Source organism: Mirounga angustirostris, unplaced genomic scaffold (genome assembly GCF_029215605.1).
Source record: "Mirounga angustirostris isolate CCGP_5_RB_7025 unplaced genomic scaffold, mMirAng1.0.hap1 SCAF_8, whole genome shotgun sequence".
In the NCBI taxonomy this organism is placed as follows: Eukaryota; Metazoa; Chordata; class Mammalia; order Carnivora; family Phocidae; genus Mirounga; species Mirounga angustirostris.
The window spans coordinates 33,081,960-33,365,129 of record NW_026991716.1 but is presented as its reverse complement, the minus strand read 5'-3'; the positions used below and the strand labels follow the sequence as shown (position 1 = coordinate 33,365,129).

General features: G+C 49.8%; 6 protein-coding genes, 1 non-coding gene and 1 pseudogene across 14 annotated transcripts; 3 read left to right on the top strand and 5 right to left on the bottom strand.

The window, feature by feature from the left end:
* Positions 1–1,673: 1,673 nt before the first annotated feature.
* CUNH6orf89 (chromosome unknown C6orf89 homolog) lies at positions 1,674–48,323 on the bottom strand. Of its 4 annotated transcripts, XR_010413613.1 has the most exons (10): positions 48,163–48,323; positions 42,704–42,799; positions 37,781–37,988; positions 36,824–37,037; positions 23,079–23,233; positions 22,807–22,946; positions 21,346–21,475; positions 18,407–18,530; positions 15,044–15,534; positions 1,674–9,833 (listed from the first exon to the last, which is right to left on the bottom strand). XR_010413613.1 is itself a non-coding variant. In XM_064597543.1 (9 exons), coding segments are annotated over exons 1-9 (1,164 nt in total). In that variant the 5' UTR covers positions 48,165–48,323; the 3' UTR covers positions 13,591–15,439. The 4 variants fall into 4 exon arrangements, 3 of the variants coding, with proteins under 3 accessions (XP_064453613.1, XP_064453614.1, XP_045722763.1); XM_064597543.1 differs by lacking the exon at positions 1,674–9,833 and having other exon boundaries at positions 13,591–15,534; XM_064597544.1 differs by lacking the exons at positions 1,674–9,833; positions 42,704–42,799 and having other exon boundaries at positions 13,591–15,534; positions 48,163–48,322.
* Positions 48,324–63,403: 15,080 nt separating this feature from the next.
* On the top strand, positions 63,404–81,032 carry PPIL1 (peptidylprolyl isomerase like 1). Its single transcript, XM_045866803.3, has 4 exons — positions 63,404–63,707; positions 65,534–65,688; positions 79,882–79,950; positions 80,517–81,032. The coding sequence occupies exons 1-4, from the start codon at positions 63,652–63,654 to the stop codon at positions 80,735–80,737; spliced, it is 501 nt and encodes a 166-aa protein (XP_045722759.1). The 5' UTR covers positions 63,404–63,651; the 3' UTR covers positions 80,738–81,032.
* LOC135365558 (small ribosomal subunit protein uS13-like) lies at positions 77,720–78,370 on the top strand (annotated as a pseudogene).
* A 13,788-nt stretch (positions 81,033–94,820) lies between the features above and the next one.
* On the top strand, positions 94,821–186,640 carry CPNE5 (copine 5). Of its 3 annotated transcripts, XM_064597540.1 has the most exons (22): positions 94,821–95,523; positions 111,766–111,806; positions 112,582–112,628; positions 133,306–133,409; positions 134,813–134,852; positions 135,069–135,145; positions 136,934–136,993; positions 139,065–139,115; positions 139,410–139,473; positions 150,734–150,837; positions 155,827–155,931; positions 163,337–163,378; positions 165,203–165,278; positions 171,135–171,188; positions 174,635–174,696; positions 178,752–178,798; positions 180,336–180,517; positions 181,372–181,499; positions 181,719–181,821; positions 182,390–182,447; positions 182,899–182,972; positions 184,140–186,640. In XM_064597540.1, exons 1-22 carry the CDS (start codon positions 95,429–95,431, stop codon positions 184,356–184,358), a joined length of 1,833 nt encoding a protein of 610 aa, XP_064453610.1. In that variant the 5' UTR covers positions 94,821–95,428; the 3' UTR covers positions 184,359–186,640. The 3 variants fall into 3 exon arrangements, with proteins under 3 accessions (XP_064453610.1, XP_064453608.1, XP_064453609.1); XM_064597538.1 differs by lacking the exon at positions 139,065–139,115; XM_064597539.1 differs by lacking the exons at positions 94,821–95,523; positions 111,766–111,806; positions 112,582–112,628; ... (2 more) ...; positions 135,069–135,145; positions 136,934–136,993 and having other exon boundaries at positions 139,058–139,115.
* A 1,950-nt stretch (positions 186,641–188,590) lies between these two features.
* Positions 188,591–190,071, bottom strand: LOC123837276 (succinate receptor 1-like). The gene is given in 5 exon segments (XM_045866154.2): positions 188,591–189,097; positions 189,099–189,229; positions 189,232–189,305; positions 189,496–189,742; positions 189,745–190,071. Coding segments are annotated over 5 exon segments (1,143 nt in total). The 5' UTR covers positions 189,929–190,071.
* Positions 190,072–192,879: 2,808 nt separating this feature from the next.
* Positions 192,880–227,868, bottom strand: RAB44 (RAB44, member RAS oncogene family). Its single transcript, XM_045865987.3, has 14 exons — positions 227,295–227,868; positions 222,088–222,305; positions 211,383–211,494; positions 210,207–210,381; positions 208,749–208,895; positions 207,992–208,082; positions 207,505–207,600; positions 205,256–205,443; positions 203,245–204,698; positions 199,796–199,877; positions 198,407–198,521; positions 197,201–197,302; positions 195,598–195,674; positions 192,880–193,604 (listed from the first exon to the last, which is right to left on the bottom strand). Exons 2-14 carry the CDS (start codon positions 222,292–222,294, stop codon positions 193,514–193,516), a joined length of 2,937 nt encoding a protein of 978 aa, XP_045721943.1. The 5' UTR covers positions 222,295–222,305; positions 227,295–227,868; the 3' UTR covers positions 192,880–193,513.
* LOC123837995 (U6 spliceosomal RNA) lies at positions 221,102–221,208 on the bottom strand. Its single transcript, XR_006789340.1, has one exon. It is a non-coding gene; the product is annotated as a U6 spliceosomal RNA (small nuclear RNA).
* Positions 227,869–238,776: 10,908 nt separating the features above from the next.
* Positions 238,777–247,235, bottom strand: CDKN1A (cyclin dependent kinase inhibitor 1A). 3 transcript variants are annotated; one of them, XM_064597537.1, is made up of 4 exons: positions 247,088–247,162; positions 245,666–245,703; positions 242,187–242,633; positions 238,777–240,347 (listed from the first exon to the last, which is right to left on the bottom strand). In XM_064597537.1, the coding sequence occupies exons 3-4, from the start codon at positions 242,620–242,622 to the stop codon at positions 240,298–240,300; spliced, it is 486 nt and encodes a 161-aa protein (XP_064453607.1). In that variant the 5' UTR covers positions 242,623–242,633; positions 245,666–245,703; positions 247,088–247,162; the 3' UTR covers positions 238,777–240,297. The 3 variants fall into 3 exon arrangements, with proteins under 3 accessions (XP_064453607.1, XP_045722757.1, XP_045722758.1); XM_045866801.2 differs by lacking the exon at positions 245,666–245,703 and having other exon boundaries at positions 247,088–247,235; XM_045866802.3 differs by lacking the exon at positions 245,666–245,703 and having other exon boundaries at positions 242,187–242,627; positions 247,088–247,232.
* Between the last annotated feature and the right edge of the window lie 35,935 nt (positions 247,236–283,170).

The following is a 283,170-nucleotide window of genomic DNA, read 5'->3' as shown; positions in this document are numbered from 1 at the left end:
GTCATTTTAGGCCTGCGGCCGTTTTGTGATCTCTGCCTGACCGCGCACTACCGGCCCAAGCACGTTTCTTGCAGAACTTCCTGGGAGATGTAGAAACCGCGGAAGAACAGACCTCAGTAGTTAAGGCTTTTAAGGGAACAAAGGAACGTAAGAACAAACAGCCACTCCCAGGCCAGGAGATAGCCTGACCATAGTAGAGACGAGAAATCAGGGGTAAAACTCCCGGCGCTGTTTCAAACGGAAAGATCGACCTGATGCAATCGTTCAGAAAGGATTCGAAGCCTTTTGAGCGCTCAGATTCCAGACATGGCACAGCCTGAGAACTGATGATGCTGACCCTTGCTGGCCTTCGACTTTAACCAACTGAAACCTGTCAACTTAGCATGACTTTTACCCCAATTCTATATTGAATTCCCCTTTGTGCAAGCCCTCTCATGAATATGCATGCACCCTTAACATTTCCCCAGTGTTGTGTTGTTATATGCAACTGCTGAATCACGAAACTCTACCTTTGAAACTAATAATACACTATATGTTCATTAATGAATTTAAATGAAAAAAATTAAATGAAAAAAAATTTCCCCAATGTCGTTATTTGAAGAGGCCCTGCTTTGGGAAAGATCCCCGGTGTTCTCCTGATTTGTTGCAGGTAAAACCCTTTCTTTTCCTGCTCTTCGGCGTGGATGTGTCTTTGGGCTGGACACCTAGCAAGAGGCAAACCCAGTGTCGGGTAATGTCCTTAGGAGTATGGGTCCCGGCTTGGTTTTGGAGCTGGAATTGGGGAGCCTGTGGGAAGCGGCATGTGGTGGGAGTGCGGGGGCTGTGGCTAGGCAAGCGGGAGGGACACCCAACAGGTGTCTGTGACCAGCAGGTCAGCCTCTGCAGGTGTTTGTGCCGGACCGCATCATAGCTGGAAGGATGCTAGATAACCATAGCCATGAGCACCAGAGGAGAGGATGCAGGACCCTGGTGGTGATAAGGGAACAGCCGAATGGCACACACAGGATAGTGTGGATGCAGGATGAGGAAGGTTAGATGTCCCCATAGCCAGTCCCTTTGCCCAGTCTCCCAGGCAAGAAATCCAAGCCATTTTGGTGTCCTGTCTGTCCTATACTGTTTCCATCCCAGTGTGCACCAATGTCCAGCCCAGCTTCTTAAGAAATGTTTTACTATTGGGTGGCTCAGTTGGTTGAGCATCGACTCAGTTTTGGCTCAGGTTGTGATCTCAGGGTCATGAGATTGAGCCCCGTGTTGGGCTCCACGCTCAGTGAGGAGTCTGCTTGACATTCTTTCCCTCTGCCCCTCCCTGCTTCTCTCTCTCTCTCTAAAATAAAAAAATAAATCTTTAAAAAAAATGTTTTACTATGAAGTGGTCATAGTAAAAGACTAAAAGTATAGATAATAAAAAAGCATAGATAAAAGTATAGATATAAAAATATAAAGTATAGATAATAAAAAAGATAATAAAGATGGAAGGAAGGAAGGGAGGGAGGGGGAGAGAGAGAAAAAAAGAGAGAAAGAAAGAAAGAAAGAAAAAGAGAAAAACAAGTTTTAGCAGGATCTGACCCAGGCTATCCAACACAGTAACCACTACCCACGTTTGGGTAATAGAAAAGATAATAAAATAAAGTATAGATAATAATATAGATAATAATATCTGGCTTCAGAGATAAAACATGGAGGCCCCCAGCATCCCTTCTCTGGACGCCAAGCATTCTCACCTTTCTAGATGTAACCTTGGTCTGAATGTGTTGTTTGATATTTGCATGATTTCCATTGTACTTTTACTAAGCACTCCGTATCCACACAACGTGTAAAACTAGTTTGTATGTTTTAAAACATTAGCACTGTCTGAAGGAACTCTGTGGACCTGTTCATTATCTGCACTGTTCAAAATGGTGGCCACTAAGAGCGTATGGTTATCAAGCACTTGAAATGTACCCAGTGTGATTAAAGAACTTCATGTTTTATTTTAATTAATTGAAGTTTAATTTTTTTTTAAAGATTTTATTTATTCATTTGAGACACAGAGATAGAGAGAGAGAGAGAGAGAGAGAAAGCATGAGCAGGGAGAGAGGCAGAGGGAGAGGGAGAAGCAGGCTCCTCGCTGAGCCAGGAGCCCGATGTGGGGCGTGATCCCAGGACCCCAGGATCATGACCTGAGCCGAAGGCAGACACTTAACCATCTGAGCCACCCAGGCGCCCCTTGATTAATTGAAGTTTAAATAGCCAATTGTAAATCAAAGTAAAAATCAAAGCCGAAAGTAAATCAAAGGCTGATGATTCTCAAACACCCCCTTCACATGTGTCTTTCCTTCTCAGGAACCCAATGGCTCCTACCGCCTGTCGCATCTGAGCTCAACTCCTCTGCTTGGACCCAGGCCACCACGACCTGGCCTACCCTATGACGCCCTGTGTTTGCCAACCTCGTTCCAATCCCCTGCACACATCGTGGTGTTCCCACCTCTGTGCCTTCATTTTCTTTTTTTTTTTTTAAGATTTTATTTATTTGACAGAGAGAGATACAGCGAGAGAGGGAACACAAGCAGGGGGAGTGGGAGAGGGAGAAGCAGGCTTCCCACGGAGCAGGGAGCCCAATGTGGGGCTCTATCCCAGGACCCTGGGACCATGACCTGAGCCGAAGGCAGACGCTTAACAACTGAGCCACCTAGGCGCCCCTGTGCCTTCATTTTCCATGTCAGGCTCCCATCTTCTCCTGCTGGAAATGTCCATCTTCCTGCCCCTCCTTCACATACTGAAGTCCATTAATACCTGGGAGAGCCTTGCTCAGGTCTCACCTTCTCTGGGAGAGGTTCTCACTCTGCAGCATCCGTGAGGAAATGCTCATGAAGAGCCTGCCCTCAGGGAGCTCACAGCCTGGTTTTTGCAGGTGATTCCCATCCACTCCGTTCCCAGCTGTCCACACGTCCCTCGCAGCTTAGTGTGGACGCAGCTGTGCAATGGCAACGTGTGTGGGTAAGGCCAGCGTTCGCCAGGAGTGAGGGGCAGTCATAGCTGGCTTCCTGGAGGCCTAAAAAGGAAACTGGAGGTGGGAGGACCAACCACAGCGTTGCCCTGGCCCTCAGCTCCCAGCGTCACTGCACTGGAGGCCCTGAAATGGGTGCTTCCCTGGGCACTGCCAAGAGACTGACGCATATAAACAGGAATGCTTGTTCATGGGCTCACACTTCTCTTTTGGAGACACATCACACGGGAACTTAAGTATGCCTGCTGTATTTTCTTATATTTACTAGATTTTTGTTAGCATAGTTTCAATACTTTCCCTTGGGGGGGTGGTGGAAAATAAGATTTTTAAAAATTTTATTTATTTATTTGAGACAGTGAGAGAGTGCACACAGGTGAGGGGCAGAGGGAGAGGGGGAGGCAGACCGCTGCTGAGCAGGGAGCCCAATGTGGGCTCCATCCCAGGACCCTGGGATCATGACCTGAGCCGAAGGCAGTTGCTTAATGAACTGAGCCACCCAGGTGCCCCAAGATTCTTTTTTTTCTTTTTAAACAAGAGAAAATGGAATATGGTAGATAAGAAAATATGAGTTCCTGATTAGAACAGAGTGAAGAAAACTTGAGGTCAGGAAGGGAAGGAGAGAGAGTCTCAGCTCTACCTGGTGAGGAGAGTCCTCAGTTATGAAAGAGCAAAAATGGGGCTTTTGTAGCGAGTACTAAATGGTTGTGTAAATCAATACTTGGTTAATATGATAAAAATGTTAACATTTGTTAAATTTTAGTGGTGGGCACAGATGCTGTTGGAATTGAGAATATACCCAGAGGGTACAAACAAAAGACCTGGCCCGAGCAGCCACATTACGCACAAGACATTGAGAAAAATGGTATGGTAGCTATACAAATATATGGGAAAAAAATGAAAGAGAGGAACACGCATATATAACTGATGAAAACCAAGTCTAGAAGAAAACGTCATCTAAAGAACAGAAAAAAATTCCCTAAAGCATGCTGAACTATAGAAAAATTAAATAACAACATGATTTCAAGAAAGTAAGCAAAGATGAAATGACAGAATGAGGTAAGAGAACAAACTGAGAGCACTTTCATAAAACTAATGCATCAGAAATAACAAGTGGATATGGCTGAAAAAATAAATTGATCTAGAGGGGAGGCTTGAGAGAATTATGGGAAATGAGAAAAAAGGTAAGTATTAAACAGAGAGAACACCATAGTTGTAAAAGATCAAGGTCATGAAACAAAGGAATAAACACAGCATCTGAAACAGAAAACCCCACAAATGGAAAAGAAAAAGTATTCATAAAGAACATATAAGCTGTGTAGAGACTAGACCTGAAGAGTTCTCATCACAAGGAGAAATTTTTTTTCCTTTTTATTGTATCTATACGAGATGACAGATGTGAACTAAACCTACTGTAGTAATCATTTCACAATATCTGTAAATCAAACCATCATGCTGGACACCTTAAATTTATACAGTGACTTGGGTCAATTATTTCTCAATAAAAATGGAAGAAAAAAAAGAAAGAAAATATAAGGCATTTTTCCACAAAAGAATGGAAATGCAACTCAAAAGAGCACACTTTAGTCCAGGAAAAACTGATAAAGAACCAGAAAGATGGAATTCTTCAGGCAGACCAAAAAAAAAAAAAGGCAGAAGAAAATCGCCTTCATTTTAAGGGGGACTCTGAGGCTGGCCCGTCTTGTCCCTACCAACAGTCAATGCTGCCACATGACAATGTGATGTACCCAAAGTTCTGAGCAAAAGGAAGTGTGATGCAAGAATGTTTTACTCAGCCAAGTTGCATTCAAGTATAAAAACCGCAGAAACATTCTCAAACACAGAAGGTAACAGCGTTCATGAGCCATGCTTGAGGAACTTTGATGAAATTCAGCCAAGTAAGAGTCTGAAAACAATTCAGGGGTGAAAAGTGGTGGTGAAAGTATTACGAGTGAGTCACAAATCAGCTTAACTATAAGATGAGGGCTACGTAACTTTGAGAATTATGGTTTCACAGCAGAAGGCAATGCATGGGTTTTGAGAATATCAATATACATACAGATTAACACAAATTGAGAAGCAGAGGAAGAGATAAGGTGAGAGAAAGAGCAAGCGATTTGCTCATCTTCAGAGCCTTGAACCATGCCATCGAAAAAGAGAAACTTATTTTTAAAGATTTTACTTATTTATTTTTAGAGAGAAACAGAGTACACATGTGAGCAGGGGGAGGGTGAGAGGGAGAGGGAGAGAATCCTCAAGCAGACTTCCTGCTGAGTGTGGGGCCTGACGTTAGAAAACCTTATTAAGAATCATTCTAGTTTCTTGAGGTTTCTCATAATCTTAACCTCAGAGAGATCTTTTAGGAACTGACATTTTTTCTGTGGGGAAGAAATGCCTACTTCGGTTTCTTGTTTCTTCTGTTAGATTCACATAAAATTGCTTTCTTTTATTCTTTAAATAGCATGATTAGTTCCATTTTAATAAAAGCATTTCTATCTCACCTAGCTAGAAGCATCCTAGGGATGCCTCATATACTGTTCATCTAATGTTATTAATTATCCCTGGGTGGAGATTTTCATAAGATCACATGAATTATCTTCAATTCTTTATAAGAAGAATGTATCACTTTGACAAAAATAATAAAGTCATTGTTCTGGAAAAAATAAGTGTGAAATATGTCTTCAACATGGTGTCTGGAGGCTTGTCAGTTGGACTTAATAAGAAAGCCTAAAGGACATGTGTCATGTTGGAGGAATGTGCACTAATAAGCTGGACTTCAAACTGAGCAAAAGAAAGGACATACCGAAGTTCACAAATAGTATCATGGGATAGGACTTACAACTTCGAACTAACAGCAACCTGGATGCAACTTGATCTACAGATTCCACACAACCCCAACCAGAATTTCAGCAAGTTATTTTGTGGATATAGGCAAATTGATTCTAAAGTTTTCTTTTGTTAAGACTTTTTTAAAAGTAATCTCTACACCCAGCGTGGGGCTCGAACCCGCAACCCCAAGACCAAGAGTTGCATGCTTTGCCGACTGAGCCCGCCAGGTGCCCCTGATTCTGAAGTTTATATGGAGAGGCAAAGGATCCAGAATCACCAACACAGTATTGAAGGAGAAGAACAAAGTCGAAAACTGATATCATCCAACTTCAAGACTCAGTATAAAGCTTCAGTAATCAAAACAGTGCGGTATTGGCAAAAGACTAAGACAAACGACCAACAGAATCAATAGAGAAGCGAGAAATAGACCCATATGAATACAGGCAGCCGGTCTTCGACAAAGGAGCAAAGACAATACAAGAAAGTGAGGACGATTTTCTCAAAAAATGGTGTTGAAATAACTGGACATCCACATGCAAAAAAAAAGGAATCTAGACACAGACCTTACACCCTTCATAAAAATCAGATCCTACCTAAATGTAAAACACAGAACTATACATCTCCTACAAGATAACATATAAGAAAATCTAGATGACCTAGGGTATGGTGAGGACTCTGTGTACAATGCTAGAGGTATGATCCATGAAAGACACAACTGAGAAGCGGGACTTTACTAAAATGTAAAACTTCTGTAGTACCGAGAGGCAATGTCAAGAGAATGCAGACAAACCACTGAGTGGGAGAAACTGTTTCTAAAAGATACATCTGGGGGTGCCTGGGTGGCTCAGTTGGTTAAACATCTGACTCTTGATATCAGCTCGGGTCTTGATCTCAGGGTCATGAGTTCAAGCCCTGCATTGGGCTCCACTCTGGGCATAGAGCCTACATGAATGAATGAATGAACGAATGGCTGTTATCCAAAATACACAAAGAACTCTTTAAAACTCAACAATAAGAAAACTAACAACCTGATTACAAGGTGGGCCAAAGACCTGAATGGCACCTCAGCGAAGAAGCTACACAGACGGCAAGTAAACATACGAAACAATGTTCAACATCATGTCACAGGGAATCGTAAATTAAGGCAACAATGAGATTTCACTATACAACTATTAGAAAGGCCCAAATCTAGAACACTGACAATACCGAAGGCTGGTGAGGGTATGGTGTAACAGGAACTCTCATTCATTACTGGTGGGAATACAAAATGGTACAGCCATTTTGGAAAATTTGGCAGTTTCCTATAAAACTAAACATTACTCTTACCATATGATCCATCAGTCATGCTTCTTTGGGTATTTAGCCAACAGAATTGAAAACTATGTCCATGTGAAAAGATGCACACAGATGTTTACAGCAGCTTTATTCATAATTGCCAAATCTCCGAAGCAACTGAGATGTCCTTCAGTAGGTGAATGGATAAATAAACTGTGGTATATCCAGACAATGGAGAATCGTTCAGCACTAAAAAGAAGTGAGCTATCAAGTCATGAAAAGACATGGAGGAACCTTAAATGCATATTACTAAGTGAAAGAAACCAATTTGGAAAGGCTACGTACCGTATAAATCCAACTATCTGACATCCTGGAGAAGGAAGAACTATGGAGACAGCAAAAAACCAGTGGTTGCCAAGGGTTAGCAGGGAGGGAGCATGAATAGGCAGAGCCTAGAGGATTTTGAAATCCTCTGGCAATGAAACTATTCTGTGTGATACTGTAGTGATGGATGAATGTAATTATCCATTTGTCCAAACCCATAGAATGTATAACACCAAGAGAACCCTAATGTAAACTATGGACTTTGGGTGACAAAGATGTATCAACGTAGGTTCATCGATTCTAACAAATGTACCACTCTGGCCGGTAGTGGGGGAGGTTGTGTTGGTGGGGTGGGGGTACGGGGCCAGACAGAAGGTGTATAGGAACTCTTTCTGCTCAATTTTGCTGTGAACCTAAAAGTGCTCTAAAAAAATAAAGTTTTGTGGTTAAAAAGAAGAAAAACCAGCCTAGATGTTTCTAGGAATTAGAGATGGTTCAGTAGAAGTGAGGCACAGTGAAGGAGGAGTGGAACGAGGCTGGAGGGGATGACCAGCACGTGTCCTGTGGGTAATGGAGTCACTGAGGAGTGCTGAGCAAGGAAGGGGGCACATGCCTTAACAAGGGCACTGTAGCAGCTCTGTGGATGGGGAATGGAGAGGGTGGGGTGTGCTTGGGAAACAAGCAACTACTGGCGGAGTCGAGATAGGAGTGGAACTGTGAGGTTCTAACCTGAGACAGTGGCGGTGGGGCTGGATATGCAACAAGGAGACAGAACTCTCCAGAGTTTGGTCCTGATCAGCAGAGGCTGAGAGAAAAGACAAGAGCCCTCCGAGGCTGCCACAGTCATGGCAGGAACTAGAGGTGCTTCTGGAGAGAACGGGTGGAATGAGCTCGTGACACTCGGGTGTACAAACTAGGGCTCAGGCGAGAAGTGTGGGCTGTGTGCATAGGTTGGAGGTGACTTGGCCCCGGGTGGAGAGGACAACACAGGACTGAGATCTTGCAGGGAGAGTGTTTCTCCCAGGGAGAGAGAAAAGAAGAGAGCCCAAGGCAGGACGGGTAGGGGAGACCAATGTTTTGGAGACAGGCAGAAGAAAATACTACAAAGGAGACAGAAGTGGAAAAGAGGAGTTTCAGGAAGGGAATAGTGAGTCTCACAGAAGCCAAGTGCTACAGAGAGAGAAGGGGACTGAAAAGTAGTGATTTTGCCACCTTTTCACATGGAATCAAGCCCTCCTCCCTTTTTTCTTGTTGAAGTCCACCTTTCAAAAAGGTAAGTGAATAGCACCATGGGATGGGATGATTTTTGAATTTTTGAAGAACATATATTAGCTGGAGCAAAGAAGGATGAATATACATTTTGTAAAAACAAGTATTTTTATTTTTATTTATAAGATTTTTCAGAGAGAGAGAGAGAACGAACACAAGCAGGGGGAGGGACAGGCAGAGGGAGAAGCAGACTCCCCACTGAGCAGGGAGCCCGACGTGGGACTTGATCCCATGACCCTGGGATCATGACCTGAGCAGAAGGCAGACGCTTAACTGACTGAGCCACCCAGGTGTCCCAAAACAAGTATTTTTAAAACTAACTCCAAACTTCTTGACTAATAATCCAATAATCATTGAGCAGGATGTGACTTAGCCTCAATAAGAGAACAGTGAAATAAATGGCATATCCACACCATGGAATATCAGCCATTAAAAAGGATTAGAGCTACGCCAGCTGACTTGAAGAGAACTCTGGGACATACTGAGTAAGCAAAGCAACAAATGAGTGCCTGTAATATGACAGCATTTTTGATAAAGCAATGACAAAAATCTTGATTTATGATTATGATTAGAGAGCATGGAGGAGACCGTGGAAAGACACACAGGAAGGGAGTAAGCAATGTGGAAGAGGGAAAAGTCTGCAAAAAGAAACGCAGGAAAGTAAGACAGGACACTAAGCAGCATGTAAGAAATAAGGTTGTTTTTTTTTTTAAGATTTATTTATTTTAGAGAGAAAGAGACAGAGCGAGCATGAGTGGGAGGGGCAGAGGGAGAGAGGATTTCAAGTAGACTCTGTACTGAGCGTGGAGTCTGATGTGAAACTCAATCCCACGACCCGGAGATCAGACCTGAGCCGAAACCAAGACTCGGACACTCAACTGACTGCGCCACCCAGGCGCACCAAGAAATAGTTCTATTTATACATTTATATAAAACTTGTGTGTAGATAAAAAAGAAATTACCAAAAAAATATGAACACAGCAAAATGACTTAACTCAAACCTGCACTGGGTTAACTGAGTGCCGAGTGTGGCCCTGATCAGTGGCAGCTAGCTCCCGTGGGCCAGTAAGGGGCCTGGCTGACCTCCCAGGAGAACCGAGGACATCCACAGGGGAGGTGACACCGTGATGGCATCTGGACAATGTGCAGCCAGCTGGGGAGACAGAAAAAGGCAACAAGGGTCTCATCGGATTCTAGGCAAAGTGCAGGGATGGGGAGAAAAGAGGAATCTGGGAAAGCTGGGAGAGAATGTGAGAGAGAACAGGGCCAGTGGGGACAGGTGACCAGGAGGCCCCCGAAGGCCCCTCAGGGCTGCCTAATGAGTACGATGTGGTTAGAGGTCTCTTGAGTTATGGGGGAAGAGAAATCTGGAAATTTAAGAATGACACCAAGTATAGCAAAGTTCTTATCAACCATCATACACACTTTTAATTGCAAAAGTAAAAACTTTCATTTACATACATTCTTTACATGGCGAAGTCTTTACAAGTTTGCAGTACATTAAGTTATCGTCAACATTCTGCACCGAACACGTATTAGAACAGCGCATACCATCTGGAGCATGCGTGGTTGGGACCGGTGTCTGTCTCCCTCGGCCTACTGGAACCTTCCCTGGTTCCCTTGAAGATGCACGGCAGCTGTCCCAACGCCTGTCCCTGACGAGGGTGGGGAAGAAGCTGAGCATTAGCTGCTGGCTTAGCTCAGCCCCTCCAGTCTGCTCCCCCAGCCTAGGCGTCTGTTACTGATCCTTCCAAAGGAGGGAGGGAGAGAGACCACAGCCAACATGTTTCTGAGGGGGACACTATGGCAACAAGTTGGGGGGGGGGGAAGTTGCCAGTCATGATGAGACTAGGGGTTCTTGGGAATGCCATGTGTCTGTCTGATCCTGTCACAAATTCTTGTGGATAAGAGAGAGTTTGTTTCTGAAAGGGCCAAAAGTGTCCTGAGGAGCTGGAATTTGGAGGCTGGGACACGGCTGATCTTTGAGTAAAAGTGGCTTCACAGGATGACCTCACCTACCCCACAGAGCTGTTGTGAGGAAATGAGGTTAACTAAGCTTGGCACAGCTGATGGCCTGACTGCCCAGTTTCTGTTTGAAACTCTAGACTGGTTTCCCTTCTCTGCTCAGGTGCCTGCAGCTGGGGCTCATGCTTGGATCCATGCTGCCGACTGACAGACGCACTAAGTGGAGGGGAAATGGTCTCCGGGTCAGCCCCAGCCCCACCATGTCTGGACGGTTCCAGGCCTCCACTAGGAGTTACATAACATTTCTTCTCTCCACTCTTCTGAAAAGCTCTAGACATTTCCCAGTCTCCGGAGAGAGGAAAATGACAGATGTATTTAGCTCTAATGCTTAAATTATGCAGGGCAGGGAAACCAGACACTAAGGGGCCTGGACAAGAGACAAGCTGGCTGGACGGTTTCTCACAAAGGCCAGTGCATAAAACCATACTGTGTCCAAGGGTGGGCCGACCTGGGTGTGGTGCAAACAGGGGAGCACCTGTCTGTCTTCTTGGGAGATGCTTTTGTGGAAGAAGCCACTAGATATCAGGAGGCTGGGGCTGAGGAGGCCAGGGAGATGCTGATGGCGACACAGCGTATTCCTAGAGCCTCCCATTTTTCATTTGCTACAGGGCTATCCCCATAAGCACTGGCACCTTCCAGCCTCCTGGCCCAGACACCCATCGGCGCTGTGTACAACATGCATAGCTCTGAACAGAGAGAATCTCAATCTAAAACGCCATTTAAACCAATATTGCACTGTATGTTAACTAAAATTTAAACTTAAAAAAAGGGGAGAAACACCATTTAAAGCACATCCCACATTGCTTTCCTTCTTCTAATTTTAGTGGGTGATGGGTCACCACTGTAAGTTAATGAGTGTGAACTCGTGAACTCAGGAGTTTCTCCTCCATCACTAGGAGAGCTCAAAAGCCTAAAGGACCCCTCTGATTAAGAACTGATTCTCAAGAGGTAGTCATGATCACTTCTCTCCATGTAACCAGACAGCTTTGGCTCTTTCCCCTACAACTTGGCCTTCTCCTGTGGGCAAGGATTAGGTAAGAAGTGAACATTTGCTTTGGGGTTTTGAATGTTCATTATGGAAGCCACTGGTTAAGGAGCAAACTCTCATCCCACACTATATTAAAATGAGTGAGGCCATTACCTGCAGCGAAGGAGACTGAGAGTTTTTAAAAACAAATTGCTCCTACACAGAGGTCTATGCTGGATTTGGGAAGAAGGGACGAGAAAATGGAGAGCTGACAAACAAGTGAGGTAAACTCTAAAGGGAGCCACAACTGGAACTGGGCAGAGTCCCTCTTCTGGTCACACATCTGGAAACGTGTGTGATGGGAAAATGGCTGGACACAGTTGTGTTCCAGCCACGCTCACTCTTAAAGAGCTTTCAAATGGGGAGGGAGAAAGTGAAAGATTTTTATAAAAGTCATCTGGTTAGATTCTCTCCTGTTCCGTTTCTGTCCAAAACAATCTTGAAAACAAACCCTGAAGAGTTCCTGGCTTGCTGACCCTCTCCCGAGGTCCTCCTGACCCAGTGCAGACACGCCCCAGGCAATTAAACCCACAGCTTCGCTCTCGGGCACCACACTGTGCTGAGGCAGGGAAACAATGTGCTGCACAACCAACTACCTACTGACCTGCAGTTAACTGTTCTAAGCCCTGTAAAATGTTTCCTGTAAAATGAGGATCTAACACCTACTTGACAGGACTGAGTAACGATTAAAGGAGATCACGGAGATTGAGGCCCTCTTAGAATGGACTGGACAAATGTTACTATTCTTTCCCTCAGAAAATGAGTCCAAATCTGCCCATTTCTTAAACTGTTTTGTTCTTCACAAAATAAGTAGATTCTGTGTATTTGTTTTTTTAAGATTTTATTGTTATGTAATCTCTTCACCCAACATGGGGCTCACACTTACAAGCCCTGAGATCAAGAGTGGCATGCTCCACTGATTGAGCCAGCCAGGCGACCCTAGATTCTATGTTCATAAACCATAATATTTGACTCCCTCCCTTCCCTAAGAAAATTGAGTGTGGGGAGAGGATAAGTTCTGCCTGAACAGGTGTAATGTCTTGTCAATACTTGGCCCCTGCTGACGTCAGGGCATCTGGACATAAATGTTTCAAACTGGTGCCAAAGCAGCCTTTCTCCCCAGAGAGAGCTGGGGATACAAGTCTCTACTCTGGGTGCCTACAAGAAAAGTGAACCTAACCCACGTGTGGAGGTCACCACCATGTCACCTCTTCGTAAACACTCGAAAACTTGTGAGCATTTTGTTCTTCTTGTGGTGGAGGTGGGGGGTTGGTTAGGTAGTCCCACCATGTCCCCCAACCCTTCCTCCTCATCTTGATGACCCTCTTTTGCACACAGGGTCATGCGGAGGGACTTCTGCTGCTCCCATGAGAGCTGGGTGAGCAGCACCCTCACACAAAGTCTCGGGCTGCCAATCCAGGCCATTCCTGAGGGAAGCCATTCCTGTGTTCTGCTTATCAGAATTGCCTTCAGAAGAAGGCAAATTACTTCTACGTATCCAGTAATTAAGAGCTGAAAACTCTCTTTGGAAAATTTCTCCCTTAACAGAAATTGACCTTCAATTCTGAACAGGATAGATTTTAAGCTTAGGAAATGCACGAAAATCTGTTTCTTTGCGGCCACACCATTTTTTTGTTGCATTGTAGACAGCTCAGGGGCTTAGGGGACTTTCCAGGAGATGCCTCAGAACAGCAACACATGCCAAGGGTTTCTCAGTTTTCAGTTTTGAGCTGAAGTGGATATTTTATGAACATTTAAGGTGAGAAGGGCAGGAGTGAAATGGGGAAGGAACACAGGGTAATTCATAAAGACAAAACAGAAATCTCAATCATCAAAACAGTTTCTTTTCCTTCTAAGAAACCCTCTTTTGTTAACCCAAAGGGCCCAACTGAAGAAAACTCTAAGGAACTTGTTTACATATAATCCTTCTCCATGCACAGCAGGGGTAAGGACACTGCAAAGGCTCGAAAAGCTTGCACAAAGCTGGCCTTGAAATGATCCCTCTGAAATAAGACCTCTTAAATCATAATTGCTCAGCAGCATGACTTTTATATGTACAAAAAATTTTGTTTTTCCTGTATTAACCCACATAAGGCGCAGACTTGTTTAAGGAAAAATTCCCTCAGGTACCGTTTATCCTAATTTCATTCAAGTCCATGGAGGCCGATTATTTCCACCCTGAGCTCTGTGAACCATTCTTGTCCTTTACAGGCTCACAAAGCAAGTCTTTCAGTGCCTCTATGATCCCCACGGCTGCTCCTGCTCGGGAGATGTGCTAAGGGAGGGCTCAGGGATAAGGTACAAGGACACCTCCAAGGACGCAGAGGAAGGACCCTGCAAGGAGTCACACCTCCTTCTCTCGCCACTGTCTGCCTCTGGTCCATTCACTCTGCCATGGACACCTGTACTCATCTGATTTCTGAGATTCAGAACCAGGGGCCACAGTCGGGTTTTTTTCTTCAGCTTGGTGACAGCATGACTAGAGGCCAGGTATCTAGCAGCCTCAATAAAGGAATAAAGGGGGAGGAAAAAAGAGGAAGAAAAGTATCCTTATTTATACCACTTGATTAATACATATTAAAAGCACTTGGAGAAAACAATGACCACAGGGAATCACCCAACTGAAAGAACATACCTTTATATTTTTACGAACAATAAAAATACCTCACCTTGTTTCCTAGTACAAAGAGAGAAATCATTTTAAGACCGAAGATCCCAGAGTCGCACACCCAGCTGGCAAACACGTTGGGTCTGGAGTTCCTTCCCCAACCACATTACAACATCAGCTTGACACAGCTGTAAAACATCTTCCCTGCAGAAAGCTGGACCCTAAAGATCAAACCCGGGGAGGCACCCTCTCCCCAGGCCAGCGCTCTAACTCATCCCCTCTGAAGACACTTGGTAAACGCAACCCAGTTGACAGAAACTGTGCTGCCTCAGCAGTAAAGGGCTCTGGACCAGCCAGGGAGGGGGGGACTGGGAGTCCAATTTCTGAGAAACCATCCAGATAGGCAAGCGAGAAGGGAAGGGAGCGGGGGGCATAAGACCCTGATCAAATGGAGGGAAGTATTACCTTAGAAATTACTATTTCCATTACAATCAGACTCCACCCTGGCATCACTGAGACTCCCGAGTCATGGACACTGGGGAAAGCAGTGCCTTTCTCGAGTGCAATGAGATTATTTAATCCTGTTTCACTGGCTTCTAGATTCCATCCTGCTGGGGAAACTGCAATGACTTCTTTAATCAGGCATGGCTTTCCACAGAAGTACAGGCTGGTGTGGCCAGGAAGACAGGACAAGCAGGCTCACCTGGTAAGGGATGGCTCTGACGTCAGGACTTGCGGGCTGCCCTCTCTGTGGCCAGGGAGCCGGCAGAGGGGATCAGACTGTGCGAGAAAGGGAAGGCACCAATCCCGTTTCCTGCCTGAGGGGCAGCCTTGAGGCTGCGGTTCCAAAAGGTGTGGAAGATGGAAGAGCCCAGTCTCTCACAGGCAGGTACTGGCAAAGTCCTGGCCAAGCAGCTATAGGCTGGAAGAGCTGGGAGGGCCAGGCTGTGGCCACGGCCTCCAGCATACGGCTGGCTCATACATGCATGCAGAGGGCAGGTGACTAGGTAGCCTTGGGAAGCGGTTCATTGTTTTTATTTCTCCCCTTTCAGTCTGGTCTTCAGCTCTCTAAGTTGTTCCTCTGTACAGTTCTTGTTTCCTATAGTTCTGAGAGGGTGGTTCCATCACAGACGACCAAAGGCTGGACCCCTCTGGCTATCACGTAGACCTTCCAGTGGGCGGCGCTGGCATAGCCTTGAAGGGAAAGAGCAACAGGACAGCAGGTGAATGTCAGGGACGGGGCACACCTGTGGGCAGGAACAAGGCAGGTCTGCCTCGCATAAACAGCCCCAGTTCTCAGGCTTCTGTGTAACCTGACATCCAGCAGGAGCCACTGTGAACCAAAGCGCCTCATTACCACCACTAGCCTGGGGAACGAGGACCCAGTTCAACAGGTGTACAAAGGCAGGATGCTCCAGATGAGGCTGGAGCTGGGCATCAATTCTCAGGCCCGTGTCATCTTTATCAGCAAGAAGACAGGACAAGTTCCGAGGGGGAGTAGGACCCCCCCCATCCAATTCCCCTAATGTGATCTCTAATACCATCTCATTATAGAACATCCCGATTAGCTCAAACCAACATGTCCTAAATCGTGTTCTGCAAACAGCAGCATCCCGCAAGATAGTCCCAGGAAAATGGGTTCCGTGGTCAAGGAAGTCTGAGAAACACTAGGTTCCACCTAGGCTTCTGGAGCCTTCGGTACACTAATGTGCACTATATATTGACAAGACAGGCAGTTCACAAAATCAACTGACCCAACAGCCATATTTGCCAAGGGCCTTTCTAAGGGGCTCCTGTTCCCATCCCCAAGGGTCATCAGTGATCTGAGGAACGGTTAAGGAAACACTGACCTATATTACAAGTGGCGTAAACGTAAAAGCTTTAAAAACTTGAACGCTTCAATAATCTCCTGATGGAAAATTCTCTGGAGTATGATGTACCTTACCTTTCTTTAAACTGAGAGCACTGAACAGAATTTAACCTCTACTTGGTGACTCAAGAAAGGTCACTCTGGGCAGTGACTCTTCAATCACCGCACACGTGTGGGCTCACCAGCGTCAGCCTCCGAGGCCTGACCCCTACATCGTTCTTGAAAATGCCTCTCACCACGGGTTTTCTGGTGATCTGTGTCCCTGTCCCCTTCCCCTTGGCCTTCAGAGGACAATGTTATTTTGTCAAAAACCACAGAGCCTGCTTGTCACAGCGTGATTCTTAAGGGTCCCTGAGGTGCTGGAGCTGCCACCTGTCCTACAAGCAGCCCTGAATTATCCTCCTTTGCTGTCAGGGTCTGCCTTCCTGTCCTTGTCTTAATTTATTTATTTTTAAAGACTTTATTTATTGAGAGAGAGAGAGAGAGAGCATGATGGCGGGAGGGGCAGAGGGAGAAGCAGACTCCCCGCTGAGCAGGGAGCCCGATGTAGGACTCAACCCCAGGACCCCGAGATCATGACCTGAGCCGAAGAAGGCAGACGTCCTCTTGGTCCTCGTCTTTAACTGTGGCAGCCGCAGCCACGGCTTCTGTTTCTGCCACTGCTTCAGGAGCCGCTGTCCTCCCCAACCCCGCCACCCCGTTCTTCTCCCAGACCTGCGCTCTTCCTCTTGTTCTAGTCAGGCCCCCATCCTTCCCCACATCACTGTCCTGTGGCTGGCCTTTCACGGACATTGCCGCCCACAGGCCTCCTTTCCTTCTGGTCAGCAAACCAGCCAGTCAGAGCATGGCAGGTGATCATCATGCTTTGGATCTAAGGCTTTCTGCACTATTCCCACCAGGCTTTGATGCTCAAATCTCCTTTGATCACTGCCAGTCATCCATTTACTCCCCTTAATTCTATAACTGGCATTCTAGATGTCTGTGGGATCCAGAAACCTAAACTTTGGATAACTGAGGTGTTTCTGCAGTTGTCTGAACTGTCAGGCATTTGTAGAACAGAAGACAGAAACTATTTCAAGCATCACTATACACTCAACCCCAAATGCCACACAGACTCGTGCAATAGTCCTGCCTTATGGAAGGGTCACTCCACTACAGGAAAATAGCTTCAGAACTATTTCTACACAAAAATCCTCTTTTTTGCAGTAATTCCCAAGGGCCAGGCCAGCTGTGCTCCATTATCAGTTAATGCTTAATTTGTGCATTATTTTCATTTCTAAACTGAAAAAAATTATGTACTGTGGATTAAAGCTTGTCAGAGTTCGCAGTCCGGACCCTACTTCCAAATGAGGGGAAAGGTTTCCAGCGACCAGGGTCTTCTGAAGAGGTAAAATTAAAAGAAATCAGTTGGGAAGATCAGCCTGGGCTCTGTCAGGGACGCTAGGCTTCCCCTAGGCTTCGTGAGGCAGAAGAAACACAGAGGGCAATAGTAACACTTGGTATTTGCTTCTGCCAAGAAAACTCTACTGTCAAACTGATTGCTACGGACAGCAGTTGATTCAAACCTGCTTTTTTGGAATAGGCTTTTAGACTATAATGCACAGAACAGGCCACAGTTGGGATATCATGGAGCCAAGGGTGAGTCATGACTATGGGGCGGGCCCCCGGCTGTGGGACCCACACGGAAGGTAATACTTCCCCACGGGGCTGTTGCCCTTGCATACTGCTTGCACTGTTTTACGAGCAAAACAGGCAGAAAAAGCATTTCCTCGAATCTAGAACTGTACCACCCCGGCCTGACTCTGTTGCAGTGGACACGTAAAGCTTAATGCTTTGCCTAGCTGATGGGAACTTGGGATGGTCACCTCTCATCTCTGGGTCTCAATCTCCTCATCTGAAAAATAAAGGATGGCTCTAAGCATTTCCCATAATGCCTTCTAACTGGAAACTTTTAAGACCAATGGACACATCATGCATTCTAAATGTATATACAAGGAAGCATTTCTCTGTGCTATGTTTCCTCCTTAGCATATTGTTCCACCTAAGCATAAATATTGACTCTGCCCATAAAAGAAGCCTATTTTTGACTCTACTTAATTGAAACTTTGTGAAGACAGTATTTAATTCTCACAATCGTTTCTGAGTTGAAAACTACACAGATCCTGCGGCTGACCTTGCCCCCGGGGCCCCACCTACCAATGTCCCCTGGCTCTAGCGGTGTCGCCAGCGACTGGCAGTGTCTTTGGCACTGGGCGGGGGGGATGAGCTGCAACACAGCCTCACCGCTGCCAACAATAAACAGGTCATGCATCCTATGCATCTGGAGGAAAAAAAACAAGGGAGAAGGAAAGGGAAACAAAATAAAAACCAGTGCCATGGGAGATGAACATACAAAAATATATATATGGCTCTGACTTTTCTAGCAGCCTAAGCGAAAAGGAAAAGAGAACCAATGACACAATTCACAATTATGCCCAAAGGACAAAAACCAACTAGTTTCTCCTAAACCTGGCATCTCCTGGTACTGAGACCAGGGACTCAGTGTCCCTATCTCCTGGTACTGAGATCTCTCTGTGGGTTCTCCTAAAGAGACACTGTGATTTAGTGGGAGACTTCCTCAGCCCCAGCCCTAACACAGATCTAGCACGAGCTTCATAATTCACGGCTATTTCTAGCCACAGCTCCAAAGGAGGCTGAAGGCAAATCATCTACGTACAATTTAACAGACGTCTAGGAGAGGCCAACACATAGTGGTCTAAGTATATGATCTTCCAAGGGTCTGGTTGGATCCAGACTTTTCAGAGAAATAGATGGCCTGCATTTCCTTTGGGCAATGTTCCATGGAATAGTACTTCTTGCTGCCAGGGTTTGGAGGAGAACTGAACAGCAGGAAGTTCAAGTTCACACTTCTGGGCAAGACCTGGGTGAACAGATATATCACACTACTGATGAAAAACTAATGACAGTAAGAATGGCCTTAGATTTCGAACCCTAAGAAGGCAGCCAGGCTCTGCGCCCCCACAGTAGCGACTGCACTTGGGAGGGCAGACTACCGCCACCAACGCACAGAGTGCAACCCGCTCTGTGCCAGGTCCGCTGCGAACCCTGGTCTTGGGGTGGGCAGGGAGTAGGGACAAAGGGAGAGGCCGGGCTGTTCTTGCTCAGGCTTTTCTTCCAACCTAGATGGTGAGAGAAAACCTTTAGGGCCTCTCTTCCCTGTCTCCTCCAGGAAAAGCCTTTCTATGCCCACATAACACAAGGGTCTGAAGGCCAGCTCCCCGGGCCACGTCCTGGTTTGCCCTCCAGAGCACTGGGTCCCTCCAGAGCTTTGGTCTGGGCCCTATCTTCTCCTGTCCCCAACCCTGGTGTCTCTGTTGCTCCCACAGCTCCTGGCCAGGATGCTGTTTCCATGGCAACACTAGAGCCATTCAACTGCCAGTGTTGTGACAGAAGGACTAAGGAGGACTAGTGGCTTATGACTGACTGGCAGAGGCCCTGACACCTGCAGTCTTAAAGAAATCCCAGGACACCAAAACCCAGTGGATGTAGCTCTTTTTCATCCAGGCCTGAGAGGGGGTGGGACCATGTGCCTCTACCCCCAGGAGGGGAAGAAACAGACAACGGGATGGAGCAGGCCAGCCCCAGGCGACCCTGTGCACTGGGTGATGTGGGCCTGGGAGCCAGCCCCTCACCTCTTTCCCCAGTGCCTCTTACAATCGGATCCCCACTGCTTATTTTCTATCCCAAGGCTGCCCCACAGACATATGACTTTACCGGGCTCTAGGGCCCAGGGATGTGGACAACAGGGTGGAGTAACGAGGCTGTCGAGAAAGGAGAGCCTGGGCCAGGGCGGGGAGCAGATGCTCTAAGAAACCAGATTCTCAGGATGTTTGCCTATTTGGATCACTCCCCTTCCCAAAACATGCTTGAGAACCACAAGATGACTCTGATAGGCGTCTGAGTAACTTAGTATTTACCTTCTGGCTGGGATCCTCGGTGTTCCTGTTAAGCAGACTGGTGAAATTAACTTCAGATTCAAGTGGGAAAACCAAGATAAAGATAAAAGCTCTCGCCCAGAATTGTATCATCATTATGAAGATGAAATCATACTAGGGCCCTGAGTTCTAGCCGGGGACAGCAGAATAAACTTCTTTAAAATCTGAGGCAAGAGCCCAGCACCTCCACCCTACTGCTGGCAGACAGAAGTTCTTACTTCTAGACAAAATGATTGTTTTTTATAGGCTTTGAAATTCCTTTACCACGATTCAGCAAATTTGGAGCCAAACAATAGTATTGGGAGGTTGAAAACACAACCCGAGGTTGGTAAGGGTCACAGTTTGGGAAATTTCATCCTAGTAATTCTTCCAAACCAATCTAAACTCAAAAACCTTCCTCAGGAATGAGACTCAACAGGAGAGCAATTCAGAGAAAAAAGTAAAAAGACACAACATAGAACAGCTTGACTCAGTCCACTGGCCCCAGAGAGGTAAATGGGGGCTCTGGGTACTTGGCCGTGGACTAAGTGTTGCTATCCAAACTGGTCTGCCTGCCTCAGGCACATCCCGGCCACCCTTTAATCCCCAACCCTCTCAAGCTTTTTGCTTTTCCAGTTCTCCACCTGAAGTTTCTCATTTGTTTATTTCTGGGGAAAGGTAACCTGGAATGGGGGTTGGTGGCAGGGTGAAAAGCCCTCCTATTAACTTGCTGTGTCCTTGGGCAAATCATTCACTCTCTCTGGAGCTCAGTGGCCCTATCCACAAAATGAGTAAGATGGGCTGCTCATTTATAGCTTGCCTGCTGTCTACTTTGAGGTGGGGAAGTCAGACTAACTGCATCCTTGGGTCCCTTTAAATTTCAGGATTTTACTTCCTCATGTAGAAAAGTAGCTTGACCTCAGGTGTCAAGGGCAGGAAACAGATCTGCAAGGTAACGAGACTTTCTGTAAGCATGCCTTTGTGGAAGGGTGGGCCACTGCAGGTCTCCTGGCTAGCAACAGGTGGAGAGAACTGTAGATTATGTGGGTGTCCCTTCAATTTACCTTCTGAGTTGACATGCAGGGAAGGAAGGGATTATGACATCAGCCCAGGTGCCAAAAGAGGAGAATTCTAGACCCAAGTCCTCTCAAAATGTCCTACCTTACTACCCACAATAGGTTCCGGTTGAAGAAGGAAGCACTTTTTTAAAGAGGCATCTTTTGGAAATGGCAGGTAGGTGAAAACAGGAAAAAGCTCACGTAAAATGTGTGCTCTGTTTAGAGGTCTTCTCCTGTAAAAGTTTGAAAGAGACAAAAGCAATTCAGCTGGGCAAGCCAGCTTCTATCTCCATGACTAACAGAGAGCTAAGCAAGGGTGGGAAAACTGTGGGCGGTGGGTAAACAGGGAAAAATATCAGGACAATATCCTAAGTATTAGATTAATGAATAACAGTCATGCCAAATCAATTAATTGTGACATGCACACGTACACACATAACTCCACAGCCAATAATTTGTACATGTGGGTGGGGTGTTTATAAAATCCAGCTAAAACAACATATAGAGGAAGGAAAGAAATGGTCCATTCATTCTATCTTGGAAAAGAGACTGAAGTAACTAACAGCAGACCAGGCGGGAGAACAGAAGGGAGGAGGAGGAGGCAAAAATCATGAACTTTCTTCTAAGGTGGTATGGCATGCAATGGGAAGCCTGACTAGTTAAACCAGAGTATTCGATCAGGCAAATAAATGGCAAATTTTTAAAAAGACAGAAGCATTGAGAAATTATCTAACAAAAAGACCAAAAAAGCAATTTTAATTCTCTTTTGGAATGGTTCTAAAAGGAAACTGGCTTTCCTTCTTTTTTTCTGGAGAGCAACCTTCACCCCAAAAATGGACCATGTTTTCTTTTTATTTTTTTTTAGAGAGAGTGAGCGTGACCGGGGGAGGGGCAGAGGGAGATGAGCAGACTCCCTGATGAACACAGAACCTGATGGGAGGCTCAATCTCATGACCCTGAGATCACAACCTGAGCCAAAATCAAGAGTTGGACGCTTAACTGACTGAGCCACCCACGCGCCCTGACCATGTCTTCTACAGGACACAGGGAGGAAGAGGGAGACAGACCTGGGTTTCAATCCTGGCTCGGTGACCTTAAGCAAGGTACTTAACCTGATTCCCACTTTTCTGATCTAAAAAATGACAGTGATAATTCCTACTTCCTACGGCTATTATGAGCATCACCAGTGAGGAACAGACACTAACCACTAAGGCACACAGCCTGGCACAAACAAGTGCCAGGAAATGAAGTTTCCCTTCTATTCTTCATGCTTTCTCTTTAGCCCTCAACACTCAGGATGCACAAACACAAATGTTAAACATGTCCTCAGAAATAAATTATGATGCTATCGGGCAATCTCAGTGTGTATTTATGGTGACAGCCCTCTTGAGACACCTCTTGGACTCATCACTGGTTTTTCAACAGTGAGGTTCTATCATTTGACTTGAAGAATGCCTACCCAGTGTGAGGCAGGGGAGGGTCTCGGTGGTAGCTAGTATTGTTCTCACACTTGGTCTGCCCGGTTTCTACCACATGCAGGCTAAGTGCCCTCTTCCACACTCACCACGGATAAGGAAATGGGAACCACCGTTCGGGAAAGCAGCGCCACCACTTGTTGAAAAACGCTTCGCTGAAACCTTCCGTTACCTCAGGGTACTGGCACAGGAAACGCTGAAGCTCCTCTGACAACAAGAGCTGTCCCGTCTTGGCAAGGCAGAAAACAAAAGCAAGACAAAAACCAACACAGGATTCCTTCTCAGGCATGTCACAGAGCCTGACGCTTGTGAGCCATTAAACAGATAACCTATCAGTGGGAGAATAAGGCTTCTTGCTCACCTTGATCACCAGAGGATGCAGTCTCTCAAATTTCTTCGGGGTATCTTCCAGGAGCATTACCTTGAGGGGTAATTTCTGGGCACAGCCAGTGCAGTTGGCAGGGATGGGGTCTGACTCATTCTGCTCACAGTTGTTTGTCCACCAAGGGTCAAAGTCTGTGAGAGGAAGGGATATGGAGAAGGCAGATGCAGAACACAGCGGGTAAACTCTCAGCCTCAGCAATGAAAGTAAAAAGGAAAGATACAATGATTTTTAAAAGCTAACGATGATCAGCACTGGTGACCTCCGAAAAGGTACACATGAAGTAAGTAGCCTCTGAGGAGGGTGTAGATGGCACAGGGGAGAGGGGTGGGCAGGAGAGGTATGTTCTTCAGTATATTCTTCTACACTTCATGGAAAATATTTTTTAATATGTATACGTATCTCCTAAGTCAAATCAACTATGTCAACCAGTTGGAGAAGATATTCAGCAACGTGGGGATGGAGATAGAGCTGTCCCACTGTTTTTTTTTTTATAAAGATTTTATTTATTCACTTGACAGAGAGAGAGAGAGAGAGAGCACAAGTAGGCAGAGTGGCAGGCAGATGGAGAGGGAGAAGCAGGCTCTCCGCTGGGCAGGGAGCCAGATGTGGGGCTCGATCCCAAGACCCCAGGATCATGACCTGAGCCGAAGGCAGACGCCCAACGGACTGAGCCACCCAGGCACCCCGTCCCACTGTTTTTTTTTAAAGATTTTATTTATTTATTTGAGACAGAGAGAATGAGAGACAGAGAGCATGAGAGGGAGGAGGGTCAGAGGGAGAAGCAGACTCCCTGCCGAGCAGGGAGCCCGATGCGGGACTCGATCCCGGGACTCCAGGATCATGACCTGAGCCGAAGGCAGTCGCTTAACCAACTGAGCCACCCAGGTGCCCCCTGTCCCACTGTTTTCTAACCCGTGACCCAAATGTCTGAAAGTCTACAGCACATGGGGGAGGGGCAGGCAGAAAGGGTGGTCCCACCATCAGTGATGAGCCCCACTGTGTGTCGTCTCCAAGTGGAGGCCAGGATGACTCTGGGAAAGAGGAGTGAGAAAAGATGGAGAAGAGATAGGACTTCTCATGAGCCCATCTCTGGGGTAAAGTGAATTATATGTGCCCACTAAGTACTCTGTGGGGCATCTGGGTGGCACAGTTGGTTAAGCTTGGGACTCTTGGTTTTGGCTCAGATCATGATCTTGGGGTCATGGGATCAGGCCCAGATGGGCTCTGCGCTCAGCAGGGAGTCTGCCTGAGATATTCTCTCTCGCTCTGCTCCTGCCCCCCGCACCCCCCTTTTGGCTCTCTCTCTCCCAAATAAATAAATAAATCTTAAAAAAAAAAAGACAGTGCTCTGTCCCAGCTCAGAAGTGGGTAGGGACCACTAACCATGGTGTCTAGCCCCCAGGGCTGCAGGTTGGTCAGCAAGGGAAGAATGGCCGACCAGTCCCTGATGTGAGTGCTAGTTGCCTCGCCATCCCCCTTCTCTCGCAGGTCCTCTGCTGAAGAGTTGGCTTGCTCTCTGGATGCAGCCCTTCTCAGTTTCCCTCTGTTCCTTCCCTCTGACACCATTCTGTTTCTAATGTTATTGCATTATTTCTTGTTTGCTTTCTGTTCCACTCTGGGTTTCCTCTGTGTTCTCTGAGATATGTGCTTATGATAAACTCTAATTTGGATCCAAAATTTTCACAGATGGTTTCTGATTAAAACCCAATGGAGACCAAATCGGGAGAAAGCCTAGAACAAAAGACAAACAGACCACCAAATGTGGCTGAAATTAAGTCAATTCTCTGAACCAATCAACACACTTGGAAACTGACTCCTAACCACAAAACATTTGCTGCAGTCGACAGCAAGTGCCCTTTCCTTGTTTTCTTAAGGCAACAGTAGTGGGGCGGAGGAAATCCCCACCAGGGAAGGACTGCATTTGTTCTTAGCTTGTCTCCTGAGCACCCTCCAAACACCCTCCATCTCTTACAGACAGAACCTGTTTCCTTGAGGCAGCTGCCACCTCCCCTCCTCACGTGCCTCAGTTGTGGGCAGACTGCCAGCCAGGGGACCCTCTGCTGCCCCCTTATCCTGCCAGGGGCCTCCAGGGCCAGCCAGGAACCCTCCTGTGGCACCTGTTTCAGGTGGCACACCGAGTCTGCAAAGTTACGCTTTTTTCTTCTGGGATTTTTTTTTTTTGAGATAGAGGGGGAGAGAGAGAGAGAGATTATGAATGGGAGGTGGGGGCAGAGGGAGAGAGAAAGAATCTTAAGCAGGCTCCATGCCCAGCACAGAACCCGATGCAGGGCTCAATCTCATGACCCTGAGATCATGGCCTGAGCCAAAATTGAGAGTCGGACGCCTAACCAACTGAGCCACCCAGGCACCCCTCTTCTGAGATATTTTCAAATGTTCCTAATTAGAGGTCAAATACAATGAATTCTTGCCCAAATACAAGCACTTTGGGTAATGGACATACAATGAGGCATAAGTAATCATAACAGTATGTTACAATTATATAGTATTTCAGTTTCCAAAGTCCTTGTGAGGGAGTTCTAAGGAAGGAAGGGGAAAGGACATCGACGTGCTAAATGCCAGGCCCTGGGCTGGTCATGTTCACATGCTCTATCATTTACTTTTTACTATATGATTATCGAGGAGGCAGTGCTCTTCTCCCATTACAGATGAGCAAGCGGAGAGTGAGGGGCTACAGCAGTAACCAAGGCACCAGAGTGTGTTGGGAAGAGCACAGTGGGACAGTGGGACAGCTCTATCTCCACGGGTGGCAGTAGAAACGAAAAGTAGGATGGCTGTGATGAGGGCTTCCAGGCTCTGACTCTGAGCAAAACAAGAAACCAGCAAAGGCCTTTGGGTAGTGGTTTCCAATGCTTTAGGAAGGTTATTCTGGGCTGTGACTAGAGTGTCCGAGAAGAGAGAGGCTGGGAAGAGGAAGACTGGGTTGTACTTTGTTTTTGTCCTTTTTTGGGGGGCGGAGGTTGTACCGTGATGAGAGGTGACATATAATGAGAGGTAAACTGAGGCAGTGACGGCACAACCTACAGATCTAAAGAATGCTATGTGCTGAGATTGCCCAAGCACGCCTCACCTAAGGGGGCCCGGAGACAGGAGATGCTGGAGACCTGCAGATTGATCATGACGTGTTCCTGCAGGGATGTGTCCTATTCCAACTGAGTCAGTTAATTATGGCAATTTCTCCAGGAGGTAAGAGTCAAGTGTCAGGAGAAAGGGGCATCATAATGTATACAAAGGTGCTTTAAGGGCTAGGGGCTAGCAGTGAGCAGTTCTGAACCTAAGAGCACAGAGAGATCATTTTAGCTGTGACTTACTGAATTTCAGTTTTATTCTGAGCTTAAGACACTCCTGGGATTTCCAGGTAGAGATGCCCTGAAAAGCAGGCGGAGGAAGAAAACCCCAGGAAGGAAAAATCAGGAAAGAAAAAGAGAGACGAGAGTACTACAAAGAGAATTTAATAAGGTGGCAGAATGTAAGGCATACACATCTAGACACATGAACATCAATTACCTCTTCCTCTCCTAGCTACAGTCATTGCAAAGCTGAAATGGAAAATGGCCTCACTCATTACTAGCAGTAAGCTTCACAAGAAAGGTAAATCTATAGAATTTGACTGGAGGACATAAAATAAGACCTGAATAAATAAACATATCATACCGTGATCCTGGATGGGAAGACTAAATATTAAAAAGAGGCCAAGTCTACCCAAAGATCTATTTAGCAGAACTTGGATAGTCTCCCATCAGAGTTCTTACTGGTGAAGGTAGGGGTGGGGTGGGGCTGTGACAATCTCATTCTAAAGTTTATCTAGAAGAGTAAATGTGTGAGAACAGCAACAGGCAATAATCCATCCCCTGCCCAAATTAACTCTGGAAATAATTTCAGAGCCAGAGGTGTCCTTGGTTATACAAATGACTTACAAAGTCTGGTCGCTGCCTCAAATCTATGGAGGACATCCCCCCTTGGGCCCAGATACCACCGGAGAATACAGTAAGAGCCTATGTCACAGGCCCTGCGCAGATGGTGGACCTGAGGACCCTCACCCCTGACTGCTCACGGGTCACTGGACGGCTCAAGCTCTCCCCATGCTGGGCGTGAAGAGGGAAGGACTGGAGGGAAAGGGCATTATTCTGCTTTCTCTGTGTAGATAAAACATTAACAAAAAACCTCAGCTTTACTGAGATTTAATTCCTAGATCACAAAATTCATTCATTTAAAGTGTACAATTCAGGGGCACCTGGGTGGCTCAGTCGGTTAAGCAGCTGACTCTCGATTTCGGCTCAGGTCATGATCTCAGGGTCCTGGGATCAAGCCCTGAGACAGGCTCCATGCTCAACGGGGAGTGTGCTTGAGATTCTCCCTCTCCCTTCACACCTCCCCCCCCATTCATGCACGCTCTCAAATCAATAAATCTTAAAAAAAATAAACTCTGTAATTCAGTGGCTTTTAGTATATTCACAGAGTTGTAGTAACTATCGCTATTATCCAATTTTAAAACATTTTCATCACCCTAAAAAGAAACCCTGTACCTATTAGACACTTTTCCCATTCTAACCCCTCTCCTGCCAGCCCTAAGCAACCACTAATCTTTCAGTCTCCATGGATTTGCCTATTCTGGTATTTCAAATAAACGGAATTGTGCAATATACGGTCATTTGTGTCTGGCTTCTTTAATTTAGCCTAATGTTTTCAAGGCTCATCCATGTTACAGTGCATATCAGTTGACTTTCCTTTCTATTGCCAAGTAATATTCCGTTACGTGGATATACTACGTTTTGTTTATTCATTCATATGTTGCTGGACATTCCTACTTTGGGGCTATTATGGACAACGCTCCTGTGAATATTTGCATACAAGTGTTTGTGTGGACATGTGTTTTCAATTCTTTTGTGTACATACCTAGGAGTGGAATGACTAGGTCATTTGGTAACTCTGTGTTTACTTTTCTGAGGAACTGCCAAACTGTTTTCCAAAGCAGCTGCAATATTTTACGTTCCTGTCATCTGCCTATCTTTCTTGGAGAAATGTCTATTCAAATCTTTTGCCCATTTTTAATTGGGTTGTCTATTATTGAACTTTAAGAAAATAAATTCTTGAAAAAGAAAAAATAATGAGGCACTTGCTCTTCTAGATGTAAGAACATAGTAGCATTCTATAAAGCTACTGTAATTAAAAGAGTACAGTCAATCCTCACTATGTACAGATTCCGATCTGTGAATTTGCCTACTCCCCGAAATTTATTTGTAACCCCAATCAATTCTTGTGGTGCTTTTGCATTCATCCCCAGCCATGCACAGTGGCAAAGCCTAGCTGAGGTGGAAGAAGGTGACACGTGGCCTTTTGTTTCACCTCTCAAACTGTAAACGAGTGTCCTTTTCACCGTTTATTTGGTGCTACATTTTTTTATATTTTTATTGGTGATTTTGCTGTTTAGAATGGCTCCCAAGGAGGTTATGCATTTGTGGGGACAGCGGTATATGGAACTCTCTGTACTTTCTGCTTAATTTTGCTGTGAACCCAAAACTGCTCAACAAGTAGTTTGTCAATTTAAAAAATGGCCTCCGAGCACAGTGCTAAAGTTCTAGCATTCCTAAGTGCAAGCAGGCTGTGATGTGCCTTAGAGAGAAAATATACGTGTTAGATAGGCTTTGTTTAGGCATGAGTTATAGTGCTGTTGACTGTGAATTCAATGTTAATGAGTCAACAATATATATTAAATAAGGTATCTTTAAACAAAAACATACATAAAGTATTCATCAATTGATGACAATGTGGCCAGAGACTCTCAGGAACCCAACTCTGATTTCCCCTAAGGGCAACGGGTCAATATTCACTAATTCACTATTTGCAGGAACTTTATAGAACATAACCGTAGCAAATAATGAGAACTATGCTTTTATAAAGTAACAGACAAAAGGTTCAATAAAACCAAATGAAGAATGTAGTAACAAATCCAGTATACACACACACACACACACACAATGAGAATATTTAATTTGTGATAAAGGTCAATTTTAATTCAGTGAAGAAAGGATGGATACAGTAAATTATGTTGGGACAAGTAGCCACCTATTTGGAAGAAAATAAAGTTTGATCCCTACCTTTCACTATACACTGAAATAAATTCTAGATAAAGATCTAAATGGATAAAACAAAATTTTAAAAATAATTAGAGAATATGAGATGCTTTTATAATTTTGGGAGAAATAAAGGCTTCCTAAGCAAGACACAAACCAAAATGCCATGAAGAAAACATGCAACCAATATTTGCGTATGAGGCAAAGAACATCTCTAATGTACAATGAACTCCTATTTAATAAAAAATGTTAAAAGGGCAAAGAATATGAACAAGCAATTCACAGAAAAATAAATATAAATAGCTGATAAAACATGAAAAGGCATCCAATTCCAGTAACAATCAAAGAAATGCAACTTAAAATAAGACACCATTCTTTGGTTTTCTAACTAGCAAAACAATGACAATATCTGGTGTATATATGCTGTTTTTTTTGTTGTTGTTGTTTTAATTAGAGAGAGTACAAGCAGAGGGAGCAGCAGGCAGAGGGAGAGGGAGAAGCAGGCTCCCCGCTAAGCGGGGAGCCCAATATGGGGCTCGATCCCGGGACCTCGGGATCATGATCTGAGCCGAAGGCAGACACTTAACCGTCTGAGCCACCCAGGCGCCCCGCATATATGTTGCTAATGAAAGTATACATTGGTATAAGTTTATGAAAACAATTTGGGTAGTATTTATTAAAATTTAAAATGTGCATGCTCTTTGACCCAGCTGTTCTACTTCTAAGAATCTCTTAAATAATAGTACATGTATATAAAGATATATATGTATGAATGTCCCAGGTGCACTTTTTTATAATAGCAAAAAAAAGGACAAAAAAAACTCCCTAGAAACTTAAATTATGGAATATTCACAGAATGGAATAATATAAAATCCAGAAAAGTATATATACTGGGTTGAACAGGGTCCCCCCCAAAATTCAAGTCCTTCTGGAATGTCAGAATGTAACAACAATTGGAAATACGGTCTTTGCAGATGTAACTAATTAAGATGAAGTCACACTGAAGTAAGGTGGGCCTTAAATCAGCTCTAAATGGTAACCCTATATGAAGATGAGAGGACCACACAAAGACACACACAGGAAAAATGGCCATGTCAAGATGGGCGCAGAGACAAGGGTTATGTTACCACAGCTAGGGAACACCATGGATTGCTGGCAACCACCAAAAGCTGGAAGAGGCAAACAAGAATCTTCCCTGGAGGGAAGAGAGCCTTACTAACATCTTGATTTTGGACTTTAAGTCTACAGAATTGTGAGAGGATGAATTTCTGATGTATTAAGCCACCCAACCTGTAGTACTAGCGGAGGTATGTACATAAGCCCTTTTTCTGTGTGCGTGTACCAAAATATATTTATATATGTTAAGTATACCTGTCTGTATAGCCACGGAAAAATTCAGAAGTATGTTTATCAAATTATAACCAGTGGTTGGTTGGGTGGAAGAGTGAGAGGAATTGAGAGAAGTGTTTTGTTTTTTTTTAAAGATTTTATTTATTTATTTGACAGAGAGAGACACAGCGAGAGAGGGAATATAAGTAGGGGGAGTGGGAGAGGGAGAAGCAGGCTCCCCACTGAGCAGGGACCCCTGATGCGGGGCTCAATCCGGGATCACGATCTGAGCCAAAGGCAGACGCTTAACGACTGAGCCACCCAGGTGCCCCGAGAAGTTTCTTTATTAAAACTGTATTTTTTTTTTTTTTTAAAGATTTTATTTATTTATTTGACGGAGAGAGACACAGCGAGAGCAGGAACACAAGCGAGGGGAGTGGGAGAAGGAGAAGCAGGCTTCCCGCGGAGCAGGGAGCCCGATGCGGGGCTCGATCCCAGGACCCTGGGATCATGACCTGAGCCGAAGGCAGACGCTCAACGACAGCCACCCAGGCGCCCCTAAAACTGTATTTTTAAAAATAAAAATCTTATACCTCTTTATTGTGTCTTTATATGTGTCTTATGTATTTTCCAAATAAAAAGGTCATTGGAGACCATGAAAACTTAAGCTGAGAATATCAACTACGAAATGTAGAGTTCAGTCATCTTAGAAGGCAGGCCTCTGGAGAGGTACCTGACAGGAGCAGAGACATTGGCCAGGCTGGTGGCCAGCAAAGAAGGAGGGAAATGACGAGGAAAAATGGATTACTGGAATGGGGTAGCCTATGCCATCCATCTAATTAGGGGAGCCCAACTTCAAGAGGGAGAGCCACTTTTGATCTCTCTACAGCCTTGAGATCACCAAGTGGATGAAGAATGTGCTTATATTTTGGTGGGAAAGGACTGAGGAATGGCCAGGTAGTAATTGTCTTCCTCCCCTTCCCATAAAATCCCCAACAACAAAAGAATTACCCAGACTTCCTACTTGGCCTCCATCTACCTGAACGGGCTTCATCCGATGTGTTCTCTACACAACTGGCTAGAACCATCATACCACAAAGTGAGCAACCTGGAAAATAGCCAACAGCACACAGCAGACCATCCCATGCCATTCTGTACACAGCTCTTCTTCAGCCACCTTACATGCTGCATCTCACTTCCTTCCAGTCCTCTTTTTCTATCCCCTCCCTGCAGCATCAGACAGAAAGGCCTGTGGAAGCTGGATAGTCACCTCCTAACTTTCTTTTAATGTCTAAGGTTTCTTTACTCCAAATAGCCTCCTTATATTAGCTATTTTTTTTTAAGATTTTATTTATTTGAGAGAGAGAGATCACGAGCAGGGGGTGGGGTAGAAGGAGAAGCAGACTCCCTGCTGAGCAGGAAGCCTGATGTAGGACCGATCCCAGGACCCTGGGATCCTGACCTGAGCTGAAGGCAGACGCTTAACTGACCGAGCCACCCAGGCACCCTATGCTAGCTAGTCTATATTTTAAAAAGGTATGACAGAGAAGTGAAATCCTACATGTTACACACACACACGAGGAATATTACTCAGTCACAAAAAAGAATGAGATCTTGCCATTTGTGACAACACAGATGAACATAGAGGATATGTTATGCTAAGTGAAGTAAGTCAGGCAAATATGAATACTATATGATTTCACTTACATGTGGAATCTAAAAAACAAAACAAAAAAAGCAGCAAGAGACCCGTAAATACAGAGAACAAACTGATGGTTGCCAGAGGGAAGGGGGGTGAGGAGGGATGGGCAAAATGGGTGAAGGGGCCTGAGAGGCACAGGCTTTCAGTTATGCAATGAATGAGTCACAGAAATGAAAGGTACAGCTTAGGGAATGCAGTCAATGGTACTGTAACAGCGCTGTATGGTGAGAGACGGTGGCTACCCTTGTGGGGAGCACAGCATGACATACAGACTTGTCTCATTACTGTGCTGCACACCTGAAACTAGGGTAATATTGTGTGTCAACTATACTTCAATTTAAAAACATGGTTTCTAACTGTGAGACTTTAGAATAGTCAATCCCCGGCACACGTCAGTCTCATCTTTGAAATGGACATAAAAACGGTAACCACTCTGACTGCTGTGACTACTGAGCAAATACACGGCCCAGGACATGACACAGGGCCTGATATCCAGGAAGTGCTTGACAGAGCTGCTATTATCACCTCAAATTTTATTTGCAAATAAAAGAACAGGACATTCCCTGAGGTCCGAGCATTTCATCTTTGGGCACTGGCCTAGACTCTGATTAGGTCCTTAGTTCTAAGTCCACGAATGATCCACTATTCTCAAAACTCCTTGATGTTGCCGGATCTTTCAACCTTCCCTTGAAAGTTCACGGATACATGAAGTTCCAGTTATGCAGTACAGATCAAGAGATACATTTTCTCATTGTAGATGGGAACTATTCCAGGCCTCCTCAGTATAAATGGGTGTCACAATTAAAAATTATAGATGCCTAGGGGTGCCTGGTTGGCTCAGTCAGTAGAGCGCATGACTCTTGATCTCAGGGTTGTGGGTTTGAGCCCCATGTTGGACGTAGAGATTACTTAAAAATAAAATAAAATAAAAAATTACAGATGCCTGAAATAAACAAAGTAACTGGGCCTAACATGAGGGAGCCTGGCTTGGCTGAGGGCAGAAACAGCAGGCAGTACGTGTGGTGTGATGGACAGAACGCTAGACTAGAGTTAAGAAACAAAGGTTCAAGTGCCAGTTTGGTATTTTTAGCTGGGTAAGCAGGTAACTTCACTTCTCCTGTCCTCCATTTCCTCTTTACAAAATGGGGCTATGCATTAGATCAATGCTAAAGTTCCTTTTTAGCTCTAAGACTCAGTGGTGCCATGGAAGAAGGGTGAAAGCCAAGAGTATGGTGGTAAGATCAAAGTGGGTAAAAAGATAGGAGGCTGGGGGGGAAAACAAGAACTAAGAATGTGATTGCAAAGGGAAAACTATGGGTTAATAAGATAAAGGATTTAATCAAGTAACAAGTCAAATATTACCTGTAAAGGTGCAGACAGGAAGATGAGCTGGGCTGAATGCCTAGGAAAAGACTAGATCAGGAAAATTCTAAAGGGCCAAGAGCTTGGCTTATCTTTGGATCTGTAGTACCAGCTGCAAAACCTTATTCCAGGCACTAGGGAGCTGAGAGCTGAGAGTGAAGAACTCCAAAATCAAGTATTTTTTTTTTCCCCCCAAATCAAACTTAGAGCTAGAGTCTCCAGGCATACTATGAGGCTACACACTACTCCCAGCAGAAGCTAAGAGATCAGACTCTGAGGATAGGATGCCTGGGTTCGAATCCTGATTCTATGACTCACTAGCCTTGGGACCTTGGGCAAGTGACCTAATGTCATTGTACCTTGGCGTCTCCATCTTTAAAACAGGCATAAAACCAGAACTTACCTCACAGGGATATTGTGAAGATTAAATGAGACAATATATGGAAAACCGTTTGAACAGGGCCTGGCAATCTGGTAAGTACTAAGTAAGTGTCAGCTTATTTATTTTCTGCTGCAGAGTGGGAGGTTGACGTGAGTCACTAGAGAGTCACCTCGTTCTTCTCATCAAGAGGATTCAGGAGCAGGGTTTCCTATCCAAGGCTGGAACCTAGAAAAAGAACCCCACTTCTGTTGCCTTTTGTTCCCTGGCTGGAGTCAAGAGGAAAAAGTACCAGAGGTCGGCAGGAAACCTGGCACCATTGGTGGCAGTGCCTCGGGTACCTCAGCACTGCTCCCACCACTGCCCTTGGTCATTCCCAAGGTGCCACTGCAAGGAGTGTCAGATGACTGGGGGGGGGGGGGGGGAGGCGGGGACGGGTGACAGGTTAGACAGACAGGCCAGCCCCAATATGCTTGCGGGCTTTCCTTCAGGGAGCTGAATCTGCCATGCCATTCTCTCTACATTTACTTTAAAGGTATCACTAAGTTGGGGCGCCTGGGTGGCTCAGTCGTTAGGGTCCTGGGATCGAGTCCCGCATCGGGCTCCCTGCTCAGCAGGAAGGCTGCTTCTCCCTCTCCCACTCCCCCTGCTTGTGTTCCCTCTCTTACTGTGTCTCTGTCAAATAAATAAAAAAAATCTTAAAAAGGTATCACTAAGTAATCCTGAATAAAAGGCAGCTGTTTTTTGGTACCATGACATTAGGAATGGTAACTTACATTTTTTCCCTTTCTTGCCCTCTTACAGGCCCAGCAGTTCCTATTTCTTGTACCTAATTCTCCCCAATATGTTTCTATTTACCCCTTATAATATTATGCATTCTTAAGTTTCCTTCCAAATGCTATGCAATATGCTGTTCGTTTTACATGGCCACAGCTTCCCAGAATGATCACACACAGGAAAATATGGTGCATCAATATCCACATTTACAAGTAAAAGCAGCACTCTAATAGAGTCAACAACAGGGCGCCTGGGTGGCTCAGTTGGTTAAGCGACTGCCTTTGGCTCAGGTCATGATCCTGGAGTCCCCGGATCGAGTCCGCATCGGGCTCCCTGCTCGGCGGGGAGTCTGCTTCTCCCTCTGACCCTCCTCCCTCTCATGCTCTCTCTCATTCTCTCTCTCTCAAATAAATAAATAAAATCTTAAAAAAAAAAAAAATAGAGTCAACAACATTAGAGAGCTAAAACCCCACCCTTCCAATGCTCTCTCTTTACAACTGACCTCCAAGGACTCATTTTATTTCCATCTGCAAGGCAAAATATTCATTTGGAGTGGACCCAATAGTTAGGCTTGTGGATGAGATGCTATGATTTCTTGAATTACTAGACTCTGACTTAGAGAATAAGCAATCATGGTCCAATGACTCTCACTTCCTAATTTAATAGCCTGTGGAAATTTTCCTTACAGGATGGGGAGAAAAAAAGTAACTGCCATCAACCTGGTGTTAAACACTGCTAACTTCATCTCTATGAGCCAAAGAGCAGAAGATACCTTGAGGGAGGCAGTGACAGGAAGAAGGGAAAGGAGGCTAATGCATGTGAGGATGCAGTACAGGCTGGCCTCATTGACAAGTTTCTCTGGATCTTTCCCCCATGTGCTCTGGACCTTCCTGACAGGGGTGTTGGAAATGTCACTTTTTTTTTTTTTTTAGCTTTGTTGATGACATTTCAAAAACAACCCTCTCAATAAATACAATGAAGTTATGTCCGGAATTAAAAACTTTCTATATATGAGCTAATTCAAGAAAAGAAAAACTCACAAGGCTTTTTGTTTTATAATGGTCCCTTCCTCTGATTTTAGTATAATTTTGGAAATCTTTCCATAATTTCCTCCCTCAAGTGTACAAAAATAGCTTTCAAAGGAGACTCAATCCAAGTGATTTTTATGACTGATTAGGTCTTGGCTTAAAGAGGGGCATTATAAAGTGTAGTTTCCACTAGGAAATTTTTGCTGGAAGCAACACTGAAGAGAAAACATACTTCCTGAACAGTTATGCTGGAACCTAAAGGTTTCAGAACATGATTACACAAAAAGTTCTAAATCCATCTGTAAAATTAATTTACACATTCCTTCATATGGGCAAATAAGATTAACACTGCCAAATAACAAAATCCCCTCCACTGTTTCTCAAAAAGTAAATTTCAAGTCTTATCATGTTATGTTATTCTCGGAAGGAAAGTCCTCAAATGATGCGTCAGACTAGAAATTCCTGTGGTGCACTTATGCACCGTTACTAAGTTTAAATGCTTTTTAAATTCAACTTACTGGCAAAACTGTATACTTAGGAGCACTAAATAAGCACACTGTGAGACAGAGAGAAAAGACTAAACTAAAAGACCGTGACAAACTGGGACAAAAACCTAGTCCAACACGCAAGGACTATTAAAGGATCTGGTTAAAAGCAAGCTGGACTCAGATGCTTTCAGTAAATCAAGAGCTATTTATTAAAATGCCTATTATGGATAGGGAGCACAGGAGAGAAAAGGGTAGAATAATACACATTCAGATCTTTCCTAAAAACAAAAACACTCATCTCTACCCCGTGTGCTCTGGCATTGGAGGGGGGGGGGGTTGAATATGGCTCCCCCAGAAGTGTTTTTCTGGCAAGTTTCTTAATCTCTCTGAGCCTGTTTCTCTATCTGCAAAACAGGGACAATAAAACCCATCAGTCCCCACAGAATTAAGTGAGACAAAACAGGGAAAGTGTTTCTCATTAGATGTCAATACATGTTATTTCCTTTCCCATCATATACTGTCAAGAAAGCTGTATCTCAGAAGTAGTAAAATGCAGCATTCTACCTGGAAAGGGTCTGTCTTCATCACCCCCATGCAGAGGAACTCCCTTATTTTCTGGCATATACTTCTTGGTAATGGGCAAGGACATCAGCCGGATGTGATGGATGAGTGAGCGCCAGGTGTGAGCTCCAGAAAGCACCGGTTCAGGTGGTAATGGGCTGAAAGGTTGAATCACAAAGTAGGCAGTGAGCAAGATTAATCCCAGGGTTACAAGGACCTACAAGGAAAGACAGGGAAAGGATTAATAATTGTCCCAGCAAACAAAATACTTTAATGCCAAGAAAAAAACCCGCCTCTTCTATTATTTCCAACGTGCCTTAGGAACTGATCCATTTTCATAAACAAGCCATTTACATTCACTTCTTTTTTTAAAATTTTATTTATTTATTTATTTATTTATTTATTATTATTATTTTTTTACATTCACTTCTGAAAGCACTGGAAGTTTGAGAACTATGAGGACTGCAAGGCTCACCAAGCTTCTATCATACGACCTGGGGCTATTAAAAATTATACACAGGGCGCCTGGGTGGCTCAGTGGTTAAGCGACTGCCTTCGGCTCAGGTCATGATCCTGGAGTCCCTGGATCGAGTCCCGCATCGGGCTCCCTGCTCGGCAGGGAGTCTGCTTCTCCCTCTGACCCTCCCCCCTCTCATGTGCTCTCTCTCATTCTCTCTGTCTCAAATAAATAAAATCTTTAAAAAAAAAAAAAAAAAATTATACACAAATAAAGTTTAAAATATACACAAATACAGTTTAACTATAAATATATAGCTTTTCATCTAGGATATTTAACAAAATAGTCAAATTTCCTAGTAACACACAGTTACTAGAGCAAAGGCCAATTTATTCACAGAAAAACTAAGGTTTAGTGATAGAATCAGTGGACAGTAGTTTTTGGGGAGAAAGTTGAAGAGTTTATGCTCTGTAAGGTATCTCCACATCAGAACACATTTTTACCTTATACATAGCTATCAGGAGAGGGTACTGGGGTGGCCCCCTCTGAGGTTCATTCTTTTCCAGCAGCTGTCGGATAAATTTTTCAATTGCCTTCTCTGACATGCCACACTGATGGCCTGTTTGTCTCACCAAATCAACAGTCTCTGAAAGTTTGTCATAAATGCTGAGCTCATTGGCAGCTAGATCCATGTCTTCCAATACAAAATCCCTGGGAGAAAGAAAATAAATGTAAAAAGGATGGTTTCTTTCAAGTACTTCCACCTCAAAGCTCCTTCCTTTAGAACAGTGCTTCCTGACCATCTGTTGGGCAGGACCAGCTTTGTGTTTTTCCTAATCCACCGCAGGCCAATGTTTTTGTAAAAAAAAAAATCTATGTCTAGACAATGTCAAGTTAGTGCTACACAGCTTTTAGGTGTTCCTTAATTGTGGGCTGGTAACAAACTGTTTATAGACCCGCACTGGTTCCCAAACACTTTGAGGAGCACTAGTCTAGAGCACAAACAAATCCCTAATGGGACTCTGAAACACTAGTACCAAAATGATTTCTGAAACTAATCACAAGAGGTCTGCTACTGGTAATTTACTTAAATAAAAAGAAACACAATATGGAGTGTTGTTGATGTTATTTCTTTGCATTTACAACAGATACGCCTTTTAGCAACATAAGAGGAGGAACTAATCACTGAAAGCAAGATTTACTGCAGGGGACACGCTGATACGCTTTGTTATTGGCAGAGCAAGAATTTCAAGCAACACAAAAACCATGGCACTGGGACTCTTCAGACCTTGTAGGCTGCAGTCCTCAAGCTTTTCCACAAATACGATTTGAGACAATAAAGAGCCTTTTATTTGTATTTTACATACTTAAAAGACCTAAGGATCTTTGATTTCAAAATTCAATTTTTCTCATAGTTACTTCAAAGCCAAATTGTTTCACAGTGGCCACAGAACAAAAGGTAAAAACTAGTGAAGTAGAATACCTTTGTAAAATGCAGTTAAATTTAAATTTAAAGAGTGCTTGTGCTACAAAATAGTATTTTCCTTCACTTACAGAAGAAAAAATTGTGCTTGGGATTTACGTTCTCTTCTATTGGTCTTTTTTTTCCCTTAAATGTAGAGGTCCTCTTGTCTCACATACCTCATCCCCAAAGTGCTTCTAACCCCAAAAAGCACTGACAGGGTACAATTCTATTTTTTCAGTAAGGAGATGCTGCCACCTGTAGAGCAGAGGACACAGTCCTGGAGCTCAGCGGAGAAAAGCAGGCCCGCAGTGCCTCCAGCCAGCGAGCACCTCAGCCCCTCTCCCCTTCCAGCAGCGCCTCCCGAGGACTGCTTGGTCCTCTTTATGACTGTTAACCCTTTAGTTCACTAGTTTTGAAGTGTGCCTATACATTAAAATCACCTAGAGAGTTTTTAATGAACGCTCATACCAGGGCCTCAACCCAAACCAATTAAATCAGAATCAGACTGCTAATGGCGAATTAATAGGCAGGGAATCTAGACTTTAAGGAATTGGCTGGGGGAGGGGAGAAACCCCCCCAGACCTCATGAGGATAAATCCCTTCCCCAAAGTCTGTGCTCTTGCTCAGTGTGTTTTTTATAGGCCATCTAGCCTTTCATTTCAAGGTTCAGATAAAAGGATAGGTAAACTCTATTTAAAAATGTGTATTTTCAACCAATGGTGCTGGGACAACTAGATATTCACATGCAAAAGAATGAAGTAGGACTCTTTCTTCTACCATACACAAAAATTAACTCAAAACAGAGCAAAGACATAAACTTAAGAACTAAAACTATAAACCCTTAGAAGAAAACATAGGGGAAAAATCTTCATGACACTGGATTAGGCAATGGTTTCTTAGATATGGCACCAAAAGCATAAGCAGCAAAAGAAAAACTAAATTGGACTACACTAAAATTTAACAATTTTTGTACTGTAAATGATACCTTTTAGGAAAGTGAAATGACAACCCACAGAATGGGAGAACATATCTGCAAACCATATATCTGATAAGAGATTGATATTCAAAGTACATAAAGAATTATTACAACCAATAATAAAACGATGGCCCAATTTAGAGCTAGAGGGAACTTTGCAAACCTCCTAGTTCAGTCCTTTTATTTTTTGGATGCGGAAACAGACCAAGTGACTCAGCCAGATCATAGCAGTGTAGTGTAATAAATGCCACAACAGGCGTATGTTCAAATTCTGTAAATACACATTTTAAAAACGTCTCTATGGAGCTTTATATACCATAAAATTTACCCAATTGAAATGGGGAAAGGATGTGAATAGACATTTCTCCAAAGACGATATACAAATGGCCAATAAATTCATGAAAAAATGTTCAACATCATTAGCTATCAGGGAAATACAAATCAAAACCACAATGAGACACCACTTCACAACCACTGGAATGGCTATAATAAAAAAATAAGATAATAAGGTGGCAAAGATATCGAGCACCTAGAACCCTTGTACATTGCTGGTGAGAATATAATACGGTGCAGATGCTTTGGAAAAGTCTGACAGTTTCTCAAAAATTTAAACACAGTTATCATACGATCCAGTAATTCCACTTGTAAGTATGAACCCAAGAGAATTTAAAACATATTTCAACACAAAAACTTGTATACAAATATCCAAGCAGCATTATTCATAATAGCTCCAAAAGAGAAGCAAGCCAAATGTCCATGAACTACTGAATGGATGGATAAAATGTGGTATATCCATACAATGAAATATTATTGGACAATAAAAAGGAATAAAATATTGATCCATGCTACAACATAGGTGAACCTTGAAAATATTATGCTAAGAGGAAGAAGACAGTCACAAAAGATCACATAAGACTGCATTAATAAAATGCAAAAAGTCAAGAATAGAGGCAATCTATAGAGACAGGAAATAGATTAATCAGTGGTTATCCAGGGGAGGGAGAGGAGATGAATGAAGAGTGGCTGTTAGTAGATACAGGGTTTCTTTCTAGAGTGACAAAAATGTTCTAAACTTAAATTGTAGTGATAGTCGCACAACTTTGTGAATATACTAAAAATGTACACTGAATTGTACATTTCAAATGGGTAAATTTTATGGTATATAAAGCTCCATAGAGACGTTTTTAAAATGTGTATTTACAGAATTTGAACATACGTCTGTTGTGGCATTTATTACATTACACTGCTATGATCTGGCTGAGTCACTTGGTCTGTTTCCGCATCCAAAAAATAAAAGGACTGAACTAGGAAGTTTGCAAAGTTCCCTCTAGCTCTAAAATTTTAAGAGCAGATGAAGACTTCAGGAGGTAGAAAAACTCAATTCATTAGAAATTAAAGACTTATATGCATTCCTCTATTACCACTTCCTGTTATGCCATCCTATATGCCAGGCACCATGCTAAGTACTCTAGAAACATTATCTTAGTAAATCATCACAGCAACCCCAGAAGGTAGGTGTGACTTTTTTTTAAGTTTTTAATTTTAATTCCAGTATAGTTAACATACAGTGTTCTACCAGTTTCAGGTATACAATATGATGATTCAACAATTGTATATATTACTCAGTGCTCATCATGGTTAAGTGTACTCTTAAGCCCCTTCACCTATTTCCCCCATCCCCCCACCAACCTCCCCTCTGGCGACCATCAGTTTGTTCTCTATAGCTAAGAGTCTGTTTCTTGGTTTGTCTCTCTTTCTTTGCTTTCTTTGTTTTGCCAAAAGGTAGGTGTGATTAATCCCATTTCACAGATATTGAAACTAAGGCTCAGAAAGGTTCTATAACTTGCTGGGATGTGAAGTCAAGTGTGCCTGACTTCAGGATTGATGCTTTTAACCTTTATGCATGCTGTCTTCCTTACCAAGTATTTTCCTATTCTGAGCTGGCAGTGCGGAAACCACAACACCGTGTCCCTCAATTATCACAACTTAGTGGTTGAGAACTAGAAAAGTGATCAACTACAATGATTCCTGGAAAAAGAATAAAGCAGTAACTTATTACAATATTTTTCACATTGTGATTTTGTGAATAGTGATTCCAGAGACAGCATTTTTCTGTTGAAATTAACAGACATTCTATAAGCAAGCAAGGATAATGTTCAAACAAACTACAATTAATTACCCAACAATATCCAGTCAAAATCCATTAAAATTCAGTAAAGGACCAGAAAAGAGAGCAGTCAGAATTCTAGAAAAAATTCCAGTAAATAATTTGAAACTGTTGGAAGGTGGGGCACATGTAGGTATCCCTCAGGCAGCAGGGAACATCACATTATTGTGAACTGTGAAGGGAACAGAAGTGCAAGTGAGGAGAACTCCCCACCACTGTAAACCTCTGCCTACTTTTAATACACATAAACATCTCATCAAACCCCCCGTTTGTATTGCAAAAACAATATGGTTTTTTTTTTTTATAATTCAAGTATACAATGGTATTATGATACTGAATATATTTCTGCAAACTGTACACCCTTCCTCCTTGAGATTCTGACACATTTCCCAAATTACTGGAAGGGTCATTACTAATAATTTCATAAAGTTTCTAAGAGCACATAGGAATCTTTATAATAAGCCCTCCTTTTGGCTTTGGTTAGACCAGTGGTCCTCAACTGGGGGCAATTCAGGAGAGGGGACATTTGGAAAGTCTGGAGACATTTTTGATGGTCACACTGGAGGGGTACTGGCATCTAGTAGCTAGATGTTAATAAACCACACAAAAAATATCCCTTTGGGTTGGGATTTCATACTAGCAAGGCAGCTCCCTTGCTGTGATCTGAAAGTCAGCCCTCAACACAAGGATTTGCATTAAAAAAAAAAAAAAAAAAATCTTGTCCCTAAAAAAAAAAAATCAAACACAAAGTCATGGCTAAGCATCAAGCACGAGGGGACTGACTGAAATCAGCTGAGCCTTGATGGCAATTCCTTTACCTCCAGAAAGAAAGAAGATCCAACTCTGGCAGGAATGAGCTTTGCCACAGAGGGAAGTTCCAAAGAGTGAGCTTGACTTCTAACAGTGGCTTATACCTGCAAGGGCACAGGCAGGGTCACTAGCAGAATTAGGAAAATCAAGGTATCATGCACCACCCTCGACGTAATGAATTGCTAGAACCTCTGGGAGTGGGATCCAGGTGCAGAAGTATTCCAACTCTTCCCTGTTGAGTAAAGGCACACCCCCAATTAGGAGACACTGCTTTAGAATACCAGTTCTCAAGTAGGGATGAGTTTGCTCCCCAGCGGACATTTGGCAATGTCTGGAGACATTTTAGATTGTCACAACTGGAGGGGCACCACTAGCATCTAGTGGGTAAAGACCAAACATCCTACAAGGACAGCCCCCCCACAACAAAGAACTGTCCCACTCAAACTGCTAAGGGTGCTAAGGTTAAGAAATTCTGCTTTCAAGGGAGGCTGGGGTGGAGGTGAGGGGGGAGGTAAGCCCCAGGAGGCTGTTCACTTCTGAAGGAGCATCTCAGGAATAGAAGGAAGCTACTGACAGCTCTGATGAGATGTTCTCCACAATTCCTTCTGGGTCTCAAGTCTAGGAAAAAAACAGGACAGAGGCATAGCTCATAGAATGACTCTGATAGAACTTATCAATAAAAATGTTTAAAGCAGAAAACAGGTTAAGAGGTCACATTGAATGTGAACTTCTGCTTTGCCCTGTCTGATACAGAATTCCTTCATGGTTATAAATATGTCCTAAACACTGATTTGACATCATCCTGGAGGTTCTCAGTTTTCCAAACTAAACAACTATGCCAAGTTAGGCAACTCTGAGATGCCATACTGATGCATCTAGCTAAAACATGAAAGGGGAAATGCTACAGTTCAAAAAAGAAAGTTTCAAAAGCCGATCTAAATATGTCCTAATCTTCAAAAGTGGGGACAATATCCCGAGTAATATTAAATTTTCTTTTTCTGGTACTAGGTTCTTTAGTGCTATGCTAGCTATGCAGTATGATAATCCATTCCTTAGTGTTATGAACAAATTCCATTCTATTTTATCCAGCGATTCCCATTAACTGAAGATGTTCTACTAAAATGAAAAAAATGCAGCCTTTGGGTTGTAATAAAAACTGCTAAGAAAAAATAAACATCAATATTTAAAGGAAAAATAGTTGATGAACATTAAAACAATAGGACTTAAAAGAGCAGGAATTTAAAAATGTAGAAGTGCTTAAAATTTACAGCTAAGGGAATTCTACTTTTTTGCAGTTTTAGCATCACTTGACTAAGTCCTCTTTCTGGACATCTTTGTCCAGTGAAACTTGGTGAGTCTGATACTTTCTTCATTCACTGAAAATATGCCTCTTCCATTTTTTCCAATCGCTTATTTTGAAAAATTTCAAGCCTCCAGAAAAACGGAAATACTACAATAAACACTTGTATATCCTTCCCTTAGATTGATTGTTAACGTCTGGCTTTACCTATCTCCTCTCTGCTTTTGCCAGAACCATTTAAAAATCAGTTGTGACACATTATGAAATCACTTCTAAATATTTCAGCATGCATCTCCTCAGAATAAGGACACTGCTCTACTTAATCATAAGCAAAATTATCATACCTACTAAAATAACTAAGATTACCTAATATCCACTCTATAGTCAAATTTCTGTTAAAAAAAAATGCCCTATAGTTTTTTAGAAACGCAGGATCCAATCAATAGTCACACATCACAACTAGCTGTCATATCTCTTTGGTCTATTTAAATCTAGAACAGATCCTGGCCTTTTTTTTTTTTTTTTTGTCCTTTATGATATGAACATATTTGAAGCAATAACCCCCACATTTTAAAACTTATTTTTACCTGGTCTTATCCTCACCTTTTCTAGTTTCTACCATTAAAACAACAACAAACCCTTCCTCTCTAGAATTCCAGTGCTCATGTTTTCCCTCCCTTCATAGCCAAGCTCCTTAAAAAAAAAAAAGGCATTACTTCACCTTTTTTCTCAGGTCTCCATTTGTTTATTAACCTCTTGAAATTGTATTTCTGCCCCGCTCACACCGATATTGCTCTCACTCAGGCCACCAATAGCTCTCTACATGCCAAGTCCAAAGGATGTTTTCTCAACTATCACCTTACCTGACCTCTCTGCAAAAGCTGCTGTTGCTATCCATTTTCTCCTTCAAGTGCTCTCAAACCTTGGCATAATTCTCTTTTCTCAGACTATACCCCTGAATGTTGGTATTCATCACATTTGTCCTTGATCTTCTCATTCCCTCCATGGCTTTAACCACCATCTATTAGTGATTCCCAAATCTCTTCTCCAGTCTACAACTTTCCAGAACTCCAGACCCATCCATCTATCTATCTACCAGACACCCCGGCCAAAATTTCTTACTGTCCCCTACATGTAATGTGTCCATAACTGACTATTTTCCCCCCGCAACCCATTTCTCCTACCATATTCTGCTTTGTAATTACTGGAAACGCCAGTTCTCCAAATTTAAAACCTCTCTTCCTTCTTCCTCAAACACACCAATGAACCAATCACTAAATCCTCAATTCCACCCCCTGTATAGTTCCCACATTCATCATCTCCTCTTTAGCTCTACATAATGGCAGTTAAGGCCCTCAACATCTCTCCCATGGACCATCACAAAGATGTAATTAATCTCTATACTTCCAGTCCTCCTTCTCCTCTCCAATCCATCCTCTACTCTCTCCACAAATCTTTCTGAAACACAAATTGGTTCACGTTACTCATCTATTTAAAGCAACTTCTTTGAGGGGCTCCCGGGTGGCACAGTTGGTTAAGTGTCCGACTCCTGATTTTGGCTTAGGTCATTTCCTCAAGGTTGTGAGATCAAGACCTTGCGGCCTAGTGTGGAGCCTGCTTAAGATTTTCTCTCTCCCTCTCAAATAAATAAAATAAAGCAACTTCCTTCAATCCCCATGCCCTGCTGTGGAACAATGTAGACAGTGGGTTAAGAAGGCAATGGAGTTGGAAAAAGCTGGACAATTATTTGATCTTCCATCTACTATGCAGCCATGAGATACTACTTAATCTAAGCCTCAGAGTTTTCATTTTATAAAATGGGGATAATTGTGTCTTTCTAACACTGTTGTTCAGGGATTACAAGATGAATGTAAAACATGTGTCCCAATACCCAAATTTAATACTTAATAATTGTTGTAAGATGAAGTCCAAATTACTTAGCATGGCCTTTTATGACCTGGTCACTGCTTACCTGTTCAGTCTCATTTCCCATTCCTTCCTCACATGCTTCACTGACATACCATTTCATATCTTTTTGCTTTTGTACAAATAATTTCCTCTGCCTACAAAGTCTAGCTCCCATGCTTTTCAAATGAGTGAACTCCTTATTCCAGCCTTGATGTTTGTCCTTTGAACCTTAAACACAACTCGATCACTCTGTATTATACCTATTTCCATGTCTCCTCACACTAAATTGTTTCTTGTGTTAAAAAGAAAATCACAGGCCCCAAATGGTGTCCCTTAGGTTAAGTCAGTAAACCAAGACTTAACACCTAACCTAACTACAGTTTCAAACCCCCTAGAACTTTAACCACTCAACATGGAATTTCTGGTCAGCGCTAGAAAATTTACTGATAGAACTCATCCCATTCCCCTTAGGAGAGTGACCTTGCCTAATTTAAAAAAAAAAAAAAAAAAAGCCTTTATTCTACTCTACCTTTTTTTTTTTAAGACTTTATTTATTTTAATTTATTTGTTATTTTTTTTTAGGTTTATTTATTTGACAGAGAAGAGGACAAGCAGGGGGAGCGGGAGCAGACTCCCCACTAAACATGGAGCCCGATGCAGGGCTTGATCCCAGGATCCTGGGATCATGACCTGAGTGGAAGGCAGCTGCTTAACTGACTGAGACACCCAGGCGCTCCCTATTTATTTTTGGAGAGAAGGGGGGGAGGGGGAGAAGGAGAATCTCAAGCAGACTCCCTGCTGAGTGTAGAACCCAACGCAAGGATCAATCTCACAACCCTGAGATCATGACCTGAGCCAAAATCTAGAGTTGGACACAACTGGTTAAGCCACCCAGGCGCCTCTCTCTCTACCTTTAAAAATCTTTCCTTTTCTGTAGCCCTTAGGAGCTCCCCTCTACTTGCTAGACTGGATGCTGCCTAATTAATGAATTGATTAATAAAGCCAATTATATCTTTAAAATTTACTCATTTAAATTTTTGTTACTTAACACTTGAAACCAAAGATAAGTGGAGAAAATAACAGAAGAAACTAAAAACAGGCATGGAAATTCACCTCAGGAACATGGAATCTGATCAATGTCTACTAAGCAAATTTATAGAAAGGACCTAAGGTGATCATTCTTTTCCCAAACTAATTTACTTAACGCTTTATTCATTTTACCTTTTATTCTTAAAAATATATCAACCTAAGAAGGATTTAGATGAGATTAGGAACCTCCCATTTAGACAATCTGTGGTGCTGTAGGGCAGCTGTAGAGAAACAGGGATTCAAACTGGGTCTTGAAAGTTGTTTTGGTCCAAAGCAGAAAGGCCTAACTGGGCAAACAGGATTACTCTTTGGTATGCAAGTTGGACTATGTGAACTTCTGTCAAACCTTCAATGTAGCAAAGTTGCATTTGGGTTGTTCTTTAGAAAAGAAATTGTGATAAACTCAAATACACACTTTTATTAAGGGAGAAATGCCGATAGAGGATTCCACCATGGGAAAACCAATGGCAACCAGAAAAAGTCAGAATAATAAGTATCTGGGAGTAGTTTCTACTATAAAATGACAACTAAATATTTTAAATGTATTCGCGAATACCAAGGCTATGCAGGCTCTTAAACAGGAAAAGGTGTGACAGAAGGATTAATGATCTTAAGACAGTATGGAACACGGGGCAGGCGATTTTTGCACTAAAAGGTGATTACAAACAAGTTCATCGGGTCAATAAACCAAGTCATACAACTTTCTGAAATTCTAGATGCTACGGTTATCATATACCAAGTCCACACTTAAAAGAAAAAAAATTTCTTTGACAATTATTAGAAAAAGATATTGGGGGGAGCTGAAAATCTACTCCCAATATACAAAAGAAATTAGAAATCCGTCAGAAGGGCAGTGAAATCTAGACTTTGCTGGCGCCAATCGTGTTTTGGACACTGCCGTGACGCCTGCGAAACAGGTTCAAGCAGGGTCAACCTCGCCTTGCTCGGCCCCACGGAGCCAAGGAAAGAAAAGAGGTCTTAAGGGAGTCGATCCTGGCGGGGGCGCGGAGGGGGAAGTTGCCGGGGGTACAGTCTGCGAAACACCTGAGGCTCAGGAAAAGGGTTTGCGCAGGGGCAAGGGGCTGCGCGAGGATGTCACAGACGGGCGCGGCGGTGAGGCTGTCACAGCGCGGCCTCCCCCCCTCCCGGCCTCGGGCCCCAGTCACTCACATGCGGGGCCCGCGCCCTCTCGGGCTCCTCCCGCCTCGGGGACAGCAGCCGCCGGGCGAGGAGGGTAAGCCGACAACTTCCTGCTTCCGGGCGCGCAACCCGGAAGCAACTCCCACGCCACAGGCGAGGCCGCGCGCCCTAGGGTAGCTCCTTCTTCACGCCCCGCGCTTCCGTCAGAAACAGAACCCGTGACGTTGCCGCGTGCGCCGGCGCGCGAGCAACTCCCGCGAGATCTGGAGAGCACGGGTTCTTGCTCCCCCTGGCGTCAGGTTTTTCCTGTTCGGTACATTTCGGTCCATGCCAGGGTCTGTCCTCTGGCTGCGCTTAAGGCGGGCTTCGCAGCTGGGCTGATCCATGCAACAAGCTTTTATTGAGCCCCCTACTACGTGGCGGGCAGCGTGTTAGGCATTAAGGGATGGGAGGGGGAGGGATAGGTAATGGAGGGCTTGCCCTTAAAGCCTCCGGGGGCTCGTCTAAAAGAAAGACAAGCAAGCGTTGTGGTTTCCCGGCTAGCGGACCAAGGGTAGCTGGTACAGAGCAAACGTCATTGTAATGCATTCGCATTGCGGTTTCACTCCCCCCCCCCCCCGCCCCAGGTGGGAGAAGGCGGCCTTGACAGTTCCGGGAGGAACCTTGTAGGGGCAAAAGTTCTCCCTCCGCACGGGAAGGAGGAGTCTCCAAACGGTGCGATGCAACCTCCATTAAAGACCACCTCCTCCATGGCTCTAGGCCCCACTTACATAGAAAAAAAATTCCCTACAGCCTTGGGGTAGTCGTCAATCCCCCTCCCCTCCATCTTGACAGTGTACTGTTCTTTAATAAAATGCTTTCTGCTTAGTACATTCCTTCTGTCTTTATTCGAGAGCGGATCCTCATCAAAATCTTTTGAGGGGAATCCAAGAACCGAGACTTCCATTGACACAACGCAAGCTTCCACCGGTAACATCTTTTGGTGCCGTGACTCCGATCGCACAAGGTAAGATCCGATCGCACAAGGTCCTCACCCCGCTGGGGCTAGAGGACCCACGTCTGATTTATTTTCAAGGATGTCAGCTCTCACTCCCTTTGCAATTTGGCTACTCCTGTCTGCATTTCTTCCTTTCCTAAACCTCTCTCCCATCACACAAAGTGTGTGCCCCTCAAAACCCGAGGACGTGCTGTCCGATCTGCTGGTTCCGACCATCCTCATACTCATTCAACCTCCTGGATGATGCATCTAACCAGGAGTTCTACCTTTTCCGTTGCCTCCTATCAGACCTCCTTACGTGCCCCCCTCCCCTTCTTTCTGGAAAGATGGTCTCAATCGGCCCCTGAAACTTAAATCCAAGGTGGGTGCATGATAATCATGGTATTGTGTGGGAGTTTATTTCCAATTGGGCAAAGGCAAATCTTTGTGCCTATTCCAACTCCTCAAATTAATACTTCTGAGAGGGCCTGGGATGAAATCCGGAAATGGAACTATATAGATGTCGAGGGCCAGGGCATACATCTTGGCACTCGGGGACTCATTAAGAACCGTAAAATATACCAATGTCCTCCCTCATGGGCACCTCAATTGCGAGGAGGCAGGTAAAGAAAGGAAAGGCTGTAATAATATTAATTAAGGCTGTGGGCCTCTTCTGGGGGGACACCCTCAGGGTTGTTCTTCAAAGCAGGGAGGAAGGCCATCTCCCTTCTGGATACACAACATTTCAACGGGGACATTCTTGGAATATTGTGTCTACTCCTTCTCCTTCTCTTTGCTATCCCCTTACAGATGGGAAACTGGTTATCAGATGCACCCCGGGATGCATCCTCGCTAACTGGAATGTTTGACCCCCAAACTTTTTTTTTTTTAATTTATTTTTTTAATATTTTATTTATTTAACTGACAGAGAGAGACACAGCGAGAGAGGGAACACAAGCAGGGAGAGTGGGAGAGGGAGAAGCAGGCTTCCCGCAGAGCAGGAAGCCCGATGCGGGGCTCGATCCCAGGACCCTGGGATCATGACCTGAGCCGAAGGCAGACGCTTAACGACTGAGCCACCCAGGCGCCCCGTGACCCCCAAAGGAAATGGTTCATCTTTTCTGCATACAGCATGGCCCCAATATAAACTAAGAGATGGGGCAAAAGGGCCCCACAATAGGACATTGGATTATAACACCATCTTACTGGGGCGCCTGAGTGGCTCAGTCAGTAAGCATCTGCCTTTGGCTCAGGTCATGATTCCAGGGTCCTGGGACTGAGCCCTGCATCAGGCTCCCTGCTCAGTGGGGAGTCTGCTTCTCTCCTTCCCTCTGCCCCTCTCCCCTGCTCATGCTCTCTCTCTCTCTTAAAAAAAAAAAAAAATCTTTATAATACCATTTTACAGCTAGACCTCTTTTGTAGAGACTAAGGACAGAGGTCTCAGATCCCTTAGGTCCAAGTCCTCATGTTCCTCAAACAAACCCCAGGCTTTTCAAAACCTGCAAAACTGAGCTGTCCACTTTAGCTCTCCTCACAGATCCAAGCCCTAAGCCCCCTACCCCACCACCAGAAGGGGCTTCCCCAAGCCCCACTGCCCCACCAAACCCTACCATAGTCCAAAACAATGATCTAGTATCCCCATATCTGGGACCACCAATAACCTCAAGTCCTAACAAGCCCCTTCCAATTCTGTGTCCCCTCTAGGAAATGGATGGTCCAACTGGAACCACCATGCGGGTCCAAACTCCATTCTTTATGAGTGATCTCCACCAAGTCCAAAAGGACTTGGGAGATTTTTCTGAGGACCCTTACACTTACATATCAGTTAGTTTGGGACTAACTTTTTAAAAAATTTTTTTAAAGATTTTATTTATTTATTTGACAGAGAGAGACACAGCGAGAGAGGGAACATAAGCAGGGGGAATGGGAGAGGGAGAAGCAGGCTTCCCGCTGAGCAGGGAGCCTGATGCGGGGCTCGATCCCAGGACCCTGGGATCATGACCTGAGCCGAAGGCAGACGCTTAACAGCTGAGCCACCCACGTGTCCCGGCACTAACTTTTGATTTGTCCTCAAGGACACAGTGGTCATTCTCAATCAGACTCTCTCCAAGGCAGACTGAGATGGAACTGGGGAGCCCACCATCCAATTTGGGGATAAACTTCATAGTTCCAGTGTGAGGTATCTAGCAGATAACATGGCAATCCCAATCACAGATCCTCATTGGAACTATGAGACTCTACAAGGACAATGGTCCCAAGACCATCTTACAATCTGTCTAACAAATGGAATGAAGATGCCATTCAAAGCCAATTAATTATAACAAGCTGGCTCTCATAAACCAGGGAAAGGACGAAAACCCTGCAGCCTTTATGGAAAGACCAAAATAGACTTTAACTAAACATACCAACCTTGATCCCAGATCAGATATCTTATAGTTCTTTATTTTTTTTTAAAAGATTTTATTTATTTATTTGAGAGAGAGAGAATGAAAGACAGAGAGCATGAGAGGGAGGAGGGTCAGAGGGAGAAGCAGACTCCCTGCCGAGCAGGGAGCCCGATGTGGGACTCGATCCGGGGACTCCAGGATCATGACCTGAGCCGAAGGCAGTTGCTTAACCAACTGAGCCACCCAGGCGCCCAGATATCTTATAGTTCTTAATGGCTGACTCATCACTCAGACCACCCCAGATATTAGGAGGAAACACCAAAAGTTTCCCTAAGGTCAGACACCCCAAGCTCTGAACTCCTTAAGGTGGTCAATTTGGTGTTCTATGGCCAGGACCAGGAGGGAAAAAAAGGGAGAAAGGAAAAACATAAGGATCAGAAACAGGCTCAACTCCTGATGGCCTTGCAACACCAGTCATCACCACAGGGTCGCCCCCTCAAAAGGGAGACACCAAAAGGAGCCTACTACCATTGCAAAAAGGAGGGACACTGGAGAGATGAATGTCCTTAAGGCCATAATATGACCCGTGCTCAATGTCCTCAAATGGGACCTTGGAGGAGAGACTTCCCCTCTAGTCGGAGAACCAGAGGTTCAGAATCCCTTCTAGCTGTAACCACCACGGTCTAAGGAGTCCTAGGGCACCAATAGGCTCCCCCACTCACTGTTTCCATCATTGCAATGGGGCCCAGGGTGACCCTTGACGTGGCAAGTAGGACAATGAATTTTCTTTTGGACACGGGAGCCACCTACTCTGTCTTAACCTCTTTAGCGGGTAAGCTTTCCTTCAACTCCTGTCTGGTTATGGGAATGAATGCCCTACTGACCAGGCTAAAATTCATCTGTTCTTGGGACAGGACTTATTCAGTTAGTGTCTTTGAGAGATGCTATGGGAAAAACAGATCCTACCAAAGCCCCACCACTCAAACCCAACTTCCTCAGTCCAACCAGGAGATGAGGTCCTAATTAAAACCTGGAGAGATGGATCTCCTGGATCCCAACTAAATCCTTTATGGATGAGACCCTATACTGTTCTTTTATTCAGCCCTACCCTACAGTCATTAAGGTCCCAGAAATTGTCATTTGGATCCATCTCTCCCGAGCCAAGCCTGCTGTGACCTCTAATGAAGAAAACAATCCTGACACCTTTGAGTATGCTCTTCAAAAAGGGGCCATCTCAGATAAATCCTAAAATTCTCTATTCTGTTATGTCCAATACCTTAGTGTGGTCAACATTCCTCCAGGGGGACTTCTAGGACTACACCCTTAAAGAAATCAATGGGTACCTCTTTGACCACAACTCACTTCTGCCTGATAATCCCCCTCACACTGCCCTGGACCACACAAGAATGCAACTCTAACCCCTTAGCCCCATCACTTACACTGCTCAACGCAATCTCAACAACACCAATTCCCCTTGCTGGATATTTGTGGGACCCCACTTAGCCACTCTAACTCCTGTACCTGCTTCATTGTGGGCCACGAACAACTGCCCCACAAGTTTCACCCATACCTGTCTTTGGACACCAACATGGACCTTGCAGCCCCATGTAAGTGCAAGAAGCTTCCAAAGAAAGGTCATGGAACATAGCACAAAAATCCTAAATGCTCAGGGGCCCCTCCCAAAACCTGCTATTTTGGGATTGTTATATACTCAACTTAAACTCTTTAATATGACCTTCCCAATTTGTTAGTGCTAGCCCATCATCTGGGACTCCAGGAGTTCCCTTGTCTCAATGCCTTGATCATTTCAACCTAACTTCGGCGGGTGAGTCATTCTTTTGGGAAAGTGTTTCTGATCACTATTTTAACACCATTAAAATACCCCACCAGGGCCATCCATCAGCCCAAATAACCTCCTTCTTCTTCTTCAACACATCTTACCAACAGCCCTATCTCTCACTGGAAAAACTCCCAGAATGTATTCTGGAATCCTCACTGAAACCTCCTCTTTTCTGAACAGCCCAACACAACTGTACAACATCCAGTCATGACCCCCTTGCCTGCCTTCATATTGGCTTTGGTCCCCTTTAGGGTCACTACTGGCCCCGGGGGAACTCCAAGACAGTCCCTTTCTTTTCTTTTTTTTTTTCTAAAGATTTATTTACTTGAAGGGTGGTGGAAGCAGAGGGAGAGAGAATCCCAAGCAGACTCAGCTGAGCATGGAGCCCAATGAAGGGCTCAATCTACAGCCCTGAGATCACGACCTGAGCCAAAACCAAGAGTCCGATGCTCAACCAGCTGCATTTCCCAGGCGCCCTATTTTCTATCCTAACCAAGGCTCACCTGCATCCTCAGAAGGGACTCTATTTGTGGAACTCAAGCATACCGAGCCCTTCCAAATGGATGGAAGGGCACTTGTTCTTTGGCCTGATTAGCTCCAGATGTATCCCTCTCAGGAGGTACTCTAAGAGTTTCCTACTCTATTGTAACTGAAACATCCATATCCAAGCAGGAGGTCCTTACACTCCTCTCACTAGGGGCCCTCCTGGGAGCAGCCTCAGGATCGCCAAAGGGATCACTAGGACTGTCCTTTCTTCTCAATTCTCTCAAGCATTAGGCAAATCCATTCAAGAAAGTATGCAAGTCTTGGCAACCTTAGACCACCAACTCAACTCACTCTCAGGGGTAGTCCTCCAAAATCAAAGGGTATTAAATATCCTTGCTTCTGCCCAAGGGGGTACCTGTGCATTAGTTTAGGAATAATGTTATTTTTATGTCAATCAGTCAGGGTTTATTCAAGAAGTATCAAAAGACCTCACATCTCCTATCAGGCACAACCACCACCTCCTATCCTGGGGTCTTATGTTATGAATATTTCCCTTCTTCATGGGACCTCTTCCTTTGAGTGATCCTTCTTTTGTTTTTTGGACAAGATCTTTTTCACCTTATAAAAAAGTTCCATCTCCTCTCGTGTTAGACAGGTTAACTTCAGCTCTTACTGAAACAAGGATATCAGCCCCTACCAAGTGAACATGAAAACTACCATAGCCCCTGGACCAAAGTAGTCAAATCTTCTGAGACCAGGACACAAGCCCCACTTCACCTTAACCTCATACCACCTCCTGATGGCCCGACAGATAGCAAAGACTGGGACTCTAATGAAAACACTGCCCCTGTTCAGCAGGAAGCAGCTACAGAAGCCTGACTTCCACCCTCCACCTAAAAGATTTGAGTCCCAAGTCCTTGAAGGGGGAGTGATAGAGTAGGCTGTTAGATTCAAGCTGCAGGCAAGGGCAGCCATAAAAAGGTTACATTTAGAAACTTGAGGACAAACATCCCGGTTTTGTGGTTTCCAACTTTCCAGGACTATAAGACCAAGAAAAGCAGGTGCAGAGCTTGTGCTCTCCTCTTCAACTTCTGCCCCAGGGTAACCCCAGACTTCTTATATTACATTTGCATTGAGATTTGCACACACCTCCCCGCCAGTGAGGGAAGGCAGCCAAGACCCTTCCAGTAGGAACCTTGTAGAGCAAAGTTCTCCCTCCCCACCGGTAGGAGGAGTCTCCCAAATTATCCGAGGCAGCCTCCACAAAAGACTACCTTGCCCAGGACTCATGACCCTACTTACTTAAAAGGGAAAAACTCTGGTAGCCTCGGGGCAGTCACCAACCCCAGACTTGCCCACTCCATCTTGAGTGTAATAAACTGCTTTATGCTTGCTACCTTCCTTCTCAATGTCTTTATTCCATTGCGGATCCTCATGTAAATCTTTCGTGGGGAATGCAAGAACCGAGACTTCCATTGACACAAGGCAAGCTTCTACCGGTAACAATTAGAAAAAGATGTCTTGAAGAGGAGTGGGGAATCTCTCAATACGTAAAAGAAATTAGAAATCCGTCAGAAGGGCAGTGAAATCTAGACTTTGCTGGCGCCAATCGTGTTTTGGACACTGCCGTGACGCCTGCGAAACAGGTTCAAGCAGGGTCAACCTCGCCTTGCTCGGCCCCACGGAGCCAAGGAAAGAAAAGAGGTCTTAAGGGAGTCGATCCTGGCGGGGGCGCGGAGGGGGAAGTTGCCGGGGGTACAGTCTGCGAAACACCTGAGGCTCAGGAAAAGGGTTTGCGCAGGGGCAAGGGGCTGCGCGAGGATGTCACAGACGGGCGCGGCGGTGAGGCTGTCACAGCGCGGCCTCCCCCCCTCCCGGCCTCGGGCCCCAGTCACTCACATGCGGGGCCCGCGCCCTCTCGGGCTCCTCCCGCCTCGGGGACAGCAGCCGCCGGGCGAGGAGGGTAAGCCGACAACTTCCTGCTTCCGGGCGCGCAACCCGGAAGCAACTCCCACGCCACAGGCGAGGCCGCGCGCCCTAGGGTAGCTCCTTCTTCACGCCCCGCGCTTCCGTCAGAAACAGAACCCGTGACGTTGCCGCGTGCGCCGGCGCGCGAGCAACTCCCGCGAGATCTGGAGAGCACGGGTTCTTGCTCCCCCTGGCGTCAGGTTTTTCCTGTTCGGTACATTTCGGTCCATGCCAGGGTCTGTCCTCTGGCTGCGCTTAAGGCGGGCTTCGCAGCTGGGCTGATCCATGCAACAAGCTTTTATTGAGCCCCCTACTACGTGGCGGGCAGCGTGTTAGGCATTAAGGGATGGGAGGGGGAGGGATAGGTAATGGAGGGCTTGCCCTTAAAGCCTCCGGGGGCTCGTCTAAAAGTAAGACAAGCAATCACTCAAATGAACACACAGCTCACTCATGAATATTTATTGAAGCTTACTCTGCCAGACATTACCAATACCTTTATATTCGTGAAACCAATTCAACAACCCTATCATATAAATAGTTCCTATACGGGCCAAGGGCAGGCCACCCCAAGATGGGGCACTTTGGCATGATGATTATCTTGAACTAAAAGCCATTAAACCCAGCAGTTTTAGGAAAAGCTCTCTACCTCCCCCTCAACTGCCTGCCTGTACCAGGAAGAGAGCTATTAACACAGATTCCTCTTTACCTAAGAAACTTACAGGGCAATTTTTGTTTTTCAAACATCTCACCTTCCTGCTAATAGAAGGGAGCCTTTCTCTTCTTTGTATCCCCAGACCCTTGCCCCTGTCCTCAGCTCAGGTTGTCTCATATAAGCCTCATGTTGGCTGTGTTTGGAATTGTGTGTGTGTGTGTATTCCCTGCATATATGAAACTAAATTTGATTTTCTCCTATTAATCTGTTGCAGGTCAATTTGATTCTTTGTCCAGCTGGAAGAACCTTGAAGTGCAGAGGAAATTCTTCCTTCCTGATGCCCCACATTTATCCTCATACCAACCAAGCTGAGGTTTATGGAAAGGTTAACTTGCTCAAGATTACACAAGAGTGGTGCAGTCACAATTTGAACCCCAGCTCCTTATCTTGCCCTGTCTTTAGTGCCAAGATCCTAAATACTTTCTATTAGAGATCTGCCATCAAAATATACTGGGTTCAGACTAATAAAGCTAACTACAAAGGCAGTGTGATACTGATGCAGGGATAAGCAAACTAATTAAGCAGAATAGAGAGACCAAAATGAGAACCACACATATATAGACACTTGCTTTATGACAGGGAGGTGCAACAGAGGAGTGAGGAAAGGATAATGCTTCCAATAAATAGTTCTGATAAATAAATAAATAAATAAATAGATAGTTTTTGGTCAGTTGTATATCCATATAGGAAAAAATGAAACGACTCCAATCTCACACCATACACCAAAATAAATTCTATGTGTATTATAGCTCTACATGAGAAAAACAAAACCATAAAACTTTAGAGCAGCTCTATCCAATACCATGGCCATGCAAGTGACTGTTGAGTACTTAAATGTGGCTAGTCAGAATTGAGATGTTCTATAAGAGATAAGATACAGTGGACCACATTAAAATTAGAAACCACCTCTGATCACTAAAAGACACAATTAAGAGAACCAAAAAGACAACCTATAGAATGAAAGAAACCAACAAAGAGCTTGTGTCTAGGATACATAACGAACTCTACCAATAAGAAAAAGACACCTGGACAGCCAAATAGAAGAATGAGCAGATTTGAACACAAAAAGATAATACCACAAAAGAGGATACCTAAATGGCAAATACACATGTAAAAAAAGTGTTCAACTTCACTAATCATTAGTTGTTAGGGAAATGACTATGAGATCTTGCTTCAATGGAAAAGACTAGCAACACTAAGTAAGTGTTGATGAGGAAGTAGAGCAACAGCAACTCACACACTGCTGGTGGGGATGTAAATTGCTACAGCAATTTAGGAAAACAGTCTGGTTAGCTATTAAATTATAATATATGTGTAACCTATGGCCCAGCAATTCTACTTCTATGCATATACTCCAAAAAATTCACATACAGTGCACCAAGATACATACAAAAGTATTCATAGCAGCACTATTTGTCATAGACACAATCTGGAAACATTCCAAATGCCCATTAAGAATAGAATGTATAGGGGCACGTGAGTGGCTCAGTCAGTTGAGTATCCGACTCTTGATCTCAGCTCAGGTCTTGATCTCAGGGTCATGAGTTCAGGCCCTGTATTGGGCTCCATGCTGGACATGGAGCCTACTTAAAAAAAAAAAAAAAGAAAGAAAGAAAGAAAAAGAAAAGAAAGGTTAGAATGTATAAGACATGTAGTATATTCATGCAACAGAATGCTACACAGCCACTGCATATAACAACATGGATATATCTTGCAAACATAATGTTAAGCAAAAGAAGCCAGACACACAAAAAATACTTCATGACTTCATTTGTGTAAATTTCAAAAACAGAGAAAAACAATCTATGGATTTAGAAGTCATAAAGCGGTTACCTTTGTGGGGGAAGTGGTACTGATTGGTAGGGGGAGCTTCTCTGGAGTTGGAAACATTTCTTGATTTAGTGGTGGGTTTACTTCATAATAATTAATTGAACTGTTACACATAGGATCTGTCCACTTTTCTGAATGTATTCAGAATTTAAATTTTTACTTAAAAAAAGTACTCTGGGGGTGCCTGGGTGGCTCAGTCGGTTAAGCGTCTGCCCTCAGCTCAGGTCATGATCTCAGGGTCCTGGGATGGAGCCCCACATCAGGCTCCTTGCTCAGCAGGGAGTCTGCATCTCCCACTCCCTTTGTACCCCCCACCCACTGCTCATGCTTTCTCTTTCTCTCAAATAAATAAAAAAAAATTTTTTAAAGATTTTATTTATTTATTTGTCAGAGAGAGACAGCGAGAGGGAACACAAGCAGGGGGAGTGGGAGAGGGAGAAGCAGGCTTCCTGCGGAGCAGGGAGCCTGATGCGGGGCTCGATCCCAGGACACTGGGATCATGACCTGAGCCGAAGGCAGACACTTAACGACCTGAGCCACCCAGGCACCCCTCAAATAAATAAAATCTTAAAAAAAAAAAAGTACTCTGGGGAGTCCACAGGCCCTAGAAAGCCCATTTCTTCCTGGCCTCTCCTGCCAGTCTCCATACCACAGCCTGAGTGACACTTCCAACGTACAAAATCTAATTTTGTCACTTCATATGTCCCTATTTTTCTTTTTAAAAGATTTTATTTATTTATTTGACAGAGAGAGAGACAGTGAGAGAGGGAACACAAACAGGGGGAGTGGGCGAGGAAGAAACAAGTTTGCCACCGAGCAGGGAGCCCGATGCGGGGCTCAATCCCAGGACCCTGAGATCATGACCTGAGCTGAAGGCAGCTGCTCAACAACTGAGCCACCCAGGCGCCCCTCACATGTCCCTATTGCCCTCAGAATCAAGTTCTAAGATCCTCTATGATTCCCTCACACTCAGCTCCAGGATGGCCCAAGAAACACTCTCTGGCTTCCCAAGCTCTCTATAATGTTCCAGATCTACAAAGAGGAGAAATCTCTCCTGGCTTCTGGCTAACCACCATTTTCCAGATCTCAGCTCAGGTTATCACTCCCAGGGAAATTTCTGACTACCCAAAACCAGCTCTGGAACAACAAACAGAAGTCAGGAAGTACCATGTGCTTCTTTATTACAACACTCATTCCACTCTCTTGTAGCTGTATTTGTCTGTCTCTTGTAGGATGTGAGTTGCTTTGAGGCCTGGCACAATGTCTGTGACCTGTCTTTATTTTCCTCAATGCCTAGTGGCTGGTAGGTGCTCCAGGAAAAGATTTAGGGAGAAAGTGATCTTGGAAGTGGCTGTAAGGATTCAGACATCGGAGACTGAGAATGGACATTTCAGGCATAAGACATGGGAATAAGAAGATTCAGAGGAGGGAAGATATGAGCACATTTGGAGAACCTAGAATGTTAATCTGAGTGAGGCCAAAGCTACTTATGGAAGAAGAAACAATGTTTAAAGATCAGTTTGGCATAGGCAGGAAGAACTTGAATGCTAAGACTTTGATCTGAGGGCAGTGGGGAGCCACTGAAGGTTTTTGAGCAGGGTTGTGACATGATCAGAGTTCTATTATGGCCATATAAATATGGTGGGATGGATAAAGGCTAGATTGGAAGAAGAAAAATTAACTTTGGAAAGTTCAAGGAAAAAACAACTTTGATGGTCTAGGTAAAAGGAATGGAAGAACAAGAATCAAGTCAAGGAAGATTTCCCAGGTAATAACAAATCAGAAAGGCTGCAAGGTAATAGAAAGTCTCAGGAGAGGAAGGCAGGGAAAAGGCTTGGATTTCAGCCCATATTAAATCCTGGTGGGCCTTGGAGCTGATCATTTCCTCCTGTTGGTCACTCAGAGCCCTCCGCTCTAAAACCTGGCCGATGGGAGACAGGGAAGAGACCATGAGTGTGAAAGTGCTTGGAAATCTGTAATGTGTGTGGGATTGTAGCTGAGAGAGGGTGAGGAGTCAAAGATGTGTCTGGTGACTAGGACCACAGTGACTGGGGGCATAGGAGGAGTAACTGGGGGAGAGGATAGGGAGGGAAATGATGGGTGAACATACTCATTTCTTTAGTCTTGGCTTCTATTTAGAAAAACCCTTGAGAAGGTTTCCAGGGACTAGCACTCTGTACCACAGAATGGCTTGTTTGTGGGCTGGTGCCTTAGCCCTGCCCCAGCCACTGGAGGCTCCCCTGTCCATGTTCTGGTCTGAAACAGGCACTGGGGGGAATGCTGAACTGAACTAGGACATGGTCCCAAACATGGGCTTTTAAAAATCTACTTGGAGGGGAGAGACTAAGTGACAACAATGAAAGGTGGCACAGGATTAAAAACCAAGAAGGGAGAAAGTCTACTTAGAGACAGGAAGAATAGAGAGGTTTCCTAAAGGAGTTGGGACAAAGGCTCGGGTGAGGTTTGGGAAGCATTGCAAAGAAAGGAACGGCCTGAGCAAAGGCCTCGAAGTGGGAATGCTCATGGCACATTTAAGACATGGATGAAATAGCAGGAAATCAAGCTAGGGAAGTCACTGAGGGGCCAGTGACCAAGGGCCTTCAAGCCTAGGCCAAATGTTTGGGACTTTATTTTAATAGGCAAAGGGAAACCATTTAACATTTTGTGGCAAAGAAGTGTCATACTATATCTCGGGAGGAAAGCTTTGGCTGCTGCTGCTGTGTGTGTAGGATGGGTTAGTGGGGAAAAGCCAAAAGGTAGGGAACCCTACAAGGGGGCTTCTAAAATAATCCTGATGTTAAAGGTCTGAAAGCAGTGGGAAGAGGAAGGAAGGGATACAATTTGGGTTATCTTGGGAAAAAAGAATTGACAGGTCTTGATGATGTATCACTTATATGGAGCAGAGAGAAAGAGGATGATCTTCAGTTCTCTAGCCCAAAAAATGATGTTTCTGTAAAAGTTTATAATTTTGTTTTTAATAAAGGACATTTATTCAGAAGACACATTAAGCTTAACAGAATAGATGAAGTAAATATAAGCTACTCTGAGTAATTTAATGTGGACTATTAGTTATAACTCAGAAAAGAAATCTTTGTCAATTCTTCCCTGTAGTCACCCAATGTTCTCTTGGGGACAAAAAGGCTAACAAATACTGACTCTCTTGAGGAAGGATTTTGGAATGAGACAGCAAGACACTGACTTATTCTTGTATAAAATCCCAATGCATCCTCACTGTGCCCTAAGCCTCCCAAAATATACAGTAAGGAACTACATAAGGTCCAGAGAAAGGCAACTCAAATAACAAAGGACAGAATGGACCAATGATGATCCCCCTTTCCTGTCCAGCTCAAGGGTCACAAAGAGGACATGAACACGAGACTGCAGAAGGTGTAAGATTTATTATAGCTTACATTACACAGCACTCGTCAGTTTAAAATGTCAATTTTCGGCCCATTAGTCATTCAACAAACCTGAACACCCTATTCTCAGTACTCTGCGAGAAGGGCACAGAGATGGAGGAGGCCCGGCTTGCTCACTGTCTAATTTGATCTTTATAACATTGTATACCCTTATTCCTACCTGACAACTAAAGGAACTAGGGTTGAACTGTGGTTAAACATGGAGGCTCACGGCTGGGGTACTTTGAGCAAGTTACTTAAGCTTTGTAAGGTTCAGTTTCCTTAAAGGAAAAAGGGAATAGTAATATCTACCTCGTGAGGTTTTGAAGATTAAGTGTTGTCAAAAGGTCAGAAATAGCAGAAGTAAAACCACTGCATGACAGAAATAGTAATTAGCAAAAGTTAATCATGTACAAAAAATAGTTTGCAAACTGGAACCACTCAAACTGAACGTGGGATGAGAGGTTCAGAGGTATATTGCCATGGAGCAGTTCATATTGTGAGGAGGCAGTGGCTTTTTACTCTTCAGATCAGTTAGATTATTAGAGTTTTCCTAGTGATAGGGATGGGTCACAAGTAGTTACTTCACATCCATTTTGAGAACACTTTAAGTTTCCTTTTTGATTTTCAGAGGCATTAACAAGAAGTGGCCCAAATTAAGTTTTGCTTATTTTACAGAACAAGCTGAATTAAGATTTGCTTATAGGACTAAACTGGTTTGCTTGCTCAGGAAATTTTCAAGTCTGGTCTCCATTTGTGTTTATTGATTTTAACAGTGTGAAAGTACATAATAGTGCTTAACTTGATGCCTGATATAAAGTAAGAATTCATTTAGCCATCGTTATTAACCAGTGTGCAAAGCATCTATAATATATGATTACTTACCCCATTTCCTCCTCGTCCTCCCTCTAAACTTCACAGGGACTCTGCGTCTCTTTAACCCTGAGCAAACCCTCCTAACAACCTTCTATCCCATCTTTTTTTTTTTTTTTTTAGATTTTATTTATTTATTTGAGAGAGAGAGAATGAGAGAGAGCACATGAGAAGGGGGAAGGTCAGAGGGAGAAACAGACTCCCTGCCGAGCAGGAAGCCCGATGCGGGACTCGATCCCGGGACTCCAGGATCATGACCTGAGCCGAAGGCAGTCGCTTAACCAACTGAGCCACCCAGGCGCCCCCTTCTATCCCATCTATCCCAGCCGGTCACTCTGAGCCCTGCTTGAGCCCTCATCTCTTTGATCTTCATTCTCCTTTAGCTCTCTTTCCTTCTCATTTTCTTCCTGGCCCTTCTCCTTCCTCTCTCCCAGACTCTTTGTGGAGTCTGGAGGCTCGGGTTTGCTCTATGACTATGGACAAATGAACAAGTCATTTCACTGCTGGGTCTCAGTTTTCACAACTGAACAGTGGGAACAATAATATCTACTTTACAGGGTTGCTTTGTGGAGTAGATAAGAATAAAGTGTAGTGCTACGTAAATTGTACAGGGCCTTACAAAGGTCAGAGACTGGCAACTCATTTCCATTTCCTTTCAGCTCCTTGCCCTTTTGTGGAACTAGGAAATTATCCCAACTGAAAGTTAGGATATTAACTCCAATCGGAGTGCAGATTTGCTGGTTGTTCCCGCCTTCCACGCCTAAGCGAACCAATCAGAGCGTCCGGAGAGTGTCGCGGACTCTTCACCTGGAGACCACCTCTACAATGGAGCTTGCGCTTTTCTCCGTCCTTGCAGCCAGCTTGTTCTCGCCTCGCGTCCCGGTTTCTCGGCCTTGGAAGGGAGATTCTTCTTCTTCCTCGTCTCTGCCCCCCAAGATCTTGGCATCGCAAAGGTTGAACGACGAAGACCGGAAGTGTGCGCAGCAGCGGAGGGTCCCCACGAACCGACACCGGAAGTAGCTTTGCTGCCGCATTCGGTCGGCTGCGCTATGGCGGCGATCCCCCCAGACTCCTGGCAGCCGCCCAACGTATACTTGGAGACCAGGTGAGAGGGGTCGGGCCTCTAGGGCTGGGCTGGCGGAGGCGACGCGGAGCCCGGGCTTTGCCGCGGGGCTGGGTTCCCGGTGCGCTCCCCCGGGAGCACGGCCTCCTCGTGGGCAAGCGTGCAGCGGCGGCCTTGGGGGCCGCCTGGGGGCTGAATGGGGGCCGCCACCGTCCGCGTCCGCGCTCCGCACCGGCTCGCCCTGAAACCTCAGCGACAGCTGCCCAGTTGCCCTCCTCGCACCCCGTGGTTCATTCATCTATTCATTCGACAAGCATGTGTTGATTCTACAAGCAGGCGACGTCGGGTCTGGAATCAGGATAGAGGTGCATAAGACACACTGCCTTGCATTTAGGACCTTGCAGTGTAGTGAAAGGGGCAGGTCTGTAACTACTAAAGTTGTAAGTAGTTAGTTGTATAAACAAATTACTAGGAAGGCACCGGAAGAACCGCATTTCCCCACCATCAAAGAGCGGTATCATTGAGCACCAATCAGCTAGTGCCATGCGCCTGACGTACAGCCTCTCATTTAGTTTAAGCCACTTAGCAACTCAAATCATGTAGGTGTTATTCCACTTTCTCTCCCATTTTAGCAGGGGAAATGACAGAACTTACGAATTAAATGATTTGACCAAACCCATATATCTAGTAAGGGACATTTAAATTGCCTCTTGTTTTTTGTTATGACAAATACTGGGATAAATACCCTTACACATACTGTATCCTTAGGCACATTTGTAAGTTTTGCTATAGAACACTTTAAAGTTGAAATTGCTGTCAACAGGTGTGCAGATTTCACAATTGTATAGGTATTTCCTGACTGCCATTCCAAAAATATTCCCTGTATTTAAAAAATATGCACCAGAATATAAGCTCCATGAGGGGAAAAGCACCTAGAACCGTGCCTTGCACAGAGTAGGTGTTAATCCCTGTTGAAAGTTAGTAGTGTGAAGGATGAATTGCTGGTAGAAAGGCTTTTAGAAAGCTATGTTCTAGCACATATGAGATTTATTTATTTATTTATTTATAGAATGCTTACACTGTACTTGGCACTGGGTATCCAGGCTATACAGAGTTGCCTCAATTTTCATATTCTTGGAGCTTAAAATCTAGGTGAGTGATGGAGTGGAGGGGAAGGCACCTGTCTGTATTTTACTTTTTCCTTTTCCTTAGCTGTATTTCAGGGGGAAAAGTGCTCATCCCATTTGGTAGTATAGAGATTTGAAGTAATCAGGTTTTGCATTTGTTGTGCCCCTCCTAAATACACACAAAGTGTACTTTTTTTTTTCCATTAAAATTTTTACAAATAGGTAATATATTTACAAGGTTCAAAAATACAAAAGTTTAAAAAAAGATACTCATTGAAAGCCTTCCTGCTTCCCATTTACCCAGTTTCTACCCCCACCCAGAAACTCAGGCATGTATAAATAAGTACAGATTCCTGATATGTTAATGTCCTCCTTTAAAAAAATATCAAATTAACTGCAATTTTTTTCCTAATTTAAGGGTTGGTTATATGGGTCTCCCACGATCGGTGATTTTTTTTTTTAATATATAAAGCTCATTCGAATTTTTAGTCGTCCACAATTATTTTGTTTAAAAGAAGTACCAGAAGCTCCTGTGTGTTTTACTCAAAGAAGGTATCTGTGTTTATGTTATTTACATTGTGATTGTGATGTTTTCCTTGGCCGAGCATGAAATCTGATGTGTATTACAATTTCATGAGTTAATGTAAGCTTGAAAATAAAGAGTGCTGGATCAATCCCATAATATTCCTGCTGCTGCGACCTTGTTCTTGACTGGAGCTCTACTGTCCTCTCCCCCTGCAGCATGGGGATCATTGTGCTGGAGTTATACTGGAAGCATGCTCCCAAGACCTGTAAAAATTTTGCTGAGTTGGCACGTCGAGGTTACTACAATGGCACCAAATTCCACAGGATCATCAAAGACTTCATGATCCAGGGAGGTGACCCAACAGGGACAGGTATAGTTAAGCCGACCTTGGCTGAATTCAGCAAAATAGGGAAGGCTGACAGAGGAACACGTGTAGAGGGGAAAAATCAAGAATTTGGTTTTGGTTTTGGACACATTCCATTTGAAATACTTGTCAGATCTTCAATTAGAGGTGTTGAATAAGTAAAGGGATACGAGTGTGGAGTTCATGGAAAGGTCTGGGATGGAGGTACAAATTTGGGAGTTACTGTCATTTAGCTGGGATTTATTAGTGAAATCGGTGGATGCTAACGTTAGTTTCAAAACCCCTTGCTTCTTGGTCTGCATCTTCTCTCTGATTCCTGCTCCTGCTTTTTTGCCTTTAAATAAGTTTGATATCCTCTGTGGCTGTCTTTTTTCTTAGTCCTGTTCTTCTTTGTCATTCTCAGTTCTCTGTTTATCCTTTATGACCAGAGGCATTCAATTTCTTTAATGTGTGTGGACACATGTAAAAAGTACAGTATAGGGGCGCCTGCGTGGCTCAGTCGGTAGACTTGATTTCGACTCAGGTCATGATCTCCGGGTCATGAGATTGAGCCTTGTGTGAGCTGTGCGTTCTGCGTGGAAATTCTCTGTCTCCCTCTGCCCCTCCCCCTGCTTGAGCACTCTCTCAAAATAAATAAATAAAATCTTTTTAAAAAATACAGTATATATAAGAAACTACAAAAAAGAATGCTCATAAGTATACTTCCTAAAGATTTCTAACCACTATTAGTGATTAATTATCCCTGCAACATTCCCACTTCTTAGAAACGACTAATGTTAACTGTTGGTGGCCATTATTCTAGACATTTTTCTTTTCAGATACCTATTCAAAAGGATGGATGGATAGATGGACGAATGGATAACTAGCTAAATGGAAATAATTTTAAGAGAATAGGCTGTGTCATGCATGCTATTTTTTTAAAACAAAAAAAATTTTAATTTTATATATATAACCAAAAAATTGATTTCCTGCTATGTAAGGTGAGGCAATTAGTACTTAAATTTCTACCCATTCCTATTGTTTAGGAAAAACTCCATTTTTCCTGCCTTCTGTGTTGGGAAAAACTTAGATCTTCCCTTCTGTGTTTTTCTCCTGCATGTCACCTTTACTACTCACACAGATCACTTTGCTTCTAACCCTCCTGGTCACCAAATGTATGGGGGTTTACCCCCCACAAGCAATTCTGTGACACCAAGTGAGTGTCTTACTATTATATCTAACTAGAGATAGCATCAGATCCCACAGGTTAAGGCCCAGTCCCACAAGATTGCCCCTTGCCCCACTTCAGTCCCAAGCCTAGGTTATCACATGTTCCAATAACCCCCCCCCTTAATTTGCCAGAGCAGCTCACAGAACTCGTGGAAACAGTTTACCAGTTTACTAAGGGATATGGTAAAGGATACAGATGAACAATCAGATGAAGAGATGAATAAGGTAAGGTTTGTGAGGGTCCTGAGGGCAGGAGCTTCTGTTCCTGTGGATTTGGGTGCATCATCTTCCTGGAAGGGATGTGTTTGCCCACCTGGAAGCTCTCTGAACCTTGTACTCTTGGGATTTTTGAGCAGGCTTCTTCATGTAGGCATGATCAATCATTACCTCCATTTCCAGCTCCTCTCCTCTCTCTGGAGAAGCAGGGGTGGGGAATGGGGGACCTGGTGGGGACTGAAAATTCCAAGCTTTTAATCATGGCTTGGTCTTTCTGGTGACCAGTCCTCATCCAGGAGCCATTCAGGACCCCACCTGTCTCCTTAAAACAAAAGATGCTCCTAGTGTTCTTATCACTTAGGAATTTAAAAAGGTTTTAGAAGCCCTGTTTCAAGGACAGGTCAAAGACCAAATATTAGGGGCGCCTGGGTCGCTCAGTTGGTTAAGCGTCTGCCTTTGGCTCAGCTCATGATCCCAGGGTCCTGGAATTGAGCCCCGCATTGGTCTCCCTGCTCAGCAGGGAGCCTGCTTCTCCCTCTCCCATTCCCCCTGCTTGTGTTCCCTCTCTCGCTGTCTCTCTCTCTCTGTCAAGTAAATAAATAAAATCTTAAAAAAAAAAAAAAAGACCAAATATTAGAACAACAGATTCTCCTAGTGTTATCACTTAGGAAATTACAAGAGTTTTAGGAGCTCTGTACCGTGAGTACCGTGAACCAGGGATAGGTATATAGATATATGTAGATATATCCATATATCCATGTATCTTCTATTACCTCACACCTATACTCCCTCCCTCACTCTCAGTTTTTGTCATTAGTTTAATTTTTCCTTGTCAGAGTACATTTTCTACTCTGTGCTTGATTCCCTCAGCTACAGTATGGGTTCTGCATTTCGGAGGGTTCAGTGCCCACCACTAGACTTTTCTGTTCCCAAGTGTTGGAGGGCAGACCTTCTTATTGAATGGTTTGTATTGCAAGGGCTAGGGGGTGTTATATTTTGTAACTCAATCATGTTTGAGAATTTGAAAAAGACCATGATTGGGTCTACTGTTCTTGGGCCACACTCGTCCCCTCAGATCGGTTTAGCCAGTTCTGCTCTGTTGCCTTCTGGTTTTAAGCGTGGCTTTGGGAAATACTGAGGCCAGATTTACTCCTTCCTTCAGCTCAGGGGAAAATGTTTTGATTTGTATTTTTGAATATTTTCTCTGTTACTTGCTCTGATTTTCTATTTCAGGAAACTAGTTATTCTCTTGTTTCATGACCTCTGCCTTCCATATCTATTACATTTCTTTTGAGTGTGTGAGATGATGTTTTTCTATTTTTTCCCCGCATCCACTGAGATAATGTCAGACCTTTACTCTGTGCGTTATTCAACTTTCAATCATGTCTGTTCTGTTCTTTACTGCTCTAATTGATTCATTAGCTCCGTATTGGTGTCATGGGGCTCTCAATCTGTTTCCTTAGTCTGCAATCTTTTCACCTTATTCTGTTGATTTGTTATCTTGTCTTTGAGCTCTTGTTGTATTGGATTCTTATTTCTGTTGAAGCATCTCTAGCTTGAGACAGTTGCAGAGAAGCCCTTCTTGGACTGTGTTTTTCTCCCAGACCGAGTTCCTGAGGTGTTGTTTTGTTTTGTTTTGTTTTTGTTTGTCTTACATGCTTTCTTTTTCTCCTTCCAGTTGTGGTAATATGTTTGCACAGTTCCTGTGCCATATCTTTTCATCTCACCCATGCCTACTGTCAGCACTGATGCTGTCCGTACCTTTTATTTGCTCAGATACGGTATAAGTGGATTCTCTTTGTCATTGTCCCCACCCTTGTGGGACCATTTGTTCTCCCTAGTCCAGATGCTAGGTTGCTTTCTCTTTATTTTATTCCAGCCTGATGAGGTGGTAGGAGAGCTAATGTAGAGTGCACCTTATGGGAGGACTAGCCTCTGTTCTGTTTTCCCAGCCTCTGTTAAAGTCCTGCCCATGGGTCCCCTCCACCAGTCAGTGGTATCCCTCTCCCCCAACCCAGGAGTCCCCTGAGAATAGCTGTAGCGGAGGCAAAAGATTCTCCTACCCTTTTTCATTCATAGCTGGGTCTCTATAACAAGACAGATTGATGAGAGAAAAGAATACAAATTTGTTTGCTGGGCGACTGGGTGGCTCAGTTGGTTAAGCAACTGCCTTCGGCTCAGGTCATGATCCCAGGGTCCTGGGATCGAGTCCCGCATCGGGCTCCCTGCTCTGCGGGGAGCCTGCTTCTCCCTCTCCCACTCCCCCTGCTTGTGTTCCCTCTCTCACTGTGTCTCTCTCTGTCAAATAAATAAATAAAATCTTTAAAAAAAAAAACAAAAACAAATTTGTTTGCTGTAAGTTTTTTTTTTTTTTTTTAAGAATTTATTTGTGAGAGAGAGAGAGAAAAAGAGCACAAGCAGGGGGGGAGGGACAGAAGGAGAGGGAGAAGCAGACTCCCTGCTGAGCAGGGAGCCCGATGCCGGGACTCAATCCCGGGACCCTGGGATCATGACCCAGGCCGAAGGCAGATACTTAATCGACTGAGCTATCCAGGCGCCCCTGTTTGCTGTAAGTTTTGATGACACCACGGCCTTGATAAAAAAAATGAAGACCTGAAGAATAGGTTATACCTGAGTGTTTTTGTGCTAGGTTTGACGAACAGTGGAAATTTGTGGGAAAATGTGATAGGACGAAGGGGGTCTGAGCTAAATGTAGTAAACTGGGGAAAACAGCAAGGCCTGTTCTTTCAGATTCCTCTGGGGGTCCTTCTGTCTTAGAGATGAGATGTTCTTTTCCTGCAGGTATAGGGACGGCCCCTCTCACGTGAGGGTCTTAGGACCTACTTCAGGGGAAGGTCAGAATGTCCTTTTTTTTAAAAAAGATTTTATTTCTTTATTTGACAGAGAGAGACACAGCGAGAGAGGGAACACAAGCAGGGGGAGTGGGAGAGGGAGAAGCAGGCTTCCCACCGAGCAGGGAGCCTGATGCGGGGCTCGATCCCAGGACCCTGGGATCATGGCCCGAGCCAAAGGCAGACGCCCAACCGACTGAGCCACCCAGGCGGCCCCGAATGTCCTTCTTGTACCTGATGTTTCTCAAATTCCTTCAACTTGAAATTCAGTATGCCAAAGCACCATATTTTGGGGTAGTTTGTCCTGAACCCCATCATGGCCCAGTGCTCCCCCCCTCCTCCCAAAGTGCCAGGTGCTGGTGGCCTGTCATGTTGCTCCCAAGTGCCTCTGGTATGCACAGGCTTCTGCCATTAGGGGCTTCTCTTTAACTTTTTCAGGGTTGCTAGCCCACCCACCCTTCTATTGGCTTCTTAGAATTGGAGAGTATTTGTAAGAATCCTCTGGGTTACAATTCTTCTTTCCTGATTACTACTTTTAGAGAGTGCAGGCAGAAGAATCGCTCATTTCTTTCCTTGGTAACTCTTTTCAGAATTTTTGTAATAAGTTTGTTTCCTTTTTATTTGGTTGATGCTGGTGAATTTGGGGCTTGGAAACAAATGGAATTTTGTGTGTGTGTTTCATCGGGTATTAGGGGAGGCAGGGGCCAATCCTGCTTCACTCCACTTTTTTTAAGATTTATTTATTTTAGAGAGGGAGAGAGAGAGAGTGTTCGCGCTTGGGGTGGGGAGGGGCACAGAGAGAGGGAGAGAAGCAGACCCCATGCTGATCACAGAGCCCGTGGGGCTGGATCCCAGGACCCTGAGATCATGACGTGAGCAGAAATCAAGAGTCTTTATTAATTAATTAATTAGCAAGAGAGAGAGAGAGAAACAGCATGAGAGGGGAGAGGGTCAGAGGGAGAAGCAGGCTCCCCGCTGAGCCGGGAGCCCGATGTGGGACTCGATCCCAGCACTCTGGGATCATGACCTGAGCCAAAGGCAGTCGCTTAACCAACTGAGCCACCCAGGCGCCCAGAAATCAAGAGTCTTAACTCTTAACTGACTGAGCCACCCAGGCGCCCCTTCAATCCACTTCTTTATCTGAAAGTGTCCTGTAAACACTTTGATGTACTTCTTTCCTGTCTTCTTCCTCTTTCTTGTTGTGAGATAAAATTTTAATTCATAACACCTAAGACCCTCACGTGAGTAGTAAATGAGCTGATGTTTGTAAAATGGTGACTACAGACTAATAGCTGAGCTGAGAGAGTCCATGATGAGTGTACAAGAATTGGAAGTGACTCCAATCTGAGTTGCTCATGTCAGAGCTTCCCTATATTTCTATAATCGGTTTGCAATCCTTCATAATGTCACATTTCCATGAAGCAATTTTAATGAAATTGAATCACTCAGAAGATTTCCAAGTAATTGCATCCAGCCTCAAGTACAGTGAATGATTGAGCCGGCAGGTCTGTGGTAGAAGGTAGACAAGAGTTAGGCCCTCCTGGGTCACTGATGTGAACTGCTCCCTGATTAGGTAACACGTTTTTTGCCATACATCTCAGATGAGCAGCATGAGGCGTCCTGGGCTCATCAGCAAGCCAGTGTACTGTTTCTGTCCCCAGCTGTCCCTCAGTCTGGCTACTCTGCGACGGTTCTTTCCATGGTTTTTTCTCATACACCTTTGCCAGGTGTTTTCTCAATTCGAATATCTTTGACTTCCTGCTGGATTTTAAAGTATTTTCCCTCTTAAATTTCTCTTCTTGTAATAACTATATGCCGGCTTTTTCCTTAGCTGTTGGAATCTCTTTTTATCTGCTTCTACTAACTTCTTCCCTTTCTCTCCTCCCTATAAGACGTGGCATCCTGTCAAGCCTTTCCTTTTGCTCTTCATGCTCTGTACTTAACCTCTCAGTGCTCACCAGCTGGCGTGATTGCAGTGATTAATTACGTGCTGATTATGCTGTGCATCACCCTCCCTCTGACTTCACGTCTCCTCTTGGTAGCCCCAGGAACACCTGAGATTTAACGTGTTGAACAGCAAGCTCATTGTTAATTTTATTCATTTGATGAATATTTGCTAAGAGTCTGCTGGGTATCCTGTGCTATTCTAAGTCCCGTGAAGAGACTTAAGCATTAGAAGCCAAGGCATTTTCTTTTCCTTGCAGTGCTCCCTTCTCTGCCAGGAAGACAAGATAGTTCTAATAAGAAATAACTAGAGAGTAATAATATAATATGCAAGTGTACAATTATACTCTGGATCACGTATATAACAGAGATTGGAATAACTCTTGGGAGGACAGGGAAGGGCATTTTAGATTTAGGAAGAAGAAAGAGTACAGAGCAGAGGCATAAGTGACAGAGACCTGTCAAGGGTGAAAGAGAGCCCAGCACCCCCCATGTCGTGTCTCACATGCTGGACCGGCTCTGTGACATAATCTAGCCACCTCTCCGTGTCCAGGACAAATGTCTATGGTGTGATTTCTAAGGTTCCTGAACTGCATGTTTAGGGGACAGTTAAGGGGACAATTGGGGACAGAGTGCACAGAGTAGTTAGAGATAGCACGGTGCCTAAGATCAGACCAGTTTATGAAGACGCCCAGACAGGAGTTTAGGTTTGATCTAACATCATTCTGGAACCATTTTGGGTTCCATAGTTTCTTGAGTCTGGGATAAGAGAAATACGTGAGGAAATTTAATTCAGCGGTAGTATATGGCAAGGTCACTTAGCGTGGGGTGAACAGCCCGGGTCGTAGAGCCCGGTGGGCTTGGGGTTGAATCTTAGCTTCACACAAACACTTATTAAATGTAGACGAGTTACGTGAGCCTTCTTAGCTATAAATGCGGAGTGTGGTTTGGTTGTATGCACCTCATGGAGTTGTTGTGAGTAGTAAATGAGCTGATGTTTGTAAAATGGTGACTACAGGCTTGACACAAAATAGGATCTTAAAAAGATGTCATTTATTATTTATTTTGGTTGTTAACTTATCTAACAAGTCTTTTGGACTCCTGCCATATTCCAGGCATTGTTCTAAGAGCTGGGGAGGTAGAATAGTGAAGAAGAAAGCCCTTGTGAAGCTCACATTCTAGTGGGTGAGACAGTTAACAACTAAGTACGTGATATACTATCCGGTCAGGACAAATGATACGGAAAAAATACTGTATAAGCAGGGGTTCTCAACCTTGGCACTATTGACATTCTGGGCTGGATAATTCTTTGCTGTAGAGGGCTGTCTATGCACTGTAGGATGTTTAGCTGCGTCCCTGACCTCGCCGTGCTGGATGCCAGTAGAACCCCTCAGTGTGACAACTAAAAATGTCTCCACACATTGTCCAGTGTCCCTAAGGAGCAAAGTCACCCTCCGTTGAGAACCCCTGGGATAGAGAGTGAGGAAGGTGCTATTTTGGATAGTGTGATTAGGGAAGACCTCTCTGATAAGGTGGCATTTGAGCAGAGCTCTGAATAAAGTGAAGTAGTGAGGCTGAGAGTGTCATGGGCAAGGACACTCCAGGGGGGAATAGCAATCAGAGGCCTTAGACCAGAGTGTGCTTGGCAAGAAACAGCACAGACCAGTGTGGCTGGAGTGGGTGAGTGAGGGGAAGAATGGTAGGAGATGACTTTGAGGATAGCAGAGCACCGGGTCATGGAGTCTAATAAGTTGTCGTGAAGACTTTGGATATTGTCCTAAGTGTAATGAAATGTCACTGGAGGATTTTGAGCAGAGGACTGCCATGATAAGGCTTGTTTTAAAAGGATCCCCCTGGCTTCCATGTGCAGAATCAACTGGTGTGGAAAGGAGACCAGGCTGGAAGCAAGGAGACCAATTGGAAGCTTTCGTTGTTGTCAAAGCCAGAGTTTTTTTGTATTGGTTCTGGTCCTCTGGGAAGCAGATGCAAAGACAGAGTTAGACATTCAGGACACTGATTGGGATAACACCTGTGAAAGTTAAAGGGGCAAGGGAGCAGGGGTTGGAAGGAGAGGTCTTCAGACATCAGTGCAGGTCTGATCCATGAAAGGAGAGGGGGCAGAGGGAAAGGAGCCAGTAGAGAAAAGGAGCCACCAGTAAGGCAGGATCTCAAGAGCGATGATGTCAGCTGTCAGATCCTGCTCATGGAGCAGGCAAGGTGAGGCCTGAGGATTGACCATTGGATTTAATGACTTGGTGGTCACTCATGACCTTGACGAGAGCCAGGTCAGTGGAGTGCTGAGGGTAAAAGTCTGAATGGAGAGGGAACGTTCAGAGGCAGGAGAGGAAACCAAGACACCAAGTGCTGACAGCTTTTTTTGAGGAGTTTTTCTGTGAAGGGATGCAGAGACACAAGGGGATACTTGGAGATGGAGCTTTGTGTTTCTTTTTTAAGACAGGAAATATTAATACCACTTTTTTTTTTTTAATGCTGATAGGAATGATCCACTAGAAAGAAAACTTGATACAGGACCGGGAGGAACTGTAGTTGCAAAATTCCTTAAAGGTGATGGGATTGTAGTGGTGGGATAGTCCAATGAGCAGGGTATTCGTACAATGTATCAATAAGGGAAGAAGGACAGCAAATCGGAGGACATGTAGGAAGGGAAGTGGATTCCGTGGTGAGAGCCTGTGGAGGTCAGAACTCTGCCTTTTTGTCAGTGAAATAAGAAGCAGGGTTACACTCACGGAGCACGGAGCAGAGAGGGAGGGATGGAGGTTTGCCCACAGAGGAACTGCCGTAAATCAGGGCAGGCCAGCCCCCAGGATGAACTGATAACTGCCTACAGTTCCCTTTCCCGGAAAGTGCCCAGGTTATCTGAGTGCACGGAAACCATGTAGTGGAAAATATGAAGCCAACGCAGTATTATCAGTGATGCTGAGCTCCCTTTATCTCCTAACAAGCCTGTGAGGCAAGTACTACTGCTATTCCTACTTTTCCGACAAGGAAACTGAGGCTTGGAGAGGATAAGTATCTTGCTTAAGGCCACACAGCCAGTAAGTGGTGGAGTTGGGACGGAAATCTGGATCTCTCTGGCCCCAGAGGCAAGTGAGGAAGAGAGCACTCCTAAGACGGACGTGCAAAGCTTCTTGGAGAAACGTAGCTTTCCCACGGTAGATCGGGTATCTGGCATTTGCCCTGGTAATCCAACAGCAGCTCTGCCAATTAGTTCCCCCTAGCAGAAGACTCTGTTAGGAATGGATTGTATCAATTTGGGATGCTTTTGGCTACAAGTAACAGAAGGAAGAGAGCTTTTGTTTTTCTCACGTAACAAAATGTCTGAAGGTAAGTGTAGGCCTTGGTTCAGCTGCCCCCCCAGAGCTGTCAGGGACCCAGGCTTACTATGTCCTTCCATTCCACCACTGTTAGTGTGTTGGCCTTTGATCTCAAACTTGTCTTATGGTTGCAAGATGGCTGCTGCTGCTCCTGACATCACCTCTGCTTTCAAAGGAGGAAGATAGGGAAAGAGGTGAGGGTGAAAGACAGCAGGAGTGTGTTTGTCCCTCTTTATCAGGAAAGCTGTAATTTTCCCAGAAACTCTACTCAGCAGGCTTCTGTTTGTATCAGTAAGTCAGAAGTGGGTCATCTGACCACCCCTAGCTGCAAAAGGAACTGGTCAGTACCTGCCTTCCTTGTCTCTGAAGTTGAGGCAGGCCATGGAGAAGGGGTTAGAGAAGGGGTTAGAAGTGCTCAGAGGACAGCTAACCTGCAGTTAGATGCTCTCTTGCCAGAAGAGAGGTTTTTGATTGGTTTGGTCAGTGGCCTTCTGGTGTCGGGTGCCCCAGGCGGAGCTTTCACCTGGGCCTCCTGATGGGTCATTGGCCCACCTGTGGCCTCTTTGGGGCTGGATATTAAGCCATGGTCCCATGAGCTGTGGCATGGGAGTGGTGGGGATAAGTAGCACTAAGTATGGTAATCTTTGTGTGAGAAACCACTCTGCATGTCTTAGGGGCCACTCCAGTTCGTTGTGAGGTTTCTACAGGCAATGAGCAGGAAGAAGAGACATCAGAGGAGAATGGGGGATAAGGGAAGATTTTTTTTTTTAAAGAGCAGAAGCACAGATCATAAAAAGATGAAGGAATTTCAGCTGCAAAAAATTCTGTGCGTAAGACCCCAAAAAGAGTGAAAAAAAGTCCACTGGAAGAAAGTATTTGCAAAAGCATTCACTGACCAAGGACTAGTATCCAGAATACGAATCCTAATATATATAAATGTCAAACCACTCAGTAGGTAAGTGGCTGTTGCCAGATGAGGAAGGGTAAAGAGCCAGTAAACATGAAACTCTGCACACCTTCAAGGAAATGCAGGTTAAGACACAAGCAATCTGACACCTCTCGGCCTGACAAATGTTAGAAAGTCTGGCTGGAGGACCTAGAGCAGTAAGAGTGAGCACTGTGGATAGGGGTGCACATTGGGGCCACTTCTGGCAAGATATTCGAGGACATGTGGTAATGGGGAAATACTCAAACTGATCCTGCCTGTCTGCCGTGAGGTGTAGCCCCTGAGCGTCTGCGCGTGTTTCTGGGAGACAGTACAAGAATGGTTACTGCAGCATGGTTTGTAAAAGCAAAGACATACAGAAAGGATCCTAAATATCCCGTCAGCATGAGAAAAGAGAAGATTGGTGTTATAATTGTGTGGTGGAATGAATGCTGCAGAGAGCTGCATGGAACCAAATGCATAAATATCACTTACACAGAGAAGCTCGTTGCAGAAGAATCCAAGGGGTATAATAGCATTTACATAACCCTAAAAACATGCAGAGCAACAATACATTTTTTTAGGGATGCACACATAGGTGGTAGAAAGGAAAATGCATGGAAGTGACAAACTCCTCGTCACCATAGTGGTTCCCCGAGGGCAAAATGTGAGTCTTTGACACCCATTGTTAGCTGAGGGGAGGGGGGAGGGGGGCGCGGAGTGCACGGGGTGCGGACACGGGGTCTTGGACTGGATTAGTCACCCTGTTTCCTGAGGGGAAGGTGCAGTTGTTCGTCACGTTCTTTGTCTCTTTTGTATGTGTGAAACACTAAGTACGTAGACTGAATGTTAAAAACAGGACAGAAGAGTAAAAGAACTTTCCGGGTACAGAGTTCAGAAACCAGACCAGTGCCTGGCTCCTGTTGCACCTGCCCGCACAGCGAAGTTTTGACTGCGAACCTCCCAGATGGTCGGCTTTGTATGTGATCGTTGGCATCTGTGTAGCCTGCTCTGCACCAGCAAACTCTTTGATCACTGCTGTCCCCTCCCGTCTCTCCCCTGTTCCACATGCCCAAAGGAATGTTTTGATTGGAATGATTTGTCTTTCTGACATTTTGTTGCAAACCCTACTGGGTTGAATTAGGTTCTGAAACTGTAACATATTATGTAGAAATGGTGCTGTAGAGACCCCAGACTAGTTGCAGCTGGTCCACCTTTGCCTAGTGAGTACAGAGGGGCCTCTGTGCTCTTCCCTCTCATCACTTGATGACTGAAAACCCCTGGCTTCATCTCTGACTCTTGACTGGCTCATCCCTTAGCCTTCTTGTTTGCGGTGCCGTTTACGTGACGGCTTTCAGTTCCTAGAGGACAGGGCCCCTGAGGTTTCATCCTGGCGGCCCCCAGCTTGCAGGGTCACACTTCCAAGGCTCAGCCCGCGATGGACAGCCACTACTGAACTTCATCCTCCACTCGCTCACCCAAGCCCCAGACTTAGGGCTTGACCACGCTTTGCCCCCTCAGCCTTCTCTTCATTTTCAGCCCTAGCACTCCCACTCACCATCCCCTCCACCCCCAACCTCAGGCAGGAACCTTGACTCCCTAGTCAGAGAGAATGTATTGGTCCCATAATTGCTGTTTAAAAGTATGTTGGCAGCTCTTCCACAGGAGGCCTACACGCCGCCGCTGGGGCCGCCGCCATGTCTCTAGTGATCCCTGAGAAGTTCCAGCACATTTTGCAAGTACTCAACACCAGTATCGATGGGCGGCGAAAAATAGCCTTTACCATCACTGCAGTTAAGGGTGTGTGGCGAAGATATGCTCATGTGGTGTGGAGGAGGGCAGACCTCGATCTCGCCAGAAGGACCGGAGAGCTCACTGAGGATGAGGTGGAACGTGTGATCACCATTATGAGAATCCTCACCAGTATAAGATCCCAGACTGGCTTTTGAACAGACAAAAGGACATGAAGGATGGAAAGTATAGCCAGGTCTTGGCCAGTGGTCTGGACAACAAACTTCGTGAAGACCTGGAGAGACTGAAGAAGATTAGGGCCCACAGAGGGCTGCGCCACTTCTGGGGACTTCGTGTCTGAGGCCAGCACACCAAGACCCCAGGGCGCTGTGGCCACACCGTGGGTGTGTCCAAGAAGAAATAAATCTGTAGGCCTTGTCTGTTAATAAAATAGTTTATACACCTAAAAAAACAAAGTATGCTGGCAGGTTGGAATTTTGGGAATGAATTTTTAAAAGGTTCGGTAGCTGGGTACTTTTCCAGGAGGATAGGTAGCTTGGGCCAAGCGGGAGATTTCTCTGAGTCTGTTAGGATTCACCCCCATTCCTCTTTGCATGAGAAGTGTTTTCTTCCAACTGAGCCATCCTGGCACCCCTTCGAAGTGTTTTCTTCCAGGGGTTCCTGGGTCGCTCAGTTGGTTAAGCATCTGCCTTTGGCTCAGGTCATTATCTATCCCAGGGTCAGTCTTTAAAAAAAAAAAAAAAAAAAAAGAAGTGTCTTCTTCCAGAACCAGGGGCTGTGACAGGCTCTCTTTGGTGGAACGTCCTAAAAGTTGATGCAAGGGATTTTCACCTGGGAGGGCCTGGGGGAGAGGGGGACATGGTGCTTTAACGTCCTACTTTCATAGCAGGCTGTAGAAGGAGGCTAGCTCCCTGTGTCTGGGCTGTTTTCTGGCTGCCAGGCAAGCAGAGTAAGCTGATAAATGCAATTTTCACTTTGTTCCAGGCTGTTTTGTCATCTTGGAGAAACCAAAGTAGTTCAACAAGTCATATTTATTTTACTAAATAATTGATTAGGAGAGTTGCCTCCTATTAGGACCTTTTTTTCCACTGGGAAAACTATATTTATTATATCATTTTGCTCTAAGAACAGAACCTGGGTGCACAGTACCACACTCTTGTGGACATAGTATAAATAGCATGTGGTGGTGATGTTGCTAGCAGATCATTCCTAATCCCATGTTTCTTTATAATAGCCTTTGATATACTACCTCTCCTGTCAATGGACTCTGCCTGCTATAATATTATTCCTTTCTGCCACATTGCCACTTTCCACCATCTCTCTTCTCCTTAAGCTGGGTATTTTTGACCAACATGAATGTTATTTTCCTTCATTGCCGTCAAGGACAGCAAATAGGTTTTAATTCTTGTGCCATCTCTAATCCATTAAAAATGGCTGCTTGGAGTTCCGAGTTGGTAGGATACAGATCGAAGCTCAGCAGGGAGGAATGCCGATTGGTTAGCAATGTCTGTGATGGGCACAGGGTTAAGGCTTGGGGCACTCCTGTCTAAAATACTCCTTAAAAAGTTAAAAATTAAGAAATCTCTTAATATATCAAATTAAAAATGGTAGTTATCTGTAGATGGTTAGATTCTAGGGGACTTTAATGTTCTTTTGAGAATGTTCTATACTTTCTGCATATTTGACAGTGAACGTGTATTACTTTAATACCCAGGGAAAAACACTTTTAGTGTTATTTTGAAAGGAAACATCTTACCTGAATGAAACCAGGGATTTGAATGTGCTGTGTCAGTGCTTCATTCTGCTGCTGGGCTCTGTAGTTGCGATATGCTTAGCAGGGGGCTAGGCGTGCTCACTGCTTTTTCCTTTCCTGAACTCCAAAAAATCTTTTGACCCTGAGCCATAATTCTTGCTGTGAGTAGAGCATGGGACTGATACACTGGTCTCTCGTCTTCTAATCTGGCAGGTCGGGGTGGTGCATCTATCTATGGCAAGCAGTTTGAGGATGAACTTCATCCAGATCTGAAATTCACGGGTAAGTATATAATCTGGCAGCACGGGTGGCAGCGAGTGGATTTGAAAAGCTCACTCTTGGCTGTGATTCCGGGTGCATGCCTGACGCCGTGGCAGGGTGCCACGGAGCTGACCAGCTGCGGCGCCACAAAGAGCCCTGGTGGGTTAGAGAGAGTGACGGACACCTCTCTCTCCTGCATAATTCACAGTGCTGGTCTGAGTGTTCTAGACTATGATTGTTGAATGTTGCTGTTGCAAACTATAGGAAAGCGAAAGCTTCCTCAAAGAAGCCGAGAGACCTTGCTGGGATTTTGCGAGGCGTCGGGAACGCGGTCCAGCGGTTAGTGGGGATCATCATGGATAGAGAAGCTGGGGAGTAGGCGAAGAGTAGGAAGGCGGTTGTTGGGGTAGGGCGGTGACGGCCTTTGTGTAAAGGCGGGGAGCCTGCCCTCGGTGGGGGGCAAGAGGGAAGAGTGTTTGGGTTACATGGTTGACGATGGAGGCCAGAATAAAGTCTGGGATGGTGGAAGACGCACCCAGCTGGAGCTTTGGGGGTTATTTGTACTCTTTCTTCATTTTTCCCACTAGGGGCTGGAATTCTCGCCATGGCCAATGCGGGGCCAGACACCAACGGCAGCCAGTTTTTCGTGACCCTAGCCCCCACCCAGTGGCTCGATGGCAAGCATACCATTTTTGGCCGAGTGTGCCAGGGTATAGGAATGGTGAATCGAGTAGGAATGGTGGAAACAAACCCCCAGGACCGCCCTGTGGACGATGTGAAGATCATTAAGGCGTACCCTTCTGGGTAGGCTTGCTGCTGCCCTGCGCTCACCCAGATCTTCGGAGATGGCCCCAGTGAACCAGCTTCCAGATGACCTAGAAGGACACGTACTTAAACTCCATTTTGGCCTTGCAAGTCACAGAGCTCAGGAGACCTGGGGGCTTGGGTGAGTTAGAGATGGAAGTATATTTTAAGAGGATGCTTCTTTTCTCTTCCCCCGGTGCCTAGGTTGACAGAGCATTTGCAGAAATGCTCGTAAATGATCATTTACGGGGAACCGCTCATTGCAAGTGAGCATACTGCCCCTCCTGGCGTGTGTCTGTGCTGATACACTTGGAACAAAATGAGGCCGACTCTGTCATTCCATAGAGCCTGACCAAACTTCTTCCTGCAGAGATTTATATTCTGGCCTACACCGCAGTCTTCAGTGGCTGACAGCCACAGAATTCAAAACCAAGTAGTGTCTATCAGCCTTCCTAACTCTGCACACCCTATTTCAGTCTCCTACATTTGTTCTTCCGGGAATGTATGCATCTCTATATATATTTTCCCTCTCAAAATCAGAACATCAACACTGCTGTTTCTGACACTTAGACATCCCACGCAAAGCCACATTGAATTTTTGCCAAATGAAAAATGCATCCAGCAATCAAGTTTCTAAGAAAGTGTCAAGTGGGGAATGATAATATGTAATAATCAAGAAAGGAATTTATTAAAAGGAAGCAGAAACATTGACCATTTTTTCCCCAGGAAGGAGTAGAAATCTGTAGTGAGCCATAAAGACAGACTATGAATTCTCCTGAAAAAGCAGTATTGTCATAAAGGAGAGGCACCACTTAAGTTTTTTTAACCTAAGACTAGAGAAACTAGTTACGAGATTTTATATGTTTTTTAAGTCTTTCTGATTTTTTTTTTTTAATGGGGTAAAGAGAAAGGAACATCTATGTAATACATAGAAACTTCCCAAATAAAATGCCACTGATGGTTGACATTGCTGCTGTGGTCTGATTTTAAATACTACATGAAGTTTTATTAAAGATTTTTTTAAATTTATTTGACAGAGAGAGACAGCGAGAGAGGGAACACAAGCAAGGGGAGTGGGAGAGGGAGAAGTAGGCTCTCTGCCGAGCAGGAAGCCCGATGTGGGGCTCGATCCCAGGACCCTGGGATTATGACCTGAGCCAAAGGCAGACGCTTAACGACTGAGCCACCCAGGTGCCCCCTACATGAAGTTTTAATAGTCATTTTAACCTGTAAACCCTCTCAAGTAGTGTTGCAGGGCTCAGCTTCAAGATTTCACATTTTAGGTTTGTGCATCTCCAGTGGACTTCTATTCAAGAGCAGGTCTGACTTTAAAAAGACAGTACCAGGGGCGTCTGGGTGGCTCAGTCAGTTAAGCGTCTGCCTTCAGCTCAGGTCATGATCTCAGGGTCCTGGGATCGAATCCCACATTGGGCTCCTCATTCAGCGGGGAGCCTGCTTCTCCCTCTGCCCCTCCCTCTGCCCGTGTGCGCTCATGCTCTTCTCTCTCTCTCTCTCTCCCTCTCAAATAAATACAATCTTTTTAAAAATTTAATAAATAAATAAATAAAAAGGCAGTACCAAAGAAAGAATCTAAATGATGTCGATTGGCAGTTCTGAGTGAGGGAGAATCACTTGTAGAGGAGCCAGGTGGATGTGCTGGAGACCTAAAGCATGCCTTGAACTTGCAGGAAATCTACCGTCCTGTTGTTCTGGACCCAGAGGCAGTACGTACTGTACCTTCCTTAAATTGATAGCTCCTTAATTGAAGAGTGGATTGTAGCTTTAGTGTTTCTCTTTATCAGTCCATGAATTTTGGAAATGATGATTTACTTTATGGAATGGCCAAAAAGTTCTATTCCCCAAGCATTCCCCAGGTTCAGCCTCTCTTTCCATTCCTCTCTTTCTTTTCTCTCACAACAAAAAAGCAAAACCCAACAACAAACTATGTAAATGGCTTTATAACTTCAGCAGTGGTGTTGGGCGAAGTACTGTTCTAGACTCTGGGGAAATAGAAACTTCTTTTGGCCTAGACTGGGCAGACATAATTGGATCCACCTCTAGGAGCAAAGAATAAGATCCCCATCCCCTTATCTCTCAGAGTTACAATCCTGAAAATACCCATTTTCACCCAGGTCATGGGGGTGGTGGAAACATACTATCACTACCTTGAGAAGGAAAGAAGGACCTGAGTACAGTACTCTTGGTGTACTTGACCACACACAAGAATCACTGGGGGAGCCTGCTAGGAAGCAGATCAGGATTCAGCATCTGGCCAGAGATTCTGCATTTCTATCCAGCTCCCAGGAGATGGTGACTCCTGATCTAGACACCATACCTTGAGTAGTGAGATCCCAGAGGTCATGTTTGTCCAACATGACATTGGGGGTGGGGAAGATTTTCCTAAGAGCATGGGGCGGTCAGCACCATAACCCGATCTGCCTCCTTGACCGGTGGTGGCCTTGGAAGAGTGAAGAAATTCAAAGCATAGAATGAGCTTTAACTGCCTCTGGCTTTGGTTCCTGAGACTAAGCTTTTGGAAACTTCCCTTCTGCCTTTTTTTTTTTTTTAAGATTGATTTATTTGAGAGTGAGAGAGAGAGCATGAGCCGGGGGAGGGGTAGAGGGAGAAGGAGGAGCAGACTGCCCGCTGAGCAGGGAGCCTGACAACGGGGGCTTGATCCCAGGGCTCTGTGACCTGAGCTGAAGGCAGACACTTAACCGACTGAGCCACACAGGCGCCTCTGCCCTTTTGCCTTTTATTCCCACTTTAGTGCACTGTGGACATCAGACCATGGTGCATGGTACTGAGATCCCTGTGTGGGCACCAGGGTGGGTACGATGGTGTAGGTCACAGACATCACAGAAAATGCAGGGGAGAGATCATCAGCAATTATGACATTGAAGGAAAAGGGCTCTGGAACCAGACTGGGGTTCAGATCCCAGCTTCACCACTTGGCAGTACTGTGAAGGACAAATTTCTTAAGTTCTCTGCACCTTAGTTTCCTCAACTATAAAATGAGGATAATGGTCCTGGCCTCATAGGGTTATTGTGAAGATTTAAATGAGCTAGAACAGGTATCTAGAATAAGCACCAGCATTTAGAAAACAGCTTGTGGGTACTACCAGTGGCCCTCAAAGCCACCGTACACCCCTCCTGCCTCTTCATCCCAATGTTATCAGCACCCTGGCCTTGTACAGCTTCTCCCTCCCCCTGGGCTAGCCTCTGAGAGCAAAGCCCTTGTCTTGTTCCCCACCAGGAGCTGAAGGCACCTTATGCAATTCTTTGAAGTTATTGCTGAATGAATCAAATTTAAAATTGTTCTCTGTCAGGAAAAGATTAAGATCCATTTGCTGAAATAGCCTTACCCCATCTCCAAACCCAGGCTTTAGCTGGTATGGCAGCAAAGCCTTTCCACTAAGCCCTCTGGAAGTCCTCAGCTCAATTTATTTTTGGATTTGTGTCTCCAGAATACGTCAAAATAGCTTTCCCCACATAAGGGAAATGATTCCTACCCCCAGATACTCGAGCCAATCTGAGCCGTCACTGTGGCCCCTTCTGGTACCACATTCTTGCAACGTGTGGAGGAGGAAACATTGAAAAGCACATTTTTCTGAGTGGCAGAGTTTACTGCCTACAAAATAGGCTTCATGGCCTCAGGGTCTCATTGCCTACAGAGTAGGTTACTACTCTAGGTAAATACCAGAATAGGGATTTTCCAGCAACATTCTTTTACAGATAAGAGAGAAGCAAAATGCAGGGGAAGAAAACAAATGAGAGTCTCACTCTAAGGTGGTCTTGGTCTGGTTTTAGAAATTGGATCCTCCTTTGTTCTTCCGAATGGGTAATTCATGATCCCTGACTACATCTGGAACCACAGATGCCCAGTTTGGGGAAAAGTTTGCGGACAGACACATGTGAGCTTTTGTGTGACCTCTGGCGAAGCACTTTGCCTCTGGACCTTGGTTTCCTTATTTGTCAAGCGAAGATTAGAACTAGGCCCCTGTTAACCCTAAATTTCCAAATCTAGGTCATTCTGAGAAGATTCCTTCAGTTGCCAAGTTTCCACTTAGCGTGCTGTTCTAGAAGTTTGCCACTAGGGGCCACTGTGAATACAGTTTAGCCTTGCAGCTGCTTCAGGAGAGGCCTACCATAGCCTCTCAGGATGTTCCTAAGCCAGGCCTGCCACCCCTGGATGTGGAAAACCAGCAACTATTCAGATTGCAAGAGGCCAGAATTGAGATGTCAGCCTGGCAGTAAGTCTGTCCGTTGGTACATGCCAATCAACCCTCATTCCTGTTTAGATGGAGAAGAAGCCCTCTGTGCATGGCAGGATCGGTGGAGGCCTTGCGACTGCAGGGCCTCGTTCTGTAGCATGCCTCATTATAGAGAGCCAGTTCCCGTTTAGCTGCTTAATATTCTGCTCTACAGCAGAATTCATTCATTCAGCAAGTAATCTCGGAGCCCCGATTTGACGCCCAGCAATAGCAAATATTTTTATAGAATCAAAGTCAACAAAAGGAAGCTTAAAATGAAAAGTTATTGTTGCCCTTGTTCCATGCTCCATGGAAGCTTCTTATTTGTATTTTTCTCTTAATCCCCCAACTCAGTCTCTAAGGTTGGCATTTGTATACCCAGTTGCAGATGAGCGAACTGGAGACCAAAGGTAAGTAGCACAAAGCCTCGTACGGAGTGAATGAATGAATAGAATATCCGGTCCAGGGTTGCAAGGCTAGTAAAAGGCCAAGGCTAGGACTTGAGCTTCTGATCCCAAGCGCGGCCCTTTTACCTCCACTTTTGGCATACGGGGGCGGACGATGACGTACAGAAAAAGAGAATGACTTGGTGGCAGGGCAGGGCTTAGAACTTGAATCTCTTGCCTTGCAGGCTGGCCTGTCCAATTTGACTGTTGCATCCTAGGGTGTCCCCGGGCAGAGCTGGCCGGGGAGGCTCCAGGCTCAGCTATCTCTTAAGTTCCTTTCCAGCAGCCTGAACCAGGCCTGCGGAGACACAGCAGGAGGGAAGCGGGGGGAGGGAACACAAACGACCCTAATCAGTGTTTTTATTGGATCATAACTATATTAGCCTCACAACTCAGCGAATCTCACAGAAATCACTTTCCTCTCTGTGAGGATCTAGCCGCAGCTCCGTTAAAAGCTACTGGCCCACGTGTACGGCGGGGGGAAGCTCATGTGTAGCAGAAGCAGTGGGGGAGGAGGGAGAAGCAATATTTCTACTTCCTCATTACACTGACAGGGAAAATGGCCATTTCACATTCACTGTATAAGAAAAACCCCCAAAGGAGAGGGAATCCAAGGTTCACAATTGTCTTTTCGGCAACATTCAGCTCAGAGGAAATGTTCTCTTTGTGCCTCCCTTTTTTAAAGCATTTGTGATGCTGTTTAAGATAAAACAAGAGTCGGGAAGGAACTTGTGTTTGGGGAACATACCAGGTGCCAGATGCTTTCCATGTATTATTCCACTGAATCTCTCTGAAGGCCTGTGAACAAGGCATCATAATGCCCCATTCACAGATGCTTCCATTCCATGGGTGAAGGCTCCACTCAGTGGGCTGAGCTTCAAGCTGCGGGTCTGCTCTCTCCCTCCACCATACCCTAAACTCCCATACGTTCAGTTTCTACCTTTGCTCCCTCCTTCTTCCCCTCAAAAAAACATGGAAACTAGTTTTCAAACCAGGTCACTGCGTGCCCATGGCAGCTTCCTTCGCCCAGCCTCCACCTGTAGACTGAGGACTAACCCCGACTCTGGTCTAGAAACTTCAGTGAGGGGTGCCTGGGTGGCTCAGTCGTTAGGCATTTGCCTTCGGCTCAGGTCGTGATCCCAGGGTCCTGGGATCGAGCCCCGCGTCGGGCTCCCTGCTCCACGGGAAGCCTGCTTCTCCCTCTCCCATTCCCCCTGCTTGTGATCCCTCTCTCGCTGTGTCTCTCTCTGTCAAATAAATAAATAAAATCTTTTTTTTTAATAAAAACTTCAATGATTTGATGATGATATTTTTCTTCCCTGGTAGCTCCCAGCACATCCTCATCTAATTAGAATCTCATACCAACTTGGAGGGGATGGTAGTGCGGGTATTACTCCCAAGCAGAAATGCAGTGAGGGGTTCAAGGTCACAGCGTGAATGGAGAAGCGGGCAGTCGGCCTCCAGGCCCCAGGCGTGCACGCAGGCAGCCTCTGAGCCTGTCAGCAGCAGCTCTGGGAGCCTGACACCTGAGCCTCACCCTGGCTCCTGATAGAATTATCAGAGAACTGGGGAACACATACTTCCTGTAATCAGGGCAACTTTTCTTAGCCAGGGGTGGAGGAGGCAAGATGTGAAGTGTGTCTGATGAGCTCCTTTTCCAGGGCAGGGCCCAGGGTTAATAAAACCCAGGCAAATCATGGCAGACAGCTGGAGATGCAAGCAGGCGGGCTCCAGGGGCCGGGCCACTGGGACTTGAGCTTCCGCACAAAGCCAGTCTTGTGGCATTTTGTGCACGTTTCAGTTTTCTTCAGCAGCCAGGCAGGCAAACACAGGCAGCTTCGCATGAAAATTAATGTAGGCCTTAAAAAAAGTGTTTCATCCTCAGTGGCTTTTCAGGCCGCCCCACTACAGGTACAGCCAGGGGAGATGCTAAGGAACAATGGTGACAGTCTGAGGGCTTGTGTGACACCGCAGCCCTGAGCCCATTAGCCCGAGGTAGGGAGGGGGGAGAGTCCTTCGGCCAAGGCAGACCCTCACAGCAACTGGGGCAGGGGAGAACTAAGAGGGGCTTCTGGGAATAGAATCAATCGAGGCCACCCAGGTACAAAGCCAGCTGTTCTTTCCCTCACCTGGGCCTGAGCATGCCACTCAGGAACGTGACAAGTGTGTCGGTGGGAGGCTGGGACTTCAGGGAGGGACACAGTCTGCTTTTAAGCTCATGAAGAAATGTGAGGACTCACCCTCCATTTCCCAAGATGCTCAAACAAGAGGAAATGGGCTTACATGAAGTGCAGAGAGGGTTCAGAGGCCCAGGAGCAGACTGGCTGACTGGCAGTAATGTATTCAAATGCAATTAAGTCCAGTGAAAAGAAAGAGGGAGGCTGAGGCCCTGGAAAGGCCAGGCTGTGGAGGACCGAGGTCTAAGGCCTGCAGGGCACACCCCTTGCTAGTGGGGAGAGGAGGGAGAAAAAAAAAATCCACCTAAGAAAAGAGTTTTGGTAGTTCAGTGGAAGGAGAAACTTGGTCAGGTTAGAATCTACTCTAACTTCTTGGAAGTGCTAGGACCTGAAAGATGGGGAGGATTTGGGCATGGCAGAGAGGAAATGGCAGGAGGAAAGGCCAAGGGCAGCCAGGTGTCACTGGTTCTGGTTGGGCATAAAAGCCCGATGGTGGATGTGGGGAAGTGGACAATCCCCTTGGCTTTTATTGTGGAAGGCCCAGAGATGGCACATCTGTGTTTATTGATCAACAGAAAGTCGAGGGGACGCATCTCTTCTTGAAGGAGCCGAGGTGAGAGAAGATCCCCGAGACTGATTCTAATCAGAGCTCCTGTTAGTTTTTATCTCTAGTGGTACAACCTTGGGCGAATCTCTTCTCTCTAGGACTCAGTTTCCAGATCTGTAAAATCTAGGTAAGTTGAATTATCTTTAAAGGCAGCAGCACTGAGCTTTCTAATATCATAAATAACAATACTGGGCTAAATACTGGATTAACAATTTGGGGGAGGGTGATAGACGATGATGTCTATGCTGGACGAAGCGAGAAGTAGGTCAAGACCCGGAACACAGACCATGTGCAGACCTGTGAGGGGCCAGGGGCCTGGACCATGTTGGCAGATGCTGAGGCTCCTGGTCAGGCCCTGAACGAGGCCTGGAAGGAGGCCGCATGGTGTTGGCCAAAGACAGGGGCTTTGGACCCACACAGTCCTGGGTCTGCATCCTGTCATCGCTTACCTGTGTGAACTTGGGCAAGTTAAGTTACTGAACTACTTCAGACCTCAGTTTCCTTATCTGTAAAATGGAGCAGATGATGCCCATTATTTGACAGATTTCTAGAACGTGAATTCAAAGTGAGTGCTCCAACTCCACTGGACAGCTTCTGAGGAGACTCATCTCTCTATCCCTGGTGATGAACTAGCACAGCTAGTTTGTGCAGCTGGTTTGGCACCAAGGAGTATTTGCCAAGTAGGACAATAGCATCATGGAGTTGACATGAGGATTAAATGTGTGACATGTTTAATTCTCCCTGCTATGCCTATTCTATGGCGGGTTCTCGGTAAAAAAAAATCCCTTCCCTTCTCTGTGGTCCCGGCCAAGGGACCCAGAGATTCTCGGTCTGACAGTTGTTGACCAGTTCAATGACTGAATTCATTATAGATGCTCACTACATGTCTGCTGGACAGAAGGCTAGACGAGCTGTGCGTGGTGGGGAAGACTCACGCCCTGTTTGGGACTGGTAGGTGGAGGCCGAGGGTCCTCCTGAATGAGTCCATGTTTCAGGAAGGGGTGGACTTTTCATTTAGTCGTTTGACAAACTGAGCACCTGTGACATGCCAGGCACTGTCTCAGGGGTGGGGATGGCACAGTGAACAAGGCAAAGTCCTTGCGTGTGTAAAACTTCCATCCTAGTGGGACACAGACAAGGAAAATGCTATAAGGGACAATAAAGCAGGTCAGTGGAGGAGAGTAATGAGGCGCTGTGTTAGGTAGTGTGGCCAGGAAAGGTTCCATGCAGAGGGGGCATTTGGGCAGAGACCCAAGGGACTGGGCTGAGGGAACAGCAGGTACAAATGTCCTGAGACAGGAGTTGCAGGGCCAATGAGGAGGGCAGTGTGGCTGGCATGGGGTCAGTGAGGTGAAGAGAAAGATGAATTGAAGTCAGAGAGGTCACAGGGAGGGGAGGGGACTGAGCCCACAGCCCAGTAAGTCCTCTTACCACAGAGTGACATGCCAGCCAGGGGAGGATCTCCAGCAGAGGAGCGCCAAAACCTGACTTTGGTCTCAAGTGGATCCCATGCTGCTGGGAAGATTCCAGTAGCTAGACTGTATGGGGTGGGAGGCTCCCCTGGCTTGGGAAAGCCTGAGTGGCTAGAAGGAAGAAGAAAGCAAGAGAAGTGAAAGAGGAAGCTAGTGCCCACTGGGCTGCCACAGATGCCGTGGCAGGGAGGGGTGGGAGGGGCAGACCCTAGGGCAAGAAAGGCTGCTGGGTGGCAAAGGAAGCATCCTGGGGCTTCTCTCTGCCCCCATGACACCAGGACCCAGCTAGCTGGTGCTATGATCTGGGGAGAAGCGGAAGGGAGGGGCAGCGTGGGGTTCTGGTGGGGATGGTAGGACGTCTGGCTGGAAGACTGCCACCCTCAGGGAGGAATGGTGTTTGGAGGTGTGGAGAGCTCTGCACTTGCACTTCTTCCTCCACCCCACTAGAACATGGCTTCTCCCCACACCTTCTCAGGCAGGTCCTTGCTGTTCTTCGGTACCTGACCTTGCGTTATTGGTGGAGTTTCTTATCAGAGGAAGAGTTCAGGTGACCTTGAGTGCATCATTCTCCCTCTCTAAGCTTCTTAGTAAAAGAAGGGGTTTAACTAGATGGTCTCCAACCAAGCCCCTTCTAGCATTTCTATTAATGGATGGAATCAGACACTACATCTCTCCCACCTCCTTACTATCATGCTGGCTTCAGGTTTCTGTCATGCCCTCTATCTTTCCTTTTCTCCCCAGGGCTGCCATGTATGGTGGTGGAGGGTATTCACTGCACAATGACACCCAGCCAAGGGAGTAAGTGTAGGCTCAAAGCCAGCCCACACTCTACTCAACGAGCCATGTGCCCTGTCTGGCTCAGGGTTTCATTTACCCAGAGTAAAGAACACATTTTTCTAGTTTATTCTAAGGTGCAGGATGGGCAGCCGCCACTGTCCTGTCCCACGCAGAGTCCTTCTTCTGGTCTTCTGTGTCCCTTTTCTTCTACCATCACGAGTCTGACCCAGGGCAGATCTGAGGGCAACATTTACACGAAGTGTCTTGGGAGGGTGGGTAGCAGCTAGCTCCTCTGTGAGGATCTCAGCCTCCTAAACCCCGTGGTGCTTTTCCTCTCCTTATCAATGCTGCAAGTTGCCTCTCGAAATTGCTCTGCCATCATTAACACTGCGGATTAGGCCAGAGGAGAGCGTGTTTGCAGTCTTGGATGGCAAAGGCAAAGCGCTGATGCTGATTATTCCAGATCTTCTGGGCATGGCCCATTCCGTGCTCACAGTTCTTAATCAGAGGGACGAGCGCTGGTTACGTGGCCGGGGGGGCCAGGGCCATGGTTGGTTCCGATCTGGCTGCCGGGCCCAGACAACACGTCCCCAGCACCTGCTGGCCTGGCGGCTGGCTTGCCTGAGCATCCCAGGTAACCTCAGCAACTCGGCACTTGCCGATCCCTCAAAGGAGAAATGACCCATCAAACAGCACGCCTGCTGGCTGCTTTTGAATCATCGGCAATTCATTTGAGCAAGGACTGTGAGCATTTTGCTCTGGGCCTGACCAGCCAGCTTTGTGTTCTGCGGCTCACTCTGTTGGCCACGTAGCTGAGGGGGGTCATCCAGACCACCCGTCCTTCAGTGTCTCCTTCTGAAAAGCTCCTGCGCCTGGAGGAGGACTTGCATCATGGCCCCTCACCTCCTGGCCTCGAGTTCCACTGCCTCCACCTTCACCCTGTGCTCCAGCCACATCGTCACAAAACAGCAACCGTCAGCCACTGAGCCAATGACTGACCAAAAACTGGTGTATCCACACCCCTACTCCCTCACCCCTCTGGCAGCTAAGTTTGAGGCATGTTCTACCTAGTCTGCCAGAGCTCCTCAGTGGGAATGAGCCCTAGCTGCCCAGTGATAACCGGCTTGCTAAACCACCCGTATTGCCTACTTACCTGTCTTACCTCCCCACAGGGTGTTTCCTTCATCTCCCAAATAAACTACTCACATTCAAATCTTTCTCTCAGGGTCAGCTTCTGGGGGGACCAAACAGACATCATCTTCAATGCCCTTCTCAAGATCATGTTTTTTTAGAGAGAGAAAAAAAGCGCGCTCATGGAAGGATGGGGGGCAGAGGGAGAGGGAAAGAATCTTAAGCAGGCTCCACACCCAGCACGGAGTCTGATGTGGGGCTCAGTCTCACGACCCTGAAATCATGACCTGAGCTGAAATCAAGAGTCAGACACTTAACTGACTGAGCCCCCCAGGAACCCCCAGATCACCTCTTTTTGCAGTTTCCCCTGACTGTCCTTGTTTCCACTCCTGAGGCAGAACTGTTGGCCACTCTTCTCCGTGCCCAGGGCCTTTATACCTACATCAGCAGCACCCCTCATGCTGCACTGTGGCTTAAATGTCTGCATGTCCTGGGACCCCTACTAGCCTGTGGACTCTGGGAACAGAGTCTTTCTTGCCTCTTTATGCTCGAGCCTAGGACAGCCCCTGGCACAGAACAGGTACCCAAGACAATGTTTTGCCAAAACCCAGCAGTGGAAATGCAATGGCTGAGAGAGAATGCAGAGAAACAGACAAGTAGAGACTCCTTCCAGAAAGAGGCCCTGAGGCTGTTCTCCCAGATGCTGTCACATTACAAGGTAACATGATAGAGCTTCAGTCTCACTACTCACCTGCTAAACGACCTGCAGTGGCTCCCTATGGTTGGGAGTAGGCGCCTGATTTCATACATGGTTTTTAAGACCATCATCTGGCCCCATCCCAAGAGGCAAACTTGGGTCCCAACGACCAGGGTTCAAATTCTCACCCTACGAGTTCCCACCTGGTATTCATGGGCAAGTTCCTTAGCCTCTCTGGCCACTAGCTTCCTTATTTATTAAATGCAGATAGTAATGCCTCACACCTATAATATTTTGAGAGTTTAAAATCATATATGGTCCTTGTGAGATATACTAAAACCACTGAATTGTATACTTTAAAATGGTGAATTTTAGGGGCGCCTGGGTGGCTCAGTTGTTAAGCATCTGCCTTCGGCTCAGGTCATGGTCCCAGGGTCCTGGGATGGAGCCCCGCATCGGGCTCCCTGCTCGGCGAGAAGCCTGCTTCTCCCTCTCCCACTCCCCCTGCTTGTGTTCCCTCTCTCGCTGTGTCTCTCTCCGTCAAATAAATAAATAAATCTTTAAAAAAATAAAAATAGGGGCACCTGGGTAGCTCAGTCATTAAGCGTCTGCCTTCGGCTCAGGTCATGATCCCAGAGTCCTGGGATCGAGCCCCGCATTGGGCTCCCTGCTCGGCCGGGAGCCTGCTTCTCCCTCTCCCACTCCCACACTGTTCCCTCTCTAGCTGTCTCTCTCTCTCTCTCTGTCAAATAAATAAAATAAAATCTTTAAAAATAAATAAATAATAAATAAATAAATAAATAAAATGGTGAATTTTACTGTATGGGAATAATATCTTAAAAAACAAATTAAGCATGGTGTCTAGGCAGGAGTAGGCTCTTTGAAAATAAAACGGTGGTTATCAAGAAGTTTCCCAAGTGGCCCTAGCAGTGGGCCAGGCACATAGTAGGTATTCAGCAAATACTGGTGGAATGAATGGATAACATATTCCACAAGTTTGTTTGGAACATTGCCTAGGAGAGCTATGTGGGGGATGAAAGGGGGGAGGGCATAGAAATTACAAGCCCAGTATTGCATCTCTCAGGAAAGGAGGCCAGAATTATTCTCTGGGGAGATAGGGCCACAGGCCCAAACCGAGAGTGGGGACTTCAGACCCACACCTGCCCCACAGCCATGGGGATCCCAGCGCCTCTCCCCCTTGGTGTCAGTCCCAGGTAGCAGAAGGAGTCCAGTAGAACCGGAGCCCTGGGTAAACGGGAAACACTTAACCTAGGCCAAGGAATATGTTCTTATATTCATCTTTGACTCTGGCTGTTTCTAATGTTCTGAGAATTGACTTCAACACGCCAGTTAGGGCCCAGCTGCCAAAGGCATGGCCCAGAGGGCGTGGCTTTTCCGGGTCCAGCCTCAGGCACTCGGCATCCCCGGGTCCCTCCCCGGCGTCGTGCGGTGGGAGCAGAAAAGGGGGCTCCATCTCAGCAAAGCTTGCATTGAGGCTGAGGAGGGGCTGCGGGGGATTTTCTGGAGGCAAGTCTATGCGTGCAGCCCCGGGGAGATGCCACAGCGTGGCGACCCTGGGTCTGGAAGAGCCATGCTGAGGCAGGGTGGGGCCTGTCCTGCCCTGAGGCCGTGAAGGGCTTGGTTCCGGAGTGGGAGGCGCCTGAGAGGCGCCTGAGAGGTGCCTCCACTGTCCCCTCGCTCTCAGGGCAGGGATCAGAGCCCAGCACACGGCAGGCGCCTACTCGGTGCTGGTTGGGTAGGAGTCCATGGAGGTCCGGCCACCCTCTCAGTCTGGTGGAGGAAGCTTCTAGACCCCAGAGGCTCGCTCAGCTGTGTGATCACGACAGGCCGGAGATGGGGAGGGAGCTGACGTGTGGCTTAGGTGGCTGACTCGGGGTGGCCAGGCTCGGCGGGAGCCAGAGGAGGATGAAGGAACAACCACGCACAGACCCTGCCTAGGCCCAAAGGCCCTCCCTGGGAAACCGAGGAGGCCCCTCTGGGCACTGGGGTGGCTCCCACACACCTCCAGAAGAGATGTGATTCTGTTTATAGACCGACACCCGCCCCGCCCCGCCCCCCCACCCCACGTGGGGCGCACCCTCAGCAAAGAGCTCCCCAAGCCTCTTGGGGGAGGTGATGTCTCTTTTGCGCAGGTCGCTCCCACCCAGCTCCGCACAGACCCTTCCCAAACAGACGCCGGGTGGGTCACAAAACCCTCTCTCTCCGCCAGTCGGAAACCCCTGAGGGGGTGGGGTGGGGGCGGGGGCGGGGGTGGGCGCAGAGGGAGAAGTGCACGGCCCGGACCGTCTCTGGCTGTCACCCCCGCCCCAGGCTCCCAGCATCTGGAGCCGCGTCCCCACGCCCTCCACGCGCGCACACACACGCACACACACAGCCTCACGCTCACACAGACACACTCACACCCGTGCACAGACCCCGCCCGCGGCCCCGCCCCGGCCCCTGCGGGCGCCCCCTCCGGCGCTCGCGGACCCGGCACGCAGCCCGGCCCGGCTGGCGGGAGGCGGCGGCTTCGGGCACATTTGATTTTCCCGCAGCCCGGGCGCCCCGGAGCCCGAGCCCGAGCCGAGGAGGTGGCGCTCGCAGCCGGGTCCCCGGCCCCGCTGCCGCCCGCGCCGAGACCCAGCGAGAGGCGGCGCGGCCCCGGCGCTCCGGGCTCCGCGCTGCCGGCGTCCGGCCACCCCCGCCGCCCGCGCCCGATCCGGCCCCCCACGCCCCTCGTCCCTCTCCCGCACCCCTTCGGTCCCCTCCCGAAGCTGCACGCCCCTCTCCCCATACCCGGCTCCTCGACTCCGCGCGTGCCTCCCGGTGCCCTCTCCCCGCGCCCCTCCGCCTCTCTCCGCTGCGCCCCAGCTCCCTGGGCACCTTGCCCCTCTCTGCTGGCCCCCCAGCCTCCTCGTCGCGTCACCCGCACCCCCTCCTCTACCCGCGGCCCCCGCTCCCTCCGCCCCCCTTCCCTCTCTCACTTCCCACGCCCCCTCTTCGCGCTCCTCTCTCCTCCCTTTGCCGCCCAGCGCCGGCTCCGGAGTTGGGGGAGAGCCCAGGGTTTCAGTCGCTTTGGAGGAGGCGTGAATCGCGCAGGGATTGACTAATTGGGGGTGGGGGGCGCGGTGGGCGATGGAGCAGACCGAGGACATGGCGTCGCTGAGCGAGTTCGACTCCTTGGCGGGCAGCATCCCGGCCACCAAGGTGGAGATCACCGTGTCCTGCAGGTGAGCCGCCCGCTGGCCGGGTCCCCCTGCCCCGCCCCTGGACCCGGAGCCCCGCGGCCCCTGCCGCGCCGACCCTCTACCCTCGCGCGCCCCCTTTCAGAGTGTCCTTGCCTCCAGGACGCCCCCTTGCCTGTCCAGCGGGAGCCCCTGCCCAGCCATGGGTGGTGACGGCGGAATGGGAAGGCAGGCTTGGGGTCGTATCGCGGAAAGTTTGCACTCCAGGCTGCTGAGAGGAGAAATGCAGACACAGGAACAGGGGGTCCAGGCGCCCGAGGAAGGAGAAGGAGGTAGTGAAAGGCTATCCCAGGCTATCCCAGGCTATTTCTGATCAACTCCTCCCCAAATGGAGAAGTGAGTGATTTGCCCCCATCCTTCTCAGCCTCTGCCTTCTGTGTCCTTCTCTCTTCTCCTCTCCCTGCTCCTTTGCCCCACCACCCTCCTCCCCTCCCCACCCACCCCTGTCCTAGACCCCAGGATTTAAAGCTTTTCTTCACCTCCAACAGCAAAACTGACTCGTGGAAAAGGATCAGATTGATTCATTCATACTGAGCTGTGGATAACTGATAATAACTTCAAGTGGCATCATTTAAAAAAAAAACAACAGCAAAAAACAATAACTTAGGTACAAAATCTTAAGCCAAAGGACTAGAACACTGAGTGTGGAATTTTGGAGTCCAGTAGGGGAGGCGAGGTGTGTTTTTGTGGGCTACCACCCCCAAATCCTCAGTCATGTCACACAGACTTGCGGGGTATCTCCCCCAGTTTCTCCTATCTGAGGAGAAGGCTGCCCCAAGCAGTAAGGGGGTACCGGTGGAGAAGGGGGATTCTTCTCTAGTGCAGTCATGACCTAGGGCTGGCCTCCTGTCACTGCCTGGCTGGGGCTGGGAGGGGTACTGTGGCCCAGGCAGAGCCCCCCCTTGACATTCCCCTGGAGAGGCCATTCCTCCTGCCCCAAATGACAAACAGCATTTCCCTAGTCCTGGCTCTGCCCTTGTTCCAAGTCGCCCACCCCATTTTTGTCCAGGTCCCTCTCTGGTCAGACCCTTCACTCACCCTCGTGGCCTCCCAACCCTCTTTTCCAAAGTTGTGGCATTGGTGTGTGTGTGGAGGGGGTGTAGACAGAGCCAGAGGAACTGGGCTGATGTGTGAGCAGGGGAGGGACTGAGGGGATTGGAGGGTGAGTGGGAGTGAGTGCTGGTGAGGTGGAACATAGCTGCCCCCCACCCCCAGGCTGGGCCCTTCCTGGGTCTCCTGTGATAGCTCCCACCTGTCTCCACCACGGTCCCACACATCGCTATCAGAATTCTCTCTTGACACCATTTGCATCTTGCCATTGCTCTGCTGGGAGATTCCTGATGGCCATTAGCTCCAGTCTCACCTCCTCAGCCATCAACAGTTGCCATGGCCTGCCTTCCCTCCCCTGTGGAGCACACATCCCTGCGCCTGATGCTCCCTCCCAGCTTGTCAGGCTTGTGTCAGAGCTGTCTCTGGATCCTTGTCACCGCTGAGCTCTGAACAGCCGATGCCCCATCCTGAATTCACCCCTCCTTCATCTCGGCCAGTTCGTATCCCCCCATCCTGAAAAGCCTAGCCTCCTCCTGCCCCCCCCTTCCAGCCATCCTTCTCACCCATGAGACACCCAGCCTGAATCACAGTCTTCTGTGTCCCCTAGGTCCTGAGTACTCAGCCTGGGCCAGGGGGTCACTCACAGACTGAGCACTCAACCTCTGAAGACATGTCAGGTGTGGAGACTTCACCCCTCCCCCCACAAAGCAACTGTATAAGCACTTGAGGTCAGGGATCCCCACCCTGCCTCCCCGCCCGTGAACCCTGCACTGCAGTGGAGAGGAGAGGAGGCAGAGAGCACATGGCATGGTGGCTTTGGAGTCCAACACCTTGAAATGGGTGCTGTGCCCCGCTTTGGGGCAGACTTTTAGCCTCCATCGCCCCCATTTGTCAATGGGACACACAGTGAACCTGTATGGCATGTAGCAGATTCTCAACAAATGCCATTGGAGGAGTCAACTCCCAGGAGTAGAGGATCACGAAGCACCCAGCACACTACGTTGCACTTGCTTGGCACACAGTAGGTGCTCAGTAAGTGGCTATGATGATACCTGTAAGGTGGTAGCACTTGGCCCCTTCTGTTTGCTCCCTGAAAGTGGAGGTGTCCAAAGGATGCAAACTTTTTGCCTGAGAAGTATCTAGCGATGCATCCGAGTGCCTGGGGGATGTAGTTTGGGACCACCCCTGGTACTGCTTCCCTCTCAAGGGACATGATCCATCAGCCTGAGGAGGGCCTGACTCAGGTGGTCTCCTGAAAGCCAGAGGGTGGGAAGTGGGTTCTGGTAGGAAGAACGAGGAGGCAGGAGTCACCTGGAACAGAGGGGAGGCAAGAAAACAGTCCGGGTGGATTTGAAATTGTAAATCCATCTCTTTGCCTCAACCAGACCCAACTATCTAGGTTCTAGAAGAGAGAGAGATAAGAGAGAGAAGGAAAAGGGGGAGGAGGGCGAAGAGGAGCATAGGGAGGAGGGAGGGCTGCACAGAATGGCTTTCTCCAGCATATTCTACACTCCATGGTCATAAGTCTTCCTCCACTGTATCCCATGGTCGGCACTGGCAGGGTCCCAGGAGAGGAGGCTAAGGGATGCCCTGCCCTGAGCATCCAAGTGACCCCTTCTGGTGGGCAGGAAATAGTAAGGCGGGCAGAGGGGTTGGTGGGGTGGGGTGAGAACTCCAGGGGGCTTTAGAATGGGCAGCTGGGAGCCAACATTTCAGGTAACTGGAAACTAGCATTTCTGGGAGCCAGTTACCTTCCTGCTCTGCTCTTAGGAAGGTCCCTGCCACCCCCTGCAGCCCCAGGAGCCTCTCTGCACTTGCCTAGGAGAAGACCCAACCCCCTACCATGCCTATCCTAGGGCACTCCTAGCTGAGCATAGCTGCCTGATAGAGGGCACGTCTGAGCCCCAGCGCAGGACCACCATGGAGGCCTGGCCAAACCTCCCCTAAAGGCGCATGACACTGTGGGATGGATATATTTGGGTCCCTGCTTTGGGTAGAGTATCTCTTGGGTGATCTATAGTCTATTCCCAAACAGTGGTTTTTACCAACTTTGGTAAATTCAGGGTCAAATATTGTAAAGCTTCTGGTTGTTTGGCTCAATGGTTAGGAACTTGAGCTGTGGGATCTGTCTACCTGGGTTCAAATCCCAGCCCTGTCCTTGTGACATTGCATTAACTACTTAACCAGTGCCTCAGTTTACTCATCTATAAAAGATGCACACTAATTCTTATCACAGCTATGAGGATGAAGTGGATTCATCCATGAATGGTCATTTATTTGCCTATTATTTGACACCTGAAAGTAAATTTAAAAAATCTGTCTTTCTAGTCGGGTCCCAGGGTTTCTGTGGGTCCTGGAGATCTGATCCATCTGGAGATTCTTATTCACCCCTCCCCCCTCCAGCTTTATTGAGATATATTTGACATATCATGTACATTTAGAGATTCTGAGGGGTTGTTTTGGGGGTGAGTAGGGTAAATGGTTTGTGGAACCACATACTAGCAGACACTGTAGAAAATGTGAGCCACAAGCTTCTCCTTCCTCTGATGGTCTCTTCCAGACCTTTCCTGACTGTTAGCCTCCCTGCCAGACCCAGTCAAAACTCAGCTATCCAGGAGTCCCATTCGCCAAAGTCCCACTATTTTTCAGGTCTCTCTATGCAGGGATCTGGACCAGCAGCGTGTTGCTTAGAAAGAGCGATTTGCATTTTTTATGTAACAGGAAACCTTTGCACTTCCACGGGGGTCCTGCTGGAAGAAGGGATACAGTTTCACATGGTGGGGCTCCTGAGACCCCTCGGGAAGACAAGGAGGGGAGGGTCCAGAGGTGGGCAGCTGCTTGGCCCTGCTGGGATCTCTCAAGCGGCTGTCCTGTCCCTGCCAGTGGGCGGGGCTGGCGGGCAGCTGTTGTTCTGCTGTCCGTTCAGGTTGGCGGTTTGCTGCCCTGGGGCTTGAGAAGCAGCCTAGCTCAGGAGCTGTGCCCTGGGCCTCTCAGAAGGGGGTGTGAATGGGCTCTGAATGCTTTCTTCTGACAGGCATGGGGAGGGCAGCTCTGGGGAAGGAGGAGCTGGGCGTGGCAGCTGTCAAAGCCAGTGCTGGGAAAAAGAGGTCCATCCAGCCACTGAATACTCCAAGGCCCCCGTTAGTGGAGCCAGGGGAACGAAAACAGTGGGATTTACTGAGTGCTCACCACATGCTAGGCGCTTTACATCTGTATTAGGCTGAACCATATGCAGTTGCCTATATTCAACTGTTTTTGACCTACTTGAGTAGCAGCTTGGTTCCAACTAAGATTATGATGTTAATTTCCAGTTGCCGCCTAGTGAGTTACCACAAAGCTAGCGGCTTAAAGCAAAAGCCGTTTATAAGCTCACGGTTTCTGTCGGTCAGAAGCTTAGGCACAGCATATCTGGCCTCTCAGCTCAGGGTGCCCCCCAGGCTGAAATCAAGGTGTCTGCAGGGGCTGTGATCTCATCTGAGGCTCGGGGCCCGAGCCAAGCTCATTTAGATGGTTGGCAGAATCGAATTCCTCGCAGCTGTGAGACATTTTCTTGCTGGTTGTTGGATTGGGATGGTTCTCAGCTCCTAGAGGCCGCCCTCAGGTCCTAGCCATGCGGGCGTCTCACAACGTGGCAGCTTCCTTCTTGAGAGCGGGCAGGAGAGGCTCCCCAGTCTGCCATGACAGGGTCCTATATAAGTAACAGTAATCACAGGAGTGAGTATCCATCATATTGCCAGGTCCCACCCACACTCAAGGGGAGGAGATTGTGCAGGTTTGTACTGGGGGGGTGGGGGGGTGGGAGGGTAGGACTCTCGGGAACCATCTTAGATTTCTGCCTTCCAGAATTACTGTATCTTTTTAACCTGACGACGATCTTACAAGGTAGGGAGTAGTATTTTCCCTTTTTTGCTGATTAGGAAACCAGAGCTTAGAGAGGTTAAGGGACCCGCCCAAAGTTACAGTTAGCACATTGTGGAGAAAGGGCCCCGAATCCAGTTTCCTCAGACTTCAAAGTCTTGGGGGCTTCTTGAGGTTGGGGGTTGGGGTCTCCATGAGGGTCATGGGAGGGGCCTGGGTACCAACAATAGTAGTTGTCACCAAGGAGTTGGTGTTCTCTATCCAGGGATGGGAGAGGCCTTCCTTACTCAGGGATGCCTCTGGCCCTGGGAGGCAAACCCAGAACTGGAGAAATCCCCAGGGAGCAGAGACCAGAGAGTCATGGGTTGGCAGCCAGCTTTCCATGGCATCCAGACCATATGGTGGTAGCTTACCATCCCTCCTCTCCCAGCTCACAGTTCTCCCTGCTTAGACCCAAGGCCATTGCTAGAGATGACCTACCATTGGGAAGAGAGGGTGGGGAGGAGGTAAGGGGAGGAAAGGCTGGAAAGCTTTGGAGCATAGAGGGGTCAGGTTCAGCTAGGAATGCTTTGGGTATCAGAAATAGTGGCTCAAACCCAAAATATATTTATTTTTCCCAAATCACAGTGAGTCTGGAGGTAGGTTATTTCAGTGTGAGTTTGTCAGCTCACTTTGCTATCAAGGACCCAGCTATCTTTCTGCTCTGCCATCACCCCAAATGGTGGGCCTCATTGTTACAAAATGGCTGCCTCTGTTCCAGGCATCACAACCACATCCAAAGATAGGAAGTAAGGAGGGCAACTGGGTGGCTCAGTGGGTTAAGTGTCTGCTTTTGGCTTAGGTCATGATCCTAGGGTTCTAGGATTGAGTCCTGTTTTGGGCTCCTTGCTCAGTGGGTGTGAGGAGTCTGCTTCTCCCTCTGCTGCCCCCCACTCATGCTCTCACTCTCTCTCAAATAAATAAGTAAATAAACCCAATAACAACAAAGATAGGAAGCAAGGCAGAGGGCCAAAGCCCTCTCTTTGACAAGTTCTTTTTATCTGAAAAGCACAATCCCTCCCAAAATCTCTCACCAGACTTCCCCTTCTATTTCAATGGCTGAAGCCTGGTCTCATGTCCACCCCTAGACTAACATATTCATTAGCATAGGCTGCCATAACAAAACACCATAGACTGGGTGGCTTAAACAACAGAAATTTATTTCCCACAGTTCTCGAGGATGGAAGTCTGAGATCAACGTGTCAGCGTAGTTGGGTTCTGGGGAGGACTCTCTCTCTGGCTTCAGATAGCCACCTTCTCACTGTTTTCTTATATTACAGAGAAAGAGAGAGCAAGCTCTCTGGTGTCTTTTCTTATAAGGGCACTAATCTCATCATGAGGGCTCACCCTCATGACCTCAAATTATCCTAATTACCTTCCAAAGGCCCCGTCTCCAAATACTGTCACATTGGGGATTAGCGTTTCAATATATACATTTTAGGAGGTACACAATTCAGTTGATAGCAACAAAGGACAGGAACCTACCTTCTAGGACTTTGAGCATTTTCACCAGATACCTGAACCAATGTGGATTTTGTTAGCGGGGATGAGGCATGCTTGCTGGGTGGACAGCCATGGCCTCTACCACAGGAGGCTTTTGAAGTGATCCATAGGCTACCTGAGCTCCCTGGGGGTACCAGGGTCCTAGAGTTTGGTGTCTCTGAGGACTAGCTCCTCAGATTTTCCTGTGGTCAGTGGACAGCCTGTGTTAGGTGACCAGGGACTTATTTTCCAAGCACAGCTTGACCGGATCCTGACTACCTCTCTTCCTGTTTCCTGGGCAAGAAAAAAACCCAAAAAACTTAATGTGATAAGTTGGCAAACATTCCTGAGCAAAACATTGCAGAGTGCCTCTGTCCTCTACTAACACTCGCCTCTGATGGCCTAGCATAGTGCCTGAAGGTCCCAATAGGAGATCTGTATGCCTTTGGACATTGAAGAATCCTGGGCAGGACACTGAAAGTCATTGAGATTCCTGGCTTACTCTCTCTAAAATCTTGGCCAGGTCATTAAAGTTCTTCAGCCTCAGTCTCTCCATCTGTAAAATGGGGGGAAATATTGGTCCTGTCCACATCCTATAAGGTTGTTATGAAGACGAAAAAGATTATATTTGTGAAGTTTTATATAAACTGGAATGTGCTAAATAAAATTAATAATGAAAATAGGTACCAATAACTGAACACTACTGATACATTCATTCCTTCAATAATTAATACTGATCCTCATTTGCTATTGAGAGTCTTCACAGTTTGAAGTGCCGAGAATAAAGTGGTGAACAAGATACACAGACCCTCTCATGGAACTCATAATGGTGTGTGTGTGGGGGGAATAGAACAAATATATACATTTTTTTATTAAGCCAATAATGTCTGATAGAGACAGGTGCTCTGCAAATAAGTTTGGGGTTGTTGGGGACACTTTAGACAGGACGAGCAGGTGACATTGAGCTGAGATCCAAAGGAAGAGAAAGCCAGCTGGGGGAGGATCCATAGGGAAGGTGATTCAGATAGGGAGAACAGCAAGTGCAAAGGCCCTATGGCAGAAGAGACCTTGGTATTCTTGCAAAACTGCAGGGAGGCTAGTGTGGCTGGAGCAGTGTGAGGTGGGGGAGGGAAGGAGAATGAGCTTAGAGAGAAAACGGGGGTGGGGCAGGGGGGAGCAGTGTGGAGGGGGTGTGCGGGTCATGGCCTTGTGACCCATGCTAAGGAGTTTGAGACTGTAACATTTGAGGGTCCGGGTTGTTAAACAGGAGTAATGTGATCTGATTCATTTTCTTTCTTCCTTTCTTTCTTTTTTAAGATTTATTGATTTATTTTAGAGAGAGTGGTGGGGAAGGGGCAGAGGGAGAACGAGAGAGTCCCAAGCAGACTCCGTGTTGAGCTCAATCCCAGGACCCCAAGATCATGACCTGAGCTGAAACCAAGAGTCGGATGCCTAACCTTGACTGAGCCACCAGGCGCCCTAATCTGATTCATTTTCTAAAAAACTTTGCTTATTGTGAAGAGAATGGGCTGGTGGGGGGTGGGGTAGGGTGGGGGAGAAGCAGGCGTTGAAGGCCATTGCTAGGCAGGAAGCTACTGTAGCACCCAAGGGAGAGACAGTGGTGACGGTGGCATGAGGAAGAGGGGATAGATTTGGAATGTGTTTTTGAAGGAGAAACTTTAAGACTTGATGAATAGGACAGGAGAGGGCATAAGGGAGAGAGGAATCCAACATGCTTCCTGCATTTCTATTTTAAGCTATTGCTTTCGTAATGGCAGAAGGCAGAGTGACCCCATAGACAGATGAGGAAACTGAGGGTAAGTAGCTTGTCCAGGGTCACAGCGCTACCATGTGGCCGTGTGGGGACCCAGCGTGGATGCATCTGAGGCTGGAGCTCATGCTCTCTTCCTTGGGCCTCGCAGTATGGGAGGGACGATTATTGCAATAATTAATAATAATAATAATAATAATAATAATGCAAACAGCCCCAGGAAGGAGAGCTCTTTAAGCCATGTGCAAATTGCTTTTTAGACTTTGGTGAGGTGGCTTGGCAGGGAGACAGTGCTTGTGGGTGAGGAGCGGGATCTGAAAGGGGAGATGGGCGAGAGCCAAGGGCTGGGCGCCAACATCCCTTTCCTCCCCGGCTCCCTCCTCTTCTTTTCATGGATTGCTTCTGCGTGTCTGGATGGAGAGCAGGGCAGGGGGAGATGGACAGCCCTCCAGTTCTTCTCTTCAGCCCTTCCTTTGGGAGCAGCCCTGATGAGGGAGAGTGAGAATGGGAGGGGGCACTGCTGGCTGGGATGGGGTTTTGGGAGACCCTGGGCTTGGAAGTGCAAACACTCCCCCATGGGCACCTCTAGATGGGCTTGGGCTTCAGAGTTCAATCTCAGCGTGTTCCCCCACACTTTGGATGCCATTGGGCACACCTTTCAGCCCCAGCCTCCTGGCCTCTAGAATGAGGCGATGTCTACCTCCTGGCATCAATACATAGGGTGAATGGGGTGTCACAGATTAAGTACCCCACAAAAGACTTGGGGCAGACTGTATCTGTGATTACCGTCCTCCTGCTCCCACGCTCTTTGCCTGCCTGGAGTGTTGGCCAGATGTTTGAGGTTGAACTGCTCTGTGGAGAGACGGGGTGTTGCTGACAGGCTCTTGGGGTCCAGGGATCTCTGGGGGCCTACTTGAGATAACCTGTTTCTGCCGGATGGTGGCTCACCTGTCCCCCGTCTGCTCCCCTTAAGGAAGCCGGACAGCCATATTGGGCAGTGGTGGGCGTGCAGGTGCTTGAGGTCTTGCTCCAGCTCATTTAGGGGGCGGGGAGGGGAGAACATGGGGCATCATTCTCCACAGGCCATTAGTGAGCACTTACTGAATGCCCGGCACTGGATTGCAACTTACTACATGCTAGACACTCATTTGTTTTGCCCATATGAACTCTATAAATTCTCAGAAAACCCCTAGGAGAGAGGGGCTATGATTATCCCCACTTTATAGATGGGGATGCTGAGGCACAGAGAGGTTAAGTGAGGACATTTACCTATTAAAGGGCAGAGCTGAGGTTTGGGCTGAGCACTGAGGCTCCAAACCCGCTCTCAGTGCCCCCCACCTTTTGTCAGACGGTGAAGGGATGCTTAGGAGGGACATTGGGAAGAAGATGAACCATCTTTTCTGAACTTTTTAGCCTCAGGAGCCTCTTTGGGAATCTGATGACAGCTCTCCAAAAAGAATGCATCCAACTGTACCAATATGCCACATTTTGCTTACAGTTCCAGGGGGTCCATGGGGAGCCCTGGTCCAGGGAAAGCTGAGGGTGAGTGCTCTTAATGTTTCCTGCTGTGCTGTAGCTACAGCTCTTCGCTCAGAGCAGCCATGCAGCATTCATGGGCTTTGCTTAGAGACAACCAGGGATGTGTGATGGTCGGGGTACCCAGCAACTCCGCTCAAGAGTGAATGTGTCTTGGCCTCAGACTGGGGCTCCCTGAGGGCGGGGCTGTGTCTTGGCCTCAGACTGGGGCTCCCTGAGGGCAGAGCTGTGTCTCCCCTCAGACTGGGGCTCCCTGAGGGCAGGGCTGTGTCTCCCCCCTCAGACTGGGGCTCCCTGAGGGCAGGGCTGTGTCTCCCCTCAGACTGGGGTCCCTGAGGGCAGGGCTGTGTCCCCCCTCAGATTGGGGCTCCCTGAGAGCGGAGCTGTGTCCCCCTTCAGACTGGGGTCCCTGAGGGCAGGGCTGTGTCTCCCCTCAGACTGGGGCTCCCTGAGGGCAGGACTATGTCTCCCCCTCAGACTGGGGCTCCCTGAGGCAGGGCTGTGTCTCCCCTCAGACTGGGGTCCCTGAGGGCGGGGCTGTGTCCCCCCTCAGATTGGGGCTCCCTGAGAGTGGAGCTGTGTCCCCCTTCAGACTGGGGCTCCCTGAGGGCGGGGCTGTCTCCCCCTCAGACTGGGGTCCCTGAGGCAGGGCTGTGTCTCCCCCCTCAGACTGAGGCTCCCCGAGGGCAGGGCTGTGTCTCCCCCTCAGACTGGGGCTCCCTGAGGGCAGGGCTGTGTCCCCCCTCAGATTGGGGCTCCCTGAGAGCGGAGCTGTGTCCCCCTTCAGACTGGGGTCCCTGAGGGCAGGGCTGTGTCTCCCCTCAGACTGGGGCTCCCTGAGGGCAGGACTATGTCTCCCCCTCAGACTGGGGCTCCCTGAGGCAGGGCTGTGTCTCCCCTCAGACTGGGGTCCCTGAGGGCGGGGCTGTGTCCCCCCTCAGATTGGGGCTCCCTGAGAGTGGAGCTGTGTCCCCCTTCAGACTGGGGCTCCCTGAGGGCGGGGCTGTCTCCCCCTCAGACTGGGGTCCCTGAGGCAGGGCTGTGTCTCCCCCTCAGACTGGGGCTCTCTGGGGCAGGGTTGTGTCTCCCCCTCAGACTGGGGCTCCCTGAGGGCAGGGCTGTGTCCCTCTTCAGACTGGGGCTCCCTGAGGCAGGGCTGTGTCTCCCCCTCAGACTGAGGCTCCCCGAGGGCAGGGCTGTGTCTCCCCCTCAGACTGGGGCTCTCTGGGGCAGGGTTGTGTCTCCCCCTCAGACTGGGGCTCCCTGAGGGCGGGGCTGTGTCTCCCCTCAGACTGGGGCTCCCTGAGGGCAGGGCTGTGTCCCTCTTCAGACTGGGGATCCCTGAGGCAGGGCCGTGTCTCCCCTCAGACTGGGGCTCCCTGAGGGCAGGGCTGTGTCCCTCTTCAGACTGGGGCTCTCTGGGGCAGGGCCATGTCTCCCCTCAGACTGGGGCTCCCTGAGGGCGGGGCTGTGTCTCCCCTCAGACTGGGGCTCCCTGAGGGCAGGGCTGTGTCCCTCTTCAGACTGGGGATCCCTGAGGCAGGGCCGTGTCTCCCCTCAGACTGGGGCTCCCTGAGGGCAGGGCTGTGTCCCTCTTCAGACTGGGGCTCTCTGGGGCAGGGCCATGTCTCCCCTCAGACTGGGGCTCCCTGAGGGCGGGGCTGTGTCTCCCCTCAGACTGGGGCTCCCTGAGGGCAGGGCTGTGTCCCTCTTCAGACTGGGGATCCCTGAGGCAGGGCCGTGTCTCCCCTCAGACTGGGGCTCCCTGAGGGCAGGGCTGTGTCCCTCTTCAGACTGGGGCTCTCTGGGGCAGGGCCATGTCTCCCCTCAGACTGGGGCTCCCTGAGGGCGGGGCTGTGTCTCCCCTCAGACTGGGGCTCCCTGAGGGCGGGGCTGTGTCTCCCCTCAGACTGGGGCTCCCTGAGGGCGGGGCTGTGTCTCCCCTCAGACTGGGGCTCCCTGAGGGCGGGGCTGTGTCTCCCCTCAGACTGGGGCTCCCTGAGGGCATCCCTGAGGGTGGGGCTGTGTCTCCCCTCAGACTGGGGTTCCCTGAGGGCAGGACTATGTCTCCCCCTCAGACTGGGGCTCCCTGAGGGCAGGGCTGTGTCTCCCCTCAGACTGGGGCTCCCTGAGGGCAGGGCTGTGTCTCCCCTCAGACTGGGGCTCCCTGAGGGCAGGGCTGTGTCTCCCCTCAGACTGGGGCTCCCTGAGGGCGGGGCTGTGTCCCCCTTCAGACTGGGGTCCCTGAGGGCGGGGCTGTGTCCCCCTTCAGACTGGGGCTCCCTGAGGGCGGGGCTGTGTCTCCCCCTCAGACTGGGGCTCCCTGAGGGCAGGGCTGTGTCTCCCCTCAGACTGGGGCTCCCTGAGGGCAGAGCTGTGTCTCCTCTCAGACTGGGGCTCCCTGAGGGCAGGGTTGTATCTCCCCTCAGACTGGAGTTCCCTGAGGGCAGGGCTGTGTCCCCCTTCAGACTGGGGCTCCCTGAGGGCAGGGCTGTGTCTCCCCCTCAGACTGGGGCTCCCTGAGGGCAGGGCTGTGTCTCCCCTCAGACTGGGGCTCTCTGAGGGCAGGGCTGTGTCTCCCCTCAGACTGGGGCTCCCTGAGGGCAGAGCTGTGTCTCCCCTCAGACTGGGGCTCCCTGAGGGCAGGGTTGTATCTCCCCTCAGACTGGAGTTCCCTGAGGGCAGGGCTGTGTCTCCCCTCAGACTGGGGCTCCCTGAGGGCAGGGCCATATCTCCTCCTGTCTCTGACTGGAGAGTCCCAGCCTCTACTCCCTACTCTTTTAAGCCTCCCAGATGGGAGGGTGGGACCCTCAGGCTCCCCCCTTCAGCACCAGCAAAGAGGTCTTATTGTAACCTTTCCAGTGCTTTCTCCCTTTGCTGGGGCCCTGGAGACTTCTGACCTCACCACCCAGTGCGTGGTTGTTTTCTCGCTGCCACTGAACTGAAAATGATTCCTCGGGGGAAAGCAGGGAGGAAAGGGGCCCTGAGCTCTGTTCCCTGGCCTTGATTTAAGGAACAAAAGAAGCTAAGCTCCAGGCTGCTGTGCGGACAGCTGAAGGGTTTTATGCTCTTTTGGGGAAAAAATACATTTGCCTGTTGGAAAATTTCTCTTTGAGCTCTCCAAAGACAGAAAGTGGAGAAAAAGCACTTATGGTTTGGTGTGTCTGTGCCCTGTGGTTGGGGCCCTGCTTCGGGGCAGAAGACCTGGTTTCCTCCCCGTTGGCTTCTTACTGGCTGTGTGCCTGTGGGCAGGTCACTCACTGTCTCTCAGCCCTGGAGTCCTCAGCGCATCGGGGTGAGGGTCACGGAGGAGCTTTCAAGTGCTGCGCGGATGTACATTGTTGCAGTGGGGGAAACTGAGGCCGTCAAGATGGCTGCCATCAGAAACATGATGTGTGGGTGGGTGTGGGTGAGTGTGTAGGTGGGTGTGTATGGAGGAGAAGTTAGTTGAAACATGACTTCCAGGGCCTCGTCCAGAACTGCAAAACTGGGCCCTGGGCGTGGGGCCCAAGAATCTGCCTTTCTACAAGGCAGGACAGGGGCGCGTCTCAGGAAGTGAGAGGCCCATTGCTCATGGGGGGGAGGCATCCTCTCAAGGCTATGAGAGTAGCTCAGTGGGCCCTGGGGCTTCAGTTAGGACAGGCACTTGGGGTGAGGCACAGAGAGGGGCAAGTGTGAAATAAGGGACCAGAGAGGGTGTAGGGTGCAGGGACTTAGGCAAAGGGGCAGAAGGGCCTCAAAGCTGCGTGGGGGAAAAGACAGGAGGCCAAGGAGGAACCTGAGGCTGGGGTGAGCAGGGCTGCTGTCAGCCAGTGGGGAGATTCAACACAGACTCCCAATGGGGTGCTGGGGGCGTATGCGTTAGGGGGTGGGCTTCCTTGGACAGGCAAGGGGAAGTGGTTTGTGTTTGCCATCCTGTGTGTCCTTTCTCACCAAGTGAACCTGAGCACCCACCAGGAGGGTGACTGCTCTGCTCAGCACCGGGCCAGTGATGACCCTCTGACCAGCCTCACTATGCCCAAGTGCTCCAGGGCAGTCCTGATGGAGAAACTGTGTTAGCCCTACTTTACAGATGGGGAAACTGAGGCACGAGGAAGCCAAGGCATTTGGCCAGGCACTTAGCCATCAGGCTGTATAGCGGCCGGCCCTGACCATGATCAGACACCATGCTGGTGGAGAGACAGCCTCACTCAGCCATAGGGCCATTCCTTTTGGTCTTCCTTCATCCATCCAATCTGCCAGCCCCCCGGCTCTGAGTCGTGTGCCGGGCTGGCCTGCAGCAGAGGTGGCGTCCCTAGCATGGAGGAGCAGCTGGTCGGTGTGAGAGATCGATGCCCCCCTCATTTTGCAGCCCAGCGTGTGCTGAGTAGGGACGTGGGGTCCTACAAGTCAGAGGGTTGCACACTACAGGCCAAAGAGAGCTCAGGGGAGGGGAGAAGAAATGGTTGTTGATCAGGGCCTGTTCAGGGAAGGCAGAATCGAGGAGGATAGATAGGAATGGGTCTGGGAGGATGATGAGGATAATCTCAGCAGGGAGGAGGGACCGGAGTTTTTGTCGTCCTCAGGTGCTATGGCAGGCTGACCCAAGCCCCAGGACTCAGTAAGAGTCCTGAGGTCACTGGGCAGGGAGCCACTGAAGCTACGTGGCTGGTTCCATTTCTCAGTCCACGTGTGTGCCTCTCGCCCAGCTGGGAGGGTGGGCAGAGCCAAGGAAAGCCCTGCCTGCTTCTCTTTGAAGATAAGACCCCATCTCTCCCTCCCTCCGTCTCTCTGTCTCTCCTCCTCTGTTCCCCCCCCCCCCACACACACATACACACACAGAGGCTGAAATCCAGGGTCTCACTAGCCTAAACATGACAAAACCTGAGTTCCAGACCCAGACCTTGGAGAAGTCAGAGGCCCTCTCCTGAGTCTCATATTCCTTTTATTTTTAATATATTTAATTTAATTTACCTTATTTATTTGTCAGAGAGAGAGAGAGAGAGAGAGGACAAGCAGGGGGAGGGGAAGGCAGAGAGAGAAGCAGGCTTCCCGCTGAGCAGGGAGCCCAACATGGAGCTCAATCCCAGGACCCCAGGATCATGACCTGAGCTGAAGGCAGATGCTTAACCAACTGAGCCACCCAGGTGCCCCGAGTCTCATATTCCTGATTTGTAAAGGAATTGGAAAAGGTGACCTCGGAGGTCTCGTCCAGCTTGAGTGTTCTAAGGTTTTGCGCAATTACAGAATTTCATTATAGAATTCAAAGATAAACCCCGGCACTCTCTTTAATAAAGTCCTCTCTGCCGCACCGCCCCCCCTCCAACCTTCTTTATTACTTCCAGCTCCTCTCTGTGCCTCAGGTTCCACCATAGTAGAGGCTCCTCTTTGGTGTGAAGGCATTTTGTCCTTTACTGAAATCAAGACAGACACTTCTGCCCCCAAACCTAGCACACTGCAGGAGGGGGTCAAGCCAGGTATTGGTCAGCCCACTTTGGTGTGGATGAACATATATAAAAATGGTATCTTACCTCTTCCCCCCACTCTCCCGCCCCCTTCAGAGCCGTCTTGCCTGTCATTTCATCTGCTGCTCCCTGCAGTGGGCTGGGAGGTTTATCAGATGGTTTCCAAAGTGACAGCAGGCCGGAGCAGGTCTGGTGCAGGAGTGGTGGAGACCAGCAGAGGGGGTGTGTGTCTCGGGGTCCTGGAGGGCTAGCTGGGGGTGGCTGCCTTTGGGGAAGAGGCCCCTGAATGAAGAGAGTGGAACAGAGGGTGGGGATCTGTGAGAATCGGGAGCTAGTATCTGCAGAACACTTAGCTCCAGGCCTGACCCATCACTGGGGTTCAAGAGCGGGAGCCGCGATCACACGGAAGCAGGGCAAGAGCGGCTCGCCCCCTGTTCAACACCTCTCAGTCCCCCAATGTGTCCATCATCCTGCTGCCTTGCCTTCAAGTCTGATTATCAGGGCCACGTGTTAGCTTCTGGCCTTGACCACAGAAGGACCCTGTTCAAAATCAGTCTGCATCCCGTGGGGGTGTCCTTGGTTCATCTATCAGCATAGATGAGAGAGCCAATAAACTGGCTCTACCTAGAGCCCTCAGGGAATGGGACACGAGGTGGCTAAGGCTTGTTTGCTTGATTTTACCTTTTTTTTTTTTTTTTTTTGAGAGGTAGAGATGTGGTAAAAGAGGAGAATTTCTAGAACAGGCTAGGCCATTGGGCAGATGGAGATTTGGCTCGAGAGTGAGGTCCTGCGGGATGCGGGGTACCCAGCGCGCATGGCGCTGGTGGGGGTGGGAGGTGGGCAGCCGCACCCCTCAGGAAGCAGGGCTGAGGGGCCTCCAGGGCCTGCCCTGTGCCGGCTTTAATGAGCACCCAGTAGATGTGGCCGAACGAGCCTCCTCTTCCTGTTTTGCCTGCGGCCAGGCCTGAGTCTCACCCCGGGCCTGACTCCGCTGAGACCCTCCTTTCCTCTGCCTGTGCTGACTCTTCCTCTCTCCCCCTCTTTCAGGAACCTTTTGGACAAAGACATGTTTTCCAAGTCCGACCCACGTAAGTCCTGCTCTGACATTGACAACAGTAACAACAACAGCAACGACACTGAGACGGATTGCGGTGACACGCGGGAGCCCTTCCCCTGAGCGCTAACGCTGTGCCGGGCCCCGTGCCGGGCCCTGTGCCGGGTGCATCCAGGCTGCTGACTGTTTTACTGATACTGTCCGGAGAAGGAGAACTGCGGGTCTGACCCTTCCCAGGCCGCAGGAACTTGTGAAGACTCAACCCAACCGAGGGGGTTCACAGGGGTTCAGGGTGTCTGGGGCCAGAAGTTCTCAGTCCCAGGGAAACCAGTATGTTTCAGAGCCAGCCCCAACTGGCTGTGGTCTGGGGGGACGAGCACTGATTTTCGAGTCCAGGGATCTAGCCCTGAGCAATGCCATTCAACTCTCAGGTTGACAGGTCATTGGCCTCCTCTGAGCCTCAGTTTGCCCATCTGTGGAGTGGGGCTGATGATAGTAATAGGCCTCATGAGGCTGCCTTGGGCTCTAAAAGGATGACTGATTCGGGTTTCAGATGTTCTCTCCTTCCACATCTCTGCAACTCAGTCCTCCACAAGCCCTCCATCATGTTCTGGCCTAGATGCGAACAGCCCCTGACCCCCTCCATGAGGGTGCCTCTCCCAGACATGCCTAAGTTCTAGCTAGACCCAACAGTGCTACCCAGGCCAGAGTCTCCTGAGGTGCCTCCCCGTCCAGAACCCTCCCCATCTGGGGCCCCCACCTTCCTCTTGGCCCGGGGTCTTAACCCTGTTTTTCTCCTCTCCCCACAGTATGTGTCATGTATACTCAAGGGATGGAGAACAAGCAGTGGCGGGAGGTAGGTGGCCCCTTCCCCACCCCGGAAACATTGTCTGTCCCTCATTGTCTGTCTGTTTGTCTGACTCTGGAGACATCCCACCTGATGTGTTTTGAAGTGCAGCACCTAAGCCCCTGGGAAGGATAGTAAGGCGTGAAGAGCATGGAGTTTTTTCCCTGCTATTGCAGGAAGAAACATGGTGGAGGGGAAAGTTCCTGCCCTCTGTAAGCCAGTCTGAGGGAGAGATATGCCCTGGCCTCGGGGAGCCCCAGTCTGAGGGGAGAGACAACCCTGCCTCAGGGAGCCTCAGTCTCAGGGGGGAGACAAAGGGAGTCCAGGCCCAACAAAAAAGACCTAAGCCTGGATATAGCAGCTAGCACCATGTCTTATCTACACCAGCCTTCCCTTGGTTTCTGACCAACATGAGCATTCAGTTAGGTGATTCCCTTGCCTGGAAACCTTCAGTGACTCCTCTCTGCTTTGAATCAAGTCCCAGCTCTTTAGCCTGGCTTCCAAGCTCTGCCAAGAGCCTGGGGAGTCCCTCCCAGATGACACAACAAGAATGAGAATAGCCAGTAAAGCTTCAGTAACTCAGACTTTATTAACAAACCTCCTCTTCCTTGTTGGTGGCTTGGCCAGAGCGTCACTTTCCCTGCTCCCCACCCCTTACCCCCAGGCATGGCAGGAGCAAGTGGCCGAAGGGGCTGAATTTTACCCATAAAATGTATGGGAAATATTTCCCCAGGGGCCGGGCTAAAGTTTACTTTTTTCACCCTAAGACTCTAAGCCAATTAAAGTGGAAACCAGATTGCTGGAGAAACATTTAGCCTACTTAAGTGAACTAATTACTTTTGAGGCCTTTTGGCCAAGCTTCATAGAAAGCAGCAGCGTGCTAATGTAGTGATTCATTCAGGAAAGTCTGGAAGGGCCTCTTCAGAAGGGCACTGCTTACTAGCCATTAATGACATTCAGTAATTGCGACTTGTCTCCATTTGGGTCAGGGTCCCTGATTGTCTACGTGGCATCATTTCCACCCGCACCCTCAGGGCGGAGCAAACAAAAGGCCGGAGACCTCGCTGCTGGCTAGCCCTTTCTGGAGGTGGAATCTGGAGCAAGTTGCTTACCCTCACTGTGCCTCAGTTTCCACATATATAATATGGGGATAACACCTCCCTGGTAGGCCTATGGGGAGGGCAAAACAAGGTGATGGATGTAAGGTGGCTGGTGTGTAGTCATTGCTTGGTAAATCCCATTGCATAGCATCATCCAGAATGTGCAGGGCCTCCGGTCACTCCCCCAACTGGTCAGTATTTGCAACAGTAAAAATTTATGTGTCCCAGGCAACATACCAGGTGCGGTGGGGAAAGAGGGAGAGAGTCAAAAGAGCAGAGCTTCACCAAAATCATGAGCTGGACTCAGATTTTGCCGCCTAGAAGGGGAGAATCACCTGTGTGAATAATCCTAACAGAGGAAACGGGGAGCAGAGAAGTATCCGTGAGAATAAGAGGGCAGTTCAGAGGAGAGAAAGTTCCAGCCAGCACGCCATGTTTAGCCAAAGCACTTTGATAGCTCGTTGGACTTTTACAAATCAAATGTGACCAAACACAAGGCATCTGGCCAAGGGGTGCATGCTGTGGAGCAGAGGAGAATGGGGGTCAGGAGGAACTTCAGGGATCGTCTAGCTCTACCTTGTCGGGCCAGGACCGGCCTCCGGTGGTGGAAGCAGGGCAGCAGGACCCCAGTGCAGTGGGAGCATCCGCTTGGAGGAGCTGGGTTTCAGTGGAGCTGGGGGACATGGCACGAGGGCCCAGCAGCACAGTTGGTGGCAGAAGCGAAGGCACAGAGGGAGACCAACATGGGCAGGCTGGTCCAGCGCCTGGGTGGCTGGGTGAAGTAATAAGGGGCTATTTATAAAGGAGCGCTCGGGGTTTAGGGAAACCAGTGAGGGGTGATGAATCACCAGGCTGGCAACAGTAGAAAGCCATTGCTACTCCCAGCCTGAGCAAGTCAGGGGAGGCCGAGGTTCCTGGAACCCCAGGGGGACTTCCCAAGAGGAGCCCGGGCAACATCACTCTCTCTCCACCCTCTGCTCTCCTGCCGGTGCCTCCCCCTGGTATAACCCCACCGGAAGCCCTAGTATGGGGGATTGTTGATGCCGTCCACTCAGGTCTGCCTTCCGGGCACAGGGCAGGGTGGACAAGGCAGTGGATCCAGAGGGGCAAAGCGAGACAGTCCAGGATGGACAGCGAGCAGATGAGTGAGGTGGGGCAAAATAGAGGAAGAGGCCACTAAGGGAGCTCACGGCTGTCAGGCTGAGGGCAGCTGGGGCTGTGGGGTCAGGATGTCAGAGCAGGAGGGTCCCTAGAGATCAGAGAGGCTGCCCCATGGACAGTCAACACCATGCGCAGCCTTCAGGGGTGATAGTGGCAGAGCTCAGGTTTCAAGCTATTTCTGGAGAAGAGAAGATGCACTCAGATATACCGGGACCCTATTTCTTTGCCTGATGCTCTCTATGACCCACAGAGGACTGTATCAGGAATGGAAAATTTAAAGCAAAAAATCCAGATCCATCTCTGGAACTGTCCCTGGGATGGAAGACTGCTTTTGCTCGTAAACAGGAACGGGCTCCCACCTGTTAGTTCCTTGCAAAACGTCTGTTAGCAGAACCTTGGCCGAGAGGTAATTATCCTGTGACCAGGAGGAGTCAAGTGCAGGCACAGCAGTTTCTGAAGGCAAGGTCCAGACCCCGGGGTTTGCGCAAGGCGACAGAAGGATGAAAGCTGTTCTCTCAGCCCCTGGCTGCCGGGTTTCAGCTGATTTTAACTGTTTGGGTCATTTTAAATGCCTTCTGAGAAAGCTCCATCTTCCAGCACCTAAATCTGTCAATGCGTTTTATGAAAATTGACTCAAGATATAATTTTAGCCCAGGAAATCGAGCACTATTTGCATCAAGGTTCGTCAGGGCCTTCTGCGTGTCCCAGGGAAGGCAGGATGACCAGGTAGGAAGGGTCCCAGGAACCTTTTCACTGGGAGGAGGGATGTAATAGGGAGCGCCTCTCCATTCCCCATTTGAAAAATGTGTGGGCAGGTGATCCCTGCCCCTCCCTTGCCAGACAGCTGTCCTGGCCAGGGGCGGGGGGGCCTTGGAAACGAGGAGATGGGTATTACAGAATCTTAGGGTGTCCCCTGCTGGACTCACGCTGCCTGCCGGGGATTGGCCCCACACATCCCTGCCAGAGCACTATTTTTGAGCAGCCTCGGTTCCTAGAACATTTAACACCCACTGGGAATGACAGTTCATCTCTAGATGTCAACAAGAATGTGTGGATACCTACTGTGTGCCACCATAGAATGCTGGGGATGCAAAGGGGGACCAGACACTGTTTACAACCAGAGGAACTCCCTTTGGATTCAGGAAGAGACCAATAATGACAATAACAGCAATAGAGAATACTAATAGCAGAGGCGTCTGACTTGAAGCGTCAGACTTTGGCTCAGGTCATGATCTCAGGGTCCTGGGGTTGAGCCGTGGGTTAAACCCCTGTTCGGCCCGCACTCAGCAGGAAGTCTGCTTCTCCCTCATCCTCAGCTCCTCCCCCTGCTCATGTTCTCTCTCTCTCAAATAAATAAAATCTTTTAAAAAAGAAAAGAATGCTAATAGCAGACATTTCTGTAACAGTGATCTGCTGGGCACAGGTTCCAAGTATTTACATATAGTAAATAATTTAATGCTCACAACCACCCCATTCAGAAGGTATTATTACTACTATTATTATATTTATTGGCCCCATTTCCCAGAGGAGGAAATTGAAACAGAGAGAAGTTAAATGTGAGAGCAACTTCTGGAACAATGATATTTAAGATCCAAAATAGTTATATATAAGGGGCAAAATTCCATTCATCCCAAATTCAAACCTCCTTAGATGCACAGAGGAAGTTGATTTTCTCTTCTGCATGTTCTTTCTCTCAATATCTGAGGACAGCTCACACAGCCCTATTGGTCCACTTTTGGGCAGATTTATTTATTTATTTATTTAAAAGATTTTATTTATTTGAGAGGGGGGGGCACATGTGGGGGCGGTGGCGGGGGACAGAGGGAGTGGGAGAAGCAGGGTCCCCGCTGGGCAGGGAGCCCACCGCGGGGCTTGATGCCAGGACCCTGGGATCATGACCTGAGGCGAAGGTAGACCCTTAACCGACTGAGCCACCCAGGTGCCCCCAGTTTGGGGCAGATTTAGAAAGTGATTATTTCTATCAGTACTTCCTCTCTCTCTATCACTGTCTCTTGTCCCTTTACCAGTCGGATCACACCCCCTGGACCCTGGGTCCAGGCGTCAATGTTTTCCCCAGAGGGGTGTCCTGCACCACCCACTTACTTGTCCAAACAGGATTCTCCCAGCTCAAACTTCGCGATTGGATTTTTGACCCTCAATGGGAGATTTTGTATTTATCTTTGTTATTTAGTAGACTTGTCATTTGGTAGATTCAGTCTGTTGTCTGGCTGTGAAGATCATGTTGAATTATGATCGTGCTTTTGGCATCTTGGTTCTGCCTCCTAGTCCTAGGTTAGCTGCGGTCGCTGTCCACAAGAATGATAAAGGGTTGCACGGGACAGAGTGTTGTGGTCCCCCACTGGAGATCTTTTCCCAGACTGACCTCATTCCTCTAGTTGGTTTTTGAGATACTCTGTTCAGCCACCAAGGAGCTACATAATCTGGTTATAATCCATCCCATTTTTCTCGATCTGTTCTCTAAGGGCTTCATGAATAACCGTCCTTTGCCTTGTCAGATGAGGCCCTGAGCTTGACGTCTAGAACCCTGCATTCCCATCTCAGCTTCTGAGATTTATTAACTATGTGACATGGGTGAGGTCTTTATCTTCTCAGTCTCCGCTTACTCATCTGTAAAATGGGACTCGGAGTGAGTCCTTCTTAGGAGGACCAGCCAAAATTACGGTTGTGAAAATACCTCGAAGTACTCACGGCAATGTGCCATTGCCCAGCTGGAGCACCTAGGCACTCTGTCACAGTGGGAACAGCCGTACCTGGGGACCCTGTGGACTAAGCCAAACCCGAGTCCCCTTCTCAGCCTAGGACTCCAAGACCCAATTGGCTTTAAGGAGTGAGGGCTTCCAGGAGAAGTGAAACATGTCAACCTTGTGTGGGAAGGGTCCTTCCTCAGGAGGGGCTCTTCTAGGAAATGCTGGACCCAGGGACACCTTCGTCACTGTGCTATGCCCAAAGAGCATTGCAGCATGGCATGCTGGCTCAGTGGGGGACCCCCATGCCCTGCCCCTCTGGTGCTTTGTCCCGGGTTGTCTCCTCTCAGTCTGCCCACAACGCCCTGCATCTCTGAGTGGTGTCCTGCCTGGCTCTTGCCCCCTTCCAGACCCCAGTCATCCTCCCTGGCTCTGGCCTTGAAGTTCACCCCCATGCTCACCCCCGGCAGCCAGTGTGTTTTCTCCTTCTCCTGAACAGAAAAGGGCTTTTTCCTAGTTCCAGTGCCTCTCAAAATCACCGCTCAGGAATTCAGCTGTTTCCCAAGCCTGGGAGACAGTGAACATCAGCTTCTTAGCCTCGTGTTCAAACGCCTCCTGCTTGGACTACCCAAAAATTGGCTGTAAGAGAGGAACTGGTCCCGAGTGAGCCCCTGTGGGTGCTCTGCTGGCTCATCCCTAACCCTCAGCCACCTATAAGAAGCTGCAAGGGTCTATGTCACTGATGGGAAACTGAGGCCAGGACAGTTAAAGCAGCTTGTCCATGGCCATGCTGTGAATTGGCGCAGGATTGGGATTCACATCTGTTCTGAAGCCTCCTATGCCTGGATGGCTGTCCAGTGCTGTCAGGCCTTTTGGGCAGCTCTGCTTCCACACAACCTTGACCCTGAGCCCACACGACCACGAAAGCAGAACTCAGGCTGATTTCTGCCACGTGCACTCGCCGGCTAAGTTGAACCATATGGATTTGCGTTTGAAAATTTGAAAAAAAAAATGGCAATTTCACGTAGTCTAATGGTCAGGTTAGGCTCTAATCTAATATTAGCAAGTGGCCCCTAATGACCTGTGTGTCCTTATCAGCTCAGCGAGGTCCCAGGGCCTGCTTCTCGCCTTAAAGGCTCATCGGAGGCCGGCCGATGAGAGATGCTATTCCAGCACTGGGGAGGGTCAGGCCACTTCTGCTGACAGGACAGCCCCGGGGTATCAGAAGCCCAGGCCCACTCCCAAGGCATGAGGTCTCTGCAGGCTCTCACACCTTGTTTGTGCAAGTGCTTAAGTGCTTCTACGGCACTTCAACCACACGTGTGTCTCTCCACATCTTCCTGCTGGCGGTGGGAAGTCCTTGCTAACCTCTGTCTGTGAAAAGGGTTCTCCAGTGCCCGGGAGATTGTGTATCTGAGGTGACGTCTCCTAGTTAGGGCTTTCAAATGTAATGTCCACCCCTAAGATGGAGGAAACTCACTTAAAAAATTATTTTATTTTATTTTTTAAAGATTTTATTTATTTTTTGACAGAGAGAAAGACAGGGAGAGAGGGAACACAAGCAGGGGGAAGGGCAGAGGGAGAAGAAGACCCCACTGAGCAGGGAGCCCGATGCAGGGTTCCATCCCAGGACCCTGGGATCATGACCTGAGTCAAAGGCAGACGCTTCACTGACTAAGCCACCCAGGCGCCCCCCAAAATAATTTTAAATAATATATTATAGACAATAGAACAAAAGACAAGCTGTTGGACTCCAGGCTTTTCCCACCTCACACCATGTCCCCTGCCTTCTTCCCTAGCTCTGTCCCTCCCCTTGCACCCAGACATTCAGAGCCCCCAGGCTGGCCTACTTCCACCCTCATGCTGTTCCTCTAGAGGAAATCCTATAGCCATGCACATGCCTTTCTCCGACTGAGCCACTTTTGGCCCTCTCTCAGCCCCCCAGGCACCCCTGTCCCAGCAGCCAAGATTGTGCCCCAATAACTCTGATGGTTTAAGGTGCTCAAAGAATCAGCCAAGATGGTTGGAAAATCTGCCGTGTAACAGCAGACCTCCTTTAGGATGTGCCTGGTGCGTGCCCAGCATCAGGTCTCCTACTTGTCCCCGACCCTTATAATGGCTTTGCAGGCAGGTACAGATTATTTCCAGACTTCAGAGAGCTGACGGAACTTGCTCCAGGTGCCATGGCTAGGAAGCCAGGGTTCTCTCCCTACTGAACCACAGAGGAGGGGTGGTGTCGTGGGCAGTTCCTGGTTTGTGTCAGGACCTCGGTATTTAGAGCGGCGTGACCGTGTACTAGATGGTTGTTCTCTTTGGGCCTTCGGTTTCTCACCTGTAAAATGGACAGCTAACCATACTTACCCGGCTGGATTGTCTAAGGATTAAAGAGAACATAGCATAAGGTGAAGGAACCAGGCAGGCAGTTGGTAAGAGGTAGCTCTTGTTCATAGTATCATCGACGGGCTCTGGGTGCTGGGCACCACACCAGGCAGTTGATAGGCTCTATCCCCGGTAACCCATTCTATAGATAGCAGCAGGGAGGCCAAGAGACAGGAAGTAACTTGAGTAAGGGACTGTGGTATCCTCCAGGGTACAAAGCTGTAGCAGCGAGGTCCCTGCCCTCAGAGACCTTATGCGGAGCTGGGGAGACCAGACACAGACATGGAAGAATCTAAAAGCCTTGTTTTCTTCATCTTGGTGAGAGTGTTGGAGCAGATCCTCTCAGAGGCCCCAAGCTCCAGACGGTAACTAGACCAGGAGCCACCCAAGTAGTTTAGACGTGAATTCTCAGCACTTAACAGCAGGGAGAGGTCCGGGAGGCCTGGGAGAGCTTCCGGGGGGGGTGGCACCAGACCTGGGACTTGAAGGATAGTGGGGAGAAGAAAGGGCATTCCGGGAACGGGGCTTGCCATGAGCGAGGCCTGGTGGTGGGAACGTCCTGTGTGTCTAGGAGCCGGCAGTGACTCAGTCTGGCTAAGGCCCAGGCTGTGTTGGAGGGAGGGGAAAGATGAGCTGAGGAAGGGAGGGCCGTGCCCCATTGGGAACCCTGCTGGGAGTACAAGGTCTTCGATTTAATCACAGTTTCCAAAGAGTCAGCAGTCAGTGAACAATCATTTAGTGAGCACCTACTATATGTTGCCCACCGATTCAGGCACATAGTGGAGAATAAGACAGGCAGAGTCCTTACTCTGGAGAGGCTTAGTGCAATCAGCAAAGAAATTGGATAATTTCAGGTATAGTTTGATAAGTGCTATGAAAAAGATAAAAGAGAGTGACGAGGGAGGAGGGGACTGCCTTCATTAGGGGGCCAATGGAGTCCCTTCTGAGGGGCTGGTGACTCTAATTGAGTCCTGAGTGTTGCCATGCATAAGTCTGGGAGGGGATGTTCCAGGCAGGGGGTACAGCAGGTGCAAAGGCCCTGAGGTGGGAACAAGCTCACTGCGCTCAAAGGACAAAAAGAAGGCCTGTATAATTTGAGTGGTGGGAACAATGAAGACAGTGGGTGATATGGGGGCAGAGGTTTGTAGGGACAGATCCTCTAGGGCTTCATAGGCCACGTAGGACTTCAAACACCGCTCTAAGTGTGATGGGAAGCTATTTGAGGGTTTTGAGCAGAGTAGTGACAGAGCCCCGTTTATGTTTTGGAAAGACAGCTCTGGCCACTGTGTGCAGAGCCGATTACAGGCGGAAGGACAGAAACAGAAAGACAATTTGCAGTCTCATGGAGCTCCTGGGATGAGACAGTAGTGGGCAAGGGCAGTGGGGATCCAGTTTGTCCAGTGGCCAAGGGCTTAAACGTGAAATGAAATGACCCTCTGCCACCATCCTCTGAGCCCAATTTGGGATCCCTGATGACCAACATAGGACCCGACCCCAGTCACACGACACAGACCTCTATCAAAAGATTTCAAGTAATGAACGGATCATTATTATTGCTAAACCTCAAAGCAGGAGACATGCCTCTCTAGTTGGTGGCGCCAAGGCAAGCGTGGGGTTGGCTTTCTGGACTCTCCTGTTTTTGCAGAGAGGAGTCTGCCTCTTCAAGGAAAGGTCCCACTTGAGCCTCGGGGCCCGTGGACAGCCTCTCATGGCCTTTGCTCTTATCACGCAACTGGATTTTCGGGGTCCTCCCTCACCATCAGCACGAGCAAACAGTCTGGGACCGAGGCCTGCCTTTGGGGACCAGATGGGTCACGGGCACCTGCTCATAGTCTTAGGGTTAGGGCTTTAGAATCTGCTATGGCACAGCCAGGTCCCGTCACGGTGTCCCTTGAAATCTTGACTCTGTCACTTCCCTTAAACTCTCTGAGCTTTAGGTTTCTTTCCTCAGTAAATGGGATCCCGATGACTGCTCACCGGGCTGAGGTGGGAACTTTAGGACAGAATCGTTCAGCACAGTGCCTGGCTATGCTCAACCCTTATCAATATTATTACGCAATCCTGTCAGACAAAGCCGGGAGGAGGCTCTGCCCCTTGTCTTGTTGCTCCCTCTGTGGGAGGCCGATGACGACATTTCCTAGGGCTGGTGTGGTTTCTATGTCAGCAGAGCCCCATGATCCCCCTTGGCCCTCACCACACCCCAGACGAGGAAGCAGAGGCACAGAGGGGTCCCCGCTTGGCCCAGCAACTCAGCTAGAGAGTGTGGAACTGGGGCGTGATACGGTCTTCTGAGTCTGCCCATCTGGCCAGGCTGCTGTTGGAGGGGGCTTTTCTAGATCCCGGGTTTGATGTGGTGCGTCAGGGGCCAACTGTGAACTTGTGTGTGTCTCCTGACGCCCCTCCCCCCACTCAACCAGAGATGTTCTGTGAGTTCTGTTAACACATTTGACAGGAGGCCAAGATTTCATCTGAAGAAAGGAGTTTGCTTTTCTGGTAAACCCCAAGGTTCTAGTGCAGGTCATTCGGTGGCTGATAAATCCCTTTCCTCCTCAGTGTTAGCGTCCAGGTGCCCTTTATGGTTGTGGCTGAGCCATCGAGAGCGTGGGCTCCAAAGTCAAGGGGACTGGGTCCAAATCTGGGCCACCACCTTCCTGGCTGGGGCTCTTGGGCAAGTGCCCCGCTCACAAGCCTGCTGTGAGGAGTAAAGGAGCTAATTCTCGTAAAGCGCCTGGCAAGAGACAACGCTCAACAGTGGCTCCATAGATGAAGCCCCAAAGTGAGAAACCCGAGCTTCATCGGGAGGAAACACCGTGGGTGGTATCACTTCAGACACCCTCATGCCACTTGGCAGGAGCGATAGACATTTTGGGGTGCTCTGGAGGACAAGTGCCTTTAGGGCGGGGCTCGCTCGGGTCGCTCCCCCCACAGGCTGCAGCCGGACCCAAGGCTCAGCCGCCCAGGGGCACGGGCCGGTGGAGACTGTTTTGCCAGCGACTTGGCAGCTAGGCTCATTGGTTAAAAGGCCATTCCCCCAGGAGCTGGGACTTTTTAACAGATTATCTGGAACAATGGCTAATTAGGAACTAAGCCTTTTGTCAGGAAGCCTTTCATTATAAGCTTGGCTGCTGCTGATGTCTGGGGCCAGAGAGAGAAAATTCTCTGTCCAGGCCTGGGCAGGGGGAAGGCCTTTGGAGTCTCCGGTCTCCTCATTCACCTCTGCCCTTCCTCACCTAGAGGCCTTAACGCAACAGGAAATGGTCTGGAAGGCACCGGGTCACAGAAGTCATGGTTCACTCTGCTTGGCTTTAGTTCAGCTCCTTCCTCTCTCTCGGCTTAGTTTTCCTCGCTTTCCAAGGAGAGAGGGTGCCCACAGAATCCTGGAACCCTCCAATAGGGAACCTCAGAGAACTTTCCAGACCCAAGATGGTACGCATTGAACCAGGTCCTCTGTGCTCCTCCTTGAAACCCGGGCCCTCCGTCCTGGTGTCCAGATCTCAGGCCATTCTCCAGCCTCAGGAACCTACTGGGGCCCCTGTTCCCAGCACTCAGCTTGCTGCCTTTTCCAATTTCTATTTGAGTCAGATAGCTTTCTGGCCTCTGATTTTAATCCTGTTGAACATGATTCATGAGGGGCCAGAGCTGGGCTCTGCAGCAGGGCTTTTAGAATCCCCAGTTAAGGAGCCATCAATTATATATGAAAATTACAGGGGAGCTCCAGTTGGGGAAGGGTGGGCAGCTTTGAGGTGGAGAGCCGTCTGTCAGCTCTGGCCTCCTTCTGTCCCAGGCGGCATAGCCCCTGGGGGCTTTGCAGCTGGGGGGAGGTCTCCGGAGCTTCCTCCAGCTGTAATTTGTAAAAAGGCCAGAGCTGCTTAAATCTGGGGCCGTGAACATTGTTCAGGCTTGCAGAGCCACCCACTCATTACTGAGGCAGGGGACTGCGGTGAACACCATGGGACTGACTCGATGGCTCCATCACTCCTGGGAGACCTGGTCCTCCCTCCCCACAACTGGGTGCCTCTGGGAGGTCCTTCTGGACTCCTGGAGCTCTGTTCTCTCATCTGTAAAATGGGGATTACAATAATAACGTCTCCATGGGGTCACTGGGGGGGTTGAGTGAGATCATGGATGTGGAAGTGTTTTGAAGATAGGGAGTCACGATACCAAGCAGAAGGAGGAGCAGGATTTGATGGAAGGAAGACCTGAGAGAAACCTGACAGGGTGCCAGGTTTCTGGGAGAACAGGGCACTGCTCTGAGCTGGAGCTAACCTGACCTGGGCTCCCACCACAGCCCTTTTCCTACTTAGCTGTGACCTGTGTCAGAGCATGCCCCCCACCCCGCTTCTCTGCCTCTCTGTTCTCATTGCTTGAGAGGATTTGATTCCTTCCAGCTCCAAAGTCTTCAGGTTCTAGGTCAACTTGTTAATCAATAAATCTTTATGGAAATCATAGGAGGGGCCAGGAGTGTGTGTGTGTGTGCGCGCGTATGGTCTGTAGGGATTGGAAGTGTGGGTGGGGAGTGAGCAGAGGAATAGGTCAGGGGCACTCACCTGTGCCGTGACCTAGAGCCTCCCCAACCCATAGGAAGAGTCAGCAAGGTGAAAGAGAGAGCAAGCATTGAAGAAGTTCAGAGGTTCAGCTGCAGGTAGGAAAACAACAGGAGTAAAGACTGGATAGGACATAGTCCAAGCCTCATTCACAGTATTGACCTCTGATTGGTTAGTGACTACATCAACTCCTTCCTGATTTGGAACCAGGCCAGACAGCCTGGGTTCGAATCCTGTTTCTACCACCCACCAGCTGTATGACCTTGGGCAAGTCACTCCAGCTCTCTGAGCCTTATCTTAGTTCATTTATCTGTAACATGGGGATAACAGTAGTGCTTCATAAAGTTGTTATGAAGATTAAATGAGACAAAATGTGGGAAACACTGAGCACCTGGCTGCCTTTAGGGCTATGTGAGGGTTATTTTCAGTCCTGAAGATAAGCTCAGCAGCAGAGACGTTCCGGGTCAAGCTTCACGCACATTTCCTTCTGTCCTTCCCCTGGAGAAGGAATGCTTTGCTCTGTCTTAGCAGTAGGGAAATGCACTCTCTGAGGGGCTATTCTAGGTAGCCTCCTGTAGTAAATAAGAAGCAACAGAACTCTGGCCAGTTGGGGGCTCCTAAACCCAGGACCTAGCTACCCCTAGCTCGGGGCCCCAGTGCCCTCCAGCTGTGGTATTTGCAGGGAGTTGCTGGTGGGTTGTGAGGAAGGAGGGGTCCAGACTTTAGAAATCTAGAAGCAACAGAGAAAGCCTCTTTCCTGGCTGCCTTGCTTTGTACCTCCTAGCCCGGTAGTCAGTGTGTCTGAGCAGGGGTTGAGAGGGTCAAGGACTCTCCTCTCCTCCCCACCCTCACTAAGCAGCCTCCTCGCCCAAGGGGTCCTTCCGCTTTAGCTCTCCTGCCAATGACAGGAGAGTGAATTTTCTTCTCCAGGCCCGGGTCTCTAAGCAAACCTTACACATTCTACTGCCCCCCCCCTTTATTTTCCTAACAAAGGCCTTGGACATTGCTGGACCCATGCTTGTGGGAAGCCCACGGGCAGGGCAGAGCCTAGATCTTAATGGAGTAGCTGCTTGGTAAGAGCAAAGGGACAGCCCTGCATTTTCCCCTCTGCCTTGCCTGTGTGTAGATGTCTTGGAGAGAAACCACTCAGAACTGGGCATGGAAGGTGAGCAGGAAGTGTTAGCAGTTCGGGCAGGGAGCATCTTAGAGATAAGGCTGAGTTCAGAGACCCGGGAGAGACACATTTCCTGGGTGCCTGGGCCAGGGTTTGGGATTCAGGAAGGACCAGAGTGTAGAATCACTAATTTGCAGATCTCGTTTTATGTTCCAGGCTGTCTTCTAAGTACATTACATAAATCAGATCACGTAAGCCTCCAGAAACCCTATAAGGTGTGGAAAAATTGTCGTTCCCATTTCACGGAAGAGCAAACCGAAACACAGGACGGGGAAAGGGATTTCTCCTAGGTCACATGGCCAGTGAGTAGCAAAACCAGATTTGAACCCAGGAAGCCGGGCCCCAGACCCTGCTCTCTTCACTTCACTATTCACTGTTTTCTGTGGGAAACCCTAAGATCTGTCTTCAAAGGTAGAATGAGGGGTTCTTAAAGCTTTCTGAAGGCATGCTTTCCCTTGAGAAACTGATGAAAACCATAGCTTCTCCACCCGGAAAATGCTGACGTGGACAGACGGACATTTGCATTCGATTTCAGGGTGCCAGAGGCCCACTTAGAGCTGATTAAAAGCCTCAAACCCTGACTCGAATCAGGCAGGTGTTCTTCCCTAACTGGGCCTCATTCTGGCAGCTCTTTGGATGGGACCAGGATGGCCACTTTCTACAAAGCCAAGGAGGCTGGGGTGGGGGTCCTGGTCCCCGAGAGTTCCCACTGGGGCCCTCAGGGTGGAACAGCTGTGTGAAATCCTGCATCCCAGAAGGTGGTCACGGGACATTGCGCATCTTGGCTGCATGAGTGGGGGTCACGCAGTTTATTGGTGGCATGAACGTTACGCGGTGTTTCAGCAGAAGGAGTGGGGTGGGGACTGTTGTTCTTGGTTTATGTTCACTTGAAATGGCAATTGTATGTGTTATGAACATGTTTGGTGAGAGAGAAAATAGATCAGTCAGGGCCCCAGCGGGAGAGCGAGTTTCCTTAGTTGGTTTAACTGAAGAGATTTAATGGATTTCTCTCAAAGGTATGGGTGAGGTCGAGGAAATCCACAGCGGGTAGTACGGCACCCCCTCTCAGTCCTGGCTTGAAGGGGCAGTGAGAGGAGACAGTGCTCTTGTCTGTGAGCAAGAAGGCCGGGCCAGAGCGGGAAGAAATACCCCAACCTCTCTCTCCACCCGTCTCCCATCTGCTCGTGCCTCCCATTGGCCAAACCCAACAGGAACCCACAGGGCAAGGGAACCAGGGTGATGGGGTTCAAAGGGGAAAGGGTCCCCTGGAGCATAGAGCAGGACAGAGAAGGAGCTGGGTGGGTTGGGGGCAGCAGTGGGAGACTCTCCAGCACAGAGAATAAGCCTCCAAATCCATCCAGGCCTCATCGCCAGCCCCGTGCCCCAGTGCAGGGCAAGAGGCCCATGTCTTGACAGAGGATCCCCCACTCCTGGCCTCCTAGTTGGACATGGAATGGGAAGACCTTACTTGCCTGACCTGGGTTCTCAATCCCAGCCCTGCAGCGGCCCTTGTCCCAGGGTGGTTTGGCAGGACTGCTGCCCACCCGCCCCCATAAATCTCAACTTCTGTGTGTAGCAGAGCCTCTGGGAGCCGTTTAATTTCGTCCTCAAAGAAGTTTCAAGTCTGCTTTCCCTTTGAGGGTCCCACTGGAACTGATGATATGTAATTACTGCTGCTTAATTGATATTCTTGGGGCTTAGTCATAGAGGTTTTAGGAGCCCTCGGGAGTATCTTTTCTGGCGTGTCAGGAGCTTTTCCCACTGGGTTTTGTTGCCAGGGACAAGACGTGAGCTTTTGAGAAGGTGAATACCCTCATTTCCAGGCTTCGTACTCATTTGTACTTTCTTTTTCTTTCTCCCCTCCTGGGAGGCTGTTCCAGGCCTTGAGGTCAGGGAGGTCCCCCTCACCTTTCTTTCTGATCGCTCAGCCCCTTCCCCGATTTCACACCATGCCCTAGCTAGTCTGCACTTGCCCCTATAAGCAAGAGTTCTTTAAGGCTGTCTGTATCAGAATCGCTTGGTAAAACAAAGATTTCGGGGTTTTTCTTCAGCTTTGCTAATTAGAGAATCCCTGTGCCCACTCGTGTTTGGTAGCCTATGCCCCAGACCGTGAGCGATGCCATGCTCAGAGCCTGGAGTGTGGACGGAGGAGTTCAGAATGGACCAGAGGGAGGGACAGGCACTTCCAGGGAGCTGGAAGAGTGTTCAGGGCTGGCTCAGCTCCGATGACGGGTGGTCAAGGGTTAACCCACTCTCCCCTTCGCCCCCAAGCAGGATTTGTCATATAGCATTCAGACTGTATGCTTTCGTGTTAATACCTCATCTGTCCAAGTCCGTTCAGGCTTGGAAACTGTAATTCTATGTGGAATGAAATACAGCCAAATTGATTTTTTTTTTAAACATCAGTTAGGTTGTTTCCTATTGTCATTAATAGGGGTATAAATTGGGCCTGACAGAGACTTAGTGGCTTCTTGGATTTTCAAAATCCAAGTTTTTGGTGTTTTTTTTTTTCTTTGTGATTAGCCCAAGTAATGAAGGCTATAAAACATCTTTAGTAAGTCCCTCGGTTGTAGATTTCACAGTTTTTGTGCCTGGCATACGTTAATTACCCCTGTGGGCTAGAAATTCATCACTGCCCAGCCTGGTTCACTTGCCCCCTTTCCTCTCCAGGAGATCTTGGGGGCCCTTGGAGTCCCGCTCCAAGTCCTATTTCCAGGGGAACCCCATTTTCTTCTCTGGCAGAGATCAATCTCTAGGGAATTCCTCTCTATTGAAGCTTCAAGTGCCATTTTAAAAGCAGCGCTGTCATCTTCCCTAATGGGTGTTTTCCTTGGAGTATCTGCTGAGAGTCGGGTGAGGAGAGAGGCGGCCCAAATGCTTTCTCCTTCTGGACTGGGGTGTATCTAAAATTCAGCCAGAGGGATTTTTTAACATGTTTGGGGGGTCAGTACATTGAAGAGGAGGTAGAGCCCTTTCTTAAAAGAGGATTCTCTCACACCTGGGTGTTTACCCAGAATATTCTGCAAGAAAGTCGTTAGGAGAAATTTTCCTTTTGTCTGAAGACTAGAGGTGTTAAGAATTAGAGCAGGGGTGCCTGGGTGGCTCAGTCATTAAGCGTCTGTCTTTGGCTCAGGTAGTGATCCCAGTGTCCTGGGATCGAGCCCTGCCCCCGGGTTGGGTTCCCTGCTTCTCCCTCTCCCACTCCCCCTGTTTGTGTTCCCTCTCTCGCTGGCTGTCTCTCTCTCTCTCTGTCAAAATGAATGAATAAAATCTTAAAAAAAAAAAAAAAAGAATTAGAGCAGAAGGGGAAAATGCAGGAATTCTCTTGGAACAAGGATGGATTATACATTGTAAGATTGTTACTGAATTTAGGGGATGTAGCAGGAACCCAGTCTTATTCAATTCAATATCTACCCCATTGCCTTGTACACGGTGGGACTTTTATAAATACTTGTGAAGTAAACCTCATCTTTATTTGATTTTCACATGCTTGAGGACATTAGATGAAGTAAAAATATAATGGGCCTTGGATTACACATACCTGCATTTAGGTCCCAGCTCTGCCTAGCTGTGTGACCTTGGGCAAGTTACTTAACCTCTCTGATTCTCAGTTTCTTCACTTGGAAAATGGGTAGTAACTCACGGGGGTTTTGTGAGAATCAAATGAGATAATGATCCACTTGATCTAGTGAGCATTCAGAAGGGGCTCAGTAAATGTTAGTTTTCTTTCTTCCTCCATCAGTGGTTCTCAACTCCAACTGCGCATTAGGATCACCTAGGAAACGGAGAAAACAGTTGTTCAGGCCACACCCATTGAGATTGGGTTTCATTGGTCTGTGATGGGGCTGTGAGCATGGGTATTTTTAAAAAGCTCCTGTTAAAGGATACATTTTTTTAAAAGGTAAAATCATGAATCCCCATACAAATTAAAATGAACACATGGTAAAGATTTATTTAACTTGTTAATTAAATGAAGGAACCAGTAAGATGTTAGAGCTGGTTCAGATGACTCAACGCACATTCTGTTAACCCTTGAACAACACAGGTTTGAACAGCACAGGTCCACTTACACACAGATTTTTTTCAGTAAATACAGTACAGTCTGGTCAATATATTTTCTCTTCTTTATGACTTTCTTAATAACATATTCTTTCTTCTGGTTTACTTTATTGTAAGAATACAGTATGCCATACATATAATGTACAAAATATTTTTTAATCAACTTTTTGTTGTCGGTAAGTCTTCCAGTCAACAGTAGGCTGGCTATTAGTTAAGTTTTGGGGGAGTCAAAAGTTATACCTGGATTTTCAACGATGTGTGGAGGTCCGCTCCCCTAACTCCTGCATTGTTCAAGGGTCAGCTGTACATAGGCAATCAGGAATGCTGAAATTAATTTATAAATAGATGCAAAACTGGTCAGTATCGACAAGATAATAATCAAATAATTGCATTCCACTGAGCCAAAAGTATTTACATATTTACGGATAAGAATCATTTGCATTACCCTGTGCTTTCTACAATTTCCGAAGTTGTGAAATAGCTCAACCATAATGAAAGGTGCAGATCTCTAGGAAGTCAGATGCCTGGACTAGTATGTGAAAGGGAACCCCCAGTAATCTGCTTTTGTGTCAATTTCAATCTCTTTCACATTCCCCCCGGGGCTTCTGGTGTGCAGCCAGGGGAGACCCTGTCCTAGAGGTTTGTATATAGTGCTGTGGTCACACTGTATTGTAGCAATCGATTATGAGTTGTCCCACCTATGACAGAGAAGTCCTTAGGTAAAGGGTTCATGTTCTATTTGTATTTGTAGCTCAGCACCCAGCACGTTGCCTGGCCTATAATAAGTGCTGAAAAACTGTTTGTTCAATCAGTAATTGAGTTGGATGATACCTCTAAGAAGTAAGCAGGACACGTCGTAGTCTCCCATCTTCTGATGAGGAAATTGAAGCTTTCTCCAATCAAGTCCCACAATTAGCTTGTGATAAGCTTGCGACTCAAACCCACTCATCCCTTTCCTCATTCAACCTTACTTCATTCAACCGTTTCTGAGTCCCCACTGCGTACCAGTCACCAGGAGCAGTGACCAGTCTTTGCCCTCACTAGGGACCTCACATGGAGCACCACGTGGCTTAGAGGGCATGGGCCAGAATGCCTAGGTTGTGACTTGTCCTCAGCAATGATTAGTTGTGTAACCCTAGACAGATGACTTAGCTGTTCTGTGCCTTTGTTTTCCTATCTGTAAAATGGGGAAGCCTACCATAAAAGGATGAAATAGGGTAAATACAGTGCAAAATGTGTTGCACAGTTCCTCATGCTTATAATCATCTGCGACCACGAGCCTGCAAATCTGTTAAACAGTGGCAGGTCCTGGGCTGCAAAAATGAGGAGAGCTCGGATCCTCTGCTGTTCAAGAAGCTCTATCTAGTGGGGTGGGAAGAGCCTCGGATCATTGTCAGAGGACAGGGTAAGTGCAGCCGTAGGGGTGCTGGGTGGATTGTGGGAGCACAGGGGAGGGGTTGGGAGTCAGAGAGTAGGACTTCCGGGGAGCCGGGTCTTCAAGCATTAGCAGTGTTCCCACTTAGGGGACCCACTAGGAGGTCACTGCAAGGGTTGAGATCAGAAAATGGGGAGCCCTGACCCAGGCCACAGTGGAGGAAGTGGGGGTATGGGGATAGGAGGAGACTCGGCTGGAGGAACTGATAGGGAGTGAGGGCAAGACGGTGCCAAAGCACGTGCTTTCAGATGACCCCACACTGCCTTGGGTGGGAGGTTCTCTTTACAGCTTTCTAACTTAATTCAGAGTACAAGTGAGTGCTGGGCTACATCTCAGAGAAGTAGGCCTTGCCACCCCATAGGAGAGGGGCCCGTGCACTGGCATTTTTCTGGGCTGCAGAGCCCCATTAAGGAGGACTAGTACTCAGGATTAATTTTTTATTTTGGCAATTACTGCCCAAGTTGAAAAAACATGTTTATGTATTCAGAAATATTCACAATTTATTTAAAATATTTATCATGCACCTGTCTGTCTTATTCACTTTGTAGAGTTGGTATCATGTCTTCCCTTCATGAAGCATAGAGCGCATTGCTTTTACACTCGATCTTTTAGCCCCATGTCCCTTTTTTGAAACAAAATCTTACCAGAAATGTCCAGTGTATTGAATAGATGTAAGGGGAAAAAAAAAACCAAAAAAACAGATGTAAGAGAGAGCTGTTTTGATGGGACTAATGGCCAGGAACCATGTCCCCACTGCCCTCCTCCACAGCACAGGGAGACCCTGAGATGCTCAGAGCCCTGTGGAGTACAGTCAAGCCCAGTGGTTGTCCAAAGGGAGGTCCCCGCACCAGCAGCACATTTTTGAGAGATGCCGATTCTCAGGCCTCACCCTAAATCTATTGAATCAGAACGTCTGGGAGTGAGACCTACAATCGGTATTTTAACAAACCCTCCAAGTGATTCTGATGCCTAGAACTAGGTGTGACTTGCCTTAAGTCATTTGGGGAGTTTAATGGGATTCAACTATTGAGCGCCTAATGTGTGTAAAATTCTAGAGTATCTGCTGCAGGGGATACCAAGAAAGTTAAGTCCATGTATTAGTTATCTGTTGCTATGTAACAAATTAGCCCAGAGTTGAGCAACTTAAACAACAGGGTCATGAATCTGGGTGCAGTTTTGTGGGATCCTCGACCTCGGGGTCTCCCATAAGGCTATCTACGGTCAAGGTGTTGGCCAGGGCCTCAGTCATCTCGAGCTTCTGGTGGGGCAGGGTCCACTTGTAAGTTCTCTCAGTAGTTGTTGATAAAATTCAGATTCTTACAGGTGGGTTGGCTGACAGCCTGGCTCCTCACTGGCTCTCCTCCTTCTGGCCCAAGGCTGCCTTTAGTTCCTTGCCACACGGGCCTCTCCATAGCACAGCTGGCTTCCTCGAAGTGAGCAAGCAAAAGAGAGCGAGAGAGGGTCCCCAAGACAGAAGTCATGGTAGTTTATAACACAGTTTGGGGAGTGGCTTGTGCTCTATTCTGTTCCTTAGTAGTGAGTCATGAAGTCTAGCCCACCTTCAAGGGGAGGGGATTACGCATGGGCAGGAGGTGGGGACCTTAAAAGATCCCACAATCCCTTCTTCTGCCCTTTCATTTATAATTGTCGCATCAGATAAGTACACACCTAACTATGGAATCAGTCAGAGCAGGACGGTTGTCATGGGGTAAGCACAAGTTCAGTGGTGGTTCAGAGGGAAGTAAAACTCTCTGGGTGGAAGAATCGGGAAGGCTTCTTGGAGGAGGCAGCATTAACAAAGGATTTTGAAGAAATGGAGGAATGCCACAAGCAGAAAGGGGAAGGCCAAAGTGAAGGGTCTGCTCAAGTATTCAGGTATCAAAACCTTACAACTTGGGTGGAGCCTAGATAGAGGTAGGGAGAATAAAGCTGAGGATGGAGTTAGAGCCCTAGCGGGGATGGTTTCCATTGTTAGATGGGGGAGCTCTCAGCCTGACGGGGGTAGGGGACAGGGACCAGAAGCATGGCTTCCATTACTACTGGGGCCTGTACTGAGGGGCTCTGAGCCCAGTGCTCTCCCCTACCCCACCAGCCTGGCCCTGAGGTCCACACCCCATTTTCTCTTGTAGTTCGGACGCACCGAAGTCATTGACAACACACTCAATCCCGACTTTGTGCGCAAATTCATTGTGGATTACTTCTTTGAGGAGAAACAGAACCTCCGTTTCGACCTGTAAGTGGCAGCTGGTACTGGGGATGGGGCTGAGGAACCATAGATGGGAGGGGGGACTGTAGGACCTGGGGTTGGTAGTAGTTTCTCTTACCAAGGAAGGGGAGGGGTGCCGTGACATCAGAGGGAGCTCAGGTTTGGCCTGGGATAAAAATGACAATTAGCTGAAGTCCAGCCCCACCCTCATCAGGAGATGGAAAAGAGGTGGGGAGAGGGAATAGAGGCTCCCCACCATTTGTCTCCATTAAGTGTGGGAGGGCACTGAGCAAGCCACCTGACTCTGGGGACTAGGTCTTGGGGGCTACCCAGGAGCCTTTTTCTCCCCAGGTGACAGGGAGGTCCCCATTGACCTCTCTCTCTGTCAGAGCTTATTCTGGGAGAGGATGCCCTCCAGGTTCCCCTCTTGCAGAGGTAACCTGACTGATGGGGCCCAGGGCATGTGCGTGTGTCTCACAAAGGTGCGGAGTGCCCCTCCACTGAGGTTAAAGATGATGATGGGATTTCAGTCTGGTGAGCAGGTGGGGGAACCTTGTTTTGTTGTTTTTCCAAGGCATGGGATGGTTAGAAAGCACTGTATCCCAGAGAATTGTGGACAGAGTGGGCCAAAAGGGGGTTGGGGGCTTGCAGGAGCAGAGGAAAAAATGCAGTGGAAGGACATGACTTAGGAAGGACCGATGGATGACTTGCAGCCCATTGTAGAGAAGTCACCATTTTGGGACATTTTGGAGAGACAAAGTGCTAGAGCAGGGGTAGAGTAAAAGTGATTGCCCCTCAGCAGGAGGCATTTGGGTCTGCATGGCCAGTTGGGGTGGGGTGGAGAGGGTGATGCTGGACAAAGGGCTGCAGGTGCGGCTCCAGGTGAGCAGGCTCCAGGTAAAGGGAGGGGCCCAGGTGCAGGTAGAGTGACGTTCTTGAGTGACGAGGCCCAAGGTCAGGCTGGGCAGGCCTGGGCAAGGTGAAACCATCAGGGAAGGTCAAAGGCAAGGTATTGAGCTCCAAGGGCACCTCGCCTTAGCTGGGAAGATGGGAGAACAGGCAGTGAAGGGCAAGGTGGCTCAGCCACCTGATAACCAGCCAGGGTTGCCGAGCAAGTTTATTTTATTTTTTCGGTCTTTAATGAGCTATAACATATACATGGTGAAGTACACAAATCTTCAGAGTCCATCCCATGATGCATTTTTATATCTGTTTACCCTCATGTAACCATCACCCGGATCAAGAGACAGAATATGTCCGGCACCCCACAAGGCTCCCATGGTGGGCCTCCCAGCCGTTACTCCCAGAACTATCCTACTGTGTCAGAGCCTGTATTTTGGGGTGTAGGGGTCCTGACTCAGCTCAAGGACCCCAGCAGTTCTGGGCAGGATGCCGCAGCTGTCTTTACCATCTCTGTGTGTTCCCTGCAGATACGACGTTGATTCGAAGAGCCCTGATTTATCCAAACACGTGAGTTCTGCCATGACTGCCCAGAGATTCTGAAACTCTCTTCAGATGGCAGAGTCTGGGTCAGCCTCAGGCTTCACTGTGACACGGACCGTGTGTCTGATGCTGCTTCTGGTCATTTCTGAGCCCGCCCACTTCTACCCATGGGGTGATGGGAGAGGTGGGGTGGCTGTGGGCAGAGTGGGGGACACTGATGTTTTCTGTACCTTGGGCGTGCAGGATTTCCTGGGCCAGGCCTTCTGCACCCTCGGAGAGATCGTGGGGTCCCCTGGGAGCCGCCTGGAGAAGCCCCTCACGTAAGTATAGACGGGAGTGGAGCCTGTCTGGGTTGCTTCCCCAGGGATGGGCCAACCTCCCGCCCACCCTTAGCTCAGGGTAGGGGAGGAGCAATCCGCCACGCATGCGGGGTGATTAGGAATAAGGAGACCCTGTGGGCCCTGCCTTTGCAGGGCCACTAACCCAGTTAACTTGGAGGGACCCAGGTTTAGTTATTAGAGCCTCACGTTCCTGGGACGGCCAGGGGCACTATCTAGCCCACCCCTACCTCCCACCCTTGCCAATGTATAGGGGAACGAATCGAAGCCCAGAGAGGGGAAAGTGACTTGCCCAAGGCCACACGGCTAAGAAGTGGGAGAGCTGGGATTTGAATTCAGGGTTCTCCTCACATAGCATATCCCTCAGATTGTTCACCCCTTGCTGTAGGTCAGAGGTGGGTATGGTGAGGCACTCCTCATCTCACCCTGCCCCTCCGACCATCTGCATTATAGGGCTGTAAGTGCTTTTAGGGGAAAGCTATTCCTCTGGGCAGGCTCCGGGATGAGGAATCCCAAGGCTTCTTACAGTGGAGCCTGCGGGCAGCTGTAGGCACCGGCCAGGCCTGGCTGGGTAGCGGGGGTGCCCTCTCTTGTCCCTATTTCTCAGGGAGCCCCAGGGGCAGAACCCAGACAAGAGGAGCCTGCAGACTGGGACAAGTGCCCCGGCCATGTGGCAGGGTGGGTGGGAAGGGGAGAGCAGGCCAGGCTGGGCCTCAGCCCCGTGCTTGCTTCTGCCAAATTCACACTGGATGCTGTCCCTCACCATGATGGAGAAGTGCTGAATGTGTTACTGTCGGGGAGGGGGGTCTCTCTCCCAGGCCCTTGTCTCTGACCCCCACTAACTGTATGGTAACTTCTGAGCCCCCAGAGGGGCTTCTCTGTCCCTGAAAAGGTCTCCTTCTCTGGGTTCACAGAGAATAATGATACAAACTATCATTTATTGAAAATAGGGAACAAACCCAGGTTTGGAGGGCTCTGACATTTATGGAATTTGGGGTCCTCACAGTGAGTGTGTGTGTCTGCTCCTCTCAGCTCCCAACTGCCCGGGTCAAAAGCTTGCTTGTCATTTGGGTCTCTTTCCTCCCTGCTGTCACCTGGCCCACCTTTGGGGGACAGGCACACCTGCTTGGGGGATGGATTGAGGAAGACCTCCGCAGGAGACGGCTGGGGAGGCGAGCCTTGGGGTAGGCAAGCGGGATCTTGGAGACAATGGGTTGGTGAAGGAGGGGGACCTGTTTCCCCCACCGAAAATGTCACGTGTCTCAGTCTCCCAGCTGGCCCCGTGCACAACAGTTCCCTTTCACTGGGCGTCTCTTCTGGGCCAGACCGCCATCGGCTTCTCTGATCTCATGGGATTCTCTCAGCAGTCTCCCCATTTCACAGTCCAGCCACTGAGGCTTGCAGAGGTAGAGCACGGTTCTCAAAGCGCAGCAGCCTTCGGCGTCATTGGAGGGCTTGTTAAAGCACAGATTACTGGGCTCAAACCACCCGCCCCTTAGTCTGGTGTGGGGCCTGCGAACTTACATTTCTAACACATTCCTAGGGATGCTGACGGTGCACACTTTGAGAACCCCTGAGGTAGAGTCACCCAGCACTTCACAGCAAGGTTTGGAAGACCTCTCCTTCCTCTGGCCTGCAGCTCTTGGTCCTGTTTTGATGTTTGATCCAGAATAGATATCTGTCTCCAAGAATTCCGATGCCAAGTGCTATGGCCTCTCAGGACGGGGGTGCTTGACTCAGGGCATGCTCTCTCTGCCTCTCTCTCTACAGGATAGGAGCATTCAGCCTGAATTCCAGGACAGGCAAACCCATGCCAGCGGTATCCAATGGGTAGGTCAGCAGACATCTCTGGCCCTGCAGTCCTCAGACATCCAGCCGGCTCTGCAGAGGGGGCTTCAGAGTCTAGGCCCGGTCTCTGCTCCCACCGCTGCGCCTTCAACCCTGGTTGGTTGGGGGGCGGGGGAGAGGGCCACTCTGCAGCCGGCCCCTCCCTCACCTGGCTGGAGCTCCAGCATCCCCAACCCCAGTGGCTCATGGGACTTCGGGGAGCAGGGTGGGGAGCAGAGGTGGGGACTGCTTCCAGTGGTCAGCAGGGGCTGGACACTTGCCCTTCCTCTCTCCCTGGCCTGGTTTCTTCTGCCTCCTACCCCTCGCCTTTCTCCCCTCCCTCTTTCCCTCCCTTCTGTTTATCTCCTTATCCCACTTCCCCTCTACTGCTTGCACTGCTGGATGTCAGCCTCCTCGTGGAGTAGATTCTGCTCAATCCTCACTTTTTGTATTTGCTCACCGGCTGTGCTGGGCCAGCCTCACTCCCCTGGCCTCCACCCTGACCGTCTGCTTTTGGCCAGCTTCATGCAACTATATGCAACAAAGACAGCGCCCCCCCCCCCCCCCCCAACTCATTCCCTCTCCTCCTCTCCTGGTTGGAGAGAGGGCCTTCACCTGAGGGTGTGGGGTGGGGCAGGTTAGGGAATATCTGCCACCCCGGTGACCAGCCTGGAGGTGCGTCACACTGACGAACATTTTGGCTGAGTAAGCAAACCTCCCCCGGCCTTGCTGAGAGCTCCTAGGAGCTGGGGTCCCAGCAGCTGGACTGGCTACTGGAGCCACTGGATATGGGAAAGGGGCCTCTAGGGGCCCTGGGTGCTCCCAGCCCAGGCAGGGTGTGGATGCTGATTTACACCGAGAGTATGGAAGCAGCAGTCAGATAGGGAGCTGGAGTCAGGGGGAGAAGCAGAGAGCGAGGGCCAGAAAGGCAAAGGGAGAGAAAAAGGAAGGCCTTGAGCAGGTGGGAGCTGGTTCGGTCTGGAGGGGAGGGAAGGGAAGATGGGAAATCAAAGAAGGGCCCAGAGGCAGAAGGAGGAACAGATGGAGAAACACGGGCGGAGGAGGCTGGTGTGAGGATCCTGTCTCTTGGTCAAACAAATCATATCTTTACACCCAGGGGGGGCCAGACCAGGGCTGGGGCACCCTGCTCAGCTGCCCATGTCTAGGGGCGCAAGCTGGCAGGGGAACCTCCAGATGTAGCCCCTGCTCTACTCTCCTGATGTGGAGAGACCTGGGCTGTCTCAGCCTCTGGGGCCGGCTCCCCTGCCTCCTCTACTTGAAAGCCTCTCCCTCCAAAAGCTGGCACTGGGGAGAGCTCCATCAGTGGTTCTCAAAGTGTGTTCTGCAGACAGCATGCTGGGAGCCTCGAGGCTGGCCTGAGGTGTGGGGCTGGATTTTAGCAGCTTGGTGAAATTGTGAAGGAAAGGCAGGGAGGGAAATGATGCTCCTTGGGGGCCTTTTTTGTGCCATGCGCTGTGTGTGCACATCCTGACTAATGGAACCTACAAACACACTCATTCTATGGGTGAGGAAACCGGGGCTCAGAGGGGTACAATCATGAGTCCAAAGTTAAGCAGCTGCTGGACAACATGACATTTTTTTCTCTTTCCCAGTGGCCCCTGGCCACACTGGGGACCCCCAACTCCGGGTTCATCCAAAACACTGGAGTGGGATGGGCTGCTGCTTGGGGGAGGGGGCCCTCCTGACCCAGGGAAGAGGTGGTCCAGATCCCCTGGGAGAAGCCCCACCTTGGGAACTTGACCTCCTGGAGGGGTTCTTGGGTGGGCTGACTTCATGTCCTGGTTGTCCACCTCACTGAGGAGCTGCATGAATGGCCAGGATCTCTCTTCTCTGGAGAGACCCCAGCCAAGGAGTTTAAGGGGAGGTAGCCGTGGGAGAGAGCCTGGACAAGCTGCCACCAGGAGGATACCAGCCCTTCTGCTTAACTCCCTCCTGCGGCTTGCTCTCCCACCCATGATAAATCAGAGCGACTCAGAGCTGAAATGTTCCAGGACTCTGGGGGTCAGCTGGGTGCAGGGTGGGGTGGCTGGCCCACGAGGTCTTTTGCCCACAGAAGTGGTCTTTGGATGGAAAGTTTGAGAACCACTGGTCTGGAAGCCTCCGGGTGAGTCTGGATGCTTTTCCGCTTCTAGGACTTTCATTGCAGACACTACCCTTCCTGGCGGGCTCTTGGGGAGCAGGGGGCGGGGCAGCTCCAGGCCTGGGGGGCCTGGCCCAGGAAGCAGTGCCCTAGGCCACACTGCCACAAGTATTTCAGGAGACTCTGTCTTCTCAGGGGCTCTGGGCAGATCTGCTGGATGGGGAGGGGGGGAGGAGGAGGAGGGCCGATTCAGGGAGTGTGCAGGTTTTGTGTCTGTCTTTGTCTGGCTCTCCATTCTTTCATCTTCTCCTCTCCCAGTGGTGTCCCAGGGAAGAAATGTGGCACCATCATCCTGTCCGCCGAGGAGCTGAGCAACTGTAGGGTGAGTGGCAGGGAGACACTAGGACAGGACCTGGTGGGGGTGGGGGTGGAGCAGTGACAGAGGGCAGGCTGCTGTCCCTGTGTCCCCCAGGACCATGTGCGTCCTTGGAGGGAATCTGGGGAAGACAGGGCTCCCCAGTTTCACCTGGCTGTCCTAGAATTCTGTAACATCAGAGCCAGAATGTTGTCTCCTTTTACAGCTAAGCCGACTGAGGCTCAGAAGGGACGGAACACGCCCACAATGAGCGGCAGAGCCGGCTGGGCCCTGGTCCCTTGCCTTCCAGGCTAGGGCTCCTCCATTCCCCGTCATGGTCCCCTCTCCCCAAACCAAGACTGCTTTGGCTCCAGCCCTGGCAGCAGAGGGGCTTTTTCAGTCGTGAGCCTGGGTGCTTGGCAGTTAGTTGTCATGTTTCACTTTTAGCTCGGGAGTAGGGTGACACCCTGCATGGGATTGAGGGAGTGAGGACGCGTGGTTGGGGAGTGCGTGTTGCGAAGCCAGAGGCTGCAATCCCACGCAGCCCTTGGTTTTGCTTCTTCTGTGGGACTGTGGAGAAGCAGGACATGGGGACAGCGGGAAGGGTAGCTGAGCACACCGAGGAGGCACTCAGGGGACCCGATGGCTAATAATAACGATGAAACACAGTAATGATGATAGTTATTATTTGTCGAGGGGTGGGCATTTTGGGTAAGTTGTCACTACTCCTGACAATAATCCGAAGAGGTAGGTACTGTTGTTATTCCCATTTTATGAATAAGGAAATTGAGGCTCAGAGAAGCTAAGCCATCTGTTCAAAGACAGTAAGTCGTAGAGTCATGGTTCTAAACCGGGTCAACCCGATTCTAAAACCTTCTAAAATCGGGGCTCAACCGGATTCTAAAACCTTCTAAAATCGGGGCTCATGCCCAGGCCTGCATGCCTCTTAGGTTAATTAGGAGCCAAAGGTAGGAGTGGGTGGGTCCTGGGGAGAGAAGGACGAGGTAGCCAGAGTATGAACACAGGACCAAGCCTAGGGTAACCTGGGAACCCACATTCACATGGGGCTCAGGTAAGAGGGCCTAGGAGGGAGGAGGAGAAACAAGATTTTCTGACCTTCCTGGGAAGTCAGTGCAACTGTGGTTATTTGTTAGCTATAAATACTTGCCATATTAGAAAATAAAGTCAATAAATTAAAAATATATATATTAATTCATTAAAAAATGACAACAGTTTAACCCATTACAGGATAACATAAATAACAACTTTTTTGAAAAATAACTGTATTTTCCAAAACAAATGTCATTTATTTAGTGAGAAGAGTGGCCTTGTTTTGCAAGGCCTTGTTTTTGTAAATTTCTGTAATGTCAAGCTGAACAGGAGAGTCTCATATCTGCTTCTGCAGTCAATCTGTTGTGATATCACTGTTGGGTAACTTCTAGAAAACTCCATGTCTTATTGACATTATTATGAAAATAGCTTTGGCCTCACGGACCACCCCTTGAGGGTCCCTGGTCCATGCTTTGAGAACTGCTGCTATGGGGGTATAAATTGTTAGCCAAGATTAATTGAGCAATTATGCTGAGCCACACATTGTGCTTAAGGGTTTACACGCGTCGACTGATTTATCTGTATTATTATAATATATGATGTAAGACTGTAGGTAGTATGAGGTATTATTGTTATCTGATATCTTACGGTTTTTATTTTATGGGGAGGTTAAACGACCTGCCCAAGGTCACATAGCCCCTGGGTAGAAGAGATTTGAACCCAGGCAGTCTGGTTCTAGTGCCAGGGTCTTTAACTGCCAGGCGGTGGGGTCCCCAACTCAGGGGCTTCCAGTGGGAGAATAAGACACAGAATTGCAGTATAGCGATGACCACATCAGCTTATACACAAGTACTCATTCTTCTGGCTTCTCTGTCTGTTTACCTAGGTGGGTCTGGAGGAACTTGACAGCAGGGCTACACCCGAGGGCTTGGTGTGCTGTAGGCGCTCGGGGAGCTCTCTCTCGGGAATCTGTGACTGAATGATTGACCAAATGTTTAGCGCAGCAGATGATGATGGAAGCTCTTACAAGTGTATATGCTGACCATCTGGAAGTTCCTGGGGTTCAGACAAGGGAGAGGGAACCCAGCTGACATTATAGTAGAGCTATTGAAGCTCCCTGAGCCTCAGTTTCTCCACCTGTATGTTGGGGCTGATAGGGGTGCCTGTGGTGAGGATTGAAGGAGTTCGTGGAGGTGGCTGGGCCAACAGGTGCCTGGGGAAAGATGGAATCTGCATTCCTTGAAGCCTAAGGTGGGGTTGCTCCCCCGGCTTCTAGCTCAGCTAGTGACTTCCTCCCTAGTTGCTAATTAAATCGGGTAATAGAAGCTAACGTGCTTAGGGAATTCTAAAGCTTCAGACAATGCTGGGTGCTGTCCTTGGTCTGGTTTTCCGGGATTGGCAAAATAGTCCGTATTTAGTATTTATTAGGCGTCCCCCCCTTGCTCCTCCTTCCCCATCCCCCCCTCCCCTCCTTCATCCAGGGGTGGTAGCGGTTTTCCTTGATCTAAGCTGTTCCAAGGCAAGGAGGTGGGGGGTGGGCTCCCTTCCTGCCTCTTGAGATTGTCAGCTCCTTTTCTTTTGGGGCATCTTTGGATGCGTTCTGTCTTTCCCTAGAATACTTGCAAGGAAAAGAGACTAATTCCCAGCATCTGGCTGAATGAAAATAATTACATCTGAACTGCTTTGCTTCTGAGTTCCAGCTCTGCATTCAGTGGGAGGATCAAAGGAAGAGGGTGGAGTCTAAGGGGTGGTTTTTTTTTTTTTTTCTTTCCCTTACCAGAGCAGAGCTTTCTGCTCAAGTGAATGCAGTCTGCCTAAGTAGACAAACCCTCCCTCCATCCACAGTTACCGTGTGGGCGGTTGGGGACGAGCGAAGGACCGGAGTGGACTCCCGTGGATCGCCAGCACGCTTCGATAGGTTATGCAAAAAGCCTTGCTCATTGAGATTTTAAATACCAAGAAAGTTGCAACAATCAGAATTTGATCCAAAATATTATTCAGTTATACTTGATGTTGACAATGATGAGCTTAAGCTCCTGAAGGGCCTCTGAGTCATCAAAGATTTAATTATGTTCAGCAGTAAAACCGTCATTATTCCGTCATACTGACCAACATTTGCATAGTCTGCACAGTTGGCCCGAGCCCCTTGTGTTCACAGTCTATTTGATCCTCACCACAGGGCTGGGAGATGGGGAGGGGTGAGTGCCCCCAGCCCACAGATGCAGAGAGGTTGAAGTGCCAGCCTCAGATGGCTGAGCTGTGGACTCCTAATCCTCAGAGAGTACTTCCCTCACCCACAGTGAAGCCATAAGCTTTACGGTACATGGAAGAGCCGTGGGCTTTGTGATCTTTGTGGGGCAGGAAACTTCAGCAGCCGTGGTCAGTGGCTGGGCTTCTAGAGAGTTCCTGGCCAGATAGTGCATCTTCACTGCCTCCCAGTCAGGTCCCTACATACACTGGCAAGAAGGCAGCTCACCTCTCACAAGCCAGGGGAGTCAAAGCTTTTCACTTGTAGCTGCCCCAGCCCCCCCGCCTTAGGTATCACCAGCTTGCTCATTTGTTCATTCGTTTTAGCAAATATGTCTTGGGTCAGTTCTTGCCCCCCCTCCCAGAGTTTCCAATTTAGTGTTAGAGACAGAAATGCCAACCAGCAATCACGGTACAGCAGGGGTCCTTAACTTCATCAGACCCATTGCCTCTTTTTTTAGTAGCAGGTATTTTATAGCACTCTTTACTATCCTGAAGGAAAATCCATGGATAATACCATATAAGAGGCCCAAATACATACAGGTGAAGGAATGAGCCTGTGCGGCTACCTGGAAGAAGATGGGTCCAGGCAAAGAGAACAGCTTGTGCAAAGGCCCTGGGGCAAGGAGATAGTGATGAGTGACACTGGAGAGGTGAGAGAGTAGGTGGGGTGGGAGGCTAGATGGTGCGGGACCTTGTAGCGGGCCTGCTTAGCAGGTTGGAATCTTGATAAAGTCAGAACTCTCACTGTTCTCAGGACAGACATCAGGGAGAGCCCAGTGTTTCCATGTGGGAACCTAGGGAAGAGTCCTGGGAGAAAGGGAGAAAGATAAGGAGAAAGAGGTAAGGTGAAGCGGGGGAAGCGGTGAAGCTTTTCTGAGACTCAGAAGCATGCAGCTTGGTATTTGGGAAAGACGTGTGTTGTGGCACAGATGCGTGATCCACGACGAGCAGACACACACCACCCTTTTACAAGTTAGTTGGTAATTTTTTTTTGGTCTTAGAAATCATCCCTCTGGTTTAAAAAAACAAAAACAAAAACATTTTTTCCTGATGCTAAAAAATAACATGTTCATAGTGGACATGACAGCAAATACAAAGAGATAATCATTGTTCACATTTTGGTGCATTTGCTGCATTTCCTCCTTCTAGGTGTTTCTGTGTATAGTTTTTTCTTCTAATTAGTAGAATGTGGTATCCAGATTTATGTTCCCATGTCATTAGATATTCTTTGAAAACGTATTTAATAGCTATATATTATGCCTCCATTATATGGATGGCCATAATTTATTAAATCTGTTCTCTTATAGGAAACAGTATCATTCACACTGCCGTGAATATCTCCTCCTAGCCAAGTCATTCCATTTTTCTTTTGAACTTTACTTGATGGATTTTGGTTAGTATCCCAGACACATAGGCTCCATGCGTGGGAGGGAAAACGGCCAATCTGGGGTTTACAGCGTCTGAATGACCAAATCAACAGATGCACAGCTGATGAGATTATTTGAGAAGTCAGTCATTAAGACGGCAGAGAAAACCCAGCTTGACCCCCACGTGGTCATTACAGTCAATGTGTAGTGACAGGCCCGATCTCCTAGACCAACTCCTACACCCACCATCTGTGTTCAAATCAGCTCTAACCTACACGGTCTTTGTGGATATCCCAAAACGCCTGCACCCCAGGCCCCCTGCTTCTGCAGTCTTATCCTGGTGAGCTGGGGCTCTGGACCCTTCTGTGAATGTGGGAGCCCTCCCAGAGGTTACAGCTCACAGAATCACTCTCGACTCTGGGTTGTGTTCCCTCCTGCTGGCGTGCTGAATTTCAGAGTTGTGGCTAATGATTCTTTATCTTTTAATTGGTATCTTTTTTTCCGCAAACTTTGAAGAGAAGCCAATAAATGTCATCATGGTTCCACCATCTATTGAAAAGTTCTTTTTAGGGTGTAGCGTGTGAGCAGGAGGGCAAAGTGGTTAAGAACTTGGGCTCTGGGGCGCCTGGGTGGCTCAGTTGGTTGGGCGACTGCCTTCGGCTCGGGTCATGATCCTGGAGTCCCGGGATCGAGTCCCGCGTCGGGCTCCCTGCTCGGCGGGGAGCCTGCTTCTCCCTCTGACCCTCCCCCCTCTCATGTGCTCTCTGTCTCAAATAAATAAATAAAATCTTTAAAAAAAAAAAAAAAGAACTTGGGCTCTGGATCCAGACCAAATGCCATTGCTTACTAGCTATGTGACTCTGGGCAAGTTACTTGACTTTTCTGTGCCTTCGTTTCTTCATTTGTAAAATGGCTTTATTTGAATTGTGGATGTTTTGTTTGTCATGGGTTTTTGCATTGATTTTGATTTTTCAAGATGTCACATTAAAATCTTGATTTTGATGACTGGGCTTTTGGGCACCTTCTAAATTTTGCACTTACCTTACTCTTATTCTGATACTGGAGCATGCCAGCAAGACCCAGCTTCCGTTCTCCCTTCCTGGGTGTTGCTACCCTCTCCTGGCCTTCAGCTCACCTGCTGTCCTCTGGGCCTGAACTCTGACCTCCTGGGTCAGGGAGGGCTAGTGCTCTGGAGTAGGCCAGGCCACCCTGGAGTGAAAGGCTGTTTGCTGTAGTCTCCCCAGCAGCCTGATTAACATGCGGAAAGATGCAAATTGAGGCAATCCTGCTGTTTTAGAAGAACTTAATATGTTTTTTTTTTTTTTAAGATTTTATTTATTTATTTGACAGAGAGAGACACAGCGAGAGAGGGAACACAAGGAGGAGATATGGGAGAGGGAGAAGCAGCCTTCCTGTCGAGCAGGGAGCCTGATGCGGGGCTTGATCCCAGGACCCTGGGATCATGACCTGAGCCGAAGGCAGATGCTTAACCAACCAAGCCACCCAGGCGCTCCGAAGAAGTTAATATGTTTTTTAAAAAGATAGGGGGAAAAGGCAGAAATTGCTGGAAATTATGTATTGCAGGAGTTGTTTATCTTCTCCACAGTTGATTCCAGAGATGCTTCTGGTTTGGGAAGAGCATTTCACGTGCTCAGAGAGCCCCACCCTCCAGCTGAGGCTTCAAACACCCGGACCTCTGACCTTAGCCAGGATTGGCTGCTTCCTAATCCTGCTGGCCCAGTCCATCTATAGCCACTCCCCAGACTCTTCCTGGGGTCCATTCACTAACCTGCACTTAAGGGGAGCGGTCAAAGCCTTGTCTGTGTGATATGACTATTGACATAACTCAGAGCCACCTTCAAAAGCACAGTCCCCGGGAGGGTGGTGGAGGGATGGGATAACTGGGTGATGGGCATTAAAGAGGGCACATGATGGAATGAGCACTGGGTGTTCTATGCGACTGATAAATCACTAAATTCTACCCCTGAAACTAATAATACACTCTATGTTCATTAATTGAATTTAATTAAAATTAAAAAAAAAAAAGCACAGTCCCAAGACAGCTACGGTGCCTTGTCTCAAGGACTCCCCAGCGGGTGCGCACTCATGAGGGAAGAAGCTTGCTGTGGTCACAGCCTAGAAGTCTCACTGCAGGTGTGTTTTATCCCCATGGAGTCAACAGTGGCACGACCGTAGTGATGATCGCAAAGCGCTTTTGGTGAATGTTTCTGGGTCTAGATTGTGTTAGGGAGGGCGGATCAGGTTGAGCGGCAGAATAAGCTGCCAGCAACACCTCATGGATTTGCCATCAGCCGGAATGAGGTGTGGCTCATTGGAGGATTTTTCCAGTTAGCTGAATTTCAGAGCCAGGCTTTTTTTTTTTTTCCCCCTGTAATTTTAACTAGTTTGCACGGAGGAGGCCTTTCTAAAATGGATTTCACACTTCTCTGACTCCTCAAACTGAGGCTACAGAACATAATTAAACTTATCGGGATGATTTGGGGTCATCATTTGGAATCTCAGTTATTAAGCTTTGGAGCCAGACTGTCTTGCTCCGATCCCAGCTTCTCCTCCTAATAGCTGTGTGGCTTCGGGCAAGGGTGTGAACCTCTCTGGGCCTCAGTTTCCCCATCTTTAAAATGGGAATAATAATAGTTCCTACCTCTTGGGGTTGGTGAGAAGATTAAAGGAACTGATAGGCATAAAGATATCTGCTTGGCACAGATTAGGTAGAGCCCTATTCTACTGCCATTTTCATAGGTAGACACCAGTTAAACATTGGCGGTTGCATAGGGTTCAGCGCAAGAATAGATGGCCCCCGTTCTTACAGCTGCTCCATGCTCTGCACTGTGGACCGGTGTTTCACAAAGGCCCTTGGCTTTACTCTTCAGGATGGGATCTCAGGGGGCCATTCCTACTCCATTTTTCCAGAAGAGAGCACCCAGGCTTAGGTGACATCGCTTGCAACGGGCTGCTCAGCTGACAGGGGGCAGAAGTGCGCCTCCAAACAGGTGGCCTTGGCTGAATGGTCCTGGGCGTGATGATCTGTTACGTTCTGCTTCCCTTCCTGATCTTGCAGGGCCTTGAGGGGTTCTCCTAGGAAGCGACACTAAGAGCTTTTGCCCCTGGATTTTGTGGCATTGGTTTTGGTTGTTTCAATGTAAGTGCAGCTTGTTGTGTGTGGCCTGCCTGAGTTCATTCAGGTGACCTCCAGATGGGTGGGGTCACATTTGGAGTTCCAACCCAGCCGTATCCTGGGGCAGCCGGAGGGGGTCTGGACTCCCGGACTGTCTCCTGAGTGCCAGCCTCCCCAGTGTCGTCCCTGTCCCCTGATGCTCCCAGTGCCATCGGCACGGAAGCCTAAATTGCCTGGCATTAAAGGACAGTGTCATCGGCCTGCCCAGCAGGTCACTTTACGGAGAAGGAAACTGAGGCTGAGAGCCCAGAACTCAGGGAACCTTGCTGGGCTGTCCCCCTCTGCTGTCCTCAGCAGAGTCTGAAGGGCGGTGTTTTCTGGTGCCACAGCCCGCTGCCCCTGTGGGAGGAGCGAGGGCCGGCTTGGTGGGCCTATGAGCCGTGCGGTCCCGTAGGGCCTATGCTCGGTTTAATGCAATGCCCTGCTGTCACATTTCCCCTTTCCCATGGACCTCACCAATTCTATAGCCAGCGTTGGGAGGAGCCCACCTGGTCCTAGGCCTCCTCCTTTTTCTAGGCCATGGGATAGAGCTCCCCAGGGAGGCATTTAAAATGCTCCCTCCCTCCAACATGGGATGGGAGTGGAACTTTCTACTGTGGAGATACAGTGACTGCAGGGAGCGGGCTTAGAAGGTGAGAGATCTTTCTGGGAGGCTGAGGGAGAAAGCCCCGCCTGGGTGATCCTCTATGTGACCTTGGGCATATGACAGGATTTAAAAGCCTCAGTTTCCTCATCTGTAAAATGGAGAGAGTAGCAGAGTTACTTCATATGGTTGTTATGCGGATTCAGTGAAATAATGTGCGTAACAAGAAGGCTTCACGTAGTGACTTGCACGTAGTAAGTGCTCCAGAAGTCGGCTGGTCTCTTATTCCAGGTCTGATGTCCTAGGTTTCTCTGGAGGCTCTAGGATTCCCAGGGCTCCTAGGCCTTGCAAGCCCCCAGTCCAGCTCCTTCTTCCTCTTGGGTAGGCCACGAAGAAAGACATGATGAAAGTTGTCATTACCTGGGCCCCTCTGTGTGCGGGCTGCTGTGCCTCAGCCCTGCCCCTCCTCAGGGCCTCCCTTGAGTGGGCACTTCCGGCCCAGGTTAACCAGAGGCCAGCCCCCTCCCGTCCATACCCGCCCCGGGGTCTGTCCAAAGAAAGCAAGGAAGGGGGCCTCCCGAACTGGACTGCGCTCTCTCTCAGGGAGCGGAGTGGTGTGCCGGAAGGGACGTGACTTTGAAATCAGTCCATACGTGTTGAATTGCCACTCGACCAGTTACCACCTGGTGATCTTGGGCAGGTTAGCTGCTTCTACCCCCTGCTCCCTCATTTATAAAAAAGCGACAAAGGATTACTTTAAGGGCTAAAGGTGATAAGGAGATCAGTGACTTGGCCATACATACGGTATCTAGTAAATGTGTGTTGAAGGAACGAATGAGTGAAGGGAAGGATGCTCTGTGTTTGCTATTGTCAGATGTCCTTGAGGGAAGGCATTTGAGGGGGTGGGGCAGGGACAGAGGCCACACACATTGTGTGTGCAGGGAGGGGCAAGTGTGCAAATAGCTTGCACGTACAAGGCACCTGGTGTGCGCCATACAATATTTCCAGCACTATCGTCATATTGACTCATTTCAATCTCACAACAAACCTATGAGGTAGGCTGCCGGTACCCAGTTTTACAGATGAGAAAACTGAGGCCAGAGAGGGTGAACAACTTGCTCTAGGTCACACAGCTAGAAAGGGATGGAGCTGAAGCAGGCACCCTGGCTCCAGCAACCATATTCTTTTTTTTTCCCCAGCGATCATATTCTGAACCATTATATCATACCCACTCCCAAACCTTTGACCATGTCCTTCAAACATGTGGGAGGTTGCCTTTTCATCTCTGCCACCATTTTGGTCCTCACAGGCCTGTAGGACACTGATCTCATGAGACGGTCTTCCCCAGTGACAGGAAGGGGGCAGTGAGAGAGCTAAGTGACTTCCCGACAGGCCCTGGCCCTGAAGGGCAAGCCAGGCCCCAGGGACTAGACAACAAAGCTCTGAGCTCTGGCCACCTGGCAGCTGGTTTGTCAGGATGCAGACCTTTCAGGTTGAAGAGGCCACGTGGGGATGGATGAAGAGGAGGACATGGGGGCATCTCTGCCCAGTGTCCTGTCAGCCGCAGCGAACTGAGGAACTGGGGGCCATGTGAGGGGAGGGGTCCAGCAATCCTCACCAGGGCCTGGCTACCTTCTTTGTGCTCTTGGGCTGAGTGTTGTGTCCGCTGGGGCCGTCAGCTGGTCATGGCAGTCAGATCCCAGGGCTCTGCCTGGTGAACTTGGGGGAGTTGCTCCCTGCTTTGAGCCTTGGGCTGCTCAGCTGTAAAATGGGCCGCACCTACCTTAGAGAGTTGGGTGGGCCTCTCATGGCTTAGTGGGTGTGAAAGTGATGTCTCATCTTTTTTTTTTTTTTAAGATGTATTTATTTGAGGGCGCCTGGGTGGCTCAGATGGTTAAGCGTCTGCTTTCGGCTCAGGTCATGATCCCAGGGTCCTGGGATCGAGTCCCGCATCGGGCTCCCTGCTCCTTGGGAGCCTGCTTCTCCTTCTGCCTCTCTCTCTGTCTCTCATGAATAAATAAATAAAATCTTTAAAAAAAAAAAAAGATGTATTTATTTGAGAGAGAGAGAGCAAGGGGAGGAGCAGAGGGAGAGGGAGAATCCCAAGTAGACTCCCCACTCAGCACAGGGGCTCAATCCCGTGACCCTGAGATCGTGACCTGAGGTGAAACCAAGAGTCGGACGCTTAACCGACTGCGCCGCCCAGGAGCCCCAGTGGTGTTTCATCTTGACAGTCTTCTTCGAGCCATCTAGTGTGTGAGGGGAGGGGGTGCTGTGGACAGAGCGAGGGCTCTGAGGCTGTCAGACCAAGGTCAGAGTAGCCTTGGGTGAGTCGCTTCACCTGTCTGAGCCACTGGGTAAAACAGTAGTGGACTCACGCACATCAACACTGATGGGGCTGCACTCTGCCGAGTACTTTGCCTTTAGTCCTCGCGATAGCCCTTTGAGGTGGGTGCTGTGATCAGCCTCGTGGTACAGGGGGGAAACTGAGGCTCCAAGCGGTTGCCTCCCTTGTCTGAGGTCACACAGCTAGAAAGTGGCAGAGCCAGAATTCAAACTGGGGCAGCTGGCTCCAGAATCAACCCCCCACCCCGCCCCCCACTGCTCCATCAGACCTGCCCAGTAGGGTTGTTCGAAGATGAAATGAGACCCCCCCCCCCCAGTATTAGCCCAGGGCCTGGCCCTTGGTTGGTGCAGGGCAAACGTAACATGCTGTCCTTTAACCAGCTTGGTACTCAGAATCCTCCTCTCTTCCAGGGCCTTGGGGCTGTGTTTCCACAGGGATTGGGGCGCCCTCCAGCCGTCTCCTGCCTCACCCCTGTTCTCCCTCCTTCCCACCAGGATGTAGCCACAATGCAGTTCTGTGCCAACAAGCTGGACAAAAAGGATTTCTTTGGGAAGTCCGACCCCTTCTTGGTGTTCTACAGAAGCAATGAGGATGGAACGTAAGTCCCCTGACAGCACTTCACCCCCTTTCCAGCATCAGGGATGGAGGGGTGTGGTGACCTTCCAGGCAGGGGGGCTCAGGCCTGCCTCTTCCTAGTGCCTCCTGCTCACAGTAGCAGCCGGGGCTCCTGGGTAGTGCCCTGACACGTGGTTGGGACCGGTGGGGGGTACGGGCAGCTCCCAAGCCAGCAGTGCCATTCTGAGGGTCTCAGCAATGGTGGGTGCTAGGTATGTTGGAGGTGAGGGGAGTGGGCGAAAGCAGGGCTAGGGTGGGAATGAGGGGTTCCTCCGAATAGCCCCTTCCTTCTCCCACACAAATCAGCACATATCTCCAGCCCACCCCTCCTCCGCCAGCAGCCCTCTGAACACCCCACTACCACACGTGCCCCCCACCCAACTACCACACGCCCAGCATGGCAAATCCGGATCCTGTTACCTGGCCAGTCCCACACCTTGCCATAGGCTTCATTGAAAACTGCACGCGTCTTTAAAGCCCCCATTTCCTCCTCTCCTCTCCCTAATCTGGAAGCCACCCACAGTATGACGGAAACACACACAACATGTCGGCAAATGTAGGTCAGCTGTGCACACGGATGCACAGATTCTAGGTTGAGGGTCTGAGGACCTCGGTCCACCCCATTGGCTTGCTGTGTGACCCGGGGCAAGTTATGCCCCCTCTCTGGGTCTATTTTCTCATCAGGAAAATGAACCAGTTGGATTAGGCGGTCTCCACGGTCTCTTTAAGCAGCACAGCTGTGGGAGGCTGTGGCCACTTTGAGCTGGGATGCTGCAGAACCGGGAAGCGATGGGGCCAGGGAGGTTAATTAGAGAAACACTGCTGGAGAAGGGGAACTTGGAAGCAGGTTTGGAAGGAGAGGGAGAAAATGGGTCCATGGGGGAGGAGCAGATGAATAACAGGCTAGAGAAAAGGCGAGTGTAAAGCAGGTGTGTCCGGAGCGGAGGGCAGAAAGGCCTCCTCCAAACTCCCCTTGATTCTGGAACTCTGGGGGTGTGTGTGCGTGTGTGTGTGTGTGTGTGTGTGTGCTGGGGGGCAGGGAGGAGCAGGGGGGAGGTGTGTTTCACTTCAAGGGAAAACCGATTTTAAAACCTGAACGAAAAAAACCAAGGGAAATTAGGTGTGATCATTTGCATAACAAAAGGAGTCTTTGTCTCACCAAAGGACTCCCAGCAGGATCTCTTTAAATAATTCTTGCTGACTTTGACTTGACTTGAGGGAGGGAGGGAAAGGGCCGAGTGATGTTCTGGGCGCCCACGGAAATGGCCACACAGGTCTCCTCCAGAGAGGCGATGCCTGGTCAGGCCAGGTTTGTCTCGGAGGTGAAGGCCGGCTGGCCAGGAGAGAGGGATTTGGGGTTGGGAGCAGGGAAGGGGTGTGTTACAAAGTGTTTGCCAGTGATTGTTCTAGCAGAGCCTGTGTAGGATGGGTGGGGAGGGGGCAGGGAAGAGGGAGAGACTCGTGACTGACACCGTGAACAGGTGGGAGGTGCTGAGCGCTGGCGAGCCTCGGAGCCTCGCCCGGGAAATGCAGGGAGGAAGTGGGGAGGGGAGGACGGGGGCAAAAGGACAGTGAGCAGACCTCACTAGGCAGGACTGGGGTGGCCACTGAAGTCAGAGCCCCTCCCCGGTAGTGGAGCTGTGGGAAACCCAGAGTGTTAAAAATGGCAAAGGAGCTGGTCAGATGGGGGAGGCGACGGGAGTTTATTTGGGGGCGAGTTTCACTTGATGCACGGGCTGGATCTCTCCGGGAGCGGTCACCAAGGGCAGCTGGAGAAACCCACCCAGAGGCCCCCAAAGGATGGGCCAGTCTGCGGGCACAGGTCAGAGGCTGACCTGGTGGAAGCAGGGTGGTTACCCAGGGTTTGAGGAGAGATGAGTAGGTTTGGGAGACACCCCCAGTTAGGAAGAGGTCAGGAGGAAGGTCGGTGAGGGAACCCAGGGAGTGGAATGTCCTGGAGGGAAAGGGTTGGAAGCGTCTTCAGAGCACCCACTGTCCTGCTGGCCCTCTACCTATTTTGTCTTCTTCAGTCCCAGTCTCTTCTCTGGGAGTAAGAATGTGATAGAGAGGTCCGCTGGGCTGCCTGCTGTGTACCTTTAAGGGTTGTTTTTTTTTTTTTAAGATTTTATTTATTTATTTGAGACAGAGAGAATGAGAGACAGAGAGCATGAGAGGGAGGAGGGTCAGAGGGAGAAGCAGACTCCCTGCCAAGCAGGGAGCCCGATGCAGGACTCGATCCAGGGACTCCAGGATCATGACCTGAGCTGAAGGCAGTCGCTTAACCAACTGAGCCACCCAGGCGCCCCTGCTGTGTACCTTTAGGCAAGTCTCTTAACCCAATGGAACTTTCTGGAATGATGTAGCCATTAGCTACACGTAGCCGTTGAGTCTGTGAAACGGGGCTCATGTGACTGAGGAGCTTAATTTTTAATTTAATTTAGACTAATTTAAAGGTAAATAGTCCCATGTGGCTAGAAGCTACCATATTGGATAGCGCACCTATAACCTCCCCAACTCAGTTTCTTGGTACGTGCAGTGGAGATAATCCTACCATCTCCCTCTCAGGGTTGCTCTGAGGACCACATGAGTTCATATATGTCATTAGAACAGGGCCTGGCAGTGTTAGCTACTGGTTCCCCCCCCCACCCCATTTTACAATGAAGGGGAAGCTCAGAGAGAGAAAGTCACTTGCCCAGGACTGCACAGCTGGCGGGAGGGGCCCTGGGAATGGAGCCTCACCAGTCCAACTCATGCTCTCCCACACCACATGCCCTAAGCAGAAGTCAGGGTGAATTGAGTTGAGCCATGAGATGTCTGCAGGGACCATTTCCACACCAGGGCCCAGCCCCACGGCAAGTGCAGCAGGGAGTCGAGGGGTCTGTGGATTTGGTGATGAGGGGCTTGGGGGACCTTAAAGAAAGCAGCTTCAGACCAGAGTCTGAAAGCAGAAACAGGACTACACAGGGCTCAGGGAGAAGCACGGAGGGAGGCAATCGGGCTAATAGCTCAGAAGACCCGGCTCAAGAAACTGGTTGGCAAGGGAGAAGAGACAGAGAAGTCGGTGGGTCCAAAGAGATGGAGGGGGCTGGGAGGGTTCCACAGCAGGTGGGTGTAACTGTTCCAGGTAGGAGGTCTCTGGAGCCCAGCCCGGCTTCTGCACAGGCAGGCGAACTCCCTCCTTTTGAAGCCCAGGGGCTGCTCCTGATTCTCCCTCCCGCGCCCCCCTCCCAACCCTTTCCTCTTCCTGCCTTACCTGCCTGCCCCAACTTGGGCAGCCATGGCCCCCTCCTGTCCCCGTTCTCCATTCCTGTCCTCGTCACCAGCTCCGGGGTGTGTGGGGAGGTCTCCCACATGTATCTCCACACGCCAGTGGGCGGGCGAGAAGGAGCAGAGAAGAGAAACGCTGAGCCGCAGTGACAGGAATGACATTTTGACTTGAAAATTGCCAGAGAAGAAGTGGCAGAGGCTGTGTGGGCACGGGCGGGGCCCAAGCACTTTCCGGGGTGACCTTTCCAGGCTGAGAGGTGGCTGGGGCGGGGGGAGGCTGGGAAATCTCAGGGGGACAGCCTCTGCCCCCAGGTCGGCTCTGGCTTCTGGCCACCCCTCCGTGTTGGCAGGGCAGGCTGCCAGGACGGGGCCAGCAGGCATGGCATGGGGAGTGGGCAGGGACGCTGGATTGGAGCCCGGCGGGGTAAGCCAGTTGGGCACTTTTCGTTTGCAAAGCAGGCTCGGTGGATTCACACTGGGAGAGCCGAAAGTGTCTTAGAGATTGTCTAAGCCAGGGGCCTCACTTTCACTGCCTTTAATGCCAGTGAAAGCTGTGGAAACTCTCCTCTAAGACATACATCTATTCATTAGTTTGTTCCAAAAAAAACATTTAGTGAACGCTTACTCAGTGCCAGGCACTGGTCTGGGCACCAGAGATACACCAGTGATCAAGGAAGACCAAACCCTTGCCTTTACGGAGCTTGCATTTTAGTGACAAAGCATAAAGTAAATAAGGAGAAACATAGACTATGTCAAAAGATAACAGGTAAAGTAGAAAAAAAGCATGGGAGGGGACTGGGGGGGGGGAGTCAGGGTCAGGGGACCAGGGGTTGTTGGGTGTAGATACGGGGGACCTGGTTTCTAACCCTGGCTCTGTGACCAAAAAGCGCTGTCAACCTGGGCAAGTGCTTTTATCAGACGGGTGACATTTGAGTAAAGACCTGAAGGAAGTGAGGAGATGAGCCATGAACATGGAAATCTGGGGAGACAATGCTCCAGGCAGGGGAACATCAAACATATGAAAGTCACCCACCCAAGTTCACCCCGATTTCAGGGGTTCGCAAACCCCTAAATCCCATCCACAGATCCTTCCATGGATTTCAGATGAAGAACATCTGACAGCAGCCAGCTCCCTGAGTTTACAGGGGAGGGATCGGCTTGCTCAAGGTCACAGAGGCTGGCTTGCTCAAAGTCACACAGAGAGGTGGGGGAGGGGGGCAGAACCCATTATCTCCTGACACTCCCCACCTGCTGCTGGGAATCCTCTCTCAAGTGTCACCAAGAAATGGCCATCTATGTGGTGCCTGGGTGGCTCATCAAATGTCACCAAGAAATGGCCATCTATGGGGCGCCTGGGTGGCTCAGTTGGTTATGCGTCTGCCTTCAGCTCAGGTCATGATCCCGGGATCTTGGGATTGAGCCCCACTTTGGGCTCCCTGCTCAGCGGGGAGTCTGCTTCTCCCTCTGCCCCTTCCCCTGCTTGTGCACACGTGTGCTCTCTCTGTCTCAAATAAATAAATAAAATCTTAAAAAAAAAATGGCCATAGTTAGTGCCTGGATGCTGCTAGTGACAGGCAGCTCATCACCATGCAGCTCTGGCTTCCACTGCCTGGCAAGTGCAGAGATTAATCGTTTGGCCCCTCTGTTGACCTGGATTCTGCCTCCCTGGGTTCAGGCCTGACACCTTCCGGCTCTCCTTCACCAGGTTCACCATCTGCCACAAGACCGAGGTCATGAAGAACACCCTAAACCCAGTCTGGCAAACCTTCTCCATTCCTGTGAGAGCGCTCTGCAATGGGGACTATGACCGGTGAGATGAGAACCTGTCCCTCCCGGGTGTTAGGTGCGGGCTGTCCCTGGGCAGTATGGCAGAGCCCCCTGGAGCAGTGCTGTCCCTGCCCCTCGCCCCCCTGGGCAGTGTCTGCCTCCTTCTCCTCACAGGCCTGCCTCCCCACCCTGCCCTGCCGCTGTCCCCCTGATCTGGCAGCCCTCCCCTGGTGGGGACCTCCCCAGGCTGGGGGAATGGGATGCCGGGGAGCCCTGGTGGGTGTTGGGTGTCCCGGCCTGGAGCTCCGCAGCCTTTCTCTTCATGATTTCCAGTGGAGGGGCAGGCGGAGACAGGATGGGGGCTCTAGATGCAGGCAGAGGTGGCCACACCAACCCCAGCTCCTAGCAGATGGACCCTGGGGGGTCAGGATCCCAAGATAAATGGGGGGAGAGGGGCGGAGTACAGAAAATTCAGGAAACTTTTCTGATGTGCTGCACCCTGCTCTGATTACATGTCGGCTCTCACCATTGTTGTTTGAGTGTAGGTTGTTGGGTGTAGATACGGGGGACCTGGTTTCTAACCCTGGCTCTGTGACCAAAAAGCGCTGTCAACCTGGGCAAGCTTTGACCTGTCTGACCCTCAGTTTCCTTATCTGTAAAATGGGTTTTAAACGTCTGCCTACCTTCAAGGGTTGCTTAGAAGCTCACATGACACAACCTACACAAGAAAGCCCTGGTGTGCATAAAATACCAAATCCCGCATTTTGTCCACAAACGTTGATTGACTTCCTACCATGTGCCGGGCACTGCACTAGCTCCCGGGAAATCAGCAGGAAACCAAACACACAGTCTTCACCCTTCACCCAACCTTGTGGAATTTACATTCTCATGGGGGAAGCAGACATTAATCCGATAATCACACAAAGAACCGCGTAATTACATGTTGTGCTGAGTGCTGGGGAGTGGGGGGCACGTAAAATGGGTGCTGTATGATGGCGTCAGTCTGTGTAAAGTCACGAGAACCTGGCCTGCTTTCCCGGGGATCGCTGTTGCCGGCGGATGAGCTGCCAGTCGGGAAGGGACATACCAGGGCTCCCCGGGAAAGCCTTGAGCAAGCTGGGCCTGCTCACAGTGGCTCCTGACTGGGTACGTGTGGCGCAGTGGAGTGGGAATGACAGAGTGGATGGCCTTCAGACACCCCCGTCTCCCTCCAGGAAACCCTCAGGCCACCCTATTAGGTTGCTGATCCAGGAGATGAGGTGGCTCCTTTTCCTGCCTCTTAGCGGGGACTGATCTGCCCGTCTGTTCCACAGGCGGTCACTGACCACCTACTATGTGCGCGACGCCTCGCCTGCAGTTGTGTGGCATTCAAGGGAATGTAGCCGCGTTTCCATCTCTAGGGAGCCTCTAGTCTGACCACAGAGAGCTCAGATGTGCACACATCTGCATTTTAGATAGCTAAATAATTGTGCAAAATGAGACTGGAGACAAAAATAGGCATTCCAGCCAAACGAAGCCCGGTTACATGTCTGGCCGGGTCCTGGGGCTTCCGGGGGCCTGCGGAGTGGGAGGACAGTCTGGTTGGCGCAGTACCGTGTGAAGGAGGCTTGGGGAAGGCTGGGAGGTGCTGGGGGGTATTGGTTGCTGGAAGAATGATTGGGATAGCGAGAGGCGACAGGAACAGAGGGGAAATTCGAGACTGGGGGATGGGAGAGCGTAGCAGTTCAAGTCTCACGGGGTGGGAGGAATTGGGATCTGTGGCCCCACTACCCAGAGGTTGTTGGGGGTCCAGCTGACCCCCGACAACACTGCACCCAGAGAATCCAGCCTTGTCAGGGACAGTGAGGAAGGCAGCCGGGCTCAGAGGCCTGGGCTCACTGTTCAACCACCAGTGGAAGTGAGGGTACAGCTGGTGGGGAACACCTCCAGAGGCCCCCATTCACCCCCTCGCAGGCTGAGCCCCAGACTGGTTTCCCTCCAGCATGGCCAGGCAGCTCAGGCCCTTCTCCACAGCCAGGAACAGATTGACCGTGACGTGACTGACAGTGGTGTTAATGGAGGGGGCCAGGCATGTCACGCGGCCCCTCTACCACTGAGCTCTAGGGTGACCTATGTACCCAACAGCCACTTGGGAGGAGCAAGCGTCCGGGAGGCCCTCTCAGGGCAGCAGAGAGGCGGGTTTGTGCAGGAAAACGAAGCCACTTTTCCTCTCCCCCCGAGGTACCTCTTGAAACTCACAGACACATTCAGTTTAATCCAGCAGCCGTGTCTTCCAAGCAGGCCTGGCACCGGGCACCATATTGGGTCTGTGGGCATAGTGAACATCAGACCCGAGCCTCCCTGTTAGGTTGCTCCCAGGCCAGAGTGGGAGACAGACAGGTAAGAATAAGAATAAGAATAAGAAGAGGAAGAAGAAGAATAGTAGCAAAGGGTCCTGTAGCACTCCTGTGGTGATTTATGTATATGAACTAATTTCATTCTCCCAGCAATTAGTGTTTCCCCTGAAACGTGCTAATACTACCCACATTTCACAGGTAAAGAAACTGAGGCCCAAAGAGGTTAAGTGGCTCACGTATGATCTTACTGCCAGTCAATTATAGAACCAGGATCTGGAGCCAGGCAGGCTGGCTAGAGAATTTGTATTCGTGACCCTCGTGCTCTGCGGCCTCCAAATGGCCAAGACCTGTGTGAGTGGGGCCCGTTTGGCGGGGGGCTTGCCCAGGGACTCGGGGCAGGTCTGCTTTGAGCCTGGAGGTGAAGACGCAAAGGCCTTGCCATCAGTCTAGATCTGGGGGTGAAAGGGACGTAGAGGTCATTTGTGTTTGGAGCTGGGGTTGAGAGACAGAAATGGAAGGGAGCCAGAGTGGGCTGTGGGACAGGCATGGTGGTGCTCTGCCGAGGGGAGAGGACAGAGAGCTGGCAGAGGTGAGGTGCCCGAGGCCCTGCACAGGTCGGGAGCTGGAGAGAGACGCGGAGATGGTCGGAGAGCTGGGAGGGAACCTGGAGAGGGCAGCTGGGGGCAGAGGCCTGGGCTCAGGGGAGAATCCAAACAGAAGTATCAACTCCTACCGTGAAGAAGAGGGCCGGGAGGGTGAGAAGCAGGGAGCTGTGAAGAAGGACAGTTTACTTGGAATGATGGGGGTGGAAACAAGTTAAGATTACCAAGTCTTTCGGACATGGATCAAATTGTGCCCTAATTGGTTTGAATACATTATTTTATTTTGCGAATTGAAGTTTCACAGCAACCCTAGAAGTTGGGTCCTAGTGACATGCCCATTTCACAAACGGGGAAACAGAGGACTGGAGCTTATGTATCTTGCCAAAGCAAGGAGAAGGTACATGCCCCTTCTCCGGAAGTTGCCTTCCCCAGAGGCAGAGGTCCCCCCTGCCTTTGCTGTGTCTCCAGTCCAAACCCGAGCGAGCCAGCTAAGCAGAGCTGGAGTCAGAGGAGCTGATGTCAAGATCAGAGCCAGGCCAGCCCTCCCGTGGGGTGAAGTGGGTGATGACAAGAAGCACTTCCCCAGCGTTTCCTGAAGCCCCTCTACTCTGCCCTTGAACATTCTGTAACTTGAGGGTTTATTCCCCCTTGAGCCAGATGCTCCTAGTCGGACTGCTCTCCCTCACTCACACCTTAATGTTGAATGAGTGGATTGGAAGAGAGTCAGTTTGTCCTGGGTCCTCCCCTGGAGAGGGGACAGGATCCCCTAGGATTGGGGGCTCTCACATCCCAGGAGCTTCACACTTTTGAGGGCCTGCTGGAGAAGGGAAATACTTCTCCCTTGAACCCCACCATGTGCTGAGTCCTGGGAGGGGGCCCAGCCACTTCGTATGACCACCTGACACATGCAGAAGCAGCTGAACGCAGACTGAGGAGGGAAAGCCTCTGCAGTATGGCTGGGCTTGCATGGGGCCCCGCCATCCAGTGTCACTGCCCGCCCCCCAGTGAGGCCCGACACCCCTCTTCTTCCCCGAAGCCTCTAGGACTGTTGGGCTGACTCGGTCAGTTTAGGGCCAACCCCTGGGGACCTGTCAGCCCTGGAGAGGCTCATTAGGAGGCAGACGTGCAGCTCTGCTCCGAGGAGACTATAGATAGAGCTGTGGGTGTGCGGGTATGCCAAGAGGGAAGCCTGCGGGCTCTGCCGGCGTCCCTCAGCCCTGCTGGCCTGCTGAGGTTCACACAGACCCAGCTCCATCACCGCAGCCCCAGGCGTCCAGAGACCCACAGGACACTGGCTCCCGGCCCCAGGCCTGGCTTCCCAGCCGAGCCCCTGTGTGATGTGGGGAAAGCCACATACACACTCCGGGCTTCCCTTTGTGATTTTGTGGAAGGAGCGAGTTGTTACTGCATGGTAGCTTCACCAAGTCGTGAGATCTCAGGCAGGGGATGGGTATTTAATAGTATTTATATTACCTACTATATGCCAGGCACTGTTCTAGAAGCTGAAGATACAGCGGGGAACAAAACAACCCAAACTCCCTGGTCTCGTGGAGCTGACATTTTCATGGTGAATAGCAATTGTGTGGAAGACAGGGGCTTGGATGAAAGGCTGGAGTGTTTTAGATGGAACAGAACGTGTCCAATATTGGTGTGAATGACATGTGAATGATGTAGTTGACTTCTCACAACAACGCCAAAGTGGGTGAGATTATCCCATTTTCAGAGGGGTAAACAGAGTCCCTGGGGGTGGGGAGGCCAGTTACACAGGGCTACAAGGTACCCGCAGCCTTCTCTGGCCCCCTCACTGCCTCCCAGATTAGGGGCTCTGTGTTCTGAGCCTTTAATGCCAAATAAGATGTTCATCTTGTGGGCAGCAGAGGCCCATTGTGCCACACCCAGGAGCCCCTCCTCTAGGGTCCCATCCCCAAAAGTCACAGTTGGTCTGATGTGAGCCTTCATTAGGCCTGTGCCAAGGGGTTGTTCCTACAGCCCACAGGGGCACAGAGCTGCCCCTAGAGTAGTTGGAGCTGTGTCTGGCTTCTGCCGCTGCCTGGCCCTGGCTCTGGGCACCGTTTCCCTCACCTCCTCCCTGGGTGCTGGAGGCTGCTTCCACGGAGCTGATCTGACCCCCAGGCTGCAGCTGTCCCTGGAGCCTCTACTGCGGCCGGGCTGTTTGCACAGGAATCTCACACCCAGGGGTCTCAACCTCAGCTGCAAGTTAAAATTCTCCAGGGAGCTTTTAATAGTCCCCCTGCCCAGGCTGTACCCCAGAACAACTGATGCTGAACCTCTGGGGTGGCGCGCTGGCGTCAGGATTGCTAACACGCGCCAGGGGATCCAGTGTGCAACCAGGGTGGAAACCCAGCACTCTCCTCTAGAGAAGGTCAGTGGCTCTGGCCCTGCATTCCAATCAGCTGGGGGACTTGCCAAAACTACCCGAGCCTGAGTACTATCCAGCCCAGCTAAATCAGGCCCTCGGGCACTGGGATTAAAAAAAACAAAACAAAACAAAACTCCTTAGTGATTTTTGGGGTATCCAAGGCTGTGGCGGTAACTGGGGTCCTCCTACAGCCTCTGAGCATGTGGCTGTCACTGATCCAGTTGCCTGAGGGGCTGGTGTTGGTGGTCTCAGGAGAGGCACTCCTTGCTGCGGTCCCTGAAAGTCCCCTGCAGAGCCGCATGGCTCTGGGAAGGACTGGGGGACTTTGGCATTGTGGGGCGGGGTCCTGGCTCCTACCCTCGCCAGCTCTGTGACCCTGGGTGCATCTGTTAGGGCTCAGCTTCCCCACCTGAAAATGAACATGCACAGCAGAGCCGCTTAGGAAGCCTTTAAACTAGATCCCGGGGCCCTGCCCAGAGCCGCCAGGAACTTGACCTGGGGCTGTGTATGTCTGAAAAACTCCCTGGTGATTGGCCAGGTGGCCAGGCTTGGATGCCATGGAGGTCACCTCCAGCCGTGTCATTCCAGGAATTGGAAGTCGCGGAGCCCAGGTACCCAGGCAGGAGTGTCCCTGATTTAAGTAAATTTCCTATGAAAAGCAATCCAAGTGTGGCCGAATGCCAAAGCGGAGAGGAGGAGGCCTTTTACGGAGACCCACCTGTGTGCCAGGTGGGCTCCGCGACTCAGCTTTGGAGCTGTTCGGCAAAGCCGCTATTATCCCTCCTTGAAAAAGATGGTCTGTGGCTCAGAGAGGTTCAGTGACCTCTCCAGGTCCCACAGCATCTGCATGCCAGCCTCTTTCTTCTCTTTCCAGCTCACCAGCCCACCTTCAGGGGCCTAGATTTTTTTCTTTCACCACAATTCACTTCAGAGAAACACGGTGTTTTGTTTTTCACAAGAATTTAGAGGATTCCTTGAAATGACGGGCTTCCATGCCTGCCCCCATTTAACAGTGCGGTCACAAAAATCCCGGCTGGTGCACGGCCTCCCAGACGTTCCTTCCTGGGGAACAGTGGGTGCCCTGTGGCGGGCCGACCCGCACCCCTCCCGGAGGCCCGGGGAAGGCTCATCTGCGGGGAGACAGCGCCTCCTGCTGGGGGCCGCGCCGCCCCGAGGCCGACTCGTCGCACACCCGCAAAGACGGGCCGCGGCCCCGGGCGAGACGATCTGCGACTAGATTCCCGGCCCAGGCGGCTGCCTCTGCGAGCCCCGTTTAGGACTGACGGCTGGAGACCCCGGCTGCCCACGCCTCTGGCGCCTCACGGTACCCTGAGCCTGCAGGGGGACCCTGGCAGCTCCCCCTTCCCTGGGCCTCCCTGGAGGACCACCGGCACCAAGGGTTAACCCGCAGCCCTCCACCTCCCTCCTCCCACCTCTGGTCGGCTAGCCTGTTGCCATGGAAACGGGCTAAAAATAAAATGGGCTCCCAAAGCCCAGCCCCATGCACAGGAGTCAAAACAAACTAATTAAAGCAGCCAGGCTAAAATGTGAAGATAATTACACCCTCACTCAGGAGCCAGTCGTGGCAATGGAAAGGCTCAGCAGGCCATCCCTGACTCAGGGGGGCCCTGGGCCCCTCCCTGCCGGGCCGGGCTGGGCTGGTTCCCCACCGCTCAGACTCCTCCGACTGGGGTCCCGCCAGCACGCAGTCTTGTTACCCCTCCCCAGGAGAGCCCAGCCTGCTCTGGCCTGAGGTCCCACACTCCCACTGCAGTGCCCCCACCCTTGATAAATCCACACTATGGTTTCATCCTGGGACCTGCGTCCCATCTGGGGTGGCCAAGGAGAAGGTGGGGTGAACTGAAATCTGAGGCTGTTTTTCCACATCCTCCCTGAAACTCAGGGAAGTCGCTACACAGCTTTCGGGATGCCTCTGTCCCTAAGACCTTTGCTAAAAGGCCTCAAGATCGTTCCTTTGTCTCTTGGGCCGCTGCATCTCCACCGAGGGCCCTGGAGCCTGGTGGGTGTGTCTGCACGCGCTTCTGGCCCAGGAGCATGGGAAGGGCCTGGTCTCAGGGCCACGCAGGTGCCGGGGCAAGCCCACCCCACCACGGGCCCTTTGCCTTGCAGGACCATCAAGGTGGAGGTGTACGACTGGGATCGGGATGGCAGGTAAGCAGGCAGGAGGGCAGAAGGTGAGCAGGGATGAGGGCAGCCCCAAGGGGTGGTTGGGCCCTGCCCTCATATGGGGAGAGCTATGCCCATGGCACCTCTGGGGGTGAGGGGGCCTGGGTTTTCCAGGGGTGGGGGCCCGCTGCCCCAGTGGCTTGTCCCTGCCCAGCTTCACTGAGGCACCAGAGGCTCTCTGTCCTGCATGACATGGTTCCAGGGGTCTCTTTTCCTCGAATAGCTGCCTAGCAGCCAGCCCAGTGCCTAAAACCTCGCCACATTTGGGAGAATTAGGATTTTCTGAAATGTGCCTATTTGAACGTACAAATACGAGTGACCCCCTGAGCATTCATTCATGTTCTCCATGTGAGGCTAAGCACTGTGGGGTGACCGAGGTGCAGAAGACAAGCTCAGCCCTCAGACACTCCCCCTAGTCTAGTGGGGAGGCCCTTGGGGTATCAAAGGAACGTTTTTGCAGGGAGCAGGCCCTGAGGGAGTGGGCTATGGGAAGGGTAAGCTTTGACGCACATGAATGGTCCCTGGAGCCAGTACGTGAGTCTGAGTTGGGCCAAGCCTGGCAGGTAGGAGGGCACTTCTCACTCGGGTTGTGGGAGGCCAGTACCCTCCCTGTCTGCGAATGTAAGTGCCCCCAAGGAGCAGTGTCACTGGGAATTCATAGATGAGGACAAGAATGGACCTCTCCTGGCTCTAGTCCAGAAACCTCACTGGCTCCCGCTTGTCTGTTGGACCACACCCAATATGTCATCCTGACTTTGGGGACTCCCTCCATTCTGTGGCACTAATAGGGGTGTTGCAAGGGGGCTTTCAGCCCCATAATCTCCATCTGTACCTCTCAAGTCTGTGATGCGGATACAGGGTGCTGTAAAGGGAAAAAACTGGGGACAGCCACCAGTCATAGGGTCATCAAGGAGCTCGTAGTTTGAGTGCTGAGAGCTATAAATATGTAGTCAAAATCCAGAGTGGGCTCCAGGCAGGGCCAGGCCCTGGGGACATCTCCTGGGCCTCACTCTCCAGCTGCTCTGGGGGCCCCCCAGGCTGCCTCTTCCCGGGGCCAGGACAGCGAAAGGCAGCCAGCCGTGGGGGAGACAGGGGTTCACCTGTGGAGAGGTTTTGCTCCCCTTAACGTGAACACACACTGTGGGGGCAGAGTCCCAGAAGGCGTGGCCACTGCAGAAAACCTCCAGCTACCTCAATGGACATGACACAGACGGTCTTTTCAAAGACCGTTATTGGAAAAATGACAAATACATAGAAAAAGAGGAGTTTAATGAAGGCTTTTAAGCCTATCATCTGAATTTAACAAGCGTTACGTGTTGCCACATTTGCCCTATCTGTTTTGCTGATGTAGTTTAAATTATAGACATCAAGGCATTTCTACCTCTAAATATCTCATTGAGAACATCTAAAAAAATAAGGACATTTTCCTACAGAACCTCGAATGCCATTATCACACCTGACATGTTGAACAATAATTCTTGAATACTATCTAATATTCATTTCATATTTAAATTTCTCTGGTCTTCCCCGAAAGCCCCAACACTGCTGGTTTTGTTCAAACAAGACTCCAAGTAGAAGTGGGTCCCCTTCTCTGGGGCCCCACTCTTTGCTAGGTGACCGCTGGCTTTCCTGTTCTGCGGGGGACACTGGACTCTTCCCAGAGACCCAGCCTCTCTGCCAGCGTGCGCCCCTGGAGCCGAGGCCCCAGGCAGAATCGGGAGCCAGGGGAAGGGACGTGAGAGGTGGGGAGATGGGCAGAGGCAGTGCGTGGCCCGGGCCACACCATCCCACAGAGACCTTCTCTTGCAGCCACGACTTCATTGGAGAATTCACCACCAGCTACCGGGAGCTGGCCCGTGGGCAGAGCCAGTTCAACATCTACGAGGTGAGGCGGACACCCGAAGTCTGGGGTTTGCTCTGATCGTGCCTAACTCCCAGCCACTGAGGACTACCGTGGGCCATGGGCTGGGCTGGGGGTTTTGCATGTTCTCCTGGGAGGTGGCTCTTATAGTCCCATTCTACAGTAAAGGAGCCTGAGTCTCAGAGAATTGAGGGAATTTGCCCAAAGACACATGGTTCAGTAAGTGGCAGAATCAAGAGGCAAACAGTGTCGGCTTGCCTGGCTCCCGAAATCATTGAGTTCTAGTGCCCCCACAAAGCGCTCTTCTAACAAGATGGGCGAGGAGGGGTGTCAGTGGGGCAGAAGGTGGGGGAGATCCAAGGTCCTGAGCTCAAGGTGGCCCTCTGCCTTCAACCGAAACAATTTCAGGGCCTGATGAGTATCTTACTGTTTCTGGAAGGGAAGAATCAGAGGAACAGGAATCAGGATGCCTCCATCTGGATCTGGAGAACCTGGACAAGGCCCCCAATCTTTCTGGAGATAATAGTGTTTGCCCTCCAAGGACAATGTCTTCTGCTGAGCCTTTGCTTGTTTGTGCTCGCCCTCCTGGAATGCCCTCCCAGCTTCCAAATTTAGCTTGAGTTCCAGCTCCTCGGGTGGCCTTCCCAGCACTCTGGTCTCATGCTTTCTCCCTCGTGTGAGCTTCATGGACAGCACAGTCTGTGCTAGACCCACTTAACCGCAGATACTTCTTTTTTTTTTTTTTTAAGATTTTATTTATTTATTTGAGATAGAGAGTGAGAGAGAGCACGAGAGGGGTGGGGGGGAGGAGCAGAGGGAAAAGGAGAGCAGGCTCTCGACTGAGCAGGGAGCCCGATGATGATGATACGGGGCTCAATCCCAGGACCTTGGGATCATGACCTGAGCCGAAGGCAGATGCTCAACCAACTGAGCCACCCAGGTGCCCCAACCACAGATACTTCTAACCCTAATAACTGCTTGGGTTCATACCCTGCCTCTACCATACTGGCCACGTGATGTGGGCTAAGTTCCTGAACCACTCTGTGCCAGGCACAATGAGAATTAAAGAAGTCACTAGAACAGTGCCTGGCCCCTAGTGAACGTCACTGCTGTCTTCCAGTATCATCTGTTGAGTGCCAGTGTGCCAGGAGATTTCCATCTCACAGCAGCCCTACAAATGGGCTCTCTCCTCACAGGAACAACCCGCTCAGCTAGTGACGTTGAAGATCAGGCTTCGACTCCCATCACCGAGTCTGAACCACTCCACACTCTCCCTCCCTCACCCTGGGTCTCTGTTCTGAGTGGGCAGGTCTCGAGTTCCGGCTAGATGGAAGCTCCCTAAGGGCAGGCTGGGGGACAGCCCTTCCTGGGCCCTCCCTTCACGTGGGCCTGGGCAGCGAGGGGCACCCGGTAGGTGCTTATGATCCAAGCACGTACTGAATTCAGTTGAACAAGGCCATTGTGAAGATGGAGCGTGGGTGCATTTCTTTGAAAGGGCTCTGATCCTCACAGTTAATTGCTTTGTTTTCTGCATCAGCAAAGGGAAAGGCTGTCTTCGTTCCCCCACCCAGGCGGAGGGAAGCGGGCTCCATCCTTCTCCGGCTGCCTTTAAGGAGATTTTTAGGGAAGGCAAGGGAAGGGATTACATCTCTTGGAGTGTGGCTTTTAAGAGTGCTTGACAGGCTCAGAAGAGGCCATGAGCTCTCAAGCTAAAAGCAGAAAAGGTTGGATTGACTCATTTTCTCCATCGGAAACACCCTTGGGTAGAGAAGGAATTAAACCCTGGCAGTCCCAGGGGGGCCGGCCTTGCCCTGTGGGCAGTGTCACTGGAAGGCCTTTCTAGAGTCCAGCTGCCTGAAGAGAGAACAGGCTTCTGCCAGGAAAGACCATCTTGGGCCCTGGCGTCACCCTGGGTGTCTGACTCGGATGTCCACCCGTCTGCTGGCCCCTGCTCAGACTCAGCCCTCCCACACTGAAGGCATTGGTTGAAGCTTCCCCACAGCTATGCCCTCTCCCTGGCCAGCCGGCTCCATCTCCTGGGCCGCCATCATGGCGGCCTGGGGAGTCATTCTTGATGCCTCCTGCCCCTCACCCCACATCCACTCCACAACTGAACTCCCGCTCCTCCTCCTACCCACAGACTCTGACATTTTGTTCCTTTCACTCCCATCCACCCCCACCGCCACCCTCCCCGCTGTGTGGGGGGCTTTGCACCTGCACCCCTAACAGCCTTCCCACCTCCTTCCATCCCCACTCGGTAATCCAAGGCCTCCTCCGAAATGGTAATCTGATCACATGGCCTCTCTGCTTAACCTTTGGTTGGGCATCCCACCCACTGCCTGGCTGGGGTTTACACAGAGGGGTAGGGAGGAGATTCAGAATGACGCCCCCACCCCAGCTGAGATACTACAGGGCCTTTTACCTACAAGGTGGAGTCCAAGCTCCTCCACACGGGCACCATGCCCCAGCAACCTACAGTCTGTGTGCAACCAGTGGGTGTGTGTAAGTAGACCCACACCTCCCACCCCTAGGAGGCCCCTGGGGTCTTGCCCCTGCCCCTTCCCTCTGTTCACCATGACTTGCAGCCCCATTACGCCCTCTGAGGCTCTCTGAACCTCCCTGCTGGCTCAGCCTCTGTGCTTCGCTCCACGGTTCTCCCCTGGGGCCCCCTTTGCTCTTCACTTGGTTGGGCCTGTGGATCCTTGGGGACTCCCTTTGGGTATGATTTCTCCTCCAGGAAGCCTTCTCTGCTTGCACACTCACTCCACCCGCAAAGTCTGAGGGAAATACCTCTCCTCAGTGCTCCCTCCCTGCCTCCCCCACCCCCCTGGCTATTATTACCTGTTTGTCATACTTCCCACCCCCTTAAAGACCATGAGGCCCGTAAGGGTGGGGGTGGCGTCTCACTCACTATTGTATTCCCAAAGCCAGCACAGCTCCTGGCCCCTGGGAGCCACTCGGTGGCTTGCTTGCACAGGAGGGCCGACCCCAGACCTGCCCTGGGGGCCTTAGGGCTCCTGGGGGTGTGAGGCCAGGAAGAGGAGAAGGCTGAGAATTCCAGCCTGGGAGCTGGGAAGTTCCTGGCCTGGCCCCCAGGGGGCAACGGTGCCCCACATGGACCATCAGGGTGCGGTCCCTGAGGGCTGGAGAGGCTCGCTGGTGGGGGTGGGGTTGTGTGCTGGGAGTGCTCGAAACCTCAGAATAAACAGGGCGTTTCTTCAGTGCCCACTTCACATGAGGATCTGAGAACAAAACATGGCTTTAATATTAAAACAGTTATAATTAGAGAGTGGAAATGTGGAATACAGGCTAATTTAAAGGTAACACAGAAGACTTCAAAGAAATGCGCTTATGGCCAGGTCTTTGGGCGACACCCAGACCCCCAGGAGTCCATGTTTGTTCTCCTCAGCTGGGAGGGCTACTAGGGAATAAAAGTTTGAGATGTATTCAGATCTCAAAGTTCCACACCCTCATGGGACAGATTGGGACACTGAGGCACCGTGCGGCATTGGAACTTTCCATGAAGGTGTCTGTGAACACCACATCATCTGTGTGGCCTTCGTGTCTGTGGGGGCTCTGAGATTGTTCTGGGCTTCTCTCCCTAGGTTCACAATTTCCACCTGCAGAGCTCGCCAGCCCTCCCCACGTGAACTTCCCACCTGGGACCCCAAATCCAGCTCTTCCTTCTGTGTCTACCTGGCCACCCCTGACCCCTTTCCCTCCTGCCCCCTCAGGCCCGCCCTGGGCCCGAGATCTGTAGTCACTTCTTGACAATGCTGTTTTGCTATAGCCCAGTACCTGTTCCAACAACCCCCAGGCCCTCATTACCTCTCCCCTTGCTGGACTCGTGGGGGTGGTAGTAGTGGTAGTAATAAGAATTAATAGCGGCTGACACGTAACGTAGTGTTCACTACATTCCAGACCACGTCCTAAACGCTTTCCTTGTATTGACCTATTGAATCCCCATACCTTTCTATAAGGTAGGTACTTTTTATTCCAATTTTATAGATGAGGAAACTGAGGCACAGGGAGGTCAAGTAATTTGCCTAGGGTCACACAGCCATTGGGTGGCAGAACTGGGCAGGTAGACATGCCCCTGATATCTCTCCTTCTCCCTCATGCTCATTTCTGTTGGGGCCCAGCATCCTAGAGCCCGCTGTGATCATGGCCCCCTCCCAGCCTAGAGGTCATCAGAGTTCCCTGCTGGCTGCTGGGTGATGTTCAGACATTTAACTTGGCACTCTAGGCTCTCTTCCAGCCAACCCAGTTTGCTCTTTCACCCTGTGGTTCTGCCGTCCAGTTCTGTAGCCGTCCCTCCTCCCCCAAACTATCTCCTCCAACTGGAATGCCCTCCCTCCAGCTCCCCATGCCCAAACCCTTCCTGCCCTCAGCACCTGCCTTCAGCGCCACCTGTCCTGGGGGGCCTTCGCTGATGCTCGGCCAGGAATGGTCCTTCCTTCCTCCAACTCCTTTCACGTTTCTGGCTCCCCTTTTTTGGTGCCTCTTGTCCTCTGTCTCCTGAGGACAAATCTTTCTCCAGCTGGAGTGAAGATTCTAGAAGAGAGGAACTGATGTCTCCCACTCGCACCCCATAAATATTTGTGAAGGAATGTGTTTGTATTTGTTACCAAGGTGACACCCAGGTAGGCAGCACTGACCTCGGGGCAGGAACCTGGTTTCTAATTTTGTCACTACGCAGAGCACCTCGTGACCTTGGGCAAATCACTTCTGTCCCTGGGCCTTAGTTTCCTGATCTCCAGGAATGGGTATCAACACTCGTTCAGACAGAAGAGGCCTCTGCTGAAGACAAACCTGGCCATCCCTGCGAGCAAAAGAACAGGGGGTGGGGGGAGGGAAGGGCCGTGAGTTCACCAGACACGTGGAGGGGACAGAGCGGGTGTGGAAATCAACCCGCTTGCTTCCTTTGATGGGGGATGAGGGCAAGGTCGGGCCTGACCTTCCCCTGTGGAAACAGAAGAGCCGTGAGGCTTCTGGCCAGTGCAGATGCAGCCCATGTGAAAGCCCCCTGGAGGGCTCACGGGGAAGGTACTCCCCCTCACTGGGCCCCCTGGCTTCTCAGTCTCCACGCTACCCACATCTTGGACTCGAAGATTCTTTGTGGGGGTGAGGGGTGCTGCTCAGGGCATGGCCTGATGTTCAGCAGCGTCCCTGGCCTCTGTCTTCTCCCCCAGTCATGACAACCAAAGTGTCTCCAAACATGGCTGAATATCGGAGTGGGGGGGCGGGCAGTTGAGACCACTGAGTTAAGCCCACCCACAAGTGATTTTTTAGCATCTGCTAAATAGGCCTGTGATATATTCTCCAATGACAGGTCTGGTTTGGAACGAAAGCTTTCACATGAGGAACAGTTAAGGAAATTCTAACTAGACTGTAGTTGGGGGAGGTGGAAAGGGGAGCCCCAAAGGCCCCAGGGCAGCCCTAGGGCTGGATCTCCAAGGAGGAGCAGGGAGGATGGGAATTAGTGGAGGGTGGAGGGGAAGGCATTCGGGGTGAGGGAAGCAGCCTGAGCCGACATACAAGGGCAGGCACAGACAGGGCCCCTTTGCGACATGGAGCCTCCTTTGGCTGCATTGGGTGGAGGGCGTGTTTGGGGGAGCAGTGGGGAAGAAGGTTAAATAAATATTATTCCTGGTATGTTTGGTCGTGGAACCAGGTCTAATCAGGAAGCCCACTTGCATAAATCTAAATGCCAGTCTCTCACAAAACCTCCCGGACCCTCCTCCCCTGGACCCCCAGTCTTCACACCCCACATTCTGCTTGCTAGGGCTGGAGCCATACCCACGGGTCGTTAGAAGCTCTAGGAGCCCACCCCTGACTGCTTAGAGATGCTTCTCACCTGGTACCTTTTTTCTCCTGCAGGTGGTAAACCCGAAAAAGAAAATGAAGAAAAAGAAATACGTGAATTCCGGCACCGTGAGTAGCCACGCCCCTCTCTGCAGCCAGGTATAAACATTCTGAGGCCTGAGCTAGGTCCGCCGCCAGGAGTCGTGTGTGTCTGTGTGGGCTCGTGCGGGGTGTGGGAACCAGACCTGGAGAGTTGGGGGTGGAGACGGGTGGGGCGGATGGAGCAACAGCCCCGGGGGGTGGGGGGTGGCCAGTGTAGACAGTAGACGGGAGACGGGCCACACCACAGGCGCTGTGATACAGAATGAGAAATCCCAGAGAGAAACTCCCGCGGGGACTTCCTGCAGAAAGGGAGAGGAAGAGGAATAGTGTGCATTGGGCCCTTAACTCTGGGGAACTCCCCACTGAGGTGCTTTTCACAGGTTGTTTCCTTGAGAGGCAGACATTATCATCCCCTCGTCATAAAAGAGGAAAACCAAGGCTGCCAGCAGGGAAGTGACTCACCCAAGGTCACAGAGCCAGAGAGGCACAACCAAGGTCACAGAGCTAGAGATGGCAGTCAGCACTACAGTTAAACTGAGAGCTGGCAGCCGGCGATGCCCCTGTTTGCCGCGATGATCCTAGGATTACACGAGCCCCGTGGCTTCTGGGGGGCTGATCTTCAGGACATTCATGCATTTATACAACAAACCTTTTCTGAGTGCTACCGTGTTCTAGGCATGAGGGATACAGCTGGGAACAAGACAGACCCAAATCTCTGCCTTCCTGGTACTTATATTTTAGTGGGGGAGACAGAAAACAGATATATGTGCATACATGTCCCTGTATTTGTCAGGTGGTTATGTTTGCTGTGGGAAAAAAAGTATAAGAAGGTAAAGGGTTAGGGAATGCCAGAGACAAAACTACTATTTTATATTAAGTAGGCAAGGAAAACCTCTTCTCCGAGAAGGTGATGTTTGAGCACAGATGCGAAGAAGGTAAGGGAGCAAGTATTGAGGATATTGGGGAAAGAGAATTCTAGCTGTAGGGATCAACATGTGCAAAGGCCCTGAGGTGGAGCCCACAGTGCATTTCTCGAACAAGCCAGCATCTTTGCCCTGCAAATATATTCAGCGTTGTACCCTTCCTGTCCCTCCCTACTGTAGAGGTCTGTAGCCCCGTCAGCTAATGCAGCCACACTTAGTCGTTAGATTTAAGCAAACTGCAACTCCAGACCTAGAAGAGGTCCTAGTCAGGGAGCTCTGGGATTCCTCTGAGGAAACTTATTTTCTCCATCTGTAAGATGGGGCTAATAAATCATCCCTACCCTGCTTACTGCACTGGCTGGCTGTGACAGAGAGCTCGAGAGGCCTTCCAGTAAACTGCAAAGTACTCTGCTCATTCAAAGGAGACGAATTTTAACAGCTTCCCAGTCAGGCTTGGAGTAATATTTGCTTCCTCCAAAGCCGCAGTGTCTCTCAGTGGGAATGTTGTCAGCATTTTGGACAGGATCATTCTTCATGTTCCGGGACTTTCCTGTGCATTGCGGGGTGCTTAGCACCCCTGGCCTCAGCCCTGGCTACCGTGGTGCCGCAGTCACTGGCAGACCCCCGAAACTTTCCCACTCGTTCCCCTGCCCCTAGGGGAGGCAGCACCTTGCCCAGCTGAGAAAGCTTGGATGTACAGCTAAAAAAAAAAAAGTTGGAAACAAGTGATCTCCTTCAGTATTCTTAGAGATAAGGAAACAGGCCCAGAGAGGGGACATGATTTGATGATTTGTCTCGGGTCAGTCTTCACCATAAGAAATCAGTCAGGGCCCAGGATGCTTTTTTTTTTTTTTTTTTTTTAGATTTATTTATTTGAGAGAGAGAGAGCTCTCTCACGTGAGCGGGATGGGCAGAGGGAGAGGGAGAGAGAGAGAGAGAATCTCAAACAGACTCCCCGCAGAGCGTGGAGCCTGACACGGGGCTTGATCTCATGACCCAGAGATCATGACCTGAGCTGAAATCAAGAGTCGGACACTTAACCGACTGCACCACCCAGGATGTTTATTAAAATGCATATACCCAGTCCAGTTCCCTGGGGTTTCATTTTAGGAGACCCAGGCTGGGGCCCAGGCAGCTGTGTTTAGTGCTTCTCATACCTTAATTACTATGTGCAGAATCTTCTGGGGATCTTGTTAAAATGCCAAGAATCTGCATGTCTGCATTTCTAACCAGCATCGGGGTGATGCTGCTGCTGCTGGTCCAGGGGCCACACTTTGAGCAGCAAGTGGCTGAATCCATATGGTCAGGCAAGTTAGGGAATTACTTCATCCCAAGGCCTTGAGGGGGGTGGTAGGTGGGGAGTGGGGTTCCAACCCCAACTGCAGGTTAGACTCATGTGAGGAGCTAAAAAAGGGTCCAAGGCCAGAGGCCTACCCCCAAAACTGATGTAACTGGTTTGGGGTCCTCACCCAGGCTGCAAGAGGTTTTCAGAGCTCCCCAGGGAGTCTGGCGGGCATCGGTCAGGGTAGAGGCCACTGCCATAGTCCACTCCTAGTGAAAGGAGGCTTTGTCCATCCAGGCGCCTAACACCCTATCCACAGCAGGTAGGGTCTCCAGGGCCCAGCACAGCACCCACAGACCCTCCTGTTATTTGGGCTGATGTCAAGCAGAGGCCCTCCCTGGCCTACCCAGAGAGTTGGTAAAGATAGCAGAGCCTGCACCAGTAGGGGGTTCCCCAAATTCTAGGGTAGAGTTCTCTGACACAGGAAGAAGATCCCCTGCCCCAACCTTGCCTCATTTAATTGGTTTTGGCAGCCGGGCTTTCACTTACTTGTCTCCGCAATCCTAAATCATTATTGTAATGAGCCGCCAGGTAGCTGCCTGTCTAGGCACAGTCAATGCCAAAGCCGTCACGGGGCAGAGGTCAAAAGGCGTCTGCTCTGGAGAGGGGGCCGCAGGTCGGTTACCTCCCGGGCAGGAACAGGCTACTTATGGGGGTCTTGGGTCTGAGAAGGTAGAGATCAAGAGACATCCGAGGGGTGAGTTGGGACAGCGAGGTTGAAGATCTAAGCGCAGACCAAAGGGGCATGTTTTAGGATGGATCGTTAGCGGGACAGGGAGCTTGTCAGCACTGGCGTGTTGGTAGGCCTGTGTCAGGAAGACCCCCTCGCCTTCCACACTCCATGCTGGTATCCACTTAGGGGAAACTTGTGCTCTGGGTTTGAGCCCCGGTGCTCCAGGAACAGCGACTGGGCCCTGCCGGGATGCAGGTGGGGATCAAGGTCAAAAAGGCAGGCTCTGGAGTCAGACCCGAGTTCGCTTCTCACTCGGCCAGGTCCCGGCAGTGTCCTTGGGCACATTGCATCACCTCTTTGAACCTCAGTTTCCTTGGCTAGAAAATGGGATAATAGCTGTGCTTCATAGGGTTGTGGGTACCGTATGCAGTGGAGTAGGCAAACCTGGCGGGTGCTGCGTTCCCCCTCACTTTCAGCAAACCATCTCCCCGCAGCTCTGAGCTCTGTACTGACCAAGCTCCCTCCTGTTTTCAAGGTCACGCTGCTTTCCTTTGCTGTGGAGTCCGAGTGCACATTTCTTGACTACATCAAAGGAGGGTGAGAAGAGATCCAGCCCAGTTTCTTTGGCTTCAGGGAGAGGGAAGGGGCCCCACATATGGGCATGAGAAGCTCTGGTCTCTTTGAGGCCCTGGACATAGCCTGTGAGCCCTGAGCAAACTCCTGTTTCTGGCCTTGGACAACTCACCCAAAGCCCTGCATGCCCCTGGATCCTGAGTGGCTACAGAGGGTCCTCCTGAGCCATGGAGGCCAGCCTGGGTCCTGTCAGGTCCCCTTGCAGGGATGGGACCCCGAGGTGGCACGGACTCCGTGACAAAGAGAACCAAGGGCCTAGGGAGACGGAAAGAGCTCTGGACTAGGAATGAGAGGCCTAGGCTCTAGGTGCTTCTTAGCCATGAATTTGCTGGATTACTTTGGGCAGGTCACTTTCCCTCCCTGAGCATCAGTTTCCTTCTCTATACACACAGAGGTTGGAGTGAATTCTAATGGCCCTTCCTTCTCTGAGCTTCTGATGCCTGGTCTGTCGGGGGGGGGACAGTGATTAACCTGCCCAATGGCATCAGGGACCTCTAAGGGGCAGGAGGCACTGGGGGATGAGCCATCAGATGGTCCCACAGCCAACAGGTGGTCAAATATGAGCTTAAGGAGCAGAAAGAACCAGAGGGGTTGGCATCCAGGCAAGGCAGGCAGGAGAACCTGCGGGCTCCAGCCAACAGCTCATGGAAAGAGAACCTGACTCCGAGGTGAGGTTAGTATGCTCCCTCCCAGAACAGGGGCCAGGTCAGGGTGTGGGGAGCCGAGAGCCCACAGGTGCAGGCAGGTGAGTGACTACACCTGTCTGGAAAGAAGACAGGCAGGGCAGGTGCCAAAGGCTCATCCCAGCCAAGTGGGCATTTGGCTGCCAGCTTCTCCAGGGCAGAGGGAAAAGTCAGGCCCTGGGAAGCCACACATACTCTCCCATGACACCACGCCCTGCTGCCTTGAGACTGGTTTCAAGGTTGCAAGCTCTCCTACCCGCTGAGCACACACCTCCCTGCAGTCGCCCGGAGGCCCCCGCTGCCTCTCTCTGCCCCTCCTCTGAGCCCACTCCAGACCCTGCCCCTGCTCCCTTCCCCCATCAAAACTGCCCTGTTCCCTAGCTCATGAAGCACCCTGCATTCACATTCTAGAGCACCTGCTAATTTTCAAACAATCCGCATCCTATTTATCCTTCCTCTTGGCACGGCGCCCCTCATTTACAGAACATAGTGGGCAGGGCGAGGATGATGATCTCCATTTTACAGAACTTGCTGGTGGCCGCACGCCCAGCCCGTGGCCGGCCTCCTCCGGGCCCTGCGTGCAGCATTTCTTCCGTAGTACTGAGTAATCCAGGCCCTGCCTGCCTCACAGCTCCCAGGTGGGCTGTGACGCAGGCAGGCGAGCCGGGTGGAAGGGCTGGGTGCTGTGATGTCTCACGGAGAAGGAGCCCTCAGAGGCGGGCCTTCTGCGCAGAGCTGGACCCGCAAGCACCGGGCAGGGTAGCCCGCTGGTGCCAGCCGTGGCCTCCCCCCGCCCCCCACACCTGCTTGTCCTCGCCAGAGACCTGAGTGAGGGAGCCGGCTCCAGGGAGTGAGAGCTCGCTCAGGCCTGCGTGTCCAGACAGGCAGCTGATGGAGGCCTTGGTCTTGGGATCCTCTCCTCCCTGGCTTCCCTCCCCTGCCCACCTGGCCCCGGAGAGTGCAGATGGCCACCTCGGCTCCAGCCCCAGGGCATAGATGGGGCTGGGTGCTCAGCAGCCGTTCTGCCTTGCTCTGCCCTGAGGCAGGAGGGGCGAGCCTACAGGGAGTAGCTGTCCCACAAAAGAACCTGCTTTCCAGCCCCTTCCTACCCCAAGTCATTTCAGAACCCAGAGCAGGGGGAGACCAGTTATGGAGTAAGGCTTGCCTCTTCCTTCACCCTGATTCGGAAGAGCCCGGCTGGTGGTGTCCCTCAGTTGTGGTCCCATAGGCCAGAACCACCGTCCCGATGGTGGCCCTGGGAGCAGAGCTCTTTCCCTATGGAGAAGACATGATCTCTCTATTCCCCAGTGAGAGATGACAACAAACAGCGGTTGAATAGGGTAGGTCAACCGCTGTAACAAATAATCCTGTGACCTCAAGGCTTAATACAAACAAAGGCTTATTTTTCATTCATGGGGTGGCAGGGATGGGTGGGGAGAAGCTCCACACAGTCAGTTAGGGACCCAGGCTCTTGCCATCTTGTTTCTCTGTCTCCCTCAGAGGTTGGAGTCCACTGGATGCTCTGCCCCCAGGCAGCAGACAAAGGGAAAGAGCGTGGGCCGGACCATCTCTGGCCAGCAGACCCTACCTTGGGTCTCCTGCTCACCATGTCCTTCACCCTTTCTAGGGGCAATGGTTCCATGAGTAGCAGCTCATCTGTGGTCAGGTGGAGAGAGGGCTGTGGCTGATCTTACATCATGCCAACTCAGAACCACCAGAACAGAGTGTCCCCACAGTGTGATCCCAGAACCCCCTCCTCAGAATCCATCTCTGGATGAGGGCAGGGAATGTCTATTGAAGAAGCAGATTCTGGGGCCCCATCTTAGACCGACTGAACTGGCATCCTTGGGAGTGGGGCCCTGGGATCTTCTTTTTAAACAAGCTCCCCCTAGTGACTCTCTGGTCACTGCAGAATGGGGACCACAAGACTAGACTTTATCGGGGGCTCCTGTCTTGTCAGCTTTGTTCTATCAGTATCTAGCACAGAATTAGAGCAGCAAACCCTCAGAATGCTTCAACCCTGGATCTGAATCCTCAAAACCAAACTTTCCATTATGGAAAAATTCTAAATACATGCAGAAGTAGAGAGAAGGTATAACGAACCCTCAAGCACCCTTCACCCAGATTTAACAGTTAACCAACTCCTGGCCAGTTTTGTTCCATGCACGCTCTCTTTCATCCAATTGTTTTGAAGCAAATCACAGACATCATATTTTATCCCCCTAATACTTAAGGATATAGCTCTAAAATAGCAGGACTTTCTCTTTGTAAAATATAACCACAATACTGTAATTACACCTAAACATCGAATAGTTCCTTGATACCAAATATCTAGTCAGTGTTCCAATTTCCCCAGTTGTCTTATAAAGTTGTTTAATTGGCTTATTTGAATCAGGAATCCAGGCAAGATCCATATATTGCGACTGGTCGATTTGTCCCTTAATTCTCTTTTCATCTGTTGAGTCCTCCAAAGCTCGTGAGGGCTTGCTAAAACAGAGTCCTGCTCCCCACCAAGGGATTCTGATGCACGAGATCTGTGGGGGGCCTGGACTTCTCACAGGTTCCCCCGGACTGGCTTTTGCTGGCTGCATCCCCCAGCTCTCATTGAACATGTTCCTCTGTCCCCTGTATTTCCTATAAACAACTGGGAGATAGCTCAGAAAGCTCAGTTGGATTCAGGTTCAAGTATTTGGCAAGACAGTATCATGGGTGATGTTTTGTTCTTCCTCAGAGATGCACAATATCTCTTTAGCTCTCTTCTTTTTTTTTTTTTTTTTTTTTAAAGATTTTATTTATTTGACAGAGAGAGACACAGCGAGAGAGGGAACACAAGCAGGGGGAGTGGGAGAGGGAGAAGCAGGCTTCCCTCTGAGCAGGGAGCCCGATGCGGGGCTCGATCCCAGGACCCTGGGATCATGACCTGAGCCGAAGGCAGACGCTTAACGACTGAGCCACCCAGGCGCCCCTGGCTCTCTTCTTTGTCAAATAAGCCTTAACCCTACCTCTGACACTGAATTTCAGCAAGAAACACAGTGAGACCCTACTCCACTGGACTCAGGTGGGCCTAGGGGCAGGGTTTGGGGAGGAAATAAGTAATTGTCACCATGTGCCCACACAGAACATAGTCCCTTCAGAGAGCTTTCACACTGCCTACCTCTTATGCTCACAACAATCCTTTGTGGGGAGGCTGTGGCTGGCATGACTATCCCTGTTTTCCAGAACTGGAAGAAGATGAGTGACTTTACTAAGGCCACGTGTCTGGCAAGCTGTGGGGCTGGGGTGAAGGCCAGATTTTTCCCTGTCCAGGTAACTCCCCTGGTGCTCTTCCTCTTCCAGGACCCAGATCAACTTCACAGTGGCCATCGATTTCACAGCCTCCAATGGTGAGTGGGGGGATGGGCAGAGGAGCTGAAGTGGGGCTGGGGGCTGGAAAAGGGAGGGCTTTTTAAAACTGTGGTAGTTGGCTCTAGCTAGGAACCAGCTCGCCCATATTCTCCAGCCTCATCTTCACTGAAAAGGAGGTACTTAGGCTTGGAGAGCCAAAGGGATAACCAAGATGGTGAAGGTATCCCCAGACTGGACCGTGGTCACTAACAAATCTGGGCTCTGGGCCCATGGAGAGAGCTGGAGAAAAAATGTTTCCTCACAGGATCAAATCTCACATCCTCTGCTCAGCCCAACCCCCAGGCTGGAGGGGAGCTCTTTGGTCCTCATTGAGGGCAGGAACCCCAGTTTCCAGCCTTGCCGGGGCTTCCCCAGCTCCGTTCCCATCACTGACCTTCTCCAGGGTGGGCTGCCTGAGTCACCACGAGCGACCAGTGCCCAATTTTACACTGTTAGAAAAGTCACCACCTCCCTTGGAGTCTAGACCCCCATTAGCGGTGCTCTGTGCTCTCTCCCATGCCTGTCAGAGCAGCCCCGGTTTGGGACTCCTCCGGTGGGCCCCAGCGTCGTAGAGTGGTAAGATTCAGAGCTGGGGCGAGAGTTGTAAGAATCCCACCTGCTTCATCCTCACAACAATCCCATGAGGTGGGACTGTTACCCCCACTCCACACACGAGAAACTGAGGCTGAGAGGTAAGGAGCTATGGAAGAGCGTACCGCTGGTAGCAGGTAGAGACAGGATCTTCTCGTTGGCAGTCTGTGACGTAATGCCCTTGATGATTCAATAAGTAAAACGTGGGCAATTGCCAGTCGTGACGAGGGCTACGGCGGGCGGGGGGCGGGGGGACACTTAAGCCAGCAAGAGGGATAGGGAGTATTGGGGGAGGCTGTGATTTTCAGGAGGCCACTCAGGGAAGACCACACCGGGAAGGGGACACTTGAGTAGAGGGAGCAAGCCACGTGTACCTCTGCGGTAAAGTGTCCCAGAGCAGAGGGATATGCCACTGCGGAGGCCCTGAGGTGGGGATGGCAAGGGGGCCAGGCCTGAGTGAGTGAGGGGAGGGAATGGCAAGAGGTAAGGAGGGAGGTCACTGGAAGCCAGACCCTGTGGGCCTGTACCTGCCGCTCCCCCCCCCCCCCCCCCCCCCCGCATAAGGACTGTGGGTCTGGTTCCGGGCAAAATGGGACCCTTTGGAGCAGAGAAGAGGCATGGCCTTAGCTGCCTGAGCTTTCACAGGCTCCTCTGGCCGGACTCCAGGCACAAGGGCGGAAGCCGGCTGATGGTCTGGGTTGCTGCTTTCCTGCAGACAAGGGGAGGGGGCTGCCACAGAGGAGGGGAGCAGGAGGTGAGCTGCTGCATGTATTTTGAAGGTTTAGCAACCAGGATATACTGAAGGATTGAAGGTGTGGCAAGAGAGAAAGAAAGGAATCAAGGATAAAGAAAATTAGGGTGCCCTCGGGTACCCCCTTCTGCATTCTGAGCCTGCGGTGCTTGGAGTGTGGAGACCAGCAAATGTTCCCGTGTCCCGTGTCGCAGGGAACCCGTCGCAGTCCACGTCCCTGCACTACATGAGCCCCTACCAGCTGAATGCCTATGCGCTGGCGCTGACTGCCGTCGGGGAGATCATCCAGCACTACGACAGTGACAAGATGTTTCCCGCCCTAGGCTTCGGGGCCAAGCTGCCCCCTGACGGAAGGGTGTCCCACGAGTTCCCGCTGGTAGGAGGTCCTGGGAGCGCGGGCTGAGGGCTGACCAGGCTCGGGGCGTGGTGACAAGCCCAGGGTCGGGGGCATTTCCTGTCCTCCCCGCCCTGGGACAGAAGGTGCAGCCTTTGAGGGCGGGGTGGGTAGGCTGCCTGCTGTGTTTGGGAGGGGGGAGCTTATATCAGGGCCTCCAGAAGCCCACTCCCCGCCTTGCTCACCAGCACCTCCCCTCCGTGTCTGATGTCACCCACAGTGGGCTCTGGCCTCCTTTTCCTGACAAGACCCAGGAGAGGTGGAGTGGAGACATGGTTGAACTACCCCTCCACCCCAAGGCCCCAGAAATAAGGGTAAAGGGGTGTGCACTGGGACTAGGCAACTGCAGGTCATCCCAGGAGCAGCCTGAGTTGGTGCTGAGACGGGGGCCCTGTGGAAATGCCACCTCCTCTCCCTCCCTCCCACAAGCTGGGGACACTCCGTCGTGCCAGGCACGATGCTGGGCACCGGACACAGGAGGACAGATCACCCGCTAGTCCTTCCAGAGCTGCTCCGCCCTGGCAGTCATTTGAGGCTGTGGTGGTTTGCTCAAGGTTCCCTGAGGGAAGCAGCCAGGCCTTTCCGGGGGCCTGTCCGAGCAGGTCCAGAGAGTGGGGCAAGGAGCGGGTTTGGGCCCTGCTCACCCAGAGCATGAGCTGCCCCGGGGACTCCCTCCCCTGCCCCTACCCCCGACCAGAGAAGAGTCGAGGAGATCCCAGGCCCGCTGGCCTTCCCCACACTGGCTGCCCCCTCCGCCCCCACAGAGCCCCCGGCTGCCCTCCCTCCGCCTCCTCCCTCCTTACTGGGCTCAGCCTCCCTATCCCCGGTGCCCCCAGAATGGCAACCAGGAGAACCCCTCCTGCTGTGGCATCGACGGCATCCTGGAAGCCTACCACCACAGCCTGCGCACTGTGCAGCTCTATGGCCCCACCAACTTCGCCCCTGTGGTCACCCATGTGGCCAGGTGAGTGCCGGGCGCTACACGCGCATCCCAGTGGCTCACAGTGTTCCCGTCCACGCCTGTCCTCTCGGGAAGGTGGCGGTGGGTGGGGGGGCGTCTCTTCCATTGACTCGCCTTTCAGGGAGCCCTGACCCTAAAGAGATACCCCTCCCCAAAGTGTTGTGGGGCGGGGAGGGGTGCAGAGCAGGCCAGACAGACTGCAGCCCCCGCCCCCTCCCCCAGGACTGCGGCCGCAGTGCAGGACGGCTCCCAGTACTCGGTGCTGCTCATCATCACGGACGGGGTCATCTCGGACATGGCGCAGACCAAGGAGGCTATCGTCAATGTGAGCTGGGGGTGGGGGGCATGCCTTCCCACTTCTTTAGGGAAGCCCTTGGGACGAGCCTTCCTGGACAGTTTAGGGGGTGTAGGGGTCCCACTGATGAGCTCTGTACCCACCCTGGGTGGTCTACTCCCTCCTGACGCTTATGGCCCCCTCATTAACCCATCTCTAGGACCGCTGCCCCAGACCCCAGCCCAGCCTGGCCAGGGCGAAGTAGGAGCCCAGAGTCGGGGAGGCCCAGGAACTTGGCTCCCCCTACTGGATGGTCTCCCTGTATAACGGGCTCCAGCCCCCGCTCGCACTTCTGGATGCCCACATAAAATGTGTCCCACTTGATGGAGGCCCAGAGACAGAGAGGGGTGGGGGTGTCTCAGAGAAGCCTACCTGTGACCCATTTCCCCCTTCTGACCCTCTCTTCCTCTCTGGGGCCCCATGGCTGTTTCCCTTGGTCCGTGCCCCTCCCCCTCTCCCCTTTCTTGTGTCTCTCTGTGTGTCTCCATCCTTCTGTCTTCCATTTCTTCTCTTTCTTCCGTTGACCCACCCCTTTCTGTCCCTACCCCTGATCTCCCAGGCTGCCAAACTCCCCATGTCCATCATCATCATCGGCGTGGGCCAGGCGGAGTTCGACGGTAAGTCCCCATCCCCCAGATGTTTCCCCAGAGGCCTCAGGCCCTTGGGAATGACCCTTCCCCAAAGAGTGAGAGCTCATGGGTGGGTGTGACCGTCTGGGTGAGCAGGCAGGGTGTAAGGGTGTGTTTGTTTGCACAGGGAAGGGTGTGTCAGGGTGTGCACCCATACCCATATCCCAAGGCTGTGGGGAGGAGGCCCGCCCCTCCTCCCTCCTCCAACCCTGGTTGCCTGCGGAGGGTGGGGAGCTGGAGCACTGGGCTAGAAGTCAGAGACTCACCATGTTGGGCTCCTCCTGTCTCCTGCCCTCAGTTTCCTCATCTCTAACGTGGGGGTCTGGTCTGACGGTCTCTGTCCTGGATTGGCCTGGGATTAGAGGACAAGTCCACTGTCCTGCCAGGCCCAGGTGCCCACCATTAATTCAGCCCACCCCCAATGCCTCTCCTCACACAGCCATGGTGGAGCTGGATGGTGATGACGTGCGGATCTCCTCACGGGGGAAGCTGGCAGAGCGGGACATTGTCCAGGTGAAGCCCAAATCCTGCCTGCCCCAAGGAAAATGCCAGAGCCCCTCTAGCCAGGCTGACCTCATACCCGCTTTTAGAGACTTCTCTGGAAAGGGGCCTTGGAGGGAGCCCCAGAGTGCCCTGGCCACCAAAGAAGGGAACAGGAATCAGTCCTTGGGTAACACTTCTCCCCCCGGTTGAACCCCTCCCTACCATGTGTGAGACTTTCCCCGCCAATGTTGTTGCCCTGACCAGAATGCTCTGCCAAGATCTCCCTGAGCCGCCAAGCCTCCATGGTCTCCTGCAGAGCACTTATACCCCAATACTTGCACTTTCCAGTGTCTTCTGCAGGGCTGCCTTCCCAGAGAGACGGCAAACCCCCTGGAGGTGGAGGAGGTGTCTTTATGGCCGTAACCCTCTCCAGGAACGGGCATTGCCTGGTTCATTGGATCTGTGTCTTAACATCTTATGTAGGATGGCACATGTAGTGAGCTGACAGGTGTTGGTCCTCAGGGCGTCCCTGCCCAGTCAAGTCTCAATGCACCTTAGTAAGCACTCCTGTCTCTGAACCTCCTGCAGTGTTCAGGAGATTGGGAATAAAGACTGGCATCCCACAGAACCCCTGGGTTAAAACAATGGCAGTGGGGGAGGGGTCATTCCAAGGTTGGAGACCAAAGTTAGGAGGCTAGACCCCAGAGCAGGGGCAGTCTGGGAGGGGGGACCCATGTATGGAAAGGCCGGAGGGAGGAGTGAGCTGAGGCACTCAAGGGGTTGGGAGGGTCACCCCCTGGGAGGAAGCCAGAGAGGCCCGACTTTAGGTTTTGGCCCAGAGACGGAGGAGGAGAAGCAGAGCAAAGGAGACAGAGAGGTTGGGGGAGATGGGAAGGCCGGTTTCCCAAAAGCCAGGGGGTTCATCCAGCATTTTCCTAGCGCTGGCTGAGTCCCTGTGCTTGGTGCCAAGACTTCAGAGCTTTAGAGCTCCTGTTCAGGGGTGCATCCTGGCATGGGATAGGTGATCTGTAAGTATCTGTTGAGCCAATGAGAGAACAGCCTCTCAGTATTCACCAGCAGGCGGAGGGGCTGAGTGGAGAGGGCAGAGGCTGGGGAGGCGTGGGACAGGGGCTGGAGACTGGGGGGAGCTGGGGTCCAGCTAGAGACTCGGCCTGACCGTGCCTTTCCTTTGGCCAGTTTGTGCCCTTCAGGGACTACGTGGACCGCACGGGCAACCACGTGCTGAGCATGGCACGCCTAGCCCGCGATGTGCTAGCCGAGATCCCTGACCAGCTTGTGTCCTACATGAAGGCACAGGGCATCCGCCCGCGCCCCCCGCCTGCGGCCCCGGAGCCCTCACCCCCACGGTCCCCAGCCCGCACCCCCCCTGCCTCCCCCCTGCACACACACATCTGAGCACTCTTCCTGAAGGCCCCTGGCCTGTGGCGGGCGGCTCCCTGGGTGGGGCAGTGGAAGCACAGCTGGGGTCCCCAGCCCCCCTTAAAATATGCCATGCCTAGCCTTTGTGTGTGCCTTTTGTGTGTGCCTGGGAGGCCAGCGGGGGACAGGGCCTCTGAAGACTCCTCTCTCATTTCCTGGCCTCAGGGCCCAAACCCGGGGAATTGGAGGGTATGGGTGGTGGAGATGAGGTTCCGGGCCCCTGCCCTTTTCATGTCCCCCTGACACCTGGTTCTAGCCCAGCCAGGAAGGGGTTAATGGTCAGGAGGATTGGGGTCCCCCTCAGCCCACCTGGGCAATCCCATCTGCTCCTCTGTGGCCCTGAAGCCTGAGCTGGGCCTCTCTCCTCCAGGGCCCTAGGCCCTCCCCTCCTCCTGTGCAGTCTACTCCTACACCTGGACCCTGGCCCTCCTCCCTCCCAGTATCTCCCCCATCCCTATTTCCAGTGAACCCTGTGAGGCTGATGGGTCTGCAGGGATGCCCGAACATGTGGCCCCTCCCAGGACACTTGCATGCCACGGGTGCCCAGTGGACCCATGAAGGGGAGGCTGTGTGGGGAGGCCATAGGCCACATAATGGGCTAGGAATGGGGGCTTTTCAGGCACAGAGTCCTTTCTGGTGCCTCTCAGGCCCAGAATGACACTGGTTTTAGATACACAGATCCACAGGCCTCTCCCTGGTGTGGGCCCACAGGCACCTTACACTTGACTCCTGGCTCCAGGCATCCCCTTCTCCTGCGGCCCAGGGCCCTTGGAGCCCAGTCCTCTGCTGCCCCCCTGGAGGCCTTGGAAGGAATAGTCCAGCCCCAGCACTCCCACACTGCCCCTCTCTCCCACAGGGATAGGAGATAGGAGTCCTGAGTTCAAGCCCTGCATACAGCCCCCGCCTGTGGGAACCCAAGGAAGGCCCTTCTGCCTTCTGGGACTCAGAAGTAGGGCAAGAGGGTTGACCAGATGGTCCCAGGTTGACCTTCAGCTCTGGTATCCTGAGAGTCCATTCATGCCATGCCCAGCTTCCCCCATCCCACTCCTCAGCAGTGTGACCCCTTACTCCAGGCCGTCTTGGCTCTTAAGGTCACCCTGTTCCATCCTGTCACCTCAAGTCCACCCTAGTCCTTCAGCCTTGGGCTCTGATGTCTGAGCCCGAGCCCCTGCCTCTGCTGTGGGGAAGGTGAGAAGGGTGATCTCACCCCCGGGCCCACCGAGCTGCCCAGCCTTTACCCACATGGGGAGCAAGTCGTGCATGTCAGCCCCTCCCGCAGCATGGGGCTCCTCAGCCCACTCCACATCCCATGTCTGGGTGGACACCAGGCCCCCTCCCTGTCCGCTGCCCCACACCACTTCCCTTCCTGTCATGCATGATGGTGGTGTTTCTACGCTGTCTGGTCCTGTGCCCGTCTCTGAGGCAGTCTCTTTGTGGAATTTGCCTTAAACTGAAGTAAACTTGGTTCTTTTAGTAAAGTTCCTTGTTTTCCTTTCTCCTGTGGAAAATAGCAAATGTATTGCTATTTGACAGGCTCCGGGTTCTCCTCACTCTCTCTCCCATTCTTTTGTTCGATAAGGATTTCCTGAGCAACTACGATGTACCAGGGCCTGTGCTGGTGACTCGGGATGCAGCAATGAACAAAACGCAGGCCCTGTCCCCACACAGAGCTTACAACAGACACACAAATAAGACAGGGGAAAACCCAGTAAGCACACAAACAAATAGGGATAACCTAATTTCAGGTGGTGGTAAGAGTTACAAAGACAAATAACAGAGAAGAAGGGGCTGGAGAGGGATAGGGTGGTATTTTAGATGAGGTGGTCACGGAGGGCCTCTTTGAGGAGGCGAAGGTTGAGATGAGCCCTAAGGAAATGAGAGAAGGAGGCGTGCTGGTATCCAGGGCAGGAGGGCTCCAAGTAGAAGGAACAGTGAGTGCAAAGGCCCTGAGGTAGGAGCATACTTCATGTCAAGGACAGCAGGGAGGCTTGTGCTGTTGGAGCTGTGTTAAGAGGGGCGGGGTGGGGGGATAATTCAGGAGATGAGATTAGGGAGGTGAAGAATCCAGAATGCGTAGAGCCCTGTAGGCCATGGTAAGGGCTTCAGCGTTACTCCGAGTGAAACAGAGCCAGCTAGGAGGTGAGAGAGGTAAGTAACATGATCAGATTATTCTCGAAAACAAGTGGGTCACTTTATTGCATTTGATCACTCATTGACTCATCGCTCCACAAGTATTTACCGAGCACCAGTGCCAGGCCCTGCTCAGGTTTGAAGGCACTGATTCACACACGCTTGCACCCTCTGAGAGTGACCCCTACTTTGGAGCAGTGAGCAAGGAAATCCTACCACCCTGGGCTACCGATGCCAAGCCCGTGGGAGGGGCCAGGGTCTGTGGGCACCAAAGGGGCGCTCCTGGCACAGCCTGGATGACTCACAGGCCATGCGCCCGGGATGAGTTCCTGCTCCTGTTCGATGGGACCGTTCCTCTTTCCTTGCAGGATTAGCGTGTGGCCACACTGCGGGGCCTCGAGATATGCCCACATGAAGTGTGTGATGTGCACAGACAGGAGGCACTTGAGCACAATAAACACCACCTCTCTCCTCCTGGTCCCTCTTCATATATAAGTCACTGTGACCATCAGAGCCCAGGATCACAGGGAAAGGGGACTTCTCCCTCCTCTGGGCAAGCTCACGGTCAGATTAGCCCTCCAGCCAGCCATTCCCAATCTGCACATCACAAGAAATTTGGTACTAATTATACCAAAGTTTGGGACTTATTTACTTCTTATGATTTTATAGTAAATTAGAGCTGATTCATGGCTGTCCCTATAATTAGATACCCCTCTGACTTGCATTCCGATACGCTTTGAGTGAGAACTGGGTGGGGTCATAGCTTGGGAAGAGGAAAGTTCCCAGAACCAGTAACCCATTTTGCCTCCCCTTGGGCACCTGTGGGAAAGCGTCGAGAGGAGATGCCCACCTGGCAGGAGAATCAAGTCTCAGAGCCGCTGCTGAGTGCATCTTTATTGTGCTTGACGCTGTGGCTTCTCTCCTGGCTTATTTCTCAAGGTGTGTTCCACAGAACACTGGTTCTCTTGCATGGATTTTGGGAGCCTGTCTCAGAGAACCCCAATGGCCTTTAGGGTATTCAAGGCTCTGATAAGTCCTGCAGCAAAGAGACTGGTTTAACTTGGTTCAACCCATTGTTTCCAAAGATTTTTGACCGTGGGGACAGTGTGTGTGTGTGTGTGTGTGTGCGCGCGTTTAGCTGTAACACTGTTACCAAGCAGAACATGTTGTCTTGGGACTTTAAGACAATCTCCCTGGTTCCCAGGCTAACACAGATTCTGAGGCCTGCTCCCAGGAGGCCAGAGGGAGGGCCTGGAGTTTGGGAACTTCTCAGAGGAGATGGGGTAGGAGAGGTGGAGACCTTCGGTTGCTCTGGAAAGAAGGAAGGGGCGTGCCACACTGGGAAGAGTAACCACAGAGAAGAAAGGAGGGCGTTCAGAAATTCACAGCTCCAAGGTTGACTTTGTATTCCCTTGTTGGGCTGAGAGGTATGTGTGTGACTGAGCTAGGGGAGGGCAGGCAAAGAAGGGAGAAGTCCCTGAAAGGCTCTCCTGGCCTCTGGGCCCCCACCCCAGCTGCAGCGGTCTCCTCCCCTCACCCCCATTCGCTCCCCAGGCCTTCGGGATTAAGGACCTGGGCTGTCATTCTCTGGGTCATTCCTCTACACACTTCTCTGCCTTTGGAATCCCTTTACCGACCTCTTGTGTCCTCACCTCAAATGTTCCTGAATTAATAAAAATAAAATGATGATAATAGTAAGAGTAATGACCAACACTCAAATGCACTTACGAAGCAGCAGGCATTCTTCTAAACACATTATATGTGTTACGTTTATCTTTATAACAACCCTATGAAGAAGGTGTGATCATTATCCCATTTTCCAGATGAGAGAAGAGTCATAGACAGGTGAAGGGACTTGTTCAAGGTCATACAACTAGGAAGTGGTAGAATCTATAAGGATCTGAGTCCCAAGGTGGAATGGGAGCATCAATCTAGTTGCCATTTTAGTTGCTGTGTCCCCTTGGCTGGGCCACCTGCCCTCTCTGGATCTCAGTCTCCCCACTGGTAAAATGGAGGGGACAGGCTGTAGCGTCCCTAAGGGTCTTCCCACCTCTCTTGACTCTCAGCCCTCTCTCCCATCAGCCTATCTTCTCAGATCCCCGCCAGACCCCGCAGGCCTCCTGGGGCCCTTTCCTGGAGGGGCTGGATGCCCCGGCCACACCCGCAGTGTGCCTGGCTGCCACTGGCCTTCGGAAGAGATCCCTGAGCCCCGCCTGGAAGTGGCGGGAGAGGTAGAAGCAGAGGTTGGGGCTGATGGCACAATTGGAGTAGGACAGGATGGTACAGAGGCTGGATGCCACGAAAGCCACCAGCATGGCAGGGAGGCCACCCACGGCTGCCACATAGCCCAGCATGGAGCAGGGCCCCCACATCAGCACAAAGACCACCAGCACCACAAGGATGAGCCCTGTGTTCTCCTGGTGCTCCTGGATGCTCTCCCCTCTGGGGCCACGAGGCTGTGTCCACATGAGCCAGCCCACGTGGCTGAAAGAGCAGCCCAGCCGGCACATACAAGGCAGGAAGGCCAGGCTCCCAGCAGGGGTAAGTAGCAGGAGGTCTGGGCAGGGCTCGGACGCAGGCCCCGATTCCAGCTGCCCCTTCCTGCACCACCACACTTTGGAACAGCCAGGTGGGCAACGACACGGCGAGGCCCAGGACCCACATGGCCCCACAGAGCAGCAGGCAGGCGCCCCGGCCAGCCGGGAGGGCCACATCAGCCGGGCCACCGCCACGTGGCGCAGAAAAGCCATGGCCACCATGCTGTAGAAGGTGCAGAACAGGGCGCCTGGGTGGCTCAGATGGTTAAGCGTCTGCCTTCGGCTCAGGTCATGATCCCAGGGTCCTGGGATCGAGTCCCACATCGGGCTCCCTGCTCCTTGGGAGCCTGCTTCTCCCTCTGCCTCTCTCTCTCTCTCTCTGTCTCTGTCTCTCATGAATAAATAAATAAAATCTTAAAAAAAAAAAAAAAAAGAAGGTGCAGAACGTGGTGGCGCTGTTGGTGGCCCGGCTGGTGATGCAGATGACAGGGCCCAGCCACCAGTCGGGCCGCAGGAAGCTCAGCGGCAGCACGGGTACCACGCAGGCCAGGAAGAGCAGGTCGGACAGCGCGATGTTCACCATGAGGCTGGTGGTCAGGGCGCGGAGTGGCCGGGAGGCGCCTGAGCTCGGGGCCGCCAGCAGCAGCATCAGCCCGTTGGCCCGCAGCCCCGCCAGCAGGATGAGGCCGCAGAGCCGGCGAAGAGCCGTCGGGGCAGTTGCTCGGGCGCGGCTGTGAGCCCGGCGGCGGTGAACGTGGCCTTGGGCTCCGCCCCCGCTCCATGCTCCCGCTCCGGACACACAAGGACAGTGTGGAAACCAGCCCGAGGCCACCTTCCTCTTTCCCTGGAGGGCCCCCCTCCTTTCACAGCCCCCTGCATCCAGTGGGGGCCCTTGCTGGGAGTCAGTCATGTGAGACCTCACAACAACCCGACAGGACGGCCTCGGTCAGCGCCCCAGGTTCGAATCCAGACTAGGCTACTTAGGAGCTCCGTGACTTTGGGAAAGTTACCCAGTTTCCCCACCTCAGTTTCCTCAACTGTGAAGAAGGAAGGAAATAAAATAAAACAGATGTCAACATAACTGCTACAAAAGGGTGAGGTGCAGGTAATTTTCATTTTCCTCTTTGTAGTTTATTTCTACAATTTCTGCAGGGAGAAGAAATTGAATTTGGGGTGTGTGTGTGTATTTTTTAGATTAATTTATTATTTATTTATTTAGAGAGTTGGGGGAGGGGCAGAGGGAGAGAAGCAGACGCCCTGCTGAGTGCAGAGCCCGATGTGGGCTTGATCTCAAGACTCGGAGATCGTGACCTGAGCCGAAATCCAGAGTCGGATGCTCAACCGATAGCCAGTCGGATAGCCACCCAGGTGCCCTATATATATATATGTTTGTTTTTTTTTAAAAACAAAACCTTGCCTGCCTATGAAACAGGCAGATATAATTTGAGGTTCAGCAAGAAGATGGATATGCAGGGGCTTTGAGAAGGTGTGAAGCCCCTGTCAGGGGTTCCCAAGCTTGTCTGCACAGTGGGATCACCTGGGGAGTTTCAAAAATACTAATCCACAGGTCCCACCCTGGGGACGGGATTTAGCTGGTCTGGGCTTTGGCATTTTCGAAAGATCCCAGAGGATTCTCCAGGGCAGAGCAGCTTGCCCTCTCCAGCTGTGCTGTGCTGGCTAGCAGGCAGGGGCTGGGGGAAGAGCCGCACCCCAGCTTCCTCCTCACCCTCACTCCATCCTACATGCTGAGGACATGGGGAGCCCCCGATTGAGAGGGGTCAGGCTGAGAAATGGGGTCTAGACATCCCCGAGTCAGCCCAGGGGCCAGTATCTCCACCTGCCACCCCACAAACCAGGCCAGAATCCCTAGCTTTCCTGGGACGAGACTTGCCCATTAACTCAATAAATAAATATTTATATAAATATTTACCTTCCTATAAGAAGCCCCCTAACTTCGTGGTGAAGCTTGTGGCTGCTGGGGCCTGGGTTCAAAGCCCCGCTGTACCACTTTCTAGCTGCGTTGACTGTGGACAAGCTACTTATCCTCTGTGCCTCATTTTCCTCATCTGTAAAGTGGGGATAAGCAAGCCCCATCTCCTAGGGTTGATGTGAGGATTAAATGGGGTAGGACAAGTTAGGTGCTCAGAATAGTGCCTGGCACGAAGTAGGTGCTTTATAAATGTGGGCTGTTAGGTCCTGCCCACCCTCAGCTCCAAAAAGCTCTCTCTCCTAACGCCTCTGTCCAGGCTCCATTTAGTCCCCCTGCCCTCCCCTTCTCACTCCACATCCTGAGCCCCATCAGCCCAGTCTGGCCTTCCTTTTCTTAATCAGCCTCAAGCTAAGGTGTGACCAGAGCCCCCTTGGCAGACATGCCCTGAGAACTCACCACTTGCCTGGAAGTTCACTCTGAAATCTACCTTGGGTCCCTCCTGCTGCTCTCACGTGCATCGTGCTGCTCTGAGGTTCCTGGGCCCTGCTTGCTGACTTGGGGGCCTCTGACACCAAGCAGGGCTGGCGGCCCCTCCACAGCTCTGCTCTGCGCAGAAGCTGGATCTTGCCAGAGAAAGCTAAGAGATGGTTCTGGGCAGGTGTGCGGTCCCTTCTCACACCCCACCTCTAGGGAACCTGAGCCGGCTGCCCACAGCTGGGGCAGAGCTGAGATGGGAGGGGCAGGCCCGGGGGACCCCTTCAGGTTCCCCGAAGGACATGGGGGGCTCTATCCGCTCTACTGGCTCCCCCAGGAATCACACCCTGCTTACCTGCCTCATTAACTCGCTGGCCTACAGGGCAGAGATGTTGGGGCCTGCCAGGTCCCCAGACCCCAGAGAGAGCCATTAGCAACAGCGGGACCGGCCCCCCCACCCCCGCCCGTGGCCAGGCATCACTCACTCCAGCCCACCTCTCCCTGTCTGTCTGCCTGTCTGTCTTAGAACCTACTACAGCCTAGAAACTGCTCAGAGCAAGGGGAGGCTTGTGGGCTGACAGAGAGGATCCAGGAAGGGAGAAGGTAAGAAAGAATCCGTGAGGGAGGCCTGTAAGAGAACTAGCTGATCACGAAATCATCCTGCATATTGACTAGAGGCTGAATGGGACCCATTAGGGCATCTGATCCAACCTCAGGCTTCTGACGCCTGAATCTTTTTTACCTTGCCTCTTGGCAAAGTGTCACCCGACTTCCCCTTGTATGCCGCTAACAACAAAGAGCTCACTGCTGCAGAGGTGTCCCTTTCGGAACTGAGCAGGGGGGTAGGGGCAAAGACTGGAGACTGATTAAGCCAGTCGGAAGGCTCTGTCTTCTACTTCCTGCCCTCTCTCTCTCCTGCAGTCTCTCGCTCTGTACCTCTTTCTCTCAAACCGTCTCTGCTTGTCTCTCTGTGAAACTGGGGTTTCCTCTGATTCCCCAGTACTGAGTGATTACTTGTCAGAGTCCTGCACGCACCGGGCTGCAGGACGTGGCGAGCATCATTGCGGTTAACAGTAGGATGACAGGGACAATAGTTGCAGCAAATGTACATGACAGAAGACAGTCCAACAATGAGGGGCCATCTCTCAAAGCAGCCTCCTTAAGGGCACTGAGGACCCCAGCCCGGCTTATAATGGGCAGCCACCTTCCAGGAGGCGAATGGTAGGCGGTTCTGGGAACTCCAACCAAAGCTCCGAAGGGGAGCCCACGAGTGATCTGAATCTAGTTTCTCCACTGCTCCGCAGGCCCCCCCAAACACCCCCCAACCTCAGGGCAGAGGGCTGCACCAGGCAACATCACAACATTAGAGCAGGGTCTTGGGGAAAGGGAGTGGGGTCGGGGCTCAGGGAGACAGGGGTAATAGGGCCTATCAGGGGCCATCGAAACACTGCTCTTCCTCAGGAATCGGATTCTGCTCGGAAGAAACTTGATGCTCACAAACAGGTGGTGAGTGAGACAACGTTCACGAGCTTCGCAGGCACAGAACAGCGGGACTGCTTTAATAAAGCGTCTCATAATGAACAGGTTGCAGCACTTGGTAATCAGCCCCAAAGCAAGCTCCTCGGAAAGTTTCTTTCCCTCCCTCCCTGTGACACTTAGTTATATTTCGCATTATGTAAGGAATACCCAGGCGTTGCAGAAGATCTAGAAATACAAATACATATAAAAAGAGCAATAACACCCCCACACATTCACCCTATGATTTTACCCCACAGGGATGTGTGGCCAATAATATGGTGTGTTTTCCTTAATTCATTTTGACTTTTTCTTTCTTTTGAAAGTTTTTACCACCACCACCACCACTACCCACCACCCCCTCAAATCCTTCAGCGTGCAAAGGGCAGCCTTAGCACAGCCCCTGCCCTGGGATCCAAGTCCTGACCTGAGGGGGATTGTCCTGAACTTCCAGGCTGGCCATCTCTGTCATGGCTGCATCCTGGCAAGGTGGGACAGGAAACCCCAGGGGTGGCTGTCCCCCCACCCCTGGCTGGGCTGGAGGGTCAGAAGCAGCATTCAGCTCTCTTCTGTGGCCTCTTGGGGGTCACCTCCACCAGTGAGTCCTTCAGGCGGTCCTCCTGCATCTTGAGGGCCCTGTGTGATGACACCAGACATCAGTCCTCTGTCTCCCCTTCCAAGGGCAGCAGGGAGGGGCCCGTGGGTGCAGCTGGGGGGCTGGGGGATCGCGCCCCCCGAGCTTCCTCTCTTCCCACTTCCCCTGCCCTTGCGCTGCATCCCACACAGCACCCGAAAAATGGGGCCATGGAGACTTTGGTCTTCTGTCTCTTTCCTAGCATTCTTTCCAGCCTCCTGTGCGCCAGACACTGTGCAAGGGACTCTGAATAGGACAACGAAGCTGGCATGTCCTTGCCTCGAGAGATGAGGAGCCAGAGAGAGAAGGGGCCATCAGAACCCAGGAATGAGGAAGCACACAGAGGGACGTGTCCTCGAAGGTCGTCGAAGGAGGAAGGAGGCAGTGTCAGAGCTGAGACCAAGCAGTGGAGAAGCGTTCGCTAGCAGCAAGGGGAGGTGCATTCCCGGCAGAGGGCAAAGGCTCAGTGAGAGACAGAGAGCTTGGGGGTTGGGGAAATCAAAGAAGCTCATTCATTCATTCGCTCATGATATATTTACTGAGTGCGGACCACTGCGCCGCCGAATCACAAAGCCTAAAGACCGGCCAGAAAGAAGCCTCGAGGCTACAGGGGTTCAGGGCCCCGGGGGCCTGGAAGCCATATTCAGGAACTTGGGCTTTTGTCCTGAAGCAAAGGGAAGCTGTTGAGCAGTTGTCCATCAGAGGACATCACGGAGTGACCAGGTGAGCCGTTTCACAGACTCACCCTGGCTGCTTTGTCACAGAAGGGGCTTCCAGGTCATCCAGCCTAGGACCCCTTCCACCTTACTCATTTCCTTCATTCACTGGGCTCCCGGTATGTGCCAGGCCCTGGGTGTGCCGGGAGGGGGCTGGACAAAACAGACCCGGCCCTGCCCTCCTGGATCCACAGCCTCAGGCAGGAGGCAGCCCCCAACTGGGAGCCGGACAGATGCACGCATAATTACAGTTTGTCCAGAAGGGCTTTGAAGGACACAAACAGGGGACAGGGATCCAGAAGAGTGGTGGGACGGAGAGTGGTCAGGAACGGCCCCTCTGAGGGGCTCAAGCTGAGACAGTGAGTGCACATGTGTGTGCGTGGGGACCGGACCTCCAAGATGAAGGCCATTTCCAGGCGTTTGGATGTTATTCTAAATCTAGTGGAAGATGGGGCACCTGCCTGGCTCAGTTGGAAGGGCATGCGACTCGTGATCTCGGGGTCATGAGTGGGAGCCCCACATTGGGTGTAGAGATTACTTAAGTAAATAAAGAAAAATAAAAAGTTGAAAAAGGGGGCGCCTGGGTGGCTCAGTTGGTTAAGTGACTGCCTTCTGCTCAGGTCATGATCCTGGAGTCCCGGGATCGAGTCCCACATCGGGCTCCCTGCTCGGCGAGGAGCCTGCTTCTCCCTCTGACCCTCCTCCCTCTCATGCTCTCTGTCTCTCATTCTCTCTCTCAAAAAAAAAAAAAAAGTCCTTTGCCTTGTCTTTCATGGCACCATAAGGGCACCTGGGTGGCTCAGTCGTTAAGCGTCTGCCTTCGGCTCGGGTCATGATCCCAGGGTCCTGGGATCGAGTCCCGCATCGGGCTCCCTGCTCCACAGGAAGCCTGCTTCTCCCTCTCCCACTCCCCCTGCTTGTGTTCCCTCTCTCGCTGTGTCTCTCTCTGTCAAATAAATAAAATCTTAAAAAAAAAAAAAAGTTGAAAAAAAACATCTAGTGGAAGTGACTAGAAGGTGGAGAGCAGGAAGGTGACCCTCTGTCTCACTGCACTGTGCAGATGAGAAAGCAGGCTGAGGCTGAGAGAGCGCGCGAGCCTTTCAGGAGTCCATATGGTCAGCGGGACTGGTAGAACTGGACTCAGACTCTCCGCACAGTGCTTTCTCTCCTTCTCTCTGTGGCTTCACAGTGCTTCCTCAGAGCGGGCCTTCCCTTCCCACAGGAGGGCTCTGGAGGCTGCCCAGGGGACTCTGGGTGGGGGGCAGCGGGCGGCACTCACCGGGCCAGGTCCACCATGGGCTCCAGGATGTTGTGACCCAGGGCAGCGCTGCACTCTCCAAAGGAGACCCCCAGCTCCTGCAGGCAGACAGGGGTGTGGGGGCCCTGGGAGAGCCCTCTGAGTGCCCCGGCCAGCCCTGGTGGTCTAGCCAGCAGACAGAGCCCCACCCAGTGCACCCCTGGGCCAACCCCAACGGGGGGAGGGTAGGGAGAGGCAGCCCCGCCCCCTACCCCCCCACCGCGCCCCCCCCCCCCGCGCTGGCCACCGGTCAAAGATGCCACCCCGGCGACTTTCCACAGCCCTCGCTCGGAGTGATGGTGGGAAGCCTGTGTCCCAACTTGGAGAAACGTCCCTTGGGGACATTTTAAACTGTTAGTTATGCTTTTTTGATTTCAAAAACATCAAAAAAATTCAGCTGGGGAGGGGCCGGAATATTGGAAAATACAGTATGCAAAAAGTGTAAGAGCAAAATATAAACCCCTCCTGTTAGCGTTTGATATATATTTCCATTCTGTTTTATGGAACCCTTTTCCTGGAGGCGAGTGGGCTCCACATCATCGCGCTGTGGGATTAAATCCCCGGAACCGGCTGCCCAGGCAGGCCCCGTGGAGTATGGGCAACCTCGCAGGGTTCAACCCAACCTAAACCCCGGCTTGCAGCTGCTCTTCTGAGTCCACATTTCATTGTGAGCATTTCCTCCACGCCCTCGGACATTTTTCCGGGACAGGATTCTTAATGGCAAATGCCAGCCTCTCACATGAACCTCCACAACTTAACCACCAACTGCTGCCAAATGTTTGTTCTTATAAATAATGCTGTGAAGAATATCCTCATATAAACATGCTTGATTATACATTATACGCGGGTATCCATTATGCTATTCTCTTAGGGATTGTTATTTCTGATTCTTTCCTTAGGATAAATTGCTAGAGGAGGAATTACTATGTCAAAGAGATGAGCCACTCCATTTAACCGGGGAAAAAAAACCCGCCAAGCAGGAGCCACAATGATGACCTCATGACTCTGAGAAAGGAGAGGAGAAAGGGAAAGAAATACAAGATGGAAATGCCGAGAGGGGCTGTGGCAGAGGTGGGGTAAGGAGTTTCTGGAATGTGGTCAACTTCTATTCATAAATAAATAGTATCCACTGTCTGCTGGTGGGGCTTTTGATGTAATCTTGCCAGGGAAGAATTTGGGTCCTAAGATAGAATAAATTAGAAGGAATGTTCTGTTAATTACAGACTGGAGAGAAAATTCAGATTTGATTGGGAATTTTAAGTGAAGCTTTTAAAACTTTTTTTTTTTTTTACTCTGAAGATATTTTTATATAGGTCAGAATGTTGTGTGGGGATCTGCTAATTCAACGTGAGGGTCAATGTCATGCCCGCCGAGACAGCCTTATGTTTGGGCCTAAGAACAGGGTGGGTGGGAGGCGGAGGTGGCCAGGCTGCTGTCCACTCTGACCCGGCCTTTGGCAGGGCAGGGGCAGGAACGGGCAGTGGGTCCTTCTCAGTTGCCCAGGCCAGGGGGACCTGTTCACTACCCTCCAGGGAGGGGTCTGTCCAGTCCAGGCTGGGTGGGGGGTTGATGTCCAGGTGCTCACCTGGGCCAGTCGCTGCCCAGCCTCAATGGGCACCTGCCGCTCCTCCTCACAGTCCATCTTGTTTCCCAGGAGAAGGATGACCACCCCGTCGGGCCCTGATTCCTGCGTATTGAACACATGCCCTCAGCCACACATGTTGAGGTCCTGCTCTGCTGTGCCAGGCCCTGGCTGGATTTGGCCTTGCCCTCCAGGAAGCTGACAGGGTACACACCCCCTCCGCCGCCTTTCCATGTCACACTCACTCCACACCCTTCCCCCACCCATGACATCTTCCCTTCAATCTACAGTGAGTCTGCCCTTCCTTTCTGCCTGCAAACGTGTCACCCATTTTCCAAGGCCAGCCTCAAACCTGCCTCCCCCAGGAAGCTTTCCAGGATTGTTCCTGCCCATGCTCCTCTCTTCTTGCCTGTGCTGAACAGCCCAGCGCTTGATTACACAGGCTGGCTTGGCTCATTTCCTAATTGTTTCATGACGACGACGACAATGATGACGACTAGCTTCTGTTTACTGAGTGCTTACTATATACCCAGTGTTGTTCTGAAGGCAATTTGATCAGTTAATCCTAATAACTGTATGAGAGAAGTTGGAAAATTGAAGTTCAGAGAAGTTAAGTCACTTGTCCAAGATGACAGAGTTGGGGCAGGGTAGGTGGGATTCAAACCTAGGTCCTGTCAGACTCAGAGCCCAGCCTCCTTCATACATTACCTTATCTCACTGCTTTTGCTTCTCTTCAACTAGACTAGAAGCTTCCAGAGAGAAGCCAACATGTCTTTCTTCATACCCCTCTGCTGTGCACTAACACATACTGCAGAATTTCAGTATATATGTCTCAATTAAGTACATGGGGGAAAGAACTAGAGATGTGTGGACAGAGGAATTGTCACCTAGAGTGGTACGAGACTTGCATTATCCCCAGGCGTTAAGAAGACATCACCTAGCTGCTGTATACAGGAAAGAAATGTCCGGAGGATAAAGGAAGTAGTTTGTTTTGGAGGCTGTACTATGTGGTTGTGGTTTCTTCCTATGACTATGCTCCCAGCTCATCCAGCCACATGCCCTCAGTGGGTCACATCACCCACATGTCTGTCGTGTCATTTGTAATCCTGGGAAAAAAGGGGGCATGGGCAGGATACAAGGTCCCTCTTGACTCCACAGACCAGGGCCAACCCCAACAGCCATCTGCAGGTGGCTACGATGGCCGCTTACCTGGAGACAGTCCAGCCAGTAGCGCACGTGGGCGAAGCTCTCCTGGGAGGTGATGTCGTACATGAGTACCACTCCGTCAGCCTTGCGGAGCAGCTGCCGCGTCATGCTGTGGTACCTGCCCAGACAGTCTGCGTGAGGCTAGGCCTGGTGGGTGGACCCCTCGCCCTGGCCTCTCCGGGCCTCAGCTACTTCATGCACAGAGTGGGAGAATTAACTTTTCCTGCCTCAGTTGCTTCCTACAGAGAGTGTGCATACAGCAGTATGATTGTTGAATACGTAACAGTTCTCATGGCTCGAGCTTCAAAAGGTACCAAAGAGTACCCAGTGAAAACTCTATCATGCCCCTTCCCCTTTCCCAGTTAATAAAATGTCTTGGGGTCATCTGGGTGGCTCAGTCGGTTAAGCGTCTGCCTTTGGCTCAGGTCATGATCCTGGGGTCCTGGGATCGAGCCCCACGTTGGGCTCCCCGCTCAGTGGGGAGCCTGCTTCTCCCTTTCCCACTCCCTCTGCCCCTCCCCGCTCATGCTCTCTCTTTCTTTCTCTCTTTCAAACAAACAAACAAATAAATAAATAAAATCTTTTAGAAAATAAAAACAAGGGCGCCTGGGTGGCTCAGTTGGTTAAGCGACTGCCTTCGGCTCAGGTCATGATCCTGGAGTCCCGGGATCGAGTCCCGCATCGGGCTCCCTGCTCGGCAGGGAGTCTGCTTCTCCCTCTGACCCTCCTCCCTCTCATGCTCTCTGTCTCTCATTCTCTCTCTCTCAAATAAATAAATAAAATCTTTAAAAAAAAAAAAAAGAAAAAAAAAGAAAACGTCTTGGAGATGTTTCCCCATTGGTGCATAGAGTCCACAGTCTTTTTTTGTGACTTCGTAATATTCTACGGATTGTGCAGTTAGGCTCTGACTGACTGGGCCACCTGGCCTCCTGGTCAGACCATTCCCGGTGCTTCTCCATATGAACCATGCTGCTGTGGACATAAGCCGTTATTACAGTCAGGGATGAGTTTATCAGCAGAACGAGTTTCTGGGAGTGGGGCCGCTCGGTCAAAGAAGAGGTGCCCTTTAGATTTCGATCGCTACTGCCTACCTGGAGAGTGGCGGGCCAGCGTTTTCAGGACAGGAGATCAGGCAGCTGTCCCCTGGGGGCCACATTGGGATGCTAGGCCAAGGGGCCCCCGGCTCTGCTGCCCCCTCAGTCAGCCGGCTGGAGCCTGGCTCCTCTCTGCCTCCCCGAACTCCTCAGTCCTTAGGGGGTTGGATGCCTTTTTGGCCCTTGGTTGCCTCTTGCCTATGTGGAGTCTTCAAGGTCAGGGCTGCCCTCCATCCCTCTGTGCCTCAGGCTTACCCCCCGGGACCCTGATACCACGAACGGGGACAGTGCCCGTCACCTCTCCTGGCCAGCCGTGTCCCAGAGTTGCAGCAGGAAGCATTTGTTGTCCACCAGCAGAGTTTTGACCCGAAAATCCACTCCTAGGACACACAGAGCTGGGTCAGGCCTGCTTCTAAGTTACCAACCAGGACTTCCAGCCCAAACCTGTGCCCAGGATATACCTGTCCCCGACACCAGCCCCTCTGGCTGCTGGGCTTCCTTCCCCTCGGCTCTCCAAATCCCATCCACACACAAGGGCCCACATCCTCCAACAGGCCTTTCCTGACCACCTAGCCCGTGGGGTTCACGGTCCCCGCTGCACTCCCACACCCTCATGCTCAGTGCCGATTCAAGGCACCTTGCATTGTTTTGACCTCTGTGAATATAGCTGTCTTCCCAACTGTACAGCAATTGTTATTCCTCAGGTCACTCAGGAGAACCAGGGTCACTATTTTATTTTTATAATACTCCCTGTTTCATTCCTGATTATGGCATGGCTCTTCCCCCTTCAACCAGACAGCAGGGTAGAAACAGGCAGCCCAGGAAGGTGGGGGGAGTGCTGGCTTCGGGGATGACTGATTGCGCTGGGAGCTGTCCACCCTCTGCCGCTGTAACGGCTGTGTGACCTCAGGCAAGTCACTTTACCTCTCTGAGCCTCCCTTTCTCCTTTGCAAGGTGACAATTTAAAAAGACCCACATTGGGGCACGTTGAGCATGCAACTCTTGATCTCAGGGTCGTGAGTTGAAGCCCCACATGGGATGTAGAGCTTATTTGAAAATAAATAAATTTTAAAACTATCTGTAAGAAAAAATAACAATAATAAAATAAAAAGGGCTACACTGCAAGGTGGTTGGGAGGACTGAATGACTCATGTTTGAGGTTTGGCCCAGGGGTGCTTGGGAGGCGATCATTTTCATCATTATTCTCATCTCCCCGAGGCACAGCCCTTCAAAGTTCACAGCCCCCCACCTCGCTGTGGTCATGCCTCCAGACCCTTCCTGTCCCTGAAAATATGAAGGTAATAGTGAAATCCCAGAAGGGTTTAGAAGCTTTGGGGGTGCACCTTCCTGACAACCCCCAAGGAATTCCAGCAGAGTAAGGAGTGATGAGAGGGACTTCTTCTCCATCCCCACTCCCTTTCCTAAGGAAGCCCCGAGGATGCAGAGCCCACCACAGGCCCCAGACCAGCTGGGGGGGGCGGGGGGAGAAGGGGTGCCTCCTCATACCAGCCCTGAGCTGGTAGAGACTTTTCCATCTGCTGCTGCCCCAGCAGTGGTTGCAACCTTGCCCCCCCACCCCCACCCCACCCACCATGCTCTCCGCAGGAAGTGGCAGCCTGGGGGGCCTGACTCAGCAAAATGGCAAAGCAGAAGTTCGTCTGTAGCATCCGCTCCCCTTATTGCCCTCTTTCCTGAACGTCTTAGGAAGCCCAGGGTCTGCAGGAACCTCTGAGATTATCTGACCGCCCCCCCGCCCCCCACCAGTGATAATGCCCAGCCTCGGCTTAAATCCCCACCGTGTAGTCTATGAACGACTCTAACAAGTATGTCTCGCCTTTCCTAACTCCGCCATTAAAGCCCATCATTCCTCCTCCCTACCCACCCCCTCCTCAATCCACCCACGTGGCCCCCCATACCGTCCCCCAAACATGTTATAACTTACCCACACAAATCGCTAAGAATATAACGGTCATCTCCTCCCCAAGGAATCTGCTACTTAACAGGAGCAGCCCCAGGGAGAGAGTCAAGCTGAACCCAGCACAAGCTAAAACTTCTGGGGTGAGCCATGTGCCCTGAAGGCAGGAGACCGTGGGTCTGAACTTCGGGCCCCAGCAAGGGCAGGACCCTTAAGCAGGGCCTCACTGATCTGTTTCCCTCATCTGTAAAATGGGGATATGCAAAAGCCTGGCCAAAAATGCACATTCAGCTAAAACTCCGTTGGCTCTGGCTCTGGTCCTCCACCCAGTCCTGTTCTCGAATGCCCGCAGGCTAGAGTTCTTATCTTCTGAGAGAGGGGGTGGGAATGGAGGAGGTGAGGCCGAGAGCGCAGCAATGTTCTCGACCCAGGAAGCCAGAATCGGCCCCATTGATAGTGAAGCCCGGTGGATGACCGCCGCCAGGGGGCGCCAAACCGCAGCTGGCGCCGGGCCGACGTGGCTCTCCCCGCTGGATCCCGGACTCTCCCAGCAGTGCGTGCAGGCTTGTCCTGTCTTTTCACAGTTACGCAACCTGTGTTTTTGCTGATTGAATTCGGTGGAACCTTCTTATCACATAATAATGGGGGCAGGTCAGTTAGATAGGGAGGGCTTTGTAAGGAAGGAGGCTTGGAAGATGCTTTGGCTCACCGTAGGTGGTCAGTAACCAGGACCTTAGGTGATTCATGCCTTGCAGACCCTGTGACCCTGCCCAACAGCAGACCAGGCCTGCTATGGGTTCTCGGTTCCCCAGGACACTGAATTTTTAAGTGGCTCCCCCGGTGAGGACTCTTAGAGAAAAATCTGAGAACCCATCCTGGAGCTACTGTTGTATGAAGACTATCGTCTACCCACTGGTCTGGCGCTGGTCCCCAGTCGGCATGCACTTTGACGACACAAACACGTGGACTCCCCCCCATCTCTGTGCCTAAGTGGGCCCCCTCTTCATTCCTGAGCTTGCATTTCTGTGGCTCTATACAATGCCAAATGGTCACAGATCCCAAAGTTTGTAGGTAGGGGAGTCTTTGTGTTTGGGAACATCTTATTTGGGGGGGCCACTGCATTAGATACGATCAAATATTTACTTATAATAATAGCAACAAAAATAATATTTATTGAGCCCTTGCCACATGCCAGATATTCTAAGGGCTTGACATGTAGTAACTGACTCATCCTCACAACTATTCTAGGAAGTCGGTACTCTTGTCCCCGTTATGCAGATGAGGGGTTGGGAGCTCAGAGGGGTTGAATAACCTGCCCAAGTTCATCCTGCTCATCAGTGGCAGAGATGGGATTTGAACTCAGGATCTGAGTTCCTAACTGACCGTACTCTAGAAATACATTCTGTGTAAAATACTCAACTTGCCCAAGGCAACTTCCTGCCAGAGCTTGGCTGCCGGGGCCGGGGCTAATCGTGAACAAAGGCAGCCAGCGTGGACCCTGCAGTGGCCTGCCCACAAGCCATGTGGGTGGAGACTTGCTTGTTTTCACTAGCAACCAGCTCTGGCACCTAAATTGCAGGGTGCTTTGTTGATGTGGCGCATTATAAGCTAATCAGATCAATGCAGCAAAGCAAATTACTTATAATTAGAGATAATTAGTAAAATAGTAAGATTATGCCCATATAAAATAAAGTCTAATGCAGGGGCTGTGGCCAGGACAGAACCTGCAGCTTCCCCGGGAGATGGCTCTCTGCGGCCCCCCTCCGGCTCCTGGGCACCAGGCCCTGGGTCTCTCCCGCCTCCGCAACCTCGCTCCCCAGGTGGGCCCTTACCCACGGTAGCTGTCAGCCCGGTGGCGAAGGAGTTCTGGTGCAGTAGGTGCAGGAAGGAGGTTTTGCCCACGTTTGAGTCTCCCAGGAAGATGACATGGAAGAGGTAATCAGGGTCGGCGGGAGGCTCGCTGGCGGTGGGGGACCCTGGGGATGAGGTCGGCGCAGCCTCCCTGGAGTCAGTCCCTGGGGCTAGAGGCCTGTGATCTGCCATGGGCTCCCTGGATTGAAGGGAGCCTTGTTCTTCTGCACGAGCAGTAGTAGGTGAGGCCGTGGGTTGGGATTCCAGCTCAACCATGGTGGGGGGGCTCTGCGTGTGCTCCTGGGGCCCTGCTCCACCCCCAGGCTGAGCACCCTCCTGGCTAGAGCCCAGGGGAGGTGGCCGTGTGCTAGGAGCTTCTGCTTCAGCCTCAGCCCGTGATGTGTCACACGGGAGAGGAGCAGGCAGATGATCTCGCTGGGGGAGTTCTGAATGCCCAGCTTTCAGGCCATGAGCCTCACTTGACTGCTCTGAACTGAGGTCTTGCCCTCCTTGGCCTACCTGTTTCCTTTCCTCCACCCTGGGCTCTTCTTCCAGATGCTCGTAGGAAAGGGCAGGCAGCCCATCTGGCCCAAGGACCTGGCCATGAGCTTCTCTTGGCCCCCCAGGAGGGCCCTCCTGCACACCCGGGCCCAGCTGGCCCTGCTCCAATCCCTCTGTGGGAGGCTGACCCACAGGCTCCAGATCCTGGGAGGGCCCAGCCGGCCCTAGTGTGAGGGCTCGGGCTCCTGGGGACCCCAGTCCTGGCTCAGGCCCAGGGACGTGCAGGTCCTGATAGAGGGCCTCGCTCTGCCTGGGCCGCTTGTCTGGGACAGGCCCAGGCTCGGGGCTCTTGTCATCTGGTTGTGAGGCCTGGAGCGCTTCACTGGGCCCAGCTGGGGCCTGGGGAGGGGGGGAGATCACCTGGGGAGGGGGTGCATCCTCCAAAGGAACAAGCATTTTGAGGGCAGCTGACACCAGGCTCCCTGACTCCTCAGTTGGGGCCCCTGGGAAACTCCAGTGGGAGAGGGCCTCGGGGCCAGGCCCTGACTCCACCTTAGGTTCCAGGCTGGGAAGCTGGACAGGCTGCTCTGGTCTGCCGTCCTGCTCGTCCGGGCCCACTCCTTTCCCTTCCTTGGCCCCGGAGGGCGCCCCAGTGGGGCTCCTTGGGGCCCCGGCCAGATCTGAAGGTGCCTCCTGACCAAGCAGCAAAGCATGTGGCTCTGAGATGGAGATCGGCCTGACTACTTGGGGTGTCTGGGGGTCTGGGGTTGGAGGTGGGCTCCAGGAGAGCTGCAGGGCTCTGCGCGAGGAGGTGTTGAAGTCGCTTAGGAGCTGGTCCCAGTCATCCTCCTCCCCAAACAGTCGGGGCAGGGTAGCCTCCTCAGAGGAGACTGCCTGGACGTCTAGAGCCTTCTCGTCACCTGCTCTGGGGACACTAGGAAGGGTTTAGGAAGCTAAGGTCAGAGGAATCTCTCCCAATCGGTAACACCTCACAGTTGACCCCTTTCCCCAGTCTCTGCTCAGGCAGTCCTTCTCACCCTGCATGCACCCCCATTCCTCCCCTTCATCCAATCCTGCCCATCTTTCAGGGCCTATGTGAACCCTCACCTCCTCCAGGAAGCCTTCCCTGACCTTTCTGGTCCATCCCACTCCTATGAGCTGTAACAGGTAGAGTGAGTGTCTGCCTGGGATCCGTTACTACGCTAGACTGTGTGTGTGTGCGCGCGCGCGCGTGTGTGTGTGTGTGTGTGTGTGTTTGAATCCCAGTTGTGGGATTGGGCACATGACTTTCCCCCCTCTCTGTGCCTTAGTTCCCTGGTCTGAGAAGTGGGCCTGAGCATGTCGGCCTGGCAGGATTGTTGTGAAGTTTAAGGAGGGAAACTCTGGGCGTGTTCTGCGTGCTGACCAGGGCCTCAGAGAACTCAGAGCCTCCCTCCCCTGTTTTCGGGAAGCCCTGCTCCCCACCTTGGCCCAGGGGCGGCAGCTACTTGCCTGGGTTCCTCCTCTACCTGCCAGGACGCGTGGCCCCTGGCGGCGCTCAGACGCCCCCTGGTCGCCTGCAGCTGCCCCTGCGCCTCCTCCAGCCGCCCAGCCAGGTCACGCTCCGTCTCCCGAAGCTGCTGGTTCTCTGAGTTGGCCTCCTGGTGGGTGCCGCTGAGGTGGTGCAGCTGGGCCTCCAGCTGCGGGAGGTGGAAATGTGAGGAGGAGGGAAGCCCGGGTGTCCTCCAGGGCAACAACCAGCCTCCGCAGGCCACCATGGGGCCTCGACTCCAGGCTCCTGGAGACCCAGCTTCAACAAAGAATTGGGCGGGGGGTTACCCCTTGTTGACCTAATTAGCTCCGTTACCTCCCATCTGGGAGAGACGTTGGAATTGAAGGAATTGGGTAAGACACACAAACTGCCAGAACCACAAGGGCCCAACATGTAGACGGGATCACACCCTCCTCTGCCCAGAGCGCTGCCCTGGTTGCTCGTCTCTGAACCCCATCTGGTCCACGGGGAGCTCCAGAGCCAACAGCAAGGCACAGGACTCGGGGATGGAACGAGGTGTGAGCACTCAGCAGGGAAGGTGAAGCCCTCACAGTGGCATCCAGTGCCCTGCTCAGTCCCTCCCACCTCATGAGGTCTCTGCCCTCCTCTCCCACTACTCTCCCCTTCCTCGGTCTGCTCCAGCCCACGGGTCTCCCCGCTGCTCCTGGAACCTTCATGGCACACACCCGCCTCAGGGCCTTTGCACTCACTGTTCTCTCCACCCGGACAGCCCTTCCCCAGGTACCACATGGCCCACTCCTCGTCTCCTTCAGGCTTTTCCTCCAATGTCAGCAACTCAGTGAGGCCTTCCTGGATTCCCCTGTCAAAACCCTCTAGCCCCCTGCCCTGCTTCCCTTCATTCTCCTTAGCACCTTCACTCTCCAGCATGTTATAGATTTTACTTGCTTACTTTGTTTATCATCCATCTTCCTGACTAAGGTTATAACTCCGTGGGCAGGGGTTTGTGTCTATCACGTTCCTCAGGACCGAGAACAGTGCCAGGCACTAGAGGACACACCACAAATAATCGCCGGGTGAGGGAAAGAATGACCTCGGGGGGAGAGGCTTCATGTCCACAGGGGACAGGACGAAATGGCCCCATGTGGAAAGGCCAATCTCCTCCCTTGGCTGATGGGACCAGCCTCAATTTCCAAGGAGCAGCTGCTGCAGAGACATCTGGAAATCAGCCCGTGTTGGAAAGCTGAGACCAGGTGACGGAGCCAGGCGAGGCAACGGTGGAAAAGTCTCCAGGAACCTTGTCCAGTGCTGAAGGAAAGCTGGTTGCCCTGGTTCCACCACATGGTGGAACTAAGGTCAGTGGTCTGGGAGTTGAGAAAGGGAGAGATGGCGGCGCAGGGTCTCAGACCCAAAGACTTAGCCACAAAGCCAACTGGCAGTGACTATGGGCTACAAGACCTGGGGTGTCGGGGCAGCAGGGAGCTAGGTCAGATTCAGAGACAGTAACAGTTGTGATGGGTAAAGTACCTACTGTGTGCCAGGCACCACGCTAGGCCCTCAAACATGGTATCTCTAGTCATCCCAGCAGCCTTCTAGGGCAAGGGTTCTGATCTCTGATTCTCTGATGAGGAAACCAAGTCTCAGATGGCTTAAAAACCTGCCCCAGGTCACTCAGTTGACAGTGGAGACAAGAGTTGAACATGAACACCACCTTATCACTAAGCCTCTCCGACACTGGGACCTCATGTTTGCCCAGTGCCTTCCCGTTTCAATGTGCTTTCCCCTTCATTACCTCATTTGACCCAACTAGCCTAGGAGATGCAATAGATGTGGCTAGTCCCATTTTACAGATGGAGAAACTTAGGCCAAGACAAGCAAAGTTATTGCCTCAGATTTGCATGGCTCTTAATTGGGGGATGTCTGGCATGGAGTATGTGCTCCTTACATTTTAACAGCTGTCTGGCATGGAGTATGCCAGACAACAGTGGTGGGGCCGCCCCCCCCCAACCCCGGCCCCACTCACTTCCTCAGGGTCAGCTCCAGAACCTCCTTGTCAGCCCGCGCCTCCTGCAGGCGGCTGCTCATCCTGGCCAGCAGGGATTTGAACCTGGATTTTCCCGGCAGTCCCTCTGCACTCCCTGGCCTCATCTCAGAAAAGGGGGCCCAACCACCCCCATGAATTCTCAGAAGATGGGTGTCAGAGTGTGCAAATTCTCAGAAATTGGGCTCCCAGGCAAGCGTTCTTACTCACCTCCCTCTGGCCCTCCGTCAGCTGTTGAAATTCGCGCTCCTTGGCCTCCAAGACCTCCTGCATCTGGGAGCTGAAGGCCAGGTCCTGGGAGTCGCTCTGGGGAGCAGAGAGGTTTCAGCCCCTGAGCTGCTGACTTAGTCCCCGCAAGGCCGGACCAGCCCTCCCCACACTCCACCTCCACCCAGGCCTGGGGCACAGGGTCCGGGATGCCCCTGCAAGGCCAGATCTCAGGACAGCTTCCCTGACTCAGGCCAAGATGTGGCGCCAAGATGGAGGCCCAGAGAGCGAGACCTGGCCGAGATGGGCAGGGGACCGAGGCCCAGCGCTCCCCCCACGTCTCTCTGAGGAATGCCAGCCGGGCAGGGGGTGAGAGGGCCTTCCCCCAGCGGCCTCCTGCTGTCCCGCACTGGCCAGTGCCCGGACCCACTACTCAGCCAGCAGAGGGGCCCAGGGCCGGGGTCAAGGGCGGGCTGCCAGGGGAGGCCACCTCGGCCTGCAGCTGCTGCTTCTCCCGGCGGATCTGCTGCTCCATCTCCTCATAGAGCTGCTGGACCTCTCGGTGGTGGTCGGAGTCCCGCCTGGAAGGGGAGGGGGCAGCGGGTGAGCGCCCGGGGACCCTGCTGCTGGCAGGGGTGGTCTGGGCCTGTGTTTGGAGTCCATCCTGCTGCTCACCTCACTCTGCCAGTGGTCACTGACCCCTGTCACCCTGAGAGCAGTCATCCCAACAACAGCCCCTGATGCATATGCCCTTGACATTGGTCATCCTGATCCCATCATGCTGACTCCCGTAACCCTCACCAAGATATTGGTTCTCGTGTCCCCACCCCATGGTCCCAATTGCCCCATCACCCTGTCCCCACTTCTCGCTGTCTCCATCCCCCACCCCCAAACCCAGACCCCGGGGCAGGGCTCTGTCCACGCCCACCCCGGGGTCGCTGCATGCTTTGTGATCTATATGAGCAATGCCCCCGGAGGTGGGGGCCCCAGTGGCCCTGCGCCGAGACGCACTGACCATTCCCACTCCCACTCAAGGCCCGTCTCTGTCCTCTTCAACAGGTCCCCTAAGCCATCCCTTCTTCCAGCTCAGCTCCGCCCACCGGCTCCCAGGTCTGCCGTGGACCCCTGGGCTCCAGGCTTCTGGAACTGAGGGAATTCCCCTCACGTTCAGCTAAAATGTAAGGAGCACCTACTCCATGCCAGACACCAGGTGGCCGCCCCCCCCACCCAACCCCGGCCCCACTCACTTCCTCAGGGTCAGCTCCAGAACCTCCTTGTCAGCCCGCGCCTCCTGCAGGCGGCTGCTCATCCTGGCCAGAAAGCCCTCCAGGTTGCCTGCCACCTGGGGCTCCTCCTGTCGCAGCTTCCCCCACAGCTGCCAGATGTCCGCCTGCCTGCGGAAGGGGGACAGCCAGACATGAGGTATGAGGTGGGACCCAGAAGCAGGGGGGCCCACTTCTCCATTTTAAGGCAACACTCCAAGAGACTTGGGCACCTGGGCCACAAAAATCGGTTTATACCCTACAAGGTACAACTCCGGTTGCCGCCTCCTCCAGGAACCTTTCCCAGATGTGCCCTCTCCCTTCTTGAACCCCCACAGCACTTTGTCTCTCCATGCTTTGGTGATGAATTATGGCAGGGGATGGGGTGGGGTGGAGGAATTGGGAGACTGACGACCCAGGGCTGCCATCTGCCTTCTCTCTTCTCCCACTCTGTAGCTGTGTGATCTTTGGCAACTCCCATGCCCTCTCTGGGCTTCTTTGTACAATGAGGAGGCGGATACCTGCCTGGTAAGGTAAGGTCACTGCAGAATGAGACATGCCCAGTGACAGCCCCAGCTTGGGGCCTGGCACATGGCTGGCACTCAATTAATACTGCTTTCACCTGGATTTCATTAAGTCTTGAAGACAGATGCCAGAGGGCTGAGCCCAGGCCAAGCTGCCAAGTGGGTAACTGGTTCCCCATCACACCCGCCCCCCAGCTGGTACCCTAAGTCCTGCCCAGCGTGCCCTATGACACTCGGCCCCACCCTCTGAGAGCTTGTCCTCACAGAGCCTGTAGGGACCACAGGCAAGGGTGAGTCCCTCGCTGGCTCTAAGAGACCCGGGGGGCCCTGGAGGGGTGTGAGAGGGGCATTTATAGGCAGGGGTCCCCTTTCTCTGGGCCTGAGTGAACCCCATGAGCCCAGAGCCTGAGACAGTTTGGAGGAAATGCCCTCCCTGCCTCCAAACCTGCCCAACCCAGGGCATCGTTGTACCTGAATCACTCCACTGGGGGACCCTCTTTTTCAGTTAAGAAAGGCCCCCTCAGGCAGTTGTGTTTTTAAGAACGTGAGTGCCCTTGGGAGGCTGATACCCCAACCCGCTAATCCTGCGGAGCAATCATATAGGGCAGGACGGGGAGAGAGCGGGTGGGGGTGGGAGGGACTCCTCACAAAGACACTCTCCACACGGGCTCCATTTAATCTCATAACTGTCCCTACGATCACACTGCAGCTGGAAGACAGATGTCAAAGGTTAGGCCACTTGCCCATGGTCAACAGCTAACACGTGGCCAAACCAGGATTTGTACCCAGCTCTACTTGGTGGCCTCCCACCTCGGCACTGTGTCCAGGTGAGTCCTCCACCCCCACTGACCGCCCCACTGCCTGCCCCTGCCCCCCACCCCACTCCCACCCACCCCTCCACACGCAGCGCTGGCCTTACTCCGGAAGTAAGTGGCCTGCCCCCAGCTGCTGGATGAAGGCAAGGAACGCCTCCTTCTCCTCAGGGTCAGCCTCCTCCAGCACTGGGAAGCTGGTGGCTGCAGATTCTCTCTTGGAGGACAGTGGCCTCTTTCTGTGGAGCCTGTGGGTGCTCAAGCTGGAGCCAAAGATGTTCTCTGGGCGACAGAGGGGGACAAAAGGCAGCAGAGTGGGGTGGGGCTCAGCCCCCTGATCTCCCATCTGGCCCTGCTCCAGCCCTTGGGGAAATAATTATATCTGTGTTGGTCACATATATACAGGGTCACATTCATACATTCATCATATCGTCCTTGGGAATCTACTCAAGGTTGACATTCTGCCAATTTTATGAGCTATAAATGCAGATTCCTGCCCTCCCTCTCCGTTGTCCCCCAAACTTTTGGAGACTCGGCAGACCTGAGAACTCTGGATGGCTTTGCAGACATTTAAGCCTGAGCTGTGCTTTGCAGGGTCTCAGCAAGGACATCACACCTTCCATTCCCTGGGCGGGCAGGTCAACCCGCATCGAGAAGATCAGTGGGAATATTGTGACCTGCTGACCTTGGCCTTTTTAGGTCCTTTTGGGCCTCTTGAGAAGCCAACTTTGGAGTGGCCCTCCCCAAAACAGGGCAAAGGGCCTGGGAAGCCCCCAACCACTAAATATCACCCTCTGCTGCTCCCTGGGGCCTGGAATTCCCTTCACCAAAGCCAGAATGTGACCTTTCTCAGGCAGAAACAAAGCTTGTGGTCTCAAGAGTGGGGCTTGCTTAACCTCTTGTTCAAGGGAGCCTTTTGTTGGGGAGAAGACAAGTAAGGCATCAGAAAGTAAGCCTGGAGGTCTCCCTGGAGGAGGGGGCTGCTAAGAGGAGCCCTGCCCCTTCAGCCAATGAACTGCTCTTGCTAGTTGGAAAGGAAGCGAGTGGGTCTCCTGGGCTAGAGTCTTAAGGCCCAGCCCCATATTAAACCAACTGCCTGCCCACACAGGCTTAGTATGCCTATCTCCAGTACAATCATCATCCATGCCCTGAACTGCTCTCGGGGCTGTTGTGGAGGTGCCCTGTTGCCTTTCCTGTCCGCCCAGCCTCCCCATACTGGGTACACTGCATGGGATGCCTGGCTGGGCGGCAAGTCCCCAGAGACCCTCCCAGGACAGACATACTGAGCCCAGAGCTGAATTCTTCCAGGGAGAGGCGTCCCTTCTGCTCCACATCCACCCAGTCAAAGATCATCTCCAGCTCCTCCGCACTGCCCAGGAAGCTGAACTTGGCCGCCTGCAAGGAAGAGGTAAGTTGGCACTGTTCCCACTGGGGAGGACTCTGGGCCACCCTCCAAAAAAGAGAGGTGTTTGTCTTCAGACACCCCTACCTCCCCTCTCCCCAACTTTGGAGTCCCAGCCCCAAGCTGACCCAGGGCCTACCCTGGAGGCTCTGCGACCCCCCCCTAAGATGGCCCTCTCAGCAGGGCCCTGAACTCCCTCTGCACCTTTCCCCTTCCTCCATCCAACACTAGAACTTAACTCTTCTGAGTCTCATCCCTTTAGGATCCTAATAAAGGACAGTAGCTAATCCTCCCCAGGATGTGTTTATCAGTATCCCAAAAAATTATCTGAAATTTGAGGATAAGTCCAAAAGGTGGACAGCACACTCTTTCAGCATTCCATGTGGGCAAAGTTTACCCAAGCATCGTCTGGACTGTGGGAATGTACTTCATTCATTTCATCCCCTGGGACAGGCTGGAAGTCCCAGACTAAATGAAGTCACCTATTAACTTGTAGATTTTGTCCAGGAGAGATGTAAATAATTTTTGTCTGCTGGAACAGATAACCTCAAAGATTTATGGCCTGTTGTACATTAACCAGCTTTGGAAAAAATCTAACTCAGCCATCTCGGTCTAACACTTTTTGTTATCCATTTTTTTTAAATGCTCTTTCAACCATTCATGGTATCTCTCGTTAATGAGCTAAATAAAATCTTTGAGAGGGATTTATTTTATTTTTGCCCAAGGGTCATGATGTTCTCTTTTTGAAAATTATACTTAAGAGTTTTGGAGGGGCGCCTGGGTGGCTCAGTTGGCTAAGTGTCTGCCTTCGGCTCAGGTCATGATTCCGGGGTCCGGGGATCGAGTCCTGCATCGGGCTCCCTGCTCAGCAGGGAGTCTGCTTCTCCCTCTCCTTCTACCCCACCCCCTGCTTGGGCTCTCACTCTCTTTGTCAAATAAATAAGTAAAATAAAATCTTTAAAAAAAAGAGTTTTGGACATTTCATGGAGACGCCCCAGTAAACTCAGCCATCAGGACCAAGTAACATGGGTGCTGAAGAAGGGCTCCTCGTGGGCTGTGGGAAACCCAAGCACCTCCTCCCTTGGCTCTTGGAGAGAATCCCACGTGTGACAGAACTTTAGGTTTGCTGTTTATTTTGTTGTTTGTCTTTTTTTTTTTTTTCTTGCTGATTCTGTGTTTTCATTTTTGGTGGGAGCAATGATGGGGAATTCCATTTTATGGACTGGCCATAGGTGATCTCTGTGGGATGCATGATGGAGACCTAGTGTCTCTTGGTTGAGAGGCAACCAAAAATCTGATTTGCTGATCTTTGTTGGTGGTGGTGGTGGTGGTTTTTCCATGTGTGCTCCGAATTGGTGAAGCGTTTTGTGTTCACTAGGAAGAACAACTCTTTGAGATCTGGACTGGTGAGTTTTGTGTGTCTGTGTTTACTTTTGACCTGTGGCCTGGAACTGAGGGTATGAAGCCACTGGGTCTGTGTATCTGTGTGTCTACACATCTGTAATTCAGAAAAGCCTTTAACTCTTCTGTGAGTATGAAATACTTTTCTACATCTGGAGGGTATTAATGACTTGAGTACTGTGTCTCTTACAGGGGTTCTGTGTTGATTGGTTTGTAGAGACAAATAAGTGCTTATATAAATTTAATGTTCCCCCAAATCACATAAAATAAAGAAACTGAACTTCTAATGCTTTAAATGTGCTAAACTTTAAAAGAAAAAATCCCTCTTATGAGAAATTGGCAGCTCAGAAAACTTTTAAGGAGCCAGGTTAACATAATTAATGTAAATCTTTAGATAAATTAGATTGGTTTAATTTTGTTTATAAAATGCAAATAATAGCTATCAGTGTTTTCTTTGCTTTATATTAACTATATATAGTTAATTATAATACAATTAAACATTCTACTTTTTATAAGATCTGGATTTGTTTTATGTGAAGAAACTATTTAATCTGAATTTCTTACACTTCTGATTTTGTCTTACTGATCAAATAAGCCAACATTATCCTTACATAATGTTTTAAGATAAGAAAAATGTAAAATTGTGTTCAACTACATTGATTCATTACACAGTTCCAAGATCCTTAGGTAACTTTAAAAATGTGAATTAATTTTAATTAATAAATAATTTTTGGCTACCTGGACAATTTCTGAGAAAAACTGAAACATTGATTGCTAAGCATAATTTTAAGTTTATATCCTTTTACTTCTTATTTTTACATGCAAGAGAGCAGCTATAACTTTGGGCCATGTTAATGAGTGAATTCATTCTTGCCACCTTATTTTTTTTAAGATTTATTTGTTTATTTGAGAGACAGAGAGCAGATGGGGTGGGGAGAGGGACAGAGGGAGAGAGACAGAAAGAATCCCAAGCAGACTCCCCACCTAGCCCTGAGTCTGACCCAGGGCTTGATCTCATGACCCTGAGATCATCACCAGAGCCGAAACCAAGAGTCCAAAGCTTAACCATCTGAGCCACCCAGGCGCCCCCATTCTTGCCACTTTAAGTAGTTGTACATGGCAAAGCAGAGACTCAAGACTCAAGTAGATATTTGTACACCCAAGTTCATAGCAGCACTATTCACAGTAGCCAAAGGATGGAAGCAACTCAAATGTCCACTGAAGGATGAACAGAAAGACAAAATGTGGTCTATGCATACAGTGGATTATTGTTCAGCCTTAAAGAGGAAGGCAATTCCGACCCCTGCTATAGTATGAATGAATGTTAAGGACATTATACTAAGTAAAAGAAGCCGGTCACAAAAAGACAAATATATTTTCCCACTTACACGAGGGATGTAGAGTGATCAAATTCATAGAGACAGAAAGGAGAATGGGGGTTTCTGGGGGATGGGGAGAAAGGAGAATGGGAATTAGTGTTTAACTGGGACAGAGTTTCAGTTGGGGAAGATGAAGAACATCTGGAAATAGGCGGTGGTGATCGTTGCACAACATTGTGAAATGTACCTAAAGCCACTGAGCTCTACACATAAAAATGCTTAAAATGGCAAATTTCATGTTATGTATATTTTATGACAATTTTTAAAAGATTATTTATTTATTTATTTGGGGGGCAGAGCACGAGTCGGGGGGAGGGGCAGAGGGAGAAGGAGAAGCAGGCCTCCCGCCGAGCAGGGCGCCCGATGCGGGGCTCGATGTGGGCCTCGATCCCAGGACCCTGGGATCATGGCCTGAGTTGAAGGCAGATGCTTAACTGACTGAGCCACCCAGGTGGCCCTTGTATGACAATTTTTTAAAACTTTTGCAAGGGATATGTGTAGCTGTAAAATGTTGTGTTATGCCTGTTTGTGAGCTTTGCTAAGTCTACTAAAATGATTGAATAACACAGACAGTGCTCACTTATTTGTAGCCCAGCTCTTCCTGTGAAATAGAGGTTAGTTACTTTGGTTAAAAGTTACAATCACTATGGATGTTTGAAACTATACTAGGACCAACAGGGACAGAGAGATACAGCTGTGTCTGCAAGGAAAATGGGATACATTCTGACTTTCCAAAGAATAAGGAAGTGGTTTTGTCTTAAGTGTCTGATTGTTCCAGAACATGAAAAGGGATGAAAATGCAAACCTGAATTGGATACAGACAGTTGTAGAGGGTTTGCTGAAAGGGAACTTTAGTTGCCTTGATTTATAAGACCTAAGTCTGAAAATAAGCTATGAAATAGGTTAACATTTTGCCAAGTGCCAAATCTGGCTCAGTTTTGATGGGCTTAAAAATAAATAATTTTTTAAAGTTGTGAAACTTTTACTGCCGCATGTTATATTAATGCAAAACTAGAATTCAGCTGTATCTCTATTAAAGTGGTAAATTGGTCATAGAGCTCTTAGCAAGAGTTAAAAAGAAGCTACTATTTATCTTCTGTGTAAACTGCTCAGATAAATGATTCCATATTGTCAACAGAATAAATTTCTCTACTTTATTTTGGCTTGATCATGTTTTCAAGTAAAAAAAGAAATTAAAAATCTAAGGCACCTCTCTTATGAAAGAGCTAAATATCCTTGTAATCATGTTACCTTCTTCTGTGTTTATCTCAAAATATTTTATTTTATTGTCACTTCAATTCAATAGGTAACCAAGTGCTATTTCTCAGGCTCCTTTGATCCTATCTTAATCTAGTGGCCAAAATCTTCTCTGATAGCTCTTCTGATTTTGCTTTCCCAATATAAGATCCTAAATTTTGGGGAAAAATAATAAAATTTTAGGATACCTTTCTCTATATTTATTAAATACTTCACCATTGTTATAAGAGCAGGATGGGCAAGAAATAAGAAGTGTTGGCAAGAATGTGGAGAAAAGGGAACCCTCGTGCACTGTTGGTGGGAATGTGAAGTGGTGCAGCCACTCTGGAAAACAGTATGGCTGTTGCTAAAAAAATTAAAAATAGAACTCCCCTAGGGATCCAGCAATCCCACTTCTAGATATTTACCCGAAGATAACAAAAACACTAATACGAAAAGATATCTACTGCCATGTTTTCTGCAGCATTATTTATAATAGCTAAGGCATAGAAAGAACCTAAATGTTCATAGATGGATGAACGGATAAAGATATGGTGTGTGTGTGTGTGATGAGACATTATTCAGCCATATAAAAGAATGAAATCTTACCATTTGCAACAACATGGATGGACCTTGAGGACACTATGTTAAGTGAGTTATGTCAGACAGAAAAAGATAAATACTTATGCAAACAATGAATCATGGAACACTACATCAAAAACTAATGATGTAGGGTGCCTGGGTGGCTCAGTCATTAAGCGTCTGCCTTCGGCTCAGGTCATGATCCCAGGGTCCTGGGATCGAGTCCCTCATTGGGCTCCTGGCTCAGCGGGGAGCCTGCTTCTCCCTCTGACCCTATCCCCTCTCATGCTGTTCCTCTCTCTCTCTCTCAAATAAATAAATAAATAATTAAAAAAAAAACTAATGATGTAATGTATGGTTACTAACATAATAAAATTTAAAAAAAAAGAAGAAGAAATACTGAATGAGCTCACTTATATGGAATCTAAAATCAACCAACCAACCAACCAACCAATAAACCGAAAAACTGAGCTCATGAATACAGAGAACATATTGGTAGTTGCCTGAGGCAGGGATTGGAGGAATGTCAAAAAAAGTACAATTTCCAGTTATAAAATGAATAAGTCATGGGGATATAATGTACAGCATGGTGACAATAGTTAATAATACTGAATTGCATCTTTGAAAGTAGCTAGGAGAGTAGATCTTGAAAGTTCTCATCACAAGAAAAAAAATTTTGTAACTGTATGGTGATGACTATTAACTAGACTTATTGTGGTGATCATTTTGCAACACATATAGATATCAAATCATTACATTGTATACCTGAAACGAATATAATATTATGTCAATTATGATGCAATAAAAAATATGTGAAAAAATAATTTTCAAAAATCATAAGGAAATTCTTCAAATCCTTCTTTTGGGCAATATAGATAACTTATGAGGTATTTTAAAAGTTCATTAAGATTGATTAATATGATAAAAAGATTAATTAACACAGTTATGTTTAACACCCGCTCCTAATAGATGAGTTGATTATTATCAATAAAGAGAAATCTTGCAATATTTGTTGCATATAGATGAAAATAAAAACTGAGGATTTAGCCTGTAACAAAATCTGATAGGCTTGGGTTAGGAGAGTGGAGGTTAAATTTTTTAAAAAGCATCTATCTATCTATCTATCTATCTATCTATCTATCTATATCTACATATATATATAGTTACATATGTATAAATACGTATGATATGTATGGTTTGGGTTAAAAAAAAAAACATCATGGGAAGAACTGTCAAATCAGAAGAGATGTTCAGGCTTTCCTAGGCTAAGTTTCCATAGGTAAAATGTGATTCATATAAATATTTCAGAAATTGCATGCTTTATGGGAAGGCCCTGGAGATTGCTCAGTGCATTTGCTGATCCATGATACGTGCTTATCTTCAGGGGAAACACTGATCAAACCCTACGAAATAGTTATGTGCTGTATCCCAACAGAGAACTTTACTCTCTTCCACTCTGATATTATTAGTTATGTAATAAATAACCACAGCTTTTCAGTCTCATTAGCAAAAACGTTCCTTCTTTCCTACCCTGGCCTGAAGTCTCAGTTAAGAGCTGCGGGCCACCAAGGACAGACCCAACGCCTTGTGGAAAAGGACTGGACCCGGTTCTATGAGCTACTGATGCTTCCCGTGGATACTAGGTTTCCGAGCCGACGCTAGCGGACCTTCAGCCAAAGCTGGCAGACTGACAATTTCCAGGACTCTTGAGTCCAGAAGCGGCCAGCTCACTCAAGATCCAGCAGAACAGGAATTAATAACATAGAACTGAATGAATGGTTCAAGGAAATGGAGTTGTGGTTATTTGTTGGGAATATAATTGGTATTATTTTTTATTGTTCTATCTTTATGGATCTAATGAGGAAGTTTTTTCTCTGTCTTCTTGAGCCCTGTCTAACCTTCGGTTTAGTAGATTACTGCTTTTGTAAAGTCAAACACTATAAATGTTATCTGGATCTCACTGACCCCCTCCTGATTCAGAAACTGACACTTTTACTGGACCTCCTGACTTTCTCTGGTGATACAATGATTGATACAGATTCAATAAGAATCTGTTCTCCTTTTTTGCTGGGATATAGTTGGATGAATCATTATGTAACCAGAGGGTCATGTTGGAGAATGATTCTCACTAATCAGATGTGACAAGTCTATTGTAAGGAACAGCCATGGCCCCAATGTCTGCAAAACCCTCCCAGCGACCTGGCCTGGAACCAGTTGATAAGGGAGGCCGCTTCCGGGCAGGAGAGGGACCTTGAAAAATTGGGACTCTCAAGAAGAAAGGAAACCCCTTGCATTTATAGGGGCTGCAGGTGAAAGCTGGTGAAGAGAGAGTCTTGGGTTTAGTTTCCTGGCCTGAAGATAGAAATAGGGTGGCCAGCTTGACCCAGTTTGCCTGAAACGTTCCCAGTGTTAACACTGGAAGTCCCACATCCCAGGCATCCTTCCAGTCCCAGACAAACTGGGACAGACATTCACTCTGGGTAGAAGAGCAAATAATGGAGGTTTGAAATCTAAGATTCTGTATGAAAACTTCTGGACAGAAGCTAAAATGGCTTCATGTTTTCAAAGTCTAGATTTGCAGAGCAAGCTCAAGGATGCCCACGGTTCATTTACACTCTTGCTGCGTGGATGGAAATAGGTGGAATGAGACTAGGCTTTTCTGTATCAGGAATATACTTGGGAGATTATTTATCATCACAGAAAATTATCTGAATAATTGGAAACCTGGAAACTGGGCCAAAAGGTAGAGAGCATGTCCTTTCAAGCATTGTCTAGACTAGAGGAATGCACCCAGTATATCTCATTGTTTATCTTTAATTAAAAGTCCCAGACTTGCTGAAGTTACTTGTTAACTTGCAGATTTTTGCCCGGGAGAGATGAAAATAATTTTTGTCTAGTACAACAGATAACCCCAAAGATTTACGGCCTATTGGACATCAGCCATTTTAAAAATTGAACTCAGCAATCTTATCCTAACACTCTCTTGTCAGATTGCCTTTAAATACTGTATCCTAGCTTCTCACAGGCTTTTGAGTCAGTTGTGACATCTTACTGGTTTCTTCATTAATTAGTAATAATAATTAATTATAAGACCTTTGATAAGTGTTGATTTTATATTTACTTGATTTTATATTTACTTTTTTACCCTTTTGAAAATTATATATAGGGATGCCTGGGTGGCTCAGTCAGTTAAGTGTCTGCCTTCAGCTCAGGTCATGATCCCAGGATCCTGAGATCGAGCCCTGCATCAGGCTCCCTGCTCCGCGGAAGCCTGCTTCTCCCTCTGCCTGCCACTCCCCCTGCTTGTGCTCTCTCTCTAACAATAAATAAAATCTTTTTAAAAAATGAAAAATTTATATATATACACATAAAATATATATATTGAGGGATATATATAAGATATATATATACACATATTGAGGGAGTTGGTGAAGGCCCCTCTGAGAAAATCATTCTTATTTATTTATTTATTTATTTATTTATTTTTAAGTGATCTCTGTGCCCAATGTGGGACTTGAACTCACCACCCCTGAGATCAAGAGTCACACGTTCCACTGACTGAGTCAGTCAGATGCCCCTGAAAATTCTATTTCAACGTCGGCCATTGGTACCTTGTTGTGGCCCCGAGGACAGACCACAGGAAAGGTCAGTTTTGATGGGGGCAGGACAAAGTCTGGAGCATGGAGCAGTATCCGGAGGAGACAGTTGTCCCAGGGAGACTCCAGCAACCTACATAGACCCCTTTGCAGAGAATGAGGAAAAGCCAAAGATAAACTGGTCAGTGTTGGTCTGGGCCAGAGCCCAAGACTCCTTACTGGAACACATAACCATGGCTGATCTTATGTGTCATTGACGTTTCTAGTCGTTGACATGGTTTGATTTCCAGGACTCTGACTGCTCCCCAGGATAAACTTCCCTGCTCCATGGGCCTAGAATTGTATCACTTGCAAGTTCCATCTTTGGTTTAAAGTCCTTCCCTTTGTTAAAATGCAAATGTTTCTGAAAGAGTGGAACACATAACACCTTATCAGCCATTTACACATTAGTATAAACAAATTCCTTACCTTTTCTGAGGGCATATTTTATTATATTTATTTATTTGCCTCAGAAAACATGTGTGCTTCTCATTTAACACAGAGAACATTTCTTTGCATACAAACACTTGTACGTAAACTATGCTTTTTGCCTACTGATCTTTATATTTTGTTTAATTAACTAATTGGGGTTTTTTTAGCGAGGGAGAGAGATTGGGGGAGGGGAACATAGAGAGAGAGAGGGAGAGAGAATTTTAAGCAGGCTCCATGCTCAGCACAGAGCCCGACGTGGGGCTCAATCTCAGAGCCTGAGGTCATGACCTGAGCTGAAACCAAGAGTCGGACGCTTAACCAACTGAGCCACCCAGGCACTCCTAGTTAATTGATTTTTTTTAAAAAATTTTTATTGTTATGTTAATCCCCATACATTACATCATTAGTTTTAGATGTAGTGTTCCATGATTCATTGTTTGTGCATAACACCCAGTGCTCCATGCAGAACGTGCCCTCCTCAATACCCACCACCAGGCTAACCCATCCTCCCACCCCCCTCCCCTCTAGAACCCTCAGTTTCTTTTTCAGAGTCCATCGTCTCTCATGGTTCGTCTACTCCTCCGATTTCCCCCCTTCATTCTTCCCCTCCTGCTACCTTCTTCTTCTTCTTTTTTTTTTTTTCTTAACATATATTGCATTATTTGTTTCAGAGGTACAGATCTGAGATTCAACAGTCTTGCACAATTCACAGCGCTTACCAGAGCACATACCCTCCCCAGTGTCTCTCACCCAGTCACCCCATCCCTCCCACCCCACCCCCCACTCCAGCAACCCTCAGTTTGTTTCCTGCGATTAAGAATTCCTCATATCAGTGAGGTCATAAGATACATGTCTTTCTCTGTTTGACTTATTTCGCTCAGCATAATACCCTCCAGTTCCATCCACGTCGTTGCAAATGGCAAGATCTCATTCCTAAAAATATGGAACACTTCACAAATTTGTGTGTCATCCTTGCGCAGGGGCCATGTTAATCTTCTCTGTATCGTTCCAATTTTAGTATATGTGCTGCCGAAGCGAGCACTAGTTAATTGATTTTTAATTGAAGTATCGTTGACACACAATGTTACATTAGTTCCAGGTGTACAACATAGTGATTTGACAAGTCTATACGTTATGTTGTGCTCGCAAGTGTAGGTACCACCATACAACACTATTACAATACCCTTGCCTGTATTCCTTGTACTGTACCTTTCATCCCCATGACTTACTCATTCCATAACCAGAAGCCTGTATCCCCCACTTCCCTTCACCCATTTCACCTGCCCTTCCACTCACCTCCTCTCTGGCAACCACCAGTTTGTTCTCTGTATTTATGGGTCTGTTTCTGCTTTTTCTTTGTTTGGTTGTTTTGTTTTTTGATTCTGCATCTAAGTGAAATCATATAGAATTGTCTTTCTCTGTCTGACTTATTTCACATCGCATAATACCCTCTAGGTCCATCCGTGTTGTCACAGATGAGAAGACCTCATTCTTTTCCGTGGCTGAGTAATATTCCATCGTGTATATAAACTACATCTTCCTTATGCATTCATTCAGTCCGTATCAACAGACACCAAGTTGCTTCCATTTCTTGGCTATAGTACATAACACAGCAATGAACATAGGGCTGCATGTATCTTTTTGAGTTAGTGTTTTTGTTTTCTTTGGGTAAATATCCAGTAGTGGAATTATTGGATTGCATGATATTTCCATTTCAAACTTTCTGAGGAATCTCCATACCGTTTGCCACAGTGGCTGTGCCATGTGCATTCCCACCAAGGGTGCATGGGAGTTCCTCTCTGAGAACAAATTTTGGATGGGAGAAAGGGGGAAGAGCAGGCCTGCCCTGCTTTATGGGATAGGAAGTCTCAGGAGGCTCCAGAAAAGGGATTCGGGGGATGAGCTAGGGGCTTGGACTCACCGCCAGGTCCTCACGGGTGACGAAGCCCCTCTCCTTGGCCCCACAGTCCTGGAAAAAGCGTTGCAGCTCTGCAGCCTCCGGGGAGGACAAGGACTCTGGCTCTGGGGCCACAGGGGCATCCTGGCCGTCAGCTGGTTCTCGCATCTGCCGCCGGCGGCTGGAGCCCAGCCTGCGGCCTTTCCGGGGCACTCTCTGTCCACTCTCCATGCTGCTTTGGCCTGGGGACAGAGGAATGGTGAGGTGGTACCTGGCTGCTGCACCCAGTCACTCTGCTGAAAACCCTCCTATGGCTCCTGGAGAAAACACACCAGGGCTGATGAAGCTGATTGGACGCCAGCTGGCCTCTCGGACCTCGTGACCCTCCCCCACCCCCTGGCCTCCAGCATAAGGCCTTTGCCCTTCTGTTCCTTCTGCCTGGAATGCTTTTCCCTCGAGTTATCCGTGTGCTCTCATCTCTTTGCTTGTCAAAAGTTTTCTCTGGCCGTTATATAAAAGAGCCCCGTGCAGGATCAGTTCTGTTTTGAGGCGGGGGTGGGGACACAGGGTTGTCCAGGGTCTGGCCCTCTGAGCTGTCTCTCTTGCTACTCCTCCAGCTCATTCCTTCGCATCTCACCTTGAGTGATCCCTCCACTGTTGCCTCCTTCCTCTGTCTCACCTAATCTTCAATCTTTTTTTTCTCAACACCATCTCACTGCTCCTTGGTCACACGCACCATGGAATCAGTTAGCTCTTATGGCCTTGCACCTGCTTCAGCCCTCTCCCTCCCACACCCTCAGTCTGTCAAGCCTGCTGAACCATTTCCATGCCTGGAATATCAGACCCTCTCCCACCTTGCTCCCTTTGTCCCAACTTCCCCGACTCTCTTATCCCCCACCTAGTTGATGCCTTTTCCTCCCTCACCTTCGAGGCTGCGTCCTCCAAGAAGCCTTCCCTGCAACCATCCCCACGCTTCAAGCAAGGTCCAGTGCCCCCTAGGCTGTGGCCCCATGATGCTCTGGGCTCCCCCTATGGGTGTCACTGTGCACCTTGGTCCACACTGCTCCCCACTCCTTGACACACAGTAGGTGCTCATGTAAGGGTTGTCCAATTCACGAATTGGAGTCCTCCCAACTCTCACAGAAAGTCTTAGGTCAGTCAATTGATAAGGATTCTGATGGATAAGGATTTGTCTAGGTGAGACCCCAAGGACAGAACAAAGGGAGGCTGGAGTCTGGAAGGGGTACAGTCTGGGCCTGCCCTGGGGGAAATAAGCATGGGGTATATACAACTGTATGCAGTGGGAGGGGCCTAATGTGCACACGGGCAGGCAGCTTCCTGCAGGCCGCAGGACTGGAGCCAAGCTCTAAAGAAGACAGGTAGGATTTAGAAGCAGTGAACAGCATGCACAAAGGAACATGTGCAGCATGAGACAGCAGGAACAAGAAGACCCCTCTGAGCTTTCTCTGCTGAGGTTAAAGGTCACAGACAGGCTGAGTGGAGGGATGATGGGCTTCTTCAAGGGCTCTGGCACCACCGGTCCAGCCTCCCTTCGGGCCAGTTCTCTGGCATTGGCTGCATAGGACTTGAATAAATCAATTCCTCAGCCTGCGGAGATCCCCAAACTTTAAAGTGAAATCGAGTCTCTCTCTCTCTGCCAGTCTTTCTCTCTCTTTCTTCCTGTGTGTTTTATCACTCCATCTGTTTCTCTACATCTTGCTGTCTATTTGTCTCTCTGTTGGGGCCGTCCAAGTCTGTTTCAGATGCAGGGTTTTTTTTGTTTTTTTTTTAAAGATTTTCTTTCCTTTCTTTCTTTCTTTCTTTCTTTCTTTCTTTCTTTCTTTCTTTCTTTCTTTCTTTCTTTCTTTCTTTCTGACAGAGTGAGAGCATGAGCGAAGGGGTGGGGTAAGAGGGAGAGGGAGAAGCAAGCTCCCTGCTGAGCAGAGAGCCAGATATGGGACTCGATTCCAGGACCTTGGGACCATGAGCTGAGCTGAAGGCAGACGCTTAACCGACTGAGCCACCCAGGCACCCCCAGATGCAGTTTTAAGATCATAGATGAAAGCTGCAGAGCCAGATCTGAGGGGCTTTGCAAAAGCCAATTGCACACATTTCTTCCTAGCCCAGTGGCTTGGGATCAGCCACCGCGGGACTATTTACACCACATGAGCCAGCAAACACTACAAATCAGGGCTTTTTCCCCCTCAAAGAACAGTTAGCAGTACAGCATACCTCTGCCAAGAAGACATTCTTCTGCCCAAACCGTTCCCAAGATCTAGCATGCGCTCGGGTGACAAGCATTTACTGAGGATCAGCTGAAGGCTGGCACAGTGGTGAGCCCTCCTGCCACAAGGCACTGGTTCCATCAGGTGAATTAGGAAGAGGTGTGCCTTCTTCCAGGCAGTCCATCCCACCATCTTGATTCATAGATGTGGAAAAGGAGGCCCAAGAGAGGAAGTGACTTCCAGTCACACTGCTCTGAGTCAGACAGACCTCTGCCTCTCCCAGGCCTGCTGCTTGCAAGCTGTGTGACCTTGGGCAAGTCACTTAACGTTCCCGTGTCTCAGCTTCCTTACTGGAACGTGGGACTGGTATCTACCCCAGAAGGTTGCTGTGAGGATTGGACCCGATCATTCAAGTTGAAACACCACCGCCCATTCCTAGCATGGCCCACCTCCCTTTCTGGCTTTGCTTTCTCTCAGCACGTGTCATGTTCTCAGGATAGTGTTTTATTTAGCTGGTAAAATTTCCACCGTTTCTTACTGAAATGTCAGCTTCACGTGAGTTGAAAGTATATTCTTTCGTTTACTGCTCTAATTACCAAATGCCTAGAACAGTGCCCTGCATACAGCTGGCGTTCTGCAAACCCTGGTTGACTATATAACACACATGAAGCGTCCACAGCTATGCCCAGCCCACAGTGGCTGCTGGATAAAGGTGGCGTTGACAATAGTGGTGACCACATGGCAGGGGGTGGAGGGGGCGTGAAATTCCATTGGAGCCTCAGCAAAACTGAGTACTGTACAGATACTATTTCCTCCCACTGGACCTGTGAGGAAACCGAGGGAGGCTCTGAGATGCAGAGGCCTGCCCAAGCCGTGCCCCAAGACCACTTCCTGGAGAGGTACCTCCTTGGTGGCGGAAGCCCCTGTGTGGAATGCCAGACAGAGCATGAGTGGGACAAAGGCTTCTGGAGCAGGGCGGAGTGGGCCAGCTTTGCTTGTCGGTGTAAGACTTGGAAACTCGGGACGCCTGGGTGGCTCAGTCGGTGAAGCATCTGCCTTCAGCTCAGGTCATGGTCCCAGGGTCCTGGGATCGAGCCCCGCATGGGGCTCCCCGCTGAGTGGGGAGCCTGCATCTCCCCCTCCCTCTGGCCCTCCCCCTGCTTGTGCTCTCCCTCTCTCTGTCAAATAAATAAATAAAATCTTTAAAAAAAAGAAAAAGACTTAGAAACTCAAGTTGCACATGTACTTCCGTTGAAGATAACATACAAGAGGCAGCAAGATAAGATTCTCAGTGCAGAAGCTTCTAGAACTGAAGCCCTGGGAGAAGAGTTTATAATGATATGGGGGCCACGTCACTAAGTCTGCCAGGCTCCCACAAGTAAAGGAAATTAGAAGTACATTCCCTGTGGCCATATCCCAGGATATGGGATGTTTTTGACATGGCTTTCAGGGAGTTCCTCGTCGGGCTGCACTTCCACAGCCCATTTCCAACAGTCCCCTGGCGTTTCATAAGAAAGGAGCACCTTCTGGGGCGCCTGGGTGGCTCATTCGGTTGAGGTTTTGGCTCAGGTCATGATCTCAGGGTCGTGAGATCGTCAGGCTCTGCGCTCAGTGGGGAGTCCGCGTGCTATGATCTCTCTCTGCCCCCCTGCTCCTCCCCTGCTCGCTCTCTCTCTCTCTCTCTCTCTCTAAAAGGAAGGAAGGAAGGAAGGAAGGAAGGAAGGAAGGAAGGAAGGAAGGAAGGAAGGAACGGAGGGAGGGAGGAAGGAAGGGAGGGAGGAAGGAAGGAAGAAGAGAGAATCCTCTGGACACCTCACCAGCTCCCGCCCTGCCACAGCCTCAGCGATCAGTCCTTCCCTCCCTGGAGGCCACTCAGGAGGCCTAGGGTGGAAAGGCAGCCCGTTCCCTACCCCGAGCACTGCCTCAAAGTATAACCACCAACCGTCGGGGATGGCGAACTCCCCCTTCATGGCCTCATAGCACACCCTAAAAGTAGTCTGCACCCCTTTCACGGCCAAGCATGACTACCCAGAGATAGTGGGGACATCCTCAGTCACTCCTCACGTGCGGGTACACGGGTGCTCACACACGCACACACACACACGCACACTCCCTCCTCAGCCGGCTCCCACCACCAACCACACGCTCACGGGTCTGACAGGACCTTCCTCACAGATCGTTCGCGTGTACGGAGGTCCCTGCCCACTCAGAGTCACTCACAACAACACCCCTCGGGGTCAGCCGGCGGGGGCACCCCCCCTCCTCTGCCACATTCCCCTCGCTGGATCATGGCGACCTCGCGCCCTTAACAGTCAGAAGCCCCTCGTGACCAGGAACACACATTCGCACCCTCAGCACTCCCACGTCTCCCCACATTCCTCGCCCAAGAAATCATACAAAGTTGGAAGCCAGACTTGAGAGCAAATGGATCCTCCTCCCAGGCAACTGTAGGAATCAGCTCCCCACTGGAGGATTGGGTTAGGGGAGCAGACACCACAGGCTTTGGGTCAGGGAAGGAGTGGAGAGCCCCATAAGAAAAATGGGGTAGGGGGCAGCTGTGCTAGGTTTCCCCCAATTCCTTCATTCTCTCACCAAAGGGACAAGGAACTGGGTCTGCTCTTCACTCCACTTACTTCAATAACTGCAAGTAATAGCAATGGTCACTGAACCCAAATTGTCCAAGTTGGTGGGTCTGAGAGACCACCCAGTGCCTTGCTCCAGTCTAGTTACCCTCTCTTCCCCTCACCAACTCGATAGAAAAACCAAGGCTCTGAGAAGCCAGGTGACTTGCCCAAGGTCACACGGCCATTTAAGGTAGGCAATCTATCCCAGTCCCCTGCCCAAGTGCCCTCTTGAGACCATGCAGGGAGCTCCAAACTCTCGAAAAAAGAGAGCTCAGACCTTTGTACCCTGGTCATAAGAGCCAGGTGGAGACCCAGACTGCTCCTTCTCCCATCCTCACCCCCTCCAAAGAAAAGAAGCATTGCAACTCCAGGTGGCTCCCACCTCTCAAAGGCTCCCCGTCGTGCTCACAGTCCTGGCCTCCTGGACCTGGTGATGAGGCAACCACTGCCCCCAGGAGCCCACGAGCTCTGGAACTGTTAACAGTCTTGTCTCTTGCTTAATCGCTCTTTCCGTTCCCCAGCAAGCCAATCTCCTGTGTTATCTATGCGACTTCCTGTAGAAGTGAGCACTGGGTGTCCTTTCATAATCTTGCCTGGTACTCCCCAGACCCCTCACCCTAGACTCCTAGAATTGGAGACTGCTAGAAATGGAAGGGAGGTCCTTGTAAGCAGAGGCTCTGAAGGGCAAGATGGGCTGGTCAAGGTCACTCAGCTCTCAGGGGCAAAACCAGAACTTGGACCCGAGGCTCTGGTTGCCAGCATGACGCTGTGTCTTACCCCAGCCAGAGCGTTGATAGGCCCGGTTCTGGCTAAAGCTGGGTATATGGACTGTCCTGGGTAACTGCACACCGTGCCTTCCCTCACGTCCTTGACCTCAGACGGTGAGGAAAACCAGGGCAGGCCTACATCCAAATCATCTTTTAGAGAATAGTCTAACTTAATACCAAAATATACTGTACAGGTACAACCACCAAAAGAGTGTGGTACCCATGCATGAATATACAAGGATGAATCAATGGAACAGAATTGACAGGAATAGACTCAAGTACATATGGGAATTTAATGTATGTTAAAAGTGGCATTTCAGGGACGACTGGGTGGCTCAGTCAGTTAAGCGTCAGACTCTTGGTTTCTGCTTAGGTCATGATCTCACGGGTCATGGAATTGGGTCTCGTTGGGCTCCACGTTTGGTGGGGAGTCTGCTTGAGATTCTTTCCCTCTGCCCCTCCCCCCACTCGTTCTATTTCTCTCTCTCAAATAAATAAATAAAATCTTAAAAAAAAAAAAGGCCAGGTACAGGGGCACCTGGCTGGCTCAGTCAGCAGACTGTGGGACTCTTGATCTCAAGGTTGTAAGTTCGAGCCCCATATTGGGTGTGGAGATTACTTTAAAAAAAAAAAAGCAAGGTGCTAGAACAGTGAGTCTAGTATGCTTTGCATGAAGAAAAAAAAGTGTATGGATGAAATTTATGCTCTATAAATACATGTGCTTTCATATATGGCTGTAAATGCACCAAATATCTCTGACGAATATACAAGAAACTGGTAGCAGTTGGGCTGGAGAGAAGTGGGATAGAGAAGGAGGGAAGTTTAGGTTCCACTGTTTATTTTGTACCATCTTTACACATGATCCACTCAAAAATAAATGTAAAAATAATTTGTACATATTCAGAGAGAGAATGATGTAGGAAGTGTGGTAAAATGTTCACATGTAGGGACTATTGGTGAAGGGTATATGGGAATTATTTTACTATTTTTGCAGCTTTTCTGTGTGTCTGAAATTATTTCAAAACAAAAAGTTTTAAAATTTAATAAATTTAGGGGTGCCTGGGTGGCTCAGTCGTTAAGCGGCTGCCTTCGGCTCAGGTCATGATCCCGGGGCCCTGGGATCGAGTCCCGTATCGGGCTCTCTGCTCAGCAGGAAGCCTGCTTCTCCCTGTCCCACTCCCCCTACTTGTGTTCCCTCTCTCGCTGTGTCTCTCTGTGTCAAATAAATAAAAAAACCTTTAAAAAATTTAATAAATTTAATTTCTAAATTAATATATATTCTCCCAACGAACCATCCTTTTTACCCCATTTTCACGGCTGAGGAAATTAATACTCAGAGAGTTTCTATAGCTTTATTGAATTAAATAAAGCATTGATTTTTTATTCAAAAATATTTATTGAGCACCTAATATGTGCCAGGCACTGTGCTAGGCACTGAGGATATAAAACTGAGGGGAAAAAAAAATGATACGTCATATAATGTCTGGTAGCAATAAGTGCTATGAAGAAAAGTAAAGCAAAGTGAATGAATAAAAGGGTGGGAAGCATACTTTAGATGGGGTGGCTGGAGGAGGCCTCTCTGAGGAGGTGATATTGGAAGAGAGCTTATGAGGAAGAAAATCTAGAAGAAGAGTGTTCAGGGAGAAGGAACAATGAGTGCAAAGGCCCTGAGGCAGGAACATGCTTTGTGTTCCTGAGGAACAGTGAGGAGACCTGTGTAGCTGGAGCAGGTAATGGAGGGAAGAGGGAAAAGTAGAGAAGATGAGGTCAGAAGTAACAGGAGGACCTGTAGGCCACGTGAAGATCTGGGTTCTTAGAGTGAGGTGGAAGCCATTTGGAGGGTGACATGATCCTTCATTGTGGATAATAGACTGTACTAGGCAAGGGCAGAAGCAGGGAGACCAGTGAGGAGGCTGTTAGGATAATTCGGACAAGAAGAGATGCTTTGGACCAGGAGGGCAGTGGCGGAGGTGATGGCGAGAGGACTCGGGATATATTTTGAAAGTAGGACCAGCAGTCTGCTGCTGGGTGGGGCAGCTACAACAAATCCAAGACCTTTTTCTCAGCAGTGAGGGGTTTTTTGCCATTTCCCTGGGAAACAGAGTGAGGCTGGATTTTTAAAACCCAGCCCCCAGGATCTCAAACACGCTGAGTTCATTTGCCCCCCATCCCCACGACCCACCTTCCAACCATGGACATAAAAGGGGCGCGGAGAAAGCAGGAGTTGTCCCTGCCTCGGGTGAAGCCCGAGTGGTCAGAGCTCAGCCTGGCCGCCCTCCGCAGCAGCCCCAGGGAGAACCCGTCCGGGAGCCAGCTGACTGGAGGCCATAGCCAAGTGCCGAGGAAAACGTTCGCTCCAGGCCTTTTTGGAAACAGTGGAGCTAATTTTAAAATACGGTGTCGCGGGGCGCCTGGGTGGCTCAGTTGGTTAAGCGACTGCCTTCGGCTCAGGTCATGATCCTGGAGTCCCGGGATCGAGTCCCGCATCGGGCTCCCTGCTCGGCAGGGAGTCTGCTTCTCCCTCTGCCCTCTTCCTTCTCATGCTCTCTGTCTCTCATTCTTTCTCTCTCAAATAAATAAATAAAATCTTTAAAAAAAATAAAAAATAAAATAAAAAATAAAATACGGTGTCGCTGGACTTAAAAACACTGAGCTCAGAAACTACCCTTTGCAAAAACTGAGTGAATGAACGAGGACCCAAGACAGCGAGACTGCTTTATGAATGGGAACGTTTCACACTCGCGGTTTTTCAATTCCCAAAAGATGCTTGAATTCACTTCCCAGCCCAGTAAACCCTGGAGCAAAATACTCTCCGTCCTGAGGTGCCGTGTCAAGAGCTGGGACTCCCCTGCCTCCAGCCGCTGGTTCCAAACTAGCTCTAGAAGGAACGTAGGCAGCGGGCACTTCTGCGCAGGGAACCAGGGCCGGGAGCGCGGTGCGAATTTGCATTTATATAGCACGCTTTCCGTAGGCTTGAGAAAACCTGGGTTGCGTCAGAGGCGGAGGAGGGGCACAGCAGAGGCAGGTGCCCAAAAACCTCCGCAGAGCTGTCACCATGGTAGTGGCCCTGGGCGAGACACTTCCCCTTTCTGGCTCATGGAGCAGGCAACTTGACCTGGGTCATCTGCGTGAATATCCTGGCTTCCCACCGCTTCCTAGAGGTGTGGCCTCAGGCGAGCGACTTAAGGGCTTATTGCCTCAGTTTCTCGCCTGTGAAACACAGGCAACAGCAGCGCCCACCTCGTAGACTTGTTGTCAGGATTAAATGCTGTAAACCGCATAAAGCATTTGGAAACCAAGTTAGGCAGATGATGTTATTTTTGTGGCTGTTAAAAGAAGGAGATGGAGTTAGAGAATCTCCAACTTGCCCAGCCTGCCAATTGGCAGATGGCCCCGTTCATATGCCAGACTGATTGGCAAGCGCTGAGGGGCAGTGACCTGGGACCTGAGAGAGGGGACGGCCTGGGGTGGGGTGGAGGATGGGAGCCAGGGTGGGGTTTGAGAGATGAATGCTGGGGTCAGGCAGGAAATTCAAGCCACAGGGAATAATTCATTCATGCGACAAATACTTATTGACCACCTGCTCTGCGTCGGGCACTTTTTAGGTGCTGGGATACAGCAGCAAACTAAACGGGCAAAGTCCTCCCCTCGTGGAGCTCACACTTCCGTGGGCTGATGGGAGAGGGGAAAGTCGCAGTGACTTTCGCCAACTGGCTCATCTAGGCACGGAGCTGGCGGAAGGGAAGTTCTAGAAGCTGCTGCTGATGCACCACCTGTGTCCCCCACCAGACCACATCTGTGTTCACCTGAAGCTTTGGTTCCCGGCAATGATACAGCTGCTCATTCCTTCCAGTTTTCTCCGGCATCACGGGGACCCACTCCACCCAAACTTGCCCCTGGAGGAAGCCCTCAGGCAGTGCTGGGTGGCGTCCGCAGTTAAGTACCCCACAGACAAGGACCCCAGAGGGACAATTCTCCAGCACGTTCCACATGGTTCCTCTGACCTCCCTGGTGGGTCTGGTCCCAGGAGTACACACAGCAGAACTGGCCCACCAGCACCTTTATGGCTTTTTCCTTCCCTTTCTCACATTCTTTTCTCTCCTCCCTGTGCTTCCAGAGACGACCTCCCAAATAAACCACACAAGTCCTCGTCTCAGGTTCCTTTGGAGGGGAGAAAAAAATCGAAGACGGGTGGTACCAGAAATGACAGACAACAAGATGGGCTTCTGAAGACGGGTCCCTCGCCAGTGCAGTGACAAGGGGGACCTGACTGCTGGCGGGGAGCAGGGGGGTGACACCCGCGACAGGCTGTGGCCGCACAAGGACCAGCACTCAGCTGTGAGAGGCGGATTGGAGTGGGGGACAGGTGGGATTCAAGGGCAACGCTGACTTATGCAGTAGGTCTAACGCTGGAAAGATAGGGGGCGGTGGTCACGATGAGGAGCATGCACTTGGCTGGCTTTGGTTAACTGCCCTAGCGGTCTTGAAGAAAGAGAATGACCGGCTCAACTTAGAGCACGTTGTGGGAGACGGGAGAACCCCATCAGAACATTTTATTTATTTTTTAATATTTTATTTATTTATTTGAGAGGGAGAGTGAGCGAGAGACAGAGTGAGAGAGCACGAGCGGGGGGTGGGGCAGAGGGAGAGGGAGAAGCAGGCTCCCCGCTGAGCAAGAAGCCCGATGCAGGACTCGATCCCAGGACCCCGGGATCATGACCCGAGCCGAAGGCAGACACTCAACCGACTGAGCCACCCAGGTGCCCCCCAGAGGAGCATTCTAAATGGCCCTCATTTCTGTGGCCCACTGGCAGGCTGTGTGGATAATCAGCCCCAGGATTTCATCACAAAGGTGGTGGAGCTACAGGGAGGCTCGATGCATGGCCCCAGCCAGCAGGAAAAGTGGGGAAGGGGGGTGCCCTGAGGCCTGGAATAGAGCTATGTGGATGGATGCCCTCAGGAACCTGTACTCCATGCCCCTAAGCCCTCCAGGCCTGCAGAAGCACCCCCTCCCTTGCTAGAGGAGGATGCTTTCGCACTAGCTGCAGCCCACACGGAGGACTCCCCTGGGGTGAATGACGCACAAGGTGAGGCTTATCTTCCCCAAGATCCCTTCCACCTTCCCTCATGGCTTCTAGACCAGAGGCAGCAAATGTTCTCTTCAAGGACTTGATGGTAAATATTTTAGGTCTGTGGGCCACGTGGTCTCTGTTGCAACTACTCAGTTCAGCTTTTGCACACCTTAAAATAACAGGGCAAAACCGGCCACGGACAATAAGTTAGCAAATGGGCATGTCTGCTTTCCCATAAAGCTTTATACAAAACAGGCCCCTGGTTCACAGGGTTGTGGTTTGCTCCCCTTTCTCTAGATGAATAATGAGAGTCAGGTCTCAGCAGGAAAGTACAGGCTCTATTACTAGAGGAAATTACTTACCAAAAAAAGTGACAATCTGGCTAGTAAGTATTGGTAGGGCCAGGGAAACACACATGAGAGGTCTCAAGGCAATGGGCCAGGGCTGGGAGAGATGAGGAATACGGGCTGGATAAAGAGAGCTTGTATGGAGGCCTCTCTGTCTTAACTCAGGATTGAACATCCTGGCAAGGCTCCCCTGGAGCTGGTCCTAACACACAGGGGAATTGGCTGGTGCTTAAAGCTTAGACACAGTGACGGCCTGCTGTCAGGGAGGGTGTGATGCTGAAATGCCCCGGAAGAGAGTAGGGAGGGGTTAGAAGGTAGGCAAGATAGAATGGACTTACTGCACAAGGACCCACCAGCTGAGTGTCGTCCCCAGGAGGGCCCAGAAGACCCTCCCTTCTCTCTCTCTTTTTTTAAAGGTTTTATTTATTTACTTGACAGAGAGATACACAGGGAGAGAGGGAACACAAGCAGGGGGAGTGGGAGAGGGAGAAGCAGGCTTCCCGCAGAGCAGGGAGCCGGATGCGGGGCTTGATCCCAGGACCCTGGGATCCTGACCTGAGCCGAAGGCAGATGCTTAAGGACTGAGCCACCCGGGCGCCCCAAAACCCTCCCTTCTCAAAGCAATAAAGGACGCATCTCAGTGCTGGCTGAGATGCTGTCATGGAATGCCGTGACCACTCTCAGCGGACGCAGTAAGATTCGGGAAGGGCAGAGGCCACATAGAGCCACTTCATCATCAGAGGCAAGGTAGACACAAGGCCTGATGGGTAACCAGAGCCCTGTGGCTGGGGCGTTCCCAGGGGTAAGAGAGAGGAGCACTTAATGGGACATTGCTTGACTGAACCACAACAGATCAGGATGGGGCAGGGGTGAGCAGAAGCTGATACCAGTTGCCACGATAGAAAATCACAGTCTCTCACCCAGCTGCCAGGTATGAGCTGGTTCTCAGACCCAGACTGACTGAAGAAAAAGACCCATAAGGTCACTGTAAATATACTAAATAAATATTTCCTCAATTCTTCCTTCAAAGTGCCCTCTGGCTATTTACCAGAATAGCTGTACAGAGTGGAAAAGCTCTTTGGAGGTCTATTAGATACAGAGTCTGAGCTTAGACCAGTACTGGGCGACCCAAAATACCATCATAGCCTCCTTTTAGAGGAGGGAAACATGTGAGGCTGGGTGATAACAGAGTCCCAGCCAGGTGTATCTCAGAGTCCAGTGGGCCTGTGGACCGACTCTGTGGTTATCTCCCAGCCCCTGAGTACAAATTGGGGTGGATATATTTAGCAGTTGGCAGAACCCTCACTGACTGGTTCTTCTATCTGCAGAATAAGAGCCATTATGGAAAGAAGGATGGAGCAGAAGTCTCTAAAATTATCCTACTAGTCAAGACGGTAAATCAGAAGCAATCCCACATAGCAGGTAGAAGTGCGGAGATTAGCGTTACTCTCAAAGACCTAGAGTATGCAAGGTGGTCCCCATCAGATCCCCATTCAGTCCATCCCATACTGCAAATGAAACATGGCAATTGATGGTTATCCACGTAGTAGCCCTAATAAAGTAGCAGATATTATATCAGATATGGTATCTTTGCTACAATAGTCTACGCAGCCTCTGAGTGGAAGAAGCTAATAATATGGCCAATGCATTCTTTCCAAGCCATTTCAGGAAAGGGGATAAAAAAAAAAATGCGTCATGTTCACATTTCCTACAAAAATTCAGAGACCTGTCATGTTATGTTTTAAGTGGTCAAATGAACTGGGACATGCTGGGACATTCCCTCTAGAGGAAAGGACAAGTCATTGTACTGTGGACATGCTCCCCCTAAAAAGAGGCATAGCACTGATGAGTCTGTTTGGACTTTGGAGGCTGTATATTACTGCTCCGGCCGATTGACTGGATGACATGGGGAGGTGCCATGTTTGAGTGGAGTCCAGAACAAAAGAGGGCTCTGTGACAGGTCCGTGCAATGGGACAAGCACTCGGGACCTACCAACCAGTGTACCCCCTGGTACTAGAAATATCCATGGGAGACAAGTAGACAGTGGGAAGTCTCTGAAAAGCCCCAGTGGGAGAGCCCTAACTCAGACCACTAGGGTTCTGGAACAAAGCCGTGCCCCATATGGCAGAACATTATCCAACATTTGAAAAGTAGTTCTTGGCCAAATTAACAGAATCAGAAGCAAATAAATGATTATTGTTTTAAGCCACTAAGTCTTGGAGTGGCTAATTATGAATAGATAATCAGAACATGCATGTAAAGTACTTTGTTCTTTTTTTTTAATTTTTTTCAAATTTTTATTTAAATTCTAGTTAGTTAACATATAGTGTGATATTGGTTTCAGGAGTAGAATTTAGTGATTCATCACTTAGATATAACACCCAGTTCTCATCACAAGTGCCCTCTTTAATGCCCATCACCCATTTAGCCCACCCCCCCCACCTCCCCTCCAGCAACCCAAAGTTTATTCTTTTTTTTTTTTTTTAGATTTAGTTATTTATTTGAGAGAGAGAGAGAGCACCCATGAGTGGAGGGAGGGACATAGGGAGAGGAGGGAGAGGGAGAGATTCTCCGGCAGACTCCCTACTGAGCACAGAGCCTGACGCTGGGCTCGATTTCACAACCCTGAGATCATGACCTGAACTGACATCAAGAGTGGGATGCTTAACTGAGTGAGCCACCCAGGCACCCCTCAGTTTGTTCTCTCAATTAGAGTCTCTTATGGTTTTCCTCCTTCTCTGTTTTCATCTTATTTTATCATGTTTTGTTTCTTAAATTCCACATGTGAGTGGAATCATATGGTATTTGTCTTTCTCTGACTTATTTCATGTAGCATAATACCCTCTAGTTCTATCCACATTGTTGCAAATGGCAAGATTTCATTCTTTTTGATGGCTGAGTAATATTCCATTGCATATAGATATACATACCACATCTTCTTTATCTAATCATCTGTTGATGGACATTTGGGCTCCTTCCATAATTTAGCTATTGTTGATAATGTTGCTATAAACATTGGGATTCATGTGCCCCCTTGAATCACTATTTTTGTATGTTTTGGATAAATACTTAGTAATGCAATTGCTGGTTATAGGGTAGCTCTATTTTCAACTTTTTGAGGACCCTCCATACTGTTTTCCAGAGCGGCTGCACCAGCTGCATTCCCACCAACAGTGTAGGAGGGTTCCCTTATCTCCGCATCCTTGCCAACATCTGTTGTTTCTTGTGTTAATTTTAGCCATTCTGACGGGTGTGAGGTGGCATCTCATCCTGGTTTTGATTTATATTTCCCTGAAGATGAGTGACATTGAGCATCTTTTCATGTGTCTGTTGGCCATCTGTATGTCTTCTTTGAAAAAAATGTTCATTCATGTCTTCTGCCCCTTTCTTGATTGGATTATTTGCTCTTTGGGTGTTGAGTTTGACAAGTTCTTTTTTTTTTTTTTAAAGATTTTTTATTTATTTATTTGACAGAGAGAGACACAGTGAGAGAGGGAACACAAGCAGGGAGAGTGGGAGAGGGAGAAGCAGGCCTCCTGCGGAGCAGGGAGCCCGATGCGGGGCTCGATCCCAGGACCCTGGGATCATGACCTGAGCCGAAGGCAGACGCTTAACGACTGAGCCACCCAAGTGCCCCACACAAGTTCTTTATAGATCTTGGGTACCAGCTCTTTTCAGATATGTCATTTGCAAATATCTTCTTCCATTCTATAGGCTGCCTTTCAGTTTTGTTGATTGTTTCCTTTGCTGTGCAGAAGCTTTTTATCTTGATGAAGTCCCGATAGTTCATTTTTGCTTTTGTGTCCCTTGCCTCCAGAGACATGTCTAGTAAGAAGTTGCTAAGGCCGAAGTCACAGAGGTCGCTACCTGTGTTCTCCTCTAGGATTTTGATGGATTCCTATCTCACATCTGGCCTTTCATCCATTTTGAATTTATTTTTGTGTATGGTGTGAGGAAGTGGCCCAGTCTCATTCTTCTGCATGTGGCTGTCCAGTTTTCCCAACACCATTTGTTGAAGAGACTGTGTTTTTTCCATTGGATATTCTGTCCTGCTTTGTCAAAGATTAGAGTTGTGGGTCACTTTGTTCTTTTTAATGTTGTGTAGTACTCCACTACAGAGCCACCACAATTTACGTATCTGTTCTTTTTTTAAGATTTTATTTATTTATTTGATGGAGAGAAAGCACAAGCGGGGGAGCGGCAGGCAGAGGGAGACGGAGAAGCAGGCTTCTCACTGAGCGCAGAGCCCAATGTGGGGCTCTATCCCAGGACCCAGAGGTCATGACCTGAGCTGAAGACAGATGCTCAACCAACTGAGCCACCCAGGCGTCCCTACGTATCTATTCTCGTTATAGACGTTTGGGTTGTTTCCAGTTTGGGTCTGTCAAGAATAACGCTGCTATCATGTCCACAATAGCCAAACTGTGGAAAGAGCCAAGATGTCCATCGACAGATGAATGGATAAAGAAGAGGTGGTATATATATACAATGGAATATTATGCAGCCATCAAAAGGAATGAGATCTTGCCATTTGCAACGACGTGGATGGAACTGGAGGGTATTATGTTGAGTGAAATGAGTCAAACAGAGAAAGACATGTATCATATGATCTCACTGATATGAGGAATTCTTAATCGCAGGGAACAAACAGGGTTGCTGGAGTGGGGAGTGGGGTGGGAGGGATGGGGTGACTGGGTGATAGACACTGGGGAGGGTATGTGCTCTGGTAAGCGCTGTGAATTGTGCAAGACTGTTGAATCTCAGATCTGTACCTCTGAAACAAATAATGCAATATATGTTAAGAAAAAAAAAAAAGAAGAAGGTAGCGGGAGGGGAAGAATGAAGGGGGGGACATCAGAGGGGTAGACGAACCATGAGAGATGATGGACTCTGAAAAACAAACAGGGTTCTAGAGGGGAGGGGGCTGGGAGGATGGGTTAGCCTGGTGGTGGGTATTGAGGAGGGCACATTCTGCATGGAGCACTGGGTGTTATGCACAAACAATGAATCATGGAACACTTCATCTAAAACTAATGATGTAATGTATGGGGATTAACATAAGAATAAAAAAAAAGAATAATGCTGCTATGAACATGTCTTCTGATGGAAATATGTACTGATTTCTCTTGAGAACAAACTTAGGAATGGAATTCCTGTGTCATGGGGTAGACATGAGGGGAGCCATCTTTAGAAGGTATTGTCAAGCAGTTTTCTAAAGTAGGTGAGCTATGTTATACTTCCGCCTGCAAGGTGTAAGAGTTCCAGTTGTTCCCTATCCTTGCCCACACTTGGCAATGTCAGTCTTTTTCATTTTAGTCCTTCTGGTAGGTGTACAGTGTTATCTTACTGTGGTTTTAATGTGCATTTCCCCCAATGAGTAATCATTTGCATTTCCTTGGTGACTAACATTATGTTCTTTACTTAAAAAGGCCACACAGTGAACCAAAATATTGACCGTGGCGATCTTTGCAGAGGTGCCATGTTTACTTGTTTTTGTTTTGCTGTCATCTTTTGTTTTTGTTTTGCTGTCATCTTTTGCCTCATGGTCTTTCTGTTTGTTAAGCCCTCTACCTTTTTTTAACTTGAAATGCTTAACTGTCAGAATTGTAACAACTACCAAAAAAACTCCCACCTACTCGTTCTTACAAATGATGAGGCATATTGATCACAATACAAGTAAAGTCACTAAGAAATATTTATTGAGCACCGGCTGTATACCCAGCATTGTGGGAGGGGCTGTGAAGGACATAGAGCAGTATAGGACTTGTTCCTGCCCTTCAGAGGCTTACAGTCTAGGTGGAGACAGGAGAACCAGGACACACGAGGAGCCAGGAGGAAACAGTCCAGGCCAGGATGTTACAGGAGCTTAAGGTGTCTGGGGTCAGACCCACTAAGTGCTTCGGTGCCTCCAGGGCTCAATGTTCAGTGCCAGGAAAGACAAGAGCTCACAACTCCCAGGCCCATATTAGCCCACTTAGTATGCCCTCTCCACAGCCTCTACCCCCACCATCTTAAAACATCTGACTCCTTGTTCAGCTGCTATTCAAAGTGCAATGAAATGGGGGGAAGAGGGGGTGGGGCAGTGGGGAAAGTCCTTGGGTGAGTTCCAGGGGCTGGGGTCACCCTCTCCCTCCTAGAAAAATAAGCTCCCCCCCACAACATACCCCTGACAGAGATTCCCTACTCAAGAAGACCTATCTGACAACCCAGGACCTCTGCCCCAGGAGGTAAGAGGAGGAGGTGGTCGCCCCTTGAACTGCCTGAGGTAGAACTGCCCCCCCACTTCTAGCATACCCCTTCCCCTCCCAGTCCACTGAGCTGGGGGGACAGGCACCCCAGAGCTGCCACCCAGGGCTGAGAGGGTACTAGAGGAAAAGGGCATGAGGGAGGGGAGGGGAGCAGAGAGGGGACCTGAAAGCCCAGCTGGAAAAGAAGGGCATCTGGGGCTTCTAGAAAAGTGCAGGGGAGGCCAAACATTGAGACTGGCTCCCCTGTGGGTGGCAGAGGGGGTGAGGGGAGGTGGGGTGGTTTGCTACGGGACCCTACCTTCCCCCATGCCTTCACAGGACAGAGTGGGGCATCAAGGGCCAGGAGAGAGTGCCATGTCCCCAGCCGTGTTCCAGGCTGTGCCCACAGGTCACCCTGCCCTACCTTAGAGAAGGTGACGGGACTCCAAAGTTTTGATGATGCCCCCACCCTGCTGAGCCCCCTTCAAAGTGCTATCTATTTACTTCTCAAATTATAAAGAATCCGGGTTTGGGAATGCAGGAAAGGGGTGGAATTTCATAACACCTCTGAGGCGGTGAGCAGAAGGAGCCGGGCTCCTCCAGAGAGCACCACCCAGCAGGAGAGGGTCAGGCCAGCCCCACCTTACCTCTGGGAGAGCGGAAGTGGGGAGCACAGGATGAAGACATCTTAAATAATAGCTCGCATAATAAAAATACCTAGCACTCTAATAAGCCTATCATTCTGCTGTCTAATGGTTTTTTAAATAATTCTAAATGCCAAAGGCTGGGGAGGAGTGGGGGGAGGGTGGTGGCAAGCAGGGTATATACATGAGGAGGAGTTTAAATTAAAACACAAATAATAATTAAGACGTACAACTGGAGGGCTAAAGGCAAAAGGTGTAGAAGGGGAGGGCGGAGGGGTTGGGGGGGGACCCCTCATTTCTAGGAGCTTGAGGCTTCCAGTGGGTGGATTAGGGCTTCCTCTTGGAGAAGATCAGCCGGCGTTTGGAGTGATAGAAATCTGGAAAGAGGAAACAGAAGTCAGCCGAGCAGGAGGCAGAGGGCCCAGCAAAGTTATCCACCTAAAGCACACACAGAGGGGGCAGGGACTCTTCCCCAGGGCCAAAGGGACACATTGCCAAGTTCAGGGGAGGACTCTGGCATTATAGAGAGCATCCCACCACGCTTCACAGACGTGACCAACGATAACCAGACCTACATCCGTGGGCCTGTTCTAAGCCAAGCTGCCCACTATAGTAGCCAGTAGCCCTATGTAGTTAAATGAACTAGAATCAAATAAAATCAGAAGTTCAGTTTCTCAGTCACACCAGCCACATGTCAAATGCTCAGTGGCTACTTGTGGCTAGTGGCCCTGGACATTTGCATCACCGCAGAATTCCATTAAACAGCACTGCTCTAGGAATGCCGTTAGATAAGCCATGACACGTGTTCTGTACAATGACTCAGCCACATAAATGTAAGCTATTAGTATTATTGTCAGGATTGTTATTTCTGACGCAGCTGCAAATTTGCCATGGGATTCTTTTTTTTTTTTTTAAGTAGGCTCCACGCCCAGCATGGAGCCCAACATGGGTCTTAAATTCATGACACTGAGATCAAGACCTGAGCCGAGACCGAGAGTTGGACGCTTAACCGACTGAGCCACCCAGGCACCCCTGCCAGGGGATTCTTGACTGCACCTCTCGGAGCCTGTTTCCTCATGTATAAAATGAAGCTGACATTGGTGCAGTGATCTAAGGATTGAATGAAATGCCTTCTCTAAAGGCTTTGGTCTGGAACCTGGCATAATAAGTGCTCAAAGGTCAGCATCACTCATTCATTTTTTATCAAGCACCTACTATGTGCCAGACACTGTCCTAGGTGCTGAAGATTCAGCAAGAAACGAGAGATGCAGATCCCTTTCTCACGGAGATAATAACCTATGAGGGAGATGGACAACATCAAGAGAAAGTAGTAGCTGTTGCTAGTAAAAGCAAACAAATGAACAAAATGCCAAAGAGAAAAAATTAGGCAGGGAAGGCGGATGGGAAGTGTGTGTGTGATGGGGAAGGTGAGTTAGGTTTGGATAGGGCAGCGGGAAATAGCTCATTAGTTTTCTCTACACTGTAGATTCACTGTGGCACCTTAGGCAAACCACTCTACCTCTCGGAGTCTTATTTCCGCTCCTCTAAAAGAGTGGCAAGAATGTCATTTGGTATAGCACTGCTCTAAGGATTAAATGAAATCCACCCTAGAAACAACTTTAGGGGCCCCTGGGTGGCTCAGTCAATGAAGTGTCTGCCTTCAGCTCAGGTCATGATCTCGGGGTCCTGGGATTGAGCCCCGCGTTGGGCTCCCTGCTCAGTGGGGAGCCTGCTTCTCCCTCTCTCTCTGCCCCCTCCCTGCTTGTGCTCTCTCTCTCTAATAAATAAATAAATAAATCTAAGAAAGAAAGAAAGAAAGAAAGAAAGAAGGAAGGAAGGAAGGAAGGAAGGAAGGAAGGAAGGAAGGAAGGTTGGAAGGAAGGAAGGAAGGAAAGAAAGGAAAGAAAAAGAAAGAAAGAAAGAAAGAAAGAAAGAAAGAAAGAAAGAAAGAAAGAAAGAAAGAAAGAAGAAAAAGAAAAAGAAAACCATTTTAGAAATTCACCTTCGCAAGGGGCCTGGCATATATTAAATGTTCCCAATAAATGTTAGCTAGCTGGTCTTGGCTGCAGACCTGCTATGTGACCCCAGGTGAGTTGCCTCCTCCCTCTGGGCCCATTTCCCCTTGGGCCTAATGAGCGAGCTGGACCAGACAGGTCAGCCCTTGCCCCGTGAATTCTGAGAGTCCCTGCAGTGTCCTTCCCTGCACCCATCCTCACCTGTCATGCTGGTCTGCCGCCGTTTTCGGCCCTGAGAGGTGCCAGGCGCCCCTGGGGACCCCTCGGGCCGCTCAGGGGCATGAGGCATGAGGGTGCAGGACAGCGACAGGTCCAGGTGGTCCTCCTGACCGGTCCCCTGCAGCAGGGCAGGCGAGGGGCTGGGTCGCTTGCCCCCTCCCAGGTCATCCCGGGGCCCCGGAGGCAGGTAGAGTTTGGGCAGGCCCAGACCCCACACGCGCTCCCAGGCAAAGTCGCCCTCCAGCGGTGTCTCAGTGACAAAGTCGAAGTTCCATCGCTCCCGCGCCTCCTGCACGCAGCTGGCCATCAGTGCATCACAGTCTCGGCGCAGCTGCTCACTGTCCACGGGGCCGAAGAGGCGGCGGCAAGCCTTGCTGCCACGCGGGATCTGCTGGGCATCCCTGGACGGTTCCGCCATGGCACCTGCGGCTGAGACACAAGGCTCCGGTCACTCGGGAAATTGCGCCCTATCTTACCAGGCCGCGCTTTGCTGTGAGAGCTCGGGTGACGTCTTCCTGCTTAGAACCCGAGGTCTCTCTGGCTCCTTCCAGCCGATGTGCCACCGTCTCCTTCCCACAAGCCACCTCCAACCCCCAGTCAACAGCCACTAGGTGGGGACAGAGCTCAGCCATCCTGGCACCCCCAGGTCACTGGGGGAGTGGGCAGCTGAAGGACAAGTTATGTCAACAAAGACAAGTTTATTGCAATAGCAGGGATCAGAGTCCTGTTTACCACCGGGTATTATCAGCTAAAATCAATTTGTTTCCCCCCGAGGTGTCCCTCATGGGCGTGAATGCCCCAAGTACGTGTGAATTGCCAGAGTCCAGTAGTTTCCCAACCCTAGCCCTGGCCAAAAGGTCAGGTCCCGAGTGAAAGGACAGGCTGACTGCTCCTCTGGCCTCCTGAATCCCTCTACCCAGATGCCCATGTGGGATAACTCTGTTCTGAAATTCAAAAGTACCCCGGACTTTGCGATAAAAAAAAAAAAAAACACCTAAGATCTAGTCCTAGCTCTGCTGCTTACTACATAAACTTTAAAAAGTCACTTAAAATTTTTTTTTAATTAAAAGAAAATAAAAAGTCATTTAATGTCTCTGGGCCCCAGTTTTCTCATCTATAAAATGGGGCGTGGAAGCACGGTCAAGCACTTGGTCAGGGAGTCCCTTCATCAGGCAAGGTAATAGAACAGAGGTGAGAGGCTGTATGTTGTGGTTTAGAGCCAGGGCTCTGGAGCGGGACTGCCTCGGTTGGAATCCAGGCTCTGCTGGGCGACCCTGGACAAGTAGCTTAACTTCTCTGGGCTCTATTTTCCTCATCTGTAAAATGGAGACAGTACTAGTGCATGTCTCAGAGGACATATGTGAGGATTAACGGAGTTACTATAGGTAACATGCTTAGAGAAGCAGCTGGTATATAGAAGTGTTTGGAAAACAGAAGTGTTATTATTTCTCTCTGTGTTCGGTTCTTCCTGAGCCTTCTCCACGTCGCTCCCCCCTGGCCACCACCTCTTTCAGACAGCAGCTGACAGGTGCTGTGTGCGGAGGGCCTTTCCCAAGGATGTCATCAGGCAGGAGGCCTGGGGGTGAGGAGGGGCTGGGCAGGGCAGGGTGATGATTTCTCCCAAGCTGAGCCACATCCTGCCAGGCACATCAGGTGATCTGAAGTCTAGACAGCCTGGAAGCCCCTGCCCCCTGTTAGCTGCATCCAAGGAACCCGTTTGGCAGGCACAGAAAATTAGAGGTGGCCGGTCTACCCGGTTCCTCTCCTCCCACTTCAGAAGAGGGAAAACTGAGGGTGAGTCTGCTCATGACGAGGCGTTGGCACCCACCTGCCCTGTTCTGGCCTGACGCCAGGGCTGAGCGGCTGTGCAGCCTTGGCAAGACTGGGTCGTCCTGAGGACAAGTCCTGCTTTGCAGGCTCGGAGGGTGAAAGCTCTGCTGAGTGACCTCCTGGGGCAGGAAGCCCTGGACCCTTGCCCCAGTCACCCCTCCCCCACCCCACCTCTCACAGCTTATGGGAGAGGGGGAGGCACTAGGTGACCTCAGACCAAGTTTAAAGGGCAAGAGTTTGGAGAGATATGAAGCTTGCCCCCAAATCAGAAAACTAAAAAGGCCAAGGGCCACTGCCCCGTAGAGGGGTTACGCAGTGCAGCGGGCAGAGCCCTCAAATAACCTTCACCCACTCTCTTCAGGGCAAGGGTGGGGATTTATTTATATATTTTTATGTGCCAGGGGCTGTTCTAAGAAGTTTACAAATATTAATTTTCCTAAAGAGTGGGTATATTTGCTCTTTTTTTTTTTTTTTACATAAGTAACTAAGCCTCTGAGAAGTTAAGTAACTTGCCCAAGGTCACACAACTCACAAGTGACACAGCCAGGATTTGAACCCAGGCCTGTTTGCTGTGGTTCTGTGCTCTGGTGTTCATCTACACTCCCTCTCTAATTTTGTGTTCCTAGCCCAGGAAGGGGTTTTTGTGATTCCGCCCAGCAGAATCATTTAGGGAGCTTTTTAAAAATACAGATTGATAGCTCCCTCTCTCCCCAGATTAACTTAACTCAAATTAAACGGAATTTAAGCAGGTGTTTGGCAGTTCCGCAGATGAGCACTCTTGGGGTGCCATTCAAGGGAGGGTACACAGGAGATGCCCCAAACGGACATTCTGGGTCTCAGTGTCTCATTGGCACAAGGAGGAGGAGTCTGCCTAGGATTTTGTCAGGAAGTTGGATATTCCTTGGCTTCTAGGAGCTGAAGATGGGACCAGAATCCAGGCAGGTATCCTCTCTCCTAACACCCCTGCCCTTATGGCTCTCATAGGCTCCCCATCAAAATCTGATCTCACTCCCATTATCGTAACTCCCAGTTCAGGGAAAACTCAGAAACACAAACTCTTGTTTTACAAACAAGTAACTGAAAAAAACTTCCTTTGTTGGCCTTTGTGCCTTAGACTTCAACCAACTTTAATTCCGAAGTAAACAGTAAGCACTCAGTACACACTGTTGAACCAATGGGGTACTCTTTTTAAGGGGCGTTCGCAGATGCGGCTCAGCCCAGGAGAACCGAGGCGGGAAGGAAAGGCGGGCGAAGCCGCATTCCGCGGGAAGGCGTGTTTGCTATTCGCGCCGGGGCCGGAAGGGGGCGCTGGTCTCCAGGAAATCACGCGCAGGGTCGGCGGTGCGTGGGCAGAGCCTTGGACCGCAGCAGGGAGTTGTGATGAGTCAGTTTCCTGCAAAGTGCTCCCCGCCCGCCAAAACTTCGCTTCCACTCAGGCTGCAGCGTCACCCTCGGGTGCGGAGGGGGGAGAAGGAGGGGGACCGGGGGCCGCAAACACGTCACGCTGAGCCAGCCAGGCTTCCGAAAGCCCCGCCACTGTTGGGAAACCGCGCGCTCCTCTGTGACACACCACACACACACAAACACACACACTCCGCACGCACAGGCGCGCAGAGGTTTGGTCCCTCCACCTTCTCTCCACGCCCAAAGCACGGGATGAGTCAGATCCCTGGAAAATAAAAATAGACGAAAGCAAGGAAAACAAAACCGCTCGAAAGTCCTACTCGAAAGGCGACGTGGAGGGAGGGAAGGGGCGGGGGAGCTGCCTGGGCACCCTAACGTGCCAAATCCAATTCCCAGACTCTTTTTCGCACGGGGAGGGCGCGGGTGTCCCCCGAGGGCCCCCGACAGGGCGGATGCACTGTGGCCCGCGCTGGGCGGCGGCTCCCGAAGGACGACTCGTCCTCCTGCTCCGCTCCGAACTGTCGCCCTCGGAGAGGGCATTTTGGTGGGGGGGCGCAGGGAGCCCCCGGATGCGGCTGTCAGAGTTCCTGAGCAGCGTCGCGCCCCCCGAAGTCCCACCCTCCAATGTGACCTCTCCGCGTCCCCCCGCCCCGGGCGTGAGCTGCACGCCCCGCTGCCCCGCAGTGCAGGGCTCCGAGCCCGCGGCGGAGTCCGGCGCCCCGACCCAAGGGCAGGCTGGGCGGGGGTTCTGCGGGCGCGATGGAAGAGAGGTGTTCCACTCCTGCTCTTCTCAAACTGACTGGCTGGCGCGAGCCCACCCCGCGCGGGGCCACCGCTCTGGGTCCCCGAGGGTGCGCTCCGAGGCGGGGACCGGACACCCAGTCCTGGCCCTCCTGATGTCCCAGCTTCCCTGAGAGCACTGTGTGCCAGCCAAATAGTCACTGAGCTGATGGGGGGACAGAGACCGCGGAGGGCCGGGAAGCCAACTTCTGGGGGCCACTGTCCCCCCGCCCGGGCGGGGCTCTGACCTCACCCAGTCCGTTTCCCGGGGTCTCCTTGTCACCGTGAGTCACCTCCTCGATTGCGCTTAAAGGACGTGTCCCAACACGTTCCCAAGGACCAGGGACACAGCCCGCGCTGACCTCCGCGCCCAGCTGGTGGCGGACACGGAGGCGTCGGGGACCCAGACCTCAGGGGTCTGGGCGGAGACGGCACCGATTGGATCGGAGAGCTGCCCGGGAGCGGATCGCGAGTGAACCTGCTCGGCTCGGCGTTCTCCGCCCCTCCCGGGGCTCGGCGCTCAGGGGCTTCATCCGCTCGCCGCCACAGCGAGCCGCGCCGGGGTCTGGGGCGCACGGGTCCACGCCTCCCCTCGCCGCAGCTTCGTTTCAACCCGCGGCGAGCGCGGCTCCTCGCACTCCTGCGCTCTCTCTCCGCCGGGACTCCCCGACACAGCCCGACCTCCGTCACAGGCGCACCGCACAGGGACACCCGTGGGAGCAAACCCCAGACCCACGCACGTCGTTCACCTGTGACGACCACACACACACACACACACACACGGACGTGCACGGACACTGGCGGACACGCTCCGCTCCGCTCCGAGCTGCCCGCCCCGCGTTCGCTCTTGCCTGCCACGATTCCCTCACCTCCTCTGAGGGTCTCGCTGGCTCCGTGAATCCGCGCCGGGCTCCCGGTCTCCAAGCCACCGTCTCGGGAAGCAGCTCACACCTCAGCTGGCACCGCCCGGCGCTGCCCTTATATAGGATTGGCGTCGGAGGGCTCCGCCTCCTGCGGGCCTGGGACCGCCCCTTCTGCCGCTGCCGGTCGCCGTGCGCAGCCCGCCCGCGCTCTAAGACCTCCGAACTCAGATGCCAACGTCGCGTGCTGCAGGAGGGCGCTTGCCTCCTCCCCACACCCCGCGCCTGGGCCTCTGTGCCTGACACATGTCCCCACGAACTGAGCCACAAATCTGGGTTGTTTGAATTGGGGTGTGAGTTGATACTCCCCACGAAGGGATGGCATTCTTAGGATGAGCAATTTTTCTGGCCCCGAAAACATCACGAGGGGTGACATTAATAGATAAAACTCCATAAATAATAAAAAGGATGTACCTCGCTTTGCAATCCCCAGAAATGCCCGCTATACCACCGCTATGCCCGCGGATCTCTCACTGGACCATCTCTCCCTAAGCAGGACCTGAAGAACCCAGACACCCCAACAAAGCATCATGGAGACCAGAACGGGATCGATCCCCTTTATTTCACAGATGAGGAAATCAAGGTCCTCAGAACTAAAGGGATGCAAAGTTGTTGCTTGTCAAATGCCTCAAGGAAGGAGGGAATTAGGAATCCTTCTCAAAAAAAGGCCAACCAGATCTCCAGGGGAAACCAGGAAATGGGGAAAATTAGACATTGAGCCAACCTCCCTACCGCCTCCTCCTCACTGCCCACATCCACCTCCTTCTCACCTCAACAGTAGAGATCTCTATGACTGCAACAGATTTTTTGAAAGATTTTATTTATTTATTTGGGAGAGTGAGAAAGAGAGAGCAGGAGCACGGGCAGGGGGACAGGAAGAGGGAGAAGGGGAGAGGGAAAAGGGGAGAGGGGGAAGGGGAGAGGAAGAAGCAGGCTCCCCGCTGAGCAGGGAGCCTGATGGGGGCTCAGTCCCAGGACCCTGGGATTCTGACCTGAGCTGAATGAAGGCAGATGGCTTAACCGACTGAGCCACCCAGATGCCCCTGATAGCAACAGATTTGTTGGCTAGGAAGGGGAGAAGGATTTGGTAAGCAAGTTATCTCCTGGATTTCCCCCCAAACAATTCACTTACACTGCTGGGGAAACTGAGGCTCAGAGAAGTTCAGTGACCTGACTCAGGTCACACAGCGAATAAATAGCTATGACTAGAGCATAGGCTTATTGCCTCCCCTAGCTCTCTGCTCATTGCCCTCTCTATTTCAGTGGCTCTAGAAAGAGGGAAGCACCCAGCACCCCTCATTTTCAGGCAGTGTACTAAGGTGACACTGATAAAAGACAATTCTGGAAATGTCCACTGGTGCTTCTTGCTGGTCCAGAAGCAAGTGAGGTTACCATTTCTTCCCACCCACTTCCCACCACTAGCTCCTCTAGCACCCCATTTTTGCCTCCTTTCACCTAAAACATTTGTAGTTTTTGCTTTTAGAAAATGACAGAGAAGGGCGCCTGGGTGGCTCAGTTCGTTAAGCAACTGCCTTCGGCTCAGGTCATGATCCTGGAGTCCTAGGATCGAGTCCCACATCGGACTCCCCGCTCGGCGGGGAGTCTGCTTCTCTCTCTGACCCTCCCCCCTCTCATGCTCTCTCTGTCTCATTCTCACTCTCTCAAATAAATAAATAAAATCTTAAAAAAAAAAAAAGAAAATGACAGAGAACAGGGGTGGGTGCCTGGCTGGCTCAGTCAGTAGAACATGTGACTCTTGATCTTGGGGTCTGAGCTCAAGGGCCATGTTGAGCATAGAGCTTGCTTTATTATTATTTTTTTAAGATTGCATTTATTTATCTGGCAGAGAAAGAGAGAGCAAAGGAGCACAAGCAGGGTGACCGGCAGGCAGATGGAGAAGCTGACTCTTTGCTGAGCAAGGAGCCTGGTGCGGAACTCGATCCCAGGACCCTGGGATCATGACCTGAGCCGAAGGCAGACGTTTAACTGACTGAGCCACCCAGGCATCTCATACAGCTTACTTTAATAAATAAATAAATAAATAAATAAATAAATAAATAAATAAATAAATAAATAAATAAAATAGATTTTTAAATCTTTTTTAAAAAATTGCAGAGAACAGAATGTTACTTTGAACAGAAATCCCTCTAAAAAATAGAACCCAGGCTTAGAGCAGCTACAGTTATGGACATCTAGGACTGTTCAGTGTCTGGAAATCTCTGCCCAGACATGCCCCATCTTCTTCCTCTAACACAGCTGACCTCGGGGAGGACAGACCTTCCCCTCCACTGCGGGCATAGGAGCCCAGGTAGGGGTGGGAGGGCAGAGCACCAGACTCCCTTGACTGCCTGATATTGGACTCAGGCCAGGACTACAGCTGGACTTCAGGAGGGCCTCATAAAGGCCAAGACCCCAGGACCAGTCCCCTCCTCCCTGTCTCCTTTCTCCATACTGCCCCTCCCCCTTGACCCCCAACACACACATACCCAAAGGCTGGGTTGTCAAATGTCCAGCAGAGGACAAGCATATCCTCCAAATGCCTTGAATCCCCTTGGCTTTCAGGCATTTCAAATAGACTTGACATTGTCTGTCTGTTTACTTTGGGAAAAAAATTTTTTTAATGAAGGCTTGTATCGAATTATTTAAAGTTTTGTGGTGCTGAACTTCACAATGAAATAATTCTTTTTGTTGTTGTTGTTGGGAAGTGAGTTTTGTGGGGGATTTTTTTTTATAACTTCTAGCTCACCACCACCACCACCACAACAGAATTCAACAAATATTTATTAAGTACCCACTAAGTGTCTAATACTGTTCAGTACTTTTTTAAAAAAGTTTCCAACCATGCGTTCGAGTGTGTAGCCAGATAGGCCCTTAAAGGAGGACTTCTGCCATGAAGAGGGCAAAAGAGCAGGTTGTTAGAAGTCACACACAAGATCTGATGCAAAAAATGCCTGCGTGCATGCACACACAAACACATACACACACACACCCCAGATCCCAGGCCAATCCCAAGGGATCTGCTGCAAACCACATATTTCTGTTCAGAGAAATTCAGACCAAAGTCTCCTTGGGGTCTCTGGGGGTCTCCTATGTCCTACCACAGCCCCTTTGCTCCAAAGCAGGCAGCCGGCAGGAGAGAACAGCCACCAGCCCCTTCTATGCCAGTGCTCAACATGTTGGGACATGTTCCTGAGGGCTGGAGGGCTAGTCGGGGCTACAGCCTGCTGCCCGGGCATGCTCCCCAGGAAGGAGGTGCCTTAGGGATGGAGGGAGGCTCTGCCTGGGGAACAAGAGGTTTCAGGTCAGCCCCCACCAGGAGGGAGGTAATGACAGAAGGGAAAGCTGGAAAGCCCACATCTAAAGAAGGAGGATGTAAGGGTGGCTACAGGAGCTGCCCAGGAAGGGAGAGGAAGTACTAGGAACAATGTCGCCATTTCTCAGAACTTGTCTGGAGAGTCCCGAACAGGGGTACTAGGCTTTCAGAGGAATTCACCTCCACACAGACTCCTAAGAAGTGAGACCCCAGAAAAAAAGACAGAACAGAAATATTTATTGCACTACTAAGTAGAAGTCCTGCTTCTTCTTCTTCTTTTTTTTTTTTTTTTTTAGGAAGAGTGAGTTTGAGAGCCCCAACCCTGATTTGCTGGGGGCTTTGCCCAGCCAGCCAGCCAGTACAAAAGATTAGGACTACTAAACAGTGAGACAGAGAAAACTGTGACAAGAATATGTGCCACACAAACACTTCCAGTCTCCCTAAGCTGACAATTTCACTTTCCCTAAGTCTGAAATTTCACCATTAGAAATTCATTCCTTTGGCATAAGTTTCTTCTGTTCTTTATTAAATAAGCTCATATAGGCATTAAATAAGCTCATATAGTGTAGTGCCTAGCACATAGAAATCACTCTGTGGTTATTAGTTATTATTATTGATTGCTATACAAACACCCCCAGGAAAGGCATCCCTTGAAATTGAGTAATCATTTACACTTTAATGAGTATCTTAGGCAGGTTTCCTAGAAAACACTCTGAAGTGGAGATACTCCACTTCAGAAGGAGGTTTCTTGGGGGTATACATCCCCACTCAACACCTGTGAGGGTATAAAAGAAACAGGATCCGACAAAGGGTTGAGTTGGGCTATGATGGAGACTGGAGGCCCTAGAGAGGCCCCAGCTGATCCCATGGGGAGCTCTGGAGTTGGGACATCCTGCAGAGTTCCCTGAATTGAAGCAAGGGGGCTGGGCCTTTATACTCCTGCTTTGACCAGTTATTTGCATGTGGCTGCCCCTGGAATAGGGGGCTGGGGATGCATGACCTTGGGCGAGAGAGCTCCCCTATCTGAGGCTGATTCCTGAAGAAGGACTCAGCTATAAGCATCAGCATCAGCAACCAATGCTCCCGATAGCCCGTAGGGAGAATGAGTGCCTGGGTCCTGCAGAGGGTTCTGGGTGGCACAGCACAGGGTTAATGACTTGATCAGATCATTTAGGGACTAGAAGGTGAAAGGAAATGCTGTGAACACAGGCCACCTGAGGAATGAAGGGCTCACTGTGCCTCACATATATTATTCCCTGTTCTTAGAATGAGTATTCCTGACCAACCTATCCCGCCTCCACTCCTTTCTCTACCTGTTGAACTCCTACTGATCCTGCATGACCCAACCTGCAAGACCCAACCTACATGACCCTTCAGAGGGAGGCCTTCTCAGGGTTCCACTGTGCCTTGCTGGCTTGCTTGGTTTGTATGCCACCTGCATTCCCTGAGCTGGGAACCTGGAGGGGTTGAGCCCATATTTTATTCATCTTTGTACCTTGAGGCCTAGCAGCCTCAGCCAGAGCTCACTGAATATTTATGAAAGGGCCATTTTTGGCCTGCACTCTGAGATTAGGCTTCAGTGTCACTGCTTCTGAGTCCTTTCTTTTATTTATTTATTCATTTATTCACTCATTCATTCATTTATATATATATGTATGTGTATACATATATATAAAATTAACACACACACACACAATTAACTCATTGTTCACCCCAAGAACTAGAACATTGCAAATCACTGACACCTTCCTGTGAGTCCCTCCCCTGTCCTGTAGTAAACACTATCTTGAATTTTATGTTGCACTTTCCTTTGTTTTCAATAATTTTATCACATGTGGCCAAGACAGTAATGCTGGTCCACTGTTCTTTGTGCTCCCAGCCCCTCCTTGCTCGTTAGACAGGGTCATGTGACTAGTTCTGGCCAATGAAATGTGAGTATCGGTGACATTGGTCTCTTCAGGGATGAGGCCAAGTGAAACTCTCCAGGCTTTCTGCCCTCCATGGCTATGGCAAAAGTGAGGTTTCACGTCCCAGATGATGCCACCTCAACATGGTGGAGCCTCCACCAGCCTGGGTTCCCGAGTGACTGTGTGGAACAGAGTGCCCCTCCAACTTGTGTGGGATGTATATGTGAGAAAGAAGGAACTCCTTATTGTGTAAAGTCACTGAAATGTGGAGGTTATTTGTTATTGCACCATAACCTACCTAAGATCTATTCGTGTGGAGGCGCCTGGGTGGCTCAGTCGGTTGAGCATCTGCCTTCGGCTCAGGTCATGATCTTGGGGTCTTGGGATCCAGCCCCGTGTGGGGCTCCCTGCTCACTGGGGAGTCTGCTTCTCCCTCTCCCTGTGTGCCTCCCCCTGCTCATGTCTCTGTCCCTCTCAAATAAATAAATAAAATCTTAAAAAAAAAATTTATCCATGTGGCTGTGGGCGGTTGCAGTTTGTAGAAGTCTGTGGCACCCAATGAAGTACACCTCTGGGTATCCACACTCTTGTAGTTGCTTCCCCTTAAATCTGTCTGCTTTGTGCTCTTTTGGCCAATAGAATGGGACAGAAATTACCCTGTATCCCTTCCAGGCCTAAGCCTTAAGAAGATCTAGCAACTTCTCCTTTTGCATTCTTGGGGCCTTGAGACATGTGTGAGACATTTGATTACTCTGAGACCACCATGCTGTGAGAAGTCATGTGGAGAGGCCACGTGTAAGATCACCGAGCCCACCCCGCCCCTCACACACACACCACATGGCCCCAGCTGATCTCGTAGCTGACAGCATTAATATGCCAGCCCTATGAGAGGGACCATCCTGAAAGTTGATCTTTCAGGTGAGCCTCCCTAGTCAAAGCCACGTGGAGTAGAGACAAGCCATTCCCAATGTGCCCCTGCCTAAAGTATGGAATTGTGAGCAAATGAAGATTGTGGTTGTCATGATGTTTTAACATGGTTTGTTGTGCAGAAATACTTAATTAAAACAGGTTTCGATCATTTTCACTGTTATTTAACATCCAGTGGTCCCCATCTCCTATAAGGGGGCACTTGGGTTATTTCCATTGTTGTGTTATTATGCACAGGGCTCTGACTATTCTCTTTTTTTTTTTAAGTGGGCTCCATGCCCAGTGTGGAGCCCAACACAGGGTTTGAACTCACAACCCTGAGATCAAGACCTGAGCTGAGATCAAGAGTTAGAGGCTTAACTGACAGAGCCACCCAGGCACCCCTGCTATGATTATTCTCAACCAATTTTCTGGGGTACCTGTGCAAGAATTTCTCTTGGATATACACCTAGGAGTAGAATTGCCCACCATCTTCTTGTCAGGGGAAGTGATTGAGAAAAACCACCCCCAGAGTTTGGGCCTGTCTCTTTCAGGATTATTGGAACAAGTCTATAACATGGAACAAATTTTGGAGATTATCGTTGCTTGCATTTTTGTGGAGGAACAAACAGGAATCCAAAGTAATGAAGCACTAATGGTGGAATTTCAGATACTGGACACCTGAGAGTGGGCATTTGATGGCAAGGGGAATTGCCCAGTGACACTCAGTTTGGTCCTCTGAGCTGGCCTTCAAAGCCCCAAACCACCCATCTCCCAGGCCCTTTAGCTTAGGACTGTCTTCTGGATGATCCCCCAAAGAGTAGGAATTATGCGATCTTCCACTGTTTTCTTCCCTAACAAATGATCTTTAAGCACCTCCCAAGGAATATGCCCTGCATAAATCAAAGTTCTAAGGGTCTTGGGTTTGGATCTTTTGATTGCACAGCAGTGTGGAGTCTTAGAAAGTGATTTCAGGATTTCAGATGTGTTACCTCACTCCACACCATCCCCACCTCCCTCGCTCCCCTCCCTCCCACCCCTCCCTTGCTCCCCATCCGTGACTCATATTACAGATGGCAAAAATGGAGGCCCCAGGAAGTACTGGCTTGGGCTGAGGGGACACAGGCAGAGAGTCTGGGTAGACCCAAGGCTCTGACTGTGACCCCACCCTCCCATCAGCTGCTTGTCCTTGTCTTTGCTTCCCTAGGATGCCTCTGAGCGTCATACATGGTCATAATGCCGCCAGAGTCATTGCAGAATGCCAACAGCTGCAACCCCCAGGCCCCAAATGCTGGTGGCCCCAGTCTCAGAACCGAGGAGGAGACAACATCTCCCTTTCCCCACACTCAGTGGTTTCTAACAACCCTGCACTTGCTGTAAGAAATAATTGTCCATGTCTCCTTCTGGGTACATGAAAGCAGCTCAGGACTGGACTTAGGAAGAAAAGTGGGGGTGTGTATTAGGATGACACTAGCCATTGTAACAAATAAACTCTCAAATTGATTTTCCTTTTTTTAAAGATTTCATTTATTTATTTTGAGAGAGAGAGAGAGATCATGAGCAAGGGTGAGGGATAGACGGAGAGGGAGATGCAGACTTCCCGCTGAGCAGGGAGTCCAAAGACAGAACTGGATCCCTGGACCCTGGGATCATGACCTGAGCCAAAGGCAGATGCTTAACAGACTGAGCCACCCAGGTGCCCTGCAAATTGGTTTTCAAGACAACCCAAAGATGTTTATTTCTCCCACACATATGAATACAACTAAGGTGTTCTGGTTGGAAAGTAGCTGACCTCCGTGTGGCGATTCAGGGATTCAGCCTCTTTGCAGCATGTGGCTCCACCATCCCCTTGGACTTCAGGATCTCTGCTTCCAGCTGGAGGAAGGAGAAAAGCCAGGAAGAAGGCATATGCATTTCTTCACATCTGGCTCAGAAGTGACATGTATCATTTCCCACCCACATTTCACTGGTGAGAACTTGTCACGTGTCCCCACCTAGATGCAAGGGTCAATGTTGTCCCTGAATAGGGGCACAGATTTGTGATGATCTGCTGGCCATCTCTGCCACATCAGGGGACAGAGGCACTTCAGAGCCCCTCTCTCTGTCTCCCATCTTCCTACAAGAGGGTCTTTCCTGCTGAGTTTCTGGATCTCACCACAGGAAGAAGAACGGTGCCACCTCTGAGCTGTATGAACTTGGACCTCAAAATCTTCATCTATAAAATGGGTGCTTTCATATCCGTGATCTTACAACCTCCCTGAGAGTATGAAAAAACATGAGGTAGGCCTGACGTACCTCAGTTCCCAAAGGAGGAAACCAGGACACAAAGAGACAGTGTGACTTGTCTAAAGCCACACAGCAGGACCCAGTTTCCCCTCTCTGGTACACAGGTTTGTTTTGTTTTGTTTTGTTTTTACTAGTCAACATCAAAGTCTGCTGAGAACACTGAAACCCAGGAAAACCCCTTACTCAGCAAATCCATCTGAAAACTGCCTGAGGGCCTAGGAGGATTACTAAGAAAGGGCCTTTTATTGCCTGAAATGCAGGTACAGAGACCATGACAGGTTCTTGACTGGGTTTGTGGGACCCCGCCTGGACCTGACCTGGTGGGGGATGGGGGCTTGCTGTGGAGAGCCTCGGGGGAGGACCCAATCCTCCTTTATCACCGTGTAGATGCCCCCCCCATTAGACCTTGCTCCCTCCAGCTCAGTGTGTCTCAACCTATACAGTGGGAGGAAGGGGAACCCCCTTCTGAAAAATGTGCAGATCCCACAAGCACATGGGCTTTTTCTGGAAGAAGACACAAGAAACAAGGACTGTATCACCCACATCCAGGGGCTGTGTGGACAGTGCCCCCTGGAGCTGTGCTGTGTACAACCTGCTTGCCCCTCCCCGGGGGAGGGGGGTGCAAGGTAGGTTTATTCCTCATAATCTATTTTTGTAATAGTTAATGTCATTTTTAATAATAACCAATACGATGAAAAAAACATATTCCAATTTCCGGCCCTATCTGAACCTACTGAATTAAAACTGGGCGAGGGGCAGCCAACGACACACAAGTTCACAAGTATTCTGAAAAATCTCGCCGGTGACTGAATCATCCGCATCCTCCACCCTCACAGCTTTGGGAACCCGGATGTAGTCTAGCCACATGCTCAGGAACCCCTTCCTCAGCTCTAGAAGCTCTCCGCAGACCCTTCCACCCCGGTGAGAATGAGACAAGCAAGGGATGGGCGCAGGAGGGGTGCTCAAGGCTGTGTTGAACAGAAGAGCGGCTTTCCCTCCGGGGCCATCCCCCCCACACCCTGCAGCCCTGACCCGTCCCCCGCCCCCCCCACTCCCCCCGGCCCCGGGCCCCTCCCCCGCCATTCCCTTCCCCCTCCGGCCGCGGAGCGTCGCGTCAGCATCTCCCGAGGCCCAGCTCAGGCCCGGCCTTGCCCGGGCTAGCCTTTTGTTACATCATCCCCTGGCCTTGCCGGTGCTCGGGGAGCGAGCCGCCCACTCGCCGCTGGATACAACCGGCTAATTATATCACCCAGAGACCCAGGGCGGGAGCGTGTGGGCATTTTTCAGCTGACCCAGCCTGTTTCTACTTGCTTTGCATGATTGTTCTTGATTTTTCAAAATAACAATAACAACTACTACCCAGGAAAAAAATCGCCCGGGGCTGCAGAGTAGGCTCCCGGAGCCAGAGCCCTGGGCCACCTGCTGCTCCCCGAGAGACCTACTCAGCATTCTTAGTTTACAAAACTAAGAGCAAGTCTCTCGACTCCCAAGCCGGGGCTCCGTCGACGAAGCGGCTCTGAGGACAGGACACGCTGGAATCAGCAGAATCAGAAAGACAAATATTGTTTTGACAGCATCCACGACGGTAGCACAGAGATTCAGTTTTTCGAAATCTTTAAAATTCTCTTTGTAGCAGGGGCGCCTGGGTGGCTCAGTCGTTAAGCGTCTGCCTTCGGCTCAGGTCGTGATCCCTGGGTGCTGGGATCGAGCCCCGCGTCGGGCTCCCTGCTCGGCGGGACGGGAAGCCTGCTTCTCCCTCTCCCGCTCCCCCTGCTTGTGTTCCCTCTCTCGCTGTGTCTGTCAGATAAATAAATAAAATTTTTTTTTAAAAATTAAAATTCTATTTGTAGCTTAGTCAAAAGTGCAGAGAGTTTTGCTTTTCCATAACTTCCTGTATTTATTTTTTTTAGGAGACAATGCCTTCACATGGTTCAGAGTCAAAAGATGCGAAGTAATATGCAGGGACAATGTTCCATCCTCTCTCTGCCCTGCAGCCACCCGTTTCCTTCCCAGGCGCTGTGGTGAGCTGCTGTGTCTCCTGCCAGAGATAGGCCGTCAACATCCAGGTCCACAGTCCTTCAGCCAAAACCCTTGGGGACAGATCGGTTTCAGAATCCAGAACTTTCCAGATTTCAGACAGATAATGAGGCACATATACATGTACTCGGTAACACCCCCTTCCCCCACCCTCTATAGGCTCTGCATAGGATGACTCACCATCCGGGTTTGAGCACTGAAAGTTCCAGCCCTGATCCAGCCCTGCTCAAGGAACCCTGTCAGTCCCGGGAAAACAAGACGATAACAGGAGTAAGTAACAACCACAAATGTCTTCACATCCTTTTAGGTCTGGTTTTGCTACCACACAAATTTGCCACAAACCAAAGAAAATACTTGGTTTTCAGAGATTTTTTTGGATTTGGGGATTGTGGACGAGGGACTGTGGACCTGTAAGCAAGTATGCATCTATTCCTATCATCCACCCAAATGGAAGCACAGTGTGGGGCACCTTGCTTTTTTTCCCACTCAGTTTATCTTACGTGAGTACAGAGAAGCAAGCACAAGCAGGGGGAGAGGCAGACAGAGAAACAGGCTCCCCGCTGAGCAAGGAGCCCGAGGTCATGGGATCATGACCTGAGCCGAAGGCAGATGCTTAACCAACTGAGCCACTCAGGCATCCCACGCACGTAGTTTTAGATGTAGCTAACTACATGGTGGGTAGCAGAGGAAGAATTGATCTTCACTTCTTTTTTTTAATTAAATATTTTTATTTATTTATTTGAGAGAGAGAATGAGTGGTGGTGAGAGGCAGAGGGAGAGTGAGAGAGAAGCAGACTCCCTGCTGAGCAGAAGCCTGATGATGATGATGAGGAGGAGGAGGAGGAAGAGGAGGAAGAAGAAGAAGAAGGAGAAGGAGAAGAAGATGATGATATGGGGTTGCATCCCAGGACCCTGGGATCATGACCTGAGCCAAAGGCAGACACTTAACCAACTGAGCCACCTAGGCACCCCTTGGTCTTCATTTCTAATGCTTCTGTGTGACTGAAGGTTAAGTCCAAGCCTGCTCACGAATCAGGTGAGAGACAAGACCTGCTAAGATCTCTCAGACCTCTTTTACCTGTCCAACCACTTAACATCATGAAAAGGCATTAAGAATGATTTTGTTCCAAGCAAGAAAACAACATATCTTCAGACCTATTATACTAGGGTTCTCTAGAGAAACAGAACCAAATCAAATTTTATACACATGTAAAATATATATACAGATATCCCTTGCTTTTCAAAAGTTTGCACTACCACACTTTGTTTTTATGAAAGACCTACGTTCGTACCTGTTTTTGCTAACCAAGAGAAATCTGAAGGGGACTATCACCTTTATGGAAAAGAGGCTAAAAGTGAAAACGGTGTTCGGTGTTTGTTCTGCAACCGGCAGGCACAAAGGAGCAGCGAGAGTGGCGCCACCAAGCTCCTTCCCTGGGAACTACACTCAGCATCTCAGCATCAAGCTGTCATAGCTTTGAACTGTGAACATCCGTGCTCTATCTCAATTTATTTTGTGCATCCATTAGCAAGATGTGTCCTAACATAATAGAAAAGCCTAAGAGAGGTTTATTTGAGGGTCTGGGAACACTAAAAAAAGGTTTCCATGTGAGTTCATGGTAATTGCTTCTCTGCCTTATGCCATTTCAGCTTCCAAAAAGTTTTCATAGGAACACTCTACCTTCTGCGTATATATACAGAGCCAGGCAGCCAGAGACAGAGAGGTTTATTGTAAGGTATTGGGGTTTTGTGCTCTTGGGGGGCTGTCAAGTCCATAATGTAGGGCAGGCTGGCAATTTCAGCAAGAGTCCATGTTGCAGTCTTGAGTTGGAAGGCCCTCCAGAGGCTGAATTCCTTTCTTTCTTGGAGTGGGGGTGGGAGCCTCGATCTTTTCTCTTAGGCCTTCAGCTAACTGGATGAGGCCCAACCACATTAAAGAGGGTAATCATCTTTACTCAAAGTCTTTTGATTTAAATGTGAATCACATCTAAAGATTTTATTTATTTTGAGAGACAGAGAGAGTGCAAGCAAGGGGAGGGGCAGAGACAGAGGAGAGAGAGAATCTCAAGCAGACTCTCCACTGAGCGCAGAGCCCGACTTGAGACTCGATCTCACGATCCTGAGATCATGACCTGAGCTGAAATCAAGAGTCAGATGCTTCACTGACTGAGCCACCCAGGCCCCAAATGTTAATCACATCTAAAAGATACCTTCTCAGCAACGTCTAGACTGGTGTTTGACCAAACAACTGGGTATTGAGTTGATACAAAATTAAACATCATACCTGTTTATTACCCCAACTCTTCAGCTTTGTGTGTTTGTCAGGGATGGGATGTGAAAGTCCCCCCCCTTCCCAGAGTTAACAGTCACAGAGGAGATAAAGCTGGGGGACATGAAACATTCACAAAGGTGTGAAACATCTAGTAAGGGATAAATTGCAAGGTTCTGAGCACAGCCTGGCAAAGTCCCCTCAAATACAGTCCAGATACACTGGAAGTTCATGTCTAATACTGAGATAAGCAAGCTTCCTCTCCTGTTGATTTTGCTCATTTTTAAATAACAACATAAATCTTTAATAAAGTGGGCCAGCAGAGCAGCATTAATAAAGCCTACACAGAAGGAGAACACAAGCTCTCAATAAAGAACGTAGGTATGATAGGAATCCTCTCTCCCTGACCTGTGACTATTCATCAATTTCAGCTTCTGGAAGTCTCCAGACTTAACACATTTTCCCAACTAGACCTGTAGTCAAGTTCCTAAGCTGCCAACTACTCTGAAATTTCAGAGGCTTCTTGTTCCACAGAGACTCAAAAGGCCTTCCAGCTTCTCTTGTCTGCCAAGGGCTTTGCTCCAAGAACGGAGCCATTTTTCTGCTGGTTTTCCTTGAGAACAAAACAGACCCAGAGTGTATTCATTCACTCATTCATTCATTAATTCATTCATGACATCACCACAGGTAGAAGCTCTGGCTGCAGGAAGAGATATAAAGTACTATACACCAGTAACAAAGGAAAACAGGTTCATGTGGGCAAAAATCCCACCTGGATAGCTCTCAGTGACTAGGCCCAGTTAAAGAAAGGCGCTGGATTTTATTGGAGTCTGAATTAGGAGCCCCCTTCCTACAATTAAGGGAGGACCCAGGTGGGGCTGAAATTTATGTAATAATGGAAAGAACAAGAGCACACAATTATAAATGTAATATTGCCAGGCCCTTCCCATGCAAATAAGTCCTGGAAGCCTCCCTTCATCAGCTTCACCATAAATCTACCATGTTTATAGCTAAATAAAGCTCAGGGAAGTAGTGGGGTATGTGCAAGGACTGGCACCTCGGCGGGGGGGCCACAGTTTTAAAACTTAAAGGACCAGGGCGCCTGGGTGGCTCAGTCAGTGAAGTGTCTGCCTTCGGCTCAGGTCATGATCCCAGGGTCCTGGGATGGAGTCCCGTATTGGGCTCCTTGCTCAGTGGGGAGCCTGCTTCTCCCTCTGCCCCTCCCCTGCTCATGCTCACTCTCGCTCGCTCTCTCTTGCAAAAATAAATAAATAAATAAATAAATAAATAAATAAATAAATAAATAAAATCTTAAATAAGAAAAAATAATTTTAAAAAATAACACTTAAAGGACCAGAATAATGTGGGCTGGAGAACACAAGAGAGGCCAGAGAGAATGGGTGGGGCCATCCTGCAGTGCTCAGCTCAGCTCAGTGCATCACAGGTATCCTGGAACAGGAACACCCAGCTGGCTCTACCTGGGGCGCTCTGGTGGGTGGTGCCCCAATCCCTGCCTCCCCTAATGGCAATAACAACAACAATTAGTATTATAGCAGCTGACACCTATTAAGCACTTTCTATGTGCCAGGCACTGTTCTAAGTACTTTATCCATAGCTACTCGGTGAATTTTCCTAACAACTCTATGAAGCACCATTACTTTCATCCCCACTTTAAAGAGTAGGAAACTGAGGTAGAAACAGAGATGAAATCATCTGCCCAAGCCAGACAGAGCGAGAACAAGGATTTGAACCCAGACAGGCTGGCTCCAGAGGCAAAGCTCTTACCCACTAATAGCAATAACAGCTCACAGTTACGTGGCGATTACCCCGCACCAGCTGCTCTTCTAAGTGTTCACATGGATCAGTTCAGCTAACTCTGGCAGGTATTATTATTACTCCATTTTATAGATAAGGCAACCAATGCACAGAAAGGTCAAGGCACCCGCCCCGGTCACACAGCTAGGAAGCTGCAGAGGACAGACTCGAACCCAGGCAGTCTGGTTCCAGAGGCCACATTTTATTTTTTAAAGATTTTATTTATTTATTTGACAGAGAGAGCACAAGCAGGGAGCAGAGGGAGAGGGAGAAGCAGGCTCCCCGCTGAGCAGGGAGCCCCACGTGGGGACTCGATCCCAGGACCCTGAGATCACGACCTGAGCCTAAGGCAGATGCTCAACCAACTGAGCCACCCAGGCACCTCCAGAGGCCACATTTCTGTGCACAGAACTGAACCCCTGTGCTTAAGGGTAATCTGGGAGCAGTGGTCATGGCTTACATTTTTCTGCATTATGTGGGATGCCAACACTGTAGAATTATTAAGCACTCTATAAGTGTTCAATGAGTCTTCATCTGAAATAACTATTTCTGATAGGGACAACAATCATATTCCAAGTTCATTGTAGAAAATCTGGAAAATAAAGGCTCCAAGAGGAAATGCAAAGTCATCCTCCCTACAGCAGGGATGACCACAGCGAACATTTTGCTAGCTTTCCAGCCAGAGTTACAAAATAGGAATCCCATTCTACCTCCTGTTTTGAAACCTCCTTTTTTCTCACATCAATATATCGCAAACATTTTCCCATGACCTTAGGTTCTCTTCTGCAACTTCCACAGAGGAATAATCTGTGATTGCTCAAGTGTCCTGATCGGGGTACTGCCAGCAATGAGCCAGAGTAACCCCCCCACACAGCGCTCTCCCACAAACCTCCCCATATGCCCACCATATACATTCGACCCTCTTGTACCTCCCGGCCTCTCTGGAAAGTCCGTGGCATTCCCTCTGTCTTACTCTTGGACTCAGGACACCTACCAAGGGTGTATCCCCATCCTTCTCAATCCTGTCCCCATACCTCTACAATCCTGTTTTCCCCTCTCCAAGTCACTCTGCACCTTTCTCACACCTTCCCTCAGCCACAAACTTGCCCATCCCGTGCCCCATTCCCACAGGACTTGCTAGAAACAATCCAAGCCCATCAGCAAGGGGGCATTAAGCAATGTCTGTTGCAATGCACAGAGTGACAGGAAAGACAACAGCAGCTAGGCCGTCCTGGAAGCTGCCGCCTGGGAGGCTCTCAGGGACACAGGTGCATTTGGAGCAGGGGCCTTCGAAGCACAGTGCCTTTACCTAAAAGAGATCTCTCATGGTGTGATTTCAAGCTACCAGACAGGGCCTGTGAGAGCTATTTTGGTGCAGGGAGCTCTTTTGATGTACCTTAAACCCCAACGGGGAGGCGGAGGCCTAATCCACCCTAAGGGTGGGGCAGCCTGGGCGCCTTGCCCCATTAGGACGGAATGAAAGGCTTTTGAAGGTGGTGGCTCAAGACAGGTGGCTTCTTGATTGTAGCCACAGTGTCTCAGCCAGGATGGGGGAGAGAGGGGGGCTGTGCAGACAGCTGGCAGGAGGGGGAAGCCTGGGTAGGGTGATCCGGGAGATGGGGCTGCTTCCAGACTTGCTCTGCCTGACCTATGCTCTGTGACTTCAGGCAGGTGCCTGTTCTATCCCAGCATCACTGTCATAATAGCACCAACGCTACCTACCTCACAGCTTTTGTAGATGAGATAACTTCAGTAAAAGTGTTTTGCCAAGGGTAAACCCCCAAAGTCAGGTGTGGTTGGACTTCTCTCTATTCTTTTTCTTCTTCATTCTTTCTCCTTTCTTTCTTTTTTTTTTTTAAAGATTTTATTTTATTTGACAGAGAGAGAGAGAGAGACAGCGAGAGAGGGAACACAAGCAGGGGGAGTGGGAGAGGGAGAAGCAGGCTTCCCGCTGAGCAGGGAGCCCAGTGCGGGGCTCCATCCCAGGACGCTGGGATCATGGCCCTAGCCGAAGGCAGACGCTTAATGACTTTGCCACCCAGGCGCTCCTTCCTTCCTTCCTTCCTTCCTTCTTTCCTTCCTTCCTTCCTTCCTTCCTTCCTTCCTTCCTTCCTTCCTTCCTTCCTTCCTTTCCTCCCTCCCTCCCCGCCTTCCTGCCTTCCTGCCTTCCCCTCTCTTTCTTCTCTCCCTCTCTCTCTCTCTTTTTTGAAGGTGCAGAGAGCAACTTCATTTTTAAGGCATTTTCCCCCCTAGCTGCATTTCCCCTTATAGACAAGTCAGAGCATGGAACTTAGAGCTCAGAGAGCCATACCTGAGTCCCCTTAGCTCCGGGCTTCTGCAGCCCCCCTATCTTTCTGCTCCCAGAGAGTGTGTGTGATTATTCATGTTCGTGCAGTGGGTGTACTGTGGATTTATTGGTACATTTGGGTGTTGTGTGTCAGGTGCATGTTGCTGAGTGTGTGAAGATGTGCTACGTGTATGTGTTTGTAAGATGCGCGGGTATGTTTAAGGCTTGCGTAATGTGCTGTATTTAGTGTGGTGTGGGTAGTGTATGCATGTCGTTTGTGTGTAATAATTGTTTTTTTTTTTTATCAGAGGCTTATGTATGTATTTTGTGTTTGGTGTAGTGTGGAATGCATGCATGTCATCTGTATGAGGAGGGAACGTGCGTTGTGGTGTGTGGATGGGAGTGACTCGTGTAATCTTTGCAAAATACATGGTGTTTGTAGCGCGTGCTTGTGTAGGTGGAGCGCCGATGTGTGTATTGCGTCTGCTGTGTCGAGGGACTTCTGTCTTCGCGAGCTGAGTGAACGCTGCGATCGGTGTCGGGGACTGACAAGTGCCTGTGTTGCGGTTTGCGCATGCCCGGAGTGCCGCGATGTGTGGACTTCGTCTGGCGTCGGGGAGAGGTGTGTCATATGTGGGCCAAAAGCGGAGCGTGTTGTGGCGGGAGGAGGTGTGTGCTAGTGTTATCTATGCCCGGAGTGCGTGCTGCCCCTGTGGGTGCGTGATAGGAAGTGGGGACCTCCGCGGTGCGGCCCGGGGTCCCACGGACAAGACGCGACCCGGCGGACTTCACGCCGTCGCGGCCGCCGCGCCTGAGCCGGCCTGCGGGGCATTCTGGGAAGCGGGGCCGCGCCCACCGCAGGGGCGGCTGGGAAGCGGCAAAGGCGCGCGCGCTGGAAAGGCCCGAGCTGCGTGGCGCTCGTCTCCTGACCTGCGGGGGGCTGGGCGCTGTGTCGGCCCCTCGTGTCTAAGTTGGCCTCCTTAACGACCGCTGGCGGTCGTGCGCCGTGTCCCCTACCTCTATTTCCCGGTTGGTCCTCACGGCCAGCTACTGAGGGGAGCTCTTATCCCCACCGCACAGGGGAGTGACCTGAAGCTCCGGAGGTGAAGGACCCCACCGCACTCGGGTCCCTCGCGCCCCAACTCGCTGCAAGTGAACTTAAAGCGGGAAAAACGCCGTAGGGACGTGGAACTCTCTGGATAGCGTGAATCTGAGTTTCCCCCAAAACCTGTCGCAAGGTGCTTGCCACAATCTCTCTTAAGACCTTTCTGAATTTCTAGCCCATGATGGAAAGGGGGTCTAGGTTTAGTACCATAAAAACAAAGTGGGAAGAATGAAGATGTTGGAAAAGCTTGTAGGGTAAAATATGATACTTCCCACAGTGTATCTAGTTCAATAATAAAGAAGCTTATTGTCCCAAATTATGTTCAATACCCATTGTGGAGTGAAGAATTAACATCATTCTTTAAACTCCACTCCACGTGGTCATAGTTCACATTTGCTTTTGGTGGGGTCTACCTCCTCCACTTTCTCCTCCTCCTCCTCCTCCTTCCTTCCATCGTTCCTCATTCCTTGCTCTTCTGCCGTATTTTCCTGTGTATTTGATCTATTAAGTGGAATCATATGAAATTACCCCTCATGTAGATCAAAACTAGTTAAATATTGGCAATTTCATACGTTCGACCTAGTACATTTTGGGAAGTTCTTTTCTATTTTACATGCAGGGGAATTGTTTATGTTTGATTAGAGCTGCAGAAATCCTGAGATTCTCACAGATTGGAGCAGCTTGAACTTATGTATTAGGGCTAGAGGGGTGTCTTGTGATGGACTGGAGCCAACTAGTACTGGCTCCCCAGGTGATTGTTAAATATTCAAGGATTTTGCAAGGCAATTGTTAAACTTGAAATTAGCTTGAAATTGGCTTCCCTCTCCACCCTTCTGGGATCCAGTTTACCAACACACTACTGGTTCTTTGGCTCATCTTGGTCCAAGTGAAGTCACAGTGAAGTCAGCTTCCCCAGGACCCAATAGATCCTCAAATAGAAATCAAGACTGTGGGAAGAGTGGAATGAATGCTGGGGAGGCAACCAACAAACTCAGTAGTTGTGGGAGAAAACATTGGAAACTTGGGGATGAGCTATCCACAGCTCATAATTATAATTCACTTTAGTTAATATTTATCAAGCATTTACCATGTGCCGAGCACTGTTTGAAGCACTTTCTACATGTTAACTCATTTGGTCCCCACAATGACTTCATGAAGTGGATATCATTAATATCCCTAATTTACAGATGGAGAAACTGAGGCTCAGAGAGGCTAACCAACTTGGCCAAGGTTATACAGATAGCAGTAGAGTTTGGCTTTGACCCTAGGCTGTTTAACTCCAGGACATATGCTCTTACCTACTATGTTACACTGCCTGTATTATTATCTGTTAAGTTATGCTGCAGTGACCAACCCCCCCAGATCTCACTGTCTTCCAATAATAAAGGTTTATTCTCGCTCATGTTACATGTTGGCTGTATGTTAGCTGTGGTGCTTCATATGCCTCGTTCTGGGACCCAGGCTGAAGGAGAAACCCCTATCTTGGCCTTTCCCCAGAGAAAAGAGCAATTCTAGTCTAGTAACGTGATGATTATTAAGATTCAAGTTAACATGTAGCTAACATTACTTCTCATCACATTCCATTGGCCAGAGCACATCATATGGCCAAGCCTGACTCAATGGGGACTGAAAAATAGATTACCCTCCCCCTAGGCATTGCAAGTCACATGGCAGCATTCTTGGCAGTGAATAGTTGGGAGCTATTTTAGGTTAGGTTCCCCAGAAGTAGACTGAGTCAAGGATTTGTGGGTAAGTGATTTACTATCGGGTGTTCCTAGGAGAATCCAGAAAAGGAGTAGGTGAACAGAACAGGGAATGAGACAAAGCTAAGTAAGGGTATAATATCAGGCAAAGTCCTGGGCTGAGCCTCACCCTGCAGGGGATTCTGGAGTGTAAATTATACCTCAGAGTCTATCCCAACTCAAGGCAGGCGAGTGAGGCTTTCATAGTTCCACATCTGTCAGTCATTGGCTAAGGGCTGGTCCCGGGGGACATAAGCAATGGAGCAGTTTTGGCTTTCTGAACCGGGGTAAAGCAGCTCCAGTAGCCCAGGAGCGGTCCCTTAAGAAGAGTCACAGGTGTGTGGCTTTTAGAAACAAGGTCACACAGAGATCGGGAGAAGGACCAGAATCTGAAAAGAGATCTGAGCGCCAGTAAGGTCCACTAAAGAAACATTAATGCCATCTGCCACACTGCTTCTACCTGACACTGTCTTATTTCTATATCAAAGGCATGACCTTGTCTCTCCTGTGATGAATGGCATGCCTTTGATGCCGGACAGAGAGGGTCCACCGTTTGCTCCGACTGGAACAATAGGCAATGGGTAGTCATTGCTGGTTTTTCAGTGTAGTATTTGGTGACCACAGGTGTCTAATGCTGAAATCTTTCCAGAGTGAAGAAAGACGTGTGTAAGGCTGCAAAGCTGTTCGGGCAGTAATCACTCAGAGTTAGCACAGCCTCCGTAAGTTAAAAGCACAGTATCCAAATAAGATTGCCCTACTCAGACCCCAGCTGCCAGTTCAAGGGGTCCCCAGACCATCCTCACTTCTGACCAATTGGCTACAAATTCAGAGGTTCCCATGACCCCCACAGGGTCCATAATCTGCTAGGATGATTTATAGAATTCAAGACAGGGTTATACTTAATCACAGTTTTGTTATAAAGGATGCAAATCAGAACCAGCCAAATGGAGAGACACATAGGTGAGGTCTGAGAAGGTCCCAGAGACTTTTCATGTCCCCTTCCCTGTGAAATCGGGCATGCCACTTTCCCAGCACATTGATACATTTACCAGCTAAAAGGCTCACCCAAGCTTTAGGTGTCCACAGTTTTTGTTGGAGTTTCATTATATATACGTGACTGATTGAACTGACTCTCCAGCCCCCTCCCCTCCCGAGAGGAAGTTGGGCTGATATCATGTGGCTCAAATACCCAACCCTCTAATGACATGGTTAATCTTTCTGGTATGAGCAGCCCTCATCCTAAGTCACTCATTAACATAAACTCAGATGTGGTCTAAGGGCCCCACCATGATTAACAAAGGTACTCCACTACGAAAATTGGAAAGTGTTTAGAAGCTCCTTTCCAGGAACCCAGGACAAAGACCAAGTTTTTTATTATATAACATGTATCATCAGATTAAAGAATCCTATCAAACCCTGAGCAGAATTTTTTTTAAGTTTTTTTTTTTTTTAAGTAATCTCTACATATAATGTGGGGCTTGAACCCACAACTCTGAGATCAAGAGTTGCATGCTCTTCCAATTGAGCCAACCAGGTGCCCCGAGCAGAACTTTTTTATTTTTAATTTCACAGGTAGACATGTATGTAAGAGCAAATGTAGTACACCAAGACAATGAAAAAAATCTTAAATGCAGCCAGGGAAATAAGAGAGGTAATTTACAAAGGAATCAAAATAGATTTTCAGCAGACTTATCTTCAACAGCAACAGAGCCTGGAAGATAATGGAATGGTATCTCCAAGAGAATTCTTTTTTTTCTTTAAGATTTTATTTATTCACTTGTCAGAGAGAGAGAGTGAGTGAGCACAAGCACGGGGAGTGGCAGGCAGAGAGAGAATCAGTCTCCCTTCTGAGCAAGGAGCCCTATTCGGGACTCAATCCCAGGACCCTGGGATCATGATCCAAGCCAAAGGCAGATGCCAAAGGCAGATGCCCAACTTACTGAGCCACCCAGGTGTCCCTCCAAGAGAATTCTAAGGTAGGTTGCTCTTACTGAAAGGTAGAACATAAAATAATTGTAGGATACTGTAGTAATATTGATATATCATTATGAGGAATGTTAATGTGTTATTGAAGTTATCATCCATTTAAAAACCAAACAGGTACCTGGGTGGCTCAGTCAGTTGGGCATCTGACTCTTGGTTTCAGCTCAGGTCATGATCTCATGGGTCATGAGATCAATACCCATCAGGCTCCAGGCTTAGCAGGGAGTGCGCTTAAATATTCTCTCCCTCTACCAATTCCCCCACTTGTACACATGCTCCCTCTCTTTCTAAAATAAATAAATCTTTAAAAAATAATTAAAATCAAAACAGGGGCACCTGGCTGGCTCAGTTCGTGGAGCATGTGACTCTTGATCTTGGTGTTGTGAGTTGAAGCCCGAATTAGGTGTAGAGATTACTTAAAAATAAAAATATTTAAAAATTAAAAAAAATAAAAATAGAAACCAAAGCATTATTTTAATGATTTCTTTTTTAAAAAGATATTTTATTTATTTATTTGATAGAGCGAGAGAGCACAAGCAGGGGGAGGGGCAGAGGGAGAGGGAGAAGTAGGCTCCCCGCCAAGCAGGGAGCCCGATGCAGTCTCCATCCCCAGGACCCTGAGATCATGACCTGAGCTGAAGGCAGATGCTTAACCATCTGAGGCACCCAGGTGCCCCTATTTTAATGATTTCTGATGGAACTCATTCCAAAGTATATCGCCCCATCCTTCACTTTTTTTTTTTTAAGATTTTGTTTATTTGACAGAGAGAGAGAGAGAGCACAAGCAGGGGGAGCTGCAGAGGGAGAGAGAGAAGCAGGCTCCCCACTGAGCAAGGAGCCCGATGTGGGACTCGATCCCAGGACCCTGGGACCATGACCAAGCTGAAAGACGCTCAACCGACTGCACCACCCAGGTGTCCCCCCTCCCATCCTTCACTTCATAACAGAAGGTTCAGATTCAACATTAGTGTGCTCTTAGACTCCTAGAAATTACTGAGGTCTGCTAGGCTGTTTGCACCCGCATTAAATGGTCCCACACTGGAGCCCTGGCTGGCTCAGTGGGTGAAGCGTCTGCCTTCTCATCAGGTCATGATCTCAGGGTCCTGGGATCAAGCCCTGCCTCGGGCTCCCTGCTGAGCAGAGAGTCTGCTTCTCCCACTCCTTCTGCCCCTCCCCACCCCCCACTTATGCTCGCGCGCTCTCTCTCTCCCTCTCAAATAAATAAAATCTTAAAAAAAGAATAAATGGTCCGACGCTGCTGTGCTTTATACTTCTGTTTTTTTTTATCATTCTGTCTCACTGCAGCAGTTTTGTTGAGCTTTTTAATCTGTTGGTGCATTTAATATGCATTTGTTTGAATACGGATCAAAGGCTTTCTCTACCTTCCTAAGTCTACAGCTCACTATACAGCACTGTGTGGCAGAGCATTCCAAAAGTGGGCACCACAACATATCACATCCAGCAGGCTCTCCTTACAGTGCATTATTGACATTCCACCCATCATGTATGCTCTCTCCCCTTGAATTTGAGTGGGTCCATGATGCTATGTGACTTACAAGGTCATAAAAGATCATACAGTTTCCACTCAGCCCTCTAGGAATGCTTATTCTTGGAATCTAATCACCATGCCATAAGGAAGGGGCAAACCCACATGGAGAGACCGCATACAGGTGTGTGGCAGACAGCTGAGGCCCCATTCAACAGCCGGCACCAATTTCCAACCGTTTGAGTGAGGTGGGAGTCTTCAGGTGATTCCAGCCCCAGCCTGCGAGCCAGCTGATGCCAAGTGGGTCAGAAACAAGTTGTTCTTCAGTGAGACTATGGACTCTGAGAAACAAACTGAGGGTTCTAGAGGGGAGGGGGGTGGGGGGATGGGTTAGCCTGGTGATGGGTATTAAAGAGGGCACGTACTGAACGGAGCACTGGGTGTTATACGCAAACAGTGAATCATGGAACACTACATCAGAAACTAATGAGGTAATGTATGGTGATTAACATAACATAATAAAATTTTTAAAATGCAATAAATAAATAAGAAAGAAACAAGTTGTTCTTGTTTACAGATTTATGAGCCAAATAAATAATGGTTGTTTTAAGTGTCTACATTTGGGGTGGTATTCACAGCAATAGATAACGGGAAAATTGCGTGACTACTTCTTAGTCCCTGCTTAAAAGCTACTCCAAGTGGGGTGACTGGGTGGCTCAGTCGTTAAGCGTCTGCCTTCGGCTCAGGTCATGGTCCCAGGGTCCTGGGATCGAGCCCCGCATCGGGCTCCCTGCTCGGCGGGAGGCCTGCTTCTCCCTCTCCCACTCCTCCCCCTGCTTGTGTCCCCTCTCTCGCTGTGTCTCTCTGTGTCAAATAAATAAAATCTTAAAAAAAAAAAAAAAAATCTTCTCCAAGTGTTGGTTGGAGCAATCCTTGGGAGCCTTAACCCAAAGGTGTCCTTTGCCAATTGTCAGGAAGTTCGGACATTATAAGTTACTTCCTCCTGCTCTAGACAAAGCTTCTTTGGTTTCAAGAAAGAAGAAACCCATTCAGTTTGCCTCAGGAAAAGGGGCTTTTAATGAAAGGATACAGCAGGCTCATGGGAATCCAAGAACAGGAACTGCTGCAGAGCTGGCCTCGTGGAAACTGCAGCTGCCATATGTGGGTATCTGTGGTTTTCCCGCCGCTCTGCACACATACTCTACTCTTTTCTCATTCTGTAGGCTTGGTTTACTTATCAATTCAGAAGCAGTTCATCACCTTTTTCCACTTCCTAGTCCCTACCTACATCACAACCCTTGTAATTTAAGTGCTGTTACTGATTCAGTGGTCATTCTTGGAATTCGCAGTTCCCAATTCTCGAAAAGGCGTCCGAGTGAAACAGCTCCTCTTTACTAAGCAAGGTCCCACAAAGCACAAGCTAATGACAGCTGAACTGACCTTGGTCAGGTGTGTGTCTTGGGAGCCATCAGCTGGGACCGTGGAGGGCAGGGAAGGACATCTCTAGAACACCTCCTCATCAAGGCTGTTAACTCCTCCTAGCCAGAAAAACAAAGGCTGACGCTGGGCACAAGCGAGAGCTCCAGACGAGAGCAGCACGTAATCAGGAACTGCCAGCCCAGACGTCCCCCGGTTGCCGAAGCTCTCCTGCTCCATGACCTTGGGGTGATGGAGTGGTGGTCTTCGTGTCGCTGATGGCATCCACCTGCTTCCCTTCCACCGGCCTCTCCGAGGCCGCCTCCACCTGCCTGCCCTGCCTCTGATGTGTCGTTTGTTCTCGACACAGGCAGTTTTGAGTTTCTAAAGCCAACTTCAGGTTCTCTCCTGCCGCCCTGGTGACACAGGTCTTTTACATAGTAATGCTCCCACCGCTCCACCCTGCTCTCTGCAGCCTGCAGAACGAGGCCGCCGGGGGAGCTTTAGGAACGTCCCAGTTGGGTGGGGGGGTCCACCAGGAAAACAACACTTTTGTGCTGTTGTTGACAACTGTCCAGTGTTAGAGAATTCCTTCAATATATAATATTGAGGAAAAGCAATAACAGGTTTTTTTCCTGTAGATAAACCATGTACGGTGGCATATGGAAACCCTTCAAGTGATCTCTTCACCTATTTTGTCATTGAAACCATTGTCTTTGTTTCTTCGAATTAAGAAAAAATAAACAGGGGCGCCTGGGTGGCTCAGTCGGTTAGGCGTCTGCCTTCTGCTCAGGTCATGGTCCCAGTGTCCTGGGATCGAGCCCCACATCGGGCTCCCTGCTCGGCGGGGAGCCTGCTTCTCTCTCTGCCCCTCCCTCTGCTTGTGCTCTTTCTCTCACTCGCTCACTCTCTCTGAAATAAATCCTAAAAAAAAAAAGAAAGAAAAGAAAAAATAAACAATTACAACTGTTAGAAAAAAAAAAAGGAACAGCCCAGGGGAGGATCAGGAACAAGGGAGGAGGAAGAGGAACCATGTCTAGGAGCAGATAATGGGACCTGTCAGCCTTGGTAAAGCCTGCAGGTGGCATTTCCCCCTTGAAGGCTCTGTGGTCTCCTATATACAGAATCTCTGGAGTCCGGCAGACTTCGTTCAACTTCCAGGTCGGCTCATTTAAAACCTGTGAGACTTCAGGCAAATTACCCTCCTCCTCTGTAAGCCTTGATTTCTTCATCTGTAAAATGGGGATAATAGTACCAGCCTTACAGGGCGAGGGTGGGAATTAAACTAAAGAACTCCAGGGGCGCCTGGGTGGCTCCGTCGTTAAGCGTCTGCCTTTGGCTCAGGTCATGATCCCAGGGTCCTGGGATCAAGCTCCGCATCAGCCTTCCTGCTCAGCGGGGAGTCTGCTTCTCCCTCTCCCCCTTCCCCTGCTTGTGTTCCCTCTCTCACTGTGTCTCTCTCTGTCAAATAAATAAATAAAATCTTGAAATAAATAAATAAACTAAAAAACTCTGTTAAGTATTTAACACGGGGTCGGGCTCATTGTAGCTGTTCACTAAATGTGTTCTTCCTTTTTTGACTTCCGCCCTGGAGCTGGAGTTCCCTCCTTCCAGGTTGTGAAATGGGTGTGAAATGGGCTGGGACAAACATCCTGTGACTATGACTGGAGGTCAAAAGACTTCTCACCTCCGTTACTCACCCCCTCAAAGGAGTTCTCTACCTCAGGGCTTTGCACCTTGCAAAGGTGAAACAAGCCTGCATGGGTCCAGAGCCGGCGATGGGGCTACCAGCCTCACTCTTTTTCCGACTCCTAAAAATCTGCAAAACCATGAGACCACAAACAGTTTGGAGTCCTAACCGAAACTCATGCACAGTAGAAATCAGTGAATAGAAATTTGTGGTGCCACAACATTGATACAGGGCTTTTGGGTGGGCCCCTGTCATTTTAAGAACTCAGTGAAATTATGAAACCATGTGGGCAGGTCTCCGTCCCCTGAAGACTCGCTGTCCTCGGGTGTTTCGGCCGCAGCTCTGACCAGCAGCAGTTACTGAATGTTGAACACCGTGTATCGCGCATCAGATACCATCCGCGGGGAGGAGCCCTGGATCCGGAGTCCCGGGCCTGGGTCCATTCCCAGTTCTGCTGCTGACCAGCAGTGTGTCCTCGGACAAGTCACTCGCTCTCCAAGCCTGGGTCTCCACACCTTTGAAATGCAAAGGTTGGACTAGGTGATTTCCAAGAGGCCTCAAACTCAGGTAGGGGAGGGGTATCCTAGCCGTTACAAGAACCCTTACAATTACCCAGACATCAGTTCAAATCCTGTCGCTTCCACTGTGTGACCCCTGGGCAAGCTGTTTAACCTCTATATGCCTCAGTTTCCTGTTCTGTAAACTGAGGAGAGCCCTAGTGTAAGGTTGCTGTGAAGATAAAAAAAGATAATCCACGAGTGCTTGTAACAAAATGCCTTGCCCATAATAAGTTCTCAATGAGTGTGAGATATTGTTACTGTTTGTGAATGAGGATTTTAAAAAGAAAGCGTTTTAAAAGCACAGCTGCATTAATCATGTTGACCTCCGGGTCTCTCCAGGTCAGAATCCACGGGTTTCTGGAATGGCATAAAAGGAGTAGACACCAGTTTGTACAGCAAAGGCATTGCTTTCCCTCAACTAACAAGTTCCCTTTTTCAATGGGGTTGGGGCGGGGGCTCCCCGCAAGACAATAATCTTGAAAGCCAGGCTTGGGAGAAGAAAATGATTTTATAAATGTTTTCAGCCTGGAGGGCTTGACCATTAAGCTTACAGAAAGCCGGGCTAGAGAGAGAACTCAATGTAAGGCACAGAGCAGTATTTCTCCAACTTCGCTGGGAGAGAAGGAAACACGGATTCCTGGGTCCCCCCGCCCTCCCCACAATCGACTTGATCAAACTCTCCAGGGTAGGAGCCTCAGAATGGGCATTTTAAACCCAGGGGCGCCTGGGTGGCTCAGTCGTTCAGCGTCTGCCTTCGGCTCGGGTCGTGGTCCCAGGGCCTGGGATCGAGCCCCACATCGGGCTCCCTGCTCTGTGGGGAAGCCTGCTTCTCCCTCTCCCACTCCCCCTGCTTGTGTTCCCTCTCTCGCTGTGTCTCTCTCTGTCAAATAAATAAATAAAATCTTTAAAAAAAAGAAAATCAAATTTAGTTTAAATAAATAAATAAATAAATAAACAAACAAACCAGCACCCAAGAAACCGCTTCTTGTCAGGGAAGCTTAGGAACCCCTGGCAGAGAGGGTGTGTCCGCCCCTCGTGCCCTGGTGCATTGTGGGGAGGAGAGGGAAAGGGGCTGGGGAAGCAGTAGGTTTCTTGTGTGCCGACTGACCCTTCCCCAAGGTGGCACGGGGGTGACGGAGGCAGGCAGGAAGGGAGAAGGGCCCCTGTTAATGAGGTGACTGAATATTTATCTGTTAGGTGCAGTTTAAAATCTGTCCCTTCCCTTGCTGACTCACACTGCCTGAGGTGGGGCTCATGAGGCCGATTGAATCAGTAACAGAAAAAAAAAAAAGAAAGAAAGAAACACATCTGAGTGTTTGCACATCTTCTTTGCATCTCTGAGTGTCCTGTCAGGGAATTGTTGCTCTTGTTACAACTCATCAGCATCATCAAAATGTCACATCACTGTCATCATGAAGTCTTCATTGGACAGTCTCTCAGGCTTTAAAGCCTACGGGTCTGGGGTCACTCGGGAACCAAGCCAGGTTTGGGCCCCTTTATGTCCCGGAAGCTGCCCTTGGCCCTCAGGGCAGGAACCAGAATGCACTCCTCCAGGCTGGCTGGGAAACAGTCTGGGGTGCAGGAGGCTGGGGATGAAATCTTCCCCAAGGGATCGCACGGCCACCAAATGAAGGGGTGAGCCCACGAAGATGGATTTTGAAATTCCCAGATCATTGTGCTTCCCTGGCCTTGGCATTCTGGGTTTCCCCTCTGGTCATACTGCTCCTGGACCGAATGGTGCGTGTCCCTGGGGCCCTGCACAAGTTGCGGGGGATTTCCTTTTTTTCTTTTTGCTTTTTTTAGTCATTTCTGACTCTGCCCTGGTTCAGATGCAAAACTCTGAAATCCTGGACATCAAGTCTGTTTGATTGCTAATTATGGAAATAATAACTATAATAAATTCAGATTTGAATCATCATTGATACCGTTTTTTTTTTTTAAAGATTTTATTTGTTTATTTGAGAGAGAGAGAATGAGAGACAGCACGAGAGGGAAGAGGGCAGAGGGGGAAGCAGACCCCCCGCTGAGCAGGGAGCCCGATGCGGGACTCGATCCTGGGACTCCAGGATCATGACCTGAGCCGAAGGCAGTCGTTTAACCAACTGAGCCACCCAGGCGCCCATTGATACCGTTTTTAAGTTTAAAAAAACTGTGGTAAAATCAATGTAACATAAAATTTACCGTTTGAAGCGCTTGAGTGTACAATTCAGGGGCATTTAATACATTCACGGTGTTGCGCAACCGTCACCTCTGCCTAGTTCCAGCACATTTTCATCACCTCAGAAGGAAACCCTATCCCCATTAAGCAGGCACTTTCCACTTCTCTCCCCCACCCAGCCACTGGCAACCACTGATCTTTCGTTCTCTGTATATCTGCCTATTGTGGATATTTCGTATAAATGGAATTATATAATATGTGGCCTTTAGTGTCTGGCTTCTTTCACTGAGCATGATGTGGTTGTTGTTGTTTTAAGATTTATTTATTTATTTATTTGAGAGAGAGAGAGAGAGAGGGAGTGCACATGCTCAGATGGCATGACTGGGGGGAGGGACAGGAGAGAATCTTTAAGCAGACTCTCTGCTGAGCACAGACCCTGAGATCATGACCTGAGCAAAAACCAAGAGTCAGATGCTCAACTGACTGAGCCACCCAGGCGGCCGGAGCATAATGTTTTTGAGGTTCATCCCTGTTGTCATGTATCAGTACTTCGTTCTTTCTAAGATTGAACAGTATTCCATGGTGTTGATAAGCCACACTTTGTGTATCCATTCATTGGAGGACATCCTTTATACTTTTAAGGTGCTTTTATGTACATTATGTCACCTGATCCTCACAACTCTGGGAGGTAGTCAGGGCAAGTACTAGTCATTATTATTATGATTCTCCCCATTTTGCAGATAAGGAGACTGAGGCTCACAAAGGTAGAATTACTTGCCCAAGATCCCACAGCTGGTTAACGGCAGACCCAGAATCAGAACCCAAGCCTCTCGAGTTTGGAGGACCACAGTCTTGGCTGGGCAGTTTGCTTTATAATCGCTGGTAGTGTCCCTCCATCAAGAAGATTCTGAGGGGACAGGTGCTCACTATGGCAAGGCAGTTTAGGGCCAGTGAGGGTCCAACCCTTGGACAGGCCTAATTTCAGGCCTAATTTTGTCCATTGTCAAAGTCCATCACTGCCTACAAGGCCTGATCTTGCCAGGCCTCTGCTCAGAGGAGGCCCTCCTAGAAGACCCCTGTTCTATCTCTGCCTGAAACATCCTGGGTGCCACTGGAGCCTAGAGCCCAGGAAGGGCAGGGACTGGGTCTTGGTACCCAGCACCAAGCCTAGCAGTCAGGGTTCCCTAAATGTTTGCCAGCTAAGGTATGTGAAGGGCCCAAAGGTACTCAGATTTTTATTCTCTCTGCCCCCAGCAACATGTCATCGGTAGCCATCTCCCACCATCCAGAGCAACACCTTGGGCCTTGTGACCTGGAATGAATAACGAGCAATTAGGGAGCTCCAGCTCCTTAACACAAATCAGCAGGACTTTGGGGAGTGGAATCCCACTCTACAACAGTGAGGGTTCCATTCCTGCTAAAATAACAACAAAACCACATAATGAAAAGTTTGGAAACTGAACAAAACAACAAAAATGACTCATAATCTTACTACCCTAACACAACTGTTATTTTGAAGAACTCCCTTCCATTAAGTCCCTCCCTCCCTCCCTGCCTCCTTCCCTTCCTTCATTCCTTCCATCTGTCAGGAAAATAATACAAAATATCATAATGTTTTAAAAACTACCTAATATCTCAGGGCAACCACCGTGAACATTTTGCATATTTCTTTCCAGTCTTTTTCAACCTTGTTCCCATAATTTAAATTATACAGAATATACATTTCTCTAAGTATATATGTATTTTCTTTTGTCACAGTTCTTTTTCTAATAATAAAAGCAATGTGTGTTTATTATAGAACTTTGTGGGGGAAATTACAAAAAAGGAAGGAAATAAAAATTACCCAGACTGTTTCTTCCACAGATAGAAATTTTAACATGCATTTATTTTACACATTTATAATCTTACTAAATACAGGGGTTTTGTTTGTTTCTTTGTTTGTTTTAGCTTTTTTCCCACCTGTCCTATAAACATTTTTCCATGTTGCCTCATAGTCTTTATAATTTATTTTATTTTAATTTTTAACAGGTCACATATTTACATGGGACAATATTCAAAAGATTCAAAGGCAGGGGCACGTGGGTGGCTCAGTTGGTTGAGCGACTGACACTTGGTTTTAGCTCAGGTCATGATCTCAGGGTCATGAGACTGAGCCCCACATGGGGTGCTCAGTGCCTAGTCTACTTGAGATTCTCTCCCTTTTCCTCCCTCTCTGTCCCTCCCCCCAACTAGTGCACATGTTTGTGCGTGTGTTTTCTCTGTCTCTCTCGCTCACTCTCTTTCTCTCCAAAATAAATAAATAAAGGGGTGCCTGGGTGGCTCAGTCAGTTAAGCGTCTGCTTCAGCTAGGTCATGATCTCAGGGTTCTGGCATCGAGCCCCCCTGCTCAGCAGGGAGTTTGCTTCTCCCTCTCCCTCTGGCCCTCCCCCCACTCGTGCTGTGTCTCTCTCTCTCTCTCAAATAAATAAATAGAATCTTAAAAAAAAAGATTCAAAGGCTAGTCAGTGGAAAGATCTCTTCCCACCTTGTTCCCCACTTGCCCATTTTCCCTCCCATGGTGCTCACTGTTACCTGTTTCCTGTGACTCCTTCCTGAAGACCCTTCTATGTATATCGAAACAAATATGTGTATATTTAAATGCATGCCTTCCCCATCACTCCAGCTCTTACACTAAATGAACTACTACACTCTTTCTCAACTTCCTTTTTAAGGCAACAGTATGTCTTAGAGGTCTTCCTATTTATATCCAAAGAGAGCTTCTTCAGGGCGCCTGGCTGACTCTTGATCTCAGGGTTGTGAGATCGAGCCCCATACTGGGTGTGGAGCTTACTTAAAAATGAAATAAAAAAATAGGGGCGCCTGGGTGGCTCAGTTGGTTAAGCGACTGCCTTCGGCTCAGGTCATGATCCTGGAGTCCCAGGATCGAGTCCCACATCGGGCTCCCTGATCAGCGGGGAGTCTGCTTCTCCCTCTGACCCTCCCCCTTCTCATGCTCTCTGTCTCTCATTCTCTCTCTCTCAAATAAATAAATAAAGTCTTTTAAAAAAATAAAAATAAATAAATAAAATAAAGAGAGGCTCCTTATTCTTTTTTTTCCCCCCACACTGCATAAGATTCTGCTCCATATGGGTATAGCATAATGTATCAAAGGGGCCCCAGAGATGAGCAGTTGTTGCCAATCTGTTGCAAATAATACTATAGTGACAGGACAATGCACATGTATCATCTCACATGTGTGAGCATCCATCTGTGCAATAAACTCGGAGCAGCGGAACTGCTGGGTCCAACAGTGAATGTGTTTATAATTCTGAGAGCTCTGGACAAGCTGCACCCCGTAGGCAGCAACAACACATAATTTAACCCCGTGTCAAGCCTCAGTTACTTTCCCTATCCTCCGTTATCTCTAAATAACACAGTTAGGACCAACTTCAGGCAGAAACCAGTTTCCCTTCAGGGCACTCAAATGTAATCTGCAATATATTGAGGGCCTGCTAGGTGTTGGGCACTTGCTGGGTGCTGAGCTACGAAGGTGTATGAGACAGGGTGCCGTCCTGGGGAGCTGGTCTGGCAGGGAGTGGAGGCTGGGGGGCGGGAGGGGGGCAAGGAGGAAGGGATACGTAAGAAGAGCCCCTGGCCCTCCCCAGCGGGCCCTAAGCTCCCACAGACGGGGAGCTGGGTCTGGTTCTGCTCTCCTTATTCCAGCTCTCTGCAGAGCGCAGGGTACGTAGCTGGGGCTCCATACACATTGAGTGGATAAACAATTACGTAATTGAATATCTGGTGTAGAGGAAGTGGGGAGAGGCATGGGAACCAGGGGTAGTGGTCAGAGCAGGTTTCACAGAGGAGGAAGAACATTGAGGGCCACTTTTTTGAGAACTAATTTCACTAAGTGAAAGTCCAGGCCAGAGGGGCTGAATAGCTGTTGGTCTCCTGACCCACGAAGGACAGCTGGGCAGGTGGGGTCACAGGGCTGTGTGTGTGTGTGTGTGTGTGTGTGTGAGTAGCAGGGGAGTGGTGGGTGACAGCAACGATCTGGGGGGCAGATCTGAGTGGGTATGGTTTGGGGGTCCCTCTGATCATCTCTGGTCAATAGACCTCTCCAAAATAAGGCAGAGGCTCCCTGCACTGAGACAGAGGAGGAGAAGGGAGAACAGCTAGTGAGGACCGCTAGAGAGAAGTTCCCCATTTCCCCCACTCTGGCACAGAATGCAGCTGCGTGCGGAATAACCACTCTCTCTGCCCCGCCCCAGACTTGAGTACACCCTGTGCAGTCCAGAGTCCACACCCTGCTCCTGTGGGCTGCAGAAAAGACGCCCGCCCCCTGTTCCGCCAAAGATTCCAACCCCCGGAGGCTGGTCTGACAGTTCAGAAGCTCCGGCTCTATCCCCAGGTACACACAGGTGCCCGTTTCTCGGTTTAGAGAGGAACCAGCCTGGTTTCAGCTCCTCTAGTTCATTTCCTAGAATTTTAAAAAGACAGAACAGTTCAAGATCTGACTCTTACAGAAAATCAAGCAGTAACCCATCTCCAATTAGCCTGCGCGTTTTACAGATGAGAAAACTGAGGTCTGGAGGGGCGAGGTGAACGCCCCCGGTCCCGCAGAGAGTTCGAGGAAGAGCTCTAGCGCTGGCCACTGCATCCAGTACTGTCTGCTCTGAACCAGGGGCTGCAGGCCAGGAAGGTGACCTAGATGTGGCTCTGGGGCCAGAGAAAGGAGATCGATGCAGAGCTGGAGGCCGGGTCGGCGCCGGGGTAGGGTTGGGGTCAGCTACCCACACTTGTCCCAGTTGCTGGGCTATAAATCCTCCAGGAATTCCAGATATTCCGCTCATGTCCAAAGTTTTCTGCTTGGAAGCAGGTTTGCCACCATGGGTTTCGGAAAGGTGTCGGGGCAGAGAAGAGAGGTGTGCTGTGGAGAGAAGTGGCCTGGCTGAGGGAGGGGGTTGCCAGACCATCAGGTTCATGGGACCGCCTGACGGTGTTCTGTCCCTGCCCTGCACTCTTGGGAGCCCAGGATGGCCTCTAGCAGTGACTCATGACTTGCAGGCAATGTTCCTGGGAACGCAGCCAAATGGGGAGGGCCAGACCCCTATGTTTCCTAGACACAGGGGGTAGGCTACTCCTCCTGGCCTCTGGGGACATTGACTCACCTTTGGAAACTGCTTCGAGAGTTTACCAGAATTAGGCTTTATCTGCATAAAATCTTTAAGAGAGTCTCCCCTTGGGATTTAGCCTCTAAAATACCTTTCTGGATACCCCTGAGCCCCTGGCCTTACCCCCAGCCAGGGATTCCCGAGGGCTGAGGGGCATGTACATTCCTTTCTCCTGAGATAGTAGGAAAAGAAACAATTTGCCTACTAGAGCAGACAGACCTGAATGAAATGATAAAATAACAAAACTGCCTCTTACCTCAATGGGTGTGTACTTTCATGTTCTTTGGTTCCTGGTAATCTTCATAGCACACCTGTGAATATGTTTTATAAGATCGGGAAACTGAGGCCCAGGGCAGTCATGTCCCTTGTTCCAGAACACAGAGAGGAAAGAACCCAAGGGGGTCCAAGGCCAGGACTCTGTGGCTGTTGGCCTGGACAAAGTGACTCTGCCCATTCAGGCCCTCCTCTGAGGGCCCAGGCCCCAACCCCACCCCACCCCAAGCCGCCCCTGGACATTTGACTGGATTTTCAACCATCAACTTGCTCAGAGAAAAACTGAACACTGGTAGGTCAGGGTTTTTTTTCAGACTTCGTGGGTCGTAACTCACAGCAAGAAATGCAGTTAACACCACAATGGAACACAAAGGACACCAGGCACCCAAACGTAATTCATAGCACATAGAATAATTTGTAGTGACTTCGTTTGCCTATTTACAAATATGTAAAACCGAATACATGTTTCATGAAATGATGCCTCCCCTTACTACCTGAGCTGCACTCCGGTACTCTCTATTCTCTGCTATGCAGTGTCATTATTTTTGGAAAAGTGCTCAAGGGATTCACCGCATTGATTCCCTGACCTGAAGTTTGAATGGCATCTTGGTGGTCCCCTCACCCTTGCCTGCAGGTGGGCAAGGTGGACAGTGGGGACAGAGGTCCAAGTATGTACACTTTGTGCACGGCATTGAACTGAGCCCTCTGAAGACCCGGGGAAAAGGCATCTGCCTGGATCGCACCTCCATTTGTTTATAAGCAGAGAAACAAGACTTCCCACGCAGAAAACGTGGCCAACACAAGTTAATGGCAGAACCAGTGCCTCTTAAAGACTGTATTAGCTGTAGTCTACAGCTGTCACAACAGAACACCAGACTGTGGTTTAACCAAGTCTACTTCCGGGGCGCCTGGGTGGCGCAGGTGGTTAAGCGTACAATTCTTGGTTTCGGCTCTGGTCCTGATCACAGGGTCATGAGATCGAGCCCCGAGTCGGGCTTTGTGCTCAGTGTGGGGTCTGCTTAAGACTCTCCCTCTGCCCCTGCTCCACTCTCTCTCTCTCTCAAATAAATAAACAAATAAGTAAGTTGACTTTCTCACAGTTCTGGAGGCTGGAAGGCCAAGATGAAGGTGCCAGAAGGCCTGATGGCTCCAGAGGCCTCTCCTTGGCTTGCAGACAGCTGCGGTCTCACTGCCTCTTCACAGGGTTGTCCCTCTGTGCATTCCCGCCCCTGGTGTCTCTCAGTGTGTCCTAATCCCCTCTGTTCATGAGGACACCAGTTAGGTTGGATTAGGGTCCACCCTAACAGCCTCATTTTAACTTAATTACCTCTTTAAGAACCCTCTTCCCAAATACAGTCACATGCTAAGCAACTGGGGGTTAGGGCTTCAACAAGGAGGGGAGGGGAAATGGGGTGACCACAGTTCTGGCAATAACAAAGACCAACTCTGTGTTCGGCACATTAACTTGAGCAGTTTCACCCCAGCCCGGGCGCTGTGGGTCTCCTTCCCGTTTTAAAGATGGGGAGCTGGGGGCGCCTGGTGTCTGCCTTTGGCTCAGGTCATGATCTCAAGGTCCTGGGATTAAACTCCACATGGGGCTCCCTGCTCAGTGAGGAGTCTGCTTCTCCCTCTGTCTCTGCTGCTCC

Coding starts and splice junctions, on each gene's coding strand:
- CDKN1A (XM_045866801.2), bottom strand. CDS start 242,622: ATGGCGGAACCGTCCAGGGATGCCCAGCAGATCCCGCGTGGCAGCAAG. Junction 240,348..242,186: donor GCGGCAGACCAGCATGACAG/GTGAGGATGGGT, acceptor TCCTCTTTCCAG/ATTTCTATCACTCCAAACGC.
- CPNE5 (XM_064597540.1), top strand. CDS start 95,429: ATGGAGCAGACCGAGGACATGGCGTCGCTGAGCGAGTTCGACTCCTTG. Junction 180,518..181,371: donor TGTCCCACGAGTTCCCGCTG/GTAGGAGGTCCT, acceptor CGGTGCCCCCAG/AATGGCAACCAGGAGAACCC. Junction 182,448..182,898: donor GGGCCAGGCGGAGTTCGACG/GTAAGTCCCCAT, acceptor CTCCTCACACAG/CCATGGTGGAGCTGGATGGT.
- CUNH6orf89 (XM_064597543.1), bottom strand. Junction 21,476..22,806: donor TTCCCATTTCCTTATCCGTG/GTGAGTGTGGAA, acceptor AAACTTTTACAG/GAGAAGACCTCTAAACAGAG. Junction 18,531..21,345: donor AACCTATTGTGGGTAGTAAG/GTAGGACATTTT, acceptor TTTTTCCTCCAG/ATGCATAGGATGCATGACCT.
- RAB44 (XM_045865987.3), bottom strand. CDS start 222,294: ATGGAGAGTGGACAGAGAGTGCCCCGGAAAGGCCGCAGGCTGGGCTCC. Junction 208,083..208,748: donor CTGGAGCTGACCCTGAGGAA/GTGAGTGGGGCC, acceptor CTCCCCTTCCAG/GCGGGACTCCGACCACCACC. Junction 199,878..203,244: donor CGGGCTGACAGCTACCGTGG/GTAAGGGCCCAC, acceptor TGTGTGTCCTAG/GAGTGGATTTTCGGGTCAAA.
- PPIL1 (XM_045866803.3), top strand. CDS start 63,652: ATGGCGGCGATCCCCCCAGACTCCTGGCAGCCGCCCAACGTATACTTG. Junction 65,689..79,881: donor AGGTGACCCAACAGGGACAG/GTATAGTTAAGC, acceptor CTAATCTGGCAG/GTCGGGGTGGTGCATCTATC. Junction 79,951..80,516: donor TCCAGATCTGAAATTCACGG/GTAAGTATATAA, acceptor TTTTCCCACTAG/GGGCTGGAATTCTCGCCATG.